General features: G+C 44.5%; 3 protein-coding genes and 1 pseudogene across 11 annotated transcripts; 3 read left to right on the forward strand and 1 right to left on the reverse strand.

Annotated features, from left to right (window-relative positions):
* Positions 1-2,230: 2,230 nt before the first annotated feature.
* On the reverse strand, positions 2,231-46,068 carry Prr14l (proline rich 14 like). Of its 8 annotated transcripts, none has more exons than XM_090320524.1 (10): positions 45,980-46,068; positions 32,108-32,244; positions 27,817-27,889; positions 21,002-26,186; positions 18,021-18,095; positions 17,122-17,293; positions 16,129-16,235; positions 8,673-8,744; positions 6,317-6,444; positions 2,231-4,442 (listed from the first exon to the last, which is right to left on the reverse strand). In XM_090320524.1, the coding sequence occupies exons 2-10, from the start codon at positions 32,192-32,194 to the stop codon at positions 4,405-4,407; spliced, it is 5,937 nt and encodes a 1,978-aa protein (XP_090176650.1). In that variant the 5' UTR covers positions 32,195-32,244; positions 45,980-46,068; the 3' UTR covers positions 2,231-4,404. The 8 variants fall into 8 exon arrangements, 7 of the variants coding, with proteins under 7 accessions (XP_090176650.1, XP_090176651.1, XP_090176655.1 ...); XM_090320529.1 differs by lacking the exon at positions 2,231-4,442 and having other exon boundaries at positions 4,906-6,444; positions 21,002-22,778; positions 26,130-26,186; XM_090320527.1 differs by lacking the exon at positions 2,231-4,442 and having other exon boundaries at positions 4,906-6,444; positions 21,002-22,778; positions 23,079-26,186.
* LOC150045239 (large ribosomal subunit protein eL34 pseudogene) lies at positions 38,185-38,722 on the forward strand (annotated as a pseudogene).
* A 4,856-nt stretch (positions 46,069-50,924) lies between the features above and the next one.
* Depdc5 (DEP domain containing 5, GATOR1 subcomplex subunit) lies at positions 50,925-167,475 on the forward strand. Of its 2 annotated transcripts, XM_090320531.1 has the most exons (43): positions 50,925-51,114; positions 51,869-51,995; positions 58,741-58,828; positions 59,432-59,478; positions 61,550-61,635; positions 62,732-62,815; positions 64,960-65,009; positions 67,018-67,087; positions 68,761-68,839; positions 69,981-70,042; positions 71,456-71,525; positions 71,934-72,006; positions 75,556-75,659; positions 76,727-76,801; positions 80,225-80,359; positions 81,959-82,020; positions 82,139-82,212; positions 85,115-85,184; positions 86,481-86,517; positions 87,023-87,143; positions 92,472-92,692; positions 94,063-94,266; positions 96,259-96,394; positions 97,760-97,857; positions 104,655-104,720; positions 108,364-108,520; positions 109,459-109,619; positions 114,349-114,466; positions 114,904-115,071; positions 115,213-115,432; positions 117,063-117,196; positions 124,964-125,072; positions 131,582-131,647; positions 137,363-137,517; positions 142,275-142,352; positions 142,914-143,046; positions 145,841-145,949; positions 147,264-147,491; positions 155,835-156,004; positions 159,840-160,011; positions 162,716-162,776; positions 166,422-166,504; positions 166,679-167,475. In XM_090320531.1, exons 2-43 carry the CDS (start codon positions 51,938-51,940, stop codon positions 166,969-166,971), a joined length of 4,785 nt encoding a protein of 1,594 aa, XP_090176657.1. In that variant the 5' UTR covers positions 50,925-51,114; positions 51,869-51,937; the 3' UTR covers positions 166,972-167,475. The 2 variants fall into 2 exon arrangements, with proteins under 2 accessions (XP_090176657.1, XP_090176656.1); XM_090320530.1 differs by lacking the exon at positions 50,925-51,114 and having other exon boundaries at positions 51,906-51,995; positions 108,337-108,520.
* Positions 167,476-195,937: 28,462 nt separating this feature from the next.
* On the forward strand, positions 195,938-212,336 carry Ywhah (tyrosine 3-monooxygenase/tryptophan 5-monooxygenase activation protein eta). Its single transcript, XM_090320532.1, has 2 exons — positions 195,938-196,232; positions 210,888-212,336. The coding sequence occupies exons 1-2, from the start codon at positions 196,146-196,148 to the stop codon at positions 211,539-211,541; spliced, it is 741 nt and encodes a 246-aa protein (XP_090176658.1). The 5' UTR covers positions 195,938-196,145; the 3' UTR covers positions 211,542-212,336.
* Positions 212,337-241,152: the final 28,816 nt, after the last annotated feature.

Consider the following 241,152-nt stretch of genomic DNA (forward strand, 5'->3'; position numbering starts at 1 on the left):
CAGGCATAGCCATTGGTGCCTTATCCTCTCTTGCTGTCTCCTCCCCTCCCCTCTCCTCCCCACTCTTGTCAGTCATGTGTGGGGCATGTCACATCAAGGATAAAAGGCCTACCTCCTGGCCCAGTGCTCACTTCCTGGTTTTGGAAATCCAACCTGCCTGTCTCCTGGTTGGGAGGTTTGGCTGTGGTTTGTGATGTAAAATAAGGCTACCTTGAACCCATGGATTGGCCCCACCGCCCTCTCTGACCGTACCTACCTCCCCCTGTCCTACCTACTTTTATGTTAATAGACAATCCTGCTTCTTACTTTAGCCCCTGGTATCTTCCCATTACACGAGTCTGCCTTGACATTCTCCCTGGCTCCTGTGTCTTTCCTCTGGAGAAGGGAGGGCTGGGTGAAGGCGGCCAGCCAGCCCTAACCTTTCTTGGTCGGGGCGTGTTCTCTTTGCCCTTCCTGCTGGTCAGGAGGCAAAGAGTGCTAAAAACCCCGACAGTCATGGAGCTTGAACTTTGGGCCTGAATGCTGTCCTTCAAGCTCTTCAGTGCAAGGCTATTTATTGCTCTACCAATTTGAGCCACGGTGCCGCTTCTGGTTTTCTGGTAGTTAACTGGAGATATGAGTCTCACAGACTTTCATGCTTTGGCTGACTTTGAACTGTGATCCTCAGATCTCAGCCTCCTGAGAAGCTGGAATTATAGGTGTGAGCCACCGGTACCCAGCTCTTTTCTTTCCCTTTTATCTCTTTCCTTCCTTCCTTTCTTTCCTCCTCCTCCTTTTCCTAATATGAACTCAGGGTCACTAGGTAAGTAAGCTCTTTGCCTCTAAGCTGCATTCCAGTCCTCAGTGGCTTTCTTTCTAAAGTCTATTTGTGAACACTGGGGTGGGGTGGGGGGGAGGATCAACAACAGAGCATGCCTTTGTAACAAAGCTACTCTTGAATTCCTGAATACTTAATGCTCGCAAACTCAATATAACCCCTTGATTTCTGTACTAATATTTTCTTTTTACTTAGCAAAGTTGTATAAAGGTGATTTCACTGTGGCATTTCTACACATGCAATCAATGTGTCCTGATTAATCCTACCTACTCTGACAATCTCCCCTCTTGAAACAATTTCAACCAGTTTCGATGTTCTACTTCCATATATGCAAATAAACAACATAGACTATACCCATCCTCCTTTTTGTTAGTTCAACTCTCTTCTGCTGGTTCCCCTCACATCTGAGCCTGTTTTTGTTATTATTTTTAGTTTTGCCAGTCCTGAGGCTTGAACTCAGGTTCTGGATGCTATCTCTGAAGCTATTTGTGCTCAATGCTAGCGCTCTACCACTTGAGCCACAAATCTCTTTGTGCTCAATGTTGTTTTTGTTTTGTCAGTCCTGGGGCTTGAACTCAGGGCCTGGGCACTGTCCTTGGCTTTCTCAAGGCCAATGGTCTGCCACTTCAACCAAGCTCCACTTCTGGATTTTTTTTTTTTCTGCGTATGTGGTACTGAGGAATCAAACCCAGGGCTTCATGCATGCTAGGTGAGTACTCTACTACTAGGCTACACTCCTGGCCCCATCACACCTGTTTTTATTTTTTTGTGGGTCATGGGGCTTGAACTCGGCCTGGGCACTGTCCCTAAGCTCTTCAGCTCAAGGCTATCATCCCACCCTTGAGCCAAGCCCCACTTCCTGTTTTCTAGAGGTCAATTAGAGATAAGATTCTCAGTGTCAGGAGTTTGGCCTAGTGGTAGAGTGCTTGCCCAGCACGCACAAAGACCCAGGTTTGATTCCTCGGTACCACATACATAGAATACAGCCAGAAGTGGTACTCAGGCTTGAGTGGTAGAGCTATAGCCTTGAGAAAGTCCAAGCACAGTGCTCAGGCCCTGAGGTCAAGCCCAGGACTAGCAAAAAAATAAAAATAAAAATAAAGTTAAAATTCTCAGGTTTTTTTGTGCCCGGGATGGCTTTGAACATTGATCCTCAGCTCCTGAGTAGCTAGGATTACAGGCATGAGCCACCGTACCTGCCCACACCTGTAATCTTATCTCCAGTTAACTACTCAAAAACCAGAACTGGAGCTGTGGCTCAGTGGTAGACCTCTAACCTTGAGCAAGAAGAGCTAAGACAGTGCCCAAGCATTGAGTTCAAACCTCACAAATGACAAAAAGAAAAAAAATATCAAACCCTCATTACATAAAGGTAAACAGTTAACCAAACCATAAGAACATAATCAAAAGCTAAAAGGTTTTCAAAAAAATTTATTCCCATAAATTAATACACATAACAGTGGGCATTTTAGAGTCACAAACTACTTAACAGAAAAAGAACAGCAGGGACATCCTGTATGCCAATGTTACCAAAAATGTACAAATTTTCACTCAACTATTGACCATGATAATATAGACACTTGAGGCAGCTATTTACTGGCCCAAACCCCAGTTCAAGGAAACACGGAGACTTCTCACCCAGAATTTAAGTCCAATCCAGCACCAGAGAAGGGCTTGTGCGGACAACTGACAAACACCTGTGTGGGGCAGCAGGTGACAGAGACCCCAGGAGCAGCCCCGATCATCTTCCCTGCTCCCTGCGGGACAAGGCGCTAATATTGAGCTGTGATTTTAGCCACATTAAGTCTCCTAGTCAGTTGTATGCAGTTCATTTAGTTTAGGAAGGAGCCCTCTACTGTTATGAACACTCAGCACATCTGGCCAATTATTTATTTGGATACAGCCACCTAAACCGTGGTTATTTATAAATGGTTCTTTCCATGATATGGGGATGGGGGGTGGGGATGGAGACCAAACAAAACAGGAATATGAAAGAAAGCACCAACTGTACTCGTCCCTCCCCAAGTAATGGGAGAAAAGCATCGCTGCCTAGGGGTTGGTCTTTCACAGATCTTATGATGCATGTCGTAGAGACGAGAGGGAATCCCTTTTTGGAGATGCTGGGCTGGACTGCAGCTCTGGCCCTACTACCCGGTCCTCATACTGGTGGCAGCACTTAGCCAGGTGACCAGCAATGAGCCCCATGGGGAGGGTTGTCCACAGTGGGAGCTGGAGTTGACCTTGGATGGCCCTGAAGCCTATGCAAAAGACCCTTTCAGGTAGAACTGTGACATGTCACAACTTTTCACAGCTCTTGAGCGAGCACTGGATTTGGGGATTCACAGCATGAGTTTCTGAGCTTTTCAGGCTCCACGTAACACAAACACTATGTACAAGTCCTTCCATGGCACTTCCCTCTCTGCTTTACCTGGTGATGAGGTACGTCCAAACGAATGCAGCAATGAGGCTGGGAAGGAGGCTAAGAGGGATGGAAAAAAAGAGATGCAAGGGATGGAGGTTGGTATAGGTAAAAATGGAAAGATGGGTAAAGAAGTGGGCATAACCCCGACTGGCCCTGAGATTTCTCCTCTCTTCCCATACCAGTAAAGCTCAACTTCTGAAGGTGAGTTACAGTTCTATAAGTTGTATTTAATGCTAACTTGCCACCACTTGGGATAGGTGAGAAACTACCAGCTTCCAACAGACTTCCTGTAGCTCTGGGCACGTGATCTGCCCAGTAGCTAATGACCCTGGCTGTAGCCAGACGCTACATGTTCCCCGATAGCCCTGACCCTGGCTCATCAGTAGTGAAACTAGATGTTAAGACAGGTGTGGCTGAGCTGAAGGATCAACCTCAGGTTAGTAATGAAGTTTATGATGGGTGCTCCTCCTTGCCGCTAGAACAGAAAAGCCCTCACTACAGAGCATGCCAAGAATTCCAGACAGGTTGGGCAAGGTGGCTCGTGCTTATAATCCCAGTTCTTGGGAGGCCAGGAGGAGTTCCAGGTTTATCTGGGGTTATACAGCAAATTCCAGGCCAGCCTGGGCTACAGAGTGAGACCCTAGCTCTAATAAAACAAAATGCAATCAAAAAGAATTTCCAAGACTTGGTGGGGTTGGCCCCAGAGCAGCTTTCTCCTACATTCCTCTAGTCCTCTGGTGTGAGATGGCCACATTCCAGATCACTGTTCCCGGTGCTTTCAAGTACCGTGCCTCAGAGGAGCCAATCTGAAAGATCTGTCACGACCGTGCTCCTGCAGCTGAGCCACTGACTCCCCACTTGTTGATGTATTTGTACAAGGGTACCAAGTGCCACCCATGCCCTCCTGCTGCAAATGGGCAGAGAAGCAATCTGAGAGGCTGGAAGCCCCTGTCCTGGAAGGGAGACGTGCTGAGGTGATGCACAGGCATGTCCACATCTGGACAAGGTATAGACTGACAGAACGTGGTCCCCATCGTTTAGAGTCAGTGTGGAAACCCAATGTCTCTTTAATCACATCAGGCTATGGCTGCAGCAGCCCCATGGATGAGCAGGCATGGAACTGTAGTTACAGAAAAGGCAGGCCTGGAAGACAGACTTTTCCTGTTTAGGTCAGTTTTTCTACTCCAGTGTGGCGTAGACAACCTACAAAGGAAAGGCACATAGAAATCCCTTCACCCTCTCCATCTTCCCACCAACAAATGAGGAATGCAAGAATCTGAGGAGAGTTGTCAGCCAACACTTCTGGACGGCACTGCTTACTCTTCTCCATGAATTCCACGGGTGGCTGCTTCGTGGCAGTGGCTCGGGAGAGGATGGGAAGAGGTAACCAGTGTTCTGAGGGTGCCTGAGCATCTCACTTGCCAGCTAGGGAATGTTCTTTGAACCCTTACTTTTAGAGAGACCCACCTACACACACACACACACACACACACACACACACACACACACACACACACACACACACACACACACACACACACACACACACACACACACAGAAAACACAAAAATATTCAAGGAGAAACCACAGGAAAGAAGGGGTGGAGGAGGCAGGCTAGCACACAGGAAAAGACCATCTTTAGGCCTACTGACAGACCATCTTTAGGCCTACTGACCACACGCACGCACGCACGCATGCACACCGAAAGCCAGGTACTCCTGACATTTGACATTTCCAGTAGGTTTGACATAAGACTCAGGGTACACTAGGTGCCCTTAAATAAGGGTAGGTGGTAGAAATTTGGGGACCCCATTGCAATAATGTGTCTTAGCACTTGAACTATGACTGGACTCTTTCAGAGCAGGCCACTGGGACAGCTCTTACCAGGGGCCATGGTGCCCAACTTGGTTATACACCAATACTGCAGATAAAGCCACACTGAGTTTCAACAGTTCGCAAATGACTGGCAGAGAAATCTGCCTTAAAATGAATACATGAAACAAGGAGACAGTATTGACGAGGCGGATGGAAAGGGCACTACCTCTTACGAGCCACACTAGAAGTTGGAGATGAGGAGGGACAGCTTGGAACTTATGAATGGGAAAATGCCCCTCTGTATGCAGATAACTGGTCCAATGCCTGCCATGTGTTCTCTTTAAGACACGTGTTGTCTTTCTTCTTAATGTCTTACAAAATGTTTGTGAAAATCACATTTAAAGGCCCTGGACATGCAGCAAAAAATACAAAAGAATAAAAATAATAAAAAATAAGACAAATAAAAATCAACACCACAACATTAAAAAAGTGCAACTTACTTTGAGTGGGGCCTGATTGGGCTCCTCTGGCACTAGTGACCCAAAGTCCCAGAAGGGAGAAGTATACACACACACACACACACACACACACACACACACACACACACACACACGGCAGACAGACTGAAAAGGATTAGAAAACACATCAGTTCATGTCTTCTTGATTACCAAAATGAGCAGGTGAGACCACACAGGACAGGAGGCCAGGACCCCCTCCCTAGGCCAGGTTTCTAAGTAATCTTGGTCTAGCACCACCGTAAACCAAGTGGAACTTTCATGTGGACGTGCAAATACTGTGAGCCCTCAAAATCCTAGTGTTGCTAAAGATGCGTGAGCTCCTTCCCCATGGATGGCAGACCCTGGCAGGTGGTGGCCAGATGCCATCAAGGACCATTTCCAGGAGAATGCGAGCATTCCTGAGGTTCTGTACTCAGCAGTAAAGTAAAGCACCCTCCTCCTTCACCAGCTTCTAAAAAGGCTGCACCTCAACATGGGTAAAAATTCACCAAATGGGCATCGTGAGTGGTTTGGGTGTAGGACAAAATTAAGGAACCTCTTGCAGGGAGGTGGAAAAAAAAAATCTCAAATTGAGATCCCCAACAGGACTGTTCCTCAGCGGCCTGCTGACTGCTCCTGTTCCTCTTCCTTGGCAAAGAAGGCTTCTAGTTCCATCAGCTTCTGTATCAAAAGGGCATCCAGCTCTCGACCCTGCAGAGCCGCCTTCTGGGCCCTGGTAAAGCTGCCTGTCAGCTTGACTTTACCTCGAGCTCTCCTCTTTCGAGGGACTGTAAAATCCTGAAATTCTAGAACTCGCTTTCTTTTCTGTTGGCTGACTGAGATTAGTATACCATTCCGTTCCTTGGGTTCCTCAAAGATAGTCTCTAAACACCTGAGGGGAGAGCACAGAACAAAATCACCAACATGACTCACAAGGCTGCAGCATTTCCCATGACCAGATTTTGAAGTCTCATCAGGCACCGATAGATAGGCCTAGCGGTAGAGTGCTTGTCTGACATGCAAGAAGCCCTGAGTTTGACTTCTCAGTACCACATACACAGAAAATGCTGGAAGTGGCTCAAGTGGTTAAGCGCTAATGTTGAGAAAGCTCAACAGTGCAGGCCCTGAATTCAAGTCCCAGGACTAGCAAAAAAAAAAAAAAAGAAGAGGGGCCGGGAGTTTGGCCTAGTGGTTAAAGTGCTTGCCTAGCATGCATGAAGACCCGGGTTCGATTCCTTGGTACCACATACATAGAAAAAAGCCGGAAGTGGTGCTGAGGCTCAAGTGGTAGAGCTTTAGCCTTGAGGAAAGTCCAAGGACAGTGCTCAGGCCCTGAGCTCAAGCCCAGGACTGGCAAAAAAAAAAAAAAAAAGAAGAAAGTGCTCATTGGTGAAAATGTAACTAGCCAGTGGGCTGTGTATTGATGTGACCAATGCTGACATACTGATAAAGAACCACTGTAAGAAACTGAATGGCTCCAAGGTCCCATCAATGAGAATCCAACTGATTCAATCCACAAGAAAAAAAAAAAAAAAGGAGGGGGGGCGTGCCAAGAGTTTGGCCTAATGGTAGAATGTTCACCTAGCATGCACAAAGCCCTGAGTTTGATTCCCTGGTACCACATACACAGAAAAGTAAGAAGTGGCATTGTGGCTTAAATGGCAGAGCGTTAGCCTTGAGTAAAGTGTACAAGGACAATGCCAAGGCCCTGAGTTCAAGCCCCAGAACTGGCAAAAAAACCAAAAAAAACAAAAACTAAATAAAACAAATGCCATAAAACAGTCCTTTAGGGGATGGGAGTTTGGCCTAGTGGTAGAGTGCTTGCCTAGCACACACAAAAACCCAGATTTGATGCCTTGGTATCACATACATAGAAAAAACTGGAAATGACCGGGAGTTTGGCCTAGTGGTTAAAGTGCTTGCCTAGCATGCATGAATACCCGGGTTCGATTCCTTGGTACCACATACATAGAAAAAAGCCGGAAGTGGTGCTGAGGCTCAAGTGGTAGAGCTCTAGCCTTGAGAAAGTCCAAGGACAGTGCTCAGGCCCTGAGCTCAAGCCCAGGACTGGCAAAAAAAAAAAACAAAACTGGAAATGGGGCCAGGAGTTTGGCCTAGTGGTAGCGTGCTTGCCTAGCATGCACGAAGACCTGGGTTCTATTCCTCGGTACCACATACATAGAAAAAAGCTGGAAATGGTGCTGAGGCTCAAGTGGTAGAGCTCTAGCCTTGAGAAAGTCCAAGGACAGTGCTCAGGCCCTGAGCTCAAGCCCAGGACTGGGGGAAAAAAAAAAAACAACAAAAAAAACAAACAAAAAGCTGGAAATGGCACTGTGGCTCAAGTGGCTCTAGCCTTGAGAAAGCTCCGAAAGTGCCAAGGCCCTGAGTTCAAGCCCCAGGACTGGCAACTTCCCACCCCCACCCCCCAAAAAACAACAAAAATAGTCCTTCAGGGATTTGGTCTATAATTTGCTGGCCCTTGTCATTTACTTTGAACTACTGTAAGAAACTGAGTACTGGTGGCTAATTACAGTACCTCTAGCTACTCAAGAGGCTGAGAATATAGGAAATGAGGCTTGAATCCAAGCAACTCAAATAACTCCAAGCCCAGTAAACACATATAGACACATACATCCCAAAGGAAAAAAGGCTTGCTCCAGTTTAGTACAGAGGTGTCTGATTCATTTTTCAATGGCTATCCAGCACATTTCACTGTAAGAATGGATCAAAATCCAATGAGAATCTAGTAATGGATATTTCAGGTCGTGATGTTATTCAAATGTCTTATACAAACGTCATAGAGCACAGGTACAAAACCCCACGATAAAGTCCTATGGCATTTGTCTGGACTACATAAAATATTTGATAAATGTCATTGATTTGAACCAAATTCAGTGGTAAAGTCAGGACCAGCCAGCCTGCATATTTGGTAAAAATACCACTATAAACTGGAGGCTTCTGCATCTGCCTAGGGCACATGATTTCTTTCCGGTCCGATCACGACTCTAGCTCAAGGGTTATTTCAACCACCCAACACACAAGCCTTTCCTAAAGTAAAGAACAGAGATTAACAACAATCATTTCAGACCTTCTCTCTCATCTCAGTCATGTTATACCTACCTGTTTGCAGGAGGAGACTTGTAATTCTTGTTGGTGTATATTTCTTCTAAACTAAATTCTTTCTTTTTTAACCTGAAAAGAGAAAAAAATAGTTTCTTCAGGCCCTCTACTTTACCTTATATTTTGTATAGTAGCAGTACTGGGGTATGACCTGAGGATCTCACAAGCCTTTTCCCTCTGCCAGCCAAACCATACCTCTACTTCTGACTTTCTGCTAGGTCACTGGAGATAAGTTCCTCAGATTTGTCTGCCTGGGCTGACTTTGAACCAAGATCTCAGATCTCAGCCTCTTAATGTCCTTCAAAGAAAATATAGATTGGTTTCTCAACTTTATCATTTCCATTTGCTTACTCTAAATCTTTCTGTAAATACATTAGATATGTGTCTTGTGTGAACAGATACTGGTTTCTTTCCCAGGGTGCCAATCTTCAAATTTATGATGTGTCTGAAATTCTATCTTGTGTGTGCTGATATTGGGGTTGAACTCAGTGCCTAGGCATTGTCCTTCTAGCATTTTTGTTCAAGGCTAATGCCTAAATCTGACCACAGGAAATTCCTGTATGTTCCTCATATGATTGGGATAAGCCAACATATTTTGGAAGTAGCAGGTTTTTTTTTTTGCTGGGTGGCTCATGCCTGTAACTCTAGCTACCAAGGTAGCTAAAGATCTAAGGACTGAGGTTTGAAGCCAGCATAGGCAGAAAAGTCCAGAGACTCTTATCTCTAATTAATTACTTAAAAAAGCTGGAAGTGAGCTGGGTGTGGTGGCTCATGCCTGTCATCCTAGCTACTCAGGAGGCTGACATCTGAGGATCAAGGTTCAAAGCCAGCCTGGGCACAAAAAGGACCTGAGAATCTTATCTTCCAAGTAACCTCTAGAAAACGGAAGTGGGGCTTGGCTCAAGGGTAGGGCAGTAGCCTTGAGCTGAAGATCTCAGGGACAGTACCCAGGCTGAGTACAAGCCCCAGGACCCACAAAAAAAGAAAGAAAGAAAGAAAGAGGGGCCTGGAGTTTTGCCTAGTGGTTAAAGTGCTTGCCTAGCATGCACGAAGGCCTGGGTTCGATTCCTTGGTACCACATACATAGAAAAAAGCTGGAAGTGGTGCTGCACTCAAGTGGTAGAGCTCTAACCTTGAGAAAGTCCAAGGACAGTGCTCAGGCCCCGAGCTCAAGCCCACGATTGGCAAAAAAAAAAAAAAAAAAAAAGAAAGAAAGAAGAAAAAAAAAAGCTGGAAGTGGAGCTCTGGCCCATGTAGATATACACCAGCCTTGCATATAAAAGCCAAAGTAAGAGCACGAGGCTCTGAGTTCAAACCCCAGCATCTATGCGCTCTTACACACACACAAAGCTTTCTTTTTTTGGCCAATCCTGGGGCTTGACCTCAGGGTCTGGACATTGTCCTTAAGCTTGTTTTGCTGAAGACTAGCACTTAACCATTTGAGCCATAGTGCCACTTCTGGCTTTTATGTTTATGTGGTACTAAGGAATGGAATCTAGGGCTTCAGGCATGCTAGGGAAGCACTCTATCACTAAGCCACATTCCTCTGATTTCAAGCTCATGGGCTCAAGAGGTCTTCTGCCTGTCTTGCTAGTAGCTAGAACAGGTACATGCCATGAAACCAAGTTTTATGCTTTAAAAAAATATTTTTTTGGTGGCACTAGAGTTTGAATTTGTTAGGGGTGCTCTGCCATTAGACCCATGCCTCTAGCCCTTTTTTGATGTATTGTTTCTTAATTTATGCCAACCTGGGGCTTGAATGCAGGGCCTGGCCTCTGTTCCTGAGCTTTTTGTTCAAGGCCTGTGCTCTACCACTTGAGCCACAGCTCATGTAATACAACAGTTCAAGTATGACACTTGCTTTTTTCCCAACCACAATCCCGTTTGTGTTTTTCATGTAGCTGTGATGACAGGCACGCCTCACCATCCCAGCCTTTTCTGCTGAAATGGAGTCTCGTGAACTGATTTGCCTGGGACCTTGATCTTGAGTGAACACCGATTCCAAGCATAAAAATATTCTGTTTTGTTCTGGAAATGTGGCTTAGTGGTAGAATGCTCGCCTAACATGCATGAAGCCCTGGGTTTGATTCCTCAGAAATCCATAAGCAGAAAAAGCCAAAAATGGATTTAGTGGTTAGCACTCTACCACTTTGAGCCAAAGCATAACTTCTCCTGAGTAACTGAAGATAAAGTTCCACAAACTGGTGCTGGTGGCTCAGGCCTGTAATCTTAGCAACTAAGGAGACTGAGATCTGAGGATAGCAGTTCACAGCTAGCCAGGGCATGAAAGTAGCCCAATTAACTACCAGAAAACCAGAAGTGGAAGTGGCACTGTGACTCAAAATGGTACAGTGCTAGCATCGAGCTGAAGAGCTTAGGGACAGCATCTAGGCCCAGAGTTTAAGCCTAATGAAACCCCTTCCCCCTTCCAAAAAAAGTTTCATGGACTTCTGTGCCCAGGATGGCTTTGAACCTCAACCCTCAGATCTCAGCCTCCTAAGCAGTGAGGATTACAGGCATGAACCACCAGTGCGCGGCGTTATTTCTTTTTATTTCACTCAATTATATAAGACAGATGATTTGTTATTTTAATTTCTTTGTTTTGATAAAGGCAAATGCTTTATTATATGGGCCATGTCCCCAGCCTTTTTTCCCCCCTTCCTTTATCAGGGTGTGTGTGTGTGTGTGTGTCCTGGGGCTTGAACTCAAGGGCTGTCCCTGAGCTTTTTTACTCAAGGCTAACACACTACTACTTGGTCCACATGTCTACTTCTGTCTTTTTGTTAGTTAACTGGAGCTAAATGTCCTATGGATTTTCCTGCCTGAGCTGGTGTTGAACCATGATCCTCAGATCTCAGCCTCCTAAATAACTAGGATTATGGGCATGAGCTATGGGCACTTGGATTCAGATAAAGTTCTTCACTTTTTAACAAGGGGTTGGCTCTGAACAGTGATGATCTCCAGACGGAGACTTGCTAACCTTTTGCCTAGACTGGCTTCCTGATCCTGATTTGTTTCTCAACTAGCTCTGAGTTACAGGCTCCAGGTCATTTTAACCTTTTTCTTTTAACTCTGGGCTTGGGCCCTGTCCCTGAGCTCCTTTTGCTCCAGTCTAGCAATCAACCACTCGAGCTACAGTATGACGTTTTGGGTTTTTTCTGTGATTAACTGGAGATAAAGAGTCTTGCTAACTTTTTTGCCTGGGCTGGCTTTGAACTGTGATACTCAGATCTCAGTTCCTAAGTAGCTAGGACTCTAGGTGTGAGCCATCGGCATCTGGCTCCATGACACTCTTCTTTTTTTTTTTTGCTAGTCTTGGGCTTGAGCTCAGGGCTTGAGCACTGTCCTTGGACTTTCTCAAGGATAGAGCTCTACCACTTGAGCCTCAGCACCACTTCCTGCTTTTTTCTATGTATGTGGTACGGAGGAATCGAACCTGGGCCTTCGTGCATGCTAGGCAAGCACTCTACCACTAGGCCAAACTCCCGGCCCTCCATGAGACTCTTATCTCCAATTAACCACCAGTGCTAGTTTCAAGTGAAAAAAACAAAACATTGCTCAGGCCCTGAGTTCAAGCCCCTGACTTACAAAAAACAAAACAAAGAACTCATCATACTTTTGATTTCAAGAAAAATAAATTGAAGAAATCTGGGTGCTTTGCCTTGAGCAAAACAGCTCAGAGACAGCACCCAGGCTTTGAGGTAAGCCCCTAAACTGGCAACAAAACAAACAAAAACGCAAATACATAAAGTTGAAGAATTATTTGCATTGGCTAAAGACAGAGGATGTTTATTCATGCATTTCTTCATCCACACATCCCCAGTGCCATTTATCTGACTTGAATTAGTCACTGAACCAGGAACTGGGAACATAGAGGCAAGAGATACCACTCTTAAAATTAAGATTTAAACTTGAGCTTTAACGTAAAGGTTAGTGGAGAGTTGGAGTATAACTTTTTTTAGCTACATATTTCTTCTAAGTTTGCTTGTCAACATGTGTAATACTTTGTTTTGTTCTGTTTTCTAACTCTGGAGAATTTTATCTTCCTAAATGTTAAAAGGAAAGTTGCTGGATTTCATAAAATGCATAAAATGTTACATTTTGGATATTTAAGATGGTTTTATGTCTTCTCTTCTTTCATTCTACTAATACGATATCAATACAACATTAATTTTCCACAGGTTCAGCTTCCCAGAGCAAATACTACTTGGTGTCATGCAGAATCTTTTTTTTTTTTGCCAGTCCTGGGCTTGAGCTCAGGGCCTGAACACTATCCTTGGACTTTCTCAAGGCTAGAGCTCTACCACTTGAGCCTCAGCACCATTTTGGCTTTTTTCTACGTATGCGGTACCGAGGAATCGAACCCGGGTCTTCATGCATGCTAGGCAAGCACTTTACCACTAGGCCAAACTCCCGGCCCCAGAATCTCCTTTTTTCCCCCCAGTCCTGGGCCATAGATCAGCTACCTGTGCAGCTGGAATTACTGATGTATACCACCACAATTGTTATGGAGACTAACTTTTTGTATAACTGGTCCTCAAACTCCACTCTTATTGACCTCCATCTCCTCAGTAGCTCAATTTACAGGTGTGAACCACAGTGTCTAGATGATACAAATAGGTATGAGATTCTTTTTTTCTAGTGTCAAAGTTTTAGTCTTGGCCATTATGTTTTATGATAAAACTGTAGCAAAAACGGAAATTAATTAAGGCTGAGATCTGAGGATCATGGTTCAAAGCCCAGGCAGGAAAGACCATGAGACTCTTATTTTCAGTTAATTACCATAAAACTAGAAGTGGCAATGACTCAAAGTGGTAGAGCTCTAGTTGTGAGCAAAATGGCCCTGAGTTCAAACCCCCAAAAAGATGCTTTCAAGCCCCTCTCCCCCCAAAAAGATGCTTTTGTGATAAGTTAGTTAAAAGGAAGCACCTACTTCCCCACTTACATCTGTATCTGTACTCTTTGGTCTGAGCCATTTCCTACTTTACAATTATCTTGGGCTCCAGGAAGAACAGGATTCACAGATAAGCATCCTGTAACAAAAGGCAAAGTTTTGCCCAAGAATAGCTAAGAAGCTAAAGACCACTTATCAGGCCTCCAGAGATAAAGACTAAACAAACTACATCACTATGACTTTTAACTTTTAATTATGCATATCTTTTTTACCTCCAGCTCCCAATTATTCCTGTTTAACCTGAAGCCAATGTATACCTTGAAGGTGGCCAAAGATGTACTGAAGTGCTGTCTTCTCATTGTAACCATGCAATAAACTGCCCTCCCCTGTTTTTGTCCATCACCATTCTTTTATTTGGCATATAGAGGCCAGTGGCTAGACCTAACATGGGACTGTAGACTTTGGGCCACAGGGTCTAAAAACCTCATTTAACTTTTACCTATAGGAGCAACATAATCACCAACATGTGGCTTGATTTTTCCTTTCTTTCTCTCCCTACACTGGATTTGTCTCAGTGCTCTAAAATATACAAATCATGTGGTGTTTTTTTTTTTTGTTTTTTCTTTTTGGCCAGTCCTGGGCTTGCGCTCAGGGCCTGAGCACTGTCCTTGGACTTTCACAAGGCTAGAGCTCTACCACTTAGCCTAAGTACCACTTCCGGCTTTTTTTCTATGTATATGGTGCCTAGGAATTGAACCCATGTCTTTGTGCATGCTAGGCAAGCACTCTACCACTAGGCCAAACTCTTGGCTCCATGTGTTTTTTTTTTTTTTTTTTAAACCAATCTTGACTCAAGTCTTAGCACAAGAAGTAAGAAGGTCAGAAGCCAGCTCGAGTAGCAGTAAGCTCAGTAGCCACAGGACTGTGTGTGGACTCTGCCCTCCAACCAATGTGTTCCTGGTGGCTCTCCTGAACTCAGACTAACCCAGTTCTTTCAGGTAAATCTGCTGCTCTATCCTCACCATCAATAGTCTCCAACCTCCATCTTCAGTACCAGCTGACTCTATGGGGCAGGCGGGCTTTGACCTTGAAATCATCTATGAGTTGCACAATCTAGGCAAAGCATGATGGTGGCCTACATGCCATCAGCATATAGGAATAACAGGTCCTGCTATGAGGGGAGGGAGGGGGATAAGAAAGGGAAGGAAGACTCTAGGGCTACTTCTGGGAAATCCTGGTACTACTTTATTCCTTTGTTGCTGGTAAATGAACCCAAGGCCTGAGACATGCTATGTGTGTATTCTACTACTCAGTACCACATAAACAGAAAAAGCTGGAAGTGGTGCTGTAGCTCTAGGGATAGGGTGCTAACCTTGAGCAAAAGAAGCTCAGGGACAGTACACAGGGCCCTGAGTTCAAGCCCCAGAACTGACAAAAAAGAAAACAAAACAAAAAAGGGGCTAGTACTGCTTAGTGGTAGAGTACTTGCCTAGCATGCATAAGTCCTGAGTTTGATTCCTCAGTACCACAGAGACAGATAAAGCCAGAAGTGGCACCGTGGCTCAAGTGGAAGCGTGCTAGCCTTGAGCACAAAGAGGCTTAGGGACAGCACACAGATATTGAGTTCAAGTCCTGGGACTAGCAAAAAAAAAAGGGGGGGAATTAATATTCATCTTACAGATAAATTTCTGTGGTTTAGGAAAGTTAAGGAACTTACCTCAGGTTATCTAAGGAATTATATTAAGTGTTCATTTACTGATGAGAAATGGAACACTATCCTTCACAAGAAAATAGAAATCTGGAGATATTCTTAAAAATTAAAGTCATGACACATTAAGTCCTTTCCCATTTTCAGTGTTCTCAGTTTTGGGAGCTTGGGTTCTGGGGCTGGCTCTGGCGGACTGACATTTAGGACCTAATGCAGGTTTCTAAACTACTGAGTCTTGGTATCTTCACCCAAACCTAGGAGGCCAACAGTACTTACCTTCCAGAACTGAGATGAACTGAGATTATGTGCGCACAATATCTGGCACAGTAAGCTCAAAAAAAAAGAAAAGATTAAGAATGGGGCTGGAGGCCTGGCTCAGTGATAGAGTACATGTCTAGCAAGTGTAAAGTCCTGAGTTCAAACCCCAGTACAAGCCAAAACCAAACCAAACCAAAACACCCAAAAAACAAAGAACCCTCTCCCCCTAAACCAGCAAAAATTAATTAAAATATTCTTTCCAGAATGGTATTCTATCACTTGAGCACATCTCCAGAAGAAGTATAAACATATGTAATACATTATAAATATATGCAAAAATACATTGCATGATTAGACTATATTAAAATGTACAGAAATATGGTAAAGAAATCTTCAGCATAACTAATGCAAGATAATAAAAATGCATATATAAATTTTGAACATAAACTTTAGCCACATGACCAATTAATTTTTTAAGACAATTCCTAGAAGCATAATCAACTGCATAAAGTAAATGACTATTTAAAAGGTAACTTTGTTTTGCCTAAAAATGCTCCAAAAAAGTGAGCCTAGTTTGTACTCAAGAAAGAACTCACCTTTTGGGTCGAGGTAGGCCCATTGGAGTAAGATTAGGATCTGGCTTTGGAATTGTTTTCCGTATTCGAATCTGGGAGACTTTCTTTGGCCTCTTCTCTGGCTCAGACTGTTTTTAAAAGTTCAGAAGAAAGATGGGTAAGGCATAAAACACTTTTCATAAAGCATTTTTCCTGTTACTCAAGACATTGTGTCCATATACTGCAGATAATTCTTTTTTTTTTTTTTTTTGCCAGTCCTGGGCTTGAGCTCAGGGCCTGAGCCCTGTCCTTGGACTTTCTCAAGGCTAGCACTCTACCACTTGAGCCTCAGCACCATTTCCAGCTTTTGTCTATGTATGTGGTACCAAGGAATCGAACCTGGGTCTTCGTGCATGCTAGGCAAGCACTTTAACCACTAGGCCAAACTCCCAGCCTCAGATAATTCTTATAAAAAGCATAAGACAAAACTCCTCGTCTTCCTCCAACTGGGCTCACACTACCCCTTCACATGATTAGAACAAAACTGTGCCTTTAGCGCAGACACTGAGTTTATCATTGTGAAAATCTGCAATGAAATTTGTAAAACAAAACACCATCATTCATTGACAGCTCTGTAATCCAAGTCTCTAGAAAGGTGGCTAAATGCTGTCATCAACAAAAATAAACTGGAGAAAACCAATGGAGATTAGAATTCAAGTATGGTGATATGTGCTTGCAGTGCCAGAGACTTGGGGGGCTGAGGCAGGAGGATCTCTTGAGCCCAAGAATTAGAGGAATAGGTAACATAGTGAGATCCTGTCCCTAAAAAGAAATTGCAGGAAAAACAAAAGAAATCCAGTGTATCTTTTACTTTCAAAGGCCAAGCAGAAAGAAAACTTATAGCTTAGCTCTCTTTAGTACTCAGCTAAGGTTATGGGCAGTGAAGGCACTCAGGGACTGTCTACACCTACAATGTGACATGAGTCAACGATGGAGATCAATGCCACTGTCACTGGACCCCACTGGGCGCTTTACCTCTTTCTGTTCTGGAGGGCTGCTCTGGGGGCAAGGGCGTGCTGCTGTCACACCATCCAGCTCATTAAATGCAGGATCCTGGAACTCAGAGGCTGAAAGCAGGAGCTTGCTGACATCTGGTTCTGTTACCAAGCAAGACTTTGGTACCAAGGCAGTGAATGCAGGTTCTAACCTAGCATTACAGAGAGAGAAAGAAAGAACCATATGAGAGGGCTTTTTTTCAATGGACAGATTAGACTTCTTTCCAGGAATAACATCTCCAGAAAACCTGTTTTCTAGTTTCTTCTACATATACCCTGAGTCTATATGTCAAAAATAATAGGAATAAAAAAAAATTTAAGAATGTGATTCATTCATTTCACTGGTATAGGTTTTACAAAGGAACAGGTAAGGCTGGGCACTGGGAGCTCGTATCTATAAATCTAGCTACTGCAGGGCACCAGTGGCTTATACCTGTAATCCTAGCTACTCAGGAGGCTGATATCTGAAGATCGTGACTCAAAGCCAGACTGGGCAGAGAAGTCCTCGTGAGACTCTTCAATTAATCACTCAAAAGCTAGAAGAGGCTCTGTGGCACAGAGACTCAGGGACAGCTCCCAGGCCCTGAACTCAAACTCTACAATGGACAAAAACAAATAAACAAACAACATACAAACAAAACTAACTACTCAGGAGGCTGAGATTTGAAGGCAGTGGATCAAAGTCAGCCAAGGCAGAAAAGTCAGCAAGAATTTTATTTCCAATAAAACACCCAAGGTTCTGAGTCCATGCCCCAGGACTTGCACACACACAAATAAAAGACAACATGCTTGAGCTGTAGAGATATAGATCAAACAGGCCAGGCCAAGTGATCCTTGTATGTATCACCTGTGAACACTTCTCCTTGCATCCTCACTTACCTTATGTGACTGCCAATGGTATTGAATGTTGTGGCATCCACGCCTGGAAGAGGCACATATGGTAACCTGGTATTGCTGAAGTGAAGCAAAAGCACAGAAGCAGTAGTTAGCACAGTGAGACACCCAGAAAAGTCCCAAGAAAGATGAAAACCATGAGAAAGGAAGGTATATGCCCATCACTGGAACAGAAGCAAGCTGGCAGGAAGCTGATTTTCTCATACAAATGGGAAGAACATAGAAAGAGACAAGAATGGCACACTGTCTTTAGATACAACATCACTTTGTCCAGCATGATTTCATTAACTATTTAAACATCAAAAAATATATCACCATCTGAATGCTGGTGGCTCATGACTATAATACTGGCTATTCAAGAGGCTGAGATCTGAGGATTATAGTTTGAAGTCAGTCCAGGCAGGAAAGTTAGTGAGATTCTTATTTCCAATTAAACAGCAACATGCCAAAAGTGGAGGTGTGACTCAAGTGGTAAAACACTAGCCTTTTGTATGTGTGTGGCGGGGGGGGGGGGGGGTCATGGGGCTTGAACTCGGCCTGGGCACTGTCCCTGAGCTCTTCAGCCCCATCTCCTATTTTCTAGAGATTAATTGGAGATAAGAGTCTCAGGTCCTTCTGAGCCCCCAGACTGGCTTTGAACCTCGATCCTCAGATCTCAGCCTCCCAAACAGCTAGGATTATAGGTGTGAGCCATCAAGCCCATGAACACCAGCCTTTTAAGAAAAAAAATCAAAAAACAAAAAACAAGAGTGGGAGGCCCTAAATTCAGGCCCCACTACTGGCACAAAAAAGGAAAGATTGATAATCACTTACAAATGAATTTATAAGTCCTGTTGGATAGATAGCTTTTTGCATGCCACCATAGCTAGAACTGGTATAGATTCTCCTGGTTTTAGAATGTGGTGCGTGCTTCATTGACAAGGTATCTGTCTGTGTGACAACCTCTTCTCAGACATACAAAGAATTTGTTCATCAGCTATGGAAAACAAATAATTTAGATTTCTAGAAAAATGTTTAGTACCAAGACAGATTTCTGAGGCACACTGATAAAAGGACAGGATGGAATTCTGCAAAAAGATCTGACCAAATCAGGAAATAGGAGTCCTCTGTTCTTATATGGACAGTGCAAACCCTAACCAGCTGGGATGGGGCTTAAAACAAGCCCTCATGTGCTGGGTGGGGTGGCACACACCTGTAGGCCTAACTGGGAGGCTCACTTTAGGCTATAGTCTAAGAAAGTAAGAAAAGGGAAGAGCAAGAGTGATCAGAGGGAAACAGAAAAAGCTTCATATGCAGCCCCTCCCCAGATTTAGCATCTATTTAACAAAGAACGATGCCCTTCTAACCTGCTGGAGAATAAAGTTCAAGTGAGAAAATCTGTGTTATTATACCAAATGTACAAACAAGTCTCTCCCAATCAATCTGGAATATCAGGGTTTTCTTTGCCTTTCTCTGTTTTTTATTATTTATTTATTTGGCTAGCCCTGGGGCTTGAACGCAAGGCCTGGGCTTTTTCAAGGCTAGTGCTCTATCACTTAAATCACAGCACTACTCTGGCTTTTTCTGATGTGAATCACCATCCCCATTCACCCCCTTTTTTTCATTTATCAGTCTGTAGGGCTTGAACTCTGGGTCTGGGTGCAGTACCTGAGCTCTTCAGCTCAAGGCTACTGCCCTACCCCTGAAGCCACAGCACCACTTCCGGTTTTTTGGTGGTTAATTGGAGATAAAGAGTCTCACAGTCTTTAGTGCCCAGGCTGGCTTTGAACGGCCATCCTCAGATCTCAGGCCTCTGAGTAGCTAGGATTTCAGGTGTGAGCCACCTCACCAGGACCCCAGCCCTTTTTTTTTTTTTTGCCAGTCCTGGGCTTGAGCTCAGGGCCTGAACACTGTCCTTGGACTTTCTCAAGGCTAGAGCTCTACCACTTGAGCCTCAGCACCACTTCCGGCTTTTTTCTATGTATGTGGTACCAAGAAATGGAACCCGGGTCTTCATGCATGCTAGGCAAGCACTTTAACCACTAGGCCAAACTCCTGGCCGACCCCAGCCCTTTTATTAGATGGTACGGTGATACTGATGGGATTACTTCCAATTATTCACTTAGTAGTCAAACCACAAGAACTCCCACACAGTTCATTTTAAAACCTGGATGCAGGTGGCTCACACTTGTAATCCTAAATACTCAGGAGGCTGAGATCTGTGGATTTTGATTCAAAGCCAGCACAGGTAAGAAAATCCATGAAACTCCTTTTTTTTTTTTTTTTTGCCAGTCCTAGGCTTGAGCTCAGGGTCTGAGCACTGTCCTTGGACTTTCTCAAGGCTAGAGCTCTACCACTTGAACCTCAGCACCACTTCCAGCTTGTTTCTATGTATGTGGTGCTGAGGGATCGAACCCAGGTCTTCGTGCATGTTAGGCAAGCACTCTACTGCTAGGCCAAACTCCCGGCCCCTTTGGGTTTCTTAAGGCTAGCATTCTACCACCTGAGCCACAGGACCACTTCGGGTTTTTTTTCTGTGTATGTGGTACTGAGGAACTGAACCCAAGGCTTCATGCATTCTACACACGCACTCTACCACTAGGCCACGCTTCCAGCCCCTGCATTTTCTTCCTTCCTTCTTTTTGCCAGTCCTGGGGATTGAACTCACAGCCTGCGCACTGTCCTTGGGCTTTTTTCTCAAGGCTAGTGCTCTACCACTTAAGCTACAGCACCACTTCTGGCTTTTTTTCTATGTATGTGGTACCAAGGACTCGAACCCCGGTCTTCATTTATGCTAGGCAAGCACTCTACCACTACACCAAACGCCCAGCCTACTGCTACATTTTCTTAGCAGAGATTTCCCAAGGTACTTAGCAAGTGCAGACACAAAGAGGCCTCCGAGCTGAACTGTATTTCCAGCACTGTTCCTCTCTTTTCCCCAGTGGCAAGAAGCAAATATGGACATAAGCAAAGAACAGGAAGTTTACCTGTCTGTGGTGCCCAGACTTGGCTGCCGCTTGCTATGATGAAGCGCAGAGATTTCAAAGGAGCAGGAAGAGGGCCCATGCTGGCTCCAAATGGACAACACTCTGCCCACCGAGTAGGGCAGAGAATAAGAGACCTTATTTGCTATGGAGGCTGGAGACCTTAGCCCTTTCAAGCCCTGTGTAAACTGGGTCATGAAGAGCCGCTGCATGGTAGGCATATGATTTGAGAAGCTCCGTTGTTTTGTCCAGATTCGGTAGCATCCAGGAGAACAAAGTGCGAGAAGTGTGTGAAGGCCAAGGACAGAGCAGTCTGCTCTGGTCTGAACTATGGCAGTGCCTCCATAGTACGGGAGAGGAGCTGGAGTCTGGAGAGGAGCCTGAGTGTGTGCCTGACTATGGAGGCCAGTGTCTTCCCTGAATGTGGCCATACCAGGGCAAGCATGGGACAAAAAGAAAGAGAAGGTCCACTTGGGAGGTTGAGGCGGGCACCGGGAGGCCTCTCCTAAGGCAAGCCTCGATGGAGCACAGTGCTCTGGGAAAGTCCTTGAGGCTTCAATCATGCAACTGGAAGTTGGTTTCACATGAAAGGAAATCGGCATGATTTCAGAATCAAACAGCAGTGATGGCATCTTGTTGCTCAAATCTATGAAGCTCATTTTGATGGCTTCAAGAGAATAGTGCGCCAAGGGCTTGCTGTGAAACCTCTGATCCCACTTATTAGCTGCCATACAGGGGTTCAGCTGCATTGCATTATATGAAAATCCATCCAGGAGCCTTTTATATCTGAGGCGCTTGTAACTTTTAGCCACTGGCAGAAGTGCAGAGGAATACCGCTGGTATCTGAGAGTTGGGGGCTTGGCAGGTGGGGCTAGTTTGGAGGCAAGGATGGATAGCTTGTTTAGTAAGGCTGATTCTTTGGTAGGCTTCCTAAAACTCAGGCTCCTCAAGGGATGGCACAGAGTAGCCTTCTGCTTTGGTTTGTGGCTAAGCAAACTCCTGATAGGTACTGGTTCGGATTCCAATTGTGTGGGTGCAGGCACAGCAAATGAGCTGAGAAGTCCGTGTGCTTTGGTGGGGATGGGATTGGATGAACTCTTTCCAATAGCAGAACTTCTGACTTTACATATTTTTCTCCCCACACTGACCGGCTCCTGACAGGAAACTCTCTTACACATTCGGTGGGGCTGCTTCTTTAAAGGAAGCATTTGTTTCTGACCAGAAGTGTTTACAAAGGCACTATGTATTTGATCACACCCAGCAGTGCTGGGATCTTGCTGTTTCCTGGGGGCACCAGGAAGGCAAGGACCTGTGCATAATTCAATGTCCTTCTTCAATGGCTGATGACATAAGCGTTCCTCCTTTGGGTCTCCCAACTTTTGAAGCTGTCCAGTGTTGTTGCCCTTGGTTAGCGTTGCCCGAGTGATTTCTCTTATCATGATGAACCCATCTTTGTCTGCCTTACATGGGTTCTTATCTTGAGCCTCATCTGACAACTTACTAGATGTATACTGTTCAATTATCATATGTGCTGCTCCTTTTTGATGTATACATTGTTCCTCTTTCAGCAACGTGTAGTCCAAAAACCTCTGTTGTTTTACCTCATCATCATGAATGGGTTGGCATTGCAAGTAGGTCTGAGAATTCCTGGGCAAAATAACACTCCCACAGCCCTCTCTAGTAGTGATCAACTTAGATTTCCCCCCAACGGTTAAGCAATCCAGCAGTCCACACTGATGTTCTTGAGTTTCTTTTCCATTCATTCTTGTTGCGGTGTCCACTGTCAAAAACAAATGTCTATTAGTGAAATTCTCACCAGGATGACAAGCTTCACAAACATCCTTTTCCACACTGGTGAGTGCACTGTCTCTTTCATTAGGACTACGTTCCTTCATCTTGGGCCGGCCTGAACAGTCTTTTGTATTTTCATAAAGCACTTCATCTTCTTTTTGTTTAAAAGGATTTTTCAGGCCACTTTCTTTACTACTATTATGATCCGTGTCTGAATTTTCTTGAAAAGACAGACACAAAGTCTTTGTTTCAAAGGATTCTAGGCCTTGTGGGGGGTCAGAGTTCTCACCTTGGCATCTAGAGGACATCATGTCTCTTAAGGATATTCCCAAGACCTTTTCCTTGCCATTCTCAGAATTTACTTCTGGTCTTGATCCTTCAGTTATTCCCTGGGTTTCTCTCAAAGATCTTCCTTTACCTTGGTGTTTATGGCAAGTATGATTTAAAGACATGCTTATGCTATCCACTTTTCTCATATTTGGTTCATGATCTGCAATAGACTTCATCTCATAGGGTATGGAAGAGTCTGGACATTCTTTCATTTCACAGTCTTCTAAAGATTTACATACTTTCTCTTCACATGATTTTATTTCTAGAGACTGCTTTATAGAAGCAGCAGCATTTGGGAGATCTGAGCCTTGGTCAGCTGGTCCTATGAGTGCAACCTTCGGTTCTCCTCTCTCAGATGAGGTACTCCTTGAGGTTTTGTGGAATGCCAGTCTAACTCGCCTTGCACCATTACCAAGTGCACTAGATGTTTTCACAGCCAGCATACCTTCAGGCTTTTCACCACAGTCTGTATAGATCATGTGGATCTTACCACCTATGGACTCTGCAGAACCAGAAATATTTTCAAAGGCTCCTTGGGAATTGTCTTTTTGTGGACTACCACAAAGCATTGAGTTATCACTACCTGAACTGATTAGCAGATCTTTTATGCTAAGGCTTAGCTCTCTGTTAACCTCTGCAGTGGCCCCTCTCTGGTGACTATCTAGTGCCTTCTTAACTGATTTACTCTTACTTCTGCATTTGACTGGTCTGTTTTGGTTACTCTGGCAGCCAAGGACTTCATCTGCTTTCTGACCAAGAGTTTCAACTGATGGTTTAAAACTGGAGAACATAGCAGGAGACTGGTTCGATAATGTTTCAGGACTTGGAATGTTTGCAGATTGGTTTTGGTTTTGTTCTTGAGTAGCACAATCAGAGATAGTGTTCTTACAAAACCCAGTTTCATTGGGTGTATCTGATTCTTTTCTACATAACCCTTTGTCTCTAGGTTTGATGTGACTGACAGCATGTGTAGTTATGTTCAAAGCTCCATCATCTGACATATGTGCTACTTGGGTTTGGTTCTTACCACCTGGAAGGCTGCTTTGAACTTCTTTCCCAGGAAGTTCACTCTCCTTGGATGTACAGCTCACTTTCTGGGTGCTACTTTTTAAGTCTTCTGTTTCTTGGAAGTAGTATTCACTGTGCTGAAATGTCTTTTCACATTTTCTTACTTTAGAGTTGTTCATTTTCAGGATGATTTTGCTTGGCTCAAAAGCATCACACCCAGAATGTAAATTTTCTTTTGGTACATTTTCTCTTGCATTGTGACAGCTGGAGATATCCTGAGATTGAATGTTTTTACATTCGGTGACAGAGACCTCCTGAGGAAAGCCAGCTGCTTCTTTTGTACTTGATAGGAACCCAAAATGTAAATCTTCTGTTCCTGAATCAGCCATTTCTTCTTTTCCTTCTAAGCTTCCTGAGTTGGTGCTAGTATTTGAAGAAGCGCCACAGGTTGTATCACATTGTAGAGAAATGTCTTTTAATTTTGTTTCCATGGGACTGGTCTGGGTACCAGTAATAACCTCTCCCCCAATCTCTAAAGAAAGGTGATGGCTCTGTTGGGCATCACTGCCTGTTGCTAAAGGCCTCTCTCTGTTTATATTTAGTAGAGAATTAGTTGGCAATGTCACGTGGTCTTGAGAATTAAGGGACACTTGATTTAAAACACATTCACAGTCTACTTTCATAACCAGTTCACTGGCACAAGAAGGTTCACTCATCTCACTGGCAATGCCTGATGCATCTAAATGTGAGATACTGTCAAGTGAGGTCTGTGTAGCCTTTTCTGACTCAGGTCTGTAATCCAGTTCTGGAGACATTGGTAATTGAGCAACGTCTTTCTTGGACTTCGTTATCAACTTGTTAGGTACAGAACTTATCTGGTCTTCTGACACTAAACTCCCAGTAGATTTTCTTTCACACAAGAAATCATTACATGTTGCTTCATTTAGCTGAGTCCTACGTTCCAGATTTCTCTGAATGTTGACTAAAGAATTACAGTCTTTACTATTTATCCTTTCGCTTAACCTATTAGACTCTACAGTGGTTGTCTGCTCTGGCTGTTCAAGTTGTACTGAAGAGAAAGAAATGCTTTCTTTCAAGTGCTCACTTACATGGCTCACATTAGGAACAGTTTCCTTATGGTCGTCAGGGTGTGTCAAGCTATCCCGATGGTCTAAAGTGATTTTCAAATCATTTTTTTCAAACATTATTTCTGTGGCTTCAGTTAGAGAATTGATTATTAAAGAACTAGAGCTTTCTGTATGGATACTGCCTTGAATACAAGCATTATTGTAGATATCTTCCTTTGGGGAATCAGCAATCTCTTTTTCACCAGAACTGGCATAATTTTCTGGTTCTTTTACTCTTTCTTTCCTGAGATTCAAAGGCTTTTCTTTACTTTCCTCTACACAAGCGAAGTTTTTGCTTTGATCATCCATATTAAAATATGAATTATCTGTCTTTTTAGCAGATCCTTTCAACAAACCATTGCTTTCAAAATCACATTCTTCTAATGATGCTATTCTGCGTTCTGGAACAGATGAAAGTGGAGTGAAATGTGAAATTTCAGAATCCTTTTCTAAGGGTTTTATAGCATCTCTGTTTCCCTTGGTTGTGGAAGTATCAGGTGCAGAACTGTGTTTTTCTTTTTGGAAACCAAGAACCTGTTGGCAATTGTCATCTGCTTCACAGACAAGATTTAATTTACACAACTCTTTATCCCCATTGTCAGTGTTGGAATTGGCATTGTTCCCTGGTAATAATGACAACCAAGAAGGAAAAGTTTTTAATTTTCCACATTCTTTTGCATTGGCAGTTGCTTCCATCAATCCAGGGTCCACAAAGGTTAAAGGCTTTAGAGAAACTAAAGTTCTGGATTCTGAAACTTCACCACTGGTCATGATTTTGTCTACTTCTGGATATTCACTGCACCCAGCTGAGAGAACATTACTCACATTGTCATTCTTGTCATTATTATCCATCTTAGTCCCATTCACCTTTATACCTTGTAGGTCTTCCACAGATTTGGGCAGAGCTTCAGCTGTAATCTGTACATTTCTTTCTACACAAGAGAAATAAATCCAAATCAATATATAATCATAAAAAAAATGTGAATTATCCTCAAAAGGATGAGCCCTTGAGATTAAACACTTAAGACTATCGAAAACAAAAAACAACAAAAAAGCTTTGCATGAAAGTGGTACTGTGGCAAAAACAATAATAACACAAACAAACAAACAAACAAACAAAAACCAGAAGTGGTGCCATGGCTTCCATTCTGCAAGAATGCTAAACTTAAGCTAAAAACAAAACAAAACCTCAGAAACAGCACCCTAGGCCCCGAGTTCAAGTCTCACAATGGACAGAAAAAAGGTGTTTTGTGGCGGTGGTGGGACTTGAATGCTGGGCCTAGGCATAGTCCCTGAGCTCTTCAGCTAAGGATACTGCTCTACTCCCTTAAGCCCCGAGGTCACTTTCAGTTTTCTGTGGTTAGCTGGAGATAAGAGTCTCAAGGACTTCAGTGCCTGGTCTGGCTTTGAACAGCAATCCAGATCTCAGTCTCCCGAGTAGCTAGGATTATAGGCGTGAGCCACTGTGCCCGGCTTAGTTCTGGCTTTTTTTTCCTTCTTGTCGGTCATGGGACTTGAACACTAGGCCTAGGCACTGTCCCTGAGCTCTTCAGTTCAAGGCTACCGCTCTACCCCTTGAGCCACAGTGCCACTTCTGATTTCTAGTGATTAATTGGGGATAAAAGTCTCATAGTCTCTAGTGCCCGGGCTGGCTTTGAACCCTGATCCTCAGATCTCAGCCTCTTGAGTAACTAGGATTACAGGTGTGAGCCATCGAGCCTGGCTAGTTTTTGCTTTTTGCTGGTTAATTATACATTTGAAAATAAAAAATCTTGAGGAGCCGGAACTGTTGGATCACATGTGTAATCCTAGCTACTCAAAAGACTAAGATGTGAGGATCATACTTCAAAGCCACCTCAGTAAGGAAAATCATCTCCTATTATCCACTCAAAACTTGAAAATCCAAAGACAGTGCTCAGGCCCCAAGTTCACGCCCCAGGACTGGCAAAAAAAGAAAAGAAATGTACTCATTATCTAACTTATACAACAGTAACCCCAGTAACCCCTATATAAATCACCTTTATAAGAAAAAGAAATTTAAAAAAGAGTAAGATTTCACACCAGCAATAAGGGTTCAATATGGTAGATTTTTGGTTTTGCTTTTGTTTTTGTTGGTTGTAGAACTTAAACTCAGGGTTTAGGTTCTGCTCCTGAGCTCTTTTGCTCAGGTCTAATACTCTACCACTTTTGAGCACAGCGCCACTTCAGGATTTCTAAGAGTCTCATGGACTTTCCTGCCTGGGCTGGCTTTGAACCCTAATCCTCAGATATAAGCATCCCCAGTAGCTAGGATTACAGGCAAGAGCCACTGGCAAATGGCTCAACACACTGTTAATAATAAATATTTGTCATGGGAAAAGGGCAAAATAAACTATCATCCACTAATGCAAGGCCTGGTAACAGTTGTGTCCAAATATATCCCCAGGTAGTATAAATTTTTTCTAGTTAAGTCTATCTAGAGTAAAGCAGGTAACAATAACAATTATATTTAACCACAAAATGGGAACTGTGAATTAAAAGAATGTGCAGTACAGAGTGGGGAAGAAGAACTTAGAGAGGTACCTTTGTTACTTAGAAATTCCTCAGAGAGGTCCTCATGAAAATGTTCTTCTCTGGACTGCACCAGAAGGTCTTCCTACAGTAAAAAAAAAAAAAAGCCAGCAAGGGAGGATTCAGATATGAGCTCATTTTGTGAGAAACTTCTTTATGACTTCAGGAAATCTGCTAGTACTCACAAGGATTGAGAACAGAAGCAAACTTGAAATTTAAGTATAATCAAACAGAAAACATCTCCAAAATCTGATCTTGAAAAATCAAGTTTGGGGGACCGAGAGTGTGGACTAGTGGTAGAGTACTTGTCTAGTATGTATAAAGCCCTGAGTTTTATTCTTCAGTACCACATACACAGAAAAAGAAGTGGTGCTGCATATCAGCAGGCAGAATGCTAGCCTTGAGCAAAAAAGTGTCCAAGGACAATGCCCAGGCCCCGAGTTCTCACAGACTTTTGTACCCCGCTGACTTCAAACCAGATCGATCTTCAGATCTCATCCTCCAAAGAATCTAGGATTGCAGGTGTGAGCCACTGGCACCTGGCTAAGCAGGGTAATTTTAAGATCCTTAGGACCTGATGCATTTCTAGTCAGGGGCTCTACCTATTGTGCCATACCTCCAAGCAGGACCTTAGGTATCATAAGCTCTGAACACCTCCAAACATATGTTGTTTAAGCTACCAGCAGAAGCAGATTAGTATGAATTAGTAGATTAATATGAATTTTCCATCATACCAATCAAAACCAAACCAAACCAAAAAAAAAAAAAAAACCCACCTGCTGAGTTTAAATACAAAACCAATTATGTGGGGCCGGAAGTTTGACCTAGTAGTAGAGTGTTTGCCTAGCATGCATGAAGACCTGGTACCACCTACATAGAAAAAAGCCAGAAGTGGTGCTGAGGCTCAAGTGGTAGAGCTTTAGCCTTGAGAAAGCCCAGACAATGCTCAAGCCCTGAGCTCAAGCCCAGAACTGATAAAGTCATGTTGGCTACGTCAGGCAACAGCAAATTATTAATAATTAATTAAAAACTGAACTATTTAAGAGAATTGTTTAAATAATTAAGAGAAAGTTCTATCTTAAGTATCTGCATCATGCTTCGGCTTTTTCTCTTTGTGATAATGAGAACCGGGGTCAAACATACTGAAGGGACTCAGTGCCTTGCAGACCAAAAGAGCAACTGACAACAATTTTATTATTGAGCTGTGATCACCTTAAAATCATTGAAAATTGAATTTGTTTCAACAACAAAAAAAATCCTTTTAGTCAAACAGTAAGTTCCAGTACATAACTGCAAATTTCTTCAGGTTACAGACTCTCAGGGTAAGCAGGTCATAGTAACTCACTCTTTCCTTCTTTTCTTTCTTTCTTTTGCCAGTCCTGGGGCTTGACCTCAGGGCCTGAGCACTGTCCTTATGAAATGTCACCTTTCCCTATGCCTTCAAATACAGTATTTGTCTCTCAATATGTTTATTGTGGATTCATATGTGACAACTAAGAGACAATAATTTTTCCTGTGACTGCGCTGAACGTAAGCATTACACCCTGAAAGCAAAGCTTTAATAATACTTTCAACCCCAGCAGAGGTATCATTATGAGAAGACAAATAAGTTTAGCACTCTACATCCTTACATCTAAAGAAAACAGAACAAAACCACTAAATATGGTATAAAGAATCTTCAGTGCTCTTTGAGACCAAGGGATGACTATATAAGGAAATTCTTTGTACTATTTCTTTGCAGGTTTTCTGTAAGTCTGAAATTATTCTAAATATACAAGATGTTAAAATCAGATAGTTAAGTGGAGTGTCCAGATTTTGAAATGTACATAGGCTTTATATTACTTTCCACACAATGAGTATGTGAAATATTTCAAAATGTGTTTTGAAATAAAGTCACCATGCATACTGGTATTAAAAGAAAGGATTTTTCAGTGCTAGTTCATTAATATAGAGTAACATCACACATCATCTCTTTGGTGCACAATTCTTCTCACATCCTGACTAAGGACATTTTGCATGCACACACCATCTTCTCCAACTTTTCTTCCACAAGAAGAAGGCTGAGGACTGAATGTGTTCTTTCACAATTCAGTTTGGCTCTTGCAGCTGTCTCTTCCACTGCACCTGTTCTCAAATACTTTTTATTTCTATTGCTTCCTAAGTTGAAAATTACTACTCATAAATTTTTAAAAACCTCTTGACACAATACCAGGTAGGAAGAAATACTTTTGTTGGTTTACCTCTAGATGATTATCTTAGGACTAAAATTTTAAGTTAAATGAACTTAATTTCTGTGATAAGGGGTATGAAACCCAGAGGCTTGAATATGCTACCCAGCCTAATTTTATTTATTTATTTATTTTTTGCCAGTCCTGGGCTTTGAGCTCAGGGCCTGAGCACTGTCCTTGGGCTTTCTCAAGGCTAGAACTCTACCACTTGAGCCACAGAACCACTTTTTTTTTCTATGTATATGGTACTGAAGAATCAAACCCGGGTCTGTGTGCATGCTAGGCAAGCACTGTACCACTATGTCAAACTCCCAACCCCACATTTTAATTTTTTAAAGCCAATTTTAAAACTATTACCAGTTAGAAAGGCACAAATACTAGCCAGGCCTGATGGCATGTAATCCTAGCTACTCAGAAGGCTGACATCTGAAGATAGTTGTTCATAGCAAGCCTGGGCACTAAAGTCCCTGAGACTTTTATCTCCAATTAACTAGTAGAAAATGGGAAGTGGTGCTGTGGCTCCAGGGGTAGGGCAGTAGCCTTAAGCTGAAGAGCTCTGGAATAGCACCCAGGCCTAGAGTTCATGCCCCACGACAGATATTTAAAAAAAAAGAAAGAAAGAGAGATTCTGGGCGAGGTGGCTCACGCCTGTAATCCTAGCTACTCAGGAGGATGATATCTGAGGATCAAGGCTCTAAGCCAGCCCGGGCACAAATGGACCTGAGACTTTTTTTTTTTTTGCCAGTCCTGGGCTTGAGCTCAGAGCCTGAGCACTGTCCTTGGACTTTCTCAAGGCTAGAGCTCTACCACTTGAGCTTCAGCACCACTTCTGGCTTTTTTTTTTCTGTATGTATGTGGTGCCGAAGAATCGAACCCGGGTCTTTGTGCATACTAGGCAAGCACTCTACCACTAGGCCAAACTCCCGGCCCCGGACCTGAGACTCTTTATCTCCAATTAACCTCTAGAAAACTAGAAAACGGGAAGTGGGGTTTGGCTAAAGAGCTCAAGGATAACACTCAGGCCCAGAGGTAGGTTGGTAGTTTTAAGCTGAAGAGCTCAAGGACAGTGCCCAGTCAGAGATCAAGCCCCATGACCCACAATAAATAAATAAACAAAAAAACAAATAACTATAAGGAAGGAAGGAAGGAAGGAAGGAAGGAAGGAAGGAAGGAAGGAAGGAAGGAAAAGAAAAGAAAGAAAGAAAAGCACAAATACTGTATTAGTTCATTTAGGGTACTCCAGATAGAGTAGTCAAATTTCCAGGCAGAAGGCAGAATGACAGTTGTTAGGAGCTTGGAGGAGTAAGGGAGAAGTTACTATTTAGTAGGTAAAGTTTCAGTCTGGAGATGGGCGATTGTCACATGATGTAATGTGACTAGAACTATATACTTAAACATGGTTGAGACAAATTCAGAGTTTAGATTGTTTCACTAAATATGAAGTCATAAACCCCCGTTAGCCTATGCCGAGTGGCCATCCACACTGAACTCATCTCTTACCTGCCTTAGACTGGTCTTTTCTTCAGCAGTTATGGAATGCTTGGATCTTCCTGTGCTCCCTCCCGGGGATCTCTGATAACTTCTACCTGGTCCCCTTCATCTCTGAAGGCCTTTAGCTCCATCCTTTTGGGTTACTCTTCCCTATCCAAGATCCTGGAAGCCATAGAATCTCTTGCTGTGGGGTCTACTAGTCCACACCACCCAGGACTACTCCCACAACCCAAACTCTGAGCAATTTCATCACAACAACTTTCTGCATGGGTCCCCTGTAGCTCCAAGGAGCTACTCTGACTTATAAGAAAGCTTGAGGCCAGGAACATGGCCTAGTAGAGTGTTAGCCTAGCATACATGAAGCCCTGAGTTCAACTCCCCAGTACCACATACACAGAAAAAGCTGGAAGTGGTGTTGTGGCTCAAGCAGTAGAGTACCAGTCTTGAGAAAGCTCAAGGACAGTGCCAGGCCCTGAGTTCAAGCCCCTGGATTGGTTAAAAAAAAAATAAAAAAGCTTGAGGCTCCAGCTTTTACATCTAGAGTCATACTTGGCACAGGGTCTTTGCTTTTTGGAAACACTTACAGAAAGTTCAGAGTATAATTCCTGTACCACAGCAGACATGGAGGAATCAAGTGGAACCAGCCGAGTCTCTACTCCAGATGACAGCATTAGGGCATATGGAGATTATGGAGTCAAGTCTTTACATCAAAAGCTTCATTCTGACACAAATCAAAGGAAGGGATACAAGTTTAAAACCTTGTAGAAAAAAGTTCTTTCAGTTCATATTATCTATAAGTAGGAAAATAAATTTGGCTTCAAATGTCAGATTTTGGGTACCAAAAATATCTCTTTATGAATTTGTGGAAAAATACCTTTTTTTTTTTTTTTGCCAGTTCTGGGGTTTTGAACTTAAGGCCTGGGCACTGTCCCTGAGCTGCTTTTGTTCAAGGTTAGCACTCTACCACTTGAGCTACAGTACCCCTTCTGGCTCTTTCTGTGTATGTGGTACTGAGGAATTGAACCCAGGGCTTCATGCATGCTAGGCAAGCACTCTACCACTAAGTTGTATTCCCAGCCCTTTATCTTACCCTTTAATTGGCATATGCCTAATCTTAATTTCTACACTGTCTTCTGGGAAAATTCTCAATTTAAATCTGAGGGACCAGCAAATAGATGAAAGTAAGACGCATCCCAGGATAGATCTGACAAATACAAGAAAAATAAAGATGGTTTTCTGCTTTGTTCCCCACAGCCCAGAACAGGTGTTTGATATCTATCTTACTCAGGAAATATTCAATGAATGAAAATAGATGGAGGGAGGGCTGGGAGTGTAGCTTAGTGGAAGAATGCTTGCCTAGCATGCACCAAGACCCAGGTTCGATTCCTCAGTACCACATACATAGAAAAAAAGCTGGAAGTGGTATTGAAGCTCAAGTGGTAGAGCGCTAGCCTTGAGAAAGCCCAAGGACAGTGCTCAGGCCCTGAGCTCAAGTCCAGGACTGGCAAGCAAAAGAAAAGAAAAGAAAAGAGATGCAGGGAGCCAGGCAAGGTGGCTCACACCTGTAATCCTAGCTATTCAGGAGGCTGTGATCTGAGGATCACGGTTCAGAGTCAGCCTGGGCACTAAAGATGGGGAGATTCTTATCTCTAATCACTAGAAAATGGCAAGTGTAGCTATCAAGTAGTAGTGTGGTAGCTTTGAGCTGAAGAGCTTTGGGATAGTGCCCAGGCCCAGAGTTCAAGTCCCACAATGATTAAAAAAAAAAAAAAAAGTCTCATGCACTCTCCTGATGAGGCTTGCTTGGCTTCGAATTATGATCCTCAGAGTTCAATCTCTAGAGTAGCTAGGATTACTGGCACCTGTCTACCTCTCATTTTTGAAAGAAAATGGAATTATATCTCTACTCTTATCAACTACTTGAGATTTGTCTACCCAAATTAGAACAAGATACTACTAATCCAGTTCTTTAGCTGAATCCTTCCTGTTACCTAGCATCCTGAGATTTCCCAAGTGCTTTCACAGAAACCATGTTAATTCACAGAATAATCCCATTAGCTAAGTAGGGCAGCTATCACCTTCCTGTTATAGATCATGGCACCTGGTAAGGTTTAAAGAGACCCAACTAAAATATTACAGAGCAGGAGGTACAGGGGGTTTTCACTGTATTGATAATGTTTCATTCCTTGTCTAAGATCCCAGAGACACAGGGTATTTGCTCAACTATTTATCTCTAAGTATAATACTATATTACCAAAACAAAAACTTAGAACTAAGGACTTCTGACCTGTAACTTTTCCATTTTAGTGCACCAAATAAATGCAACTTCTATAATGAACTCTACTTTGGGGTTAGGAAGTCATGGCTCAAGTGGTAGATCACATACCTGCCTAGTAAGCTCAAGGCCCAGAGTTCAAATTTCATTATTGTAAAAATTAAAAATATTTTTTTAAAAAAGGGGCCTGGAGCTTTGCCTAGTGGTAGAGTGCTTTCCTAGCATGCATTAAGACTCAGGTTTGATTCCTCAGGATTATATACATAGAAAAAGCTGGAAGTGGTCCTGTGGCTCAAGTGGTAGAGCTCTAGCATTGCGAAAGCCCAAGGACAATGCTCAGGCACTTGAGTTCAAGCCTCAAGACTGGCAAAAAAAAAAAAAAAAATTAGCTAAGCAACAAAAGAGGCTTACCTGTTGATATTTTTCTTAATCCTAAGCAAGAGCAAAGTTTGAAGGAACTCTTCCCAAAGGCAACAGGGTATAAAGCTGCACTAATTGTGTGTGCATACATAAAAGTGCATCTTTCTATGGTCATGGGAATTACTGAATTCAGAGCCTCATGTTTTATAACGAGCCATGTCCCCAATCCTGCATTATTATGTTTTTGGTCTGTCATGGGGCTTGAACTCAGGGCCTGGGCACTGTCTCTGAGATTTTGTGCTCAAGGCTAGCATGCTAACCACGGCTCCATTTCAGTTCTCTGGTAAGAGTCCTATGGATTTTCTTAACCAAGCTGGCATAGAACTGCAATCTTTAGGTTTCAACCACCTCAATAGCTAGGATTTCAGGTGTGAACCACCCATGTGGGGCCTGAACGATCAATTTAAATAACAGAGGTTACAGGAAATCAGACTACTGCTTATCTATGAAATCTATAGAACATGCAACAGCTGAGAGGAAAAAAAAAACAATCAAAAAAAATATTGGTGGGGCTGGGAATGTGGCTTAGTGGTAGAGTGCTTGCCTAGCATGCATGAAGCCCTGAGTTTTCTTCTTCAGTACCATATGAACAGAAAAGGTTGGAAATGATACTTTGGTACAATGCTAGCCTTGAGCAAAAGCACCTCAGGGGCAGTGCCCAGGCCCTGAGTTCAAGTCTCAGGACCAGCAAAAAATAAATAGAGGCTGGGAGCATGGCCTAGTAGATTGTTTGCCTCGCATACACCAAGACCTGGGTTTGATTCCTCAGTACCACATACACAGAAAAAGCTAGAAGTGGTGCTGGTGCTCAAGTGGTAATGTTCTAGCCTTCAGAAAGCCCAAAGCCCAAGGACAGTGCTCAGGCCCCCAGTCTGAGCCTCAGAACTGGCAAAATAAATAAGTACATAAATAAATAGAATTATATATGCTCAAGGGGAAGCAGGACATGGTAACCTCCTCAGGTAGGAGGCTGAGGAGGCATTAGAGCCAAATGCTAGGCCAGATAAGCTACATAACTAGATCTGGTCAACAACAACAAAAAAAACGTAACACACCAAATTTGTGGATGGAGATGGACTGCCTGGGTCTCTTGATACATATGTTCAAGAGCTCTTCATTTTCTACCAATGCTGAGAAACAGGGATTCTCAAAACTTTTTTGGGGGGAAGGGAGATGGGGGGAAGCATCAGTTGTGGCCCTTGGACTCTGAGCCTGGGCACCATCTTGAACTCTTCAGCTCAAGGCTCTACCACTTCCGGTTTTCTGGTGGTTAAGTGGAGGTAAGTCTCACAGACTTTCATGCCTGGGCTGGCTTTGAACGACGATCCTTAGATTGAGATCCTCCTAAAATTTAACTTTTCATTCCTCATTTCTCAGACTTCATTTTCTTTCTTTCCTCCCCGCCCCCCACCCCTTTTCCAGAGCTGAGGACCAAACTCAGGGCCTTGCACTTACCAACCAAGTCTCTTACCCTGAGCTAAATACCCAACCCCTCAGACTTCATTTTCTTATAGCTTCTTTGTTAGGAGGATAACACAAAGCTATGCCTTTAGGCAGGAGTTAGGGATTTGGCTCAGTGACAGAGCACTTGCCTACCATGTACAAAACCTGTAAGAGCCAGGCACTGTGGCTCATGCTTGTAATTCTAGCTACTCCGGAAGTTGAAATCTGAGGATTGCAGTTTAAAGCCGGCCCAGGCACTAGGTACTGAAGTCCATGAGACTCTATCTCCAGTTAACCACAAGAAAACCAGAGGTGGAGCTGTGGCTCAGGGGTAGGGTGGTAGCCTTGAGCTGAAGAGCTCAGGGACTGAGCCCAGGCCCAGAGTTCAAGCCTCACCACTGACCACAAACAAACAAACAAAAGCCCTTGAAAAACAAACCAACCAAACAAAACCCTGTCAGATCCTGGTTCATTCCTTAGCACTGAAAAAGAAACAAAAAGAAGAAAGTTTGTCCCTTTAAGCCCAAATACAATAGCACCCAAGTGCCGGAGCCAACTGGTTCACGGATTCCTGATCTTGGGGGTGAAGACTGGAAAAAGACAAAAAAAGATGGGGTAGGGAGGACTACAGCCCTAGCCTAAGGCCGTGAGCTTAAGACTGTAGTGCCATTTATTTCAAGTTCCAACCTTAAATACCTTTCCTTTTTTTTTTTTTTTTTTTTTTTTTTGCCAGTCCTGGGCTTGAGCTCAGGGCCTGAGCACTGTCCTTGAAATTTTCTCAAGGCTAGAGCTCTACCACTTGAGCCTCAGCACCATTTCCGGCTTTTTTCTATGTATGTGGTACCGAGGAATCGAACCTGGGTCTTCATGCATGCTGGGCAAGCACTTTAACCACTAGGCCAAACTCCCGGCCCCTTTAAATACCTTTCTTAAAACCAGGACTCTGCCATACAAAACAGTGATCAAGTCTCAAATAGGTTAAATGAGAAGAGATCAAGTCTTAAATAGGTCAAATGAGAAGCGATTGACAGCCCAAAATCATGATAACAGCTTACTTACTTGTGTACTCAATTGTGCAGGTCCAAGGTCACTGACCCCATACTCAGTCCCCAACACCCAAGAATTCTATCTGTAGTATAGGCACACAAAGAAAGGTATGTCCACAAAGAATCTGCATACAACCAGGCACTAATGGCTCCATGCCTGTAATTCTAGCTACTCAGGAGGCTAAGATGTGAAGATGGTGGTTCAAAGCCAGCCCAGGCAGTAAAGTCCATAAGACTTACGCCCAATAACCACCAAAAAGCTGAAAGTGGCATTGCTGCTCAAGTCTTAAGAATGCTAGCCTGCTAGCCTTGAGCATAAAAGGTCAGGGTCACCGCTCAGGTCACAAATTCAAGCCCCAGTATTGACAAAAAAACAAACCCTGTACACAAATGTTTTTAGCAGTACCACTTATAATGGCTGGTATAGCTGCACAATGGGATATTATTCAGCCAGATAAAAGAATAAATTACTGGAGCAGGTTACAACCTGGCAAAACCTTGAAAACACTGTGTTCTCTGAGAAGCCAGTCACAAGTGTATAAGGTTCTATTTATACAAAATGTCAAGAATAAGAACTAGAAATGTGGCTCAAAGTAACAAGACCACAGCTGTAACTGATCTAGAACATCAAGAATAGGCAAGTAGGGGACAGGACCGTGGCCTAGTGGTAGAATGCTCACCTAGCATACATGAAGCTCTGGCTTTGATTCCTCAGTACCACATATACAGAAAAAGCCGGAAGTGGTGCTGCGGTTCAAGTGGAAGAGCCCTAGCCTTGAGCAAAAAGTGTTTAAGGACAGCGCCCAGGCCCTGAGTAGAAGCCCCAGGACTGGCAAAAAAAAAAAAAAAGGCAAATATAGAGACAAAGTAGATTGTACTTGTTAAGGCAGGAGTGTTGGAAGACTGAGGTTAATGAAGTTAATGGTTACAAAATTTCTTTTAGAGCCAGGAATGGTGGCATAGGCCTGTATAATCTTAGCTACTCAGGAGGCTAAGATTTGAGGATTAAGGTTCAAACGTGCCTGGGCACTAAACCATGAGACTTTCTTATCTCCAAGTAATCACCAGAAAACCTAGAAGGGGCTGAGGCTCTAGGAGTAGGGCATTAGCCTTGAGCTGAAGAGCTCAGGGACAGTGCCCAGGCCCAGAATTCAAGTCCAACAACAACACATTATTTTAGAATAATAAAAATGTTCTATGACTGATTATAGAGATGGCTATACAACCCTGACTACCCCAAAAGCCAAAGACTTTTACAATAAAAATTAAGTTATCTATCTATCTATCTATCTATCTATCTATCTATCTATCTATCTATCTGTATTGTACAGTGAAGATAGTATAGCACTGAAGATTAAACCTAAGAACCCAGGATTTTGTGAGTATTATAAAAGAGTTCTACCACCTGCTGCCTATGTGAATTCTATCTTTATAAAGATGATATAAGCTTCTGGGGCAGTGTATAGAGGACATCAAAATGGTTCAGAGACTAACATACTGCTATGGGCAGTATGTCAACATAGCCTCTAACAAAAACCAAGCTGTCCTGAACCCCTGGCAATAGAATTGTTTACCTTTATACCGAAAAGGTCAGGAAAGCACCAAAATCTGCCCGTGGTGTGTGCCCAGGTGGTGCTGTGAGACCTAAGGTTGTTGCAATTGTTGAAAACAAAAGAACATGCCAGGGCCAGGAGTAGTCTAGTGGTAGAGTGCATGCCTAGCATGCACGAAATCCAGGGTACAATTCCCTGGAACTGAAAACATAGAAAAAGCTGGAAGTGGCACTGTGGCTTTAGTGGCAGAGTGCTAGCCTTGAGTAAAAAGTGTTCAAGGACAGTGCCCAGATCATGAGTTCAAACCCCAGGACTGGCAAAACAAACAAACATGTCAGCAGGGCCTATGGTGGTTCCATGTGTGCCAAATGTGTCTGGGACAGGATCAAGCACACTTTCCTTATCGAGGAGCAAAAAATCGTCGTTCAAGTGCAGAAGGCCCAAGCAGAGTCAGAAAGCTAAATGAAAATAGGTAGCTGCTTGTGTGTGTGCCTAGGATGCAAGAGGTCTATACATTGCTAGCAAAGAAAGAACCTTTTTGATAAATAAGGTTTTGCATAATAAAAATAAATAAAAGTGTCGTAAAAGGTGGCTGCTGGTGGTTTATGCCTATAAATCCTAGCTACTCAGAAGGCTGAAATATGAAGATTATGGTTCAAAGCCAGCTTGGGTGGGAAAGTTTGTGAGACTCTTTTCTCTAACAAACTACTCAAATGCAAAGAAACAAAACAACAACAACAAAACAAAATCAGGAAGCAGAATTCTGACCAAGTGATAGAGTGCTAGCTTTGAGCAAAAGAAGCTCAGGGACAGCCCCAGAACCAGCACAAAACAACAATAATTAAAAAAAAATAAAATAAAAAGCTGGTTTAAGAAGAGCTAAGGGGCCGGGAGTTTGGCCTAGTGGTAGAGTGCTTGCCTAGCATGCACGAAGATCCGGGTTCAATTCCTTGGTACCACATACATACAAAAAAGCCAGAAGCAGTGCTGAGGCTCAGGTGGTAGAGCTCTAGCCTTGAGAAAGTCCAAGGACAGTGCTCAAGCCCTGAGCTTAAGCCCAGGACTGGCAAAAAAAAAAAAAAAAAAAAAAAAGAAGAGTTAAGCATGCTGGTAGCTCATCTCATGCCTGTAATCCTAGCTACTCAGGAGGCTGAGATCTGAGGATGATATCTGAAGCCAGGTTGGGCAGAAAAGCCCATGAGACTCTTATTTCCAATAAACTAAGAAAAAGCTGGAAATGGCACTGTGGCTTAAGTGGTACAGCACTACCCCTGAGCTCAGGGACAGAACTAAGGCCCTAAATTCAAGTGCCCCCTTCTCCCCCAAAAAAAGAAAAAGAAAGTAAGGAAAAGAAAAGAAAAGAAAAGGTTCTCCTGGGCTCATGCCTGTAATCCAGGCTACTCAGGAGGCTGAGATCTGAGGATCATGGTTTGAAGCCAGCCTGGCAGAAAAGTCCTCAAGAGACTACTCAAAAACTGGAAGTAGAATTATGGCTCAAAGTGGCAGAGTGCTAGCCTTGAACAAGAATTTGGGGACAACACTCAAGCCTTGAGTTCAAGACTGATGCCCACCCCCCCCCCCAAAAAAAAAAGAGAGCTAGGGTTATAGCTCAGAGGTAGAGGGCTTGCTTAGCATGCTCAAGATCCTGGGTTTGATACCTGGCACTGTCAAGAAAAAGTAAAGATGGTAGCCGGGTGCAGTGGCTCACGCCTGTAATCCTAGCTTCTCCAGAGGCTGAGATCTGAGGAACACGGTTCAAAGCAAGCCCAGGCACTAAAGACCTTATTGGAGATAAGGATCTCATGGACGTTTGTACTGGTGCTGGCTTTGAAGCTCGATCTTGTTGCCTCTTTCAGCATTGGTATAATTTTCTAGACTTTAGACTTGAATTCCCATATGTAACTCCAAATGATCCATCTCCACTTGCTTAGTACCTGTAGCCCACGGATTTAACTACTAATAAACCCCATTCATTTCCATTCTCACTTCAAGATTTTCTTCCAAATACTGCTTTACCCAGGGTCATACAGCAATATGTTTATAATACACAAGTTTATTATAACAGTCAGTACAGGAGCTGGATATAGCTCAGGGGTACAGCACTTGTCTAGAATGTCTGAGGCTGAGCATCAAAAAAGAGGTGAAGGTAAAAAAGTAGTCAATAAAAACAATTGTATACAATTGTGAAATGTTACTCAGAGAAAAAGAGTACTTTTATCTTTCTCAGTCCTGTATCTAAACTGTAAACAGGCATGGGCCAAAATAGCAACTAATCCAAAGATTTGGAAGGGTGAAGCAGAAGGATCTCAAGTTGAAAACTAGCCTAGACTACATAATAAGACCATGTCTCAAAAACAAAAACGTGCTGGGCACTAAGTGATTCTCAACAGTAATCCTAGCTATTCAAGAGGCTGAGAGAGCTAAGGGTCTTGATTCAAAGCCAGTCTGGCAGGAAAGTATAAGACTCTTATCTCCAGTTAAACATCAAAAGGACAGAAGTGGCCCTAAGGCACAAGGGGTAGAGTAGTAGTTTTGAGTAAACGAAGTTCAGGGACTGAACTCAGGCCTTGAGTTCAAGTCTCATTACTGGCACAAAACAAACAAACAACAACAAAATAACTCACTTTGGATATCATCTGCTGACACTCTTGGTTAGACAACTCTAAGAATTTCCAACCTATAAAACTAGGCATAGGGCCGGGAGTTTGGCCTAGTGGTTAAAAGTGCTTGCCTAGCATGCATGAAGATCCGGGTTCGATTCCTCGGTACCACATACATAGAAAATAGCCAGAAGTGGTGCTGAAGCTCAAGTGGTAGAGTTCTAGCCTTGAGAAAGTCCAAGGACAGTGCTCAGGCCCTGAGCTCAAGCCCAGGACTGGCAAAAAAAAAAAAAAAAAACTAGGCATAAGGCCAGGCAGGAGTTTAGCTTAGTGGTAGAGTGCTTACCTAGCATGCATGAAGACCAGAGTTTGATTCCTTGGTACCACATACATAGAAAAAAAAAAAAAAGCTGGAAGTGGTGCTGAGGCTCAAGTGGTAGAGCTCTAGCCTTGAGAAAGTCTAAGGACAGTGCTCAGGCCCTGAGCTCAAGCCCAGGACTGGTTAAAAAAAAGAAAAAAAACCAAAAACAAAAAAACTAGGCATAGTTACTTTGGAAGCCAAACACTCCCTCTAGTTCAACTCTGGGTCCTCAAATTTCTGAGTAGAATCTGCAGTTGAGTTACAGAACAGCTGGTCACTGTTTTTGAACAAGAACAGCTGGATCCCTCAAAGGGAAGTGATATTTAGATGCAGGCCTACAACAGTAGATTAAAATTATTCTCAGCTCACTAGCTCATATCACTATCAAAATATTGGCAGTGCTACAAAATGCAGTAGAAGAACAACTTTAAAACATTCAAGTTCTTTAAAAACCTACACTTCTGAATGCAAGGGAATAATCAAAATTCATGATGTGGAAACCCCACATAGAAAATTTCCTGAGTTATTCAACTAAAGCAACATCAGGATTCTTGTTTTGATAAACTATACATGCACAGAAGAAAAATATTACTCTATAACCAAGCATTAACAGTGTAGGGGGGAACGAGACCACTAAATATTTATCTGTACAATGTACTTAAAACAGGGGTCAGGAGTGTGGCCTAGTGGTAGAGAGCTTGCCTAGCATGCACCAAGACACAGGTTCGATTCCTTGGTACCACATACATAGAAAAAGCTCGAAGTGGTGCTATGGTTCAAGTGGTAGAGTTCCAGCCTTGAGAAAGTCCCAGGACTGGCAAAAACAACAAAAAACCCCTAGGTTTGGGACTGGAAGCATTGCTCAGTGGTAGAGGGATTTGCTAGCAACTGTGAGGCCTTGGCTTTGGTTCTTAGCAACAGAAAACAAAACAACAAAATCTAACTAAAAATAGTGAACATAAACTATGAATATTACCATTTTCTTTATTTTTTTCCAAGGCCCAAATACAAACAACTAGTAAAATAGCTAGGGAAAAAAAAATCTAGTAAATAAATGTACTATCTTTTCATTTGATCATGCCTTTCCAACTGTCAACTATCGAAACTGTCCAAGTTTTTACTCTAAAAGTGTTAACGTTGAGGTAACAGGAAAGAAGCAACACATTCTTATAAAATAAACAAGTACAGCTTACTCCCTTATAAAGTCTTATAACAAACCTACTGGATGACGATACCAGTTTGAGGTCTAAGCAAAAAAATAAGCCATAGATTTACAAATGACTACTGTCAGGTGCCACTATTTAGGGAATGAATCATGCCTTAAAAAAAGTAACGTGGGGGCCGCGAGTTTGGCCTAGTGGTTAAAGTGCTTGCCTAGCATGCACGAAGACCCGGGTTCGATTCCTCGGTACCACATACATAGAAAAAAGCCGGAAGTGGTGCTGAGGCTCAAGTGGTAGAGCTCTAGCCTTGAGAAAGTCCAAGGACAGTGCTCAGGCCCTGTGCTCAAGCCCAGGACTGTCCAAAAAAAAAAAAGAAACATTTATATAATTATACAGTAAAATTTTTCCAATAAAAGAAAATCTTTGGAGTTAGGAGTCATACACGATCTCTTGTTTTCAAAAACAAACTGTTAGTCTCCAAGTGAGGAGGCCAACTCCATTCCCGATTCCTCTAGCCTGGAAAGTGTTAAATGATAACAAAATGAACTTTTCTAGGCTTGATTTTCCCTTGTAAAATGGACAAAAGATCTTACCATCCATTAAACCCCAGGACTCTCAAAGGATAACTTTTCTGTTTCTCTTTGTTTCAGTAAAAAAACTCCTCCAGACACCAACAACAATGGTGGTACAGAGCTCAAACTAATCCCCGCAGCAAGTACTCAAGGGCATTTGGGGTAATTTAAGAACGCTTTACAGATTTAAAAAAAAAAAAAAAAAAAAAGAGAGTCTTTTTTTTCTTTTCAGGTAATTTGGTTATGTTCATTTAGATCCTCCCCGAAACCAAACACATGGAAAATAAAATCAGAAATCCACTAGTGAAGGAATAATAATACAACTCTCAATTTCATTCTGAGTATTTTATAATACTAAAACCCTGACAAAGCAGCAACTTTTACTTGTCATTCAGCACTCCCAAAATTTCTGTAAGTAACATGGCAAGAAATGAAAAATTGGGAATAAGGGATCAAACAAAGAAAACCATGTGCCCCAATAACCCCCAGACTGTGAATGTCCCCTTCTTTTAATTCCAATGAAAAGGGGCTGCTAATAACACAGAGCAACCATGCTTGTGTCATGTAACAATATTCACAATAATGACCAAACCCTGAGCTGGTCACAATACTCCTTTCACCTTGAGAAAGGGGACTTTATTTTTCCAAAGACTCAGAGGTTGTATGTAGCCAATCCTTCCATGAAGGAAGTCAGAGAAAGGGTCTCTACTTGAGCTATGGAGAAAGAAGCTTATTAAAATCTCCACACAAATAGAGCAAAGCAAGGAAGTACATAAACTAAACAGGGCCCAGCTCAATATGCAGGAAATCTCAAAAGCATAAGTACGGTTTTCCTTTTCTTCTCATTAATAGCAGCAGCCCAAAACAAATGAACAACAAAAAACCCAAAATGTTTCCACAGAGGAGGAAAGTGTAAAAACTGTCTGTGATTTCTACTGACAAAGACTCCTCATATAAAAGATTTCCATCTATTTTTCAAAGAGAGGAAACAATCTACACTATTCTAGATAGCCAGGAAAGTATTCTCTCCTCAAGATATTGTTATTTTTCTTGGTGAGAGAAATAGAGAAATTGGATCCATTCTCTTGGGGTATATACATGGAGGGGAGGACATGCAGAAAGGAGTGAGGATCTATTTTTGAGGGTGGGGGGGGGTCCTGGGTCTTGAACTCAGGACCCCGCTTCTGTCCTAAGCTTTTGTGCTTAAAGCTAACTCAACCACTTGAGCCACTGCTCTACTTCTGTTTTGTTTTGTTTTTTTTTTTTGGGGGGGGTGGTAGTTTCTTGGAGATAAGCACATTATAGGGCTGGGAATGTGTTTTAGTGGTAAAGTGCTTGCCTAGTATACATGAAGCCATCAGATCAATTCCTAGGTACCATATAGACAGAAAAAGCAAGAAGTGAGGCTGTCACTCAAGTGGTAGAGTACTACTAACCTTATGCAAAAGAAGCACAGGGACAGTGTTCAGGCCCTGAGTTCAAGTTCCAGGAATGACACACACAAAAAAAAGGAGAGCGAGAATATAATGGACTTTCCTGCTCTAACTGGCTTTGGACCACAATTCTCAGATCTCCGCCCTCTGAGTAACTAGGATTAGAAACATGAACCAATGGAGTCCAGCTTTGTTTAAAAAACAAAACAAAACAAAACACTAGAACAAGCAGGAAGAGAGAAGACAGCTATAATCAGCCATGAAGAAGTAACAGATTCTGTGGACAAAGGAAAATCTAGATTCTGTCACCATGTTTCATTCCCTTCCAAGACTGTTGACCTGTTTCTGAAATCTGCCTTTTCCCCCTATGAATACCTTCAGCAAGGCCCTGTTTGTTAAAGTGGGGAGTGTGAAGAAGGATGTAAGAAGAGACTCTATCTTTCCATCCTGGGGTGGAAGATGTTTGTTTCTTTTTTATCCCCCCTCAAGTAGGAAGGGTTGAACACTCAAGAAGAGGTGAGGAGAGGCCATGCATACAAACCCATTTGCTTCTTGGTTCAAGATACTCATTTTCTTAACGTATTTGTCAGTTGTATTCTACGTATTAAGCATTTACACAAAATTTCCCTTAGCCCCCTGACAATCCTAAGGGGGGGGAAAGTGTCCAAATTAGAGATGAGTTGAGACTGAACACAAGTTAGGCAACGTGTCAAGGTCACAAAAATTTTAAAAGGGAGACACAGGCTCATGGATCACACACTCCAAAAGCCATGTTCCTCATAAATAGTGCAAGGGGTAAAGGAACTCGTTACGTACTGGGGTGCGGATCAGGAAAGCTCCCTCTAGAGATATAGTTGGGGAAGGGGCAAAAAAAAAAAAAGACGATTTCTAACTGCATTTAACAGGATCTTCATATCATGGGGTAAAGAGGAGGGGGATGAAGGCGAGAAGGTAAGTTTCTTACGGGAAAGGAAGATTCCCCTCCGCCACTTTTAGGGTAAGCAGCGAGTGTGCCCCTTCACCTGGATGGCGTTAGTCGGGAGGTGTGTGTGTGTGGGGGGGGGGGAGATGGTGTCGTTTCGGGGTTACCTCTCCTTAGACTAGGGTCACAACCCCTCTTTGGGCACCCTGCGAGTCGGTCTCCCTTCACTGACACACGGAAAGGGATCCCTGGAGAAGCGTACGCCGACAATTGAGAGGCGTCGTCCGCCCTGAGGAGAGAAGTTGGGGGGCTCTTCCCCTCCCCCGTCGGAGGCAGGACTCGGAAAAGCCGGCAGTGGGGGCCTGGCCTCTCCTCGCCTCTCCCGCTCGCTCGCTCGTTCGGTCGCCCGCAGCGCCGTCTCCGTCCCCGTCCTGTAACCCCTAAGGCGGGGAAAGGGGGTGTGGGGGGGGGAGTGTCCCGGGATCCCACTTTAGTCCGAGCCGCCCTGCGGAGGGTCCCGTCAGGCCCTGGAGAGGAAGGACCGCTCCGCGGGGAGCCTCCCAGCCCCCAGCCTCTTACCCTGAGGCCGGCTCCGCGGCCCGGGTGGGTTCCTCCAGCTCGGCCTCTGCATACGCAGCCCCCCACCCCCCGCTTCGGCCAACACTAACCTGAACCTCCAGCGCCTCAGGTTCAGGGGCGCTCCGGGCCGCAGCCGCTCCGCCGTCTCTATGATCCGCCCGCACTTCCTCATCCGGGGCCTCAGCCAGCCATGCGGACTCACCCAAATCCCGCCCCCCCCCCCACCACACTGCGCACGCGCACTCTCCCCCAAAGAGGCGGGTCTTTCCCGCCTTCGACTCCGCCCCCCCGCGGCTGGCTGCAGCTCTTAGTCCCGCCCCTGCAGCGCACCATGTGTTTTCTCTATTTAACGTTTGGCGGGGTGGTGGGGGGAAGTCGGGGGGCTTGAATTGAGGGTCTCTCACTAGCTAGGCCTGTGTACAGACAGACTGACACACACGCAGAGTCCCTTTGGCGGTTCAGCCTTTTACACTGACTTTTGACTCTGCTTAGTAAGCTCCCAGGTCCCAGTGCAGATTTGTGTTGTTTACAGGCCTGTATGATTCGTGACAAGTGGAACACATGCTCTAGACATCCATATTACCCTACAGGGTTAACGTTCATTTCCTTCCAATGCTGTGACTTTATAGAGTGATGAAGGGCCAGGAGTTTGGCCTAGTGATAAGAGTGCTTGCCTAGCAGGTACGCAGACCAGGGTTCGAGTCCTTGGTACCACATGCATAGAAAAAGGTCAGAAGTGGTGCTATGGCTCAAGTGGTAGAGCTGTGTAGCCTTGAGAAAGGCCAAGGACAGTGCTCAGGCCCTGAGTTCAAGGCCCAGGACTGGTTAAAAAAAAAAAAAAAAAAGGTTGATGAAACAAAATGTGTGAGCTGCCTCCTCCTTCTTCTTAGGCCTGCCGCTAACTATGGACTTGGCACCGTGGGGTCCAAAAGAAGCATTAATCCCTTGGAGGTAAGAGGGGAGCCAATTTACTGATGAGTATCATGTTTTGGGGGGTTAGCTGATATTATCTGTGATATTCTACATTTATGTTACACATATTTTTTATTCTGCTAGGCCTATAGGCCTCTTTGTGTGCTATTAAAACACTCTACTATTGCACTATACACTTATTGCACTCCTATCCCGATAATAGTACTGTTTTATTTATTTTTTATTTTTATTTTTATGTTTTTTGCCAGTCCTGGGGCTTGAACTCAGGACTTGGGCACTGTGCTTGGACACTTTTTATTCCAGACTAGCACTCTGCCACTTGAGCTACAGCACCACTTCCAGCCTTTTCTGAGTGTGTGGTACTGAGGAATCAAACCCAGGGCTTCATGCATGCCAGGCACTCTACCACTAGGGCATGCTCCTGGCCCCTGGTTGTTGTTTTTTTGTTTTTGTTTTTGTTTTTTTAATAACAACTGCCATCTGGGTATAGGTGGCTCACACTTTTTTTTTGAACTTAAGGTGAAGGCACCGTCCTTAAGCTTCTTTTGCTCAATGCTAGCACTCTATCACTTGAACCACGTACCACTTCTGGCTTTTTCTGTTTATGTAGTACTGAGGAATCAAACCCAGGGCTTCATACATACTAGGCGAGTACTCTAACACTGAGCCACAGCCTGTCTCACATTTTTAACCCTAGCTCCTCAGAAGGCTGAGAACTCAGGACAAAGGTTTGAAACCAGCAAGGGAGAGAGGGCAGGAAAGTCCGAGAGACCTTTTTTTTCTGGCCAGTGGTAGAACTTGAACTCTCAGGGCCTGGGTACTGTCCCTTTGCTCAAGGCTAGTGCTGTACCACTTTGAGCCAAAGCTCCACTTCCCATTTTCTGATAGTTAATTGGGAATATGAGTCTTGTGGACTTTCCACAATTTGTCAGTTTCAGCTTCCTGTGCAGCTGGTGGCCTGAGCCACCAGCACCCAGCTTGCCTGAGAGACTCTTATCTCCAATTAATCACCAAAAGCTACAAGTGGAGGTGTGGCTTAGGTGATAGAGCACTAGTCTTGAAGGCTAAAGGATAGTGCCCAGGCCCTGAGTTCAGCCTCTCTCTTCCGGACTGGCACACAAAGAAAGAAAAATTTACATATATATATAATTATTGTTTTAAGGTGCCAGCATGATGTCTTTCAGGAAAGGAATCAACTCTCTTGAAGAAGGCTAATGAGTGATTCAAATTAGCTCTCTCTGGACTAGAGGACTTCCCCTAGGTACCTTCACAAAAATAGATAAAACATTTTAGTGGATAAATAGCCTCTAGCCAGGACCCTGAAATGACAACATAAACATTTGTTATAGCTAATATTTCATCCTTGAATAATTTTGCAACAGTTACTGTTCAGTTGATTGTTCATAGTTTTCCTTATTTGTTGTTCTGGAAAACTTAACCTAAGGGCCCTGGCATGTTAGGAAAGTATGATATATTATTCAGTACTATATTTTCTTTTTTTCTTCTCACCTTCTTGCTTTCATTATTAATATTTTTTTTTTGCCAGTCCTGGGGCTTGAACTCAGAGCCTAGGCACTGTCCCTGAGTTTCATTTTGCTCAAGGCTAGTACTCTACTACTGAGCCACAGTGCTACTTCTGGCTTTTTCTCTTTATGTGGTACTGTGGAATTGAACCCAGGGCTTCATGCATGCTAGATCAGATCTAGATAACATTTTTTCTGCTGGGGTTGGCCTGGAACTTGGATTCTTCTCTCAGCCTCTTTTTTTTTTTTTGCCAGGTCTGGGCACTGTCCTTGGACTTTCTCAAGGCTAGCACTCTACCACTTGAGCCACTTCTGGCCTTTTTTATATATGTGGTACCAAGTAATCAAACCCAAGGCTTTGTGCATGCTAGGCAGGCACTCTACTACTAGGCCACACTTCTGGCCCTCTCAGTCTCTTGAGTGTTGAGAATTGCAGGCTTCAGCCATTTGTACCAGGTGAAGGTTTTGTTTTATCTGGGAATTGAACCTAGGGCCTTGTGAATTCTAGGTAAATATTCTACTATTTAGCTTCATCCCAGGCCTTTAAAAAAAACAAAACAAAACAGTCTTTCTGTGCAGTCTAGGCTGAGCTGAAATGTGATCTCACCAGTATTTGGATTGTAAGCATTTACCATCAAACATGTTTAGGAAGTTATTGTCGTGCTATAGGAGTCCTCTTGTTTGCTCCTTCCTCCACCATCCACTTTCAGTATTCATATATTTTCTGAGACCAGAGCCTGAGCACTGTCCCTAAACTTCTTTTGCTCAAGGCTAGCATTCTACCACTTGAGTCACAGTGCCACTTTTGGCTTTTTCCATTTATGTAGTACTGAGGAATGGAACCCATGGCTTCATGTATGCTAGGCAAGCATCTATCACTAAGTCACATTCCTGGCCCTGGTAACAACATATTTTAAAGCTGTGAGGAAATACATAACAGGTGCTGTAATTGACTAGAAGGAAGTGGGCTGACATTTAGATTTTGTTGAAACAAAGAGCCAACAGAACAGTGGGATGACCTAAAAAATAATTTAGTTATGGAAAGATCTCTCTGTCAAAGTAGAGGCAGGAGTCCCCTAGAGGTACACCAAGTCAGAAATAGTGGACTAATGGCTAATATGAGGCTCAGTTGATAAGAGTTCCACATTATACTATAGTGGCAGAACTTAATGCTTGCAACTTGCCAGGCATTCTTAGTCAGGGTAACTCACCAGCTAAATGACTTTAACGCAGGGCCTGAGCACGGTCCTTGGACTTTTTCTCAAGGCTAGTGTTCTACCACTTGAGCCCCAGCACCACTTCCAGCTTTTTTCTATGTATGTGGTACTGAGGAATTGAACCTGGGTTTTTGTGCATGCTAGGCAAGCAATTGACTGCTAGGTCAAACTTCTGGTCCCCCCCCCCCTTTTTTTTTAAATTTTGGCCTACCCTAGGCACTGAGTTCAGGGCCTAGGTACTATCTTTGAGCTTTTTTTTACTCAAAGTTAGCACTCTACCACTTGCACCACTTCTGTATTGAGGAACAGAATCCATGGTTTCCTGCATGCTAGGATGTCTACTGCTAAGTTACATCCTCAGCCCTTGCTCTGGTTTTTTTTTCCCTTGACAAGAGAAAGATGTCCCAACAAATGGAAGGGTTGACTCAGCCAGCCCTGAGTATCTATTGCACTTCAATTGAACTGGATAAGGTCTGGATCTGTCTGTACTTCCACCCGAATTTAAATCTTTAGGCTTGACTTCCCACCAGTGAAATAGCCTGTTACCTACCACCTGGTAGTAGGGTTGCCCTATAGATCTCTGAAATCCTGGTAGGTCTTGTTAATAATAACTAGAGCATAACATCCCCTCACCCCCCCTTTTTTTTCTAGTCCTGGGCCTTGAACTCAGAGCCTGGGCACTGTCCTTGGGCTTTCTCAAGGCTAGATCTCTACCACTTGAGCCACAGCACCACTTCCAGCATTTTTCTATGTATGTGGTACCGAGGAGTTGAACCTGGGTCTTCATGCATGCTAAGCAAGCACTCTACCCCTAGGCCAAACTCCCGGCCCCGCATGCTTTTTTTTTTTTTTTGAGGGGGGAGAGAGGAGAGGTCTGAATTTGCAAAACCCGCAAGGTGGATGGATGATCCTTCCTGGCAGGAGCCATCACAACAGGTTTTCAGGTCCTCAGATCTTTGCACATTGCAAAAGTTCTCCCAGAAACTTTCTTTTTGCATTTACCAGGAGTTCCTCTGGGCCAATTTGGAAGTCCTTAACCTCGATTAAACTGAAAGAGTGCTTTTTAAGATCGCCCCCGTTTTTTAAGTTACAAGACACTAGCTACTGGACCTAGTATGAATTTCAGGCTTCCTCTCCTAGAGAGGGGGGCGGGAAATGCCAGTAGGTGACCAGATCCAGAGACCCGACTCGACGCCCCGCCCCTGACGCGAGTCCCGGATGAGGAAGTAGCACGACCATGGAGACGAGGCGGAGGTCCGGCTAGAGCGGCTGGGGAGGTTTTTGGAAGTGGGTGGGGGGGGGGAAGAGAGGAGCTGTCGCGGGGGTGGGAAGGGGGCGTGTCCGAGGGGGGCGGAGCCACGGGAGCGGCGCGGGCTCTCAGGTGAACGCTGTGTGGCCGGGGCTGGCCTGCCGGCGCCTCGAACTCAGGGGCGGAAGCCGCGCGGGCCGCGGAGTCTTAGCTGGGGTGTCCAGACGTGGAGGAGCTCCGTATCTGCCCTCGTCCCTCGGGGCCCCCCGGCCTGAGACAGGAAGGGGTTTTTAGAGCTGCGGGTGAGTGGAGCTGCCTGCCCGGGATTGAGTGTGCGCGCTCGCGTGTGTGTGTGTGTGTGAATCGGGTGGGGGGAGGGTGGGCGGTGTTGGTTGAGGAAAAGGGGGGGTCGTCGGCTCAAGTTCGAGTCCTGACTGTCCCTCATCACTGTGTGACCTTGGACAAGTCTCTGTCCTTCTCTGTGCCTCCAAGCGGCGAAGTAGAGGCGGGAGGGACCGTGGAGAGTGGGTCCCGACGGGGAGGTTCGGCCGAGGTGTCCCATCCCTTCTCCCTAGACTGTACTCGCCCGGGCCAGGATATTGTGGGTGAAATGGGAATTGTGGGAGTGAGTGTTTCTCGGTTGTTTGTTTTGTTTTGTTTTTTCCCCGAGTCACCTTGGCCAAGTCTCTGGCACTGGTTTACATTTTCCTCATCCCAACACAAGGAGTGGACTAACCTCTTCTCAGATCTCGTTTTGGGTGTTATGGATGTAGGCGAGGACAAGGGGATGAGCGCCTCGTTTACTGCAAGTCTTAATTCTAGCGATGGGATGAGAAAAGACTTGTCTCGTGTTTGACTAGATCCCGGGCCCAAATCTGCCCTGGGTCCCTAGATTGTTGTGTGTCCTCCCTCTCCACTTAGCATTTGAGGCGTATTTTCATCCTAGGGTTGGCGCCACCTGTCAGCTGAGCGACATCACTAGCTTCACTCAGTGGCCCAAAATCTAAGACCTTGTGACATCCCCAGCCTTTTTTGTTGTTGTTGTTGTTGTTTCAGTGGCAGGGTGGCAAGATGACTTCTCTGCCCCGAGATTGGAACAGCTGAAGGTTGGAACCACAAGACAAGATGAGAACCACGAAGGTCTACAAACTGGTCATCCATAAGAAGGGCTTCGGCGGTAGTGGTCTGTATCAGTAGGTCTTTGTGGGTTGTGCAAGTTGATTGAAAATTCTGATGTGCCCAGTGCCTTGAAAATTCTACACCAACTTGTGATAACAGAAAGTGCACAGGCAATTTAACTACCTGGAGCAGTCACTATAATACATCAGTAAGGAAAATATTAAGGATCTGAGAGAGGAGGCCCATTCTCTAAGCATTTGTTTTCAGGCTGAACACAACTGGTAGAGGCCTTGACTCACAGGCACAAGATCTTGGGTTTGAAGTTGGGTGCTAGTGACGCACAATTGTATTCCTAGCTACTCAGGAGGCTGAGATCTGAGTATGAGTGTTTGGGTTTGAAGCCAGACTGGGCAGGAAAGTCTGTAAGTATTTATCTCCCGTGAACTACCAAAGAGCTGGAAGAGATGCTGTAGTTCAAGTGGTAGAGCATCTTTGAGCAAAAAAGCTAAGGGACAATGAGACAATGACCAGGACCACACACACACACACGCACACACACACGCACATATATATGAGGTAGGGGGAGGGAAGGAGGTGGGAAAGAGAAAAGAGAGGGGGGGAGGCACCTTGGATTTAATTTCCAGTGAGGGTTAGAGGGTTGCATTTAAAATCCTCCTTCCCTCCTTCTATTTTTTTTTTTTTGAGACTTAGTCTGGCTGAGGTTACTGTGTCTTCAAAATTCATGTCCTTCTACCCTATCCTCAATATGTGTGCTATATAACACCTGGCTTTATGTTCTAACTTCTAAAGAATACTGTGAGGGTTGGGAATGTGGCTTAGTGGTAGAGTGCTTGCTTAGCATGCATGAAGCCCTGGGTTCAGAACCACATAAACAGAAAAAGCTGGAAGTGATTCTGTGGCTCAAATGGTAGAGTATTAGCCTTGATCAAAAGGAAGCTCAAGGACTGAGTTCAAGCTTAAGACGAGCAGAGAGAGAGAAAGAAAGGAATACTGAGTCTTTCTTTTTGCTTTACTACCTTTCATTTATTTGTGTTGTTTAAAAGAAACTAAAGGGGCTAGGAATATGGCTTAATGGTAGAGTGCTTGCCCAGCATGCATGAAGCCCTGGGTTCCATTCCTTGGTACCACATAAACAGAAAAAGGTGGAAGTGGCACTGTGACTCAAGTAGTAGAGCAGCTCGGGGACAGTACCCAGGCCCTGAGTTCAAGCCCCACGACTGGTAATAATGATAATAATAATAAAAGAAACTAAAATGATATTTTAGTTTTTTTTTTGCCAGTTCTGGGCTTGAGCTCAGGGCCTGAGCAATGTCCTTGGAGTTTCTCAAGGCTAGAGCTCTATCACTTGAGCCTCAGCACCACTTCCAGCTTTTTTCTATGTATGTGGTACCAAGGAATCGGACCCGGGTCTTCATGCATGCTAGGCAAGCTCTCTAACCACTCGGCCAAACTCCCGGCCTGATATTTTAGTTTTTACATTCAGTAAGAGAAATATTGTATAGATGTACTTGGAAGAGATTTGATCGAAGCATGAACCTTTGTCTGATGCTGTATGTTACCCTATACTAAAGCATGTTCATGTACCAGTTTGGCGTCTAACCTTTCCCATGATCTCAAGCAAGCCCCTACTTTTTAGCTTTTCTGCAAATTCATAGCAGTACAGAAGTTTATAATAGCCCTGTTACTCCATAAATATGCACAATAGAAAGCATATTTTTTTTTCTTGCCAGTCTTGGAGCTTGAACTCAGGGCCTGAGCACCGTCCTTAAACACTTTTACTCAATGTTAGTGCTCTGCCATTTGAGCCACAGTACCACATCTGGCCTTTTCTGTATATGTGATATTGAGGAATTGAACCCAGGGCTTTTTCCATGCTAGGCAAGCACTCTACCACTAGGCCACATTCCAGGGCCTGGGCATGATTTTTATTTATTTATTTATTTATTTATTTTTGGTGGTACTGGAGTACTGGTGGTACTCAGGATTTTATGATTGTACCACAAGACAGTAATTCTACCTTTAGTCTCTTTTTAGATGGGTCATTTTCAAGGAAGTGTCTTGATTTTTCTCCCCCCTCTATTCTGGACTGTGATTTACTTATTTATTAAAGAACAAAATGTTTTTGTTGATCTTGGGGTTTGAACTTAGGGCCTGGGTGCTGTCCCTGAGCTGCTTTTGCTCAAGGCTAGAACTGTGCCACTTGAGTGACAGCACTCCTCTGGCTTTGTCTGTTTCTGGGGTACTAAGGAATCGAACCCAAGCTTCATGCATGCTAGGCAAGCACTCTACCACTAAGCCACATTCCCAGCCTGACGGTTATCTGTTTTACTCCATATTGCTAGAGAGGACGGATGCTTGTCACTATGCCCAGCTATTGAGGTTCTCACATTGGTGGATAATAGGCGTGCACAAGTGCATTCAGCTGTTTATTGAGATGGAATCTCAACTTCTTGTTGCCTATGCTGACTTCAAACAATTTGTTTGATCTTTGCCTCCCAAGTAGTTAGGATTAAAGGTTAGGCCAATCTTTCCCTTTGTGTGTATATGTGTGTGTGTGTATTTGTGTATATATATATATCTATATATATATATACACATATATTAATAGTGATGGCAGTCTAATCCAGGACTTCATTAATGATAGGCAAGTATTCTACCATTATTGTCCCTCACTCTCTATTAAATTTATTTATTTATTGCCAGTCTTGGGCTTTCTTTCTTTCTTTGTTGTAGGTCATGGGGCTTGAACTCTGGGCCTGGTCACTGTCCCTGAGCTGTTCAGCTCAAGCTACCATACTACTCCTTGAGCCACATCCCCACTTCCCATTTTCTAGTGATTAATTGCAGATAAGAGTCTCATGTTCTTTAGTGCCCGGGCTCGCTTTGAATTGAGATCCTCAGATCTCAGCCTCCTGAGTAGCTAGGATTATAGGAGTGAGCCACCATTCCTGGCATGTCCTTGGGCTTTCTCAAGGCTAGATCTCTACCCGTTGAGCCACAGCACCATTTCTGGCTTTTTCTATGTATGTTGTACTGAGGAATTGAACCCGGATCTTAATGCATGCTAGGCAAGCACTCTACTACTAGGCCAAACTCCCAGCACTCTCTTATAAACCTTATTTACTAGCCCTATCGAGGCAGGAGGTTGGGAACTGAGAATTATGGTTTGAAGCCAGCCTGGGCAGGAAAAGCTTGTGAGATTCTTATCTCCAATTATCACCAAAAAGGCAGAAAGAGGTATTGTTCAAGTGGTAGAACACTACCCTTAAGAAAAAACAAAAAACGCAACAAAAAAACCCTCAGGGACAGTAACCAGGCAGGCTCTGAATTCGGGCCCTAGTACAAGCATACACATACACACACAACTCACTACTCACCCTCCCCCCCAAAAAATAAATCAACACAACTATTTACTTCAGCATTTAGAATTAAAATTAAGAACACAACGAGTCTTTTTTTTTGCCAGTCCTGGGCTTGAGCTCAGGGCCTAAGCATTGTCCTTGGACTTTCTCAAGGCTAGAGCTCTACCACTTGAGCCTCAGCACCACTTCTGGCTTTTTTCTATGGATGTGGTACCAAGGAATTGAACCCGGGTCTTCATGCATGCTAGGCAAGCACTTTAACCACTAGGCCAAACTCCCAGCCCCCCCCCTTTTTTTTTTTTAAAGTTTGCACAATTGGATTGTTTTCCCTCAGTTCTAGGGAACAAATTTAGGACCATCTGCATGCCAGGCATACATTCTACCAAGGAGTTCTATACCCTGGATCCTACTATTCATTTGTTCCTATGTTTTTCTGCAGCTTAAACTCTGAGTCTGGGTGCTGTCCCTGAGCTCTTCAGCTCAAAGCTATCTGATTTTACTCCTGGAACTACAGTGCCACTTCTCTTTTTCTAGAGGTTAATTGGAGATGAAAGTCTCAAGTTCTTTAGTGCCCAGGCTGGCTTTGAATCTTGATCCTCAGATCTCAGCCTCCTGAGTAGCTAGGATTACAGGTCTGAACCACCAGTAATCTGGCTTATCCTGCTATGCATATATATTTGCCTCTGGAACGCAAGTACCAGCAAAAAGAAAAAAATGGTAGTTTCTGTACCACAGGATATCGTAAGGCCCAGTAAGATCAGATGTATAAAAGAATATAGCATTGGGTCAGGAGTGTGGCCTAGTGATAGAGTGCTTGCTTAGCATACATTAAGCCCTGGGCACAATTCTTCAGTACCACATACACAGAAAAAGACAGAAGTGGTGCTCTGGCTCAAGTGGTAAAGTGCTATCATTGAGAAAGCTCAAGGACGCTGCCCAGGCCCTACTTCAAGCCTTAGGACTGGGTTGGGGGAGGGGGTAGGAGGGAGAGAGAGAAGAATATAGCAAAGTAACAGGTTTCTGTTCAATAAATGTAGCCATTATAATGACCAAGATAAAGATACACCAGGTAGGGGCTACATTAGAAACATACTTTCTGCTCAGATGAATACTCTGTTGCTCTCTATACTTTGCTGTTGTAGAAAAGAAACAAATAACCTGGGCCTAGGGAATAATACAATGGATACATTATATATAGTGAATGGAATGTATGGAAGCCCAAGCTTTCTTCTGAATAAGACAGAAGCTAGGTGATATACCTAGTACTATAAAGTGCAGTATTTGTTAAGTATTGAGTAAATATTTATTAAGTATTTATTTATTATTTTTTGCCAATCCTGAGGCTTGAACTCAAGGCCTGGGTACTGTCCTTGGATACTTTTTCCTCAAGGCTAGCACTCTGCAATTTGAGCCACAGTGCCCCTTACGGCTTTTTCTGTGTATGTGGTATGGAGGAGTCAAACCCAGGGCTTGGTACATGCTAGGTGAGCACTCTACCATTAAGGGTAAGTTCCTGGTCCTAAATATTTATTTATTATTATTATTTTAAAATTTTATTTATGGGCCGGGAGTTTGGCCTAGTGGTTAAAGTGCTTGCCTAGCATGCATGAAGACCCGGGTTCGATTCCTTGGTACCACATACATAGAAAAAAGCCGGAAGTGGTGATGAGGCTCAAGTGGTAGAGCTCTAGCCTTGAGAAAGTCCAAGGACAGTGCTCAGGCCCTGAGCTCAAGCCCAGGACTGGCAAAAAAAAAAAAAAAAATTATTTATTTATTTTTTTTGCCAATCCTGGGCATGAACTCAGGGTCTGAGCACTTTCCCTGGATTTTCTCAAGGTTAAGGCCTACCACTTGAGCCACAGCACCATTTCTGGCTTTTTTCTCTGTATGTGGTACTAAAGAATCAAACCTGGGTCTTTGTGCATGCTAGCCAAGCACTCTAGCACTAGACCAAACTCCCAGCCCTGCAAATACTATTATTTACCCCCACTGCTGGGCATTGAACCCAGGGCTTCACACATGCTGGCTGCCATTTAGCTACACCTCCTCTATGTCTGCAACTCCTGGATTCAAAATGGAATCTTGGGGATGAGCACTTGTCTAGTATGCACAAGTTCTAGGTTCAGTCTTTTGCCCTGGGGGAAAAAAAAAGGAAAAGAAGAAACAAACAACCAGAACTGTACTAATAATAACAAAAGCAAATTAATCCATGGATTGTGGTTCAACCATGTAAAATCAGCTATTAAAGGAGAAGAAATTGAAAAGCAAAATATTAGACCTCCATTCCACTTAATAATTGGGTCATGTTGGGCAATGGTGGCTCATGCCTATAAAATCCTACCTACTCAGGAGCCTGTGATATGAGGATCATGGTTCAATTCCAGCCTGAACAGGAAAGTTTGTGAGACATTTGTCTCCAGTGAACTTCTAATAAAAAAAAGTCAGAAATGGAGTAGAGTAATGGAGTGCTTGTCTTGACCAAAAATAAGCTCAGGGACAGTGCCCAGGCCCTTCTTGAGTTCAAGCCCCAGGACCAGGGCACACACACACACACACACACACACGAGTAATCTGGCCCTTGCTACATGGGAGAATATAGGTAGGAGAATCTAAGTCTGAGGCCTGGGTAAATACAAGACCCTATCTGAAAGAATAAAGCAAAAGGAAAACAATGTTGGAAGTGCTGTGCACAATGTCTCATGCCTATAATCCTAGCTACTTCAGGAGGCTGGGATCTGAGGATCAAAGAACCAGAGACTCTCATCTCCAATTAGTCATTAGAAAATGGGAAGTGGGGCTGTGGCTCAGGGATAGGGTGGTAGTCTTGAGTTGAAGAGCTCAGGGACAGCGCCCAGGCCCAGAGTTCAAGCCCCATGACCCACAAAAAAAAGTGTTGAGAGCATGGTTCAAGTGGTAGTGTGTCTGCTTAGTAGGGAGGATACACTGAATTTAAACCACAGTAGTGCTGAACATATATATTAAAAAAAAAAGAAAAGAAAAATGGGACTTGATCTGTGAGATATACTAGACACTAACCTGATTGGGTAAGGAGCATACCTGTTATTCAAATGAATATATTTTTTACTTTCACTTTTTTTTTTTTTCCTTTGGCTAGTCCTGGGGCTTGAACTTAGGTCCTGAGCACTGTTCCTGGGCTTTCTCAAGGCTAGGTCCCTTTCACTTGAGTCACAGCACCACTTCTGGCTTTTCTATGTATGTGGTACCAAGGAATTGAACCCAGGTCTTTGTGTATGTTAGACAAGCACTCTACCACTAAGCCAAACTCCCAGCTTATTTTTTACTTTATAGTTTTACTCTTTGGAGTATGTGTGTTTTGGGAATTAAACTCGATATCTTGTCCATACTGAGTACCTGCTGTACCTTTGGCCTCTGTTTTCTCCTTGAGATCACTAAATTGTCTTTCAGATGATGAGCTAGTGGTGAATCCCAAAGTATTTCCTCACATCAAGCTTGGAGACATAGTGGAGATTGCCCATCCCAATGATGAGTACAGGTGAGTATCTCAGTAGTCTCAAGGGACCCTGGAATTCTGTTGCCTGTTGCTTTCCAAGGGCTATTTGTGAGAGGCCTTGAGGGGCAGGATCACTTTTTGCCTTTAATGACACTAATGTCTCCTGTGGAGTTAAGACAAATCGATGCTTTTTTTTTTTTTTTTGTGGGTTATGGGGCTTGAACTCTGGGCCTGAGCACTGTCCCTGAGCTCTTCAACTCAAGGCTACCATCCTACCCCTTGAGCCCTTTTCTAGTGATTAATTGGAGAGAAGAGTCTCACAGACTTTAGACTTTAGTGCCGGGGCTCGCTTTGAACCTCAATGCTCAGATCTCAGCCTTCTGAGGTAGCTAGGATTATAGACATTAACCACCTTGCCTGGCCCCAGTGCAATATTTTTTAAAGTGGTTCATTATTTCTGTTTTTAGTTACTAATCTTCTCCATTTCCTTTTAGTGCCAGTGCTGTTTCTTTGTTTCTAAGGAAGTATTCTTTCTAGAAGTAACAATGTGTCCACACTGGTCTCTCAGCCCTGGGAGGGGGTGGTGAAAAGGGCTGGGGAAGCAGGGTTTACGGCTGCCCACATTTGTGTTGCTTTCTTTTTCAGCCCCCTGCTTTTGCAAGTCAAGTCGCTTAAGGAAGATTTACAGAAAGGTACTATACCTCTCTCTCTTCTCTGAAACTCTCATACTTACTATCTAGGAAACCGTAAGAAACTTCTCATAAGCCAGCCACTGGTGGCTTACCCCTGTAATCCTAGCTACCCAGTTGCTGAGTATCAAGGTTTCAAGCCAGCAAATTGCAAACCTCAGGAATAGCACACACACACACACCTTTCCTTATGAGGGCAAGTATTTCTTATCAAGTTATGCTCCCTGATGCCAGGCACTGTTTGCTCACTCCTGTAATCCTGGCTCCTCAGTAGGCTGAGACCTGATGATCAGAGTTCAAAGCCAGCCCAGGAAGAAAAGTCTCTGTGAGACTCTTAGCTCTAATTAACCACTCAACATCTAGAAGTAGTACTGTGGCTCAAAGTGATAGATCGCTAGCCTTGAGCAAAGAAGAGCTCAGGAACAGCAGTGCCCAGGCCCTGAATTCAAGCCCCATAACAAATAAAAAATAATAATAAATTAAAAAATTATGTTCTCCCTACAAGTCAGATATCAGAATGCTAAGGAATATCATTTGTCAATATCTGGAAAATACTGAAGAAACTATATTTAAAGTCAGGCATATGAGAAGTTTTTTGGTGGTGGTGGTGGTGAAGGTTGTGGGGATTGAACTCAAGGCCTGGGTGCTGTCCCTGAACTCTGTGTGTGTGTGTGTGTGTGTGTGTGTGTCTGTGTGTCTGTGTGTCTGTGTCTGTGTCTCGGTCATGGGGCCTGAGTGGGTGGAAGGAGCCACCTCACCCAGCCCTAAACTCTTTTTCTTAAGGCTAGTATTCTACCACTTGGAGCCACAGCTCTACTTCTGGTTTTCTGGTCGGTAACTGGAGATAAGTGTCTTATGGAGTTTTCTGTCCAGGCTGGCTTTGAACCAGATCTCAGCCTCTTGAGTAGCTAGTATTATGGGCATGAGCAACCAGCACGTACTTAACCACAGCCCCTTTAAAAAAGGATGAAGCATATTTTTCTAAATACTATGTCCTCTCCTCTCCGCCCCCAAATACTTAAGTGCCTAGCCTGGATGGATTAGATGGGAATTATAATTTGTGAAGACGCCCTTGGTATTTTATTTTATTTTTCTTTTTTAATGCCTGGGCTAGCTTTGAACCTCGATCCTCAGATCTCAGCCTCCTGAGTAGCTAAGATTACAGGTGTGAGCCACCATACCTGGCTCTTTTTGTTGTTGTTTGTGGGACTTGAACTCTGGGTCTGAGTGCTGTCCCTGAGCTCTTCAGCTCAAGGCTACCGTTCTATCCTTTAAGCCACAGTGCCACTTCTGGTTTTCTGGTGTTGATTAGAGATGAGAGTCTCAGGTTCTTTAGTGCTGGCTTTGAACTGTGATCCTCAGATCTCAGCCCCCTGAGTAGTCTTGTTTTTATTGTGTTTTATTGTCAGGGTAATATATAGAGAGGTTACAGTTACATCTATCAGGTGGTGGGTACATTACTTTTCAAACCTTGATACCCTTTCTCATGTTTTTGTCCCCCTTTCCCTCCCCTACCCCTTCTTTTTGTTTTCTTTGTGGCAGTAATGGGATTTGAACTTATGGCCTTGTGTTTACTAGGTTGGACGTTTTGGACAGACCTCCAGCCATGCCTTTTGTTCTAATTTTAATGATGGAGTTTGTCCCAAAGCTTGGATCTTAATAGCTAGGATTACAGGCATGAGCTACCAGCACCCAGAATCCTATCTATCTATCTTGTGGCTGTAGTAGGGCTTTAACTCAGGCCTCATGCTTTGGCTTAGCTTTTTCATGCAAAGCTGGTGCTCTGCTACTTGAGCCTCAGCTTTACTTCTTACGGTACGTATCTTGTGATAGCAAATAAGCGGGTTGCTTGTTGAGTAGCTACTTATTTATAGATAGAAATATATTTAACCAAAAAGCCTGAAATAGATAAGTGGCTCGAGTGGTAGAGTGTTAGTCTTGAGCATAAAAAGCTCCGTAACAGCTATTAAGGCTCAGAATTTAAGCCCAAGAGGTAGCACAGAAAGAAAAGAATATATTTACCTGTTTTTTCAACATTATATCTGAACTTTTTTTTTTTTTTTTTATGTTTTAGAAACTATCAGTGTGGACCAGACTGTGACCCAAGTGTTCCGGCTTAGACCTTATCAAGATGTCTATGTGAATGTTGTAGACCCTAAGGTATGTCTTTGTTCTGGACTCACATGTCTTTTTGGAGCGATTGTCACCTTCCTTAAGGGTTAAGCCACTAAGAAAATAAAGGGTGAAGTTAGGGCTGGGAGTTTGGCTGCATGAAGACCCAGGTTCGATTCCTCATTACCACATACATAGAAAAAGCTAGAAGTGGTTCTGTGGCTCAATGGTAGAACACTAGCCTTGAGAAAGCCCAAGGACAGTGCTCAGGCCCTGAGTTCAAGCCCCGAGACTTGAGGCTTTTGTTGTTACAACAAAAAGTTATTTAGATTAGAAGGGAGTCTGTATTTTGCACTTAGCTCCAGCTCCTTTTTTTAAAGAGCCTATATAAGAAGTAAAATGACTATTTTTCTACTAATTTACTGAAATGTCTTTCATTTCATTTTTTTTCATGAAGTGACATGATTTTACTTATAGCAGAGTAAGTAAAATCCTGATACAAAAGGTACTATTAACATTATGTAGGGAAATGAAGTATATATAGCTCAGTGTTGGATTTGTAAGTCAGAGTTCAAGACTAAAATATTGGCATATGGAACAGGAGTTTGGCTGTTCCAAACTCGCATGTTTACCAGGCATGCATGAAGACCTAGGTTCGATTCCTTGGTACCACATGCATAGAAAAAGGTCAGAAGTGGTAGACCACTAGCCTTGAGAAGGCCCAAGGACAGTGCTCAGGCCCTGAGTTAAATCCCTGGGACTGCCCCCCCCCCAAAAAAAATATATATATGGTATAGTGGCATGTCCCAGGTACTAGGGAAACTAAGGTGGAGCGGGAGGCTGTTTGAGCCCAAGAGTTCAAGGCCAGCTTTCAACAAACTGTCAGAAAAATAAAGAAACAACTAGCAAGAAATAACAAAAAGACTAAAACACAGAGTTCGTGCTCTGGTACTGCTTCTCGTATATAAAATTCCCTTTGTCCAGGATTCTGTTGGATGATTTTTCATTTTCAGTAGTTATTGCTTTCCCCTGCTTGCTCTCCCCTCACCCAAATTTTTTTTTTCCTGTCATGAATGGACACTAGCTTGTTACTATAAAATGTGACAGATTAATTCAGAGAAATATGTTTGATTATCCTTTTTAGGATGTGACCCTTGACCTAGTTGAATTAACCTTTAAGGATCAATATATTGGCCGAGGGGATATGTGGCGACTAAAGAAAAGTTTGGTAAGATGCTACTTAAAAAGATATTTTTTTATTATGTGAATAACACTTATTATAGAGACTTAGAAGATTTAGTAAGAAGAGTATAAAATAATTTCTGATTTTAGTATCTTCGCTTACTATAAACATGATGCATCCTCTTCCATTTTCATCATAGTTGATTGTTCATGTATTTCATATGCATATATATGTACACACATATGTATATATGTATATAAATTTATTCTGCATTTTAGGTTTGCAAGAGAAGTTACACTATTAATTTGAATGTGCTTTTGCTTTACAACTGTCACTTGATTTCACTAGCTTCTCTGATCTCTTCCTTATCTCTCATTTGTACTTGGAAAACTGAGAGGGAAAAGCTAAAGGAATGCCCAAGGTTGGGTAGCTAATTAGCAGTTGACACTGTACTGCAATCATTATCTTTTGGCTTATGACACAGAATTTTTATTTTTGGCCAGACCTGGGCTTGAACTCAAGGCCTGAGCACCGTCCTTGGACTTTCTCAAGGCTAGTGCTTTACCACCTGAGCCACAGCACTACTTTCAGCGTTTTTCTTCTTTTTTTTTTTTTTTTTTTTTTGCCAGTCCTGGGCTTGGGCTCAGGGCTTGAGCATTGTCCTTGGACTTTCTCAAGGCTAGAGCTCTACCACTTGAGTCTCAGCACCACTTCAGGCTTTTTTCTATGTATGTGGTACCGAGGAATCGAACCCGGGTCTTCGTGCATGCTAGACAAGCACTCTACCACTAGGCCAAACTCCTGGCTCCTCAGCTTTTTTCTACATATGTGATACCAAGGAATCGAGCCCAGGTCTTTGTGCAAAGCACTCTACCACTAGGCCAAACTCCTGGCCCACAGAATATTTTTTGCTGTGTCCTCTCCTTCCTTCTCTCTTTCCTTCTCCCTCCCTCCCTCCCTCCCTCCCATTCCTTCCTTCTTTTTTACTTCATTCCTGTTTTTGAGGTACTGGAGATTTCTTTTTTTCCTTTTTTTTTTGTGGGTCATGGGCCTTAGACTTGGACTGGGCGCTGTTGCTGAGCTCTTCAGCTCAAGGCTACTGCCCTACCCCTTGAGCCACAGCGTCACTTCCTATTTTCTAGAGGTTAATTGGAGATAAGAGTCTCGTGGACTTTAGTTCCCTGTCTGGCTTTGAACCCAGATTTTCAAAGCTCAGCCTCCTGAGTAGCTAGGATTACAGGTGTGAGTAATCAGTACACATCTTGCTATTTATAATACATAAAAACATCATGCCCTACCTGGGGCATGATAGCGTCCAGACTCTGAGTTCCACCCTCTGTCCCCTACCAAATTCTAGGCAGAATTTCCATACAATGTCTGCTTTCAATTAAAAAAAAAAAAAGCCTGTTTTTTTTTTTATTTGGTAAAGGAAAATTTCCATTTCTTAAAATGAGAAATAAAGTGAGAAATCAGGCTGGGGGAATTACTTAAGATTTACTGGTAGAGCACTTGGTTAGAGGTGTGAAGCCCTCGGTTGGATTCCCCAGCATGCTAAGAGAAAAGCTGGGCATGTTGGCATACACCTGTAATCCTTATTAATACTTGGGATCCAGGTGGTAGTGCTGAGCCTTAAAGGTCTTGTATTCAATTAAAGAAAAAAGTAAACACAACATTCTCTACTATCCTTAAATGAATATATAAATAAATGTAGTCATCTGTGTAAACATTAGGGAAGGTAAGGACGTTTGTCAGGTTGCCACTTACTGCATACTTGAACTTTATTATTGTCTATTTTTGCCCAATTCTTTTTTTTTTTTTTTTTTTCTTCCAGTCCTGGGCTTGAGCACAGGGCCTGAGCACTGTCCTTGGACTTTCTCAAGGCTAGAACTCTATCACTTGAGCCTCAGCACCATTTCTGGCTTTTTTCTATGCATGTGGTGCCGAGGAATCGAACCCGGGTCTTCATGCATGCTAGGCAAGCACTTTAACCACTAGGCCAAACTCCCGGCCCCTTTGCCCAATTCTTACACACTTAATATTATATCTGCCCCAGCAGGTTTTTCCATGGGGTAAATTTATTACCCCTATGGCAATTGAACTTTGAGTTGTTAAGAGAAATCAGAAATCCAGCAGATCTTGGTTGTAACTATTTATAGCTGTGATAAAGTTGAATCTTTTCCCCCCCTTAGGTGAGCACATGTGCTTATATCACCCAGAAAGTAGAATTTGCTGGTATCAGGTAGGTATATCGTTTTGAACATATCAGGTGTTACGTGGTAAGTAGGATTTAATACAGGAATTGGGCTTGAGGTATATGGATAGCCATGTAATAAGATCTACAAAAATGTGAAAGACTAGAATATTGAAACACAGTGAAATAACAGTGATAGTTGTTGTTATTATTATTATTTTTGGTACTGGACCTTGGAATTGAAGTCAGAACTTGTGTCCCTGAGCTTCTTTTTTTTTTTCTATGTATGTGGTACCAAGGAATCCAACCCGGGTCTTCATGCATGCTAGGCAAGCACTCTACCACTAGGCCAAACTCCCAGCCCCCCTGAGCTTCTTTTGCTCAAAGCTAGCACTCTACCACTTGAGCTACAGCTCCACATCTAGCCTTTTTGGTGGTAAATTGGGATACATGTCTAATGGCCTTTCCTGTCTGGGTTGGCTTTGAACCCCAATCTTCAGATCTCAGCTTCTTTAGTTACCAGGATTATGAGTATGAACCACCATTAACCAGTGGAGTAGATTTTTTTTTTTTTTGCCAGTCCTGGGGCTTGAACACAGGGCCTGAGCACTGTCCTTAGGCTTTCTCAAGGCTAGCGTTCTAGCTGAGCCATAGCACAACTTCCGGCTTTTTGTATGTGTATGGTACTGAGGAATCAAATTCAGGCCACCAGTAGTTTTAATATTAATGGAAGAAGTTTCTAAAGCCACCCCATATTCTGTTTTTAAAAAAAAAAATGGCATAGGCTCCTGAATTTTAGAACTGGAGAAAATCTTAGGGGTACATATTTAATCAGCTCTCATTTTATAGATGAGGAAATTGTTTTTGTTTTTGTTTTTTTTGCAGTCCTGGACTTGAGCTCAGGGCCTGAGCACTGTCCTTGGGCTTTCTCAAGGCTAGAGCTCCACCGCTTGAGCCACAGCACCACTTCTGGCTTTTTTCTATATATGTGGTACCGAGGAATTGAATCCGGGCCTTCATGCATGCTAGGCAAGCACTCTACCACTAGGCCAAACTCCTGGCCCCAAGGAAACTGTTTTATCGACATAAAATAACTAGCACTGTTTGCTTCTGATTTTATTGCCTTTTTTAAAAAACATATTTACAGTCTAGGAGTTTAAGACAGTGCTGAGGCCTTGAGTTCAAGCCCTAGAACTGGCAAAACAAATAAACAAGCAAACAAAAATAAAAATTCAAGCAATGAAAGCATAACTTAAGTGACTAAGTCAGTATCAGAACATGAAACCTAGATTCATGCTACCAATATGATAAGGCAGCCCTTGCTAGATGGTGAGCCAGGGGCTAGGAACCAGGTCTGTTCCATGGTAACAGTCATTAGCCATGACTGTGATTTGCTGTTGAGCAAAATGGGATTGTCTGGAATCTTTTTTTGGTCAAGGAAACACTTTTTTGTAATGTTTTAGACTTTGTGGACCTCTTAGATCTCAGGCCTTAATTCATTTTGTGTGTGTGTGTGTGTGTGTGTGTGTGTGTGTGAGAGAGAGAGAGAGAGAGACAGAGAGACAGAGACAGAGAGAGACAGAGACAGAAAGAGACAGAGAGACAGACAGAGAGAGAAAGAGAGAGAGTAAGAGAGAGAGAGAACGCGAGAGCGAGCGGGCGGGCCAGGGTTATAGTGGGGTTATGGCTTAATGGTATTGCCTATCATCCATCATGTGTAAGCCCATGGGTTTGATCCTCAGGACTAAAAATTAAAAAACAAAACTAACAACAGAAATTCCTATAAGAATAATTAGTTTTTTAGCTTATCCAGTCTTCTCATTGATAGTGGCTCATTTGATCTTCCCAGAGCTCCAAGAGAAAGGGGGCATGGGGCAGGATTTTGCAGATTCTTTATGTTGGATATTCTGCTTATGGAGTTCTCTTTGGGAATGTATGAACTGCTCAGATCATTCTGTCATGAGTACTAGTGTAGAAATGGCCACTGGAAATTGTTCCCATCTACTTTTGGTTTAAAGTAAGGAAAATGATAACTTGTTTGTGTGTCCCCTTTCAGGGCTCAGGCTGGTGAACTGTGGGTAAAGAATGAGAAGGTCATGTGTGGTTATATCAGTGAAGATACCAGGGTAAGATTTACCAAATGGCTTTTTTTGTTACCCCCACCAGTACTATATCTAAATCCTGAAATCAAAGCAGAGAAATAAAAGTCTTGTAATAACTATTACTTGTCCCAATGAAACTTGAGTCAGAGACCTCTTCAGTTCCGATGTCTTACACTTGGAGTTCTTTGACATTGGTTTATATTTTCTTTTTCTGAATGAATCTGTTCAATATTATACATAGATTCTGGGTACTGGTGGCTCATCCCTATAATCCTAGCTACTTACTAAAAGGCTGTATCTGAAAGGTTGCGGTTTGAGGCCAGCCCAAACAGAAATGATTGTGAGACTTTATCTCTAAAATAACCAATATAAAGCAAGATGTAGAGTGTAAACAAGCAAGCTGAGCAAGTAAGTGTGAGACCCTGAATTTAAGCACCACTATTGCATATAAGTAAATAAATACATTTTCATAAATAAACACACACACACATACACACATATATACACCTGCATAAGTAACAGATCCCTCATCATAAACATGAAAAAAGACCATTGAAAAGGAATCTCGGTTATAGTTAAAAGAATTGAGCAACTATGAATATTACTCATTCTGGTGAACGTCTCTCCTTTTTCTTGTCCCCTTTTCTCTACCTGTCTTAAGAGCAGTACTTATCAAGTAGGGTGATTTTCTCTCCCAGGAGTCTTGTGATTGTTATAACAGAGGAATTGTGCCACTGGTTTCTGTTAAAGATGCTCTATGTATACTGCAGGTGCTGGATAGGTCTCAGAACAAAGATGTACTTCATCTAAAAGTGGGAGACTGTCTTGGACATTAATTGTCCAGTGATGTGGGGCAATAGTCATCTCTGGCCTCTATTTATGAAATGCCAGTTTTACTCTTCAACCCCCATTATATACATTCTAATACCTGGAGATGTCTCTAGACATTGCCAGACCTGTGAGGGGACATAGTCAACCCTGCTTGAGAATCAGTATCTGTAGATGTAACTATCTGAATTCTATTTTTATAATTTCCTGTTATTTACATAATTTTTTTTTTTTTGCTAGTTCTGGGGCTTGAACTCAGGGTCTGTCCTTGAATACTTTTTGCTCAAGGCTAGCACTCTGCCACTTGAGCCACTGCACCACTTCTGTTTTTTTCTGAGTATGTGGTACTGGGAATCAAACCTGGGGCTTCATGCATGCTAGACGAGCACTCTACTACTAGGCTACATTCCCGGCTGCTCTTTACATAATTTTAAAACATGGATATGTATCTTTTACTATAAATAATATACTGTGTTTCACTTACCTTCTTATGTATTTATTATCTGTTCTTTTTTGCTTGTTTTTGTTTTGTTTTGTATTTTGTCCATCATGGAGATTGAACTTTGGGCCTGGGTGCTGTCCCTGAGCTCTTTAGCTCAAGGCTACTGCCCTAACCCTTGGCCTGGGTGTTGTCCCTGAGATCTTCAGCTCAAAGCTACCATCCTATCGCTTGAGCCATAACACCACTTCTGGTTTTCTAGTGGTTAATTGGAGGTAAGAGTCTCAGGGTCTTTAGTTCCCGGGTTGGCTTTGAACCGCACTGTCCCCAGATCTCAGTCTCCTCAGTAGTTAGAATTACAGGCATGAGTCAGCACACCTGGCTTCACTTGCTTTTTAATGCAATTCTGTTTTGTTTTTTTTTGTTTCAGGTGGTGTTCCGTTCAACGTCAGCTATGGTTTACATATTTATTCAGATGAGCTGTGAAATGTGGGATTTTGATATTTATGGTACTGTTCTTCACTAAGTACTGATTATTATTGCCACTGGGGAGAGTTTTCTGGTTTTCCCAAGTTGGTATTTAACATTAAGCTCTTGCTGTTTTTTAAAGTTGTGTTTTGTTGCTAAAATGGATTATTTACTTATTTATCTCTGTTGTTTATTTATATAAATTCCTTTCCTCCCTCCTTTCTTCCTTCCTTCCTTCCTTCCTCTCTCTTCTTTCTTTCTTTCCCTCCTTCCCAATCCCCCTCCAAAGTCTTGCTAGGTAGCCACAAGGCTTTTCTTTATTTTCCTGTCACTCCTGAAATAACCTAGTTTATTTCATTAGATTAGATTTATGATATCACAAGTAGAGGAATAAAAGTTCTATGAGATGTAGATACTATGTCTAATATATTAACTTCCTAGTTCATGCAGCCCAAATTTATGTTTAGCAGCATTTACAAATTAATATTTATTTATTTATTTCTAGTCCTGGTCTTGGGCTCAGGGCCTGAACACTGTCCTTGGGCTTTCTCAAGGCTAGAGCTCTACCACTTGAGCCATAGCACCACTTCTGGCTTTTTCTATGTATGTGGTACCAAGGAATCAAACCCAAGTCTTTGTGTATACTAGGCAAGTACTCTACCACTAGGCCAAACTTCCCGCTAAATTAATTTTTATTTTGAGTTAACAAGATCATATTTACAAGAATTACATCTGGTCACCCAGGAGTACCCTGGGTCTGTCAAATCATCTAGTATATTCTGATCATCATTGTGAGAATAACTATAGTTGGAGGTGGGATTGTTTTCTCACCTTGAGGATACACTGTATTAGTTAATCCTCTAGGCTTTTAAAATTTATTTATTTTGGTGTGTTTGGGGTTCAGACTCTTGCTTGCTAAACGGTTTCTACCCTGGAACTATACCCTTAACCAATTTAGGCCTTTTTTTTCAGATTTTGTATTTTACTTTGAAGCCATGGTCTGTAAGTGGGCAATTATTAATGTTAACTTGATAGGAAGAAATCAGTTTTGTTCATTTGGTTTTTATGATCTTTTTGAAAGAACAGTGCCTACTTCTTTTTCTTTAGTTCCATTCTTATAACTATATTTAGAGAAAAAACTGCAAGAAATGAAGTAAGTCCTCACTTTCTGCTTTCTTTCAGGGGATCTGTATTTTGAGAAAGCTGTGAATGGTTTCCTTGCTGATTTGTTTACTAAGTGGAGGGTATGTTTCATCTTGCACATGAATTTCACTAGTTAACATGCAGTTTTATTTCTAATACACTCCTTCAATGCACTCTTTCTTTTAATACATTATTTAAAAAAAATGAGTTGCTTTAGCTAAAAGTCCAACTCTAGCTTTAAATTACTTTAATCACCTCAACAAAATCAAGAACGTTTATGAAAAACCTATAATTAGCATCATTGTGAGTCATGAATAACTATACATTCTTTCCTAAGATCAGGAATAAGGATGCTAGCTTTTCCAACCACTATTGTACAATTATACTAGGAGTTCTAGATAGAGCAACTAGACAAGGAAAAGAAATAAAAGAGATTCAAGTTAGAAACCAGAGAAAGCACTACAACATCCATAGGTATTTTTTTCTTCCCCCCGGGACTGGAATATGAACTCAAGGCCTCACATTCTGTTTTTTTTTTTTTTTTTTCCTTTGTTAGTCCTGGGGCTTGAACGCAAGACCTGGGCACTGTCCTTGAGTTTTATCAAGGCTAGCACTCTACCACTTGAGCTACAGTACCACTTCCAGCTTTTTCTGTGTATGTGGTACTGAGGACTTGAATGCAGGACTTCATGCATGCTAGGCAATCACACCACCACCAAGCCACCTTCCCAGCCCTGTGAGAAACTCTTTTTTTCATATATTTTTAATTATAATTAATAGGAGAGTTACATTATATTCACCAGATAGAAGGTGCATTACTTCACATACACTGATACCCTTTCAAAGGACCTGAAACTCTTTTTTTTTTTTTTTCCCAGTCCTGGTCTTGAACTCAGGGCCTGAGCACTGTCCTTGGACTTTCTCAAGGCTAGAGCTCTACAACTTGAGCCTCAGCACCACTTCTGGCTTTTTTCTGTGTATGTGGTACTGAGGAATTGAACCCAGGTCTTCGTGCATACTAGGCAAGCACTCTACCACTAGGCCAAACTCCTGGCCCCTGTGAGAAACTCTTTATCTCCAATTGACCACCACAAAAATGGCGCTGTGGCTCAAGTGGTAGAGCATTAGCCTTGAGCTGAAGAGCTCAGGGACAGCGCCCAGGTCCAGAAAGCAAGCTCCATGACTGACTCAAACAAACAAGCAAAAACAAAAACAGGTAGAGATATCACAAGTCTCTGACCTTGAGCTGATCAGATTTTTGCCAGTGCCAATCAAGAGTTGGGCAATAGGGATCCTTATTGAAGATCTGCTATTTTGCTAGCACTTGGCACTTTCTTGGGACATTTAAGTAACTTGCCCATGATTGTGTGGCAGGACTTGATGTCAGCCTTGACTCCCAGCAGTAATCTGTTCTCACGGATTGTTTCCTACAACTATATGAAATTAGCCAACATGGTAGTGCTGCTGAGCCTCCTTGAATTACTCGTGTCAATTTTTTCTCTACTTGGATGTAGGAGAAGAACTGTAGTCATGAAGTAACTGTGGTCCTGTTTTCTCGAACTTTCTATGATGCAAAATCAATTGGTGAGTAACTTTTTCTCTTACAATTAATATTATTACTATCTCCCCCCACCTTCGTTCTTCTTTTTTTTGCAAGTATGTATATATATTTATCTTTGTGTTGTTTTGCGATGCAAATTTCAGCCTAGAAGAGGAACGTAGCAAAACTGAATTTGCCTTATCGATATGATTTACATAATCCATTTTTTTTTTTTTTTTTGCTAGTCCTGTGGCTTGAGCTCAGGGCCTGAGCGTTGTCCTTGGGCTTTCTCAAGGCTAGCACTCTACCACTTGAGCCACAGCACCACTTCTGGCTTTTTCTATGTATGTGGAGTGCTGAGGAATCGAACCCTGGTCTTCATGCATGCTAGGCAAGCACTCTTACCACTAGGCCAAACTCCCAGCCCCCAGAATCCATTTTTTCTATTCCAGATGAATTTCCTGAAATAAACCGAGCCTCAATTCAACAGGATCACAAAGGGCGATTCTATGAAGACTTCTATAAGTATGTGTGCATTCTTTGCTGTGTTATTGACTTCTTTATTTGTTGATTCTTTTCTTTCCTTTTGTTGGTTGTCTGGCTTGAATTCAGGGCTTTGGCACTATCCCAGAGCATTGTTCAAGGCTAGTACCCTATTACTTTGAGCCAGAGTACCACTTCCCCATTTTCTGGTAGTTAATTTGAGATAAGAGTCTCACAAATTTTCTTACCCAAGTTGGCTTCGAAGCTAAGATCCTCAGATCTTAGCTTCTTGAGTAGTTAGGATTGCAGGCATAAGGCATCAGTTCCTGGTTTGTTGTTTTTCTTTTTTTTTTTTTATATTTATTTTTTTTATTGTAATTAGTAAAAGGGTTACATGATATTTGCCAGATAGAAGGTGCATTAATTCACATACATTGTTACCCTTTCACATGTCTTGGTACCTGTTTCCCTCCCCCCCCACACCCCCCACCCGTCTTGGTTTTCCCTCCTTCCCTATCAAATTTCAAATATCCAAATACAAATAAATTCAATATATCAGATAACAAAGTGAGATACTATACCAATATGAGATAACCAAGGGACAGCAAAGGAGATGAGAGACAACATAGTACATTAAGGACAACAATCATTCATTATATGGCTTTTGTTTCACTATCCTGGTTTGTTGTTTTTCTTTTCTTTCTTTTTTTCTTTTTTTTTTTTACTGTCTCATGGTTTGAACTCAGCACCCTGTCCTTGAGTCTTCATACTCAAAGTGCTCTACCACTTAAGCTACAGTGCCACTTCTAAGCCTTTTTTTTTTGTGTGTGTGGGGGTCATGGGACTTGAACTCTGGGCTTGGACACTGTCCCTGAGCTCTTCAGCTCAAGGCTGCATTCCCACTTCCCTTTTTGTAGTGGTTAATTGGAGATGAGTCTCATGTTCTTTAGTGCCCAGGCTGGCTTTGAACCTTGATCCTCAGATCTCAGCCTCCTGAGTAGCTAAGATTACAGGCGAGCCACTGCCCCTGGCTCCTTTTTTTTTTTTCCCTTATCACAGGTCATGGGGCTTGAGCTCTGGGCCTGGCACTGTCTCTGAGCTGTTTAGCTCAAGGCTTCTGCCCTACCCCTGGAGCCACAGCCCTACTTTCCATTTTCTAGTGATAAGCCTCAAATTCTTTAGTACTGGGGCTAGTTTTGAACTGTGATCCTCAGATCTGCCTCTGGAGTACTTAGGATTACAGGCGTGAGTCACAGCACCTGGTAAAAGTACATAACTCGTGTGTGTGTGTGTGTGTGTGTGTGTGATAGGCTTGGGTTTTGGGCCTGGGCGCTGTCCCTGAGCTCTTCAACTCAAGGCTACTACCCTACCCTTGAGCTAAGCCCCACTTTCCATTTTTTTTTCCTAGTGATTAATTGGTGATTGCCAGGGCTGGCTTTGAACCTTGATCCTCAGAGGTACAGCTCTTGTGGTAGAATACCACCTTTGAGTAAAGAGCTAAGAAAGAGCACTCTGGTTCTGAGTTCAAGCCCTGGTGCATGGAAACAAACAAACAAAATCACAATACCCCAAATCCAAAATAAGACAAGATTTGTTTTAGAATAATTTTTAAATTTATAGAGAAGTTGCCTATGGTATAGAAAAGAGACTTCCATATTCCCTTCACTTGTTTTATTCTATTGTTAACATTTAATAGCCAAGTTACATTTTCTAAAACTAGAAGATTAACATTTAGACAGTACTATTAACAAAATTCACAGTTTGCCTGATCTTTCTAGTCTTATTCTCATTTTTACATTATAGCATCTATTTCAGGATATCACACTGCATATAAACCTTGTAAATTTTTTTTTGTCAGTTGTGGGACTTGAACTCTGGGCTGGGGCATTGTCCCTGAGCTCTTCAGCTCAAGGCTACTGCCCTAACCCTTGAGCCACAGTGCCACTTCCTGTTTTCTGGTGGTTAATTGGAGATAAGAGTCTCATGGACTTTAGGGCCTAGGCTAGCTTTGAACCAGCAGACCTTGTAAATTTTTTGTTGTAAAAAAATTCAAGCTTGGCCTGGTGCAGTGGCTCATGCCTGTAATTCTAGCTACTCAAAAGGCTGAGATCTGAGAATCTGCTTTTCTGACTAAATTTTATTTAAATTAAATTATAGAAATTTTGACATATTTTTATTTGAAAAAACAAAAAATATGGGCTGGGAGTTTGGTCTAGTGGTTGGTCATTTGTCTAGCATGCACAAAGACCCGGCTTTGATTCCTCAGTACCACATACATAGAAAAAAAAAAGCTGAAAGTGGTGCTGAGGCTCAAGTGGTAGAGTTCTGTCCCTAAGAAAGTCCAAATGTTCAGGCCCTGAGTTCAAGCCCAGGACTGGCAAAAAACAAAAACAAAAAAAAAGGGTCTTTTTATATATAGCCACATACTATTTAACAAAAAATTAATAATGCATTGCACATGCTTGATAGTCACTCTAGCATTGATTTATCTCCTATCCCCCATCCCATGATTAATCATGTTTGTCTACTATTTAGTAAAAAAAAAAAAAAATTAGGGGCTAGGAATTTAGCCTAGTGTTAGAGTGCCTAGCATGTACCAGGGTTCAATTCCTTGGTGTACCACATACATAGAAAAATCTCGAAGTGCAAGAGGCTGAGATTTGAGGATCAAGGTTTAAAACCTGGCAGGGGGGCCAGGAGTTTGGCCTACTGGTAAAAGTGTTTGCCTAGCATGCATGAAGACCCAGGTTCGATTCCTCGGTACCACATACATAGAAAAAAAGCCGGCAGTGGTGCTGAGGCTCAAGTGGTAGAGCTCTAGCCTTGAGAAAAACCAAGGACAGTGCTCCGGCCCTGAGCTCAAGCTCAGTACTGGCAAAAACAAAACAAAAAAACCTGCCAGGGCACAAAAGGACCTGAGATTCTTACCTCCAATTAACCCCTAGAAAAAAGGGAAGTAAGGCTTGGCCTTGAGCTGAAGAGTTCAAGGACAGCACCCAGGCTGAGTTCAATCCCTAAGACCCACAAAATAAATAAATAAATAAATAAATAAATAAATAAATAAATAAAAAATCCAGAAGTGGTGCTTTGGCTCAAAGGGTAGAGCTCTAGCCTTGAGAAAGCCCAAGACAGTGCTCAAGCCGTGAGTTCAAGCCACAGGCCTGACCGTAAAGAAAAAGAAATTTAAGCTTTTTTTCTTCCTCTTCATCCTTTAATCTTTGTCTTATTGAAGATTCTGTGCCAGTAGAACTATAGGACTATGTGTCTAAACTTTATTGTTCATATTAACTACCTGTTGAACTCATTAAAATGCTTTTTTTGTGTGTGCTGGTAATGGGTTTTGTGCTCTTGCTTAGTATTTTGGTTTAAGGCTTAGTTCTACCACTTGAAGCACTGCTAGCTTTTTGCTGGTTAATTAGAGACAAGGGTCTCGTGGACTTTCCTACCTAGACTGCCTCAAACTGATTCTCAGATCTCAGCCTCTTACAGACATAAGCACTTGGCATTCTGCTTACCTTGAAATCTTGTAAAGGACTTGTCATGTGTATAGGAGCTGCTCAATATCTGTTTTCTGGTAATAACTCCTTTCAGAGTGGTGGTGCAAAATGAGAGAAGGGAAGAATGGACTTCACTCCTTGTGACCATTAAAAAGCTCTTCATCCAGTATCCAGTGTTGGTGCGACTGGAACAGGCAGGTACTGCATCCAGGTAACAGAAGGTGCAATAGGGAAAGAAGATATAGGATGAAGGCTGGAGTCAGAGAGATTCATGCTCATGTCTCTATCATTGCTGTGTGTAGTTTCTGCCTCAGGTTCGGTTTCTTTTTTTTTTTTTTTTTGTCAGTCCTGGGCTTGAGCTCAGGGCCTGAGCCCTGTCCTTGGACTTTCTCAAGGCTAGAGCTCTACCACTTGAGCCTCAGCACCACTTCTGGCTTTTTTTTTTTTTCTATGTATGTGGTACTGAGAAATTGAACCCGGGTCTTCGTGCATGCTAGGCAAGTACTCTACTACTAGGCCAAACTCCTAGTCCCCCCCCTTTTTTTTTTAAAGTGGAGGTTTATTTTATTTCTATTTTAAGATAGAAGAGAAGTTATTTATTTATTTATTTATTTATTTATTTATTTTTTTGGCCAGTCCTGGGCTTGAGCTCAGGGCATGAGCACTGTTCTTGGACTTTCTCAAGGCTAGAGCTCTACCACTTGAGCCTCAGCATCACTTCTAGCTTTTTTCTATGTATGTGGTACCGAGGAATCAAACCCAGGTCTTTGTGCATGCCAGGCAAGCAAGCTACCACTAGGCCAAACTCTTGGCCCCTCAGGTTCGGTTTCTATATCTAGTGGAACCACCTGTACGTTAAGTGTGCAATAAGTTCAACAGTATTCCTCACAAAACTGAAGGTGACCCAGGTGCTGGTGGCTGACGCCTGTCATCTTAGCTACATAGGAGGCTGAGATCTGAGGATTGTGGTTTCAAGCCAGCACAGGCAGGAAAGTCCATGAGACTGTTTAACTTATAATTAACCACAAACAAGCTAGAAGTGGAGCTGTGACTGGAGTAGTAGAGCGCTAGCCTTGAGCACAAAAGCTCAGGGACAGCGCCCATGCCATAAGTTCCATCCCCAGAGATGGTACAAAACAAAGCAATAAAATATAAAATGAAGGGGATCTTATAGAGCCTGGTGCTTTCCCCTTACTTTATTTTATTTTTTTTAACAGTTTATCTTTCATGAAATGCTTTTCCTTTTCTTGTATCTTTTGCTTCAGAGGGCTTTCCTCAAGGAGAAAATTCTACCTCAGCCCAAGGAAACTACCTAGAGGCCATCAACCTTTCCTTTAATGGTGAGTAAAGCAACTGTCACAAGGTTTTCACATGGCTAGGGACTTCTTATCACTAATGCTCAAAGACTTAGGTCTAGATGATGCTGATCCTCTCTTATCCCCAAATTCATTTAGGGCAATAACCTCTGTTTAGATGGTGTCAGTGACCAACATTTAGCTCATTTAGGTCTTCTGTTGGGAAATTAACTTGACTTTTTCTTCCTGTTTTTTTTTTTTCATGGTTGGGTTTTTTGTTGTTGTTGTTTGCTTTGGTTTGGTTTGTTTTTCTGTGGGTCATGGAGCTTGAACTTGGCCTGGGTGCCGTCCCTGAGCTTTTCAATACAAGGCTACCACCCTACCCTTGAGCCAGGCCCCACTTCCCCATTTTCTAGAGGTTAATTGGAGATAAAGAGTCTCAGGTCCTTTTGTGCCTGGGCTGGCTTTGAACCTTGATCCTCAGATCTCAGCCTCCTGAGTAGCTAAGATTATAAGCGTGAGCTACCCTGCCTGGCCATGGTTGGGCTTTTAACTCAGGATCTTCCACTTGCTAGGTAGGTACTCTACGGCTGAACCACATCTCTAGCCCTGATTATTTTGAGATACTTGACCACAGTCCACCTATTGTAGGCTTCCCATTGCAGCTACTATACCCCATGCCCACTTCCCGACGACTTTTGGTTGAAGAGTCTTGTGTGTATGCCCAGGCTGGCCTTGAGCATTGCATTCCTTCTGATTTCAACCTCTCAAATAGCTAGGATTACAAATCTGAACCACTAGTGCCCCCCCCAACAAAAAAAATTTAACTTGCAAGTCCTGTCAGGTGTGGTGGTTCATGCCTGTAGTCCTAGCTACTCAGGAAGCTGAGATCTGAGGATCGAGATTCAAAGCCAGCCCAGGTACTAAAGAATCTGAGACTCTGATCTTCCATTAATCACTAGAAAATGGGAAGTGGGGCTGTGGCTCAGGGGTAGAGCAGTAGCCTTGAGCTGAAGAGTTCAAGGACAGCCCCCAGGTCAGAGTTCAAGCCCCATGACCCCCCACCCTCACCCCCCCCAAAAAAGTTACAAGTTCCTTGAATCCAAGTGTAGAAAGGTATATTAGCCTCTCCATCCCCATCTCATTAGTCCTTTCCTAAGTAGAGCTAATTATTATTAAATAATAGTTTTTTATGTATATCAGTCCTACAGGTTGAACCTAGGGCTTTAGTGATATCCCAAAGCTTTTGGGTCAACTCTAGTGCTATGTTAACCCACAGCTTCACTGCTGGCTTTCTTTCCCTGTCTCTTTATTTTTATTTTAGCCAGTTCTGGGGCTTGAACTCAGGTCTGGGCACTGTCTCTAAGCTTCTTTTGCTCAAAGCTAGCCCTCTACCACTTGAAGCACCATTTCTGCCTTTTTGTTTGTGTGGTACTGACAAGCTGAACCCAAGGCTTCATGCACTGTATCACTAAGCCACATTCCCAGCCACTTTCCTTCTTTCTTTTCCTTCCTTCTTTCTTTTCCTTCCTCTTCCTTCCTTTCTTCCTTCTTTCATTTTTGAGTAGTTTATTGGAGATAAGAGCCTCACAGACTTTCCTGCCTGGATTGATTTCAGACATCAATTCTGTGGTCTCAGTCTCCTGAGTAGCTAGGATTATAGACAGAGTCAATTATTAACAATGTGATGTCTTCCTAAGATATGTCAGCATCTAGGTTATATGTGACACACTATTATTTGCTACAACTTACTTAGTTGAAACAAAAAAGGAAAGTTAAGGAAGGATGCAAAGGCATGGTAGCTAAGAAAGGCTTAAATGCCTCGTTGGAGAAGGTAGGCACCTTGGTAGCTCAGAGAAAATTAGCAGCAGGAATTCTTAGAGCCATACTCAGCATGTAGCAAACCTACCTCTTCAGAATTTCATTCCCAGTGGAAAGAATCTGATGGCAGTGATGCTATGTTTTTACTTCACTGTGTATATCACCTTCTCATGTGTCTCTGTGTCTAAGTGCTGGAGGAAGTTCATTTTTTAATATCACAGACTTCCTTTTTTATTTTTTCCTGCCAGTTCCAGGGCTTGAATTTAGGGCCTGAGCACTGTCCTTGGGCTTTCTCAAGGCTAGAGCTCTACCACTTGAGTCACAGCACTACTTCTGGCTCTTTCATTCTTTCTTTTTTCCCTTCCTTCCTTTCTTCCTTCCTTCCTTCCTTCCTTCCTTTCTTTCTTTCTTTCTTTCTTTCTTTCTTTCTTTCTTTCTTTCTTTCTTTCTTTCTCTTTCTTTCCTTTTTTTTTTTTTTTTTTGGCCAGTCCTGGGCTTGAGGTTAGGGCTTGAGCACTGTCCTTGGGCTTTCTCAAGGCTAGAGCTCTACCACTTGAGCCACAGCACTACTTCTGGCTCTTTCATTCTTTTTTCTCTTTCTTTCTTTCTCTTTCTTTCCTTTTTTTTTTTTTTTTTTTGCCAGTCCTGGGCTTGAGCTTAGGGCTTGAGCACTGTCCTTGGGTTTTTCTCAAGGCTAGAGCTCTAACACTTGAACCACAGCACCACTTCCAGCTTTTTGCTATATATGTGGTACCAAGGAATTGAACCCAGGTATTTGTACATGCTAGGCAAGCACTCAACCACTACACCAAACTCCCAGCCCTGGCTTTTTCTTTTTACCGTTTCTTTTTTTCTCCTTTTCTCTCTCTCTTTCTCCCCCCCCTCCCCCTCCCTCTCCCTCTCTCCCTCCCCCCCTCCCTCTCCCTTTCTTTCTTTGTGAATGATAGACAAGCACTCTACTACTAGGCCAAACTCCTGGCCCCAATCACAGACTTTCTATAGTATAAGTTGGAGAGGCCAGAAATAAAATTCATTAAATTATCCTAACACTCTGGCCCTCACTTTTAAATTATTATTATTATTATTACTTTTTTTTTTTTTGGCCAGTCCTGGTGCTTGAACTCAAGACCTGAACTCGTCCCTAAGCCTCTCTGTGCTCAAGGTCAGCGCTTTACCACTTGAACCACAGCACCATTTTCAGCTTTTTTCATTTTATGTGGTACTGAGGTATCGAACCTGGGTCTTCATGCATGCTAGGCAAGCACTCTACTACTAGGCCAAAGACCTGGCCCAGTCCTATGCTCTTAAATTATTATCCTGGATTGATACTTGATTCTTAGAAGTTTCACTACACATTCACTGGTAAATGAATCAAATTGCACAAAGTAAGCATCTGTGAGAGGATATAGATATTAAGCATCAGTAAGGAGGATTGACTGACAAAAATAGCTTAGGCCTGTGTGCAATGAGTTGTTAATGCAGAAGAGGAAAGACAGGTGCATGTATCTTGCCGTAATTCAGGCCAATATAAAGTTTGTTATGACTGAAATATGCATCAAGTTCCCTGAGAAACTCAGAGATGCTTGCCAGTCACTGGTTTCTGAAAAGCTGTAATCTCATCATGGGGAATTTTTGTTTTGTTTCAAGTGTTTGACAAACATTACATCAACCGTAACTTTGACCGGACTGGACAGATGTCGGTGGTGATCACACCGGGTGTGGGTGTGTTTGAAGTGGACCGCCTACTCATGATCTTGACCAAGCAGCGGATGATAGATAATGGTAACATTCTCTTCTCTTGTGTCCTGAAGTCTGGGATGTCAGTAGAAAGAAGTCATGTGACAAAAAGAGCTTTGTGCTTTAATTTCCTGGAGAAATGTTGGGTCATCCATTGTTCCATAAGTTTTTTTTTTTTTTCCTTTTTTGCTGGGCCTGAGCTTGCCTCAGTGCCTAGGCACTATCTTTTAGCTCAAGACTGTTGCTCTATCACTTGAACCATACCTTACTTTCTGGGTTGTTTTTCTTTTTCTTTTTTTTATATTTTTTATTGTAATTAATAAAAGGGTTACATGATGTTTGCCAGATAGTAGGTGCATTAATTCACATACATTGATACCCTTTCACATGTCTTGGTACCCATTACCCTCACCCCCTCACCCCCCACCCCCCTGTTTTTTTCTTTTTTTTTTCCCTGTCCTCAGTCTTGGAGTCAGGGTCTGGTCACTGTCCTTGAGCTTTCTCAAGACTAGTGCTTTACCACTTGATCCACAGCACCACTTAAGACTTTTTCTGTGTATGTGATACCAAGGAATTAGACCCAGGGTTTTGTGCATGATAGGCAAGCACTCTACCATACTCTAGGCCATACTGTCTGCCCTACTTTCTGATTTTTGTTTCTGTTTTTGTTTTATTTTGTGTGTGGGGGTAGTTAATTGGAGAAAAGAATCCCACAGACTTTGCCTGCATAGGTTAGTTTGTAACTTTAGTCTTCAGATCTCAGCCTCCTGAGAAGCTAGGATTACAAGTGTGAATCACGAGCTCCCTGTTTTGTTTTGTTGTATGTATATGTGTATGATATATGTATGTATGTATGTTGACATTACAAGGTTCCTTTTACTTCTTGGCCCTTGAAATTTACATATTAAAGTTGTGGTTGGCTTTGTTCACAAGTCCTGACTTCCAGAGCTCTCAGTAATTATCAGTCATTGAATGTTAACAAGTATGGGAAGAAACAGATAAAATACATCTACTTCGGGGCCAGGAGTTTGGCCTAGTGGTTAAAGTGCTTGCCTAGTATGCATGAAGACCCGGGTTCAATTCTTTGGTACCACATACGTAGAAAAAAGCCGGAAGTGGTGCTGAGGCTCAAGTGGTAGAGCTCTAGCCTTGAGAAAGTCCAAGGACAGTGCTCAGGCCCTGAGCTCAAGCCCAGGACTGGCAAAAAAACAAACAAAATACATCTACTTCTCTGCTGTATAGGTGTCACTTATGAGGCTTTTTGAATTGTAACATGGTGAGTTTTCCTCTGCTACTATTGCCAACATCCTTAAGTGCCTAGCAAGTGCAACATCTTGGGTTTGATCCCTAGTTCCAGAAAAGAAAAGACAAAAGGGGCCGGGAGTTTGGCCTAGTGGTTAAAGTGCTTGCCTAGCAAGCATGAAGACCCGGGTTCAATTCCTCGGTACCACATACATAGAAAAAAGCTGGAAGTGGTGCTGAGGCTCAAGTGGTAGAGCTCTAGCCTTGAGAAAGTCCAAGGACAGTGCTCAGGCCCTGAGCTGAAGCCCAGGACTGGCCAAAAAAAAAAAAAAAAAAGAAAAGAAAAAAAAAATAGATCACTTGTCTATGCTGCTACTCCCAATTCTGCTTATTCTTTCTTAGGAATTGGTGTAGACTTGGTGTGCATGGGAGAACAACCATTACATGCTGTCCCATTGTTCAAGGTAATTAGTTTTGGATTTCCTTCCTAAAGGAAGAGTAGTTGGAGAAAGAAAGCTTGGAGCAGCTCCCCATCCAGTTTGTTTCTTAGCTTACCTGTGCCCCTGGCCTTTTCCCTTGCAGCTACATAATCGGAGCGTTCCTCGGGATTCTCGTCTGGGTGATGACTATAATATTCCTCACTGGATAAACCACAGGTAGGTGCAATTTTTTTTTAATTGTGCCAGTTTGGGGGTTTGAACTCATGCCTGGATGCCATCCCCTAGCTTTTTTTGCTCAAACCTAGCTCTCCATCACTTGAGCCACAGCTCTACTTCTTGCTTTTGGTAATGAATTAGAGAAATGAGAGTTAAGGACTTTCCTGGCTAGGTTGGCTTTGAACCGGAAACCCTCAGATCTCAGCTTCCTGATAGCTAGAACTACAGGTGCCGAAGTCACTTTTGTGTAATTAAACCTTACTTTTTTCTTTGAGTCCTCATGCTAGTTTGATAAAGTCTTGACATTTGCAGCCTCCTCTCCCATCACATTTCCTCTCTCTTTGTGCATGGCAAACACCCACATCCAGTCCTCACTTCTGACCTTTCTAGTAGGGACCCCTCTTCACCTATCCTTGCTTTGAAAATGCTGGTATATCCACCTAGCCCAACTCCAGCATCTCTATTCTGTGACTCCTTCCTGATGGCCAATAGGTGCTTTCTTTTCAGTATGTTCAGCACATTCCACCTTTTCTCTGTATTGTTTGGTATGGGCCAGAACTCAGGAGGGAAGATCAAGCCTAATAGAACCTTCATTTTTGGCTTTTAGTTGCACAAGCTTTTATTTAGTTGCACATCTTTCCTGGAGACAAGCTTGAAACCTCATCATAAATGTTGGTTTTAGTTTTATAGTACATATCCATTATCATTGTTGCAGTCTATTTTGCCATCAGTGTAGCAGGTGAAGGAAAAAACAAGGAATAATTTTAGTTGTTTGGTCAGCCCTGTAAAAATGATGTGTCACATTCTAATTTTCCTGTTACAGGTATGTTCCTCTTCTCTCTAGGAGGCAGTGAAATTTTATCTTGTTAGTAATCCATATTTTTCCTATAAAATCAGAATTTAAAAAATATATTTTTTATTGATTGGTTGCCAGTGCTGAGTTTTGAACTCAAGGCCTTGAGCTCAACCAATTGAGCTATACCTCTAGTCCTTTTTTTTAAAAAATTGGTTATTTTCTAGGTAAGTTCTTAGCCTTATACTCAGATTGACCTGGGCAAATATCTCAGCTTTTTTTTTTTTTTTTTGGTTGGCTGCAGGGCTTGAACTCAGGGCCTAGGCACTGTCTCTGAGCTCTTTTTGTTCAATGTTAGTATTTTACCACTTTGAGCTCCCACGTAGCTATGATTACAGACTTGAGCTGCCCTGCCGAGGCTGGTCTCTCCTGGCTCTCAGTGATAAGTGGGATTACAGTTTTTTTCCACAATACTTGTCCTAAACTCATACTTTTCATGCTTGCTTGTCTTGATGAAGATACTTTCGAAAAAGTGACTATTTGGGCAGGGAATGTGGCCTAGCAATTGAGCGCTTGCCTATCAAGCATGAAGCCCTGGATTTGATTCCTTGGTACCACATGCACTGAAAAAGCTGGAAATGATGCTGTGGCTCAAGGGTGGAGTGCTGGCCTTGAGAAAACTCAAGAACAGTGACCAGGCCCTGAGTTCAAGCCCCAGGACTAGCCCCCCTCGCAAAAAAAAGAGGGACTATTTCATAATATGCCTCATAATCCTTATCTTGTGTTTGTTACTGTTATTATAGAAGTTTGGTTCATGTAAAACAGGAATATCTGTCTTACTAGCATACATTAGTTGTGTAAGAGAGGTTTCATTGTGACATTTCCACACATGTAGAGAATGTGTGGAATGCATACAGTAGATACAATGTTCACTTGATCTCAGCCCTCTCCTATTGTGATCCAACGCTTCCTTCTTAAAGCCATTTCAACAGCTTTTACTATCCTATATTCATATATGCCAAAAAAAACCTACTTTGACTAAAATAGGAATTTTTTAAAAAACATTTCTTTCTTTTTCTTTTTGTCAGTCCTGGGGCTTGAACTCAGGGCCTGAGCACTATCCTTGAGGTTTTTTCAAGGCTAGAGCTCTACCACTTGAGCCACAGCACCACTTCCAGCTTTTTCTGTGTATGTGGTACCGAGGACTCAAACTGGCCATTGTGCATGCTAGGCAAGCACTCTACTATTAGGCCAAACTCCCAGCTAAAAAACATTTCTTTTATTCACTAATTTTAGAAATCAATATAACTTCCTTTTTTTCCTTGTCAGGTTATTTTTGGATTTATGGCTTTTTAATAAACACATAAACTCATATATTAATAAAATAGCTACTGCTCAGTTATACATTGTTATGGCTTTGAGTTAAGTACATTAAAATAAGGTTAAAAAGAACTATTAAAAAGAAAAAAAATGGAGAAATAGAGCTGTGGCTCTGGTAGAGTGCTAGCTTTGAGGAAGAGCTCAGAGACAGTACTTAAGCCCTGAGCTCAACTCTATGACTGACCTAGTCAACAACAGCAAAATATATTGATGTAAGCTTTACAATTTTTCAAAAATTCACTTTTTAGTAATTTGGGGATTTCCTGAAATAACACTGTATTTTTTTTCTCTTTTGTTTTTTTTTTTTTGTGTGTGTGTGTGTCAATCTTGGGGCTTGAAATTAGGCCCTCTTGCTCTGCCTCTGCTTTTTTGCTCAGGACTGCCTCTCTATAATTTACTTTCAGCTTTTTATTGGTTAATTAGAGATAAGGATTTTGTGATTTGTCTGCCAAGGCTGGCTTGTAACTAAGACCTTCAGATCTTAGCCTCCTGAATACCTAGAATTATAGACATGAGTTACCAGCACCTGACTATGTCAGTAGATTTAGTCCCTGTTACAACCAAGAGATCCAGTGAAGAATTTATATTTTGTAATAGTTGCAAAAGAAGTTAGAATTGTGAAGGCAGATGAAGCCCTGAAACAAAGCCAAACAAAGGAGGGCAGATTCTATCTGGGCTTGTAACTGACCCACTTTGTTTATTTATTTGTTTGTTTGTTTGTTTTTACAGTTTCTACACATCAAAAAGCCAACTCTTTTGTAACAGTTTCACTCCACGAATAAAACTGGCAGGAAAGAAGGTAGGTTTCACTGACTCACAGAACTTCAGAGACTGTTACAAATAGATGTGGTATTTATGATCTGTCCTTGTGAATAGGGTTTAAAATTTTTGTCTTAGAATTTTATAGTTTGGGGGCTGAGAGTTTGGCCTAGTGATAGAGTGCTTGCCTAGCATGCAGGAAGACCCGGGTTTGATTCCTCAGTACCGCATACATAGAAAAGCTGGAAGTGGTGCTGTGTCCTAAGTGGTAGAGCACTAGCCTTGAAGAAAACCCTAAGGACAGTGCTCAGGCCCTGAATTCAGTCCCTAGGACTTGCAAAAGCAAACAAAAAGTGGAACTTTATAGCATGTTGGGCTGAGAATGTGGCTTAGTGGTAGAGTGCTTGGTTAGCATGCATGAAGCCCTGGGTTCAATTCCTCAGTACCACTAATAAATAGAAAAAGCCAGAAGTAGTGCTGTGGCTCAAGTGGTAGAGTGCTAACCTTGAGCAAAAAGAAGCTCATGGACAGTGTCCAGGCCCTGAGTTCAAGCCCAAGGACTGGCAAAACAAGCAAATAAACATACGAAAAAAATGTAGACAGTACCCAGGCCCTGAGTTCAAGCAAGGTGGAAATCAGGGTCTCAGTGGTAGAGCATTTGCTAGCATGCATGTGGCCTTGGATTCCATCTCCAGTGCCATAGAACCAAACAAAATAGGCACTGGTAACTCATGCCTGAAGTCCTAGCCTCTTAGCAAGCTGAGATCTGAGGACTGAGATTCAAAGCCAGCCTGAATAGGAAAGCTGATGCAACTCATATCTCCAGTTAACCACCAGAAGTGGAACTGTGGCGCAAGTGGTAGAACACTAGCCTTGAGTACTTATCAAAACTCAGGGAGGGGCCAGTACCGGATAGTACCCAGGCCCTGAGTTCAAGCCCCATGACCAGCACAAAAATGTTTTTTTGCATATGCAAGGCAGGTGCTCTGCCAGTTGAGCCACAACCCTAGCCACTTTTGCTTTAGTTATTTTTCTGGTAGGGATTCATTTTTATACCTGGGGTTGGTCTTGGACTATCATTCTCTTATCTATGCCTTTCCAGTAGCCTGAATAGACTCTTACCACCTAGTCTATTTGTTGAGTTGAAGTCTTTCTAATTTTTTGTTTGAATTAGCCTCAAACCATACTCTGATTTTAGCCTCTCAGATACCTGAGATTATAAACATGTGCAACCTGGTTCATGAAGTGTCCTCTGCCAGGATTTACCAAATACTGTGTGCTGCATTATGTGTTCTTAAAGCAGAGGAGTGATTAAATATCTATTTAATTTTTTTAGCCTGCCTCTGAGAAAGCAAAAAATGGCCGGGATACATGTGAGTACTTTTTTTTTATTTTTTGAGATTTCTTTCATCACTTTTAGAGTACATTTACATAAAACGAAATTATGTAAAATCATTTTAAAAAGCTGACAGAAAATTTTTATTGTGTCACCTGTGGAAAGTTCAAAAGTCACCTTGTAATTTTTTTTTCCACTTTGTATTTTCCTCCAGCTGCATTGTAGATGATGACATAACATGTGGTTTTTCTTTTTCATAGGGCAATTGTAGGGATCAGGCAGTTTTAAATCACTAAGCCTGTTAAGATAATGCTTTTCAAGAGGGCTCTCAGAAGAATGAAATGCTATTAACACTTTGCCTTTACTGCTATGCTGTTTTTATGTCACTTTGATATCAAAGTCACTTAATTTCAACAAACTGATGAATGATTTATTATCCCACTTTTTCTTTGGTAGGTGATCGCCTGTGCCTTGCAGATTTGATGAAGAATTTCTGCAAGAATTTATCTGAGATGACAAATTGTATTCTTTGTGTATTTCAGCTCTTGGGACTCCGAAAGAATCTGATAACGCTCTTCCCATCCAAGTAGATTACGATGCCTATGACGCACAAGTGTTCAGACTGCCTGGCCCATCCCGGGCTCAGCGCCTCGCCACCTGCAGGTTTTCTGCCAGATTCCCTTGGGGATGCATGGAATAATTATTTAGTAAAACTTGAGGTCCAGGATGGATTTTATGAGAGTAGCCTTGAAAACTGTTTAAGTTAACACTAGCCAAACAGAAGGATGACCATGTCATTATAGAACCTGTCATCAGCCTCTTTGGTCCAGCCTCTTTGTTTGCCTTGAAGTTTCATCTCCAAGTAACAAGCTCAGACGTATCTAAACCAGCAGGAACAATCCACAAATTCCAAAATCTTCCTCTCTCTAGGCTGGCAATGATAAAAATCCCAAGTTTTATACTTTCTTTTAGTTTTATTAGTCCTAGAAAGCAAGAACTTTTCCTCCTTTTAATTTATTCTTTTAAAATTTGTTTTATTGCCAGATGTCAGTGACTCACACCTACAATCCTAGCTACTCTGGAGGCTGAGATCTGAGGATTAAGGTCAAAGCCAGCCAGGGCAGAAGTCTGTGAGACTCTTATCACCAGTTAGTCACAAAAATGCTGGAAGTGGATCTGTGGTAGAGCACTGGCCTTGAGCAAAAGAACTCAGGAACTGATACCAGGCCCAAGTTCAAGTCCTAGTACTGGCACAATTTTTGTTGTTGTTCTGTGGTGTTTTTTATATAGCAGTTTCTAATTGTGTTTGAGTTAGATTTAACAACCTATCCATTTCTGGATGTTGTATTAAGAAAATCCTTACTACTTCACTGCCCTAAATTCTAGATATGTGTTTGTATTTTCTTCATATTCATGATAATTTTAGATTCTTAATTTTTTTTTTATGGTATGGGCTTTGGACTCAGGGCCACATATTGGTTGGTAGGCAGTCTGCCACTGGGTCAGCACCCCAACCTCTTACTGTTTTGAGAGAGTTCAAAGGTCAAAGGCTATCCCTGAACTTATAATTATTTTATCTCAGCCTGCTAATCACTGAGATTAGAGGATATGAGCCACTATACCTAGCTGATAGTCTTGGATTTTATTTTTTAGTTCTTTATATAGAAATTCTTCCTCTCTCTCTCTCTCTCTCTCTCTTGAACTCAGGGTCTGAGCACTGTCCTACAACTTGAGCCACAGCACCACTTCCAGCTTTTTCTGTGTATGTGGTACCGAGGAATTGAATCTTAGTCTTCATGCATGCTAGGCAAGCACTCTGTCACTAGGCCAAACTCCCATCCCTAGAAATTTTTTTTTTATAAAAATGTAAAATAGGATTTTAGCTTATTTTTTCTCAGTTGATTAAATATTAAGAGTCTATTTTCCAGATCTCCAATGTCTGTAAGTTTCAGGATAACTGACTAGAAAAATGTCTTTTTTTTTTTCCCAGTTTGTTTTTGGCAATATTGAGGTTTAATTGCTAGGTAGTATTACACGGAGGAACTATGCCTCCAGACTTTTGCTTGTGTTGCAAATGATCTTATATTTAGTTCTTTCTTTTCGTTTCAAAAGAATAGGTTGAGTGCTGGTGGCTCAACAGGTGCTAATGGCTTATGCCTAGGTACTTAGGAGGCTGAGATCTGAGTACTGAGGTTCAAACTTGCCTGGGCAGGAAAATTCATGAGCCTTTTATTCACATTAAGGACCAGAAAACCAGGGTAATGAGCTTTGGCTCAAGTGGTAGAGCAAAGCCGGCACTGTGGCTCACGCCTGTCCGTAATCCTAGCTACTCAGGAGGCAGAAATCTGAGGATTGTGCTTCAAAGCTAGCCCAAGCAGGAAAGTCCTTAAGACTCCCTATCTCCAGTTAACCACTAGAAAACCAAAAGTGGTGCTGTGGCTCAAAGTGGTAGGGCAGTAGCCTTGAGCTGAAGAGCTCTGGGATAATGCCCAGGCCCAGACTCTATGCCCCAAGACTGACACACACACAAAAAGTGGGGGGTGGGGAGGAGTGGAGTAAAGCAGTAGCCTTGAGCAAAAAAGCTTAGGGATATCAGGGCGCAGTGGCTCACTCCTGTAATCCTAGCTACAAAGGAGGCTGAGATCTGAGGATTAGGTTGAGATCTAAGGATCGAGATTCAAACCAGCCCAGGTACAAAAGACTATGAGACTCTTATTTCCAGTTAATCTCTAGAAAATGGGAAGCGGGGCTGTGGCTCAGGGGTAAGGTGGTAGCCTTGAGCTGAAGAACTCATGGAAGTGCCCAGCCCAGAGTTCAAGCCCCAGGCTCCACCAAAAAAAAAATAAAATAAAAAAGCTTAGGGACAGCACCAAGGTGCTGAATTCAAGCCCCACAACCACCACCACCACCACCACCACCACCACCACCACCACCAAAGTATGTTTACAGCCTAGAACAAGTTTGTTAACAACAGCTCCCATACATAAGGGTGCTATTTATGAGGCCCAGTAGTTAACTGTTTAGATACTTTTCTTCTGAATCTTTATTTGATTTTAGGGTACTGGAGATTGAACTCAGGGCCTTGGGCCTGCTAGACAGGGACTCCACCACTGAGTTATATTTCCAGCCCCATTTAAAGACTTTTTGAGGCCCTGAGTTTGGCCTAGTGGTAGAGTGCTTGCCTAGCATGCACAAAGGCCTGAGTTCGATTCCTTGGTACCACATACATAGAAAAAGCCGGAAATGGTGCTGTGGCTCCATTCTCAAGGCTAGCGGTGGAGCACTAGCCTTGAGAAAGCCCAAGGACATTGCTTAGGCCCTGAATTCAAGTGCCCAAGGACTGGGGGGGGGGGGAGAAAAAAAGACTTTTTGGGATGGGAACTCTCACTGTGTTTGAGTTTGCAAACTCCTGGAAACTCCTGAGGTCAAGTGATCCCAAATGATCCTCCTGCTTCAGACCATGCCTGCCTACACAGAACATCGTCATCATTGCTCTATTTTTTGCTCATAGCTAAGCATATATGTGGGTGCTCAAATATTTGTTCTTGAAGAAAAGAACATGTAGTCACTACTTGAGGTCTATTTTCTAGCTCTCTTTATGCTCTGATTTGATGCAACATCCTTGCAGAAGGAAAGAAGTAGTTCTAATGCCAGAGAGCAACAGTCCTGATAGTCTGACCTTTTCATTCAGGGTTTTTATTATTTTGCCAGTCCTGAACTAAGGGCCTGAGCACTATCCTGGGAGTTTTCTCTAGGCTAGAGCTTTATGACTGGAGCCACAGTGCCACTTCTGGCCTTTTCTGTGTATCTGGTACCACAGAATCAAACTCAGGGCTTTGTGCATTCTAGGCAAGCATTCTACCAGTAGGCCACGAAGATCATATTATTTTAAAAACATATAAAAGTGTTTAAACAAGTACTGTTTCCTACATCTTAACTTGTTGGAGTTGTCTTTTTAAAAGAATTATACTATTGGAACTTTGTCTAGAGTCTATTCTATTTCAGTTAATTCATACTTAAATTGACTGATATCTCAAACCGTTATCAGCATATCACTAGTCTTGCCTCATAACGTCTACATTTTAAATTTTGGCTGGAGATTTTTTTTTTTTTTTTTTTTTGGCCAGTCCTGGGCTTGAGTTCAGGGCCTGAGCACTGTCCTTGGACTTTCTTAAGGATAGAGCTTTACCACTTGAGCCTCAGCACCACTTCCGGCTTTTTTCTATGTATGTGGTACTGAGGAATCGAACCTGGGTCTTCATACATACTAGGCAAGCACTCTACAACTAGGCCAAACACCCAGCCCTGGAGAATTTTAAAGTAGATCCTAGATACCCTTTTTTTAAAAACCAGAATATACTTCAGTATACATTTCTAACATCTTTTTTCCCCCCAAGATGAGTTTCTTATGATGTTGCATAGGCCAGCCTCAAACTCATGGGCTGAAGTTTTTTCCTTAGAATCTAGAAAAACTAGGAATATAGATATACATCACAGCATTTGCCTAGAATGTGCAAGGCTCTTGGTTCAGTACTTTGTTGTATGCATGCATATGCTCCTCTCTCTCTCTCTCTCTCTCTCTCTCTCTCTCTCTCTCTCTCTCTCTCTCTCTTTCTCTCTCTCTCTCTCTCTCTCTCTCTCTCTCACACACACACACACACACACACACACACCCAGAAGAAAAGCAAAAGGGAAGGAAAAGAAAACAAATGACCACAGTGTTATTATCACTTAGAACAACATTAAGATGAATGACCTAATGTTTTCTATTTATTATTATTGTTATTTTGGCCAGTCCTGCAGCTTGAACTCAGGGCCTGGGCACTGTCCTTGAGCTTTCTCAAGGTTAATGCTCTACTACTTGAGCCATAGCACCATTTCTGGCTTTTCCCTGTGTATGTTGTACCAAGGAACTGAACCCAGGACTTCATGCGTGCTAGGCAAGCACTCTACCACTTGACCACACTCCCAACTCTGACCTAATGTCTTCTAATAGTGATTCCATGTTCCGATTTCTCAAGTATTTCCCAAGTGTTTTAGCAGTTGGGTCGAATTGGGATCTAAAGATGATCCCAGTGATATTTGGTTATCTTGTCTTTGTTTATACTGACAGGCTCTTTTCTATTTCACTTAGCTGATTGCTTCCTTGTAATGTTTCCTGAATTTCCTGGAAACTGGCAGTTATCTCTAGAGGCTTGATTAATTTTTTTTTCTTCCAATTTGGGGGCAAGAAGACTCTTGTGTCCTTTCTCTTGGATCATATGGTATCTTGTCTTCTTACCCCCATTTTTAGTGATACTAGATTGATTCTGTAGACTCAGACTGGAGCAATCACTTTTTTTTTTTTTGTGGGTGCTAGTCCTGAGGCTTGAAATCGGTCTAGATACTGTCCTTTAGGTTTTTTGTTTGTTTGTTTGGCCAGTCCCAGGGCTTGAACTCAGGGCCTGAGCATTATCCTTGGGCCTTTCAAACTACCACTTGAGCCACAGCACCATTTCCAGCTTTTGCTATGTATATGGTACCGAGGTCTTCGTGCATGCCAGGCAAGCACTCTTACCATTGGACTCCCAGCCCCTGTTCTTGAGTTTTTGTGCTTATGGCTGATTCTAGCACTTGAGCCACAACGCCACTTCTGGCTTTTTTTTGGTGATTAAATTGAGATAAGAGTTTACTCAGGCTGGCTTCAAACCACAACTCTCAGATCTCAGCTTCTTGAGTAGCAACTGCCACTTGGGGAACAATCACTTCTTTATGTCATGATTCTAGGACTCTGGTTGGTAGAGAACTAGCTGTCTTGTTTCCCTCCTCCTCTATTCTTTAATCTGCCCCTTCCCCTCTGCCCGATGCCTAGTATCTTGTAGTATTTCCCACTCATATATCATATTGGAGTTTATGTTACTGGTTTCTAAGTAACTTGAGCTGAAGATGGAGTTTTGGTTCAAGGTAAAACAGCGTCCCCTATTAAGTGGTAATTTGTCTCTTGCCCCGCAGATCTGTAAGGGAGCGAGAAAATCATCACCGGAAAAGCATTAGCTCCTGTGACGTCTCATCCAGCCCTTCTCTGCAGAGCCGTGCCCTGCCCATGGAGGAAGTGAGGAGTCAGGCTTCTGATGATAGCTCCCTGGGCAAGAGTGCCAACATCTTGATGATTCCCCATCCTCACCTGCACCAGTACGAAGTCAGCAGCTCCTTGGGTTATACTAGCACTCGAGGTCAGAGCACACAGCCAGAATGGGGCAGCTCTAGGGACAGTTTCTTACTATGGTGGGGCATGGGAGTGGCAGGAAGTGGTCAGGACAGGGAATGCGTTTTTGTCTTTTCTTTTTTGGTACTGGGCATTGAACCCAGGACATTGCACTTGTAAGTGCTAGGCAAGTGCTTCGCCACTGAGCTAAATGCCAGCCCAATAAAATCTTTTTTTTAATAATCAAAACCAAAAATTCTTATTTTTCTAAAAGTCAGATGTCTGGGGAGATGGTGTTTGTTTTATTCCAAGCAGCTTTGAAAGCATGTCTTTCAAAATTATCGTAGTGAAATCAATTTTAATGTCCTTTAGTAGTATTTAGGAGTCCATTGGAAAATTCTAAAAGCAATTTATCTATTTTTTGATACTGATAACAGTGCTTGAGCTCTTCCTTGGTTCTTTTGCTTTTTTAAAACATCTCCTAGCCAGGCACTAGTTCCTCATGCCTCTTATCCTAGCTACTCAGGAGGCTGAGATCTGAGGATCCCAGTTCAAAGCCAGCCCAGGCATGAAAATTTGAGAGACTCATATCTCCGATTAACCACTAGTAAACTGGAAGGGCAGTAACCTTGAGCTGAAGAGCTCAGGGACAGCACCCAGAGTTCAGGCCTTACAACTGACCAAAAACAAAACAACCCCCCAAAAAAACCCCAAAACCAAAAAAACTCCACATCTCCTTGCCTGATCAAAACTGATGAATTCTTTTATAGTTTTGTTTGTTTGTTTTGTCAGTACTGAGGCCTGAGCCATAGTTCCACTTCTGGGGGGGGGGGGGTGTGTGTGTGTGTGTGTGTGTGTGTGTGTGTGTGTGTGTGTGTGTGTGTGTGTGTGTGTGTGTGTGTGTGTGTGTGTGTGTGTGTGTGTGTGTGTGTGTTTAACTGGAGGTAAGTCTTAGGAACTTTTCCTGCCTGGGCTGGCAGAACCATGCTCCTCAGGTGTCAGCCTCCTGAGTAGTTAAGATTATAGGTGTGAACCACAGTTTATGGTTTTTGTTCCTCTCATATAGAGGATATACTTACTCCATCCCCAAGGGCACACCTCAAGTCCCATGATGTGGTCACTGCATCTAGTTCAGTGTCTAGGAATCAGGTGATACTTGTCTGTTTTTGGGTGTCACTTCATTGAGCCAGGTATTTTTGAATCATAATCCCTCTCTCTTGAAGCTTACAAAAGTAACTTTTTTTTTTTTTTATTGTCTTGACAATTTCACCCCTGTCTCACTTGCTTGTATTTACAATATCCAGCCATTCTTGTTGGCTTTGGCCTAGCAGTCTGCCTGGTTCTGATTTTGTAGCTTTGTGCTTTGTCTTTATGCCTCCACCTCATGCTTATTGGCAGATGTCCTAGAAAACATGACAGAGCCACCACAGCGCGACTCCAGTGCACCAGGGAGGTTCCATGTGGGCAGCGCAGAGTCCATGCTTCACGTTCGACCTGGTCTCTACACACCCCAGCGAGCACTGATTAACCCCTTTGCCCCCTCACGGATGCCCATGAAGCTCACATCTAACAGAAGGCGCTGGATGCACACGTTTCCTGTGGGTAAGTTGGTGGCTCAGGATAGAGTTCTGGAGTAGAAGCTTCTCTCTTTGGTCCTCAGCACCAATTAGCTATATGCTCAATGGTCAGTGCCTCAACTTCTCTCAACCTTTGGGGCCCCACTAGTAGCCATACCTACTTTGCTTATCTGGGAGAGATTCTCAAAGACATATTTGGGAATAGTCAATTGTGTTATTGAGAATTTCTTTTTTTCTTCATTGTTCTGTTTGAAAAGGACTATGTTTTAATGCTTCTGTCCTAAGTCTTAACTCATGTTCATTTCTCACCCATTCCTTTTTTTTTTGAATTGTGATGCTATTGTCTTGGTTTTACAATTCTATCACTTTGTTTTCTTTCAAGGGTATCTGACAACTGAAGAAAAAGTTATTTTAAATTCACATTCCTTCAGCCCATCCTTTTTGACCTGTTCTGTCATCAAGAAGATGGCAGTAAGGTTTTGTAAAGCTGTAGCTAAAATTAAACTTCAGCTAATGTGCTCTTGCTGAGCCTGGAACAGCTACATTTAACTCCAAAGGCAGGTTTTTTTTTTTTTTTTTGGTCCCTTTTTTTAAACATTGAGACCATCCTATTGAAGACTTAGAAATATCTGGTTATTTCCTTTTGTACTTACCTTTTGTTTTTACTGTTTGAAAGTTAAATAATTGTGAAACAGAGCTGGTTCATTTGGCTATAGTTGGGTGTGGTTCCCAAAACACTCTTACTCCTTTAACTTTTCTATAATTATTATATGATTCCTTATTTCTTTCTGGTTTTTCTCTTGGTTGCTCTTCCTATTGACTTCCTTGGAGATCTTCTTGCCTCTGCTTTCCTCCTTCTCCTTTCATGTCACAATCTCCAATCATGACAGTCTCCAATCACTTGGCTCATCCTTGTGCCTGCCTCACCCTCTAATACCAAAAGCCCGTTGCTGAGCAACTCAACTTTGTGTTTCCCTCTTCCCATTCTCAGAGGCTCTTGTCTTTGTCACCTGCTCTCTTGGTCTCCCACATACTTTTGCCCCATTTCACATTTGTAACCTCACAGATATTTCTTCTATTCAGATGGCCTCTCCTTCAATCCCTCTTCAGTTTAATACCTCTAAAATGTCTTTGTTTCTAGGAAGCCTGTTTTATTGCACATGACTAATTCTGATCTCTTTGATTCTGTCTTCTTTTCGTTTCTATATCTCTTGCTTTGTAGAGTCATACTTGTTTTCTTAAGTATTAAGAAATCATGTGGGGGCCGGGAGTTTGGCCTAGTGGTAGAGTGCTTGCCTAGAATGCACAAAGACCCAGTTTCAATTCCTCGGTACCACATACATAGGAAAAAAAGCCGGAAATGGTGCTGAGGCTCAAGTGGTAGAGCTCTAGCCTTGAGGAAAGTCCAAGGACAGTGGTTAGGCCCTGAGATCAAGCCCACGACTGGCAAAAAAAAAAAAAAAAAAGAAATCATGTGATATTTCCTTCTCCTGTATTTTGACTTAACCCTTCTACACTTGTGTTTATCCACAATGTCTCCATCTGTATTGGTATACATGAGACCGAGGCTCCTAAAATATATAATATTCTTTTTTTTTTTTCCCCTTTACTTGTGCTGGTGATGGGGCTTAAATTCAGGGCCTGTGCTCTGTTCCTTAGCTTTTTCACTCTAGGCTCATATCTCACAATTGGGTCTGTGTTTTACTTCAAGGTTTTGATGGTTAATTGAAGAGAAGAACTTTATGGACTTTTGCTGCCCATGGTGGCTTCAAACTTTCTCAGTTTCAGCCTCTTGAGTAGCTAGGATTACAGGCATGAGCTATAAACTCCTGGCTCCTACTGTATTCCTCCCAGACTGAACAGAATGATAAACATGAGAGTCCTCTGTATAATGTTTCTCTGTCCATCGTCTCTGATACCTGTATCCATCCAGAAGCAGGAAACGTGGAAGGCTGCTGTCAGCTACAGCCCTTGCTATCAGGTGAGAACAATGCTCAGTGATTCTTTGTCTGGGTAGGACCATCCGGAGAGGCCATCCAGATCCATCATCAGACCCGGCAGAATATGGCGGAGCTGCAGGGCAGCTGGCAGAGAGACTCAACTCACTCCTCTGCAGAACTGCTGGAGTTAGCATATCATGAAGCTGCTGGAAGGTGAGGACGTACACAAGGCTCGGGAGGGTAACCTGAGAACACTCCTTGAAAGCCAAGACAATGTACAAAACAGTCAGCTGACAAATGAAAAGAGAAGATGAGAGCTGGGCTTTCCTTTGTCAACAATGTCGACCCTGTCCCTGGGCAAAGTACAAGACAAACAACTAGACATTTTTGCCAGTGTTTTTTAAAAGGTTTATACTTTGAGATTCCACTTTGTAAACCTCAAACCAAGATTTCTTCCAAACCTTAAACAAACATGAAAGATGAGAGGACAGAAGACTTAGAGTCTGGAAGGCTGAGGCCTATATGGCTCACGCTGTTGCTTTGGGCAGGCTTCCTATGGTCATTGAGAAATTAGACTGTTGAATTCAGAAATTCTCAGGGCCTGTGCTTATAGAAACAACTCACTGAGAACCAGAGCTCTGAATGTGTTACAAGGCAGCTAAAAGAGTCAGTGTAGGAGGAAAGTCATTCAGGCCTTGACAGACATGAGCCCAAACTCCACCTAGCCTCTGTTCCTCAGTTACTTTAGTACACTCTTTGAAGTCTTTGGTCCCTTTTTCAAACATGCCATATGGATAAGGACTCTAAACAGCCTGGCCTTTTTTCTGCCATATTAACTTTGATATATCTAGTCAAGCACCTCACATCCTTTTTTTTTTTTTTTTTTTTTGTGCCTGTACTTGGGCTTGAACTCAGAGCTTGTGCATTGTCCTTGACCTTTTTTGCTCAAAGCTAGTGCTCTTCCACTTGAGTCACAGCCCTACTTCTGGCCATTTGGTGGCTAACTGGAGATAAGAATCTTATGGTCTTTTCTACCTGGGGTGGCTTTGAACTACAGTCTCAGTCTCCTGAGAATTTAGTATTACAGACATAAGCCATCAGCACCCAGCATCCATTTTTATTTTTTATTTTTTTGCTGGTCTTGGCTTGAACTCAGGATCTGAGCACTGCCCTTGGGCTTTTTCCTCAAGGTTAGTGCTCTACCACTTGAGCCACAGCACCACGTCCAGCTTTTCTACATATGTGGTACTGAGGAATTGAGTCTGGGTCTTATGCATGCTAGGCAAGCACTCTTACCACTAGGCCAAACTCCTGGGTCTAGTATCCTTTTTTTATTAGTAGTGGGAAGGCATCAGACAAAAGGCAAGTGATCTAACATGACAGTGGGAAAGTAGCCAGGGTACCAGAGAGAAGGGCAGAAGCTGGCATACAAAGCATCACCATCTGATGGCTTGAGTCATGAACCAAGAGTTGCCAGGCTTGTTTTTCTTGAGCCCCTTCCCTCTAGGGTATAGGGTAAACGGGTAAAAGAGGTGATGATGTGCATTAAGCCAGGTGGCTGGGCTCTATTTTCTGCAGGCACAGCACTTCCCGCCAGCCTGGTGACGGCATGTCCTTCTTGAACTTCAGTGCAACGGAAGAGCATTCTGTCAGCCTGCTTAGCAACAGTGGTGCAGGTAACTCATCCAAGAGGTAATAGAATTGGGAGGCTCCGAGCAGGCTTACATTTAAAAGCGACACGAGGGCCAGGGAAGCAGGGCCATGTCTATTTTGGGATCATTTGAACCACAATTTTGGGTGACCTATTTTGAAGTAGTGCTGTATAATGCATGGAATTATAAATGGGCTGCACTTTTCATTTTTAGCTGAGAACATGTTGGTCAGGCCACATTTACCATTCTTCTGTGGGGGAGTCATGATTGAGGACTGTGAGGTGTTGAGGGCAAAATGGACGAGGCAGGAGTGGTCTCTGTCTTAGAGGAGTTTTTGGTTGTTGGAAGTAAGGGAGGGAAGCCCACCCTCATTAAAACAGGAGGTGCCCAAGGGATATTGATTACTGTTATTACATCTGAAAGGAGAAGGTAACATGGTGGCTTAGAGAGTTTTATCTCAGCCTTGAGGGATACAGTTTGCTTGGGGAGAATTAGAAGGAAAAGGTTTCAAGGATAAGTGGTGGGTGTTGAAGAATGAACTTGGTTTTTACTTTTTGCTGAAGCACTATATCTATTATCTATTTATATTTATTATAACAGATGAGATATCTGATCATTCCCATAGGGAATACTAAATGCAGAATATATTTTATACCCAGGCAACTTAATGCCCAGAGATGGAAAGATACTAATATAATCTCTTTTACCAGTAGCCAAGTATTCTCACTGAGACTACTACCGTCTAGAGTGCCCTTAGCGGTATAGGGAACATAGGTTTGTACAGATCTGAGCAAGTACTCCTTTTAGACAAGTATCTTTTCTTTCTTTCTTTTTTTCCTTTTCTTTTCTTTCTTTCTTTCTTTCTTTCTTTCTTTCTTTCTTTCTTTCTTTCTTTCTTTCTCTCTCTCTCTCTCTCTTTTTTGTGTGTCATGGAGATTGAACTCAGCCTAGGCACTGTTCCTGAGCTCTTCAGCTCAAGGCTACCATCCTACCCTTGAGCCAAGCCCTACTTCCTGTTTTCTAGAGGTTAAATGGAGATAAGAGTCTCAGGTCCTTTTGTGCCTGGACTGGCTTTGAACCTTGATCCTCAGATCTCAGCCTCCTGAGTAACTAGGATTATAGGTGTCTTTCTTTTAAGATATGCTTAGTTCCCAGAGGGAACTAATTATTTGGTCAATGGACGAGATCAGAGAGACAGAGAACTCTCCCCAGCCTCTGCTTTTTTCTCTTTATATCAGATGTTGCAGCTCTATGAAGATGCTTAAAGCAAAGAAAATAGTGCCGGTATGCTTTTAATCAAGCAATCCACCCACAAAGGCTGTGTTTACCTCTCTGTCCCTGGCTGCTCTTTCCCATGCTTCATTCTTCCTGATGTCTTCTGACCCACCTGCACTCAGGGTACCACAAATGCCACCTGAGCAGACTGTCACAAAGGCAGCATTGCTATTGCTCATCTCAACCAAAGAGCCCCTTTATCAGGAAACCCAGAGTTTGAAGTTGAACTATTTTTTGGAGGGGGAGGTATACACTTGCCCTGTGGGGGTTGCTTTGGGGCTCCCTGAACTACACTTTAACCTAGTTTCACTGGTGACCTGGCAGGGTGAGGGAAGTAATGGCAGAGTTGGATGGCTAGCAGCATGAGGTCTTCTTAGAATAGTCTAGTAGCCTAGGATGGTCAGTAGATCAAATGATTTTCCAGATCTGTCTTTTGGAATTTTATGTTCTACTGTGAGGAAGAGCGAGCTTTCAAAGAGGGTTTATTTGGAGATGGTTAGGGGACAGTGTCATATGATACCATCACGTCCTCTTGGCTACAGTTTCCTGGCACACGCATTGAGAAAGCATTTCCTGTAACCAGGGTCTACAGCTGCACCTTTCCCCTCTCGGACTCCTGAGCTTTAACATCTGCTTACCTAACGACCTGTCATTTCCCTTCATCTTCCCTCTGTGCACTCTTTCATCTGATATTGCTTCTTCAGCTTCTTTCTTATTCTCCTCCTCCTCTTCTTCCTCCTCCTGCATCCTCCTCCTCCTCCCCCTCCTCCCCCCTCCCCCTTCTCCCCCTTCTCCTCATCCTTCTTCTTCTTCTTCTTCTGCATTGTCCTTGGACACTTTTTGCTCACGGATAGTGCTCTGCCACTTGAGCCACAGCACCATTTCTGGCTTTTTCTGAGTATGTGCTACTGAGGATTTGAACCCAGAGCTTCGTGCATGCTAGGTGAGCACTCTACCACTAGGCCACTCTCCCAGCTCCTTCAACTCCTTTCTTATTGCTTTTGTTCATGCCTCTTATGTCTCTGGCAGACTGATCTACCAGTCGATTAATTGAACAACTGATGGACTGAGGCAGCAAAGCCACTATGTTGCTGTGTGTGGCTAACTCACATTCCACGTAGCCCAGTCAGGCCTTCAACATGCAGTCCTTCCTGCCTCGTTCTCCAAGTGCTGGGCTTACAGGTGCATGTTACCAAGTCTTGTTTCCTACCGCGGTTATCCCAGTCGCCTTCTAAATGATGGCTCCGCGCTCCTCTCCTATGATTCATCTTCTATCACTGAGGAGTAATTTCCAAATGAAACTGACCAGCTTCTCCTTCCCACATATTAAACCCTTCAGCTTGTCATAGCAACCATCCCACGGCTCTGGTCTCCACTTTAACATGGTATTACATGTAGGGAAAGGACTGCCTCTAGAATCTTAGGAGGTCAGGCTTTACTCCACTTCTAATGAGCAGTAAGCCCCTTCAGCCAGTAACCTAATCTCTGTGTGGATCAGTTTCTTCACTGAGGTGAGGGTATTTGGCAATATTGGATGTGACAATCCATATAAAAGCTTAGGACAGTGCTAGACATACTTGGAGAGTACATAGCAACTTTGAGCTACAGTCATTAATATTTCTGAGCATAGTTTGTATTTCAGCTATTGCTTATGGTTTCTATTTTTTTTTTTTCAGTCCTGGGGCTTGAACTCAGGGCCTGGGCACTGCCCTTGGGCTTTCTCAAGGCTAGAGCTCTACCACTTGAACCATAACACCATTTCTGGCTTTTTTTCTATGTTTGTGGTACCGAGGAATTGAACCCGGGTCTTCATGCATGCTAGGCAAGCAGTCTACCACTAGGCCAAACTCCCGGCCCCTGCTTATGGTTTCTAAACAGAAGAATGTCCCCATATTCCTTTCATAGTCTAATTCCTCTGTACAGTATATATACCTGTCTTCAGTTCCCCTTTTATTTGTGGCATTGAGGTTTAAACTCAAAACCTCCTTCCTATATGCCTAGCACTTTTATTTTGTGACTAGTCCTAGGGCTTGAACTTAAGGCCTTGGTACTGTCACTGAGCTTGTGTTCTCAAGGATAACTTTCTACCATGTGAGCAATAGCTCTACTTCCAGTTTTTTGGTGTATAATTGTGCATAAGAGTCTCATGGAGTTTCCTGCCCAGGCTGACTTGAAACTGCAATCTTTACATCTCAGGCCCCCTGAGGAGCTAGGATTACAGGTGTGAGCCACTGGCTCTTATCCTTGTCCAGTCTCCTTATATCCGACAATATGTGTTTTCAAAGGGATCAGGGATCATCAAGATGTGGCCGTAGCCATATCAAGAAGTGGCCAAGCTGGGCACGGTGGCTCATGCCTGTAATCCCAGCTACTCAGGAAGCTGAGATCTGAGGATCATGGTTCGAAGCCAGCCCAGGCATTAAAGAATGTGAGACTCTTATCTCCAATTAACCACTAAAAAAATGGAAAGTGAGGCTGTGGCTCAATGGGTAGGGCAGTAGCCTTGAACTGAAGAGCTCAGGGACAGCACCTGAAGACTTTTTCTATGTATGTGATAGACCAAGGAATTGAACCCAGGTCTTTGCATATGCTAGGCAAGCACTCTTACCACTAGGCCAAACTCCCAGCCCCCCATCCTAATTCTTTTTTAAATTACCAATGACCAGTTAATGTCAGAGCTTGCTTAAGATATACATTTAGAATCTTACTTTCACCGTTCCTTGTCTGGTCAGGCTCTGTGGCTCCAACCTGTAATCCTGGCCTTTGGGGTTGAGCTTTCAGACATTGCCAGGTGTTCTTCATCTGTGTAATGGACATAGATATGTGCAGAATTATGACTAGGATTATAGATTGAATTTGTTTAGAGTGAAATTAGTGCATAATGTCCCTGTTTGGGGATAAGAGGCAGTGTACATTCACGAATAGGAAACATTTTACTCAAACAGAAAATACATAGGAAGCCTCACCTTTCACCCTGCCTTCACCTCCCATGGCTTAACAGTTTGTACATCCACAGGTATTGGAGTGTGACTCAGACTCGCCTGCATTTGAGCCTGACTCATATATGAGTCATGAGTCACAGGAGCAGTGTCTCTGTGGGTCTCCTTCTTGGCTTTGTGGAATTTCATTTTCAGCACTGTGGGTGGGGGCTTAAAGTTGGACCCTTCATTTATTTTTCACTGTGCTGCTCAGCAGTTGGTGGGTTTAGGCAGATGGTTTTATGTTCCTTCCTCTTTTCCTTCCTTTTTCTTTCCTGCCCTTCTTTCCCTTCCTCCCTCCCTCCCTCCCTCCCCTCTTCCCTTCCTCCCTCCGCTCCTCCCTCCCTCCCTTCCTTCCTTCCCTTCTTTCCTCCCTTCCTTCCTTTTTTGTGATACTGAGAATTGAACCCAGAGCTCTTGAGCACATCTCCAGTCATATTCCCTCCCCTCCCCCCCGCCATTTAGTACTGGGGATTGAATCTAGGACCTTGTACATGCTAGTAAGTATACACTTACCACCAAGCTACTTTTACCACCAAGCTACTTTCCCGGGTTTTTATCCTTCTTATCTTTAACTGAGTATCAGTTTAGGTGACTTGTTCATGTCATCTTCTTCATTAGAAACAGATAATTTTAAAAAAGAAAGCAAATGGCTGTCATGTTTTCTTCATTTTGGATGATTAGACTCTGATTCTGCATTTTGGTGTTTTATATTAAGTACTTATTTGGTGCATGAAACAGATTCATCAAGGGTGTTAAAGTAAATCAGAGCCAGGTATTGTTGGTTGAATCCAGTTAAGTTATCCTAGCTACTTAGGAGGCTGGAATCTAGAGAATTGTCTTTTGAGGCCAAGAGACTATCTCCAAAATAATCAGCAAATTGAGGCTGGCTGTAGTGCCAGCTTAGCAAAAAGGCCCTGAGTTCAAACCCTAGTACTGCCAAATAAAAGGAAGAAAAAATAAATGTGAATTCAACTGAGGCTAGAGAGAAGGTCCCTTCCTTCATTCATCCAAACGGGATTGAGTTTTCTATGAGTAAGTGTCATCTCTTGTAGTCCAGAGAGGAGGAGAACTTCCTCTAGCTCTCACTTCTGGATCTCAGTTTCAGTATCAGCCTGAAGACTTCACACCAAGTCTCTTTTTTGGTCTTGAGGTTTATAATCAGAGAACATGTTCAGACTTCTCAACTCTGGGCAGATGTTGAAAAAGAGAACTGAGATGTCTCACCACTGGCTCCTCATATTGTATGTTTGGCTTTGACCTCCGAGAATGAGGATTCATTTCCAGATGTTGAGCTGGAGCAGAGCCATGGGTCATCTCTTTGGTTGGGACTCTTCACATTCCGATGGAATAAAGTTTCAAGGTAGACTCATTGCAGAAGCAGACTAAAAGTACATGGAAACTGTAAGTGGCTTCCTAGAAACCTTTACAACGTTTCTTTAACTTGCTGTTTCCTTAAAATAAGATGTGTGTATGTATTTGTTAGAGAGCACAATAAGTTACCGTTTCTCTAGTGGGTAATAAGTAGTGCGTGCATGTGTGTATGTGTAGTGCACGCGTGTGTGTATGTGTGTGTGCGTGTGTGTGTTTCTGTGTGTATGTGTGTCCGTGTGTGTCTTAAGGTTTGAACTCATGGTCTGCATCTTGTCCCTGAGATTTTGTACTCAAAGATAACATTCTACCATTTGAGCCATAGCTTCACTTCTGGTTTTTTTGGTGGTTAATCGGAGATAAGAATCTCACAGGCTTTCCTACCTGAGCTGGCTTTGAACCCTACCCTCAGATCTCAGCCTCCTGGGTAGCTAGAATTTCAGGCATGAGCCACCGGTGCTGTTCTTAAGTAGTTCTGTTATTGTGTAGTCATTAAGTTGCATCTCAAGGAATACATTTTTTTTTTTTTTTTGCCAGTCCTGGGCTTGAGCTCAGGGCCTGAGCACTGTCCTTGGACTTTCTCAAGGCTAGAGCTCTACCACTTGAGCCTCAGCATCACTTCTGGCTTTTATCTATGTATGTGGTACCGAGGAATCGAACCGGGGTCTTCATGCATGCTAAGCAAGCACTTTAACCACTAGGCCAAACTCCTGGCCCAAGGAATACATTTTTATTTTCATTTTAGTTATATATAGAAGCATTGTTCTGTTTAATGAAGCCAGTTTTGGTGTCTAAGATCACATTCTAGAAAGTCATGATTTGTGGATGTAGAATTCCAGAAAATAAGAGCAAATGGTGAACATACTACATTTAAATAGGTCATTTTCTATTTGCTAACAATTGCTCTAATTACCTAAAAGACTTTAGAGTGTGTCCATTATCTTAAAATAAGTAGTGGAAGGTTGTGCTAAAGCTCTCATTGTGCAGAACAGAGTCCGAATCTGGCTGTCTCCAGTTTGAAATTGCTCAGTGCTTTCTTCCATTGATTCTTACTTTCATTTGAAATACTCAGCTCAGAATTGGCACTTGGTTCCTGTTTTTATTTTTAGCTTTAATTTTGGACTTTTCAGCCACAACCACCAGAACTCTTTTGCAGAGAAAACTTCATTTAGACAAGCTGTTTTTGTCTTTCCCTAGGTACGAATCCTAGGACCCAGAATAAGGACTCTCTAGAGGACAATGTTTCTACCTCTCCAGACCCAAGTAAGAGGAGGGAACTGACTACTGGGGGTGGGGGAGGGCGCTACGGAATGTGAGGTGACTGGAACATGAGGAAGATATGACAAAAGAGGACAGTCTAGAGGTCCACATGGCTGGCTCTAGGGTCCAGGAAGGGAAGATACTGTCATGAGAGAAATCCTCTGCTGCAAAAGACCCAGTTCTTGTCCCAGAATGCATTGCAGGGGCACATGAGAAGGGCAATGGATTTCTCCCAAGGCCTTCATGCCAGTCTTGAGCTGACATTAGCCCCTAAATACCTAATGATGGCTCAGAAAAAAGTATCAGAAAGAAATAATTGGTTGTTACCAGAGTCCTTTGCATACCTACTTTTGATTATACAGGTCCATTCAAATAGTTATGCAGAGAGTATCCTAATGTCTATAATAGAATTGCGGGAAAAGAATACGTATCTCCTCATAAACTTTAACCTTTATTTTACTTGGTTGTGGACAATATACACCGAGTCCTTTTTTTTTGGCTGGATTGGGTTTTGTCAGGGCTGCCTGTCCCATTTGAGCCACACCTCAACCTGCCTTTTGCTTTTTAGTTATTAGCTTGGGTAGGGCCTCTTGCATTTTCCCCTTGAGTATCCTGGACTGTGGTCCTCCTCCTTACAGCTTCCACTTAACTGGGATGGCAATTATGAATCACCATGCCCAGCTTCTTTGTTGAGATGGAGTTTTCAACAACTTTTTGCCTGGACTGGCTCTGAACTACAATCCCCTTTATCTCTTTGCCTATCTAGTATCTGGAATTATAGGCATGAGCCACTAGGCCAGGCTCCCATCACTGAGTCGTTCTGTTTTCACTTAGGATTAGCTTAATCATTTTATTAGTTCTTCAGGTCCCTGACATTTTAAGTTATGCCATCACATTGTTTTATAACATGAACAATAATTTATTTTTTTCTTTAGGTGGTAATACTGGGGTTTGAACTCAGAGCTTTGCACTTATTAGGCAGACACTCTACCACTTAAGCCATCCCTTGCCCCTTTTTGTTTTTGTTAATTTTTTTTCATTCTTTTCTTTTCCTTTTTGTGCCAGTCCTGGGGCTTGAACTCAGGGCCTGGGCACTATCCTTGAGCTTTCTCAAGGCTAGTATTCTACCACTTGAGCCACAGCACCACTTCCAGCTTTTTCTATGTATGTGGAATTATACTTAGGGCTTTGAACATGCTAGGCAAGCACTCTACAACTAGGCCATATCCTTGGCCCCTGAATAATTTAAAAAAATATAAACAAAGTAAATTTATTTGAAAGTGAAGGGAAAGCCATGAAAGAATGTAGCAAGATTCTCCAGGAGTTCCCCTTACTTTTTTTTTTTTTTTTTCTGTGTATGTGGTACCGAGGAATTTTGAACCCAGGGCTTTGTGCATGCTAGGCAAGCACTCTGCCACTAGGCCACACTCCCAGCCCCCCCCCCTTTTTTTTTTGGTGGGTCCTGGGGCTTAAACTCAGCCTGGGTGCTGTCCCTGAGCTCTTCTGCTCAAGGCTACTGCCTTACCCCTGGGCCTGGGCATTGTCATTGAGCTCTTCAGCTCAAGGCTACCGCTCTATCCTTGAGCCAAACCCCACATCCCATTTTCTAGAGGTTAATTGGAGATAAGAGTTTCAGGTCTTTTTGTGCCAGGGCTGGCTTTGAACCTCGAGCCTCAGATCTCAGCCTTCTGAGTAGCTAGGATTACAGGCATGAGCTACTCTTCCCGGCGTCACCCTTTTAAAAACATAACAAATAATTATTTTATTAATGACCATTTGAATAATTCTCTGTGTGTGCACATGTATGTATGTATGTTGTATGTTAACTGTGATTCTGATGATTAGATGGCATCTAGTTTTTAATAATAGCATTTAAGGCAGATATAAGGAAATGGTACAAAATATGATTGCAGATAGATTGCTTTCAGAAAGATACCAATAATAAATCAGGCAGATAACCATTTATCAAGAGTATAGAAACAATAAAATATTTATTACATCATTAAGTTACTAATGTATGCAGGTGGCCATAGGTATCTGACAAAAACATATGAGAAACATACATGTTTGTCCTGTTGCACCATACACAAGCCGCAGAGTAGTCAGTCTCCATCCCTAAAAATAGAACTACTTGTGTTAGAGTCTGTTTTCATTGCTACAGTGAAATGCCTGAAGTAGAGTTATTTCGTAGAAAAGAGATTTATTTAGTTCACAGCAGTTTAATTGTCTGAAATTTCAAACAGCACAGTGCTACCTCTGGGCAGACATTTTATGGAGAGCTAAGTGCAGTGGCTCACCCCTGTAATCCTAGCTCTTCAGGAGGCTGAGATCTGAGTATCTCGGTTTAAAGGTGGCCCAGGCACTAAAGACCAAGAGAGTCTTATCTACAGTTAACCACTAGAAAACTGGACATGGCACTGATGTTCAAGAGGTAGGTGATAGCCTTGAGCGGAAGAGCTTAGGGACAGTGCCCAGGCCCAAAGTCCAAGCCCTATGACTGACAGAAAAAAAAAAAAAAGATGTTGCATGGTGGTGGATAGTGTCCTACTGAGAGCCTGCTGATGGAGAGGCCATAATAGGAATAGAAAACTAGAAAACACAGCTACCAACAGTTACTCTAGAAATACCTGAAGGTCTCAGGTCAACCACCCTAATGGCTTCTGACAGCAGCCTCTACCCAGTGTCCTCTGTTTAAGCTCTATCTTTTAAAGGCTCCATGCTTCTTTAACTCCCCTCTGGAGATAAAAACCATCAACCCACAAACCTTTGGAGAGTAAATAGCAGCCAAACCATAGTCTTCCCTTCTTACTTTGACTCAGTGATGCTCACATGGAAGGACTTTGCTTCCCAGGGGACCTGTGGCACTATGCGCTGACGTTCCCGACTTTCACAGCTAGAGGGTGCCACTGGCAGCTAGTGAGTAGAGTTCTTGGCCCAGAATTACCTGGTTCAAACCATCAGTATTGCCAAAGTTGAGCTAAAGAGCAGACAATTCCAGACAGATCTCTGTAGTAAGGCCCACTCTGTTGATGGCAGCTTTCATTGATAACTTGTCAAAGTGTCTCTAAAAGTTCCAGCCTTGTAACTTTCCCAGATATCCTCCCTTCGTTTTTTTCTTCCCACCCTTTTGGAACTGTTAAATTTATTTTTGCGATTCTGAATGTATTCCTTATTTCTGCTACTATACGCTGTTTTGCTCCCAAATCAGGCTAAGTGCGTCTTCCCTCTCTCCCCAGCCATGCTGTGGTCCTCAGAGGGTCAGAGCCACTTCTTGTCTGCTCTTGGAATGTTGATTTGCTTTGACATGTAACCCTGACTGGCCTGCAGTAACCCTCACTGGCATTTTGGCTTTTAGCTCACGATTACCAGAAAATGGAAAATATCAGCTGTGATCCCATTTGCATGATGGGATTGGATGAGCATGTGCATTGCATTGTCTAACAAACTCTGTTTCTCTCTTTCTCTTTTCCCTTCCCCCTTCTCTTCTTCCCTGTCTTGCCTTTTTTTTTTTTATCACTTTTTACAATGATCTTTTTTTTTTCTTTACCCCTTCTACCTTCTCCCATCCCAAACCTGCCACGGTGACCACTCATGACTTTCCCCCTATTATGCGAGGCAGTTCTGACACTGTCTGCTCCCCCTGTAGTGCCAGGCTTCTGTTGCACAGTTGGAGTGGACTGGAAGTCTCTCACTACTCCGGCGTGCCTCCCCCTCACCACCGACTACTTCCCTGACCGCCAGGGCCTGCAGAACGACTACACGGAGGGCTGCTATGATCTCCTCCCAGAAGCAGACATGGACAGGTCAGTGGGTAGAAACCAATGCATTTGGTTTGGGTTGTAAAGGTGCCAGGTGTGTCTGAATATACATATCAGGACACTGAACTTTCTTTTTTATTTATTTATTTATTTATTTTTGGCCAGTCCTGGGCTTGGGCTCAGGGCTTGAGCACTGTCCTTGGACTTTCTCAAGGCTAGAGCTCTACCACTTGAGCCTCAGCACCACTTCTGGCTTTTTCTGTATGTATGTGGTACCAAGGAATTGAACCCGGGTCTTTGTGCATGCTAGGCAAGCACTTTAACCATTGGGCCAAACTCCCAGCCCAGGACACTGAACTTTCAAACCTGTGTTCCCCTTTTGTATTTGGGCAATTTCATGATACAAAAGCTAGTCAATGCTTTCAAATTTTCCTGACTAGCAGTTTCTCCTTATTGATGGTTCTCTTATTTTATTTATTTATTTGTTGGTCATGAGGCTTGAACTCTGGGCCTGGGCGTTGTCCCTAAGCTCTTCAGCTCAAGGCTACTGCCCTATCCCTTGAGCCACTGCCACTTCCAGTTTTATAGTGGTTAATTGGAGATGAGTCTCATGTTCTTTAGTGCCCAGGCTGGCTTTGAATAGTGATCCTCAGATCTCAGCCTCCCAAGTAACTAGGATTATAGGCGTGAGCCACCACACCCTTCTTGTTCTCTTATTTGCCAATGCAGTTACTTGGGCACACTCAATCTGATTTTTTTCCCCTCTAACATCATTCATTTGTTCAGTGAATTATTTCCTGTCTCCTTATACCACCTTGTTGGACTGATCATTTCTCCCATTGCTGGTTTACAAGTTGTTCATTTTTAAACTGCCATTGAATGGTGGTCTGGAGTGAAGCGAAGGAGAAGAGATATTATAGACTCTTTTTTAAGTGTCACTCCTTAGGGCCAAGCTTACCATATGCATTATGATTTTTTTTTAGGAGGGATGAAGAGGGTGTGCAGATGACAGCCCAGCAGGTGTTTGAAGAGTTCATTTGCCAGCGACTCATGCAGGGCTACCAAATCATAGTGCAACCCAAGACCCAGAAACCCAATGCAGCTGTCCCACCCCCGCTGAGCAGTAGCCCACTCTATAGCCGAGGTGAGTGTATATCCTTAAATTCATTCTTTTTCCTAGGTTTGTGGGAGGAGGTTTTCAAAACAATAGAGGAGTGAGAAATCTAGAGGTCATTGATTTTAACCTAAAAGTTTTGTCAATTTTAGTTTATATGAGGAATAAAATCTCCCTTAAGTACAGATTTGTTTTAAACACACACTCTAGTTTATTGATGTCTTTTTTTTTTTTTTTTTTTTTTTGCCAGTCCTGGTGCTTGAACTCAGGGCCTGGGCACTGTCCTTGGGGTTTTCTCAAGGCTAGAGCTCTACTACTTGAGCCACAGCACCACTTCCGGCTTTTTCAATGTATGTGGTAACTGAGAAATCGAATCTTGGTCTTTGTGTATGCCAGGCAGGCAAGCGCTTTACCACTAGGCCAAATTCCTGGCCCACTGTTGTCCTTTAAAGGAAATGACCAAGTTCAAGAATGGGATAGCTTAGCTTGGACACCAACTAGGAAATAGTGGGCAGCAAAGACAATACTGAGCTGTCAAGGTAGGAAGTGAATGTTCCAAATACAGAAGGGGATATTTAATTGTTACTAATACAGTCCTGTTATACAGCATGTTCTAAATCTTTGTTCACATTTGCTTCTTTTTCTTTTCTTTTAGTCTTTATTTTTTGTGTGTTGGGGATCAAACCCAGGGCCTCACTCATATTATACAAGTGATTATCACTGAACTATACCTAAGCCTCACACTTGTTTTTTTTTTTTTTTTTTTTTTTTTTTTTGCAAGTCCTGGGGTTTGATCTCAGGGCTTGGGCGCTGTCCTTGAACTTTCTGAAGGCTAGCATTCTAACATGAGCCACAACGCTACTTCTGGCCTCTTTCTGTGTGTATGGTACTGAGGAATCGAATCCAGGGCTTCATGCATGCTAGGCAAGCACTCTACCACTAGGCCACACTCCGGACCACCTTGTTTGTTCCTTCTATCTTTCTCTTTTTCACTTAATAACCTAAAGCAAGAATGACTCATCCATGAGTGGCAGAGGCTAATAAGTGACAGAGAATCAATCCGTGGCACTAATTAAATCAGAGCCTGGTTGTGGAGTGCTCTTCTAAAATATATATAATGAAAGGAATTAAGTGTGGGTGCCTGGAATTTGTGAGCAGTAATCCCTTCCTAGACGAATCAATATACTGTCTTGGTCCTCGCTGTTACTGAGACTCCCCTCTCACCCAGTGCAAAGCCTCAGATTGACTGTTGTTCCATTAAGTCCTCTCTGGCCAGAGGATAAGAAAAGCATGGACCTGTTGGGAGGAGTTTAGTTATCACTCAGCCCAGACCTCCTTGTTTATAAATGAAGCTCTGGATTTTCCTTGAAAATTCCTGGTGTCAACATTCATTCATTCATTCACTTACTCATTACTCATTTGTTTAATGCCAATAGTGGAGCTTGAAATGAGCCACACTCCATTTCTAACTTTTTGCTGTCTAATTGGAGATGAGAGTCCTCAAGTTTATCTACTCAGGCTAGCTTTAAACCATGATCCTCAGTACCCAGCCTTCTGAGTAGCAAAGCAAAGATTATAGGTGTGACTCACCAGTGCACGGCTGCTTGTGACATTCATTGTCTGTCACTTCCTGTGCATATTCACCGCCCTGCTTCATATTAACCTTTTTGAATACTAAAACTATTTTGGATTCATCTTTTTATCTTCTATAATAGAAATAACAGTGCTTGGAATATGAAAACAATTTATTGCCTGGGTCCACAAATAAATTCATTCATTTATTCATTCACTCATTGACTCAACATTGTTTCTGAAGCTCCTACTCTGGAGAAATTGATAGCTCAATGGGGAAAAGTAACAGTCAAATTATGAGAAGATGACATGTTGTGATAGACGGTGAGGGTGGGTATAGGACCTGGGAGACTACTTAAGTCAGGATCTGATCTGATTTGGCGGGTCAGGGACAGCTTCTTTGAGGTGATATCTGAGCTTAGATCTGAAACATATGCAAGAGTAATTAGGAGAAGAAGATTGGAAGAGAAGAGTGTGAGGTGAAAGGAAGAGAAAAAGCATGCCAGATGGAGGGATCAGTATATACAAAAGCCCTATGGCAAAGGCATGCCCATTTCTGGGCATTAAGACAAAAGCTGGGCTGTGATAAGGCACAGGAAATGAGCCTGAGGTGCTGCCACAGATGTCAGGGGATTGATCCTGACAGGACTGTGGGAAGAATTTTTACCTAAGAGCAGTATAATGAATTCACATTTAAGTTGTCATTGGTCCCATCAAGGCTGCCCACTTGCTATCCTCTAGAATAGCTGACCAATGTCCTTCATGAGTCATCGAGTGCATAAATGTCAGTGCTTGCTGTCTGATTCATGAGTTTTATGTCACGGCTTATTTTTCAGAGACTACTTACGTGACTGTACTCTTTCTGATCATTTTCTCCTTTGATAGATTTAACCTCTCTTTCTGTAGCAATAAAAGTGGTACTGCTGTTACTACAATTACTGGAAAAGTTGCCATTATAACCAGATCTGAGCTGTGCACTAGATGCACATTGATTACCAGATGGAAGCTAGGCCTTCTTCCAGAGAGCACAATAGCTACTGGTCCTGTCCTTGAAAGGTACAGCCCTTGGGAAGAAGAAGACAGTAATCTAATAAACCAAAAGTATGTATTTGATTTCAGCTTGTGAACAGTAGTAGATAAAAGCTGGAATAACTGGGGTACACCTAATTCAGAGTGAGATGTCAAGTTACCATGGATGCTCTTGAATTGTATCCTCTGCCACCATCATCCTGACAGCCAACAGGGTGTTTGTAGCAGGAATGAAGAAATGCCTCATGGGGGCATGCCCTCTTCTTGGTTACATAAAAGCAAGAGTTGGACAGATTTGCTCCTTGAGATCATACAGCTGGCAAATGAAAAACCTGGAGTTTAACCTAAGGTTCCTGAGTCAAAGTCTAGCCTCTCTCTTATATGCAGTCATCTTGCCATTCTGTCAGCCTCATCTATCTGGGAAAGGTCTGAATTTTTGCACTCACAGTGCAGGTCCTCTCAGCCTCTGCCATCGTCTCTTCTCATAACCACTCCCACGCTGCCTGCCACTGTGAGACTATCCCAGAGCTGATCGAGAGTGCCGTGTTTCATTTCTAGACCAAAGGGAATAGGCTTGGCTTTTTGTTCTCTGAGGCACAGTTTGTACTTGTTTACTTCTTGTCTTTGATTCCTCATTTATTGCCCTTTTTACTGTGTACAGTTCTGTTTTGTTTTGTTTTGGTGGGTTATGAGGCTTGAATTCTGGGCCTGGGTGTTGGCCCTGAGCTCTTCAGCTCAAGGCTACCACCTTACCCCTTGAGCCATAGTCCCTACTTCCTGTTTTTTAGTGATCAGTTGGAGATAAGAGTCTCATGGTCTTTAGTAGTGCCTGGGATGTCTTTGAACCCCAATCCTCAGATCTCAGCCTCCTGAGTAGCTAGGATTATAGGCATGAGCCACCGCTCCTGGCGCTGTGTGCAGTTCTATTTACTATTTTTTGAATGCCTCCTCTAGGCATGGCATTTTATTAACTGTTACTGGAAAATATGAGTGAACAACTTTCAGGTCTGGCCTCCTAGAATGTGTGTGTGTGTGTGTGTATGTGTGTGTGTGTGTGTGTGTGTGTGTGTGTGTGTATAATACAGTTTGAACTGAAGGCCCTCTGCTCTCTCACTTTGCTTTGTTTTGTTCAGAGCCAGAGTCCTTGAGCCACACCTCCATTTCGATCTATAAAGATTTTGTGTGTATGTATGCCTGTCCTGGGGCTTGAACTCAGGGCCTGGGCACTGTCTCTGAGCTCTAAAGCCAAAAGCTTTAGCACTTGGGCTATAGCTCCAGTTCTTGCTCTTTATGGTTATTTGGAGATAAAAATCTCATGAACTTTCCTATCTGGGCTGGCTTTTGACTGTGATCCTCAGATCTAAGCCTACTGAGTAGCAAGGTCTACAGGTATGAGCCACTAGTGCCTGGCTGATTTTCTTACTTTTAAGCTTTCCAGATAACGTGGGATACCAGGTGTGCATCACTGTGCTTTGCTGTTTGAAACTTTTAGTTTATGAGTGTGTTAAACACACACATAAAGAGGTATATATAACAGTCATTCAGACTGCTGATGGGGTCAGGCAGCTTTCTGAAGAAAGTGATGTGATGTGATGTGATGGTAGCTTTATTTATTTTTGCCAGTTCTGAGGCTTGAACACTGGGCCTGAGTGCTTTCTTTGAGCTCCTTTTGCTCAAGGCTAGTGCTCTACCACTTGAGCCACAGCACCACTTAAGGCTTTTTCGGTGTATGTGGTACTAAGGAATCAAACCCAGGGCTTTACGCATGGTGAGCAAGCACTCTACTACTAGGCCATGCTCTGGCCCCTGGGTTTTTATTTTACATCCATAGGTGACTCTGAGTCTGTTAACATTTATACTGGAACTTACCTCCCTTGGACCATGAGGCATAAGACCATTCAGTCTGGTATATAACTTCTAGATGCTCCTCGCACCCTCCAGGCTCTAATCTACTATTGGTAACAGAAAACTCTACCAACATCTGGACTTTTATTTATTGCTTTTTAGCCAAGAATAACTCTTCTGTGAATCAATCAAAAGTGTTGCCTCTTTCTGCTTCTCTTTTTCTTCATCAGGAAAGAGAAGCAATTGTCTGCTATAATAAATGAACCTTGGCCAGATGGAGGAAGTTATTATTTCTTATTATTTTCCCTGTTAGGCCTTGTGTCTCGAAACCGCCCTGAGGAGGAAGACCAGTATTGGCTGAGTATGGGCAGAACTTTCCACAAAGTGACACTAAAGGACAAGATGATCACAGTGACTCGCTACCTTCCCAAGTGAGTCCTCAGAGAGGTGGGGCAGTCCATCACTGTATGGAGTGTGTCTGCATACTACGTGATGCCTACAGTTGTACAGTTCTACATATGGGCAGTTGAGTGGTTGGTTTTTCCTTCAGAGTTTTTGTATTGTTCCAAAATAACCCTGGGGTTCTAACTTAATGTATTTGGTTTGGCTTCTAATGTTCAGTTGTGATTTAAACTAAGCCAATGAAAAATGAAGAACATAAGGAGAGAATGAACAAGTTTGAGAAGATCTGAGGAATATCCTTTACAGTCTCCTGAGATGTGCTTGTTGCTAATGGCTGATCAAATGCCAAGGATGATTGTGAAATGCATTGAGGGGGAAAAAAAAAAAGAGGAAAGAAAAAAAAAAGGCAGAAAAAAGTGAGAGGGAATTCTCTTCTGGATATCTAGGCATGCCTTTTATTTTGCAGGTATCTTTACGAATCTGCCCAGATCCACTACACATACAGCCTCTGCCCCTCCCACTCGGATTCAGAGTTCGTCTCCTGTTGGGTGGAATTCTCCCATGAGCGACTGGAGGAATACAAGTGGAATTACTTAGATCAGTATATTTGTTCTGCCGGCTCTGAAGATTTCAGGTCAGAAGTCAAGCTTTGACTTGATTGTTCACCCTCGTAGCCTTGGTTGGATAGGTATTTTGATAAACACCTCTGTACTTTTTTTTTTTTTACCCCTGATGACCTTTTTTTTTTTTTTAATCTTTGTTTGGCCCAACATAGTTTAATTGAGTCTCTGAAGTTCTGGAGAACCCGCTTCTTGCTCCTGCCAGCCTGTGTCACTGCCACCAAGCGCATCACAGAGGGGGAGGTTCACTGCGACATCTACGGTGACAGGCCTCGTGCAGATGAGGATGAGTGGCAGCTCCTGGATGGCTTTATCCGCTTTGTGGAGGGCTTGAACCGGATCCGCAGGCGACACCGCTCAGATCGCATGATGCGGGTGAGGGCTTGGGGGACGGGGTGGTTTCCTATGGACTGTGCCTTCTCTGGGATGCCTCCACCTCTTCCTCTCAGGAAACTCTTGTCTGCCAGTCTATTTACCCCACAACTGCCTTACATTTATCTCAAGCCTCAAGGAGCGAGTCCTCCTCCTTGAACAAGAGAGAGGTAGAGTGCAGATGGCAAGTGGGCTGTATTCATGGCTTGAACTTCCTGTCTTAGCTGAGACAGTGGCTTTGTGTGCACCCAGTGTGGGGCCAGTGTTCAACCCAGCTGCTTGTGGGGTGCAGTGCTGAAGTGCTGAATGGAAACTCATGAGGTTAATGAGGTTAATCCTTTCTTACTTGTCCATCACTCTTAAGAGTTTCCAGGACCCGTGGTCCTTCATTTCAGTCACTCACTATTGCTATCTTATGGGCATAGGAAGGCTATGGGATATCTAAGGTCTATCTTGCCAATACAGGACAGGTCTATAATTCAGCCCTGTTTTGTTTAAATTAACATATAGTATAATTTACCTGTATATGTATGTACACACATGCTTATGTATAGGTTATGAGGGTTAACACATGTATGGGTTTATGTATCACAACCACAATCAAGATAGAGAATGGTTTTCTTACTTCCAAAATGCTTCAGTGGAAAAGAAATGTACTTTCCAAAGTTTGAGAGGCACTGGATTTTATCTGCAACACTGGAAATGATAGAGTCAGGGAAGTTTTGTTCTATGGGACTTTGAGTTAATTGTAGGTAAGATTCTCATGGACTTCCCTGACCAAGCTAGTTTTGAACCAAGATCCTCAGATCTCAGCCTCCTGAGAGGCTAGGATTACAAGCGTGAGCCACTGGTATCCAGCTTCCTGGGCCTTTTTTTTTTTTTTTTTTTTTTTTTTTTTTGCCAGTCCTGGGCTTGAGCTCAAGGCCTGAGCACTGTCCTTGGACTTTCTCAAGGCTAGAGCTTTACCACTTGAGCCTCAGCACCACTTCTGGCTTTTTTTTTTTTTTTCTATGTATGTGGTACCGAGGAATCGAACCCAGGTCTTCATGCATGCTAGGCAAGCACTTTAACCACTAGGCCAAACTCCCGGCCCTTCCTGGGCCTTTTGAACGTGAACATACTTTGGTCTTTTCTAGATATCACAAAAATACAATATAACACAAAACTGACCTTTCATTAAACATCATGGTTTGGGTTGCAGTATCAGTATCAGTATATGCAGTCTTTGTGTCAGTCTTAAGTCTAGCCTTAGCTCAGTATCCATACTAGCCATCTTTTGTACACAGCATCCCTAGAATAAGAACATTTGTAGGAGTCTTAGCATAGTGGGATGAGCTTCATTTTTCTTTGAGGGGGGTGGTACTGTGGTTTGAATTCAAGGCCTCCACCACCTGAGTCATGCTTCCCTCCCAGAACTTTGTTTTTGAAATAAGACAAGCAGAGTTCGAATTCTGGTTCCAGTAGGATTTGGAGTAAATGGTTTAATTGGTCTGAATTTCAGTTTCCTCTTTCACTTATTAAACACTGCGAACCTGTGCTCCCTGGGTTCCCAGCATCCTGTGCTATAGAAGCGCTGAGTGGTTACTGGGAGAGGCCACAGGGGCTGAATGGTCCTATCTCCTCTTCTCTTTAGAAAGGGACCACCATGAAAGGCTTGCAGATGCCTGGGCCCATTTCCACACATTCCCTCGAATCAACAGCCCCCTCGGTTGTGAAGAAGGGAACTTCGGCTCTGTCTGCCCTGCTGGAGATGGAGGCCAGTCAGAAGTAAGTGCCTAGTTGGCGAAGGACCTGCCATTCCTGCCCCTACCCGCCCCCACCCCTTAGGCCTCCATGTTTTCAGTGCCCCAATCACTCACATATACTATGCAACATGATTCCTTTTGCTAGAAGCTCGAAGGTAGGAAGACATTACATGACAAGAAAATGAGGCTAATACCTGGTAAGGATCAAATAACATAAAATAGGAACATAATTTGAACAGTAGACACTTTGAGGTTATCCTACAAAGCATTTTTATTTTTAGTTTTTGAAACTGTGTTTTGCTATGTAACCCAGACGTTCCTTGAATTAACTTTCATAGCAAAGGCTGACCTCAAATTCATGGCCCACCTTTCACAGCCTCCTGAGTGCTGAGGTTGGTTATAGGCATGATCCACTACAATCTGTCCTTAATTCATTTTATTTATTTATTTCTGCCAGTCTTAGGCTTAAGCTCAGGGCCAGAGGACTGTTCTTGGATTTTTCTCAAGGCTAGAACTCTACTACTTGAGCCTCAGCACCACTTCTGGCTTTTTCTAAGTATGTGGTACCAAGGAATCGAACCCGGGTCTTTGTGCATGCTAGGCGAGCACTCTACCACTAGGCCAAACTCCAGGCCAATTCATTTATTTTTAATTAGTTTATTTTTTTATTTTAATTTGTGTGTGTGTATGTGTGTTGGTACTGAGGCTTGAACTCAGGACCTTACCTTCTTGCCTGGCTTTTTCTTGCTGAAGGCTGGCCCACTATCACAAATGTAACACCTCCACTTCCAGATTTTTTTTTTTTTCCCAATCATGGAGCTTGAACTTAGGGCCTGTGCACTGTCCTTAAGCTTTCTTAAGGACAGTGTTCTAGTGTTCTACCACTTGAACCACATCACCACTTCCAGCTTTTTCCTGTGTATGTGATACTGAGGAATCTAACCTAGGGCTTTATGCATGCTGGGCAAGCACTCTACCACTAGGCTACACTCCCAGCACATGGGCTACCCTTTAGAAGAGGCGTATGCCTTGGGTTCTCCCTGTGATCTGAGATTTGTCTTGGGCTGTTTGGCTGGTGTTTTTGTTGTTATTTGGTTGGTTGGTTGGTTTTTCTCTAAGCATTCAAGTATGTTGCCCCGACAGCTGTGGGACCACATCTTGCTTGAGGGGTGGGGCAGAGAGATCCTCACAGGAAGTAAGACTGAACTTGATTTTGTAGGAAGTGAAGTATTTAAGGGGGAAGGGAAGCAAGGGAAGGGGGAAGGGAGGGATGAGGACAACTTAGGGAAGGGACAAATTGCTATACATAGGTGGAACCTGCTTATCTCATCCCTCATCAGCTAGACCCAGTCCCCTTCTGCTTGCCCCCTTTTTTAGGCCCATGTCCATTGGGGCTTTGAGGCCCTTCAGTATGGCCTCAGTTGTGGGTTTACTCATCTTCCCTCTGACCTACCCATATATCCTGAGGCTGTACATGTGCCCAGCACATGATAGATATGCAGTGGCTATGTGTGGAATGGCAGAGGTGAGGATGGTCAGAGTCTCTATAGATGTAATGAATATGTATTAGAGGAATCTAGATCTGTCTGTCTGGGTTGCAACAGTAGGAACCTTGTTAGACTTTCAGAGAGCAACCTGGAATGAGGGAAGGCAGAGCATGAGCTATCGTGGGAAGTGCAGTTAGAAAGACATTAAAAGACATTATGGGAAGCTGGATGCCAAGCTGTCCTTTCACAGCTACATTGTTATTTTAGTAGAAATTTTCAAACAGATGCCACAAAGTATAAGAAATCCCTCTACCTATCACCTAGCTTCATGATCATCAACTCACGTCAGTCTTGTTTCATTTATATTCCTCTTGAGTTCATTTTTCCTTTTATTTACGTCCCCTCAAACCTGAGCCATCATATTCTTTCATTTATAATATTTTAGAAGGCATGCCTTTAAAAAGATGTTCTTTTTTAAAAACTCCAAATGAGATTATTATAATGTGCACAAAAATTACAAATCTAAGCTGGACACTGGAGGCTTATATCTATAATCCTGGCTACTCAGGAGGCTGAGATCTGAGGATCATGGTTCAAAGCCAGCCCAGGCAGGGAAGATTGTAAGATTCTTATCTCCAATTAATCACCAGAAAACTGGAAGTAATGCTGTGCTAGCCTTGAACACAAGGAGGCTCAGGGAGAACACCCAGGCCCCAAGTTCAAACCCCATTACTGACCCCCCCCAAAAAATTTACAAATCCATATCATGAGATATATAGTTGGTGTCTTTGTAATGTTTTCTTTAGAAATGAGCCCCATGTGTAGGAGAGCTAGTTAGGCAGAGCCTAGATGGCAATTGCTGATGACATGGACAGAAAGAGGTGTGGGGAGAGCTGAAGAAAGTAGCAGGGGCAACCAAGAGAAGGAAAGAAGCAGGAGCAGGTTGGGCTTAGGACTGAAACTACTGAGTTCTCTTCCAAATCTATCTTTATATCAGACTCAGGAGAGACCCCAGCACTCTGCCTGGCAGGCTCTCCCTACATCTCATCCTAGACTTTTCCCACTGGAAGAGAGAATGAGAAACATATGTTGCTGGGAGGAGTGTGAAGCTGGGGAGAGGAGGAGTGAAGGGATCTTATTTTAATTTGTCAGTGCGTCATCTTAGTATGTACCAAGGAGCCTCTTTCTGCTCACAGTGGAGGAAGGAGGCCATCTTGAGGGAGCAGCATCCCCTCCAAGGATGAGACTGTGAACCAACCCCACCTCAGGAGGCAGGACAGAGACCTGAGACTTCTTCCTTGCTCAAAATGACTTCTCCTGGGTGATGTGTTAAGGCTGGGGGTAGACTAGAGGAAGCCAGATTGTTTTTTCGTTTTTTTTTTTTTTTAATACAAAGTTTGTTCACATAGAATTAAAAAAAAAATTTACGTGTGTGTTACTCACATGCTAGCAGTGTAACACAGAGCACTGTTCCTGCAGAATCACGTGAAGGATGTGTGCTTTTATCGGCTCCACTGTAGGTGGTGGCTTTCTCCTGCCCATCTTTCAAGACCTACCTTTGACTTATGACTCAGCCCCTGAGCCAGCTCAACCACCCCCACCCCTTCCCAGCAGAATGCATTGTATACTCTGTGTGATCTCGATGTAATGTGTATATTGCTGTAGGTCTTTTTGTAGCATTCCACTCCCCTAAGCCAGTAATAAGGAACCTGTAAAGACAAAGACAGTGTGTTACCTGTGTGTGAATCTCTGATTCTTGTCTGTGGGTCAGCACATGGAAGGCAATTCAATAAATGTGTGTGGCAGTAGACATCAGATAGTTTATCTGCAGGGCATGGGAGGCCCAGAGTTCCTGCTGGTCCAGTTGTGGTCCACTGTCTCAGCCCTTGAGAAGTGCCAAAGAGCATCATGATGTGTGTTTGTGGGTGTGGCTTGGAGGGGAACATGTTTCAGTCAAAATAGACATACTGAGAAGATAGTGTCAGGGGACAAGGGAAAGAATCAAGCATGTATTCTGTTGTTCTCCTCTAAGTTTTCCAACTAATAAATATAGGATGAGTGATAGAATATCACTGTGCATAATCTCCAAGGATAAACATCTAGTGAAGATTTTCTATGGCAGCTAACATCACCAGAGAGAGGCAGTCAGTCGTTATGGGTCTCCAGCTATAAGGACACAGCACCAGTTAGCAAGAATTCTTCATCCAAATTGGACTTAAATCTATCTAGTTCTCAGGGAGTACAGAGCACAGAGGAACACTTCAAACAATAAAAGCGTGTAATCAGCACATCTAGACTATTTACCTCAGTAAATTAAGGAGAAATGAAGAGGAAAGTTTATGCTAAAAAGAGGCTTGTGAGACATCATTATTACAAAGTAGGACCTTAACAGATTCCTATTTTGGACAAACTCAACATTTTTTAGAAACAGGTGAGGAAATGTTTTGATAGTATAATTTATTTTAAATTGTGGTTATGTTGGTTTTAAAGTTACTTTAGAAGCCAGGTGCCAGTAGCTCACTGCTATAATCCTAGCTACTTAACACACGGATATCAGTTTGAAGCCAGCCCAGGCAGGCAAATCAGAGAGACTCTTATCTGTAATAAACTACCAGAAAGCTAAAAATGGAGCTGTGGCTCAAGTGGTAGAGTGCTAGCCTTGAGCAAAAAGCTCAAGGACAGCACCCAGGCCCTGAATTCGAACCACCACCACCAAAAAAAAAAATATTTTAGATATTCTGCACTTAATTTGGGTGAAGCAATACCATAATGAAATTTACTTCAAAATAATTGTTAGTAGAGGATATAGACGAATCAAGATGGTTCCCAAGTATATAATTTTGGTGGCTGGATATTCAAGTGTTCATTATATTATCTTCACTTTTTTTTTTCCATACTAAAAGAATTTGGTGGTAGGGGGGAAGTATTGGGAATTGAACTCAGGGCTTTGCATTGACTAGGCAAGTATACTACTTCTCTAGCCACACACACGTCTATCCCTTTTTCTCTGATTGTGTGTGTGTGTGTGTAGGGGTGGGGGGCCTTAGGGCTTGGACTCTGGGCCTGGGCACTGTCCCTGAGCTCTTCAGCTCAAGGCTACCATCTTATCCCTTGAGTCTCAGCGCCAATTTGGGTTTTCTAGTGGTTAACTGGAGATAAGAGTCTCCCCGTCTTTAGTGCCCAGGCTGGCTTTGAACCTCGACCCTCAGATCTCAGTCTCCTGAGTAGCTGTGATTACAGGCATGAGTCACCATGCCCAGCACTCTGATTGGCTTTTTTTTTTTTTTTTTGGTCTTTTCTTTTTTGGTACTGGGGATCGAACCCAGGACGTTGTGCTTGCTAGGCAAGCATTTTGCCACTGAACCACATCCCAGCCCACACTCTGTTGGTTTTTTAAATTATATTTTATTATTTTTTATGTAGTATCTTGCTTTTTGCCAAGAGCTGGCTTCAACTTTGATTTTCCCATTTATACTTTCCCTGGGATTATGAGTATATACCACTAAGCTAAGCCTTTTCTATTGAAATTTGGGTCTTATGAATTGCTTTTGTCTAGACTGGTTTTCTCAATTCAGCCTCTATAGTAAAATAAAATAAAGGTTGGTCATGGTGGTGCATACCTAATAATTCCAGAACTTGGGAGGCTAAAAGAGGATTGAGATTTTACGGCCAGTCTGAGCTATATAATAAGATTCAGTCTGAAGGGGGAAATATGTTAAAAAGGTTACTATGGAAACAGATTTATAATTTGTGGTATGAGATGACTCATAATTGGTTTAAAAAAATACTAGAATTTGGACTGGCAATGTGGCTTAGTGGTAGAGTGCTTGCCTAGCATGCACAAAGAAAAAATGCTGGAAGTGGTGCTGAGGCTCAAGTGATAGAGTTCTAGCCTTGAGAAAAATCCAAGGATAGTGTTCAGGCCCTGAGCTTAAGCTCAGGACTGGCAAGAATAAATAAATAAATACATAAATACATGAAAAGAAGCTCAGGGACAGTGTCCAGGCCTGAATTCAAGCCCCGGGACTGGTAAAAAACAAAAACCCTAGAATTTATAGCCCTGTGTAGAGTACTTACCTAGCAGGCATGAGGCTCTGGGTTATAGTCCCGTAAGCACATATAAAAAAGTCATAATTTAGCCAGGCGTGATGGCTCATGCCTGTAATCCTAGTTTGAGATCTGAGGATCTCAGTTCAAAGGCAGTGCGGGCTCCAAAGTCTGTGAGATTCTTACCTCTAATTAACCACCAGAACACTGGAAGTGGCATTGTGGCTCAAGGGATAGGGTGGTAGCCTTGAGCTGAAGAGCTTAGGGACAATGCCCAGGCCCAGAGCTCAAGCCCCACAACTGACCAAAAAAAAAAAAAAAAAAAAGTCATAATTTAAGACAAGAAATGTTACAAATTAAGTTTCTGGGGAAACCCACCAAGGCAGAATTTAACATGTAGGCTATTTATTAAGGAGAGTCCTTGTACTTAACACTGTGGAAGGGAGTGGGAAGAAACAGGATTAGGCACAGAGAGAAGCAGAACTGTAATACAGGCCCAGTAACAGCCTTTAGAACCCCTACGTAGACACTGGAGCCGGCAGTCATCAGAGATGTTGTGGGTTGTGGACCATGGAGGTGTTTGCCCACATGGACATGCACACTGGGCTGTGACTGCCTGAATGAGAAACATGAGCTCAGACAGGCTGCTTTGCCATTGCGTTTGTCTCCGAACAGACAGCTGAGCTCCTCTGTGTGTGTGTGTGTGTGTGTGTGTGTGTGTATGTGTATGTGTATGTGTATGTGTGTTGGTCTTGGAGCTTGAACTCAGTACCTGAACACTGTTCCTGAGCCTTTTTGCTCCCAGATAGTATGAACCACATCTTCTTGTCCAGCTTTTTGGTTTTGAAGCTTGATGTTCAGATCTCAGGCTCTTGAGTAGTTATTATTATATACATAAGCTGCTGACACCTGGCTCTGAGCTCCTTTTTTACTGTTCCCAGGTATCCAAATAAAATGTCCCCCATTGGAGGTTTAGATAATAACCCAAATATCTACTGCAGAAGTGTACTTGGTCCTCCATGTCTGTAGGTACTGTTAGTGAATTCATCCAAAACATTCTGGAAAAAAAATCAAACAAACCCAAAAGTTGTTGTTTATATATACTAGTCACACATTGACTTTACAAATTTTTTCCCTAGTCAGTACAGTATACCACTTTACATAGCATTTACATTGTGTTAGGTATTGTAAGTAACCTAAAGATGGTTTAAAGTGTATGAAAGAATATGTGGAGATTCTATATAAATAAATACTATAAATAATATATATATAATATATAATATATAATATATATATAATGTATATGTATATATAATGTATATATAATATATATAATGTATAAAAGGTGCCTGAGCATCCTTAGATTTTGGCTTCTAGGCTAAGGGAGTCTAGAACCAGTCTTCCATGCTGAGGGAGGGCTCTGTATATCGCCACAGTAATGAAGTACTTTAACACTATAATACTAACTTTCAGAAACTTACCAGTCAAGAATGCAACAATATAGTGAAACAATGTAATTTAAGCTCAAACAGTCTGTAGTTAATATTAGAATAAAACAATTGGAAGCTGAATATGAAAGTGTATATATTATTTGCATACAGCAAATACGGGACTGAGATGAGGTGAGATTTCATAAGAAACCCATATTTGTCTAGCTTTATGACATAATATCTGTTAGATCTCTGTGTTTGGGGGAAGAAAAGTTTGTAACCATGTATGTTTGAAGGAACATGAATCTTTTCAAAATACATAGTTAGCATCTGCATTTAGTTTATGTTTCATATTAATATAGCCCTGACTTTCACAATGTGCTTTTGTTGATATGCTAAATAGAAAGTGAGATAAAGTCTTTCCATAGAACGAAACAGATGGTATTTGTGCATAGTCCTTCAAATTATATCAATTGCCCTTTTAAAGAAATGCATGATAGATGGGGAGGGAGGTCACACTCTGTGGCCAGGCTGTCCTCGAACTCTTTGGCTCAAGTGATCATTTTGCCTTAGCTTCCTGAGATGCTGAAACTACGGGAATGTACCACTACACCCAGCCCAGAATGCTTTCTAAATTGGGCTGTTTTCTGATTGACTATGGAGGACAGCTTAATGAACTGAAGGTTGTTACACAGGGCCTGAAGGAGAAACAAGGCAGAAATGTGTGTTCCAAAGATGACAACAGAACTGTCTCCATCTTGGCTGAGGCGGATCCTTTTCTGGGGGTCTGTGAACAAGCTACAGTCACCTGTTTTCTTCCTTCAGGTGCCTAGGAGAACAGCAGGCAGCTGCTCATGGAGGGAAGAGCTCCACCCAGGCGGTGGAGAGCAGCAGTGTTGCTATGACTCCCACCTACGTGGACAGCCCACGAAAGGTAAAGGAAGTCACTTCATGGGAAGAGGGGGAGATTGACATGTGATCTCAAGGACCCAATGCGGAGGTAGAATGGATTGCTGTCAGAATCCAGGATCAATTGTGCAAAAGCTTTGGATGTATTCTAGTGCAAACCCTTTCAAGGTTCTGTCTCTATCCTTATTGAGGAACTTTCTTGTTCATAGTAGTAGCCAAGCTAACGTCTACTGGAGTACAGATGTAGAACAGTCAAGCTGAACTCTGTTGATCTAAGATCTCCTTTGCACTTGGAAATTGACCATTTGGTTTTTCTTCAGTGTCATCATTTTTTGCTTCCCTAGAGAGAAGTAGGAAGATACTGAAGCACCTTAACTACAAGAGCTTACTCTTTTTTGATAGTGGAATTCCTGTCAGTTTTCTTTTTCTTTTGTTATTATAAAAGTAATATACAGGGACTGGAATCTGGCCTAGAGGTAGAGTGCTTGCCTAGCATGCACGAAGACCCGGGTTCCATTCCTCAGTACCACATACATAGAAAAAAAAGCCGGAAATGGTGCTGAGGCTCAAGTGGTAGAGCTCTAGCCTTGAGAAAGTCCAAGGACAGTGCTCAGGCCCTGAGCTCAAGCCCAGGGCTAGCAAAAAAAAAAAAAAAAAAACAGTAATACACAGAGGGGTTATAGTTATATGAGTCAGGCATTTCTTTTTTCAACAAGGTCACCCTTTCCTTTTTTTTTGTTTTTGGGTAGTCCTGGGGCTTGAACTCAGGGCTTAAGCACTATCCTTGGGTTTTTCTCAAGGCTAGAGCGCTACCATTTGAGCCACAGCACCACTTGTGTCTTTTTCTATGTATGTGTTACTGAGGAATTGAACCTGGGCCTTGGTTCATGCTAGGCAACCACTCTACCACTAGGCCAAACTGGTGGCCCCTCACTCTTTCCTTCACTTTCTCCCAGTTTTTCCCTCCCATCCCCACCTACACTATCAGTTTTCATAGATGGAGGAATATAGTTAAACTGTAAGCATTGTTAGAAGGCAAAAATTTTTTTAGAAAAAGGAAAAAATTCTCTGAGACGTTATGCCCCTATAATGCCAGGCACAGTACAATAGCAAATCAAAACAAAACAAAAAACTATAAAGCAGGCTTTTTTTTTTTTTTTCCAGTTGTGGGACTTGAACTCTGGGCTTGGGCACTGTCCCTGAGCTCTTCAGCTCAAGGTTATCCCCCTTCCCCTTAAGTCCCACCCCCACTTCTGGTTTTCTGGTAGTTAATTGGAGATGAGAATCTCATGGACTTTAAGGGCCTGGGCTGGCTGTGAAACAGGATCCTAGTGCCTGAGCTGGCTTTGAAATGGGATCCTCAGATCTCATTCTCCTGAATAGGTAGGATTACAGGCATGAGTCACTGTGTCCAGCTTTTTTGGTATCTTTTTGTTGTTGTTGGTCGTGGAGTTTGAACTCTGGGCCTGGACATTGTCCCTGAGCTCTTTAACTTGAGGCTAGCTCTCTACCACTTTGAGCCACAATGCCATTTCTGGCTTTCTGGAGGTCAATTGGAGATAAGAGTCTCATGGACTTTCATGCTTGGCTGGCTTTGAACCACAATCCTCAGATCTCAGCCTCTTGGGTGGCTAGGATTACAGGCATGAGCCACTGGTGCCTGGCAAGTGTCTTTTTCAAGACCAATAGTCTTGATTTTTTAAACTCCATCTCCTGAGAAATCCAGACTCAGATTGTTGTGCTATGTGAGAGGATAGGGTATGTGGACTGTACATTTGCTTATCCGGTCCCTACTTCTGGGAGATGAAACTGATTCAGTGCACATATTTTATTTTTAGAATTGTAGTCAAAGATGTAATCACCCTTGTATTTATATGTATTATATGTATCCATCCTTATATTTCAGATATCATAAAAATTCCCACCTCATTAAATATTTTTTCTTTTTCATTTTCTTTTTTGCCAGTCCTGGGGCTTGACAGGGCCTGGGCACTGTCCTTGGGCTTTCTCAGGGCCAGAACTCTATCACTTGAGTCATGATACCACTTCTAGCTTTTTCTCTATGGGTGGTTATCAAGGAATTGAATCCAGGGCTTCGTGCATGCTAGGCAAGCTACTTTACTACTAGGCCACACTCCCGGCCTCTAAATATTTTTCAGAAATATGATTTATCTTTTCTTGTATTGGAGATCAAACCCAAGGCCTGACACAAGCTAGATAAACATTCTTAATACTGAGCTAAAATCTGTAACCTCCAAAAATAGTTTTAAAACTTTTTTTTTCTTTTTTTTTTTTTTTTGCTGGGTCATGGTGCTTGAACTTAGCCTGGGCACTATCCCTGAGCTCTTCAAGCTCAAGGCTACCTCCTTACCCCTGGGCCTGGGCGCTGTCCCTGAGCTCTTCAGCTCAAGGCTACTGACCTACCCTTGAGCCAAGCTCCATTTCCCATTTTCTAGAGGTTAATTGGAGATAAGAGTCTCAGGTCTTTTTGTGCCCAGGCTGGCTTTGAACCTTGATCCTCAGATCTCAGCCTCCTGAGTAACTAGGATTACAGGCATGCGCCACCACGCCTGGCTTAAAACTTGGATTTTAAAAATAGTTATGGGGGGCCAGGAGTTTGACCTAGTGTTAGAGTGCTTGCCTAGCATGCACGAAGACCAGGGTTCGATTCCTTGTTACCACATACATAGAAAAAAGCTGGAAGTGGTGCTGTGGCTCAAGTGGTAGAGCTCTAGCCTTGAGAAAGCCCAGGGACAGTGTTCAGGCCCTGAGTTCAAGGCCCAGGATTGGCAAAAAAAAAATTTTTTTTTTTTAAAAGCTATGGGTTGGGTATGCAAGTCAGTGGTAGAATGCTTATTTAACATGTTCAAGGCCCTATATTCAATCAAAAGTGCCACCAAAAGAAAACAAACTATATTTTGTCAAATGAATAATTCTTTTTTTTTTTTGGTCAATTGTGAGGCTTGAACTCTGGGCTCGGGTGCTGTTCCTGAGCTCTTCAACTCAAGGCTAGCACTGTACCACATTGAGCCACAGTGCCACTTCCTGTTTTCTGGTGGTTAATTGGAGATAAGAGTCTCATAGACTCTCATGTCCCTGGCTGGTAATTCTCAGATCTCAGCTTCCTGAGAAGCAAGGATTACAGGCATGAGCTGCCAGTGCGTCGGTCAATTTTTTTTTTCTTCTGTGGTACCAAGGAATTGAACCCAGGACTTCATGTTTGCTAAGTGAGCATTCTATGACTAGGCAACACTCCCGGCCCTGAATAATACTTTCATTTACACTGTTTTTTGTTAAAAATGTTGATAGTTTCTCATTTTAAAGCTAAATCTGGCAATTCTATAAAGTTTAACCTATAACACATTACTTAACATTATTTGTAACATAAGGGATAGTTTGTAAAATTTTAAGGGATGAGCTTTATAACAATTATTTCACTACATCTCTGTTATTTCCTTAGTTTTAGTATAAATTGCTAGAATTAAACTACTAGATGGAGGGGTGGAAAACCTGCAGAGAATTATCAAATAAGAGGTTTCGCCTGAAGATTCTGTAGACCAGATGTCAGCAAACTTGAACAAGTAGGCAAAGAAGCAAAATGAAAGTGTTAATATAGATTTCTAGAACCATCTAAAACTAAAAATCTGTTTTTTGCTCAGATGCTGTAAAAAAAAAAACAGATACTGGCCAGATCCAGCCTGCAAGCTATAGTTTGTTGGCCCTGCTCTAGAAGGAGTTGTAGGAGAGTCTCATTCATATATACATAAATCTCAGTACCATCAGCACTCTGCTGTTTCATGTTCTGGCACAGAACAGATAGGTATCAAATAAAGTAATAAATGAATCTGTGTGTTCTGTCTATAAGTATGTATGTATGTATATATGTATGTATGTATGTATGTATTTATTTATTTATTTATTTATTGCCAGTCTTGGGGCTTGAACTCAGAGCCTGAGCACTGTCCTTGGGCTTTCTCAAGGCTAGTGCTCTGCCGCTTGAGCCACAGCACCACTTCCAGCTTTTCTATGCATGTGGTACCAAGGAATAGAACCTGGGTATTCATGCATAGTAGGCAAGCACTCTAGCACTAGGCCAAACTCCTGCCCTACTTTTTTTTTTTTTTAAATCATTATTCATGGACATCTCTTAGGATTAGACATAGTACCAAGTTAGACAGAAAAGTAGAAGAATTATAGAGAGGTTGCAATGCACTGAAGACCAAATGCTAGGTTAGAGAACATTCTCCTGATATTCCAATTGAGCCTTGAAACCTATACATAGGAGCCATCAGTATCAGTAGGACTAGACATATACTTCCAAGTTTAGGGAGGCAGAAGCTAAAGTTCTATGAGATGCCCTCCTGGCATGCTCAGAAATCCCCCCACCTTGTCTCCAGGTAGCACTTCCTATTAGAAGCCTGGGGGGAGGGGTGCCTGCATCCACATTTCCACAGCCACACCTCTCCAGAGTTTCTTTCATTTGCAGTGGCTGATGGGAAATGACAGCCATGCTATTCAAAATGAGCCCCCAAGGATTTCAGATTTCTAACTGAAAACATGTTGTAGGACAAGGACCTTGGTCAAGCTCCACCTGTGAATTTCAGTAATGAGCATACCAAGTTAAAAAAAAAAATTTGAAGGGGAGATCTTTGGAAAAGTTGTCTGTGTCATTTTTGTTTCAAACACATGGCTGTCAACACCACCAGTGAATAGACTAGACATCATTTCAGGGAGCCCCTCACATCAGTGTTTGAAGCCTGTCTCGGCTTCCTGATTTTTTTTTTTTAATACAAGCAGAGGAGGAGAAAGTATGGCTGGCTCTGTACCCTCTGCATGCTCAGATGAAGCCAAACTTCTTGCTGCATTGAATCCTCTTCTCCCCACTGGCTGCAGTAACAGATGGAAGAAACCTCAGGCCACAGTGTTTCTCTCCCAGAGGACTGCCAGGCGGGAGGCTAGGATGTTGCTACCTCAGCCATTATCCTGCCATCCCCACCAAGCTGCTCTGTAGCCTTACCCTCTTCCTTGCCATAGATCTGAAAGAATTTCAGAGCTATGTGAGAGGAGGAAAGCTTCCAAGCCACATTCTCAGCAGAATGGAGGGAGCTTGGACACACTTTCTCATCTAAGTGCTTTCTCCCAAAAGGTGGAGCATTCTGCTAGGGAAGGTGTGTGAGCGTCTGCTCATGCTTTGCATTTGAGTAATATCTCTGGGTGAATCTCCCTCTCTCCCTCTCCCTCCCTCTCTCCCTCTTCCCCTCTCCCTCCCTTCTTCCCCCTCTTTCCCTCCATCCCTCCTCCCTCCCTCTCTCTGTCTCTGTCTCCTCTCTCTGTCTCTGTGTCTGTCTGTCTGTCTCTGTATCTCTCTGCCAGTCCTGGGGCTTGAACTCAGGGCCCGAGCACTTGAGGCACAGCACCACTTTGGCTTTTTTCTACAAACCCTGTCTTCGTGCATGCTAGGCAAGCATTCTACCACTAGGCCACTAGGCCAAGTTCCTGGCCCTCTTTCTTGCTCACTCTTTCTTCCTTTCTTTCTTCCTTCCTCTTCTCTTCTTGTCTGTCTGTCTGTCTCTCTCTCTCTCTCTCTCTCTCTCTCTCTCTCTCTCTCTCTCTCTCTCTCTCTCTCTCTCTCCTCTCTCTCTCCTCTCTCCTCTCTTTCTCTCTCTCTCTCTCCTCTCTCTCTCCTCTCTCTCCTCTCTTTCTCTCTCTCTCTCTCTCTCTCTCTCTCTCTCTCTCTCTCTCTCTCTCTCTCCTCTCTCTCTCTCTCTCTCCCTCTCTCCTCTCTCTCTCTCTCTCTCTCCCCTTGATCTCGGCACTTCAGCTCAGGCTACCACCCTACCACTGGACCTGGGTGTTATCCCTGACCTCTTCAGCTCAAGGATACCACCCTATCCTTGAGTCAAGCCCCACTTCCTGTTTTCTAGAGGTTAATTGGACATGAATTTCCAGTCCTTTTGTGTCGGGCTGGCTTTGAACCTTGATCCTCAGATTTCAGCCTCCTGAATAACTAGGATTACAGGCGTAAGCCACTGCGCCTGGCTCTTTTCTTTATTTTTCTTTCTTTCTTTCTTTCTCTCTCCCCCTCTCTCTCTCTCCCTTCCTTTCTTCATTCTTCTTTCCCTCCCTCCATCCTTTTCTTCCTTCCTTTCTTTCTTTTCCTTCCTTCCTTTTTCTTTTTCTTTCTCTTCCCTCCTGTCTTCCTTCTTCCTTTCTTCCTTTTTCCCTCCTTCCCCTCTTTCTTGCTTCCTTCCCCTCTCTTTCAGTCTCTTTCTTTCTCTTCCCTTCTTCTCTCTCACCTTCTCCTTCTCTCTATTTTTCCTGCCCTTTCTTGATATTCCTCTATGTTCTTGTTTCTCTCCTTCCCTCTTTTTAAAAATTCATTTATTTAATTTTTTTCGCACCCTCCCTGTCCTTTCCCTGATGGTTAACCACTGTACGTACTCCATTTCTTCATTGCCTTGCGTGTGCTGCTGCTGCTGCTGCTGCTGCTGCTGCTGCTGCTGCTATTGTCGCTTCCTCCTCCTCTGACTCCAGGACGGGGCCTTCTTTATGGAGTTTGTCCGAAGCCCACGCACAGCATCGTCTGCCTTCTACCCGCAGGTTAGTCATATTCCACGACTCTGCAGCCTGTGCATGCCGGTTCCTTTGGCAGAAGCCACAAGCTGGCCTTCTGTTCATTGCTGAGCAGATGGGATTCTATTGAATCTGGAGCTTGAGGGCCAACTGAAATGGAATCTGGTGTCTGGGGTGTATGTTTGCTGCCATGGCGTTCACAGTGACAAGGGGAATGGAAGAGATTCATGGAACAGAACAAATGATCACACTGGTGTTGAACAAAGTATTTCTTCATTGCCACTGTGTGCATGGTTTGCCTGGTGCCGTGAATCTCACCACATTGTAACATCTTTCCTTTAAGGTTTCATACTACATGAAATATGTGTGCTAAGTAGGAACGCTCGGTTTTTCTCCTGGTACAACCAGATAAATTTATAACAGCGTGGCAGGAAGTGGTGAAAAACAGTCAGCATTTATAAATAAGCATGTGCTCTGTCATAGGCTAATGGTGTATAACTGAGGATAGCTCGTCTGCTAGGCTTCACTTAACTCATATATCAAAGAAAATGTTTGGGCCAGATCTTCAAGAGCCTTCACTTACTACATGTCAAACACATGTTTTATTTCATTTCTTTTCACAGCCGATCTGGTGAATGAAGTAAAAATTTGATTCTGGTTTTACAAATGAAGACATTGAGGGATGAAGATATTGTTTGCTATAGTACTGTGTGGGGTTGGGATTTAAATCCAGAACTCACATATTTGACTCAGGACCCACTCTGTAATTAATATTAGTAGTTACTGTTTTGACAGGTCCTGGGTAAACAGAATCAGGTCAAAGCCTCTTAGTAGTATATCAGATTGACTTAGTTCTGAGAACCAGTCCCAGATATCTGAATAGTGGAAAGGATTTATGTAGGATCAGGCAGAGTGCCAGGCATCATGGCTCAAGCCTGAAATTCTAGCTACTTGGGAGAGGGAGATCAGGGCTGGAGGTTTGAAGCCAGCCTGGACTATGTCAAGCAATGGCTGAATACATTTCTGAGTGCCTGTCAAAGGCAAAGGGAAGCGCAAATAAGAGGATCACAGTCCTGGCCAATTTAGGCATAAGTCAAGATCTTACTTCAAAAATGACCAGTCCAAGGAAAGGGTCTGGTTAAGTGGTTCAGATCGCAGAACCCTGCTTATCAAGCATGAGGCCTTGAATTTCAACTAAAAGGAAAAGGTGAGGGAGATTAATCCTGTTTAGTATTCACTGTGACAATGCTTTGCAGACAAAACCTCTACAACAATCTATAAGGCACAGATATTATCCAGATCAGGAAACTGATACAAGCTAGTCAAAGGACACTCACTGCTGATGCACCATACCATGCTGCCCCTCTGTACTGGGAGAGCTAAAGGTTTAGCTAGTCATGGAATCTTACTTTTCTTAGACCAAAGATTGCTGTGCCTGTCTGTGTAGGTCTTCAGGTGTCTTGATATCTACAGCTCCCTGTGCCCCAAGAGCTGTGCCCCAGGCCACACCCTCCAATCCCATCAGGACCCCTGAGTTCTATTCTAAGCTTCTCTCATCTCTAAATGTAGGAGGCATACTATTTTGGGCTTTGAAACAGACTTAGATGTATGTCTTTCCTCTTTTACTTCCTATGAACAGTTTCAGATTGAGAGTAGAATTTAACGTAAGAAAATTCAATAGGGCTGGTAAAGAGTTGTTTAATAAGACCTATAATGTAATCCGTACGGACAGCTTCTCATGGTGGAATTCGACAGGATGTCAGTGCCTGGTGTTTTGCTGGCTGTGTGATGTATACACCAGCAATGATTTGGGTGAGCATAACTGGACTTTCATATGCATCTGTGTGTTCAACCACTGTGGATTGAAAATATCCGGGGGAAAAAAAAGTTGTACTATACTGAACATGTAGAGGCCTTTTCTGTGGTACTATGGTTCAAACTCACGGCTTTACACTTGCTAGATAAGTACTCTTATTACTTGAGCCTTGCCCCCACCACACCCTCTACCCCCAACCTTATGCCATTTTAAATATGAGACTTGGAGTTTTGTTGTACTGGTACTGGGACTTGAACTTAGGACCTTGTACGCTTACTTGACTTTTTTCATTCATGGCTTGGTGTTAAGCCACTTCCATCAGTGGTGCCAGGAGTCGATTCCCTTGCAAATGCTAATGCACCACTAATTATTATACTGCCTGCTTAAAATGTTAGGTGATACGTCACTGTTTGCTAGTGTCCACTCCCTAGTCCTCCTGCCTCCTCTCCAGACCAACACAGGACCTGAACATTCAGAATATGCAGAAAAGAAGAAAAGAAAGATGTTGCTAGTCACCAGTGGCTTATGTCTGTAATCCCAGCTACTCAGGAGGCTGAGATCTAGGGATCGAGTTTTGAAGCCAGCCTGGGCAGAAAATTCTGTGGTACTCTTTATCTCCAATTAACTGCCTGAAAAGCTGCAGGTGAATCTGTGGCTTAAGTGGTTGAGTAGTTGAATGGTTAAGCCAAATTGCTCAGGAGTACCATCTAGGCCCTGAGTTCAAGCCCCAAGACAGTCCCCCAACCCCCAACAAAAGTAAGATACTATGGGTTTAAAGACTGTGGACATGTATTCTCTGATATCTCTCCATGGCTACCACTGCAAGGATTGGTGGTTGTGAATCCTTCCCCACCCACATGCACTATCTCCCAATCTTGGATTTCTCTTCTATAGAATGAGACTACTTAATAATGTGTCATCCTCAAGGGTTGCTAGGAGAGAAAAAAATGACATGAAGCATCTTGGTAGTTGGCTCAGATTTAACTCATAGTAATTCTCCATAGTGTATCTGTGTGTGGAGGAGAGAGGCTTGAGTGGTGGGGGCAGAGGTACAGAACAGTGAATGAGCTTGACTGACCCACTTGGCTCTTTTCTCTTGGTATGTGTTGGGAGGGTGGGGGGATAGGTTTGAGCTTCTAAATGTGATGATCCTGCTGAACTTTGGGAAGTAGGGATGGCCTCCAGCTCTTGCTGAATTACAAACACATTGCTCTGTTTTCTGCCTCTCATAGCAACAGCTTGCTGAAATGGGGTTCTTGTCAGCCAGGTGGAGGTGGGGTGTCGTGTCACCCCAGTCCAGTTTTGCTAAAGGGAAGAAATACTTGTCAAAGAACACAGCAGTGCACAGAAGGTTCTAGATAATATGATGAAATGGTGATTTCATCATTTTGATGGTACCATATATGCCATCAATTACATTGTCTTTCTCTTTGTATTTTATTCTCTGGAAAATAAATTATTATTGTTGTTTGTGAGACTTGAATTCAGGGCCTAGGCTCTGTCTTTGAGCTTTTTTGCTCAAGTGCTCTACCCCTTTGATCTTCAACTCTGCTTCCAGTTTTTAGGTGGTTAGTTGGAGATAAGAGTCTAATGGGTTGCTGGGTGAAGTGGCCTGTAATCCTAGCTACTTTGGAAGCTGAGATCTGAGGATCGTGGTTCAAAGCCAGCCTGAGCACAAAGCCCGGAGACTCTTATCTCAAATTAATCAATAGAAAAGGGGAAGTGGGGCTGTGGCTCAAGGGTAGGGTAGTAGCCTTGAGCTGAAGAGCTCAGGGACAGCACCCAGGCCAGAGTTCAAGCCCCATGACCCTCCCCCCCAAAAAAAAATGTTTCATGGCTTTGCTGCTTGGGCTGGCTTCAAAGTGTGATCTGCAGATCTCAGCCTCCTGAGGAGCTAGGATTATAGGCTTGAGCCACCAGCACCCAGCTGGAAAAATGTTTCTTGTTGTCACAAAAGTTACATACAAATTTGGAAGGCATCAGAAGCACTTTGATCATGAAGAAACTTTCCTCAGGAGATGCCCCTGCCACAAGAGACCTGAGCCAGTGTTAGAGTCTCTTTTCTTCCTCCACTACTTGACCCCAACAGGTCTCTCATGAGAGAGACCAGCACATCTGGTTTCCAGTTTTGTATGGTAAGCATCTCTGAACTCATTGCTCTCTTTTGGTTACCTCCATCTCCAGGGGATACAATCCCCGGCCAGGCAAGGGAGCATTTCTCACTTACGCACCCTGCCTTTAACCTGTGTGGTTTACCTGCTTCCATCCAGTGTGACCTAGACTGAATGAAGTCTGGTTGTGTCAACCCCCTCATTCAAATGTTCTAGGGCTTTCTTTGCTTTAGGATAAAGGTCTACCTTTCCTTCCAGCCTCACCTTCTGCCTCTTCCTCACCCCAGTGACCTCTGTGGCACTGTCTTTCCACTGTTACACATTATCCCCCCCCCTCCCCTGACCATGCCTGGTTAATTCCTGCTCATCCGTTAGATCTCTGCCATTGACTTACACAACCTTTGTCTGCTCTCTCCTCCCCCTAAATCAGCATCTCTCATAGTTCTACTTTGCATGCCTTAGGTGACTAGTATGAGTCAGTACTCTCTAACATTAATATCTGCTCTGGGATACAGGCTTTAGTGGATGCTCAGGGATTCTAGGGGTGTAGAACAGTCTTGTGTGGAGGCCCTGGTAAGGGAATGGGGAAGATAGATTTGTATGAGGCAAAACCTGGCAGCTACCAGGATAGGCTGATAGAGATCCTGAGCATGGGGGTGGAGTGAATCAGGAAATGTTTGGCATTTGAAATGGCCCGTCAACATGGATGGGGTTTTCAATTGTGGTGGGGGAGAAACACATCACAAGGCCACAACACATGGATGAAATGATATAAGCAGGAGTGGATTTGCCTAGAGATGTCCACATGGTAAATGGTGGGTGTTACTGTGAGATCTCAGCTCTGGCAGGGCCTTTACTGCCTTGTGGGTTGGTTCTCAAAGTGGAAGCTCATGGAGAGGTGCAAGATTTTGGATAATAATAAGGTTGGCCCTGTTCTCTAGGGAGGTAAAAATGGGGGTGGCTCTCAGGGAAAGTTTGGGGGAGTGAGACTAGAGTCCCAGGGCCATTTAGAATACTCTTCTAGCCCTACCTGTCAGACTTAGAGAAGTGTGTGTAGCTACTGAAAGGAGGCCACAGGACGAGGCCATCTGATAACTGTGGGGTTGGAACCTGGGCAGGTGGAAGGCTGCGTGTATCACTGACAGGACAAAAGAGAGGAGCAGAGAAGTGAGAGTCATGGGAGATGGATGGTGCTCGTTGTCATCTTACCCCTTATATTTCTCTATATATGTTCTTTTCTCCTTTTCCCAGTCTCAGAAGGAATGATTCTGACTTATCTTCCCACAGGGAGTTGTCTTTAGTGTCCATCTTGTGGCTCATGGAGTCTGGTTTAGAAGAGATTTCTGTGGTCCTGGGGATTTCAGTTTAGAGAGGAGTCCCTAGCTCTGACAGAGGAGGTCAACACAAGACTGGACATGTGCTCTGGCCTCCTTTGTAGCTCTTATACTAGGGACCAGTGTGGCCTAGGAATGATAGGAATAGAAAGGACTGTATACTTAACAACTTCAAAGATGTTGAAGGTGACTTATTGTGTGTCTGTGTATGTGTGAATGGGCTTGTAGTAGGGCTTCGTGCTCTTGCCTTCTTTCTCATGGCTGGCATTCTAGCATTTGAACCATACCGCTGCAGACTTTTCTACCTAGAGTGATCTTGAACTGCAACCCCCACAGTCCTCAGCCCTCTGAGTAGCTGGGATAACAGGTTTTGTAAGCCACTGGAAGCCATTGCTCATTTGATTGTTTGTTGAAGGAATAAACCAGGGAACTTCATTATGTTTTCTTGGAGCCAGATATTAATTTTTTTATTTTCTTCTAGGCATCTCTGGACCAAACAGTTGCTCCCGTGTTGGATGGCACCAGTTTGGGGGTATGCACAAGCCAATCTGTGGACAGAGGAAGCAGCCAGACGTACGGGAGCTCCCAGAACTTAGGAGAACAGGCCTTCCCCTCTGCAAACCCCAGTGACAGCAGGTGAGATTCAGGATGGTTGAACTCATTCGCTTTGGACCAAAGTTTTGATTGCTAGAAAACATTTGTGGGACTTGGGCAAGTCAGTCCTTACCTACAGCTGTATGATGGGACTTATGACCCATACTCTAACCTTCCTTGCTCACAGAATAGCTAGGAGGCTTTCCTCTAAGACATAGGAAGGTGTGAGATATCCTGCAGAAGCACAGGAAAGGGGGCCCAGACCTGTCTGTCTTGGTCACCAAACTGCCTGTGGCGTGCTTGCACAAGATAGCGTGCAATCAGTAAGGAAGTGAACAAACAGTGAATGAGTCACTCATTATGGCCAAAGGTGGCTGTTCTTTTCCTATTCTTTAGTGTCCAGAGAAGGATGATACCTGGGCCTTGTTTATTTTTAAAGGTGCCCCAGCTTTTTTTTAAAAAAAAAAAAAAGAAAGAAAAGCTTTAAATGAATCCATAATAACTGCACAGTTGTAGGGTAATGTGCTCTGGTCTTTAAAGCCATCATAAGTTTTGAGAGACTTTTTTTTTTTTTTTTTTGGTCAGTCATGGGGCTTGAACTCAGGGTCTAGGAATCTGTCCCTGAGCCATTTTTTTTTTTTTTTTTTTGTGGGTCATGTGGCACTGTCCCTGAACTCTTCAGCACAAAGCTACTTCCCTACCCTTGAGCCAAGCCTCACTTCTGTTTTCTAGAGGTTAATTGGAGATAAGAGTCTCAGGTACTTTTGTGCTGGCTGGCTTCAAATCTTGATCCTCAGATCTCAGCCTCCTGAGTAGATAGGATTACAGGCTTGAGCTACCTGAGCCCGCTTGTCCCTGAGCCTTTTTGCTTATTGCTGCTGCTCTACCAGTTGAGCCATAGTGCCATTTCCAGTTTTTGAGTGGTTAATTGGAGGTAAGAGTCTCACAGAAACTTTTCTAGTCTGGCTTTAAACCATGATCCTCAGATCACCTTTGGTGAGTAGCTAGGATTATAAGATGTGAGCCACTGACTGGGACCTGGCAGAGAAACTTCTTTTTTTAAGGTTCTTCTAGGATGTGCTTGCTTTAAAATAATTCTGTCCAATCTATTCTTGCTGTCCTTGACTAAATGATCTAAGAAATTGCTGCACTCCTTTCCCTGAGAGCAGACAATGCCATGTGTGTCCACACAGTCCCTGTCAGCTGTCACTTGGATTCCTTAACGTCATATATCCTATGCTGGTTTTACCTTTGGCTACACAGCAGAGCGCAGTCATTCTGGCCGGTAGAGATAATAATCAGTTCTGCCTGTGTATTCTTCCAGGCTCCTCTGCCCACTGTGCTTGGCTGTTATTTTGGTCTTCCTGTAGAGGAGCTCAGAGGGGTTGCCCAGTGCACAGGAAATAAGTGTCAATTTACTTCCTCATTGCTTGCAAGGTCGAGTAGCAACTTTTTAGAAGAAAAGAAAAAACATAGACTTCTTTTTTAAAGATTTTATTATTAACATTGATTTTTACATCATATTTCAAATGTCATGTTTAACAAATAAGTATTCAAGAAGGGATTCTCTATATACAATCATTGGCACATAGATTTTAGAACATAATTAAAATTAAGCTGAGGATGTATATGTCATAGATACATATCAATGTATATAACATTATGTCTATAGAGTATATAGCCCATCATAGATTTTTATGTCTATGTATTTATGTCTATATCTCCAAGACCATGTCAATAACCTTGGGTACCCAAATATTGAGTCATTGCTGTTGTACTGTTTGGATCTACTGTCCACATATTAAGGATACCATGTGCCTTTTGCTCCTTTGATCTTGACATATCACTGAACCTGATTCGCTCTAATTTCATCTACTTCCCAGCGAATGCCATTATTTTATCTTGTCTGTTGGCTATGTAGAATTCCATTGTGTGTGTGTGTGTGTGTGTGTGTATCACAATTTTTGTATCCATTCATCTGCAGTAGGGCAGCTGGGTTGTTTCTATCGCTTGACTCTTGTGAATAGTGCAGAGATGAACATGGCTGAGCAGGTGTCCTTATCATATCCTGGGTTATGATGCTCAGGATAGATGCCCAGGAGTGGTATGGCAAGATGGTAGGGAAGGTCTATTTTCAGTTCTTTAGGAAACCTCCATACTGCCTTCCAGAGTGGCTGAACTAGTTTACATTCCCACCAGCAGTGCAGCAGGGTTTCTCTTACTCCACAACCCTGCCGGCATTTGTCGTTGTCTGAGTTCAGAATATTGGCCATTCTAATTGGGGTAAGGTGGTATCTTAGGGTTGTTTTTATTTGCATTTCCTTTATGACCATGGATGATGAGCATTTTCTCTTATATATATTTTTTTTTTAATTTTTTTTTATTTTTTGCCAGTCCTAGGCTTGAGCTCAGGGCCTGAGCACTGTCCTTGGACTTTCTCAAGGCTAGAGCTCTACCACTTGAGCCTCAGCACCACTTCCGGCTTTTTTCTATGTATGTGGTACCGAAGAATTGAACCCGGGCCTTGGTGCACGCTAGGCAAGCACTCTACCACTAGGCCAAACTCTTGGCCCTCTCATATGTTTTTATACCATTTTAACCTCTTCTTTGGATAAGTCTCTCTTTAGTTACCTTGCCCATTTAGTGATTAGTTTGTTGGGTTTGGGGGGGATTAGTTTCTTGAGTTCCCTGTAGATAGTGGATATTAACCATTTGTCTATATTATCGGTAAATATCTTTTCCCAGTTGGTTGGCTGTCTTTCTACTTTAGTAACTATGTTTTTATCTGTGCAGAAACTTTTATTTTTAGATAGTCTCACTTGTTGAGTTCTCTCCAATCTGTTGTGACCCAGGGACTCTATTCAGAAAGAAAAACATAGTCTTTTAACCTGGAAGTAAGAAGACCAAAAATGACTGGACAAGCAGACTCAATGACTGAAAATAACAGGAAACTGATTTCATTTCAGGCCAAGGAAGTAGCATGATGTGGGGTTGGAGGTGGGGGTGGAGTGCACAGAAATGGGCTACATTTAGAGGAGTCTTTGAGGGTGTTCATGATGGGAGAACACCCTCTCATGCAAATACATGGATTCAGTAAAGACTTGGTATTAGGAGGAAATAAACTTCATGGGTCTTTAAAGGCTTTTTCTAACCCCGAGGTTCTGGCATTTATTTATTTATTTATTTATTTATTATGTGATGTTGGAGATCAAACCTAGGGCTTTGTGCATATTAGGCAGGTGCTGTACCAGTGAGCCACACCCATAATATTACAGAAGAGTGTGAGATGGAGGAAAGAGAGATTCTAAGGAGCTTGAGGGGCTTCTGGTCAAGCCTAGGGCAAACCAGTTTGGATGGACCGTTGAACTGCTGAGTATTAAGCGCGTGCGCGCGTGTGTGTGTGTGTGTGTGTGTGTTTTGAGGCAGATGGGCCTGGAACTGGAGATCCTGTTACTTCAGTGGCCTAAGGGCGGAATTGACTTGAGCATGTTCCCAGGTACTATCATATGACCAAGAACAAACTAGAGCAATAGAAGGTAGAAAGCTCTGTGTGGCTAACCTGAATTCTAATCCAGATCCTGATGTTTCTCTTCCCAGCTTTTTGACCTTCACCAGCTCCTTGAACTTACCTGATTTGTTGCAGTGTTTAGCCTTGCTTACCATTTGGGGCTCTATGGCTAGACTGCCCATCCTGGACTATTACACACATTAGCCTCAGAACAACATTGAAAAAGAGGAATAGCATCATTCTCACATTTCAGATGAGGAAATAGGCTGTTAAAAAGCCAGAGGTGCCAGGTGCTGGTGGCTCACACCTGGGATCCTAGCTACTCAGAAGGCTGAGATCTGAGGATCATAGTTCAAAGCCATCCTGGGCATGAAAGTCTATCAGACTTTTATCTCCAATTAACCACCAGAAAACTGAAAGTGGCGCTGTGGCTCCAAGTGGTAGAGCGCTAACCTTGGCTGAAGAGCTCAGGGACAATACCCAGGCCCAGAGTTCAAGCCCTACAGCTGACCATAAGCAAACAAACAAAAAAACAACCTGAGGTCATTTTGGGGTGAGTGAGGATACTAAGATTCTAGCCTCCATGCTTTGGGTCAAGACTGACAAACTGACATGTGAAAGGACATCAGGCTAAAATCCAAGAGCAGTGCAAGGAGAAAATTCCTGAGCTTGAAGCATATTATTAAAAGAGAGAGATGCTTATTCAGGGTGGGTGAATTTAGGTAAGAACCTACTTTGTATTGGGCTTTTTTTTTTTTTTTTTTTTTTTTTTTTTTTTTGCCAGTCCTGGGCTTGAGCTCAGGGCCTGAGCACTGTCCTTGGACTTTCTCAAGGCTAGAGCTCTACCACTTGAGCCTCAGCACCACTTCTGGCTTTTTTCTATGTATGTGGTACCGAGGAATCAAACCCGGGTCTTCATGCATGCTAGGCAAGCACTTTAACCACTAGGCCAAACTCCCGGCCAGGGCTTTTTTTTTTTTTTTTTCTTTCGTGGGTCATGGGGCTTGAACTTGGCCTGGGCACTGTCCCTGAGCACTTTGGCTCAAGGCTACCGACTACCCCATGAGCCAAGTCCCACTTCCCATTTTCTAGAGGTTAATTGGAGATGAGAGTCCCAGGTCCTTTTTTGTGCCTGGGCTGGCTATGAACCTTGATCCTCAGATCTTAGCCTTCTGTGTAGCTAGGATTATAGGCGTGAGCCACCTTGCCTGGCTTTTTTTAAAAGTAGAAAACCACTTGTGAAATGCTGACTGTGTGTGTACCCTATTTTTTGTGTCCTTCTGTGCTACAGCTCTCAGCAGCAGGCGACAAGCTGTTTAACGTCATCCTCCACTCTAGTGGAGATCCTGGAAGCCATGAAACACCCCTCGTAAGTGGCTCATCACATTATACGTGTGGTATAGAGGCAGGCCTTCAAGGCCTAAGCCACAGCAATATTCAGGTAGTATAGCTGGGTGGAGCCCTACTTAGCTCTGCTGTTCACCAGCTGTGGCAAGTTATTCTTTTTTTTTCCTTTCTTTCTTTTTTTCTTTTTTTCCTTTCTTTCTTTTCTTCTTTTTTTTTTTGCGGGGGGGGGGGGGGGGTTGGGGTTTGGTTGTGGGGCTTGAACCTGGGCTCTGGGCACTATCCCTGACCACTTTTACTCAAAGCTAGAGCTCTACCACTTTGAGCCACAGCATCACTGTGGTTCATTGGTGATAAGAGTCACAGACTTTCCTGCCAAGGTTGTCTTTGAACTGCTATCTTCATATCTTAGCCTCCTGTGTAGCTAGGATTGTAGGCATGAGCCACCAACGCTTGGCCCTGGTGGGGATTTCTCTTGGTCTAGGAATTGCTTTCTGGGTTTGGTCACTTCAGATACTAAATGCTTTTTCTTTCTACTTGTGGCCACTGGGAACACACAAACCCCGCTCACTGTGTTGGAACCCAGGACAGGAGTCCAGCTTCTCTCTGAACAGAAAGGCCTCTCACCATGCTGCTTCGTCAGTGCCGAGGGGGTGCATTGGCTGATGAACAACGTGGAGGGGGTGCAGACACAGGCCATGGCTATCGACGTCATGCAGGTGAGGCAGCAGGTGGGCCCTCCGAACTGCATGCTCTAGTTCTTGGGAAACCAGGACCTGACTTGGAAATAGTTAGCTTTTCCAGTAACAAGATTTATCTTTGGGGCCGGGAGTTTGGCCTAGTGGTTAAAGTGCTTGCCTAGCATGCACGAAGACCCGGGTTCAATTCCTCGGTACCACATACATAGAAAAAAAGCCGGAAGTGGTGCTGAGGCTCAAGTGGTAGAGCTCTAGCCTTGAGAAAGTCCAAGGACAGTGCTCAGGCCCTGAGCTCAAGCCCAGGACTGGCAAAAAAAAAAAAAAAAAAAAAAAAATTATCTTTGGAGTGAAATCTGTTTTTTTTTTTTTTTTTTCTTTCCAGTTCTGGACCTTGAACTCAGGGTCTGAGCACTGTCCTTGAGCTTTCTCAAAGGCTAGAGCTCTGCCCCTTGAGCCACAGCGCCACTTTTGGCTTTTTTTAATGTATGTGGTACCAAGGAATAGGCCAAACTCCCAACCCCCAGAATCTGTTTTTAATAAGTGTGAGGCCTATCTGAAATGTATAAAGGTCAGATCTTGTTTGGCAAAATACTCTAAAGACCTTAGAACTGGATTTGGTGATAAAAGCTTCTAATGCCAGCACTCAGGAAGTAGAGGTGGGAAGACTGAGGCCAGCCTGGGCAACACAGATTCTGTCTCGGGCTGGGAGTGTGGCCTAGTGGTAGAGTGCACATCTAGCATGCACCAAGTTCTGGGTTCAATTCCTCAGTGCCACATATAGAAAAGATAGAAGTAGTGGTATGGCTCAAGTGGTAGAGCGTTAGCCTTGAGAAAGCTCAAACACAGTGCCCAGGCCTTGAGTTCAAACCCCAGGTCTGGAAGAAATAAAAGATTCCAAACTTTTTTTTTTTTGACAGTCCTGGGTTTGAGTTCAGGGCCTGATCACTGTCCTTGGGCTTTCTCAAGGCTAGAGCTCTACCACTTGAGCCTCAGTGCCACTTCTGGTTTTATTCTATGTATGTGGTACCAAGGAATAGAACCTAGGTCTTTATGCATGCTAGGCAAGCACTCTACCACTAGGCCAAACTCCCAGCCCAAGATCCCAAACTCTTTAAAAGTCTGCCATAATTTACTAGAACTGAAATATTTTGGACAGAATCTGCAGTTTTTCTCCCCACTTTAGTGTGCGTGGGGGGGGGGGTGTGTGTGCACATCCTTGTGTTGCTCCTGAGGCTTGAACTCAGGGCCTTGGTGCTGACTCTTACTTTTTTGTTTTGCTCAAGGATATTGCTCTACCACTTGAGCCATAGCTCTGATTCTGACTTTTAGGTAGTTCATTAGACATAAAGAGTCTCACGGAAGCTGAACATCAGTGGTTCATGCCTATGATCCTGGCTACTCAGGAGGCTGAGATCTGAGGACTGTGGTTTGAAGCCAGTTGGAGCAGGAAAGCCCATGAGACTCTTACCTCCAGTGAACTACCAAAAAGCCAGAAGTAGAGTTGTGGTTCAAGGGGTAAAGTGCTAACCTAGAGCAAAACTCAAGGATAATGCCCATCACCTGTGTTTAAACACCCATACCAGCACACAAAGAATAACTAAAATTGTAGGGTGCCAGTGGTTAAAGCCTGCAATCCTAGGAGGCTGAGATCTGAGGATTGCCATTCAAAGCTATCCCAGGTAGGAAAGTGTATGAGACTCTTACTTCCAGTAAACTACTCAGCAAAAGCCAGAAGTAGTGCTGTGGCTTAAATAGTGAAGTACTAACCTGAGCACAGAGAGGCTCAGGGATAAGCTGTAGACCCTGAGTTCAAGCCCCAGGACAGGCAAAAAAATAATAAAATAAAATAAAATGGTATGATATTTGCATGAAACTTAGACATGACTCTCATATACTTTAAATAAATAATCTCCAGATTCCTTACAATACTTAATGTAACTGCTGTGGAACTAGTTATTATGCTGTATTTTAGGGAATCATGACAAGAAAAAAGACTCCATACATATTTAGTAGTGCAACTTTTTCTTTCCAAATATTTTTGATCTATGACTGGTTGAATCCACAGATACAGAGAGGCAAATGTATATACAAGATTCAATTCTGTCTGTGGTGTTAGGCATCTTTGGGGGGTCTTGGCACCTATTCCCTTTGAATAGAAGTTTTGTTTTTGGTTTTGTTTTCCCCCAGTCCTGGGGCTTGAACTCAGGCCTGGACATTGTCCTTGGGCTTTTTCAAGGTTAGCACTCTACCACTTGAGCCACAGCACCACTTTAGGCTTTTTCTGTGTATGTGGTACTGGCAAATTGGACCCAGGGTTTTGTGCATGCTAGGCAAGCACTCTACCAATTGGTTATGCTCCCGGACCTAGAAGGGTTCTATTATAAAGTTTGTTAAGTTTGTTAAACCAGATGATGGTCCACCCAGATATTGTTTATACTTTGCTATATGTATGAAATGTTTGATTGTAATAGCATGTATTAGCATTTTGCTGTAATCTAAACCAGACAAATTGCATAGTGCATTCTTTTTTTCCTTCTCTTTTTTTCTTTTTGCCAGTCCTGGGGCTTGAACTCAGGACCTGGGCACTGTCCTTGGGATTTCTCAAGACTGGTGCTCTACCACTTGGACCACAGCACCACTTCTGGCTTTTTCTGTGTGTGTGCTACCAAGGAATCAAACCCAGGGTTTCATGCATGCTAGACAAGCCTTGCATAATGCATTCTTGTAGACTCCACTGTGCAACCCAGCCTGACCCTCTGTGGCTGTACTTAGATGGCCCTTTGGGTGAGTTTCAGAGTTCCATTGTCGTTCCTAGAAAATGCTGGAAGAGCAGCTCATCGCGCATGCATCTGGTGAAGCCTGGCGAACCTTCATCTATGGCTTCTACTTCTACAAGATAGTGATGGACAGAGAGCCGGACCGAGGTCAGAGCCAAGGCAAATGCATTTGCCCCAGGGGAGGGTTTCCCTGGTGACTGTGGATAAAGAACCTGTGGGTCTGTAGGTCTGTTTGGGTTTTTGCTTGCTTGCTTTTGGTGGAGGGAAAGGGGTGCTAAGAATTGAACCCAGAGCCTTGAGCATGCTAGGAAAGCACTTCTTATTTTTGTATTTCTAGGGATCAAACCCAAAGCCTTACACATACCATGCAAGATGCAAGTACTCACAACTGAGCCACACCCCCTAGCCTTAAAAAAAAAAAAAAGTGGAAAAGTAATCCCCAAGGGGTTAGTGATGCATGGCTCAGCTGGTAGAGTGTTGGCCAGTGAGTGAAAGAAAGCATCAGGTACCAAGTCTGAGTCCCAGTTTTTGACCCACAAAGAAAAGAACAGAAAGATAATTCCTAGAAAGGAACATTTTCTGGCATGCTCAGAACTAGCTTCATAGTCAGGAGGCAACCAGGGCTCAGAGCAGTCTCTAGGACACACAGGGACCACAGCTGGACCATCATTTCTAGGCTGCAGGCAGGTGGCCCCTCCACTCCTGGATCTGAGGAATTATACAAGAGATGATATAGCTCATGTGCTCTGTCATCCAGAAATGTGACAGACGTGGATCTATGTGGGATTCTTTTCCCTGTAGCCATTAGTGTATCCATTGATGCCTTTCAGGGAAATTAAAAATTACATACTCTTCATATTAAGAGCAGGAAATTGAGGATAAAGTATTTTTTTAAGGGCTGGGAGTTTGGCCTAGTGGTTAAAGTGCTTGCCTAGCATGCATGAAGACCCGGGTTCAATTCCTTGGTACCACATACATAGAGAAAAGCTAGAAGTGGTGCTGAGGCTCAAGTGGTAGAGCTCTAGCCTTCAGAAAAGTCCAAGGACAGTGCTCAGGCCCTGAGCTCAAGCCCAGGACTGGCAAAAAAAAAAAAAAAAAGTTTTTTTAATTGAACTAAATTTCACATAACAAGATTAGCCATTCAAAGGGACATTTAGTGTATTTGTGAGTGTTGTGTTAACAGCACCACTGTATTCAGATCATTTTTATCACCTCAAAACGAGCCCCTTAACCCAATCACTTCTGAGCTCTTCCTCATCTTCTGTACCTAAGCAGCTTTTGGTCTCTAAAGATTCATATCCTCTGACCATCTCATACAAGTGGAGTCGAATAATGGGTGGCCTTTCATGTGCAGTTTCTTTTACTACACATGTTTTCAAGGTTCATCTATATTGTTGCATGGGTCAGTAAGAATGTTAGCATTCACAATAAGGATCCTTCATTCCCCTCTGCTTCCCCCAGTGGCCATGCAGCAGCCCGCTGCCACCTGGCACACGGCAGGGGTAGACGACTTTGCCAGCTTCCAGCGCAAGTGGTTTGAGGTGGCCTTTGTGGCTGAAGAACTCTTACACTCAGAGATTCCCGCCTTCCTCTTGCCTTGGCTCCCCAGCCGGCCAGCCTCCTATGCAAGCAGGCACAGCTCCTTCAGCCGCAGTTTTGGAGGACGTAGCCAGGCAGCTGCACTTCTAGGTACGTGTCTGCCCTGCCTTGGGTCTGGAGATGTATTTGATAGGTAACTGGGAGAGGGTGGTGGCCAACCAAAAGAATGGACCAGGATTACAACCACTATGACTGTCAAACTGTACCTGTTGGTGCTGTGGGTTCCAGTGTTCTCTTCCACTGGCTGAGTGGATCCCCCTTTATTATTGTCCCAACCAGTTGACAGTATTTAGCATCTCTCAGATCAGGAAAGAATAGGAAGATTTCTACTTTTTCCAAACAAGTCTCAGGATTCAGGGGATATAATTGGTGCTCAGTGCATGTTTAGTTCCTCAGGGGCCTTTCTATATTATTCTAGCATCCTGTGTTCTCAGAAGAAGAAAGAGCCTAAAAGGTCATCCATCCCGGACACTGGCTAAGCCTGAGTCTCCCCCTTCATCTCTTCCTCCCAGGTCGGCTTGCTGAATTGAGAGATGTGAACTGAAAGTCTTTCCCTCTTTCTGTGAATGTCAAGTGACCCTTGAATTGCAAATGAGACTCACCAATGAGCTGAAATGTGGGAGTCTTTTTGAAAATACACACTCTGGGGGCCGGGAGTTTGTCTTAGTGGTAGAGTGCTTGCCTAGCATGCATGAAGACGTGGCTTTGATTCCTCAGTACTAAATACATAGAAAAAAGCCAGAAGTGGTGTTGTGGCCCAAGTGGTAGAGCTCTAGTCTTGAGAAAACCTAAGGACAATGCTCAGGACCTGAGTTCAAGCCCCAAGACTGGCCCAAAAAAAAAAAATTTTAAAAAGTGGAGAGGGCAGGAAAAGAGCCACAGGGTGCAGTGTCTTCTGCCCTTGACTAAGCCTGGGAGACATTGAAGCAAGTGTCAGGCCAATGTGAAGTTAGGGGCTGTTTTTAAACCTGGAGGACAAATAAATGGTCAGAGGTGGCTCAATAGGACAGGTGCCCTATCCTGGCCCCTGGCTCCTCCTATGCTTTTAATGATGTCATTTCTGGCTGTTCCAGCCCTGCCTGAAGTGACATTGCTAGTAAAAGCATCAGTGTCAGGTTTCTGAGTGTTGATAAGTCAGGCACTGTACCAAGCCGAAAAAGACCTGATGTCATCTTCATCTCAGTCCATCAACAGGACCACTAGACTTACGCCTTAAAAATCTGGAGACTGATTCTCAGTTGGTCTGATGCTCTGCACCTGGAGTTTAGTCTCAGGAGAACCTGGCCCTAAAGCCTGAGCTCTAACCATACTGTACCTTGACTGGTCAGGACTTAGGTGATTCACACAATAGCCAGTCAGGAACAACTAACTGCTTCCCTTGGTGATGGAAGACAGTCAGGTCCCAGCCCTTGCTATAAAAGTATGCCTGTCTTGGTATGGCTTCTCTTCTCTGTCTACTACCTTGCTTGTCTTTCCTGCACTTCCATCTAAGTCCTGGATTCAGCCACTGGCATCCCCACCAGGGTCTCCAGCCAGTTGACCTTGTTTCCATCATCTTTCTAGTCTCCATCACACACAGTGGGTCTGCACTTGCCTTACCATGCAACTTTAAGCCACTAAACCTCTAACTGCAGCTCCCCAACCCCATCCTTGGTGTTCTCTGTCCCTGAGAAAATAGAAGCTATTAGAAGTAAATTCCCAGCTGGGCATTAGTAGCTCATGACTATGATCCTAGAGACTCAGAAGGCTGAGATTTGAGAATCCCCATTCAAATCCAGCCCAGGCAAGAAAGTCCATGAGACTCTTATCCCCAATTAACTACCAGAAAACCAGAAATGGTGCTGTGATTCAAAGTGATAGAGTACTAGCCTTGAGCACAAAAGCTCAGAGATAATGGTAGGCCCCATGACTGACCACCCCCCCCCCCCCAAAAAAAAGTAAATTCCCATCTGCTCTCACCAGTAGCTGTGTGGTAAAGTGAGGAAGGGAGTCCTGAGGTTTTCTGGGGCATTGTTCCCCCTTCCCCCAGATACTTTCAGGGGCTCCCTCATTCACTCCTAGTTTTCCTCTGAGGTCATATGTAAGATCTTCCCTAGTCCTGTTCCACCCACCACCCCCTCAACCCTCACCCCCTCTGGGTTGCTGACACTTAGCTTCTTTGTTTCCTTTGCTCTTATCACTACCTGACATTCTGTTTGTACAGCCTGTGTGTTTTTCTACTTCCAGGAGGACTTAAGCTATGTGATGAACTTTTGTTTCATTCTCTGGCTGTCTCTGCACCTAGAGACTACTTGTCACCTAGTCAGCTTAATACATAGCTGCTAGATGTGTGAAAACACGAATGAACGTGGTTCAGCAGAACTGGGGAAATTGAATGGGAACATTAGGTCTGGAGTCAGCGAACTTTCCCTAAGCAATCAACTGAGAGGCAGTAGTTCTGCCATTTCATTCTGTTGACCCTACTTGTCCAGGAACAAACAGTCTACCCATCACCTAGAGTCACTGTGCTCACTTCACCCTCCAGACAAGGCACATGTCCCCGAGGCCTGGACACAGTCCCAGCTTATTTGCTGTGCTCACTCCTTACTTTTTCTAGAAAAGTGCTTCAAGTTTGCATCATTGTGTATTTCTCAAGTTTGTCTGTACAAACTCCTTTTCAAAATCCCCTCCTTTGGTGGTTGGTCAAACCTATTGACTATCTTTTGTTCAACATCAGAGGCCAGGGATGGGGGTTTGGCCTATTGGTAAAATGTTTACCTAATATGCATGAAGACCCGGGTTCAATTCCTTGGTACTACATACATAGAAAAAGCCAGAAGTGGCCTTGAGAAAGCCCAAGGACAGTGCTCAGGCCCTGAGCTCAAGCCCAGGGCTGGACAAAGAAAAAAAAAAAAAAAGATCAGAGGTCATTCTTTCTTAGCTTAGCTCTCAGTGTTGAAAGAATAGTCTGCAGAATAATAAGTTATGGCTGGGTGTGCTCTTGGCTCACATCTGTAATCCTACTCAGAAGGCTGAGATCTGAGGATTCAGAAAAGTCTGTGAGATTCTCCAATAAATTACTTAGAAAAAGCCAGAAATGCTGCTATAGCTCCAAGTGATAGAGCACTAACCTTGAACCAGAGAGGTCAATACCCAGGCCCTAAGTTCAAGCTCCAAGACTGGCAAAAAAAAAAGTCACATATTCAAAAATGAGAGGAAGAAGAGGAGGGGGGAGGATTTTCAACCCTAGTGGGTAATTTTTATGAACCAGTGTTCTCCACCTGGGGTCCTGTGTCCAGGCCTTGGGGGGCGGGGGTCAGTGAATCTAAAACTAGGCAGAATTTTATATAGAAATACATTTTACCAGAAAACATGCTGGCTTTTCGGTGTTTCCCATGGTTATTAAAAAGAATTTCATTCTGTCACCTCTCCCACAGGATGTGGCTTTTTTCCCCCTTTTAAACCTAATGTGATCTTATTAAAGCTAATTTTATCCAGTGGCAATTTTCAGACCTTTCTATTAGAACATGCAATGTTTCTTCCCAGCATTCTATTTTGCTTTTTCTTATTTTTTTGGAGGTGGGGTGGGGAATAGTCTCACTATTGTAGCCCAGGCTGACCTTGAACTTGTAATCCTCTTGCCTTGTCCTCCTGAGTTTTGGGATTTCAGTGTATAACATCATACCTGGCTTCTTCCCAGTGTTTTCTCAGGTTAAAATAGAAGCTGTGAGCTGGGCACTGGTGGCTCACACCTGTAATTCTAGCTACTCAGGAGGCTGAGATATGCGGATCACAGTTCAAAGCCAGCCTGGGCATGGAAGTCTGTGAGACTTACCTCCAATTAACCACCAGAAAACCAGAAGTGTCATTGTGGCTCAACTTTGAGTTGAAAACTCAGGGACAGCACCCAGGCCCAATGTTCAAGCCCCATAACTGTCAAAACAAGTAGAGGCTGTGTCCCTAATTTGTGTGAGAGTTATTGTCTTTTTTTTGGGAGGGAGCTGGGGCTTGAACTTGCTTGAGCACTGTCTCTGAGCTCTCCAGCTCAAGGCTACTGCCCTACCCTTGAGCCAAGCCCCACTTCTCATTTTCTAGAAGTTAATCGGAGATAAGAGTCTCAGGTTCATTTGTGCCCCGGCTGGCTTTGAACCTTGATATTCAGATATGAGCCTCCTGAGTAGCTAGGATTACAGGCATGAGCCTCGGTGCCTGGCTTTTTTTTTAAGTTGGTCCTGTGGCTTGAACTCAGAGTCTGGGTGCTGTCCTTGAACTTTTTTGCTCAAGGCTAGCACTTTACCAATTGATTCACAGCTCCACTTCTGGCTTTTTGGTTGGATTACAGGAATGTGTCCCAGTACCCAGCTAAGTGCTATTATCTTTGAGTTAGGTGAACTTCCTAACCGTGGTGGCACATGCCTATAATCCCAGTGCTTGGGAGACCAAGGCATGAGGATTTCAAGGAGACCAGTGTGGACACATAGCAAATTTGAGGACAGACTAGACTATATACTAAGACACTGTCTTACAATAAAAACCAAAAAACAAACAACCCCCGCTCCAAAAAAAGAGAAAAAGCCAGGTGTCAGTGGTTTATGCCTGTTGTAATCCTAGCTTGTGACTTACACTGGGAGGAAGGCCTAACAGGCAGAGTGGGGAGACACAAAAGAGGATTGAGGAGAAACCTGGCAAGAGTTCTTTTGTTGTGTTGTTGTTGTTGTTGTTCATGGGGCTTGAACTCTGGGCCTGGGACTCTGGGGCATTGTCCCTGAGCTCTTCAGCTTAAGGCTAGTGTTATACCACTTAAACCACAGGGCTGCTTCCAGGTTTCTGGTAGTTAATTGGTGATAAGAATTTCATGGAGTTTCATGACCAGGCTGGATTTGAACCAGGATCCTCAGATCTTGGCCTCCTGAGTAGCTTGGATTATTAGCATGAGCCACTGGCACCCAGCTCCCAAGCAAGAGTTCTAAACCCTTCTCAGCCATTTCTTTCTTTCTTTCTCTCCCCCCCCACACACGCACGCGCGTGTGAATGTGCGCTAGTGAAGCAGCTGAGCTGCCATATCTCCAAAGAACTAGACCAGGAAAGGTAAGGCATCCCTGTGTTTTTAGTAACACAGGGGTCATGTGTGGCTAGTAAATGGCAGGCCTTAGATCATTCAACTCCACATGTAGAATTTTTCCCACTTTGCATCTTCTGGTTTTAAAAGATTGATTGGCAGTGCCCTGGCAGCTGCATATCAGGCTGGCCAGCCAGTTCCCTAGCTAACGCTCCTCTGCCTCCCAACAGTAGCTCACGAAGATTGCTGACTTGAGCACTGTTTTATCCTTGTCAGTGATATAAAGCCATTGAGAGCTTTTACCTGTCAACCCAAGAACTAAACCGGCTGTTTCTGTTTTAAAAAAAAATCATTAGAACTCATGGGGGGGGCAGGGTGGCCCATGGGAGAATGAGTGGCAGATCCTGGAAACTCTAGTTGTGATAAGTGTGCAGGCAGGCAGAGAGGCAGAGCAGAGCTGTCATCTTTTCTTCCTCCTCCTCCTCCTCCTCCTCCCCCTCCTCCTCCTCCTCCTCCTCCTCCTCCTCCTCCTCCTCCTCCTCCTCCTCCTCCTCCTCCTCCTCCTCCTCTTCTTCTTCTTCTTCTTCTTCTTCTTCTTCTTCTTCTTCTTCTTCTTCTTCTTCTTCTTCTTCTTCTTCTTCTCCTTTGTTCAAGGCTAATGCTCTACCACTTGAGCCATAGCTCAGCACCACTTTCGGCTTTCTGAGTGTATGGTACCAAGGAATTGAACCCAGGGCTTTGTGCATGCGAGCACTCTACCACTAGGCCAAACTCCTGGCTCCCAGCTATGACCTTTTTTAACTTCTTTATTTTTTGGTTTGGTTGGTTGTGGGGTTTGGATTCTGGGCCTGGGCACTGTCCCTGGGCTCTTCAGCTCAAGGCTACTGCCCTACCCCTAGAGCCACAGCACTACTTCCAATTTTCTAGAGGTTAATTGGAGATAAGTGTCTCATGGGCTGTGTTTGAACTACAATCCTTAGATCTCAGCCTCCCAAATAGCTAGGACTACAGGCGTGAACCACTGCACCTGTCTTTTTTTTTTTTCATTTCTGATCTTACTTTAGGCCTTTATTTCTGTCAGGAATTTGATTGACAGGTCTTGAAAATATCCCTATATTGTGCTAAGTAGGATTTCAAAGCAGGGATCCCAGATAGCACAAGCAAGTTTGGTACTGGCCTGGAAACCTTCAGCCACATGTGGTTAGGACATCTTCATGAGGTTTCATTTCTGGAGAAAAGATTGGAAAACTAATGCTTCCTATGTTGAAATCAGAAAAAGCAGACCTTCTATCTCACTCTGCAATAGGCTGTTTCTGTTTGTTGAGTCTCAGTGATACTGACCAAGAACCAACCTTCCCTGGGTGAATGAACACAAGGCTGAAGATTAAGGAGAGGTGGGCTGGGAATGTGACTTAGTGGGAAAGTGCTTGCCTAGCATGTATGAAGTCCTGGGTTTGATTCTTCAGTACCACATAAACAGAAAAAGCCAGAAGTAGCTCTGTGGCTCAAGTGATAGAATGCTGACCCTGAGTAAAAGAAGATCAGGGACAGTGCCTAGGCCTTGAGTTCTATCCCCAGAACTGGCTAAATCTAGCATACAATCTGTTTGCTTATTTTATTCTTATTTTTATTTTTATTTTTTATCAGTAGTGGGGCTAGAACTCAGGGCACTGTTTCTGAGTTCTTCTTTTTTTTTGGGGGGGGGCTCTTATTTTATAATTGCCTCTGGGTGTGTGTGTGTGTGTGTGTGTGTGTGTGTGTGCGCGCGCGCGCGCGCATGCACGCATGCTAATCCTTAGGCTTGAACTCTTGAACTCAGTGCCTAGGTGCTGCCCCTGAGCTTTTTGTGCTTAAAGGAAGTGCTCTACCACTTGAACTAGAGCTCCACTTATGGCTTTCTCAGAAGTTTATTAGAGTCTCATGAACTTTCCTGCCTGGGTTGACTTCAAACTATGATCCTCAGATCTTAGCCTCCCAAATAGCTAGGATTATAGGCATAAGCCACTGGCACCCAGCCACCTGCCCCCCCACCCCCCGCTTTTTGAAAGATTTTATTAACACTGATTTATACATCATATTTCCAATGTCATGTTTAACAAACAAGTATTCAAGAAGGAAATCTATATGCAATACTGACATATAGATTTTAGTACATAATTAAAATTAAGCTGAGAGTTTGTTTGTCATAGATACATATCAATTATATAATATAGCATTATATCTATAGAGTATATATCCCATCATGTCTATGTAATTATATTTATATCTCCAAGACCATATCAATAACCTTGGATACCTGAATATTGAGTCATTGTTCTTGTACTGTTTGGATCTAATATCCACATATCAAGGAGACCAAAAGCCTTTTGGTCTTGACTTATCTTGCCCAACTGCCCATTTTTAAAGAGGAATTTTAGGTTCAGCAAAATGGAAAAGAAAGTGCTCCATACATCCCTCCCTACTTTGTCTTCTGTCAGCATCTTCCACCACTGTGACATTTGTTACCATGCATTTGGTCAAATATATAATGGTTTGTCTACAACTATAGAATCATGCAGACTAGCTCCACTACTCTAAAAATCCACTGGCTTTTATAAATAAAGTTTTATTGGTACATGGCAGAGCCCACTCTTCCTTCCTTCCTTCCTTCCTTCCTTCCTTCCTTCCTTCCTTTCTTCCTTCCTTCCTTCCTTCCTTCCTTTCTTCCTTCCTTCCTTCCTTCCTTCCTTTCTTTCTTTCTTTCTTTTTTTCTTTCCTTCCCTTCCTTCCTTCCTTCCCTTCCTTCCTTCCTTCCCTCCCTCCCTCCCTCCCTCCCTCCCTCCCTCCCTCCCTCCCTCCCTCCCTCCTTTCTTTCTTTCTTTCTTTCTTTCTTTCTTTCTTTCTTTCTTTCTTTCTTTCTTTCTTTCTTTCTTTCCTTCTTTCTTTCTTTTTTTATTTCTGTCCCAGAACTTGAACTCAGGGCCTGGGCACTGTACTTGAGCTTCTTTTGCTCAAGGCTAGCTCTCTACTACTTGAGCCATAGCACCATTTCTGTCTTTTTCTGTTATGTGGTACTGAGAAATCAAACCCAGGGCTTCATGCATGCTAGGCAAGCACTTTACCACTGGGCCACGTTCCCAGCCGGAGCCCACTCATTATCTAACATCCATGACTACTTGTGCACCAAAATGGCAAACAAGCAATTGTGACAGAAACCATATAGCCCATTATCTACCTATAAGCAGAAAAAAAATGTAGCCTCCTAGACTAGAAAATTTCCAGGAAACTATATTATAGAGTCTTTGATCTTCTCAGAGGTGGTTCTATAGTTTCACTCTCTGCATACTTAGTTTTTTGTTCTTCCCTTCATCCCACTCTCATTGCCTGTCTCTCTTTGGCCCTGTGTGCTGCCACAGCTGCCACTGTCCCAGAACAGAGGACCGTGACCCTGGACGTTGATGTGAACAACCGCACGGACCGACTGGAGTGGTGCAGCTGTTATTACCATGGCAACTTCTCTCTGAATTCAGCCTTTGAGATCAAGCTGCACTGGATGGCCGTGACTGCTGCAGTGCTCTTCGAGATGGTAAGGTTTCCACACGTGTGGTCATGACCTCAGGCTCACCTTGAAGAGATGCATGGGGGATGCGTCACAGAGATTTAGAAAGCTTTGTTTTTCAGCTCAGCCAGCCTCCTGTTACCTTCCACCCATCTGCTGGCCATAGCCTTTTTGTGTGAATGCTAGCGCTGGGCCTGAGCCTGGGCTATGTCCCTGAACTCAAGGTCTGCACTCTACCACTTGAGTCCTAGCTCCACTTCTAGAGCTTTTTGAGTAGTTGACGGGGTGGGGTGGGGTGGGGTGGGGGTAGGGGTAAGAGTCTCACAGGCTTTCCTGCCTGGGCTAGCTTTGAACCTCTATCCTTGGATCTCAGCTTCCTGAGACACCAGGATTACGGCTGTGAGCTCCTGTGCAGTCATTTAAAAGTTGAACATAATAAAAACATTGAACAGGGTACAGAAATACTTTTATTTATTTTTTTTCTGACAGTGCTGGACATTGAACTCAGGGCCTCACACTTGCTATGCAAGTGCCTGCTCTTCCAGATCAAGGTTTCTTAAGCTCGGCATTGGTCTAATCTGGAGCTATATTACTGTTTTAAGGGACTGCCACATGCATTGTGAGCTACTGAGCAATGTCCCTACCTCTTCCTACTTTATAGCAGGAACACATCCCCAGTTCTGATAACCTAAAGCTCTCCAGAAATTGGTACATGTCACTAGGGAGGAGGAGTTTTGCCTCTGGCTGAACAACAACAACAAAAAATTACTTGTCCTAAAGTATCAGGAGTGGCAAGATTGAAAATCTGTGTGTAGCTGGCCTTGCTGCTGGTCTGGCTTGGCCTACTTCTCTAATCAGGCCATTCTGGGCCATCGCTCCATCCCCAGTCCCAGTACCTATGGAATAAACACTCCTAGCCAAGTGGTCCATACCTTCCACAGGCCCTTTCTTTGTTTGTTTGGGTTTTTTTGTTTGTTTGTTTGTTTTTTGCCAGTCCTGGACTTCAGCTCAGGGCATAAGCATTCTTCTCAAAGTCAGAGTTCTACCACTTGAGCCACAGCACCACTTCTGGCTTTTTTCTATGTATGTGGGACTAAGGAATCGAACCTGGGTCTTTGTGCATGCTAGGCAAGCACTACCACTAGGCCAAACTCCCGGTCCCCACAGGCCCTTTCTTAACTGTCACTACAGTCTGCCATTCCTCTTTAGCACAATGATTCAGCCCCCACAAATATTTTTCAGTGTCTCGGCTGAGGCCCACTCCACTGTGACACCAGCCCAAGCATTTCATCACACAGCTGAGAGCAGCTGCAAAGCTCAAAACTTGTTTACTGATAACTGGGAGATGACCCAAGAGAAATGAGTACAGCACTGGCCACCAAGTTTTATTGTCCAGAGCTTGTAGGCCCAGTTTTGTCCCAGAAGACACAGTGTCCTGGGGGAGAGATATGTCCAGATCTGTGTCTGCCAGAAGTAATCTGCCTCCATATATGGCAGTAGTGCCTTCAAAGACCCCTTACTCCCAAAGACCCTATCCAGGAAACATCCTTAAGACCCATATCAACAAAGATACTAGCTATCAGTGTGTGATATATTCCTGGAATCTCAGCACTGGAGAGGCAGGAAGATTGTGAATTCCTGGGTCAGCCTGGGTTATGTAGTGAGACCCTGTCTCAGAAACAAAAGGGAGCTCACCTCTGTAATCCTAGCTACTCAGGAGGCTGAGATCTGAAGATCAACATTCAAAGCCAGCCTGGGAAAGAAAGTCCATGAAGAAGTGGTAGAAGCACTGGCCTTAAGCACAAAAGCTCAGGGACAGTGCCCAGGACCTGAGTTCAAATCCCGCCCCCCCAAAAAAAATACAAGAAAGAAAAAAGGAAATTAAAAGGAAAGAGGAGGGCCAGGAGTTTGGCCTAGTGGTAGAGTGCTTGCCTAGCATGCACGAAGACCCGGGTTTGATTCCTCGGTACCACATACGTAGCAAAAAGCCAGAAGTGGTGCTGTGGCTCAAATGGTAGAGTGCTAGCCTTGAGAAAATCCAGGGACAGTGCTCAAGCCCTGAGCCCAAGCCCAGGACTGGGGGGGAAAAAAAAAAAGGAAAGAGGAAAGGGGAGGAAAGAGATAGGAAGGAAGACTTGCTGCTCTTGCAGCTTAGTTTACCGCCTACACGGGTTGTTGACATGGTCTAGCTAGTTGACATGGTCTGACTCCCCCCTCCAGGCTATACTAACCTTTTGACCTACTATGCCTAAGTGTTCTTCTGCATACCTTTGCCAGATAAGGATTCACAAAACAGCGTGACCAGGACTTGCACGTACACGCACATACACATACTGTCAGAGTTGGGCAGGAAGAATGTGGAAGAAATGTTTATTTCTGCTGAGGAACTATCTTTTTTTTTCAGTCCTGGGGCTTGAACTCAGGGCCTGGGCACTGTCCTTGAGCATTTTTTGCTCAAGATTAGCATTCTGCCACGTGAGCCACAGCACCACTTCTGGCCTTTTCTGTTTATGTGATACTGGGGAATTGAACCTAGGGATTCTTGCATGCTAGACGAGCACTGGGCCATACTCAGCCCAGCAGCTATCTTTTAAAAGTACGTTTTGTGAATCTATGTCTATGAAACCTACTGAAAGCTGATAGTTGCTTCTATTACACTTTTTTAAAACTAGAAGGTAGGTATGTTATTATTTTAAGGCACTGTCCATATTTGTTGTAAATCAAACTGTATAATGATCAATATTACCTAAAATAAAAAGTTGTTGACTAAGCCTTAGGAATCAGATTGGTCAAACCAAAACCAAAGTCTTGGTTTTATTGTTGTTTATTGTGGTTATGAACATTCATAAGGAATAATCTCTCTCTCTCTCTCTTTCTCCTTTATTTTACAGAATTGTGTTTAAGTCAAGAAATATAGCTAAGTACCTGTGGCTTATACCTGTTATCCTGTGTACTTAGGAGGCTAAGATCTGAGGATCATGATTCAAAGTTAGCCTGGGCAAGAAAGTCCAGGAGTCTCTTATCTCCAATAAACGACTACATCTTTTTATTTTACTTTATTTAATTATTTATTTATTTAATGTCTTTTTTTTCATGGGTCATGGGTGCTGTCCCTGAGCTTTCCTGCTTCAGTCTGCTCAAGTGGAACCATAGCTCCACTTTTGACTTTCTGGTGCTTAATTAGAGATAGGAATCTCCAGCCTTGGCTGGCTTTGAACCGTGATCCTCAGATCTCAGCCTCCTGAATAGCTAGGGTCACAGGGCTGAGCCACCAGCACCTGGCCTACCTGTGGCTTTCAATGTAGCTTATTGTTGAGTTTGGAGTCTCAGTAACTTTGCTTTGGCTAACCCAGTACCTTGATGCCTTCTGAGTAGTTGAGATTACAACGTACAGGTTGATACTATGCCCAGCTGGACTTATTAATTCTTTTATATGATATTGAGGTTTGAACTCAAAACCTATGCTTGCTAGGCAGATACCAGGTTACTTGAGCTATGCCCCAGTCCTAAATTTTTAATCTATAACAAAATTGCAAAGATTTGACCTTTATTCTTTGATTCTCTTTCAACATTCCATAAAAAGAAGGGTTTGAGCTCTCTCTAGTCTGCAAAAAACAACAACAACAACAACAACAACAAAAAAACTGAAGCTTCAGAAAGCTGGGGTCATGAAGAGTTGTGTCCTCCCAGGAAGTGAAACTGCCCTTTTCCTGTCCAGGCCTGGAGCCAGTGCCTATGAATAAATGAACATGTCAGTCATTTCACGTGTCACCACTCTGGCGGGTTTGCTTTTTGGGGCTAGAAGTATCTTGTGTGAAAGAGCTTGGAGATGACCCTATCTATTTTTATGCTTTTCCACTAGGTCCAAGGTTGGCATCGAAAAGCCACCTCCTGTGGCTTCTTGTTGGTCCCCGTTTTAGAAGGTCCTTTCGCTCTGCCCAGTTATCTGTATGGTGATCCCCTCCGGGCCCAGCTCTTCATCCCACTCAACATCAGCTGCTTGCTCAAGGAAGGCAGTGAGCATCTGTTTGACAGTAAGACACACACCCCATTTGAAGTCCTGCTCCAAGGACACCGCTGTGGGAGGTCTGAATCAATACAGTGTCATTAAAAGACAGAGTTGTTCCACCAGGACCAAAGGGATCTGGGTTTCTATCCTGGCTCTTAACTTAGTGGCTGGGTCACCCTGGAAAAAAATCCCCTAATGTCTCTGAGCATTGAATTCTATACTTCTGAAATAGACTTGGCTAGAGGTGCCTTGCCAGCTCAGGAAGGCCATGGTGAGGCCTGAAGTTAGGCTGGCGGTAGGAGAGGGCATTGTGCACTGTGACTCTGACAGCATTACTACCTTCCCACACCCTCCTTCCCAGTGCTGTAGGCTAACTGGTTTGGCTACAGGAATTTGAACCTCCTAGGAGGCCCCTGTGCTGTTCTATATCTCAGAACCCACAAAAAGGGATCGTTGAAAGCTAAACAGGAAGCAGGGTCCCACTGTGCAAGACTGGCGCTGTGGCAGCCCCCTGGAGCCTGCGTGTATCTCAAGTCCTGCATCTGCAGGAAGACAAAGCAGAGCTTGGACTCAGATGAAGACGGCAGGACCCAGACAAGGGCCCATCCTGACCTGTCCCTCAGGGCCAGTGCACCGGGCTTAGAAGATGAGCTCTAGGCTGTGTGTAATGTGGCAGTTTATCGCCAAGCGTCTTTGCAGGTGGACATATAAATAGCTCCTGTAAAAGCTTCAGGTGAGCTCACAGAGGATGCTTTTGAAAATGAACACATCAGGAGTCCCAGCTACAAAGATTCGAAAATGTGAAAGAAAGGACTTTTGATGAGAAGGAGATGCTTTCTTCTTGTGCCCTTGAGTCTGTCTTGTGGTCAGTAGCAGAGAACCAGCCCAGAGGAAGAGGGTGACAGGGATCGCCAGGTAGTACAGGGCAGGCCAGGTTCCGTGTGGCTGTGCCTTGCGTGTGACTGGCTGCTCTTGTGGCTTAAACAGCTTTTCTCCCAAAGCTCCATCTGTGTATTCTTTGTTTACAATCTAGAAGACATTTTTTTTTTTTGTATAGACACAATGTTCTTAGAGATGGTTGGAGTTCTAGCCAAAACCCACAGAGTCCTTCCATACTGAAGGCCATAGATTCTGGGGGATACATAGAGCTTAAAAAGTTTCCTTTAAACCCCACAGCATGACAGAGAGGACTGTTGATGCAGTCAGTCTCGAAATGCCAGATGATTTGAAGCCAGACAATTAATAAGCCAGGCAGTTTTCCTAACGTGTTGTGGGTGTATTGAGGAGACAGGGCAATGGTCTTTCGTACTGTCTAGAGAGCCTGGTTCTCACCCCTCACCGTACCAGAACAGGATTGCCTACAGAGCTGGCATTGCAGGATATGTTTGTACCAGTTGGTGGCTTTCCCTGCCAGTGGTAACCCAGTCTTCTTCAAGACCAGCATCCTCAGTTGGTTGCTATGGTTACAAGCTAGAGATAAGCTTCATAGTTCAAAGGATTCCTATCTAAAAAAATCAATTTTCTTGATTCTGTGCCTCCCTTTCCTGTAACAGTGAATTCAGACCCAGGAGAATCTTGACAAGCATATATGTGCAGGGTGGTGGGTGGATGTGTGTGCGCGTGCGCACGCATGCATGCACATATGTATGTCATTGTTATTAAAATCTCTTAGAAAATTCTAAATATCAAAAGAATGGTAAAGCCGCTGTGGGTATTCATAGTATTTGGGATATAACTATATCTGTACCTGTATCTATATCTATAAATCTATATCTATGCAATTTCAGACCCCGCCCTGCTGCCTGTTGCTGTGACAGCCTCTCAGCAGCAGCAGCAACAGCAGCAGCTCTGTAGCAGGAGCAAGGCTAGAATAATGTAGTAGGTAATGGGAGAGGGGACCTGTCTGCTCTGGCCCCCTCCCTAACTAATCAGTTCTCAAAGATCCATTTTTACATGCTCTTGCTTCCATTTCCCTACCCCTGAAATGGAGCTTGTGTAATTGCCTTTCTGTTTTATTGCTCTACTACTTGAGCCATAGCTCTACTTCTGGTTTTCTGGTAGTTAAATGGAGATAGGAGTCTCAGGAACTTTCCTGCCTCTTTTGCTTTGATCTCAGATCTCAACCTCCTGAGTAGCTAGGATTTACAGGATTGAGCCACCTATACCTGACTGCCTCTCTTAATGGGAAATTGGAAGATCATTGATAGAAAAACTTGGATGCACGGGGACGTGGTGTTTTTTTTGCGGGGGGGGGGGTTGTTTTTTGTTTTTTGCCAGTCCTGGGGCTTGAACTCAGGGCCTGAGCACTGTCCTTGGGCTTTTTCCTCAAGGCTAGCACTTTACCACTTGAGCCACAGCACCCCTTCCAGCTTTTCTGTGTATGTGGTACCAAGGAATTGAGCCCCAGTCTTTGTGCATGCTTGGCAAGCACTGTACCACTAGGCCACACTCCCGGCCCCTAGAGGATATGGTTTTTAAAAGCAGCTACCATGCATGTAAGTTTTGTCTTGTGTCTGTAGTTTAATACAGTCCTCATTAGAATGAGTCTGAGTTCTTGGAGTCGTCTCCTGATAGCTCCTGTCTCCTGATGGCTCAGTGTATCTCTAGACCTCTTACAGCTTAGGGGAAGGGCTGGCAGAAACTCAGCTGTCCTTTCTTTAACCTCCAGGAGAGGTAGAGAGGGTTAGCTGCTTTGGGATCACAACTCAGCTTCTATTTTCTCCTTTCAGGCTTTGAACCAGAAACATACTGGGATCGCATGCACCTCTTCCAGGAAGCCATTGCCCACAGGTATGTCCCTTACCACGAGGACCCTGAGGGAGGGCATCCGTATTCATCCCCTGAAGCAGCTGTCAGTGTGAAGCCCAGATCCTTTGGCTCTTGGGAAAAGGGATCCTTCCCCACCAGTGACACTCATTGCCTGTGGACACCAGGACTTTGCCTTTCTTCCTCCTCCTCCTCCTCTTCCTCTTCCCCCTCCCACTTCCTCCTCCTCCTCCTCCTGCTCCTCCTCCTCCTCCTTCCTCTCATTTTTTCCTCAGTCCTGGGGCTTAAACTCAAGGCCTGGGCACTGTCCTTGATCTTTTTCAAGGCAAGAGCTCTACCACTTGAACCATAGCACCACTTCCAGCTTTTTGTGTGTATGTGTAGCTTGTAACCTTGTTTTTTCAAACTTCCTTGTCTTTTCCAATTGAGGGGAGAGCTTAGCAAACCCTATTTAGCCCCCAACAAGAACCCGAGCCAGTTACCCAGGAGTTAAGCTGAAAGAAAACATTATAAACTTTGTCAAGCAGATCTGAATACAAACAAAAAGCCGTAGATGAACAAGCAGATATTTCTTAGCATCTAATACATGAGCCGGCGGGGAGGGAGGGAGCCTTTTCTAGTCTTAGACCAGGGAGCAGAAGGCGGCACACTGTGCCAATCCCAGACATCACTAGTCAGTGGCCGATTGCTATTTCACATTACTAATGGGGAAGCTAAGCCTCCTGTTCTTGCTTCCGTGGCCCTGTCACTGTACCTTACACGGTATCAGGTCTTTCCTTCACCCAGGCATCTTCCACTGTTGCCACCCCATCCCACCTCCACCTCCACCCTCACACCCTCACACCCCCACATCCCCATACTCTCACACTCACAGCTACAAGATGAGACTCCTCTAACCTCTCCTGCCCAATTTGGCCCTGGCTTTTCTAAGACCTCATTAAGGTGTATACTTGGCTCAGGTGCTCAGTAACAGCTGATTTATCTCTTCAGTAAAAGGGGTGCAGGAAAATGAAAAGGGTTTTTTTTTTTTTTTTTTTTTTTTTGTCAAGACTGGGACTTGAACCCAATACTTGATGTTTGTGCTCGCTGGCTAGTGCTCTACCAATGGAGCCATACCTTCAACCCCAAGGAAAGAAGGTCCTGATGTGGGAAGCAGATAGGCCTGGTCCACAAACTACCCCCACCCCACCACAACCTCATCTGCCTGAGAAGCTGAAAAGGTTCTGTGGCAAGTCTAGGCACCATAAACGTTCGTTTTTCTCGCCTCACACAGTGTTGAAGGGCGTGTGTGGTGAGTCCTTCATGAGTCATTAGGAAGACTCTTCTTGCTTCTGGGCTGGTTAAAAGCAGCTCTTACCCTGCCTGCTGTATACCTCTTTGGAAAGTCCTTGCATTCACTGGCTTGGCTGGGCCTCTCTTGGGACATGACCTTTATTTACCAAACCCACATTTTTTTCCTTTGTAGTCTCCTCCTGATCTCCTGCTGTGCTGCTCCTGGTCATATTTTTCTCTCAACCCTGCCCTTTCCTCTGGAGCCTGCTTTTCCAACCTCTGATTTCCTCATGTGTCTTTCACCCGGTCCCCACCTCCACTCCATGTCACTGCTGCAAACTCTGCTGTGTGTCACCTTCTCCCTTGTAGTCTCAGCCCATGCTCCCTCTTAACCTGTCAGACCAGTGTTCTAGGAGGGCTCCCCTTCTGAATTCCTATTTTCTGCTCTCCAAACACCTTCAGTTTGTGGTCTGGAAGGCAAAAATTTTTTTTTCTGCCCATCATGGGACTTGAACTCAGGACCTGGGTGGGCACTGTCCTTGAGCTTTCTCCAGGCTAGGACTCTACCATTTGAGCCACACCACCACTTCCAGTTTTTTGTGTGAATATGGTACTGAGGAATTGAACCCAGGGCTTCATGCATGCTAGGCAAGCACTCTACCACTAGGCCAAACTCCCCACCCCAGAGTTTACATTTTTGTCACTTTTTTTTTTTCCTTTGGTTGGTTGCAGGACTTGAACTCTGGGCCTGGGCACTGTCCTTGAGCTCTTCAACTCAAGGCTAACACCCTACCCCTTAAACCACAGTGCTATTTTCCATTTTCTGGCGGTTAATTGGAGATAAGAGTCTCATGGGCTTTAGTGCCTGGGCTGGCTTTGTATGGTGATCCTCAGATCTCAGCCTCCGGAGTAGCTAGAATTACAGGCGTGAGCCACCGTGCCCAGCTTGTCACTTTTGATCCCTTTGCAGTGTCTAGCAAAATGTCTTGCCTTGGGTAATTGTTTTGCTTGTAGCTTTGGACTGGAGTACAGCTCTCACTGGGAATGTGGCTCTGCAGTGACACATTAGACCACACACAGCTCCATCTCTCAGGATCCCCTCTGCTGGGACTCCTGGTGCCTCCTAAGACTTTGATAGTTGGGGTGAGACTAATAGATCCCCTTCCCCAGGATAGGGAGCCCCCTTTCTTCATGGAGATCCTGCCTTGCCTTTTCTGACAGTGGAATAATAATAATAATGAGGAGGAGGAGGAGGAAGAAAAGGAGGAGGAAGATTTTTGCTAGATGCCAGTGGCTCATGCCTATAATGCTAGCTAGCTACTCAAGGAGTCTGAAATCTGAGCATTGTGATTCGAAGCCAGTCAGGGCCAACAAATCCAGCACTCTCATCTCCAGTTAACCATCAGGGCTGGATTGTAGATGTGGCTCAAGTGGTAGAGTACCAGCTGTGATCAAAGAAGTGGAGTGAGATTGTGGGGTCCTGCGTTCAAGACCCAGTCATCAGCACACACACACACACACACACACACACACACACACAAATAGGCTTGGTTGAAAGTAGGGAGGGAGCAGAGGCATGGTCTATGATGACAGCAGCCTGCAGGTGAGCGAGCATGCGGAGCACATTAACCTGTCTATTCCGTTCACATGTTTGATTTCATGTGCTATTTACTAAGTGGTGACAGAAGGCAATGTGGAGATCCTGCCTGAGATGCTCAGCCTGAGGAGGGGGAGTGGGGGGGGGAGTTTGACCCCTCTAGTTCTGCCTGCACCCCTGCCTTCATTACATAAGCCCCTCAGACTAGAGGGTGGGAGCCGCATCTGCCAGCCTGTCCGTCCCAGCCCTTAGCAGGTAGGGCTGTAATAAATGTGCTTTATGAAAATAGAAAGACCAGGAATAGAACAAGCCATAGACGAGAAGTGGAGCAGAACAAGTCATAGGTGGGAAACGGCTCCTGCTGCTGCCCACTTCTGGGGCCCAGCAAAGCAGCAGCTCCATTGCTGCTGCTCAACATGGTTCGTTCCAGAGCCTTTTTTGAGAGCCTTGTACTTTTAGCATGAGGAGAGAGGGGGCAAAGGGCGAGGCATGGCTAAGGAGCATCAATCTGAGGGAGGTATGCATCCTTCCCGGCAGGTCATGGGCAGTTTCTAGGGCAGGGTGACTGCTGGTGGTGGGGTTAAGGGCTGGCAGAGGGACTTCAGAAGGGAGGCTAGGCAGGGAGGAAGGCCGGTGAAACATGCATTGATGCTGAGGAGTGAGGATGGAAGTAAACAGGCTACATGGTCCATCCTGCATGAGACCTTGCCAGATCTCTAAATGGAGCCATCTTAGCCACGCCATCTCTTGTCCCAGTGACAATGGAGGCCCTAACCTGTGTCTTCCTATCATGCCTTTAGGTTTGGGTTTGTGCAAGATAAATATTCTGCCTCTGCTTTTAACTTCCCTGCTGAAAACAAGCCTCAGTATATCCACGTGACAGGTGAGGAGCCAGGGGCAAGACAAGTGGGCATTTGGGTCCCTCGTAGCAGATGCTTGAGCTTCCCTCCACCTGCAGCCCCATCCCCCAACCCCAGAAGAACTGGGCCCTTCCTCCTGAACCACCCTGGCCAGCCACTGGGGTGGCTGCCACAGGCCCTGCCCTTGTCTCCCTCAGGCACCGTGTTCCTGCAGCTGCCCTACTCTAAGCGCAAGTTCTCTGGGCAGCAGCGCCGCCGGCGGAACTCCACTAGCTCCACCAACCAGAACATGTTCTGCGAGGAGAGGGTGGGCTACAACTGGGCCTACAACACCATGCTGACCAAGACATGGCGTTCCAGCGCCACAGGGGACGAGAAATTTGCCGATCGGCTGCTGAAAGACTTCACGGACTTCTGCATCAACCGAGACAACCGGCTGGTCCTGTTCTGGACGAGTTGTCTGGAGAAGATGCATGCTAGTGCCCCGTGAAGCCAGGGAGCCCAGACTCAGGAAGTCGTGTGTGTGTGTGTGTGTGTGTGTGTGTGTGTGTGTGTGTCCAGAGTGGGGGGGCGAGGATTCCTATCAGAATCTCAGTGTCCAAGAGTCGGGGCTGTTGCTTTCATTCTGGTCTTGACACAAGTGTGTCAAGTAGAAAGACTTGGGAAACAACTGTCACCATGACTGCCACCCAGATCCCTGCCAGTGAGTGCCCAGCGCAAGTGGGAGGCACAGATTGTCTGTGGGTGGGTTTCGGCGTCTGGGAAAGAGGGCACACAGCCCCCGTGAATGTCCCCGGAGAACGGTTGGCTCTCGTTAACATCCTTTTCCTCCCAACAACCATGGAAAACAAGGACCAGAATCTGCTGCTTCCCTACCTAGGAGTTTGCACCGTGTGTAAGATAATCCTGTGAAATAATGTGCCATACGCTCATGCCCATTGTATATATCTGTACAGAACCAGAAGCAAATAAAGCGTCTCCCATCCCAGTTCTATACCAAGGTCACTGCAGAGGACCCAAGGACTCTGGATACCCTGGCCTGAACCATCCGCCTTGAGTTGCCTATGAGATTGTGAGGCCACACTCGGACTTATACCTGCACTGGAAATTAGTTTGTGACCCTATAACCCAGTCCCTCGACTCCGTGCCACCCTCATCACCTCTGTTGCACCTCCTGGTGAGGCCAGGTCACTGAGCAACACACCCACACAAGAGGGTAGAAGACTCTTTCCCTCCCTTCCTCTCTCACACAGTGAAAAGGCCAGATGCAGAGTTAATTCCTACTCCTTTCTGTCCTCGGGACATCTTGTGATGGTTGCTTGAACCAAGTCTTTTTCCACCAATGTGTACTCTTTGAATTGTATCCTAATACTTAACACAGCCTTTGATCCCTACCTCTAACATTCTCTTAATGTCTCTAGAGAGACACAGTTGTTAAAATTTGCTTGTGTGTATTTTTTTTTGGGGGGGGTGTCATAGGGCTTGAACTTGGTCTGGGCACTGTCCTTGAGCTCTTCAGCTCAAGGCTACCGACCCTTTAGCCACAGCACCACTTCCCATTTTCTAGAGGTTAATTGGAGATAAGAGTCTCAGGTCCTTTAGTGCCCAGGCTGGCTCTGAACCTTGATCCTTAGATCTCAGCCTCCTCAGTAGTTAGGATTACAGGCGTGAGCCACTACACTGCTAAAATTTGTATGCTTGTACTGGAGCTTGAACTCAGAGCCTAGGCTCTGTCCCTTAGCTTTTTCCAAGGGTAGCATCCTATCACTTGAGCCTTACACACATTTCTGATTTTTCTTTCTTTTTTTTGATCAATTTGGAGCTGTGATCTTCACCTCTTGACTTCTTGAGTAGCCAAGATTGCAGGTGTGGGCCATCAGTACCTGGCTTCGGAATTTTATTCTTAAGCTCATGGCATCCCAAGGAACATTTTGATATTGGTTTAACCCTAGTAGCTCCTACCCTGGGCCATTGTTAAGGGCAGATGTTCTGTTCCTCCCCTAAGCCACGTGTCCTTAGGAACTGTGTGCCAGATGGTGGCCAGGGCTCTGCCTGAGGCAAGCCCTAGAAACTTGTCCCAAAGGCTATCTCTAGACACTCACGTAGCACACCCTTATAGGCCCAGCTACTCAGGAGTTTGGGGTAGGAAGATCACTTATGCTTGGGAGTGGAAGACTAGTTGCCTGGGCAACATAACAAGACTTGTTTCTTTTAAAAACAAAAACTACCCTGACTCCTTCTAGGTCCCTGGGATAAAGCAATCCAGAGATTACTAGACCAGGATTCAGAGCTGAGTGTGGCGTTGCCTGCTGGGGGACACTTGTGATAACTGAAAGCATTCTCTAGACATTACTCAACTACAGGGGTGCATCTAAACACCCTTCTGTGCACACTTCAGGCATTCAACCTCACATTTCAAGTATCAGATTGGAACACTGATGACAAGACTGGGCCAGTGGAAGATCCAGGGAGGAGACCCCTCTTGACTGGAGCAGGAACTTGGCCATTGTCTTGAGCCACATAGTAAATTGTGGAGGGAACCAGGACTAGAATTCTGGTGGTGATTCTTCTACTTCTGCCTCCTGAATAGCTGAGCTCCCTAGGTTTGTGGTCTGAGGGCCTGGACTTGAATTCAGTGTCTGACACTTGTACTCATTAGCTGGCATTCTACTACCTGAGCCACACCAAGTCCCAAGAATTTTTTTTTTCTTTTTCTTCTTACAACTTGCTGGAAAGTACGTGTTGCTCATCTTGCACAGAAAGCATCCATCATAAATTAAGTACACATGAAGAATTTGTGGAATTAATTCAGTCAGATAACATTGATGCGAAGCTGAGCAATATGGCTGCTGTCCTCTTGATGAAGAGAAATACACATGAAACAGCAACTGGTGCTGGACCCACAGTCTGTGCAGTGGTGCCGAGAGCTCCAGAAGTAGAGGAGATAGCTTTGTAGGAGAGGGAGGAAAGTGCAGAAAAGGAGCATTTGGGATGGGTTTGGGCAGCTATGTAAGAGTTTGCCTAGCAGATAAGGGAGTTGGCAGAAATGGAGAATTAGAGAGCTTTGATCCCAGAATAGTGGAGAGAAAGTGGCTGGGATAAAGATGTCTGGATGGGGAAGGGGGTGGGGGAGAGAGAAGGGGAATATTTACAAATCTCCATTCGGCCTGCCCTTGCCATTGGTGTCTGAAGGGAGGTGAGTACTGTCTTCTTGGCAGGGTAGGAAACTGACCCTGGGGTCATGGCAGGTGGGCCTTTACTCACTTTCTTAGGCTTTGCTCTTCCTGGCCCTGGGTCTGGGTAGGACAACGGGAGGTGGCCAGTGCCTTGGCTAGGACAGAAGGGGCTTCTTCCCTAATCCCCTTTCCAGGGAGCCAGCCTTCCCAACCCCAGGCTCAGACTTCTGCTTCTTCACCATGTGACCCAGTGCAAGCACCTCCAAACCACCCAACCCATGTTTGTCTCCATAGTGACAAAGTGGGAATTGTTAAGTCTTTGAAACTGGTGTAAGAACCTAGAAGGGGCTGTGCAATGGTTTTGAATTGAATTCTACAATCTGAGGTGGAATTACTGCTATTCTTTTTTTTTTTTTGCCAGTCCTGGAGCTTGAACCCAGGGCCTGAGCACTGTCCTTGGACATTCTCAAGGCTAGAGCTCTACCACTTGAGCCTCAGCACCATTTCTGGCTTTATCCTGTGTATGTGGTACCAAGGAATCAAACCCAGTCTTTGTGCATGCTAGGCATGCAGTCTACCACTAGGCCAAACACCTGGCTTTCTTTTTAATTCTGGAATCAGGATAGGCTTGAACTTATAACCCTCCTGAGTGTGTGAGGGTTATAGGCCTCAGCATACCATCATTTCCTGATCAAATCCATTCCTTCCTTTGCCAGGATCATGATTTGAACTCAGGATTTCACAGGTGCTAGACTAGTATTCTACTACCTGAGCCACAACTCCAGTCCAGCTTTTTGTTTTTTTTTCTCACTGGTTATATTGGATATCTGCCAAGGCTCTCTATCCTCAAACTATGATCCTCTGGATCTCAACCTCCTAAGTAGCTAGGGTTCCAGGTGGGAGCTGCAGGTGTGATTTTTTTTTTAACCTGTCCTGGAGCTCGAACTCAGGGCCTGAACACTGCCCTTGAGCTTTCTCAAAACTAGTGCTCTACCACAGCACCACTTCCGCCTTTTTCTGAGTGTGTAGTACCAAGGAATGAAACCCAAGGCTTCATGAGGGCTACACAAGCACTCTACGCCTAGGCCAAACTCCCGGCCCTACAGGTGTTATTCTTGTCTGTGTGATCCTGAGCAAGTGTCTTCATCCATTGGACCTTAGGTTTCGGTTCCTAGGCCGCCTCTGATGCGTCAGTGGTGAGGAAGCATTGTGGTTAACCTTGTACAAGTATGTGAGGGGTGCAGAGTGCTCAGTCAGTCTTTTTGGTTTTTGGTCAGTCCTGGGGCTTGAACTCTGAGCCTAGGCACTATCTCTAAGCTCTTCAGCTCAAGGCTACTGCCCTACCCCTTGAGCCACAGTGCCACTTCCAGTTTTCTAGTGGGTAATTGGAGATAAGAGTCTCACAGCCTTTAGTGCCCAGGCTGGCTTTAAACTGCAATCCTCAGATCTCAGCCTCTTGAGTAGGTGTGAGCCACTGCACCTGGCTTTGCTCACATCTAGACAGGCATTCCAACATTGGCCTATACCTACAGACAAGTGATCTTTTATTCTCTTTTGGAGGATATAGTACTGGGGATTGAACTCAGGGCTTCACATTTGCTAGGCAAGCCCATTAATCTTAAGGCAGTGTGATATACATTCACTCCCCCACCCACCCCCATAGAGGCCAAATGTGCCATTTTAAATGCACCCTTTAAATGGCAGGTGCACAGAAACCCTCCTATGCCACCAGCTAGTCTGGAACTTAGAAAATAATGGACAAAAGCATAGCAAGAAGCTGGGTGCCAGTGGCTCACGCCTGTAATACTAATTACTCAGGAGGTTGAGGTCTGAGGACTGTGGTTCAAAGTCAGCCCAAGCATGAGAGTCCATGAGACTCTTAATCTCCAGTAAGCCACCAGAAAACTGGAAGTAGCACTGTGGCTCAAAGTGGTGGAGTGCTAGCCTTGATCTGAGGAGCTCAGGGACAGTGCCCAGGCCCAGAGTTCAAGCCCCAGGACCAACCTCCTCCCACACACACACACCCCCCAAAAAATGTACAACAAAAGCCAGGCGCTGGTGGCTCACACCTATAATCCTAGATACTCAGGAAACTGAGATCTGAGGATTGTGATTCAAAGCCAGCCTGGGTAGCAAAGTCCAGGAGACTCTTTCTGTCCAGTTAATGACCAAAAAGCTGGAAATGGAGATGTGGCTCAAGGAGTAGAATACTAGCCACGCGTGAAAAAGCCAAGTGAGAGCTCAAGGCCTGAAGTTCATTTTCCAGTACTGGCACAAGAGAGAGACAGAGAGAAAGAGAGAAGGAAGGAGAAAGGAAAGAGACATGAAAAAAGAAGAAAAAAGAAAGGAAGAAAGATGGGAAAAAAAGGAGAATAAAGGAAGGAAAGGAGAAGAAAGAGAACCCTAAATAAGTGCTTGTGTATGGTTCTGCTAGTTAGGGACAGCCAGGTAAGTAACAGAAACCCCTACTTCTCAGAGGAGAAACTGAGTCTCAGGGAAATGGAGGGCACAACCTGGGTGTTTGACTATACACATTGCAGGGCACCCCCACCCTCTGAAGGGACTGAGTAGGGCGGGAGAGAAAGGAGTGTCAGAGGCCTTCACTCCAGGAAGCCTGCTGAGGCTGTAGGAGCAGGCAGGGCTAGGCCTCTGGCTGCCTCCGTGAGAGCCGTGTACCCTAGGCCTGTTTCCCTGGCTCTCCTGTTCCTGTATCCCACAGTGGCACTAAGGGCCAGAGCCCTCATGGGTGGTCTGACACAACAGAAGTGTCTCGCCCCAAGACAGAAGTGAAAGCAAAAGAATCCCCTAGCCAGACAGGAGGTGAGTCTGGAAGCCCCCAACATGTCTGCTTTAGATTGGAACCAGGACCTGAGCCCAGCTTCAGAAAAGAAATCTCACTAAAACAGAAGGGTCTCGGTCACATTCCTGGATGGCTCTTTTTGTTTTGATTTTTAAAATGTTGTGTGTGCCTATCTTGGGGCTTGAACTCCAGCCCTGAGTGCTATCCTTGAGACTATTGCTCTACCACTTGAGCCACAGTTCTATTTCCAGCATTTTGGTGGTTCATTGCAGATAAGTCTCATGGACTTTCCTGCCCAGGCCGGCTTTGAACTGTAATCCTGGAACTAGGCAGTAAATGTACTCAATGCCTTGTTTAGGTCTAGCAACAATCTCTCAGTGAGATAGGTGTGTGTGTGTGTATTTCTAGAGTTTGAACCCAAGACCTTGGAGTTGCTAAGCAAGTATTCTACCCCTGAGCCAGGCCCAGTCCTTTTGTTTTTATTCTCTTTCAGACGTAGTCTGCTGCTCTTGTTTATGCTCCCTTCCAATCTCCATCTTCTATGTCTTTTACGTAGCTGGAATTACAGGCATGTACCACCACGTCCACCCTGTTTTGAGTGATTTGGGCAACAAGGTCTTGCTCTGTAGCCCAGGCTGGCCTCAGACTCACAATCTGGCCTACCTCATTCCTGTGTGTGTGTGTGTGTGTGTGTGTGTGTGTGTGTGTGTACTAGGGCTTGAACTCAGGGCCTCTAGTTCTCACTTGGCTTCTGTGCTCACTTTGAAGCATAACTCTACTTCTAGCTTTTTGCTAGTTCATTGGAAATAGGCTCTCATGGAGTTTTCTGCTTAGGAGCTGACTTCAAACTATGATCCTCAGATCTCCACGTCCTGAATATCTAGGATTACAGGCGTGAGCCACCAGTGCCCAGTTACTTACTGTCTGTCTTTTATAGGTAGCTAACTGAGAATTGCGGTTACCTACACTGGCAAGAGGCACAGTGACCTTGTCCAGTAAAAGGTGCCCCTTTGGGGCTGGGAGTTTGGCCTAGTGGTAGAGTGCTTGCCTAGCATGCACAAAGACCAGGGTTCAATTCCTAGGTACCACATATATAGAAAAAGCTGGAAGTGATGATGTGGCTCAAGATGAAAAAGCCCAAGGACAGTGCTCAGGCCCTGAGTTCAGTCGCCCAGGACTGGCCAAAAAAAAAAAAAAAAAGGTGAACCTTTGGCTTGTGTCCTATTGTAGATTGGATTTTTACCTGATTTGAGCCAATTGCAGGAGTCAGAGAGCAAGTTGGTAAGCCCAGGGTTTGGGCTCTTCCTTTGGCAAGTGGCTGCTGGAGTTACTGCTGCTCCCCCAAAGTGTCACAAGACAAGATGACCAAGCAGGAGTCCCCTCAGTGGTGAATGCGGCCACCCCTTTTCCACAGAAATCCAGAGAAGGATACAATTTGTCTGAAGTCTGTGGAGCTGAGCCAGCCTCCCACCAGGCCTCTCCTGCATAGCTGGGATGGCAGACATACACCACCAGGCCCGGCTTGTATGTTATGTAGCGGCTTGCTAACATTGTGTCTTTTCTTGTTCTTTTTCTTTCTTTTACCCAGGCTGACCTCAACAAAGTGTGGTCAAACTGGATCTCTGCCTCTTGAGTGACTGGGATTTACAGTCAGGTCTCACTCTACCTGGCTCTCCACTGAGACTCTCCGGCCTTGATCCCATGTGTGAACTAGAAGCTGCCTCCCCCATTACCTTACCTTCAGAGCCTCTCATTAGAAGTCTAGGAACAATCATCACCTTGATATGTCTTACAACACAGATCTTGATTTAGCTCTGCACTCGCCCTCATCCCCATCTAAACCTGTGCCTCCCACAGCTTTCCTCAGTTTAGCATCTGTACCGTCATCTCCCCAGTTATTCAGGCAGAAAGGCTCAGAATTATCCTATATTTTCCTTCCCTCAACCCCCACAGCCATCCATTAGCAAAAACATATTGTAATCCAACCGTTCTCCCTGTCTCCTTCCTCAGATGCGGCACAATCAACCGGGTCTCAAGCACGCAGTCTTCCTACGTCCTCTTTGATCCTCAGTAATTTATTCTGCTGCTTTATTCTGTTGATAGCAACTACTGTCTTGCTTTCCCACCCCCTCTTTTCTTTGGGGGCGGGGGCAATCCTAGGGCTTGAACTCAGGGCCTAGGCACTGTCCCTGAGATTCTTATTTTCAAGGTTAGCACTCTACCACTTGAGCCACAGCACCACTTCTGGCTTTTTCTGAGTAGTTTTATTTGAGATAAGATTCTCACAGACTTTCCTGCCAGGGCTGGCTTTGAACTGCAATCTTCAAATCTCAGCCTCCTGAGTAGCTAAGATTATAGATCTGAGCCACCACCTGTGCCTGATTTATGTTACATTTAATAGCAAGCACATGCCAGGCACTGGTGGCTCATGCCTGTAATCCTAGCTACTCAGGAGGCTGAGATCTGAGGATCGAGGTTCAAAGCCAGCCCGAGCACTAAAGAACCTGAGACTCTTATCTCCAATTAATCACTAGAAAACTCAAAGTGGGGCTGTGGCTCAGGGTGGTAGCCTTGAGCTGAAGAGCTCAGGGACAGCACTCAGGTCAAGAGTTCAAGCCCATGACCCACAAAAAGAAAATGAAAATATATTCATTCCAAATGATTGTTATTTAATAAGACAACCCTGGGGCTGGGAGTTTGGCCTAGTGGTAGAGTGCGTGCCTACCATGCACGAAGACCCAGGTTCGATTCTGTGGTACCACATACATTAAAAAAAAAAAAAGCCAGAACTGGTGCTGAGGCTCAAGTGGTAGAGCTCTAGCCTTGAGAAAGTCCAAGGACAGTGCTCAGGCCCTGAGCTCAAGCCCAAGACTAGCAAAACAACAAAAAATAAGACAACCCTGTTCTGTGAATTCCTCCTCCTCCTCCTCCTCCTCCTCCTCCTCCTCCTCCTCGTCCTCCTCCTCCAGGATATTGTGCCTGCTAGGCAGGTACTCTACCACTTGAGCCATGTCCCTAGCCCTTCCTTTGTTGTTTTTCCCATACGTTCTTTCATTTATGTCTAGCCCAGCTGTGGGGGAGGTAGTTCTCCTGTTTCTTTGCACGTTGTCCTTGAATTATGATACTCTTGATCTCTGCTTCCTGGATAGCTAAGATTACAGATGTGAGCCGCTGGTGTCTGGCACTGAGAATTTTTGAAGAGTGTTTTTTGGACTAGGCTGTCGTTCGGTGGCACAGTGCTTGCCTAGCGTGAATTTGATCCCCAGAAGTTATTTAGATTTTTGTCAGTGCCACCATTTACTAGCTATGTGACTTTTGAGTGAATTTCTTTCTTTTTCTTTCCTTATGTCACTCATGGGGCTTGAACTCAGGGTCTGGGTGCAGTCCCTGAGCTTTTGTGCTCAAGGCTAGCACCCTGCCCCTTTGAGCCACAGCTTCAGCCTCCTGAGTAGCTAGGACTACAGGTGTAAGCCACCAACACCTGGCCCCTCCTTCCCTCCTTTTCTTTCTTTCCTTCCTTCCTTCCTTCCTTCCTTCCTTCCTTCCTTCCTTGTTTCCTTCTCTATTTCCTTTTTATTGGCAGTAGTGGGGTTTGAACTCAGAGCCTTGATACTTGCTAAGCAATGGTCTACTACTTGAGCCACTTCCAGCTCTTTCATTGGTGTGTGTGTGTGTGTGTGTGTGTGTGTGTGTGTGTGTGTGTGTGTGTGCAGGCATGCGCATGTGTGTGTGCTCATATGTTTGTCAGTGTTGGGGCTTGAAGTCAGGACCTGGACACTGTAACTGAGTTTAACTGTTCTACCTCTTAAATCACATGTGCACTTTTGGCTTTTTGCTGGTTAACTGATAGCCTTACAGACTTTGCTGCTCCAGCTGGCTTGGAACTTCTATCCTCCGGTCTCAGGAGGTTAGGATTACAGACATGAGCCTTCGGTGCTAGGCACCAATTTTCTTTTCTCCACTCCCCTCTATTTTCCCAGCACTAGCTCCATGTATAGGAGGCATTCAACAAATATTAAATGACTGAATGAATGAGTGAGGGCTAAGAAATTCCAAGCCTATGTGGCTGGGAATGTGGCTTAGTGGTAGAGTGCTTGCCTAGCATGCATGAAGTCCTGGGTTCAATTCCTCAATACCACATACACAAAAAAAGCTGGAAGTGGCCCTGTGCCTGGGCCCCAAGTTTAAGCCCTAGGATTGGCAAAAAAGAAAAAGAAAAAAATTCCAAGCCTAGAAAGTTGTCTTTGCAAAACCAATTAGCTTTCTTCATTGGCCACCCCATCTTGGAGCCAGAAGAGCCTTTCTGACTTTCAGAATGTTTCCCTTGCTACAATCATGGCCTTGAAAGATCACGGGGTGCCTAGGGAATTACAAAAAAAAAAAAAAAAAAAAAAAAAAAGACTTTGTCCCTCTAAGCTGAGATGGAAAATGGCCAAGGAAGTCACAGTACAATGAAGTCTGTCTCAATTCCTAAGTTGTCAACTTCCCTCTAGTTTTCCTAGCTACTTGTAGAAGTGTGGTACGGGAATGTGGGGTATACTGGGGCTTCAACTCAGGGCTTGGTCACTGTCCTTGAACTTTCTTAAGGCTAGCACTCTACCACTTGAGCCACAGCACCATTTCTGGCTTTTTCTATATATGTGGTAGCAGGAATCAAACCCAGGGCTTTATGCATGCTAGGCATATACTACTAGGCCACACTCCTGGCCCCAAACATTTTTTTTTTCTTGGTCATGGGGCTTGAACTCTGGGTCTGGGCACTATCCCTGAGCTCTTCAGCTCACTGCTACTGCTCTACCATGTTGAGCCACAGTGCCACTTTCCCAGCCTGGCTTTTTGCTGGTTCATTGGAAATGGAGTCTTTTGGACTTCTGAGGCTGGCTTGGAACTATGATCCTTTGGATCTCAGCCTCAGCCCCCCCCTAGACCTGAGCTATTGGTGCCCAGTTAAGGCAAGGTTTCCTTTAATGGGTCTAGGTCAGTTTTCCACAGAGCTACCCCCAGGACCTGGTGAAATCAGAACAGTGAGGATGATGCAGGGAGTTTTCAGAAAGCTAAATTAACTCAGAGATTGTCTGCCCTAGTTTTATTTTGTCTTTTTTTTTTCTGTGTCATGCTGCCCTTCTTTTATGAAATCAGGGTGGTAGGAGTTTTATTCCCTTGCTGGTCAAAAATCACCTACTTACTTCTCTTGTGAAATCTCTCCAGGGCGGACCATGCCTAAGCTGGGATGGGAAGGCAGGCTGGCCAGCTCCAGGTTAGCATGTCTTTCCCTGAGGGCCCTCCAGGAAGAGGAGGACACAGGCTGCCTTGGGGAAAAGGAGTTTTGGTTAAAACCAGGGTCACTGGCTAGCAGTTTCAGACAAGTATACTTGTCTGAAAAAAAATATATTATTTAGTTGTACAAAGAGATTACAATTCCATGAGTCAGGCTATGTGACACAATGCATCTTGGGCAATGTCACCCTTTTCCCTTGTCCTCCCCCCATTTCCCCCTCCCATCCAGTTTCATAATTCAGATTTACCCAGTGTACATGGATTATGTCTGCATTCACTTTCCCTTCCTCTTCCATTCCTGTACCCTTCTTCCCTCCTGCCCTGCCCCCAAACATGTTTCCACTTCCCGGAATTTGGCTGATTGGAGATCCACTTCTGTCTTTTTCTGTATATGTGGTACTGAGGAATTGAACCAAGGGCTTCATGCATGCTAGGCAAGCACTCTCCCACTAGGCCATGTTCCCGGTCCCAGTATACCATTTTGTTTTAGTTAGTTGGCTTGTGTATCTGCATAGAGCCCTGTACATGTTCCAATGCATGCTTGTAGTTTATCTAGCTTCCACATATGAGAGGAGACACGTGCCGTTTGTCTCTCTAGGCAGGTACATATCAATTGGGTTAGCATGAGGACTGTGAAAGGCAGGTATTCAGCAACTGATCAGGTTGCCCTGGGCCCCACACCTTTGCCGGCATGCATGCCTAGTGCAGGAGCCATAGACAGGCTCTTTGAACCAGAGGCTTTGAGTTCAAATAGACCCAGGTGTCAGCACCCCAGTCTCACTATTTATCATTTGTATGATTTGTGCTACTTAATTTGGGGGGGAGGGGATGCAATACTAGGGTTTGAACTCTTTCTGCTATTTCAAACAACAATGGACTGATGGTATGGCCTAGTTGGTAGAGCATGGCCTGGCATGCCTAAGGCCCTGGGTTTGGTCCTTAACAGTGCAAAAAGAAACATAAGAAAAGCCAGACACTATTGGATCACATCTGTAATCCTAGCTACTGAGGAGGCTGAGTTCTGAGAATCATAGTTTGAAGTCAACCCGGGAGTGAAACTTGAGACTTACATCCTCAATTAACTACCAAAAAGTGGGAAGTGGAGCTGTGCTTCAAGTAGTAGAGCACTGGCTTTGAACAAAAAGCTAAGGGACAAGGGCCTGAGTTCAAGCCCTAGCACTGGCACAAATAAGAATAAAATAACAATAACTATAATTATTATGTGTTATCAATTATTATTGTATTATTGTTATTAAAAATAAATACAGGGATTATTATGCTTACTTCAGAATCCTGTAAGGATTAAGAGAGAGTACATGTGCAATGTCTGGAACAAAGGCTGGCTTTATGACGTGTGAGTCTCCCCATCAGTCCCCAAGAACTTCCTTTAGAGTCTAGTAGAAAGGAAAGAGATTCACTGAGAAAGAATATAAACAGTTTATGATCTTGAGCCAACAGGAGTGGTGCCAGGCAGTTGTGTGGACAGGAGATCAGGTGTGAGCTGAGTTATCAGGGACAAAGTAGCTTTCTTATCCTTTTTTGGGTCGGTTGTGGGGCTTGAACTCTGGGCCTGGTCTCTGTCCCAGAGCTGTTTAGCTCAAAGCTAGTGTTCTACCATGTTGAGCCACAGTGCCACTTCTGGTGTCCTGGTGTTTAATTGGAGATAAGAGTCACAGACTTCCGTGCCCGGGAAGGCTTTGAACTGAGATCCTCAGATCTCAGCCTCCTGAGTAGCTAGGATTAACAGGCATGAGCTGCCATCACCTGGCTGACAAAGTAGCTTTCTAGCCTCTGCCCTGTGTAGGTAGAGAGGAGAGGGGGGAAGCTTCTCAGGTGGCCAGCTTGCTGTAGCCTCTGGCATGTGGTAGGAAGGAGGTGGTTGGAAAGAATTGCTATTATCCAAGTTCCCACAGCACTACAGGTACATTCCTGGCACATCAGATGCTTGGCTGACATTGAATGAAGGGGGGAGATTGTCTAGCCACAGACTAGAGGGAATTGGGATTAGAATAGATTTAAGGAAGCTGAGTAGAAAACTGTCTATACATCCAGCATATTCCCATGTATCACCTATCCATCCTTCCATCCATCAACCCACCATTCACCTACCCATTTATATATTCACTCATATTCCCCGGACATCTATCCATCCATATTTCTCTCCATCTGTCTATATACCCTTCCATATACTCATTCATATTGTTTCCAACCCTCACCCATATATCCACTGATTGATTTTATCATCCATCCATCCATCCACCCATCCCTATACCTTTCCATCTACCCACCCATCCATATATTTTTCCCTTAGGGCTTAACTCAGGACCCGAGTGCTGTCCCTGAGCCTCTTTGTATGCAAGGCTAACACTCCACCACTTTAGTCATAGCTCCAGTTCTGGCTTTTTTTGGAGTAGTCTATTGGAGATAAGAGTCTCATGGACTTTCCTGCCTGAAGTAGCTTCAAACTATGATCTCAGTTCCCAGCTTCCTGAGTAGCTAGAATTATGGGTATGAGCCACAGTGTCTGGCCAGGACAATCCTTCAGCTAACAACCATCCATTTATATTCCTGTTTCCAGCCATTCACCCTCATAACCATTGATTAATTTACCCACATACTTATCTATCCATTTACCTATCCACCTACCTAGTCATTTATTCCTTTCCTATATTTCCATCCACCTACCCATTTATCCATTGATTGATTTCATCCATCCATCCATCCATGTTTCAGGCAAACAAAAGACAAGTCTTTTTTCTTATGGGGTACAGAGCTCAAAAATATGAATCAAATAATTGCACAACACAGTGCGAGAAAGCAGCACTTGGTGCAGAAGAGCCTGTCAGAGAGCTCCCGGATTTGTTCTATGAAGTCAAGAAAAGCTCTTAAAGAGCTACCATTGAGCAGGGTGCTGGTGGTTCACGCCTGCAATCCTAGCTACTCAGGAGGCTGAGATCTAAGGATCATAGTTCAAAGCTAGCCTGGGCAGAGAAATTGTGTGAGACTCTTATCTTCAATTAACCACTTAAAAACAGAAGTGCCTAATTGTGATTAAGTGCTAAATACTAAGTCCCAGTGATTGTAAATAGAGATTCCCTCTTTGAACACTTGTATGTTAAACTTGTCATTTAAAATATGATGTACAAATATAATATTAGCTTGTATATACTTAAGTATGCCCAAGTCAAGCAAGCCAAATAAATGAATCCCTATACTATAAAAAAAATAAATAAAATAAAATATGATGTAAAAATCAACGTTAATAAATTCTTTTAAAAAAAAACCAAAAAAACAAAAAAAAAACCCAAAAAACAGAAGTGGATTTGTGGCTCAAGAGGCAGAGCACTAGCCTTGAGCAAAAAAGCACAGGGATAGTACCCAGACCCTGAGTTCAAGTTCTACCCCTCTTCCCTCACCCACCCACTAAAAGATTGTTCTGGGTGTGGTTTGGGGAGGGAGCTAAGCATAAAAATCAAAGACCTATTGAAAGCAGACACATGGTTTTCCAAGAAATAAATTCATGCTAGAAACTTGGACTGAGAACGTGGTAGGGAAAGAGAGGAGTGGGTGGACTTGGGGGAGGGGAATTTAGGAAATAAAAGGGACGTGACTGAGTTCTGGAATTTCCAGGAAGGATGATGGTGAGAGAGTCTAGGATGACACCTAGGTTTGTGGATAGAACTGTTGCCAAGCAACAGACTAGAATCTAGAGGGCTCAGGGAAGAGAAGGCTAGCTTTCCCTGGTAGCTGTTCTTATGCACATGTTTGCAAAATAAAAGGTGTTAAAGGTACAGGTCCTGATTGCTTCCTAATTGCCTTCCCCAGGGTGAGAGGTAGGTATTGGAAAACCATACTCCATGGGCTCCTAATTTTGGGTAAACTCTGTGATTTCAAGAAAACAACTACACTGAGCAACTGCTCACTGCTACCGTGACAACTGCTCAGGCCTGGAATCCTAGCTACTCAGGAGATCAAGATCGGAGGATCACAACTGGAAAGCCAGCTCAGGGCAGAAAAGTCTGTGAGACTCTTATCTCCAATTAACCACCAAAGAACCAGAAGTGGAGCTGTGGCTCAAGTGGTACAGCCTTAATCTAGAAAGCTCAGGGAAAGTGTGCCGGCCTTGAATTCAAGCCCTAGGTCCAGCATGAAAAGAAAGAAAGAAAGAAAAGCAAAGAAACAGCAAGAAGAAACCACGACAAGCTCAGGCTAAGTTCAAGCCTCAGTAGCAGGAAAGAGAGGTGGTGGGGGAGGGAGAGAGAGAGCACAATATTATCCCTTTGCATTTAAACTCTAAACCCTCTTAGGCTGACAATTTAAGGGCATAAAACCCCACCCCATTCTTACTAATGTCCACTGTTACTATTTGTAGAATCCTTCCTTGGGGAGTTAGTTCTTACGCAACCGTTTTGTCCCCATCCTAAAGGTAAAAGGGATTGAATCTAGAATGTTCTCTGAAAGGCACAAACCACAAAACCCAATTGTGTAATTTTACAGAGGAGAGGGACCTAAGTGTGTGAACCTTAATCTCTGCCCTCCTGCACCGTATCTTTTTAGAGGGAGTCTTTTTCTTCCTTTAGTGGGGGAGATTTTTCTACCACTTATGGCCTCTGTGCCTTGGGCGTGTGGAACTCTGGCAGATGAGTGTGGGTGGGTGAAGATCAGAGATGCAGGTGTTGCTGAGCACGGGGGTGAGGGGAGAGAAGATGATGAAGACGCAGCTGAAGCCTTGCTCTGCTAAGCTGGGCTGTTTCCTGACTGGTTGAAGATGCCTCTTAACATGTACCATTGCTATGTGATTCCTGAATAACTTCCCAGGGCTGTAAGATGCTCTTAAGGGAGGAAAAAGATGCAGAAAGCCCAGCTCACACTCCCTGCAAATGAGACATGGAGATAAAAAAACATGGTTTGAATCTCACTGCTGAGGTTTCCATGGTGGCTCCACTCTTCCACTCTTCCCATTGGCTAAGATGTCCTGCTCTGGCTTTAGCAACAGAGGCTCAGATGTGGGTCTCCTCCCTGATTGGTCAGCCTGAGCTGCAGCACCATGGCAACAGAGGCAGAGGGACCAGTCTCTGCCAAATGACTTGAATAACCATCTACCTGGGGTGGGCTGAGGTCCAGAGGGCTGCAAAGAGGGAATAGGTAGCTCCTACCTCAGCTCATAAGCAGGGGACAGCTGTGCTCTGCATGGGGTCTTGAGAGGCTGCTTCTCTTGTCTACCCTGTGGCTTGCAGCATATGTCTGGCCTTTCTTTTCCTCCAGGGCTTTCTGTCTTCTTTAGAAGAAAAAAAATCAAACCTCTGGCAGTGATGAAAGTTAATGTATTTGTCCCGTCATGCAAGCTACAAGCCAGGATTTGAACCTATTGTATTATTGTCCGACTTAGAGGCTTTAGAAGGTCATTGCTGGAGAATTCAGAATCCCTTTTAGTTTTAATGTCTATCCACCATTAGTTCATCGAAGAGTGAATGCTAGGCCAAGTGCTGGTAGCTCATGGCTGTAATCCTAGCTACTCAGGAGGTTAAGATCTAAGGTTCAATGCAGCCCAGGCAGAAAAGTCAGTCAGTAGACTCTTATCTCCAACTAAACACCTAAAAACGAGAAGTGGGATTGTGGTTCAAAGTAGGAGAGGGCTAGCCTTGAGCGCAAACTCTCGGGGACAATGTCCCTGAGACCACCCTCAGGGACAGCACCCAGGTCCTGAGTTCAAGTCCCATGACTGATTTTTTAAAACTGAATATATATATATATATATATATATATATATATATCTAGGAACTTTGGGCTAAAGATGGAGCGATGGAGTGTTTATCTGAAATGCATGATGAGGCTCTGGGTTTGATCTCCAAGATAACGACCTCCACCAATAAAAAAAGAATAGAAGCTGGGTGCCTGTGGCTTATGCCTATAAAGCTACTCACTAGGCTGAGATCTGAGGACTGCAATTTGATGGCAACCCAGGCAAGGAAAGTTATGAGACTCTTATCTCCAATAAACTACTCAGAAAAAAAGCCAGAAATGGAGCTGTGGATTAAGTGGTAGAATGCTAGCCTTGAGTAAAAGAAGCTTAGGGACAGCCCAGACCATGAGATTAGGCCCAGGACAGTATGGGGGGAAAACACACACACACACACACTACTTAGAAAAAGGCAGAAGTGGTACTGTGGCTCAAGTGGTAGAGCTCTAGCCTTGAGAAAGCCCAAGGACAGTGCTCAGGCCCTGAGCTTAAGCCCAGCACAGGCAAAAAAAAAAAAAAAAAAAAAAAAAGAAAAGTACTCAGCAGCTTGACAGTACTGGAATTTGAACTCAGAGCCACCCACTTGCTATAGGAAAAGTGATCTACCACTTGAAGCACAGCCTCATCCCTTTTTACTTAGGTTTTTTCTTTTCTTTCTGGTCAGTCGAGGGCTTGAACTCATGACCTGGATGCTGTCCCTGAGAGTGTTTTATTTTGTTTTGTTTTTCCTCTCAAGGCTAGCACTCTACTACTTGGAGCCTTAGCAGTCATTTCTGGTTTTCTGGTGGTTAACTGGAGATGAGTCTCATAGACTTCCCTGCCCAGGGCTGGCTTTGAACCTTGATCCTCAGCTCTCAGCCTTATGAGTAGCTAGGATTTAGGTGTGAGCAACTGGTACTTGGTTTGCTTAAGTTACTTTTGAGATAGAGTTTTGTGTGTTTGTTTTTTGTTTTTGGTAGGGGGCAGCCTGGATTGTGATCCTCCTATTTCATGCCACCTAAATAACTGGGATTAACAAATGTGGCCCATTAATGCCCAGATTTTTCACTTGAGATGGGGAAATCTCCGGAATTGTTTGCCGAGGCTGGCCTTGTACTTTGATCCTTCCAAGTAGCTAGAATTATAGGCATGAACTAGCAGCACTTGACTTGTTTGTGTTTGAAGCTGTACTGAGCACAGATGGTCTCCATGGCTTCTCATTCATCCTCTTAACTGTTAAGTCTTTAGTGTCTACTGTTTCTAGTGTCTACTGAACGTGGTGATCAGGAAGGTTATGCAGAATGGGCAAGGTCACACAACAGTACAGGCTGAATTCTAGTATGATGCTATTTGACTCGGTCTGCAGAGATATTGTACAGACTGGATATCTCAAAGAGGCATTTGAGAGTCCATGGTTTTACTCGTGGGTGTGTGTTGTTTCCTCCAGCAGGGCTGGCAACCAATTGCTTGACACTGCGAAAAGCAGATTCTGAAGGCTGGGTGCTGATGGCTCATGTCTCTAACCCTAGCTACTAAAGGAGGTGCAGAGGCGAAAATCACAGTTCAAAGCCAGCCTGGGGTAGATAACTATGGGACACTCTTATCTCTAATTAACCCGCAAAAATCCAGAAGTGCAGGTGTGGCTCAAGAAGTGAGAGTGCTAAGCCTTGAACCTAAAAGGTAAGGGACAGCACCCAGGCTCTGAATTCACGCCTCAGTAACTGGCTTGAGAGTATGTGTGGAAGAGAGAGAAATATTGGGGCCTTGAGACCGGCATGGGCTTTGTGGGTCACCTAAGACTCCAACCTTTCTTTTTCTTTTCTTCCCCCCACCCCCTAGGGGAAAGTACGTAGGACTGCCAGATTTAGCAAAGGAAAAGAATCCAGGTTGTCTTGTTCTGTTTGAGATACAGGTAAACAAAGAATCTGTTTTTCTTCTTGGCTCCCTGGTCTGCGCACGCGCACACAGTATCTGGGCCACCTCTGTTCTGGAGCATTGGAGCCGGGCCTTCCGGATTCCCTCTGGATACCCCAAGTGTGGGATCCCAGATGGGCTTTAAGCGGGGAGATGACAGCATCGGGGTTTGCATTTGGGGAAGTGCTCAAGATCAGGGGACTGGCAGAGACCTGGATTGGGGGGGGGCGGGGAGGACGAGCTTCCCGGCACTGTCTGGGAATAGGGCCCTGCCATGGCGTCTGCTTCCCCACTAGCGGGTGGCCTGGGAAGAGGCCCAGGGCTGCCCTGTGAACCTTGTGAGCAGTCTGCTTCCTTCTAAAGCACTGGATGGAGGCCCAAGCCGGGCGGGGCAGTGACTCACGCCTGTAATCCTAGCTGCTCAGGAAGCTGAGACCTGAGGATCGCAGTTCGAAGCCAGCCCTGGTAGGAAAGCCAGTGAGACTCTTTATTTCCAACAAAGTACCCTCCCCCTCAAAGACAGTAGGTAGGGCATGAGCCTGTGCACAAAAGCTCAGGAGAGTATCTCAGGCTCTGAGTTCAAATTCCAGGACCCAGCGCTTCTGTGCCCCCTCCCCCCACAAGGAGGGCCTGGCAAGCAGAGAAGGGGCCCATTACTTGTCCTCTAGCACCATGATGGAAAGTCCAAATGCAAAACCACTCTTTCCTGCTTCCTGCCATTTCTCTGGACAATGAGTGGAAGCCACTCATGTCTTGACTCTCCAGCTGAAGTTCCATGTCTGGTTTGGGTAAAGGGTCTCAGCAACTTCGGAGAACCTACTATGTGTTTTGTGCCCCTACTAGGGCTTGAACTCCAGGTCTGGGCACTGTCCCTTAGCTTTTTCTCTCAAGGCTAGTGCTCAGTCACTTGAAGCTCAGGGCCACTTTCAGCTTTTTGCTGGTTAACTAGAGATAAGAGCCTCTCTGGGTTAGATCTGAACTGTGATCCTTCAATCTCTGCCTCTTGGTTAGCTAGGATTACAGGCTTGAGCCACCAGCTCCCGGCTCATTTCATCTTTTAGAGCATAGAAGTCCTGCATAGAAGGACTTAGCTCCATTTCACAAACCACAAAGCCCGTAGCTCCACCCCCCTACTGTCTCCAGGAAATGTCCCTGGAATCTTCTAATCCCCCATTTATGCAGGGCTCAGGCTCAGTCAGCAATCTCCTTGTCCTGTTATGTGCTGCCCTGGCTCTTTCTGAGTTAAGCCAGGAACGAACGGGCACTGCTCTAATGCTCATCTCCTGTCAGCTTTAGGAGTTCTGAATTCCTTTCCCATAAATGCCCTCCTTACGACCCAGTGGAGCCAGGACACAGCCCCTCTAAGCTCTTCTTGCTGCAGCTCTGCTGCAATGAAGGCCACATTAAATATTAACAGGGCAGCTCCTGGCCCGGCTGTGTCATCAATTACCATTTGAGGGCTGCGGCTGCCTTGCCTTGCCCAAGGTGAAGCAGTGACCGGAATTCGGCTGGCTCCAGTGGCACCCCAGGAGGCTGTCAGGCCTTGGAGAAGATGCTACTAATGTAAGCCATGGCAGGAGTCCAGCAGCCTTTCTCTGATCTCCCTGGCTCCCTCCAGGCTGAGTGGACCTCAGGTAGCTTTCTGATGGCCGCCTGGTATGTTCAATCATCTGACAAGTATTTGCTGAGGACCTGCTGTTGTATGCTGAGCACTGGGCTGGGGGCTGGAGGCAGGGTGCTGTGGTAAGATACACAATGCCTTTTCTCAAGGAACTTTCTTCTTCCTCTTTCGTCTTCTTCCTTTTCCTCATCTTCCTTCTCCTTTCGTGCAGTACTGGAGTTTAAATTCAGGACCTTTGGACTTGCTAGGCACGTGTGTTACCCCTTAAGCAATTCCCCCAGCCCCAGCTTTTTGAAACACAAAAGGGAGAAATGCAGTCCTGTAGGGCTTGAGAGGTGCCCACCCCTGCCTGCCACCTACGAACCATTTAGAAGGAAGCCAAGATGCTGGAAACTGATAGCTTACATCTGAAATCCCAGCCATTAGGAGGCTGAGATCTGAGGATCTCATTTCAAAGCCATCCCAGGCAGAAAAGTCTGCAAAAGTCATATCTAAATATCTAGCAAAAAGCTGGAAGTAGAGTTGTTGCCCAAGTGGTAGAGTGCCAGCCTTGATTGAAAAAGCTAGGCCCTGGAAGGCCCTGAGTGCCAGCTCCAGTACTAGAACAATAACGAAAAGAGAAATGGACTGGAGGCGTGGCTGAAATGGTAGAGTACCAGCTGTGGAGGTGGAAACAACCAGTGTTGGTTCTGGGGGCATAGCTCCAGGTTGAAAAAGGAAAGAGATTTGCTAGGTGTGGTGGCACATATCTGTAATTCAGGCACTTGGAAGGCAGAGGCAGGAGTGCTTAAGGCAAGCCTATTTAGTAAGAACTTGTCTCAATAAAAGAGTCATTGGCTGGGAATGTGGCTTAGTGGTAGAGTATTTGCCTAGCATATGTGAAGCTCTGAGTTTGATTCCCCAGTACCACAAACACAGAAAAAGCCAGGAGTGGTGCTGTGGCTCAAGTGGTAGAGTGCTAGCAAAAGAAACTCAGGGACAGTACCCAGGGCTTGAGTTCAAGTCCAAGGACTGGCAAAAATAAATAAATACAAATAAAAGTGCCAGGTACTTGGTAGTTTACTCCTGTAATCCTAGCTACTCAGGAGGCTGAGATCTGAGGATGGCGGCTGGAAGCCCACAGGGGCAGACCAATTCAGGAGACTCTAATCTCCAATGAACCAGCAACATGCTGGAAATGAAGGCATGGAATCAGTAGAGTGCCAGCCTTGAGGAAATAGCTATATAAATAAGCTGGTTGGCCCTAGATGTCCAGGGATGGACAAGTGTCATTCTGGAAAGAGCCAAGTGGGAGCAGCTGGTATCTTTCTGGGACAAGGGTCAGATCCATGGCCCCAGGGACCATTCAAGATGTGGCTCTCGAGTCCAGGGCACTGGAGCTGGTTTGCTCATGCCCCTTTGGTCTTTTCTAGATTTCTCTATTTTCCTGAGTCAGGACCAGCCTGCTGCTATTGTCAGGAAGAAGTCAGGAGGCAGAATGATGTTTGCTTCTATGAACATCTTGGGAAGGAGGAAAGGAAGATGTGAGTGCCAGAAAGGGTGTGTGCTTGTATGTCCATGCGTGAGTGGACATGTGCGTGCATGGGCGCGTGCCAGTCTTGGGGCTTGAACTCAATGCCACTTCTGGCTTTTCTTTCTTCCTCTTTTCTTTTCTTTTCTTTTTTTGCCAGTCCTGGGCTTGAGCTCAGGGCCTGAGCACTGTCCTTGGACTTTCTCAAGGCTAGAGCTCTACCACTTGAGCCTCAGCACCACTTCCAGCTTTTTTCTATGTATGTGGTACCGAGGAAATAAACCCAGGTCTTTGTGCATGCTAGGCAAGCATTCTACCACTAGGCCAAACTCCTGGCCCTCTTCCTTTAAAAAAAATTTTTTTTTTTGTAGCTGGGCACAGTGTCTCATGCCTGTAATCCTAGTTACTCAGGAGGCTAAGATCTGAGGATCAAGGTTCAAAGCCAGCCCGGGCACAAAAGGACCTGTGTCTCTTATCTCCAATTAACCTCAAGAAAATGGGAAGTAGGGCTTGGCTCAAGGGTAGGGCGGTAGCCTTGAGCTGAAGAGCTCAGGGACAGTGACCATGCTGAATTCAAGCCCCATGACCCACCCCCTACCCCCAAAAACTTTTGTGCCAGTCCTGGGGCTTGAGCACTGTTCTTGGGCTTTCTCAAGGCTGTCGCTCTACCACTTGAACCACAGTACCATTTCCAACTTTTTCTATGTATGTGGTACCGAGGACTCAAACCCTGGTGTTTGTGCATGCTGGGCACAAACTCCTGGCCCCTCTTTCATGCTTTCTTTCTTCCTTTCTCTTTTCTTTCCTTTTTTTCTTTTTGAGTAATGCATAGGAGATAAGAGTCTCATGAACTTTCCTGTCTGGGTGGGCATTGAACTGTTATTGTTAGATCTAGGTCTCAGAGTCTTGAGTAGCTAGAGTTACTAGCATGCACCACAGTTGCATTTTGAAGAATCACTGTTTCACCGGGAGTTGTCACAATCTTTATTTGCTGGTCTTCCAAAGGTGGCACACCCTAGATCTTCACAGCCAGAGAAACAAAGTTTAGCATCTCTACCTCACAGAGAAGGAACTCTTGGGCTCAGAGACAAAGTAACACCCTTCTCGGGCCGGGAGTTTGGCCTAGTGGTTAAAGTGCTTGCCTAGCATGCACGAAGACCCGGGTTCGATTCCTTGGTACCACATACATAGAAAAAAGCCGGAAGTGGTGCTGAGGCTCAAGTGGTAGAGCTCTAGCCTTGAGAAAGTCCAAGGACAGTGCTCAGGCCCTGAGCCCAAGCCCAGGACTGGCAAAAAAAAAAAAAAAAAAAACAACAAAGTAACACCCTTCTCTTGGCTCTCCTCTACTAGGAACCAGATCTAGAAAATTCTCACTGAGGGCTGGGAGTTTGGCCTAGTGATAGAGTGCTTGCCTAGCATGCACAAATACAGAGTTAGATTCCTCGGTACCACATACATAGAAAAAAGCCGGAAGTGGTGCCGAGGCTCAAGTGGTAGAGCTCTAGCCTTGAGAAAGTCCAAGGACAGTGCTCAGGCCCTGAGCTCAAGCCCAGGACTGGCAAAAAAAGAAAAAGAAAAGAAAATTCCCACTGAGAAACCAAGCTAGGGCATGGTAGTGCATTCCTGTAATCTCAGTATCCCAGAAGCTGAGGCAGGAAGATTGTGAGGTTGTAGTTAAACCCTATCAGATGATGGAAGGAAGAAGGAAGGAAAGAAAGAAAGAAAAGGAAGGAAGGAAAAAAGAAAGTAAGCATATACCTGCAATAGCAACTCAGGAGGCTGATATCTGAGGAGTTCAAAACCAGCCTCAGCAGAAAAGTTCATCTCCAACAAACTACAAAAAAAAAAAAAAAAAAAGCCGGTAGTGGCTCTGTGGCTTAAATTCCAGAGTGGGAGCCTTGAGCAGAAGAAGCTCTGGGACCATGCTCAGGCTCCAGGTCTGCGGCACACCCACAGAAGAAGAAGAAGAAGTGGCCAGGAATTTGGCCTAGTGGTAGAGTGCTTGCCTAGCAGGCATGAAGACCTGGGTTCGATTCCTCAGTATCACATACTTAGAAAAAGCCAGAAGTGGTGCTAAGGCTCAAGTGGTGGAGCTCTAGCCTTGAGAAAAATCCAAGGACAGTGCTCAGGCCCTGAGCTTAAGCCCAGGACTGGCAAAAAAAAAAAACAGGAGGAGGAAGAGGGGGAGGAGGAGGGGGAGGAGGAGGGAGAAGAGAAAGGCAGAAAGGAAGGAAAGAAGGAAGGGAGGAATGACACACATTCCCCTACTTTCCGCAGAATAGAAATAAGGCCCTTTTTCCCCACTCTCATCCGAACTGTGGTAGGTGACAGCTTTGCCTTTTCTCCTAGAACTGAGTTCCTCTGAATGAGTCTGAAAGAGGCAGGGGACTGAGAGCGAGCTCTGAACTCCATCAGCTCCCAGATTGCATTTTCCAGGACATTTTCACACTTCTTAATGCCAAAAGCTGCCTTAAGTGCATGAGGTTCCAGAGCAGTCTTTAAGAGGATGATGGGGGCTGGGATGTGGCTCAGTGCAGGTGTCTTCCTGGCATGCCTGAGGTCCTGGGTTCAATCCTTGGCATCCAACTTAGGAGCAAAGAGAGCAATGGCAGGTTCTAATGCTCTCATTTGGCTTTGTCTTCTCAAGACTGGGTGTTTGACCACTTAAGCCACAGTTCCACTTCCAGCTTCTCTTTTTCCTGTTGGTCATGGGGCTTGAACTCTGGGCTTGGGTGCTGTCCGTAAGCTCTTCAGCTCAGGGCTAGTGTTCTACCACAGAGCCACAGTACCACTTCCTGTTTTTTGGTGGTTAAATGGAGATAAGAGCCTCACAGACTTTAATGCCCAGGCTTTGAACGGCAATCCTCAGATCTCACCCTCCTGAGCAGCTAGGATTACAGGCATGAGCCACTGGCACCTGCCAATTTCCAGCTTTTTGCTGGTTAACTGGGGATAAGAGCTTGAAGGCCTTTCCTGCGCAGGCTGGCTTTGGACCATTATCCTCAGATGCCAGCCTCTAGAGAATCTCCCACCTGAGTACAAGTGTGAGGTACCAGCTCCTGGCTTGCAGATGCTATTGTTGCTGACATTATCATTGACTAGGGAATCAGGAAAGTCACCTTGGCCTGGAGCAGTCTGCACTGGGTGAACCATGTTTAGGTGACATTCATTTCTGCTCAGGTGGCCCCTCTGGCTCGAGCTGGTAACCATGACAACCGTGCGAATGCCATCTCTCTGAAACAATATCACTTCTTCTTTGTCAAATGTCCCTTGGTGTCTGAGTTTCTCGGGTGGCTCTGGGAACAAACAAACAAAAACAAAGCAAAATAGGGTTTTGTTTTTGTTTTTGTTTTTTTTCAGGATAGCCCCTTCACTGATTCCTTTGGAAGGTTCTGATAATGGTTTGGGAAATTCATCCTTCCTGCCTGAGTGGCAAGTCATTACTGCTGGCTCAGAGGAGAGTCTAGCAAAGAATTGCTGTTTAGCTGGGCTGCCTGGCACATTGCTCTGTCAGCCTTGGGCAGGCACTACGTGGATATCACATGCATAAACCTTCTCACTCCTAGGACAGCCCTCAGAAACAGGCCTGGGGAGAGCTATTTCACAAGTGGGCTTGCCTAAGGATGTTCATTTGGTAAACAGCAGAGCAGAATTTGAATGGAAGCCTAGAATCCTTCCCCATCCCCATTTGCCCCTCCCCCACTTCAGCTGCCATTGTACTGCGATACACCTTCAGAGAGCAGGTGGGACTCTGGTCTGATCCCTAAGTCCCTTCAGCAAAGATGCATTGTCTGCGAGCTGCAGACAGCACTGATCCTGGGAATTAGAAGGCATGTCGATGCTGATTGGCCGGTTTAGCTTGCTCAAGGGCTGTCTTTGGAGCTGTTCAAAGGCATTTTTATCCACAGGCATGAGCCCTGAGAGAGGGGGGACCTGACCCAGGATATCTCTTGGGTTTAATAGGCTTTAAAGAATTGGTCAAGGGGCTTGGAGTTTGGCCTAGTGGTAGAGTGCTTGCCTAGGATGCATGAAGACCTGGGTTTGATTCCTTGGTACCACAAACATAGAAAAGGCCGGAAGTGACACTGTGTAGAGCTATAGCCTTGAAAAAGCCCAAGGTCAGTGTTCAGGCCCTGAGTTCATGCTCCAGGACTGGCAGAAAGAAGTAGAAGGAGAAGATGAGGAAGAGGAAGAAGAGGTCAAGCCAGGCACTGATGGTTCACCTGTAATCCTAGATACTCAGGAGGCTGAGATCTGAGGCTTAAGGTTCAATGCTAGCCTGAATAGAAAAGTCATTTGAGACTCCAATTAACACCCCAAAAGGTAGAGCTGTTGCTCATGCAGGTAGGGTGTTAGCCTTGAGCAATAAAGCTCTGGAACAGTACCTAAGCTTTGAGTTTAAGCCCCAGGACTGGCATATATACTCACAAAAAAGAATTGGTCAATGTCTGCCCAAATTGAAGAAGGGAGGTGCTAGTAAGAGCCCGGGTGGAGGAGCTCTGTCTGTGGGGGGGAGGATGGGTGTGTGCGTGCGAGCCAGTGCTGGGGCTTGAACTCAGGATCTGGACACTGCTCCTTAGATTTTTCCACTCAAGGCTAATGCTTTACCATTTTTTAAATACCTTATTTATTTATTGCCGGTCCTGGGCCTTGAACTCAGGGCCTGAGCACTGCCCTTGGGCTTTCCTCAAGACTAGATCTCTACCACTTGAGCCATAGTACCACTTCTGGCTTTTTTTTTTTTTTTCTTCTATGTATGTAGTACCATGGAATCGAACCTGAGCCTTCTTACATACTAGGCAAGCACTTTACCACTAAGCCAAACTCCCGGCCCCTCTTTTTTTTTTTTTTGGTGGCTAATTGGAGATAAAGTCTCACAGACTGCTTTGCCCAGGCTGGCTTTGAACTGCTGTCTTCAGATCTCAGCCTCCTGAGAGGCACGAGATTATAGTCAAGAGCCATGGGCAACTAGCTACATTTTACATTCTAAATGATTCTAAAAGGGGAACCATACTTTGAATCCTGTTTAGCTTCCTTCATACAAGGCAGCCTGGAGCAGCAGATTAGGGCTCCATTGAATCAGGATTTGAGTTCTGACTCTGTCAGTCCCCAGCTTTGTTCAAGTCATGGAACTTGAGCCACTACCCTCCCGTCTGGCTACGTGGTAGAGGGTCACTTCCCTTTCAATAGTGAGCATGGTTAGGCTACCCAGAATAAGGTACCTGAGAAGAGCGCCTTAGCCTGCAGCCCTTAGGAACATTAGCACTTCAGGGTAGGCTAAGACAAGCCCAGGGGTTGGAAAAGCTGCTCTATTGGTAGAGCCCTAGCCAGTGAGTGAAAGTGGCAGGTTCCAAGTTCGAAGGAACAACAGAAGAAAAGAGATGGGCAAGGAGAGACAGGCAGCAGTTGTCTCCAGGGTAAGAGAGGAAGAGTAGGAAGTATCCTTGAACTTGACAAAGGCTGATTTCAGTGACCTGGAGTACACTGTGCTGAGAGGTAAATCACAAATGGGTGAAGGGGAAAGGAAGCTTTGAGGGAGAAACAGCATCATTTAAGTCATTTCTTAGCATTCTATGTTACTATAATGGAATGCCAGATTGAGTAATTTAAAAAGAACAAAGTGTTTGCCCCACAGTTCAGGAGTAAGGGAAATCTAAGAACATGGCTTTGGGGGAACAGTGTTCAGGCCCTGAGTTCAGTCCCTAGGACTGGCAAAAAAAAAAAAAAAAAAAAAAAAAAAAAGAAGAAGAAGAAGAATAACATGGCAGTGGAAGAAATCTGTCGCCTTTGCTGAGTCCCCCTACCAATACTGGGACCTGAAGTTTAAAGTACTCTATTTTCCTTTTAAATTTTTTTGATAGTCCTGGCTTGAGCTCAGGGCCTGAGCGCTGTCCTTGCACTTTCCCAAGGCTAGAAGCTCTACCACTTGAGCCTCAGCACCATTTCCGGCTTTTTTCTATGTCTGTGGTACCTAGGAATTGAACCCGGGTCTTCGTGCATGCTAGGCAAGCACTTTACCAGTAGGCCAAACTCCCGGCCTCTCCTTTTTAATTTTTTTTTTTTTGCCAGTCCTTGGGCTTGAATTCAGAGCCTGGGCACTGTCTGTCCCTGAGCTTCTTTTGCTCAAAGCCAGCACTCTACTACCTGAGCCTCTGCAACTTCTGGCTTTTTCTGTGTATGTGGTAGTGAGGAATCAAATCCAGGGTTTCATGCATGCTAGGTAAGCACTCTACCACTAGGCCACACTCCTAGTCCCAGTTTCCTTTCCTGATGTTTATTTCCCTGGTGGTTTTTCTTCAAGGTTCAGCTTCCCTGCACCTTTCTGTCTGTCTGTCTTTTACTCAAGGCTAGCATACTACCACTCTATTTCTGGCTTTTAAAGACTCATGGACTTTCCTGCCTCGGTTGCCTTCACACTTTGATCCTCAGGTCTCAGCCTCCTAAATAGTTAGGACTACAGGTGTGGAGCCATAGGGGCCCAGCCTCTCTTTGTATTTTAGTTATTTAGAAGCTGGGCTGTGCATTGGGAAGGTTGCTCCAAAGCCCCTTCTCCAGTCTGCCCTTGCCATGTATTGGTCAGGGATTTGCCGGGCCCAGGAATGCTCCCACGGAATGCCAGGACCAGAGCCACCTTTCACATCCCTTCTTTTTGTGATCCCAGGAAATCCAGTCTGAATGTGAAGTCAGATCCCCCTCCACTCCACTCCCAGGATGTTATAACCTGGAGCGAATCAGTTACCTCACTTTACATCCTCCCCCGCCCCCCCCCCCCCCGCTTTGAAGAAATGGGAGCCCGTGTGTGTGTGTGTGTGTGTGTGTGTGTGTGTGTGTGTGTGTGTGTGTGTGTGTGTAGGGGGGCTGGACCCCCCAAGGACCGGATGCAATCCTGCCCCTGGCCGCGGTGCAGGGGTGCAGGGTGTGGCCCTGCGGTGCAGATCCGCGGGGCTGGCCGGCAGGACGCGGGGCCGGGCCCGGTCACCCCGCCTCTGCGTGCCCGCGGGCCAGGGGCTGCTCTCGGGGAGCTTTTTCCAGTCCCAACTCTAACGTGGATCCAGTGGCGACTTTTCAGGGTGGGGTCGTGACAATGCATAGAGCCAGGGCAGAGCCGCCATCACCCCCGCCCCTCCAGGCCCCCGCCTACCGGCGCTTCCTCTCTTCCCACCTCCACCTCTGCGGCGGTAAAACTGCAGTAACGGCAGGGCGCATGCGCGGCTCCCCAGCGCGGGGCGGCGGCAGCTATTTATAGTAGGTGACGTCACCTTGAAATAGACCGTTAGGGTGGGCCCGCCCTTCCCCCCCCAGCCAACGGCCGCCGCTCCCCGCCGCCCAGCGGGGCCTCTCCGACCGCGCAGGCGTCGTCCACTCCGGCCCTCCCTCCCTCCCTCCCCCTCCCGCGCCCCTCCCCGCCCCCACCCTCGCTCGCCTGTCCTCCCCGCGCGGCATCCGCGGCGCGAGCCACTGCGCGCCGGGCGAGCCAGCGAGAAGGGCGCGAGCGGCGCAGCCTGCAGCCCGGGCCAGCCTGCGAGCCAGTGCGCGTGCGCGGCCTTGCCTCCGCGGAGCCCCGGGAGCGACCGCGAGCCGGGATCGGAGCCGGGATCCGGGATCGCAGGACTGCCGAGCGCCGGGCCAGGCTGAGCGGACGACGACATGGGGGACCGAGAGCAGCTGCTGCAGCGGGCGCGGCTGGCCGAGCAGGCGGAGCGCTACGATGACATGGCCTCCGCCATGAAGGCGGTGAGAGAGGCTGCTCCGGGGACGACCCCGGGCGGCCGGGAGCGGGGCGGGGGGGGGGAGCCCGGCTGCAGAGGGAAGAGGGGAGATGCGGTGGCGGGGCGGTGTCCTCCCCCCCCCACCCCACGGGGGCCCGCGGAGGACCCAGCTGGGCGCGGCCACCCTGCGCAGCCCCGTGCTTCCCGCGCCCAGCTGGGTCGCCCCGCCATTTCCGGAGGCCCGGATCCAGCCAGGGTGTGGGGCGGGGGGGCTGCACTTCGTGGAGGGGGGAGGGGGCGGGTTCGAGGTCACGGATGCAGTTCTGCGGGGAAGGGGATGACCCCGGGGAGGAGCGGGGGGTGGGTTCCCGAGGAAACACGAGGGAGCCAGGTTCCTGCTTCTCGATCGTGCTCCGGGACCTGCGCAGGGGTGCGGTGGGTGGGGTTCACCCCGCATCTCCTTCCCACCCTGCACCAACTTGTAATAAAGAATCGCCTGGTGAGCGGCGCCCTGTCTCTCTCCTGCTTTTTTTGTTTTGTTTTTTTTTTTTCCTCTTCTTCCCGGCCTCTACCTGGAAACTGTGTAATTCGCATCTCTTGCTCTCTACTGGCTCCACATCGTGCTCTCCGCACCCCACCCCACCGTCCCGCACCCCTGGTCTGACCTTATGTGCAAAGACAATCCTCCCCCCCCCACACTTTTCTGCAGTCTTGGCATTAATAACGAGGGCTGGGGAGGAGAGGGTGTGTGTGTGTGTGTTGGGGGGGGGATCCTTCAGGATGGATGCGGGGGGGGGGGTGTCTGCCTGGAGGTTAAAAGGAGAGGTGACACGGGGAGTGCCTTTGCACTCCCCGGCCCCTCCTAGATGGATTCTGCAGCTTGACTTCCGGTGGGGAGTCGGGGAGCCCAGCCACACCCTAATCAAATACCAGCCAGCACTAGACACCACCCGCCTCCCCCCCAAGGCACCACCTGCATTTCGGGAGACTTGGAGATATGGTTACCATCTACTACCCCTCCCCTCTCCCCTCCCCCCCTCCGGCCGCCCATCTCTGCCTGTTATCTTAGGCTTTTTCTAAATGACTCTTAACTTTTCTCAGTGTCAAGGTCACTACAACCGCGGCCATCATCCTGAGTACAATCTCCTGACACAGCCTGGGCCGATCCCCTCCCCTCACCCGGGACTCCACTGGAGACCTCCAGAAGATGTAGAAATTCCCCGGAGGAAGTGGGGAAGGAATGGGGAAAGTGTTTGTGTGATACACAGAAATCTGCATTTTAATTCGTAGGCCATTTGTAACAAACTTCAATATTATGTAGCTCATCTCATCTAAGGGTGGCCATCTCTTAAAGGAGATGAAAGGGAGGGGGGAAAAAGAAAACCTGCCTGCAATTCTTGCTGCTTAGAAGTCTGAGATTTGAGGATTGAGGTTTCAAGCCAGCTCTAGCCGGAAAGTCTGAGAGTCTTATCTCTAGTTATCTACTAAAAAGCTGGAAATGGTAGAACAGTAGCCTGAAGCACAAAAGCTCAAGGACTGTGCCCAGCCCTGAGTTCTGGCTACAGAACCTGCAAAACAAACAAACAAAAAACACCTCAAATCTGCAAACCCAGATGATCCCTAATATTTTAGATTAATTTGAAAAAAAATTATTTTCCCTTTCTCCCCCCCCCACCCTGCTAGTCCTGGGGCTTAAACACAGGGCCTAGGCTAGGAACCGTCTGTGGACACTTTTTTGTTCAAGGCTTGAGCACTCTGCCTCTTGAGCCACAGCACCACTTCTGGATTTTTCTGTGTATGTGATTCCAGGAAATCAACCCAGGGCTTCATGCATGCTAGGTGAGCACTCTACCACTAGGCCATGCTTCCAGCCCTGAAAAAATTTCTTTTAAGGATATGGTGTAAATAGTATATGACACATAGAGTAGAAGCCCATATTGAAATTATCCAGGTAAGAAAGATACTTATTTAGTTATCTTTCCTTTGGTTCCCTTGTTATTTATCTAAGTGGGTGGCAACGCCCAGGTCCATTTAGTGATTCTGTGTTCAGCATTCTGGCATGCAGATGTGGGTTTATATAGAGAATTTTTCATTTAAATCAGGGGTCAGTCTGGGTTTGGGGTCTGCACTTTTAAGAAAGGTTGAGCCCTTTTTTTTTTTTTTGCCAGTCCTGAGCTCAGGGTCTGAGCACTGTCCTTGGATTTTTCTCAAGGCTAGAGCTCTACCACTTGAGCCTCAGCACCACTTCCAGCTTTTTTCTATGTATGTGGTACCAAGGAATCGAACTGGGTCTTTGTGCATGCTAGGCAAGCACTCTACCACTAGGCCAAACTCCCGGCCTCATGTTGAGCCCTTTTTTAAAAAACATGAATTTGGGATACATATCATTTTGTGACTTTTACAGAAACAGAACTGACTCTAGTCACGTAAGTCAGTTAAGGGAGCCTCTTGAGCCTAGTAACTAGGTTCTGGGATTATCCAAGTGGAAGTTGCCTTTGGGCATTTTGCTAAGGCCCTTGTTGACCCTGTGAATGGAGTTTGAAGGTTGCGGAGTCCTGAGCCCTTTGGGGAATAAAGGAAGAAGGGATGGCTGAGTGCTGTTAGCCCATGCTACTCATTCTAGCTAGTCAGGAGACAGATCTGAGGATCAAGGTTCAAAGCCAACCTTGGCAGGAAAGTCTTTTGTGACTCTTCTCTCTGACCAACAAAAAGTCAAAAATAGAGCTGTGGCTCAAGTGGTAGTTCACCAATCTTGAGCTAAAAAGCCAAAGGACGGTGTCCAGGCTTTGGGTTTTAAGTTTGTTGGTGAACAAATACGCCAAGATAAAAAGAGACAGGGCTTAATGGAAGGTGAATTGAGGGTAAGGAAGTCTGGAGCCATTAGAAACCTGACACTACTTGAGATGGGAAATGAAAGGATGGACAGATATTCTCCAAATTTATTGAGAACAGGAAGAAAAAAAGTGACTTTCTGGTCTTCAAAAATAGGTTTGAGCAAAGCTTTTCTCTGAGTCATTAAGGCAACATGTTACGAACTGAAGGATCCATCAGTACATTAGAAATTTATAATATCAGAAATGCTTGGGAAAACCACTCAGTATTTAATACTCTATTTAAATACTGTGCCATTAGAATTGTGACAAACTATTTCTCAACTCCTACTAAAAGTGATATTTTTAGAAAACACTATGATAGTTTCTTAAATCAAATTAAAAAGAAAATTCTTTTGGAGGTAGGGATGTGTAGCCCAGGCCAGACAAGAGGGATTCCCAGAAGGAATTTGAGATCCTGCCTGTGCTCTCTGAATGCTGGGATTATAGGTATGTACCACCATGCCTGGCAAATGTTTCATCTTTTATTTACTTTTGTGCTGATCTTGAACTCAGGGCTTGAGCACTGCCCTTTGGCTTTCTCAAGGCTAGAGCTCTGCCACTTGAGCCACGGCACCACTTCTGGCTTTTTCCAAGGAATCTAAACTCAGGCCTTCATGCATGTTAGTCCTCCTGAGTATAGGCATGAGCCACTGGTACCTGGTTCACCCTTTTTTCCAGAGCTGAGGACTGAACTCCAGGCCTTGCTCTTGCTAGACAAGTGCTCGTTTACTAAGCTAAATCCCAACCCACCTTGCTCATTTAAAAAAAAAAAAAATTTTAATTGCGTATTTTTTAGTGCCAGGAATCAAACGTAGGGCCTTGAACATTGCTATAAGTAACTGTTCTGTCAATGACCTGTGCCCCAGTGCCCTAAATAATTTATTATCTAAGTTAATGAAGTATATTATTGATAAATGAAGTTTTTTTTTACCCATTAAAATGGTATCTAGATCTATCTATCTTCCCTTCCTTCGTTCCTTCCTTCCTTCGTTCCTTCCTTCCTTCCTTCCTTCTTTCCTTTCTTTCTTTTTCTTTCTTTCCCGGTCTGGGAGCTCAAACCCAGGGCCTGTGAACTGTCTTTGGATACTTTTTGCTCAAGGCTAGGACTCTGCCACTTGAGCCACAACACCATTTCCAGCTTTCTTATTCTGTGTATGTGGTCCCGAGGATCGAACCCAGATCTTTGTGTATGCTAGGTGAGCACTCTACCACTAGGCTACGCTCCTGGTCCCTTATTTTTCTTTCTTACTTTCTTTCTTTTTTGCATTAGTAGGGTTTTGAACTCTGAGCTGAGCTTGCTAGGTAGGTACTCTACTACTTCAACCATGCCCTCAACATTATATATTTTTCCAGTCCTGGGGCTTGAACTCAGGGCCTGGGCTTTCTCAAGGCTAGAGCTCTACCACTGGAGTCACAGTACCACTTCCGGCTTTTTCTCTGTATGTGGTACTGAGAAATTGAACCTGGGTCTTTATGCATGCTAAGCAAGCATTTACCGCTAGGCCATACTCGCAGCCCTACCCTTTCTATTGTAGTTCTTTTCACTGTAGGGTCTTGTTTTTGCCCTGCTGAACCTTGGTTCTTCCTGTTTGTGCTTTCCTTATACCTGGGATAACAAGTGCTTGCTACCACACCCAGAGAGTTTGTTGAGATGGGGTCTCGCTGATGTTGAACTACTGCCCTGATCTCCGCTTCTCAGGTAGCTGCCATCACAGGATTACAGGCATGAACTACTACACTTAGCCCTAGATTACATTCTTTTTTTTTTGGGGGGGGGGGTTGAAATCTGGGCCTGGGCCCTGTCCCTGAGCTCTTGAGCTCAAGTCTACTGCCCTACCCTTGAGCCAAGCCCTACTTCTCGTTTTCTAGAGGATAATTGCAGATTCTCAGGTCCTTTTGTGCCCAGGCTGGCTTTGAACCTTGGTCCTCGGATCTCAGCCTCCTGAGTAGCTAGGATTACAGGTGTGAGCCACCATGCCTGCCCAGCAGTACATTATTTTATTTATTCATTTTTGTGGTGCTAGGGATCAAATGTAGGTTGTTTTTTTTTTTTTTTTGTCCTGGGGCTTGGACTCTGGCCTGAACATTGTTTCTTTTTTCTATTTCTTTTCTTTATTTTTAATTGTAGGGGTAATGTATAGAAGGGTTACAGTTACATTAGTTAGGTCGTGGGTGCATTACTTCTATACTTCTCATGTTTTTGTCCCCGTTTCCCTCCCTGGGCATTGTTTCTGAGTTCTTCAGCTCAGTGCTAGCACTCTACCACTTAAGCCACAGCACCACTTCTGGTTTCCTGGTGGTTTATTGGAGATAAGAGACTCAGGGATTTTCATGCGAGGGCTGGCTTTGGAACCTCGATGCTCAGATCTCAGCCTCCTGAGTAGCTAGGAATACAGGCGTGAGCTACTGGTACCTGGCTGAAACTAGTTCTTGAGTGTACTAGGCAAGCACTCCACCACGGAGATTAAATTCTTCCTTTTGCCAGTCCTGGGGCTAGAACTCAGGGCCTGGGCACTGTGCTTGGGCTTTGTCAAGGGTAGCACTCACCCAAGGCTACCGCCCTACCCCAGGAGCCACAGCGCCACTTCTAGTTTTCTAGTGGTTAATTGGAGATAAGAATCTCATGGACATAAGTTCACAAGACAGCTTTGAACCTTGATCCTCAGATCTCAGCCTTCTGAATAGCTTGGATTACAGGCATGAGCCACTGTACCCAGCAAGATTAAATTCTTAATGAAGGTTAGTGGGGCTATCTAGGCCTCTTTTTTTTTTTTTATTGCCTGTCCTGTGGCTTGAACTCAGGGCCTGGGCACTGTTCTTGGGCTTTCCTCAAGACTAGTGCTCTACCACTTGAGCCACTGCACCACTTCTAGCTTTTTTTCTATGTATATGGTACCGAGGAGTCGAACCATGCTAGGCAAGCACTCTACCATTAGGCCAAACTCCCGGCCCTAGGCCTCATTTTTATTAATATAAAAAACATTAACTAGAGCCGTCAGGAAGAGTGAATTCTCCCTGAGTTTTTTTCAGGGCAAAGGAAAGGCAGGTAAGTGGATGCCAGTGAACGTGGAACAGGGCACCTGGGCTGGGGGTGATGTGTTGTCATTATTCTGACCTTGAAACTTGGTCCTCTTGGCCTTAGGCCCTTAAGGAATAATACATTGTGATACTGATATTAAAAAAGAGTCCATTTTTCAGCCTTATTAGCATGTTTCTATTTCCTTTATAATGTAAATGCTGTGCTGTTACCTGCCTATGATGACTGGTATTCTTAAATGTGTTAGCGTCACCTGGAGAATGTCGGTAAGAAAAATCATGAGTATCCACACACAATGATGTTGGAGAACTACACTTTTCTGCCTTACCCATATTCTAGCAAAACACTCACTGGTGGCTCATGCCTGTAATCCTAGCTACTCAGGAGGCTGAGATCTAAGCATTGCGGTTTGCAACCAGTCACGACAGACAAATTTGAGAGACTCTTAGCAACAGGTAACCATCAGAAAGCCAGAGATGGAGCTATGGCTCAAATGGTAGAGTACTAGTCTTGAGTGAAAAAGCTGAGCCAGAGCATGAGGCCCTGAGTTCAGTTCCTAGTACCAGCAGAGAGAGAGAGAGAGAGAGAGAGAGAGAGGTAGGGGGGAGGTTTAATAAAAGTATCATCAGGCTTTGATAGTAGCTTACGTGGATTATAATTGACGAAGAAACATAGAAGATCTTTATCAAGTGATTTTACATAATCCATAATCTCTGATAAATCATCCTCTGAGAAGGAGGATCAAAATCTATTATGTAGACAAATGACTGAAAAGGAAGTGGCGTTTCCAGGGGTAGTGAGGGGTGGGTAGAATTCAGTTATGTCTTCAACTGCCCTAAGTCACTTGTACTTGGGTGTTGGCAGGTTAAGGAATGTACCATTTAGGGTAACACGAGGTAACGGAGGACATGAGACAATTAAGTGCAGGAAACAAGAGTCCAAGAGGAAGAGGCCTTTGACCCCAGCCACTGGCAAAGACTCTTTCTCCAACAGCTGTGGGATAGGAACGGGAAAGGAGCAGGTGCTGGGTGTAAGAGTGTCACTGAGTGGCCCAGGGAGAAACATCAATGTGGAAGACATTAAGGATTGTGTGTGTACTGGGATTTGAACCCAGGGTTTTGTGCTCTTACTTGGCCTTTTTTCCCCCTCAAGGCTGGTGCTTTTTTTGAGCCATAGCTCCATCTCCAGGTTTTTTGATGGTTAACTGGAGCTGAGTCTCAAACCCATCATCCCTGGCTGGCTTTGTATCCTTGATCCTAGATCTCAGCCTCCTGAGTAGCTAGGATTATAGGCATGAGCCACTGCGTGGACCTAAGGATGAATCTGATTATAACTGTGGTTAGCATGAAATCTTAAAGTCACAGTGGTACTATTTGAAATAGATGAAAACTGGGGAGCCTTCTTCATGTGGTCATTGGAAATGTGACTGCCTCTCTGTCATATGTAGACTAAGGAAAGATGGGGCCCTGGATTGCTTTTGTAACTCAGGACCATGGCTTCCTGGGTGCACTCTAAGTCCTGTGTTGAGTCCAATACACAAAAAGGAAGATATTTCAAGTGGCTTTATTCCCCAAAGTGGCAATTGTGACCTCCATCCGCATTTTGGTTTCACAGTTAGGAACCACATTAATCATATCCTTACAGAAACCCCAAATGGGTTATCTGTATCTTTTTGGGTTTTATATTAGTGGTAGGCTATTATCACACTTTCTCTTGGCTTGGGAGAGGATATCCCTAGGTGTTTTCTGTGTGACTATATATAATTTGCCAGACCTGGGGCTTCAACTCAAGAGCCTGGGCACTGTCCTGGGATTTTTCAGGGCCAGTTCCCTATCACTTGAGCCATAGCACCATTTCTGGCTTTTTGTATGAGGTACCAAGGAATTGAACCCAGGGCTTTCAAGCACTCTACCACGAGGCCACACTCCTGGCCTCTCTGTGACTTTTGATACACTAATGAAATCGATCACTTTTTAGGCACTCAGAAAATGGTGGCTACAATTTTGTGTGCATAATCTCATTGCCTGAGCCTTTTCTGGGACTTGAACTCAGAGCCTGGGCATTATCCCATAGCATTTTCACTCAAGGCTAGTGTTCTACCGCTTGAGCCACAGCTCCATATTTGTTTTTTTGTTGGTTGATTGGAGATGAGTATCACAGACTTTCCTTCCTGGACTGGCTTTGAACCATGATCCTCATCTCTTCTGAGTATCTAGGATTACAGGCCCAGCTATTTTCATACAATTTACTTGGTGGAAGCCTTCTGCCAAGTTTGATTAAAAGCTGAATATACCACTCATGTCAGCTATATTAGACTAATGTAAAAGTAAAACTCACAGATCTGCTTGTTCTCTTGAAGGCTAGAAGTAGTTTTTAGCCGAAGTTAAATGTTGGTTGAATTTGCCTCCCTGTTAAGAATTAAGTTGCAAACCTATGGATTCCAAAACTTCAATCTCCAAACCCTAGAAGCAGGCGGCCCCCTAGGGCCCCCTAGCCAGCCTGGGGAGGCCCTCTCCCTCTTGTGACATTTCCATTTGCAGTGGTGGATGTCAGCCTTTGCCTTGGCCTCTGAAGCTGCCAGTCCTGGTGCCTCTGGGGACAGTTGCATACAACATTCAGGTGTGATTGTGTTTAATACCTGCCAATCTCTGTGACAGTGCTCTTTGATATCAAAAGCAAGGCACATGGACCCATGGTATCCTTCAGGGAGTGACTTGGCCTCACATTCTGGGCAGTGAGTTGGCAAAACTCTCCCTGCTTGCTCTGGAAGCATTCTGCTGTAGAAGCCGTTATATTAATCGGATGGTGAGGATTGCGCTGTGTTGCAGATGTGCATTGGAAGGAAGCCTAGGGGTGGCGGGTGGGTGCGGCCACCTGGTGGAAGGGGACGGTGGCTGGGTATTTGTCTCCGAAAGGTGGATGGCTGGTTAGAATAGTGGTATTATACCTCATGGACAGGACAGTCTGGTGGCAGCTCAAGTGGCTTTTTTGTTTGCTCAGTATTACTTTCGATGTTGGCTGTCTCCCAGATGAAGAATTCCATTTTCCTAAATAGTAACTGTTCTATTTTTGGCAACTAATCTCTTTTTTTACTCACCACACATAGTGTATTGCCTTATGAATAGTGGGAGGAGGCCCTCAGGGAGTTTTGAGTAAGCAAATGGTGTCCTAGGAAGAGGAATGAATTAGCGGCAGGCTGGGTACTTTGTGACTTTTTGTAACGCTGGGGAGTCTAGAGCAGAGAAAATGGGTTGTAGCTAGTCCCTTAAGGTTGAGAGTTGGTCTAGTCCAGGTGGCGAAGACATCGATTCTTTCTTTTTGTTGGTGTGTCATGGGGCTTGAACTCTGGTCCTGGGTGCTGTCCTTGAACTCTTTAGCTCAAGGCTACTGCCCTACCATTTGAGCCACAGCTGCACATCCTGTTTTTTAGTGATTAATTGGAGATAGAGTCTCACAAGCGGGCACGTGGCTCACGCCTGTAATCCTAGCTACTCAGGAGGCTGATATCAGGATCAAGGTTCTAAGCCAGCCCGGCATTAAAGAACCTGAGACTCATTTCCAGTTAACCTCTAGAAAATGGGAAGTGGGGCCTGGCTCAAGGGTGGGGCATTAGCCTTGAGTTGCAGAGCTCAGAGACAATGCCCAGGCCCAGGGTTAGGGAGGTAGCCTTGAGCTGAAGAGCTCAGCTCAGGGACCGCGCCGAGTTCAAGCCCCATGACCCACCAAAAAAAAAAAAAAAGTCTCACGCTCTTTAGTGCCTGCTGGCTTTGAACTGTGATCCTCAGATCTCAGCCTTCTGATTAGCTGGATTACAGGCATGAGCCACCATGCTCAACTGTGAGTCCACTTCTTAAACGTAGACGGGTCCCTTTTTAAATGGCTTGTCATTCCACTTAAGGTTTTCAGGAAGGATGGAGTGGGTAGGATTAAGTGAGATGGGAAGCAGGGTGCTGGTAACTCATGCCTGTAATTCAAGCAACTGAGCAGGCCAAGATCTGAGATCCTGGTTCAGAGCTATAGAAATTTGTGAAAGTTATCTCACCACCAAAAAGCTGGGAAATGAGATGTGGCTCAAGTGGTAAAGCACCAGCTGTTATCCAGTAAAGCTAAGCAGGAGCATAACACGCTGAGTTCAAGCTCCATACCAGCAAAAAAAAAAAAAAAGACTAGCTGCAAATCTTTTAAAATGGACCATCTTTAAAAAAGCTGTATTTGGAGGATGGGGGGACTTAGTTTTTTTTGTAGTTGTTGTTTACTTGGTCACCTAACCACTTTTTTGGGGGGCAGGGGTTATGGGGATTGAACTCTGGGCCTGGGTGTTGTCCCTGAGCATTTCAGCTCAAGGATATGGCCCTACCCCTTGAGCCACAGCCCTACTTCCCCTTTTCTGGTGATTAATTGGAGATAAGAGTCTCAAGGACTTTGAACTTTAGTGCCTGGGATGGCTTTGAACCGAGATCCTCAGATCTCAGCCTCCTGAGCAGTTAGGATTACAGGCGTGAGCCACCGCGCCTGGCTCAACTCACCACATTCTATAAGTTTCCTTTTCTTAACTGAATTCTGGTTTAGGAATGTTACAAACCCTATGTCTGAATGTCCCCAGTTATTTCCTAGTTAGGCTGTGGCTTAGCTACGTTAGTCACTCTCAGCTGACGCTGGTGCTGATTCATTCAGACAGGCAGGCAGCCAGACGATTGTTACATAAACACCAATACCCCTCGTCAATGATTTTCTCTGTGAAGGTGCCGTCCTCAGCACTGCCAATAACCCTTTTTGGCAGTTTATTCAGAGGAAGAAGAAATATCATTACATGAATTCCTGAGGCTCACATACATCATGTCTCAACGCCCCACCCTTTTTTTTTGGGTGCCAATACTAGACTTGAACTTGAATGCTGGGTCTAGACACTGTCCCTTTGCTTATTCTGTTTAAGGCTAGTGCTCTACCACTTGAGCCACAGCCACACTTTCAGCTTTTTGGTGGCTAATTGAAGATAAGAGTCTCTCGGACTTTCCTACCTGGGCTGGCTTCAAAATAAACCTTGGTTCTCAGACCTTAGCCTCCTGAATGGCAGGCGTTATAGGTATGAGCCATGGGCGTCCAGTTTTTTGTTTGTTTGTTTTTAAAGAGACATGGATTGTCTCTATGAACTAGGCTGGCCTTGAACCTTTTATGTGCCTCATTCAGCCTCCAGGGAAGCTGAGATTTACAGGCATGGGCCACTGTGGCTTGGCTTCTGCCTCTTTTATTTATTTATTTTTTCTTCAGTGCCAGTACTAGAGCTTGATCTCCAGGTCTCTTGCTCTTGCTTAGTTTTCTCTCTCCAAGCACTCTGCCACTTGAGCCATACTTCCACTTTAGATTTTTTGATGATTAATTGTAGCTATGATTCTCTTTGGTTTGTCTTCTGGGCTGGCTTTGAACCAGCATCCTCAAATCTCGGGCTCTTGAATAGCTGGGGGTTACAAGTGTAAAACACTGGTGCCCAGCCTCCTTTTTTTTTTTTTTTTTGGTTGGTCATGGGTTTGAACTTAGGGCTGGGGTGCGATCTCTGAGCTCTCTTGCTTAAAGCTAGCTAGTACTCTACCACTTTGAGCCACACTTCTACTTCAAGATTTTTCTGAAGTTTATTGGAGATAAGAATCTCATGGACTTTCCTTTGTGGGCTGGCTTTGAACCCAGATCCTCAGATCTCAGCCTCCTGAGCAGCTGGGATGCAGATATGAGCCACCGTCACCCAGCTTCCTTTGATTTTTTTTTTTTTTGCTAAACCTGGGACTTGAACTCAGGACCTGGGCATTATCCCTGAGCTTCATTTGCTCAAGGCTAGCACTTTACCACTTGAACCACAGTGCCATTCTGACCTTTTTTGTGTATGTGGTACTGAGGAATTGAACGCAGGGCTTCATGCAAGGTAGGCAAGCACTCTACTACTAAGCCACATCGCCCCCCCCTCTTTTTTTTTTGCCAGTCTTGGGGCTTGTACTTAGGGCCTGAGCACAGTCCTTGGACTTTCCCAAGGCTAGAGCTCTACCCCTTGAGCCACAGCACCACTTCTGGCTTTTTTCTACGTATGTGGTAGCAAGGAATCGAACCTGTGTCTTGTGCATGCTACGCAAACACTCTATCATTAGGCCAGACTCCTGGCCCCTTCCTTGCTTTTGATATCTCCAAAAGTTATTGTTTGCAGTCACACAGTTAGACTAAACTTGTTGATGTCTTAGGTTTTAGGAATTATGTTGCCCCATCTATAAGCAGTGTATGTGATTGTTCTTCAGATATTCATTCATTTCATTTGGTGTTGTATTTCATTTGGTGTGTGTAGCTTCATAACCATCTATCAGAAGCAGTTTTGGGCACAGGGCGAGCTATGCTATGGCTCCCATGTGAATATCGTTTGTAAAGTCAAATGCCTTCGCCAGTTGTAATTACTGTGAGAACTAAAGAGTTCTTCAGTTTTTGTTTTTTGTTTTTTTCCCAGTCTTGGAGCTTAAGCTCAGAGCTTGAGCACTATTCTTGGACTTTCTCAGCCTAGAACTCTACTACTTAAGCCACAGAACCACTTCTGGCTTTATTTTTGTATGTGGTACCAGGGATTCGAACCCAGGTCTCCATGCATGCTAGGCAGGCACTCTACCTCTAGGCCAAACTCCTGGCTCCTTCTATGTTTTATTGAATATTGTTCTAGAAAAGTGAGTCATTTTGCAGGAGCCAAGCACCCCAAGAATTGCTTCTTTTAATTATCGCCAGGCCCTGATGTCTCGGGTCCATTAATGTAGCTATTTAGGAAATTGAGATCATGGGGACCATGGTTCAAAGCCAGGCCAAGCAGAGAAATTTGCCAGACTCTGTCTCTTAAATAACAAGAAAAAAAATGAAACAAAAACAGCAAAAAGTTGACTGAGGCATTGGTAGGACACAGCCCAGTAAACTAGCGGAGCAAGTGGAATGCTCCAGAACAACAAAAAGTTGGGCCTTAGTGGTAGAGAGCTGGCCTAGCATGCACGAAGCCCTGGGTTTGATTCCTCGGTACCATATAAACAAAAAAGGCTAGAAGTGGCACTGTGGCTCAAGTGCACTGTGGTCCTTGAAACAAAGGATCTCATATTCAGTGCCCAGGCCCTGAGGTCAAGCCCCAGAATTGGAAAAGAAGAGAGAGAAGAGAGAGAGAGAGAGAGAGAGAGAGAGAGAGAGAGAGAGAGAGAGAGAGAGAGAGAGAGAGAGAATTATTAGCAAAGCCTCTGTGTTTTTCTTTGAACAAATGTGAGGGAGGGAGTGAAGGGAGAGAAATGGAGACTAAAACATGAGAAGGGGTGGGCCGGGAGTGTGGCCTAGCATGCACGAAGACCCGGGTTCGATTCCTCGGTACCACATACATAGAAAAAAGCTGGAAGTGGTGCTGAGGCTCAAGTGGTAGAGTTCTAGCCTTGAGAAAGTCCAAGAACAGTGCTCAGGCCCTGAGCTCAAGCCCAGGACTGGCAAAAAAAAAAAAAATATGAGAAGGGGTATCAGTGTGTGAGGAGTAATGCACCTACTATCTGATGAATGTAACTGTAACCCCTCTATACATTACCTTGACAATAAAAACAAAATCAAAAACAAAAACAAGTGTGAGTATGTGTGGGTATGTTTCTATATGTGTGTGTATATATATATATATATATATATATGTATATGTATATGTATATGTATATACACATATATAGACATATCCACACATTTTTACCACTTGAGCCATAGCATCACTTTTACACTTTTCTGTGTATGTGGTATGGAGGAATGGAACCCAGGCCTCCTGGCCTTTGTGCGTGTATATATTTAAAAGGCACTTCCTCTAGGAAAACTGGGGTGGAGGTGGGCGGTCTTACAGGTCTCTGACTGGATTTGAAGGCAGCGTGGACTTCAAACTCCAGGAGAAGGTTGCCCCTGGTAGGGACGGATCTTGGGGTTGTGTGTGTCAGGAACTAGTGTGTATGTGAGCAGAGAGGAGAGCCTGGCATGAGGGCAGCCTCCTGGGGTAAGGATTCCATATTCCAGGGCCATTCCAGTTCCTGTCAGGTTGAACAGAAGAAAGGTGGCTGCTAGGTAGCTTTGCTTCCTTTCAGCAGAGGCTGCGGGCATTTACCAATGCCTTGTTCCTTTCTGGTGGGGGAGGGCAAGGGGCATGGCAGGGAGGAAGAGCTAACCACAATGCGTGGAGTTTGGTGGTTTTCCTTAGCATGACCTTTACAGCCTTTCTGTGATGATCTTTATTCCTCTTCCAAGATGAAAGCAACATCTTACACAAGACTCAAACTAGACATTTCTGAAGGCCCTGTCACTTTGCAGTTCCAGACTATAAGCCTTCCTTCAGATAGGACCCACGGCTGTACTTCTTTTGAGTGTTTTCTAGTACTGGGGCTTGAACTTAGGTCTTTACACTCTAGCTTAGCTTTTTTTGCTCAAGGCTGGCACTCTACCACTCTACCACTGGAGCTCCACCTTCACTTTTGGCTATTTGTTAGTAATTGGGGGTAAGAGTCGCATAGACTTTCCTGCTTGGCCTAGATTCCAACCTCCATCCTCAGATCTTGGTCTTCTGAGTCGTTAGGATGACAGCTCTGAGCTACCCGCTTCCAGTTCTCTTCACTGATTTTTAGCCCTTTAGTGCTTTTCGTTCCTCAGTGTGGCTTGTTCAGACTCCTGCTCTTGAGAAGGGTCATCGGTTGTGTTGGAGGATTCGTGCATTTCCAGATTCGGCTCTCAATGTTTCTATCTTGGGCTTTTGCAGGTGACTGAGCTGAATGAACCTCTCTCCAATGAAGATCGAAATCTCCTCTCAGTGGCCTACAAGAACGTGGTTGGGGCCAGGCGATCTTCTTGGCGAGTCATTAGCAGCATTGAGCAGAAGACCATGGCCGATGGAAATGAAAAGAAATTGGAGAAAGTGAAAGCATACCGGGAGAAGATTGAGAAGGAGCTGGAGACGGTTTGCAATGATGTCCTGGCTCTGCTGGACAAGTTCCTCATCAAGAACTGCAACGATTTCCAGTACGAGAGCAAGGTGTTTTACCTGAAAATGAAGGGTGATTACTATCGCTACCTGGCCGAGGTGGCTTCTGGGGAGAAGAAAAACAGTGTGGTGGAAGCTTCCGAAGCGGCTTACAAGGAAGCCTTCGAGATCAGCAAAGCGCATATGCAACCTACGCACCCCATCCGGCTGGGCCTGGCCCTCAACTTCTCTGTCTTCTACTATGAGATCCAGAATGCGCCCGAGCAGGCCTGCCTCCTAGCCAAACAAGCCTTTGATGACGCCATAGCTGAGCTGGACACATTAAATGAGGATTCCTATAAGGACTCCACTCTCATCATGCAGCTACTGCGAGACAACCTGACCCTCTGGACGAGCGATCAGCAGGATGAAGAAGCAGGAGAAGGCAACTGAAGACCCTTCTGGTCCCTTCCCTGACCCTTCCCCGACTCCCCACCAGCCCATCATCACCAACCCGTCTTTACCACAATCACGAAATAATCTAGTGCTAAACCTATCTGTATTGGAGCACAGCTACTCAGATCTGCTCTCCTGTCCCTCGGGAAGCAGCTTCAGATAAACCTTGGGCATTGCTGGACTGATGGTGGCTTTGAGCCCACAGGAGCTCCCTTTTTTGAATTGTGCAGAGGCGTGTGTTCTGAAGGAGGCATTTCCCATGCCTGTCGATTGATCGATGGCAAGTGCAGGCAGAAGTAATCAAGTTTCGAAAGAATTAGCCGACCCAGAAGGTTAATAGTGAAAACAAACCGATAGTGTTTGGTTAGACATCTTGTGCATGCAAAAATGAATTCAACCCTCCCGCGTCTTTCTTCAGCTTACGGAAAACTGTTAAGGGAAGCTGATCCAGAGAGACAACTTGCTCCTATCCATCAGCTTTATAATAAACTGTTTAATGTGAGGTTTCAGTAGCGCCTTGTTTTGCCTCTTTAAATTATGAAATGCACAAACCCTTCTTTTCAATGCAATGCATCTAAAGTTTTGATATGTGTAACTTTTTTTTTCCTTTGGTTGCGATTGTTTAAGAATCATGGATTTATTTTTTGTAACTCTTTGGCTATTGTCCCTGTGTATCCTGAGCGCACCACGCGTGTCAGCCCGTGTCAATCAAGATGGGTGATTATGAAATGCCAGACTTCTCAAATAAATGTTTTGGAATTCCAAGGGTAAATAAATGCTGCTTTGGGGATATCTCTTCTGTGTCTTGCTTTGAGTTTTTTCCTTTCCCACAGGGCTGTGTTGTTATTGCTTTTTTTTTTTTTTTTGGTGTCAGTAATCAAGGTCTCATGTTTTCACTTGGCGAGGATGGTGCTGTAACTCCATGGGACTAAAGATGGACAGAATTCATTGTCAAGTTCATGTCCAAAGTGCATCATCTTCCCTGTCGTTCTGGAGCACAGAAACTGTCCCAAGAGGGGAAAGGACATTTACTGACTTGCATGGGCTAGTCACTCAAGCGGGGCTTTACATGCACTTAAAAAATTATTTAGTGGAGGTGTCCCTCCACTACATAGAGCAGTCATGAATGAAAGAAAAACAGAGGCAAGTGTGAGGCCCTGAGTTTGAGCTGAGCAGTCCTGGCACACACACACAAAGCAACAACACAAAAAGATTTATTGTAAGCTGGGTGCCGTGGCTCATGCTTGTAAGCCTAGCTACTCAGAAGGCTGAGATCTGAGGATCAAGGTTCAAAGCCAGCCTGGGCACGAAAGAACCTGAGACTCTTATCTCCAATTAACCTCTAGAAAATAGGAAGTGGGGCTTGGCCCAAGGGTGGGATGATGGCCTTGAGCAGAAGAGGAAGAGCTCAGGGACAGTGCCCAGGCCAAGTTAAAAAAAAAAAAAAGATGTTTTTGTTAAATAGGGAGATAGAATTTGTTGCTGTATTTCCACTTGTTTACAATGTATTCCAGTCAATCTTACCTCCTCTATTACTCCTATCCTTAATTTTAACAAGTCTTATTGCTCTTTTTATTTATTTCTTTTTTTGCTAGTATTGGGGCTTGAACTCAGAGCCTGGATATTGTCCATTTAGCTTGTATGTTTGAGGCTGGTGCTCTACCACTTGAGCCACATCTCCACTTCTAGCCTTTTTGTGGTTAATTGGAGATGCGGCTCATAGACTTTCCCCCTTGGGCTGGCTTTGAACCTCTATCCTCAGATCTCAGCTTCCTGGGTAGGCAGGACTGCAGGCACAAGCCACTACCACCAGGTGGCATACATTTTCAAGTTCAAGGGCTGGGGGTGTAGCTCAGTAGGAGAGGTCTTTCCTGGCTTGTGTGCGAGACCCTGGGTTCCATCCTAATCACTAATCTTGTGAACTAGACCATAGTGCCAATTGTAAGGTTCAAAGAGAAATGAACTTTTCTCTGGCCACAGCTGGGGACAGCTGAGCTTGTCTGTGTAGGACTGTAAGACCTTGATCCTTCTTGCTCTCATATAGCCATACCTATAGAGTAACAACAGCAAGGCCTGACAAACTCCCAGCAGTTCAGAGGGAAGAGGAGATAAGGCAGATCTCACCAGCCCAAGTTCTCTAAACCTTAGCACCATTGGCTTCAGCCAGTCTGGCTCTGCACTGTTCTACTCCCACCCCAGGCACAGTTTGCAGAGCGACCTTAATGCTTTTCATTCTCATAAGCCTTGGATCCCAGAGAGATACCTGGTGTCCAAGGTTAGAGTGAACTGTCATTCCAAGGATGGAAAGGGTGCCACTGGTTGAAATCCCTCTCTTACCTGTATTTCATGTGTTCAGCCTGCTGTCTTGGTTTTGTTTGAGCCCTTATTCCTATCCAGATGTCAGGAGACACTTCCTCTTCCCTGCCCCTTTACAGTGGCCCATTACAGTGCATGTACCACCCAACGGCGTCCATCACACTCTTCACTTCTTTAAGAATCACACGGAAGCAGGGCACCAGTGGCTCATGCTTGTGATCCTAGGCAGAGATCTGAAGATAGTAGTTTGAAACCAGTCTAGGCAGAAAACTCTATGAGACTATTTACAATGAACCAATTTCCAATGAACCAGCAAAAGGCTGGAACTAGGGCTATGGCTCAAGAAATAGAGTGCCACTGCAGTCTTAAACAAAAGCCCAAGCAAGAGGTTTGGAGGCATGGCTCAGGTGGTACAGTGCTAGCTAATGAGTTGAAAGTATCAGATATGGCATTTGAGTCCCTGTTTCAGATAAGAAAGAAGAAAGAAGCTAAACCATGAGATCCTGAGTTGAAGCTCCGGTATATTCCTCTCTCTCTCTTCCTCCCTCCCTCCCCCCTCCCTCCCTCCCAGCCTCCCTCCCTCCCTCTGGAATTGCTACTGTGTGATGCATGCTGTGATAGCTGGTACACTGACACACACATGAGCTCTGTTCTCTGGTCTTACACTTCAGTGGTAGAAATATATGGAAAGAGAATGAGGTCACTGGAAATGTCAGTCAGCTTCCACTTCGAAGTTACAGCAAGAATTGGTTGAATTCATGAACTGATTGAATAGAAGCCAGAATTTAATCAAAAAACACAGAAAGGACACTGATGACTCCCACATGCAATTCTAGCTTTTCAGGAGGCTGAGATCTAAGGCTCATGGTTGGAAGCCAGTCTTGGCAGGAAAATCAATAAGACTTATCTCCAATTAATCAGCAAAAAGCCAACAGGCGCTACAGCTCAAGTGGTAGACTGTCAGTAGAGTACCTAATACTGGCACACATGGACATATAGACAAAAATGATGAGAAACCTTTCACTGTCCCATCCAAGTCTACAGATGAATCATGGGAGAAAGCAGAGGCTTGGCTCTAGGATTATTTATAAACTGGCTGTGTATCTTTGAGCCAATTCTAGCCTTTGAGTACTCTCCATCAAAATGAGCTTACTGGAGGTTGGAGTATGGCTCAAAAGTAGCAGGTACCTAATACCTAGTTCAAGTCTTGGTTTTGGACCAAAATAAATAAATAACAAAACAAAACTTACTGCTTTAGTTGGCCTCTGGGAACTTGATTTCTGAAATGTTTTATTAGTTTCTCTGTGATTAGTTGGATCTTACCCTCTTCCTGGCTTTTTTTTTTTTGATGGGGGGGTGTCATGGGGCTTGAACAAGACCTGGTCACTGTCCCTGAGCTCTTCAGCTCAAGGCTACCACCCTACCCCTGGGCCTGGGCATTGCCCCTGAGCTCTTCAGCTCTAGGCTACTGCCTTACCCTTGAGCCAAGCCCCCCATTTCCCATTTTTTAGGGAGTTAATTGGAGAAAAGAGTCTCAGGTCCTTTTGTGCCTGGGCTGGCTTTGAACCTTGATCTTCAGATCTCAGCCTCCTGAGTAGCTGAGATTATAGGTACAAGCCACTGGCACCCAGCTTTCCTGGCCTTCCCCTTCTTCCCCCTCCCCACCTTTTCCTTCCTCTCTTTGCATGTGTCTTTTTTGCATCCATCCTCCCCTCCCCTTCCTTTCCTGGCCACTCCAGTTGCTCTAAGATGATTACTATGGGAACCATCTCCTGGAAGTGACATCATTCATCTCCTAGGCAACTGTTTCCAGGGCAGTGACATCATTTGATCACCAGAGCAACCCTCCAATAGGACATTTCTGCCCTGAAACAGGAAAACAGAATTCATGTATTTCTGGGGGTTGGGAAAAATATTAAAAGAAGAAAAACATCCCAGGAATAAGAAGATACATTTTCTCCTTTTGTCTCAGGAACAAGATTGGTTCCTGTGTGCTAGAATCAGTATGGGGTTGATAAAGAGCAGAACCTCTCCCCAGTGGCTCACCCCTTCTCCTGGTCAGGGACTAGGCTGGTCACACGTGTTGTCCATTGGGGTACTTATCTACAGCTCATCTGATAAGCAGCAATTCAGCTCTTTCTGTGTGTCTTTTGGGGATACCATAGTGGGTAAAACCAGCCAAGGTCCTAGACTAAAGGATGGGGTTCACTCTGTGTGTGTGTGTGTGTGTGTGTGTGTGTGTGTGTGTGTGTGTGTGTGTGTGTGAGAGAGAGAGAGAGAGAGAGAGAGAGAGAGAGAGAGAGAGAGAGAGAGAGAGTGAGCGCACATAATCCCACAGTTATTTATCACAGTCACCGTGTATGCTGTGTATTGACTGATTGCAGTGTCCAAATGGAAAGGCACCTAATTCCAGAAACATGTCTAACAAAATGTTCCAGAAAGAGCTTGTACAGAAAGGTCTCAAAGCCCTTCTGGTGGAGGGAAGGTTACTAAAAGGTAAGGAGGACTGGAGATGAGACTATTGGCAGAGGGGTATCAACAATGGGATAGAAGCTGGGCACCAGTGGGTCTCACCTATAATTCTAGTTCCTAAGGAGGCTGAACTATGAAGATTGCAGTTCAAAGCCAGCCCAGGCAGAAAGGTCCACGAGACTCTTCTCTCTAATCAAACTACTCAGAAAATGCAAAAAGTAGAGCTATGGCTATGATTCAAGTGCAGTAGAGTGCCAGCTTTGAGCAAAAAAAGCTCAGGAACAGAGCTGAAACCCTAAGTTCAAGTCCCAGGATGGGCACAAAACCCCCAAAGACAAACAAACAAAAAACTGAAACAATGAAGGGATGGAGACAGGTGAGGAGTCAGAGGGAGTAGAATTCTAGATGAAAAGGGTTTGATGGCAGCGTGAAGGTCTTGCAAAGCTATGGAGGCAGGGCTTTGAACTTTATTCCTCGGGAGGCTGAGATCTGAGGATGGAAGTTCAAAGCCAACCCAGGCAGGAAAGTCCACAAGACTCTTTATTTCCAACTAACCCATACAAAGCCCCCCTCCCCCCACCAAAAAGCCACAGGACAGCAGCCAGGGTTTGTCCAGGAGGTGGCTTGGATGACGGAGACTTGGAGAGAATCTTGAAATGGAGAGGCTTGGTGGCTGTAGCTGGGAAGCAGCACTAGCAGGATTTGCTGAAAATCTGGATGAGGGGGAGTGACAAGACTTTTCTCTCAAATAAGGAAGGTTGTGGATAGGTCTTGCAGTAAGCTGAAGTTGTCTGGAGGTAACATTTAAGAAGCTGGGCTTATGTACTCTCTTCCTTCCTTCCCCATCCTTCCACTCTTTTTTCCCCACTCTTTCTCTTTTTTGTCAGTCATGGGGTTTGAACTCAGGTCCTAGGCACTGTTCCTGAGCTTTTTTGCTCAAGGCTAATGTTCTACCATTTTGAACCCTAGCTCCACTTCTGATTTTTCAGTGGTTAACTGGAGATGAGTCTCATATGGACTTGCCTATCCAGGTTGACTTGGAACTGTGATCCTTAGATCTCAGCCCTCTGAGTTGCTAGGATTGTTAAGTGGGAACCACCAGTGTCTGGTCCTATCCACTCATTTTGAAGCCTCAAGTGTTTGTGCTTTATGGGGCCTAATTGGGGGCTGTAGCAAAACCATGGTCATTGATTGATAGGCCTGGACATAGGGCTGTGATATCTTTAGGGACATCAGGCCTTTCTCAAGTAGACCAGGCTCATCTACTTCTCCAGTCCTGACACAGGACTGGGTATGAGGGTGACAATCCTGCTCTTTCCCTGGCTGGCAGCTGGTGAAGAGGAGGCTTCTCCTGCACCAGCCAGCTGGTTCACATGTCTCTCTACCCTGCCTTTCCCACCCCCATCCCACAGACCCATGTGCCACCCACATACTTTTTGCCCTCCCATCTTAATTCTAAAAGTCACTCCCATTCAGCAATTGCATTCTGCACTGGAGGACCACGGCAAGCTTATGCCCCTCTCATTTAATCTCATCATAAAAGTATGGGCAAGGGGCACTGTGCACGGGTGGCTCGCTCCTCTAATCCTAGCTATTCAGAAGGCTAGCTATTTAGAAGAGCATAGTTTGAAGCCAGTTTGTGTGTGTGTGTGTGTGTGTGTGTGTGTGTGTGTGTGTGTGTGTGTGTGTGTATGGTAGGGGATGGAGGGGGAGGGTAGGGAGAGGAAGTCTGTAAGATACTATTTCCACCAGCAAAATGCTGGACTGGAGTCATGGCTCAAGAACTCCAGCCAATAAGCAGAAACCCTGAGTGACAGTTTGGGCCCCTGAGTTCAAACTCCAGGGCTAGCACACCCACAAATACAAGTGGATAAGGCATAAAGATTAGGTCCTGTAAGACACACACACACACACACACACACACACACACACACACACGGAGTTTCTTAATGTGTCTGTTTACAGAGTCTCATAGAGAAATTAATAGGGAATATAGTTTCATCGTTACTGGCCTTTCCCCCTTTGAGAGGGGCGTGCGACCTTTGAGTACCCCTTTCTCAGGCATCTGCTGCCATCTAGTGATGCATGGGTCTTCAACTCGTTCCAGACACCATCAGGAAAGCAGGTGAGTTTGTCTTCAGGGCTAAGGCCCAGGAAGAGCTGGAGTGGAGAGTTGAGGAGGTGTAATTCTGGGCGCAGTTATACAATCAACTCAAATTCCAACGATTTTTCGTAGGGTCCTTGGAAGCCATTTGGGTGGATGGCTTGGAGGCCAGTGGTTCACTAGGTAGGACCTAGGCTCTGGAGCAGACCCACCCACTGACAGGGGACGAGCGAAGATGGGTGGAGGAAGAGGGGCAAACACTCCCAGCTGTGTGCCTTTGCCCTCCCTGTTCAACACCAGCCACGCCCCAAACCACGCCCCCACAAACTCCTTAACCAATCACGCCCTTCCTCTCACCAGCCACACCCCCTTTATCCCAGGCACGACCACTAGGTGGCGCCTTGGAGCCGCGTAGGAACCTCCCGGGCGCTCTGCACCCCTGGGTGAGTTGGTGTGAAGTGTGTGGAAGGCGGAGGCTGGCAGTCACTGTGACAGCAGCCAGCTTGCCAGCCAACATTGTCAGCCTCCCGTCAGCGCATCTAGTGAGAGTGTCAGACAGTCTTTAGCCTAGCCAGCCCAACCATCCCGGCAGCCAAATGTCTACCATCCTGCCAGCAGGGAAGCAATGCAAAACAATTAAGGCACCGTGGGTCATCCATTGCTGAGTTTCTTGCTACGTGGTCAGCTGACCGTGGATTTTCTTTTCCCATGTGTCCTGATATGGTGGCTCTGCAAACAGCGTGGGCCGGGAGGATTTAGAGAGGGCTGGGAAAGTGTGTGTGTGTGGGGGGGGGGGGTCAGGGAGGAAGAAGAGGAAAAAATATATGGAACCTTAAATTCTGGGTTTTCTCCTTGGGATCTTCCAGACTCTTGGAGAAGAGCAGACAATGGTGGCGACACGACCTTGAGCTGGTATTCGGAGCCATAGAGCTACAGCGAGAAGGATCAGACTGCAGCATCTCAAGTCTAGCCTCTGATTCTGCAGCTCTTGAGACGCCTGTGAAAAGAAGACTCTGATGCCCGCTCCTGGGGTGTGGGGGGTGGGGGGGGAGAGGATTGCATGAGACACCCTGGGGGACAAATCTCCCTCTAGTGAGGCATTGATACCCAAACGTACTGGGCTTTGTACAGCACAGTCTTTACCCCTGTTTATGGTGTGTAGAGTCTAGAACTGATAAAGGGAGTGGGAAAAGAGAGAAAAAAAAGTATTGGTCAAAATCAAGATTATGTTATGTACTGGGGAAATACTAAAGTGAATGCTGACATAAAGAATAAAGCAGGGCGGATCTGGGAGGACTATTTATTTATTTTGGTGCCAGTATGAAGGCTTGAATTCAGGGCCTGAGCCTTGTCCCTGAGCTTTTTCACCCAACCCTGGCACTCTATCACTTGAACCACAGCTTTACTTCTGGATTTTTGTTTTTTTTGTTGGTTGTGGGGTTTGAACTCTGGGCTTGAGTTCATTAGGCTCTTGCTAAGGCTAAGGCTCTACTACTTGAGCCACAGTGCCGCTTCTGGGTTTTGCTTCTGGATTTTTGATGATTAACTGGAAGTAAGAGCCTTATGAAGTTTCCTTTCCAGGCTGGGTTTGAATCATGATCCTCAGATCTGACCTTTTTTTTTTTTGGTCATTTCTGGGGGCTTGAACTTAGGGCCTGAACCCTACCCTTGGGCTTTCTTAAGGATAGAGCTCTATCACTTGAGCCACAGTGCCACTTCCGGCTTTTTCTATGTATGCAGTACTGAGGAATCTTTGTGCATGCTAGGCAAGCACTGTAACACTAGGCCAAACTCCCAGCCAGATCTGACCTTCTTGAGTAGCTAAGATAACAGGCGTGAGCCACTAGTGCCCCACTGTTGCAAACTTTTTCTTTGGATGGTCCTAAGTTTGAACTCAGGACCTGGGGTACTGGCCCTGAGCCCTACTTCCAGCTTTTTATTTATTTTTGTGTGTATAATTAATTGAAGATAAGAATCTTGTGAACTTTCCTGCATAGACTTGCTTTGAACCCTGATCCTCAGATCTCAGCCTGCTGAAAAGCTATCTAGGAACACAAGCGCTTGAGCCAGCGGTGCACAGCTGTTTCAACCTTTTTCCGCATGTCTACTAGAGTACTAAAAATTGTAGTTTTGGTTCCCTTTATTATTATTATTATTATTTTTGTGGGTCACGGGGCTTGAACTCTGCCTGGATGCTGTCCCTGAGCTCTTTAGCTCCAGGCTACTGCCCCACCCTGAGCCAAGCCCACCTTCCCATTTTTTAGAGGTTAACTGGAGATAAGAGTCTCAGGTCCTTTTGTGCCTGGGCTGACTTTGAACCTTGATCCTCAGATCTCAGCCTCTTGAGTAGCTAGGATTATAGGCATGAGCCACTGTGCATATATATATATATATATATATAATTTAAAAAAATTTTTGAGTTGGATGATACTGGGTCTTGAACTCATTGCCTCAAGTGAGTCTTTTCCCCATGCCTGGCATTCTAGCACTTAAATCATACCTCCAGTCCAGCATCTTGTGGCTTAATAACTAGATAAAAGTCTTGAGGATTTATCTTTCCAGCCTGGTTTTGACTCGGAATTCTCAGTCTTCTGAGCAGGTAGGGTTACATGCACGAGCCTCTCATATCCTGCAGTGGCTTGCTCTATTATAGTGTTGGGCTGTGGAGCTGGTGAGCTGCTTGACAGGTAGGCCACTAGAGGGTAGTAGTGGTCAGGAAATTGAAGGCCTGCATGTTTCGTTAACTGAAGCATTTTCAAAACACATCAGTGACCCATGGCCCAAGTTTCCCCAGGTTTTCTTTTTCTTTTAATTTATTTTTTTGCTGATCTAGTAGGAGGAAGAGGCAGGAGGAGTCCAAATAAGTCGCAGTATGAATGACACAGAAGTTGCTAGCTTCCAGCAGCTGGGTCGTTTCTTGCCCTTCATATCATCCCTGTCTGACGTCATGGTGCCTGGGGAACATTTTTTCCCCTTGGGCTGAGCATAATGTGCCAAGCAACAGCTGGGTAGTCAAGGTAAACAGGGCAATAAAGCCTGTAGAAGTTAATTTCTATGAACTAAATGTGGCTGTAGCTCATTTTCAGCCATTAGCATTCTAAACGACTCGCTCAACTGCCCAGATTGTGTTAGTTGACAGCAAAACTGCCATTAAGGAGAAGAGACCAATGAGATGATGAGGTAGGGGTAGGTGAGAGTAAATTCACTCCAGTTCATAGAGGAGAATGAGAGAGATTGGGAGCGGAGTGTGCCAGTCCTAGGACTTGAACTCAGGGCCTAGGTATTATCTTTTATTTTTATTTTATTTTTTTGCCAATTCTGGGGCTTGAACTCAGGGCGTGGGCACTGTCCTTGGACACTTTTTGCTCAAGGCTAGTGCTCTGCCACTTGAGCCACAGTGCTATTTCTGGCCTTTTCTGTATATGTGGTACTGAAGAATCGAACCCAGTGCATGCTGGGCGAGCACTCTACCACTAGGCAACACTCCTGGCCCGTAGGTGTTATCTTTTTACTCAAGGTTAGCACTCTACCATGTGAGCCACAGCTCTACTTTCTTTTTCTTTTCTTTTTTTTTTGCTGGTTAATTAAAGAGAAAGAGTCTCACAGACTTTCCTGCATAGGCTGTCTTTGAACCGATATCCTCATATCTCAGCCTCTTAAGTAGCTAGGATTACAGTCATGAGCCACTAGCTGCTAGCTACATTTATATTTTGATCAGTTATTAATTACTTCTCCCTCCCTCCCTCCCTCCCTTCATTCCTTTCTTCCTTCTTACTTTTTTCCCAGCTTGAATTCAGGACCTGGGCATTGTCTGTGAGCTCTCTGGCTCAAGGTGGTAGTAACTCTACCACTTGAACCACAGCTCCACTTCTGGCTTTTACTTTTGGTGTTTAATTGGACATAAGGGTCTCATGGAATTTTCCTTCTGGGTTGGCTTTGAACCAAGGCCCTCAGATCTCATCCTTCTGAGTAGCTAGAATTATAGGCAGGAGTCACTGATGCCAGCTCCATTATTAATTTTTATTTTGCCAGTCCTGGGGCTTGAACTCAAGGCCTGGTCACTGTCCCTAGGCACTTTTTGCTTAAGGCTAGCACTCTACCACTTGAGTTACAGCACCACTTCTGGCTTTTTCTGTGTATGTGGTACTAAGGAATTGAACCCAGGGCTTTGTGCAAGCTAGGCAAGCACGCTGCCACCAGGCTATGCTCCCTGCCCTTCTTTTATTAATGTTTAATTCTTAAATTAATTTTATTTAATGTTAATCATTTTGCTGTCTCAGTACTATTTATTGAAGGCATTGTTCTTTCTGCTTTGAATTGTGTTGGCAACTTTGTCTAAAATCTGTTGACCATAAATAAATTGCCATCATTTTTATTTTAGTGGTACTGGGATTTGAACTCAGAGCTGCATCCTTGCCAGGCTAGTACTTTACTGCTAGATACACTCCTCTGCTTTACCATGCTTAACTCTGTAACTTAAAACTCATTTTTCGTATCTGTGAATGTATCTGCTAATCATCCAATGTACAATGAATATCGAAGTCCTAGGAAAAGTTTTAGAATCCTGTTTCTGTTTTCAAATGGGAAGAAAAAAAAAAGCAACTTTTAGGCCAAATAAAATATCTTAATTATGTATATTAAGACAGAATTACTTTTTTGTGTGAATGTGTCAGTCTCGGGCACTATCCATGAGCTTTTTTGCTCAAGACTCATGCTTTGCCACTTGAGCCAAAACTCCACTTCTGGCTTTGTGTATGTTGTATGTTAGAGATGAAGAGTCTTGCAAACTTTCCTGCTTGGGCTGGCTTCGAACTGTGACCATCGGATCTCAGTCTTCAGATTAGCTACGATTACTGGGATGAGCTACCAGCACCTGACAATGTTGTTAGTTTTATACCGGTGTGGTTGTGAGGCAGACTTTTTGCTATTTTTGTGGAGTTACAGGATCTGTGGGGGCCACAGTGTACAAAAATCTTATTACAGTCCTGAAAATACCTGTTTCCTGGGGTCACTGTACGCAAAGACCGTGTGCTATGCGGCCCTGTGTGGGCCATCAGTACGTGATCAGCATTTGTGACAGCAGAAATGTGTTCTTTTTTTGGTCAGGCATGGGGCTAGAACTTGAGGCCTTGGCACTGTCCCTGAGCTTCTTTTACTCAAAGCTCTACCACTTTGAGCTCCAGCGCCACTTCTGGTTTTCCTGGTGGTTTATTGCAGATAAGAGTCTTATGGACTTTACTGCCTGGGCTGGCTTTGAACCACAATCCTCAGGACTCAGGCTTCTGGGGTAGTTAGAATGACAAGTGTGAGCTACCAGTGCCTGGCAGATAAAATGTCTTGTGAGGAGAGCCATAGGGCCCGTTCTGTCTCACTGGAGAATGACTGATGACGAAGCACAGGTCAGAGCGAAGGCGCTGCCCGACGGCCCTCATTTCCTGCTCTGACACCTCTGCAGACTCTGGGGAGGCCTGTAGGCTTCTCAGGCGGAGAGGGGAGATGCTGAAGTGGACAGATATGCGGAAGGACTGTTCTACCTCAATGGTTGGTGGGTGGCAAAGGTCTCCAGCTGTGCTGGAACCTTCTGGCTTTGTTAGTTAGGCCTGCTGTCCACCTTCGTGGAGAAAGCAGTCTATACTAAATGACTTAAATGGTCCTGATAGCCAAGGACTTCTTTGGTTTTCTTTTTAATTTTCATTTATTTATTCAGTGGCACTGCCCTCATACTAATTCTGTTTGCTTATCTGGCTGGTGCTCTACCACTGGAGCCATGCCTCCAGCCAAGCTTTCTGCTGATTATTTTGGGGAAGAAATCTAGTGAACTTTTCCATCTTGGCTGACATTGAACCTGGATCTTATGTATCAGCTTCCTGAGTAGCTGGGATTGCAAGCATGAAAGCATGAGGCACTGGCATGGAGACCTCTGTGGCTTAAAAAAATTGATATAAAATTCACAAAACAAAATGAGTCATGTGAAAGTCTATAATTCGATAGCATTTGATATATATATATATATATATATATATATATATATCAGTCCTGGGCTTCAACTCAGGGCCTAAGCACTGTCCTTAGGCTTTCTCAAGGGTAGACCTCTACCATGTGAGCCACAGCACCACTTCCAGCTTTTTTTTTCTATGTATATGATACCAAGGAATTGAACCCCAGTCTTTGTGCATGCTAGGCAAGTATGCTACCACTAGGCCAAACTCCCGGCCCTAGCATTTGATATTTGTATGATACAATTGCATCCACCACCTCTGTCTAGTTCCACTCCTCAAAGAAATACCATAATCTTTTTTTTTTTATTTTCATCAGTCATGAGGCTTGAATTCAGGGCCTAGGCACTGTCCCTGAGCTTTTGTGCTGAAGGCTCTACCACTTAGAGCAACAGATCCACATTTTTTTTTTTTTTGATGGTTTGTTAGAGATAAGAGTCTTACTAATTTTCCTGCCTGGGCTGTCTTTGAACTGTGATCTTCAGATTTCAGCCTCCTGAGTAGCAAGATTTACAAATGTGAACCACCAGTACCTGACTTGAAACCTCATAATTCAAGCAGTCATTCTCTATTCCCCTCCTACCCTAGACTTGAACCACAAATCTGCTTTGGGTCTGTATGGATTGACTTAATGTGGTCATTCCATATACACAGTGATAATATGTGATCATTTGTGTCTAGAATCTCTTATCCAGCTAGTTTTTGTGGTCCATCCATGTTTTAGCATTGGAACTTGACCCAGGGCTTCAAACTCTCACTTGTTTTTGTTTTTCTTTTCTTTTCTTTTTTGTTTTTTTGTTAGTTCAGGGGACTGAACTCAGGGCCTGAGCACTGTCCTTGGGTTTTCTCAAGGCTAAAGCCCTTCCACTTGAGCCACAGCACCACTTCCATTTTTTTTCTATATATATATAAGTGGTGCCTAGGAATCGAACCCAGGTCTTCATGCATGCTAGGCAAGCACTCTGCCACTAGACCACACTCCCAGCCCTTATTTTTGTTTTTGTTTGCTGTCACTCTACCATTCTAGCCACACTTCCACTGGCTGTCATTGAGCCTTGATCCTTTGTGTCTCCGCTTCCTAAGTAGTGAGAATTTACTGGAGCCCTGCAAGGAGACACTCCTGTGTACGTGTGTGTGTCAGTCCTGGGGTTTGAACTCAGGGCACTGTCTCTGAGCTTCTTTTGCTCAAGGTTAGCACTCTACCACTTGAGCCACAGTGCCACTCCAGGCTTTTTCTGTGTATATGGTACCGAGGAATTGAACCCAGGGCTTTGTGTATGCTAGGCCAACACGCTACCACGAAGCCATGTTCCCAGCCCCCAAAGACACTTTTCTTTTTTTTTTTCATATATTTTTTTATTGTAATTGATAGAAGGGTTACATTATTTGCCAGATAGAAGGTACATCAATTCACGTACATTGATACCCTTTCTCATGTCTTGATCCCATTTCCCTCCCCACCCCAAAGACACTTTTCAAATGAGGCAACCTGTGTGTGTTTCAGGCACTGTACAAGGTTCCAGGGATAGACAAAACATGAAGGCATGAATGAATGTGCATCATTCATTACCAGTGGGTATAGTTTCCAATACTAGACAAATATCACAAAATGTACTTACGTACAGGTCAGACCCAAGCAGATTTCCTGACTGCATCTGAGCGCATATCTTTTGTCAATGCTAAGAGAAGGTGCTATGGTCTCTCTCCCAGTGACGAGGAGATTCAAACTGCTCTTCTTTAGACCTACGCCAGTGGCTCATGCCTGTAATCCTAGCTACTCAGGAGGCTGAGATTGGAGAGTATTGCTCCATGCCAGTCTGGGTAGGAAGGTTACACAATCCTTATCTCCAATTAACCAGCAAAAAGCTAGAAGTGGAGCTGAGCTGTGTGGCTCAAATGGTAGACTGCTAGCCTTGAGAAAAGAAAGAAAGAAAGCCTGAAAAGACAAGGAGGATGGGGTAGGGGAGATAAGATGCAAGCTGCCTACAGGAGGCCCCTGTCCTGGCAGCCACCTCTGGCATCATAAAACCTCCAGGGTTCGACCAGAAGAGAACAGCAGGAACTTCCGGGAACAGAGGTGAAAATAAATACTAACTCTAGCCCTGCCTCCATGGCACCGCCATCTCATATCTCAGGAGGCTGAGATATGAGGACTGTGCTCCATAGCCAACCTGGACAAGAAAGTCTGTTGATCTTATGATCAACCACCAAAAAAAGAACAAAAAGCAAGAAAAAGGAAAAAAAGGCCCAAAGTTAGAGTGGTGGCTCAAAATAGTAGAGTGTCAGCCTTGAGCTAGGGCATAGCTCCTAGGCCTCAAGGTCAAGCTTCAGTAATAGCCAGACAACAATGACAACAAAAAAGCCATATACAGAGACGGGGGATGTGGCCTAGTGATACCCAGAGTGCTGGGTTTTCAAAGCCCTGGGTTTGATTCCTCAGTACCACATATGCAGAAAAAGCTGGGAGTGGTGCTGTGGCTCAAGTGGTAGAGCACTAGCCTTGACCAAAAGTGCTCAAGGACAGAGCCCAAACCCTGAGTTCAAGCCCCAGGACTGGCAAAAAAAAAAAAAAAGGCCCAAACCCCAGTGCATCTGTTCATATAATAATCACGTGTGTATGAGGATGTAGGTAAAGGTACAGATTCCTGAATGAAGGAATAATGAAGGCTAAAGGAGTTCAGATGCTGGGCTTTAATTCAATCTGACCAGTGTTAGCCTCATAAGAAGTGAACATAGAGGGGCTGGGAATTTGGTCTAGTGGTTAAAGTGCTTGCCTAGCATGCACGAAGACCCGGGTTCGATTCCTTGGTACCACATACACAGAAAAAAGCCGGAAGTGGTGCTGAGGCTCAAGTGGTAGAGCTCTAGCCTTGAGAAAGTCCAAGGATAGTGCTCAGGCCCTGAGCTCAAGCCCAGGACTGGCAAAAAAAAAAAAAAAAAAAGAAAGAAAAAAAAAAAGAAGTGAACATAGAGCCAGAAGCCTGTAATCCTTGCTTCACGGATCAAAGCCAACCTGGGCAGGAAAGTCTGTGAGACTCTTATCTCTAGTTGTTCACAGAAAAAAAGGCCAAAGTGGCACTGTGGCTCGAGTGGTAGAGTGCTAGCTTTGAGCAGGAGAGCTCAGGGGCAGTGCCCAGGCCCTGATGTCAAGCCCCATGACCGGTTAAGAAAAAAGAAAAGAAAAGATGACCGAGATGAGGAAACCTATCTTAGATTATTCTACAGTATTCGATTCATGCAGAGGTTTATAAAGTGTATGTGCACCCGGAGGCTGTCACCATCTTGTCACGTGGCTTTAAGCAAATGATTTCCCCCCATCGGCCCTGGGCTCCCAAGCTGTCTCACAGGGCCAAGCTGTCTCACAGGGCTTCTGGGAGAATTCAAGAAGCTAGGAAAGATGTAGGTGCTTTGAAGAGCTAAAGAACATTTCCGACTAGCCAGGGCTTATTTTGTTTGGAAAGATGTCAGAAATTCAAGCCAGGGCACTAGTGACTCACGCCTATAATCCCAGCTACTCAGGAGGCTGAGATCTGAAGACAGAGGTTCAAAGTCAACTGGGGCAAGAAAGTCCATTGGATTCTTATCTCTAATTAGCCACCAAAAAGTCAGAAGTGGAGAAGTGGTACAGCGTTAACTTTGAACACAAAAACTCAGGGACAGTGCCCAGGTCATGAGTTCAAGCCTCAGGACTGGCACACACACAAACATTCACAGGAGATAGGTAAGGGCTAGGGTGGTAGCCTTGATCTGAAGAGCTCAAGGACAGTGTCCAGGCCCAGAGTTCAAGTCTCAGGACAAAAAAAGAGGCAGAATTTAACCTGGGGAGCTGAGGTTGCTAGTGGCTCACACCTGTAATCCTAGCTACTCAGGAGGTTGAGATCTGAGGATCAAGGTTCAAAGCCAGTCTGGGCATGAAAGTCTATAAAAGACTCTCTCTCTCTCTCTCTTTTTTTTTTTTTTTTTTTTTTTTTTTACTGTTGTGGGACTTGAACTCTCGGCCTGGGTGTTGTCCCTGAGCTCTTCAGCTCAAGGCTACTGCCCTACCCCTTGAGCCACTTCCGGTTTTCTAGTGGTTAATTGGAAATAAGAGTCTCATAATCTTTAGTGCTCCAGCTGGCTGTGAACCTCGATTCTCAGATCTCAGCCTCCTGAGTAGCTAGGATTATAGGTTTGAGCCCCCTCGCCTGGCTTCCATGAGACTCTTTATCTTCAACGAACCATCAGTAAACTGGAAATGACGTTGTGGCTCAAGTGGTAGTGCGGTAGCCTTGAGCTGAAGAGTTCAGGGACAGTGCCCAGGCCCAGAGTTCAAGCCCCATGATCGACAAAATAAATGAATATATATGTGCATATGTATATATATATATATATATATGAGGGAGGGAGGGAGAGGGAGAGGGAGAGGGAGAGGGAGAAGGAGAGAGAGAGAGAGAGAGAGAGAGAGAGAGAGAGAGAGAGAGAGAGAGAGAGAGAGAGAGAGAGAGAGGGGGAGGTAAGGATTGGCACCTGGACCAGTTTCTGTATGGTAAAGATTAAAAGAGAAAAACCAGTAACCAGGTTAATTTTTGAGTCTTTCCTGGAACTGACCCAGGCCAATTGTTAATCCACTTGACCTTGTGGGGAACTGCGTGGACTCTGTGCCAGGCATATATAATACAAGCTGGCCTTCTAGAACAGCCAAGGAGAGAGCCGAGGGAAGACCTAAGAGGTTACCTTGCCCGCCCTGACCCTTTGCCAAAGACAAAACTGAGGGCAGGAGAGGACAAATAGAGAGACTGAGGTTTCACAGGAATTCAGTGGTCAGTCTCAAACTCAGGTCTGCAGAGTTACAGGCTGGGTTTAGGAGCATGAGGTTGGCTGAGGCTGAGCGTGTCTTCTGCCTCTACCTGTAGCCACAAGATTCTCTGTTCCTGGTGCAGAAGCTAGCCTTGTGTGCTTTCTAGATTCTTTGTGAGTCTCTGAGGTCAGCGGTTCATAGACCTAGGAAATTTAGGGATAACCAGAAAGTTCTCTGGGTTTTCATCTGGGTAACTGGTAGCTTACAGATCAAGCTGTAAACCTCCATCATCATCATTATCACTATCTTTTCCTCCCTCCCTCCTTCTTTCCTTCTCCTCCACCGCCTTCTCATCCTCCTTGTTGATGTCCATTTGGGGCGTGAACTCAGAGCCTGGGCACTGTCCCTGAGCTATTTCTCTCAAGGCTAATGCTCTACCACTTTGAGCAATAGAACAGCTCTACTTCTGGTTTCCTGGTGGTTAATTGGAGGTAAGAGTTTCATGGACTTTGAACTGCTATCCTCAGATCTCAGCCCCCTCAGTAGTTAGGATTACAGGTGCCCAGTCTTCATCTTTCTTTCTTTTTTTTTTTTTCTGTAGTAAACTGTGGATTAGTGGATGATAACTCAATGGTGCCTGGTTACTCTTCTCTTACTAATTTACTTTGTGTTAATTTGTGTTACTTTTCTTCTTTCACTAACAAGCAGGCCCTTCTTGTGCAAATGTGCTCTCATTTTCTCTTTATCATTTTTCGTTATCCTTAGGATGAGTCCAAGTTTTTTTTTTTGTTTTGTTTTGTGGTTCAGGTAACAAATGCTTTTTTTCCATCATAATGACTTTACTCTTTAGTACGAGGTGATTATGAAAATGTCAACAAACATGACTGGATATGTTCCAATAACATTTTGCTGAGAGAGCAGGTGAAGGAGACTCATACTTCTAGTTGTAGTTACTTTGGGAGGCTGGGATCAGAGGCCTGTGGTTTGAGCCCCGGTAGAAAAGTCTGCTAGGTTTAGTTTCTAACCCGCAGAGGGTGGAGCTGCTAGGCTGTGGTTCATGCCTGTAATTCTAGCTCCGCAGGAAGCTGAGGTCTGAGAATCATGGTTCCAAACTCAAGCAGGAAAGTCAGTGAAATTCTTATTTCCATTTTACCACCATCACCACCACCACCAAAAATCCGGAAATGGAGCTGTAACTTAATAGCAGAGCACTGGCCTTAAGCACAAAAACTTAGGAACAGCATTCAGTCCCTGAATTCAAGCCCCAGGACGGCGCCTGCACTCCCTAAAAATAACAGGTGCCTAGCTCAGGTGGCAGAGTGCCAGTCGTGAACAGGAAAACCAAAGAAATACTTTCTCCCCACCCCCAAAGAAAGCTCAAATCAGCAAGAAAATGAATATCAACATGCGATCCTCCAGATTTCAGCCTCCTGAGTTGCTAGGATTACAGATGTGAGCCGCAGTATCCCAGCAATCTAACCCAGCATTTCCTGTGCCCGTAGTCTTATACTGTGAGCCTTGGGGTGGTGATGTGAGAAGGAGAACGGCCTGTAGAGTCTGGGCAGGACTAGGGGGCCAGTCTAGGCTTGCTGAGGTCTGGTGTGGAAGGGCAGGCAGGACAAGGCACTCACATCAGATCTCCTTCCTCTCACCAGGTAGGGAATCTGGTTGATCATGGCCCGGTGATCCACACAGTCTATAGACCAGAACTTTCCTGGTTGGTCATCACATTTTGTTTCCCTATCTACAACCTTTGAGTAGGATTAAGACTACAGTGGAAACACAATTTTTCTCTTGGAGCAATTCATCTTTATCTTGTACTCCTTAACCTTGGCGGATAGCTTGATAAGCAAGAGGAAATGACCTTTGAACCCAACCATGGATGGCAGTCTTGGAAGGAAACGATTTTATACAGGTACAGGAGTGCCTCGAATGGCATCCGTTTTCACAGTACTCTGTATTCTGGTTGTTTATTCCTTTTTTGTTTTTTGAGAATGCAACAATTTAGTGAGGATTGGAACACATGTGCCAGGAGTTTTAATCAACTCAACAGTGCACATACAGTAAAAACAAAAATAACCCCATTTGTAAAGACAAATTCCATGGAGTGTGGCTTAGTAGTAGAGTCCTTGTCTAGCATGCATGAGGCCCTGGGTTCGATTCCTCAGTACCACATACACAGAAAAAGCCAGAAGTGGTGCTGTGGCTCAAGTGGTAGAGCTCTAGCCTTGAGAAAGCTCAGGGCCAGTGCCCAGGCCCTGAGTTCAAGCTCCAGGACTGGCAAAAACAAACAAACAAACAAAAAAACCCCACCAGTGGATCATGCCTTAAATTTAAGTTACTCAGGAGGCTGAGATCTGAGAACTGTAGTTTGAAGCCAGCTGGTGGCAAGAAAATCCATGAGAGTCTTATTTCTAATAAACTACCAAAAAGCTAGTAGTGGAGTATGTGGTTCAAGTGCGAGAGCATTAGACTTGAGCAAAAAAGCTCAGGGATGACATCCGGGCCCTGAGTTCCAGACCCGTAACTGCCAAAAAGAAAAAGTTCTTCAATATGCCCATTTCCCACAATGCCCTCTGTTATAATGATGTTAATAATAAACAGTGCATAAACATGAAGGCTTCCTTGGTTTATTTCCCCCCCTGAAAAGGCCAAGTGACAGCCAAATGAGGTGCCTCACATGTGTCATTCAATTCTGTTTCCTTCATCTTTTAAGGGAGACCTTCTCCATTATCAGTTTTTTCTCAGTTCTGGGGCTTGAACTCAGGACCTGGGAGTTGTCCCTGAGCTTTGCTCAAGGCTAACAACACTCTATCACTTTGAGCCACAGCACCACTTTTGGTTTTTCTGGTGGTTAGGTGGAAATAAGAGACTTATAGACTTTTGTGCCCGAGCTGGCTTTGAACTGCAATCTTCAGCTCTCAGCTTCTTGAGTCGCTAGCATTACAGGCATGAGCCAGGAGTGCGGGGCCATCAAGATACTTAATGGCAAAATTATCCACCTAGGAAGGGGTTGGGTGGATCTGGCATTAGGCAATAAGGGTGGAGGCTAGGTTTGGTTTCAGGAAACAGATTTTCATTTTCCTCTGTCATCTCTATCCTGTTTTTCTGCCTCACTATGTAGCAAGAGATAATGTGGAGCAACAGAAACATTGCCAGGATTTAGGGTTATTGGAAGGAAGTGGGGGGGGATCCACAGAATGTGGGGTCTGGTAGAAGGGAGGGGGTTCCTGTGAAGGGGATATTGGAGCCCAGATTCTGCCTCTTTTTCCCTTCTCTGCTTGCTGGAGGGAGAGGTGAGCATTTTCTCTTTGCCATGGGCGCCTGCATTGGTTTCAGTTCCCCAGAGACAGGGTTGAGTGACGATGGACTGGAACCTGTAAAACCATGAGCCAACATAATTTCTGTTTTATAAGTTGCTTGCCTCAGGTGTTTTGTTGCAGTAATGGAAAACTGACCAACGCACCAAGGCTTTATCCTGACGGTGCCACTGGATCCTTCTGACTGTGCGGGTGTCACTTCTTCCTGGGCTCCCCCTTCTCTTTAGTACAGTGGGAGAGTTGGCATGGCTCCTCTTTCGTTTCCTTCTGGTTTTTCACATTTGAGGCAATGCTTAGAGTAAGGGGACGGTGTACTTCCTTTAAAGGCATCTGCATTTAAACCCAGGGCAGAATAGCTAGGCCAGAGGAAGGAAGAGCTTATGGTGAATCCAGGTGAGTTTCTTCTTGGTCATTGCCTTCTCGGAAAGTACTGCTGAGACGGGGCCTGAAATCAACTCCTGAAACTTGCCTGCGGGCCAGGCCTGACTCATCTTCAAGGAAGGCACTGCGGTGCTCGTCAGGAGGCCGTGGTGAGCAGGTTCCTGGGAACGGGGCCTGTCACTGGATGAGTGAGTCTGTTGGGCTGGATGAAGCCAGATTCCTGGACATTCTCGAAGACTTCCCTAGGAAAGAGGGGGGCCTCTGAGTGGAAGGAAAAGGGAAAGCGTCGCTCAGGAATTGGCGAGATGATTGGGGATCAGTCCCGTGTCTCACTTGTTAGTTGTGTGACTTTGGAAGTTTCTTTTCTCTTTCTGGGCAGCATTTTCTCATATATCTTTTTTTTTTTCCTAGGGCCTGGGCACAGTCCTTGAGCTTTCTCAAGGCTGGAGCTCTACCACTTGAGCCACAGTACCACTTGTGGCTTTTTTCTGTGTATTTGGTATTGAGGAACCGAACCCAGGGCTTCTTGGGCATGTTAGGCAAGCATCCTACCACTGCCCATTCCCATATATTTTATTAAGGAGTTGAATTTTGTTATTGTTGTTGTTAGTTGTGGGGCTTGATCATGGCGTCAGTGCTTTGGCACTCAAGGCTGATTCTTGATCACTTTGAGCCCCAGTGCTACTTTTGCTTTTCTTGTGGTCCACTGAAGATAAGAGTCTCACAGCTTCTCTTCCCAGGCTAGCTTTGAACCATGATCCTCAGATCTCAGCCTCCCGAGTAGCTAGGATTACAGGTGTGAGCCACCAGTGCTCTGGATTTTTATGGTCTCCATGTATTAGCTACTTTGACTCTTCTAATTTCTTACATGCATCACAATCTTGTTTATTTTGGTTATTTGTTTATCTGCAACACTCTGTCACCCCAACAGTTAGTTAGCCCACTTACCTGGCTTACTACTTTCAGGCATGTCTTTTAGTAGCTAGGCTTCTTCCATGAGAAACGTACTGAGTGGGTTACACTAGGGAATGGTAGAGACTGAAAGTCAAAGAGCACATATTTTACTGAGGCTAATCAAATACTTTCAATATTTTTTTTTTGCGGGGTGGGGGGAGGAGGGTGCTAGGTGCCATGGCCATGTTCTCAGTTACAGCGTTGAGGACAATCACAGTTCAAAGCCAGTCTAAGCAAAAAGTTAGTGAGACGGGTCATCTCAATCAATAAGCCAGGTAAGCTGGTGACTGCCTGACATTTAGCTACTTGTGAGGCAATAGATAGAAGGCTCATGATCTGAGGCTGATTCTTGGCCAAAATATGAGTCCTTACTTGAAAAATAAAGAAGGCAGAAAAGGGATGGGCTGGGGGCGGGAGTGGAGGAGAGATAGCTCAAGTGCCCACCAAGCAAGCATGGAGCCTGGAATTCAAAATCCCAGTATTGCCAAAAGTTATTTTACTGTGGCAATTCACATCACATATCTGAATCTTTTTTAGTGTGTGTGTGTGTAGAAATAGCGAGAATCAAGGCTTCATACTTGCTAGGCAAGTACTTTACTAAGTACTTTACTAATTGAGCCACATCCCGAAGTCCCATCAGAACCAATCTTATTTTACAAAATTTTTGAAAATTACCTTATTGTTATTATAGGGATGATGTACAGAGGGGTTACATTTACATGAGTCAGGTAATGAGTACATTTCTCTTTGTACAGTGTCTTCTGTTCCCTCACTCTCTCCCAGTCCCTCCATCCCGTCGCCACCTACGAGTTGTAGAGTTCATTTCATTAAGGTTCAGTTGTCCAGTGAGCCCCACTGATACACTTCCCCGCCCCCCCCTGTTGGTTGTGGAAGCTAGACTGGACAGAAAAGTCCCCATAAAATTCTTTTTTTTTTTTGCCAGTCCTAGGCTTGAGCTCAGTGCCTGAGCACTGTCCTTGGACTTTCTCAAGGCTAGAGCTCTACCACTTGAGCCTCAGCACCACTTCCGGCTTTTTTCTATGTATGTGGTACCAAGGAATCGAACCCGGGTCTTCATGCATGCTAGGCAAGCACTTTAACCACTAGGCCAAATTCCCGGTCCCCCCCCCCATAAAATTCTTATCTAGAATTAGCCACTCAAAAATGGGAAGTGGCACTATGGCTTAACTGGTCAAGCTCTAGCTTTGAGCACAAAGAGGCTCAGGGCTAGCACTAAAAATATTAAAAAACAAAAAAAAGGTTTAGTCACATGTAGTGGTGAATGCTTGGAATCCCCAAATTGGAAGACAGAGGTAAGAGGATCATGATCAGTTGCAAGACCAGTTTGGACTACATGTTAGCAAGCTCAAAGATGTCTCTGAAACCCAGAAACAAATAAAAAGCGATTTTTGTTTCAAGAAGATTTGAAACTTATCACCATAAATGCAACTTCATTTTTCCTTATCTGGCACATCCTCCTTTACACTTTCCGATGTTGGCTCTCCAGATCTCCTTAGACGTATCTTAGGAAGGACTATGGCCTCTAGCACTTTAAAGGGATTTCAGATTTCTTGACTCCAGCTCCTGGTCTTGCTGGTGGTTTTGCACTTAGTGTAGCTTCTGCTGGCCCCAGATCCAGACCACCACAGATCCAGACCACAGATCCAGACCACCACAGATCCAGACCACAGATCCAGACCACCACAGGACCTCTCGATGCAGTGCTGAACCTTGCCACCAGGTGGTGCCATCACTTCCATCTTGGAACATTAATTTTCATCTTGAACATTTCTCTGTTTGCATATTTTTGTCACTCACCGAACAGAAAAGTGATTCACATGGCCCATTACAATTTAAATAGATGACATAATCGATTGTCTGGTTTTGGAGCTCTAACTATATTTTAGGACAATTACCAATAATTTTGTGTCCCTGGAGTGCTCTTAAGATAATAGCAATGTTATTTCGTTAGGAAGAAAAGATATGGGAGAATGATAGCGCAGGCTTACCCAAGGGAGAATATGAGACCCTATGTGAGAAGGAAGGATAGCAAATAGAGCTAGGGGAGTGGCTCAAATGATAGAGTCCTCCTACCAACACAAAACCCTGAGCTCAAACTCGACTTATTAAAACAAAAAGTAACAAAAACTACAGAGAGCCCCTCCTTCCTTCCTTCTTTCCCTCCCTCCCTCCCTCCCTCCCTTCTCTCTCTCTCTCTCTCTCTCTCTCTCTCTCTCTCTCTCTCTCTCTCTCTCTCTCTCTCTCTCTCTCTCTCCCCCCCCCCCCCTCTCTCTCTCTGTTGTAGGTGGAGCTTGAACTTGGGTCCTGGATGCTGTTTCTAAGCTCTTTTGTTTTGCTCAAGGCTAGTGCTCTAGCATTTTGAACGACAGCTCCACTTCCATTGTTCTGGTGGTTAATGGGAGATAGGAATCTCATGGACTTTCCTACCTTGTCTGGATTTGAACCACCATCCTTGAATTCAGCTTCCTGAGTAGCTAGGGTTACAGATGTGAACCACCAGTGTCTGGCTCTTTTTTCTTCTTTCCTCATTACTTTCTCCCTATTATTCTTATTGTTATTATTATTATTTCCCAGTCCTGGGGCTTGACCTCAGGGCCTGAGCACCGTCCTTGTTTGTTTGGTTTTTTTTTTCCCCTCAAGGCTAGAGCTCTACCAGTTGAGCCTCAGCACCACTTCCAGCTTTTTCCATGTATGTGGTACCGAGGAATCGAACCCTGGTCTTCACGCATGCTAGGCAAGCACTCTACCACTAGGCCAAACTCCCGGCCCCCTTTCCCTGTATTCTTTTATGACTAAATGCTTTGGACATGCAAAGTGCTGTAGTGTGGTAGGACCATGAAGGGTTTGGTCATGATGCCTTCTAGAGAACTTTCTAACAAAAGGGAATATTACACTCCCCTGACATTCTGGAGGAAATCTGTCACTTCATTCTTCTCACCCCGGGTTGAGAAGAGGAGAAGGAGCCTCTAGCTTTCCCAGAGAGCAGGCGTGACAATGTGAGTAAGGCCCTTAGTGTTTGTTGTTTTTTTTTTGCTTCTGAGTTAGGCGTGGTAGAAGGAGGGTGGCGCCAGCCTGGGAGGCCAAACTCCTGCAGACCTGAGCAAGCCCGAACTCGCCCCTTCCTGAGTCAGCTGGAGGAATGAAGACGAACTCAAAGGCTGAGAATGAATCTCTTGTATCTCCCGTCATGGAACTGGATCCAATTTCACAGGTCATATAAGGACATTGAGCCCAGGGCAGAGGTTAGCTTTGCTTGAGTCCCGTGTGACTATGGTGGATTGTCCCAGTTTCCTCTTCTGCTCTCCATCTTTGGCTTTTTCTCACATGGAAAGCATGGATGGAGCTCCAGCTGTTTGCAGGGGGCAGCGATGCTTGCATTTGCCTCTACTTTTTATCATAGCATTGTGCTAAGCACCTGCCACACAGGATTTCTAAAATAGGAATTGCTGGGGCTGGGAGTTTGGCCTAGTAGTAGAGTGCTTGCCTCGCATGCACGAAGATCTGGGTTTGATTCCTCGGTACCACATACATAGCAAAAAGCCGGAAGTGGTGCTGAGGCTCAAGTAAGTGGTAGAGGTCTAGCCTTGAGAAAGTCCAAGGACAGTGCTCAAGCCCTGAGCCCAAGCCCAGGACTGCAAAAAAAAAAAAAAAAATAGGAATTGCTATCAGCCTGAAGTCTTGGAATGGTTAATTGGCTGAAGGTTATAATATAGGCAGCAGTAGAACTTGGAGAATAATCAATCTATCTATCTATCTTTAAGGTCAGTTGGATTCTCCAGTGCTAATCCATAAATTATGGATGTGAATGGATAAAGGAATCAGTTGGGTGCTTTAATCCTAGTTACTCAGGAGGCCAAGATCTGAGGATCACAGTTCAAAGTCAGCTGAGCAGGAAAGTCTGTGAAATTCCTTTAATTTATTTTTATTTTTATTTTTTTTGCCAGTCCTGGGCCTTAAGCTCAGGGCCTGAGCACTGTCCTTGGACTTTCTCAAGGCTAGAGCTCTACCACTTGAGCCTCAGCACCACTTCTGGCTTTTTTCTATGTATGTGGTACCGAGGAATCGAACCTGGGTCTTCCTGCATGCTAGGCAAGCACTCTACCACTAGGCCAAACTCCAGGCCGTCCTTTTTTTATTTTTATTTTTGGGGGTCATGGGACTTGAACTCAGCCTGGGCGCTGTTCCTGACTGCTTCAGCTCAAGGCTACCCTCTTACCCTTGAGATAAGCTCCACTTCCCATATTCTAGTGGATTACTGGAGTTTAGAATCTCAGGTCCTTTTGTGCCTGGGCTGTCTTTGAACCTTGATCCTCAGATCTCAGCCTCCAGAGTAGCTAGGATTACAGGCATGAGCCCCTGTGCCCAGCGTCTGTGAGATTCTTAGTTGCCAAGTAACTAGCAAAAAGCCAGAAGTGGAGCTGTGGTTCTAAAGGTAGAGTGCTAGCCTTGACCCAATAAGCATTCAGGCCCTGAGTTCAGTTCATGTCCTAGGATTGGCACATCATCACAAAGAAGCAATGCAAAAAGCACTATATTGGGCCTATGGGAGGTCAACACAGCAATCCATTATGTGTTCTGCTTAAAAAAATAAATTCTTCCCCATCTTGTTCTTGTTCTTCTTCCTCTTGCTCTTCTTCCTTCTTCCTTCCTTCCTCCTCCTCCTACCCCTCCTCCTCCTTCTTCCTCCCCTTCCCCTTTCCCTTTCTCTTTCCCTTCCCCTTTCCCCTTTCCCCCTCCTCCTCCCCCCTCCTCTTCTCCTCCTCCTCCTTCTCCTTCTCCTTCTCCTTCTTCCCTTTCCCCTTCCCCTTCCCCTTTCCCCCTTCCCTTTTCCCTTCCCCTTCCCTTTCTTCTCCTCTTCCTCCTCTTCCCCCTCCTCCTCCTCCTTTTCCTCTTCCTCTTCCTCCTCCTCCTCCTCCTCCTCCTCCTCCTCCTCCTCCTCCTCCTCCTCCTCGTCTGGCATTCTTGCTTGGCTCACAGGTGTCGCTCTGTCATTTGAGTCATGTCACCAGTCCAGAACTTTGCTGGTTGATCAGAGATGGAGTCTCACAGACTTATTATTATTATTTTTTTTGCCTGAACTGGTTTAGAACCTCAGTCCACCAGATCTCAGCCTCCTGAGTAGCGAAGATGACAGATGCAAGCTACTGGTGCCCAGCTCTCTCCTCTAGCCCCTGGTTTTTTTTTAGCTGTTGTTTTTTGGTCTTTTAAAACCTTTATTGGGAGTGGTATATGAGGAGAGCCCTAGGGCATGGCAAATAGAGCAGCTGAATGCATGAGGAGAGGAGGCAGAGGGTGGTAGGGGGCTGGGAACACGGTTACCCATGCTGGAGGACCTTGAACTCAGAGCCTGACATGGTTGGGCAGAATGGATTAGAGAAAGGAGACCACAAACGTCTGTTGCAATCATCCAGGGAAGAGATGAAGTAGCCTGGTTGACGGACAACTCTGGGTGGGGCAAGTGATGAGGAAAACGCAAGAAGCACTGCAAAGGAAGAAGTTTGGGCTTCAGAAGTGGAGGGATGGGATGAAAAGGGGGGGGGGGAGAGGGGACAAGCCTCAGAGGAAGCAGCTTGAGGTCCTTGTGGGTAGATGGCTCAAATTCTGGTCCCCGTTGAGTCACATGACTCTGCCTGGCATCCATGCTCTATTGAGGAAAGGTAGGGGCTGGATTGAGCTGTCTGTAGGGTCCTTGGGTCAGTGTGAGCATTCAAGTTGCTCTTTAATTTCCAGATCTTCAAAAGACTGAGCACTGGTGACTCACACTTGCAACTCTTGTGACTCAGGGAGGCTGAAATCTGAGGATCTGAGGTTCAGAGATAGCTCAGGCAGAAAAGTCCTTGAAACTCTCTTTTCCAATGAACCAGCAAAAAGCTGGAAGTGGCGTGGCTCAAGTGGTAGAGTGCCAACCTTGAGTGAAAAAATATTGAGGATCAGCAGGTAGGCCCTGAGTTCAAGCTCTAGGACCAAGACATACACATACACATACACAGACACAGACACACACAGATGCACACACACACCTGGAGTAACTGCAGATCTGACTTTGCTAAGACTTGATCTGTCTAGCGAGAACAGCGAGGAGTGCCTGCAGCTACACGTGTGTAAGAAGCGATTAGACATTCTGTTCTCTGGGCACTATCATTTTCTCAGTAGAAGTACGTGGACAGGGCTGGGCTGTGGTGTAAATTGTGCTCCTAGGAAGGAGTGAGGTTGCCTTGCTTTCTGAAAGTACCCTACTCATTAGGTGATAAGATTCACGTGCTTGGGCTTTGCTGACGGTGGCAGAGGAAAAGATCAAAGGGCCCAAGCTCAGTCTGTCCAGTCCACAAGGCCATCCAGACTTTGGAGTGGCAGTCAGAAGTCTGGATGTGGCACAGCTGGAGGCATGACAAGGGACTGGTGCTGTGATACTAGGACTCTCCAAACGAGACCCTGGGGCTGAGGGACCCAGGGAGGTTCATGGAGACACTGCAGCCAGGATAGAGGCTTTAGGGAGTTACAGGTGGATGGGAGGGGGGAGGGTGACAACGAGGCAGGGAAGGGCAGAGGCTCAAAGCCAGGGTTGTCTCCTCCTCCTCCTCCTCCCCCTCCTTCTCCTCCTCCTCTTTTGTCCGCTGGGCTTGAACTCAGTACCTGGGCAGTGTCCCTCAGCTCTTTTGCTCAAGGCTCGCCCCCTGCCACTTGAGCCACAGTGTCATTTCCAGTTTTCCAGTGGTTAATTGGAGATAGAAGTCTAATGGACTTTCCTGCCCCAGCTGGTTTTGAGTCTTAATCCTCAGATCTCAGCCTTCTGAGTATAGGCCCGATCCTCCCTCCCTCCCTTTTCTTTTCTCCCATCTCCCTCTCCTTCTCCCCCTCCCTTCTGCCCTTCCCTCCTCCCCTCTCACCTTTCTTTCTGCTAGGGCCCCGCTCTCTGGGCACATGCTTCTTATGTGTACTTGGGCGCAATAGGGTTCAAATTCTAGTTCATTAACCTGCTTAGGTTGTTTCCTTATCTATAAGCACTGGGGACTGGAGATAATAGTCCCAGGGGGGTTGTGAAGACTCCAGGTGACAATATCTGTCCAGCCCTCACTGGAGTCCTCCATAAACAACAGCAAGTGATGAAGTCATGGGATGACTGACCATGCCACCCCTAAACTCTGAGTGAGTGTGGAGCATCACATCGGTCTGAGGTGGAGGTGTTTTTGGAGGGCCCTTCTCCCCTCACACCACCTCATCCACTCCCTGTTTTCACTGACCCCATCAGTAAAGGCCCTCTAGGCTC

Source organism: Megascapheus bottae, chromosome 28, assembly GCF_031878675.1.
Source record: "Megascapheus bottae isolate mThoBot1 chromosome 28, mThoBot2.hap1, whole genome shotgun sequence".
Classification (NCBI taxonomy): domain Eukaryota; kingdom Metazoa; phylum Chordata; class Mammalia; order Rodentia; family Geomyidae; genus Megascapheus; species Megascapheus bottae.

Coding starts and splice junctions, on each gene's coding strand:
- Prr14l (XM_090320522.1), bottom strand. CDS start 32,194: ATGCTGTCATCTGGAGTAGAGACTCGGCTGGTTCCACTTGATTCCTCC. Junction 17,294..18,020: donor ACCATTGGCAGTCACATAAG/GTAAGTGAGGAT, acceptor CTGTAATGCTAG/GTTAGAACCTGCATTCACTG. Junction 16,236..17,121: donor GCCCTCCAGAACAGAAAGAG/GTAAAGCGCCCA, acceptor TTTTAAAAACAG/TCTGAGCCAGAGAAGAGGCC.
- Depdc5 (XM_090320530.1), top strand. CDS start 51,938: ATGAGAACCACGAAGGTCTACAAACTGGTCATCCATAAGAAGGGCTTC. Junction 61,636..62,731: donor TGAATGTTGTAGACCCTAAG/GTATGTCTTTGT, acceptor TATCCTTTTTAG/GATGTGACCCTTGACCTAGT. Junction 75,660..76,726: donor GGTGCGACTGGAACAGGCAG/GTACTGCATCCA, acceptor CTTTTGCTTCAG/AGGGCTTTCCTCAAGGAGAA.
- Ywhah (XM_090320532.1), top strand. CDS start 196,146: ATGGGGGACCGAGAGCAGCTGCTGCAGCGGGCGCGGCTGGCCGAGCAG. Junction 196,233..210,887: donor TGGCCTCCGCCATGAAGGCG/GTGAGAGAGGCT, acceptor GGGCTTTTGCAG/GTGACTGAGCTGAATGAACC.